At 41.7% G+C, this 281,829-nt stretch overlaps 2 protein-coding genes and 2 pseudogenes across 12 annotated transcripts in view; 2 read left to right on the plus strand and 2 right to left on the minus strand.

The window, feature by feature from the left end:
* Positions 1-102,317, plus strand: part of INTS9 (integrator complex subunit 9) — a 109,045-nt gene extending 6,728 nt beyond the window's left edge. The window contains exons 2-18 of one of the 4 annotated variants that reach the window (XM_079925771.1): positions 24,261-24,388; positions 31,835-31,895; positions 35,578-35,640; positions 39,369-39,508; positions 41,482-41,568; positions 57,326-57,446; positions 58,547-58,681; positions 71,318-71,429; positions 73,884-74,064; positions 77,927-77,987; positions 81,169-81,340; positions 84,247-84,371; positions 86,402-86,569; positions 98,279-98,377; positions 99,080-99,217; positions 101,073-101,243; positions 102,104-102,317. In XM_079925771.1, the coding sequence (XP_079781897.1) occupies positions 24,261-24,388; positions 31,835-31,895; positions 35,578-35,640; positions 39,369-39,508; positions 41,482-41,568; positions 57,326-57,446; positions 58,547-58,681; positions 71,318-71,429; positions 73,884-74,064; positions 77,927-77,987; positions 81,169-81,340; positions 84,247-84,371; positions 86,402-86,569; positions 98,279-98,377; positions 99,080-99,217; positions 101,073-101,243; positions 102,104-102,163 (2,022 nt within the window). In that variant the 3' untranslated portion in view covers positions 102,164-102,317. Of the gene's footprint in view, positions 1-24,260; positions 24,389-31,834; positions 31,896-35,577; positions 35,641-35,674; positions 35,907-39,368; positions 39,509-41,481; positions 41,569-57,325; positions 57,447-58,546; positions 58,682-71,317; positions 71,430-73,883; positions 74,065-77,926; positions 77,988-81,168; positions 81,341-84,246; positions 84,372-86,401; positions 86,570-98,278; positions 98,378-99,079; positions 100,357-101,072; positions 101,306-102,103 lie in introns of those variants that run through there. The other 3 variants (XM_079925769.1, XM_079925768.1, XM_079925770.1) reach the window with 3 other exon arrangements.
* Positions 54,351-56,309, minus strand: LOC307188829 (forkhead box protein N3-like; annotated as a pseudogene). The gene has a single exon. The product of its transcript is annotated as a forkhead box protein N3-like (transcript).
* An 11,581-nt stretch (positions 102,318-113,898) lies between the features above and the next one.
* On the minus strand, positions 113,899-241,479 carry EXTL3 (exostosin like glycosyltransferase 3). 6 transcript variants are annotated; one of them, XM_079925781.1, is made up of 8 exons: positions 241,363-241,432; positions 214,448-214,554; positions 160,754-160,846; positions 156,542-159,170; positions 143,166-143,293; positions 135,376-135,520; positions 129,370-129,498; positions 113,899-117,193 (listed from the first exon to the last, which is right to left on the minus strand). In XM_079925781.1, exons 4-8 carry the CDS (start codon positions 158,687-158,689, stop codon positions 116,984-116,986), a joined length of 2,760 nt encoding a protein of 919 aa, XP_079781907.1. In that variant the 5' UTR covers positions 158,690-159,170; positions 160,754-160,846; positions 214,448-214,554; positions 241,363-241,432; the 3' UTR covers positions 113,899-116,983. The 6 variants fall into 6 exon arrangements, with proteins under 6 accessions (XP_079781907.1, XP_079781910.1, XP_079781911.1 ...); XM_079925784.1 differs by lacking the exon at positions 214,448-214,554 and having other exon boundaries at positions 241,363-241,479; XM_079925785.1 differs by lacking the exon at positions 241,363-241,432 and having other exon boundaries at positions 214,448-214,590.
* A 17,714-nt stretch (positions 241,480-259,193) lies between these two features.
* LOC307189577 (ubiquitin domain-containing protein 2-like) lies at positions 259,194-273,912 on the plus strand (annotated as a pseudogene). The gene is made up of 3 exons: positions 259,194-259,286; positions 273,071-273,224; positions 273,277-273,912. The product of its transcript is annotated as a ubiquitin domain-containing protein 2-like (transcript).
* Positions 273,913-281,829: the final 7,917 nt, after the last annotated feature.

Genomic DNA, 281,829 nt, shown 5'->3' on the forward strand with positions numbered 1-281,829 from the left:
ACCATATATCTGAAGGAAATGCCCTAAGTGTCTAAAACATTTTAATTTATTGAAAGCACAGCTGAATGAACTTTAGCTCTCTCAAGGATAGATAATCAGATAGATGATGTTCAAGAAAGCCATTCTTTAATAGGAATTGTAAAACTAACACCCTTTTTGCCCTTAAGGTGCAGTTTATTTTTCATCACTCATGCTTATGAATGGGGTGGGGGAACGTGAATAATAAAAGGTCTTGCATAATCTATTCTTCAGATTTATGGCCTAAGCAGAGATTGGCTTTTCTTAAATACAGTATTTCTGCATTTTTCTATTCCAGTAAAATAGAGAAAGGCATAATTAGATGTTCTAATTTAATAAGTCTTCCTTCTCGTATGTTTTCTCAGTGTATGAAAATACAGGTAAACAAGTAGTATTAATAATATAAAGGATATTATTATAATTGTTGCTTTTTATTAACATTTTTTAAATAACTTTATTGAGGTATAATTAACATACCACAAAACTCATACATTTAAAAGGTACATTGCAGTGACTTTTAGTAAATTTAGAGTTATTCAACAATCACCACAATCCAATTTTAGAATATTTTCGTTACTCCAAAAAGATCCCTTGTGCCCATTAGCAATCCCCATAACTACCTCCAGGCCCAGGCAACCACTAATCTATCTTCTGTCTTGTAGATTTGCCCTTTCTGGTCATTTCATATGAATTGATTCATGCAATATGCAGTCTTCTGTGTCTGACTTTTCATTTAGCATAGTGTTTTTGAGGTTCATCCATGTTGTAGCATGTATTGCTCAGTAATATTCTATATGAATATGTCACATTTTGTTTATCCAGGTACCAGTTGATAGACATCTGGATTGTTTCCACTTTGGGGCTATTAATATTGTGCGGACATAAGTTTTTATTTCTGATTTCTCCATGTTTTCATTTCTTTGTCTTTCATGATTACACTGGCTAGAACCTCCAATACAATATTGAATAGAAGTGGTGCAAGCAATGGTGCCAGTCTTTTTTCCCCTTCCCAGTCTTAGGGAGAAAGCATTCAGTCTTTCACCACTGAATACAATATGAGCTGTAGGTTTTTCATAGTTGCCCTTTATCAAGTTGATGATGTTCCCTTCTGTTCCTGGTTTGTTGACCATTTTTATCATGAATGGGTCTTGGATTTCATCAAATGCTTTTCTTTGTGTATCAAGATGATCATATGGTTTTTGTCCTTTATTATATTAATATAGTATATTAACTTAGTTGAATTTTTAATGTTAAATCAATCTTGCATTCCAGGCATAATTCCCAGTTAGTCATGATGTAGAATCCTTTGTAGATCTTGCTGGATTTAGTTTGCTGATATTTTGTTGACGATTTTTGCATATATATATATATATATATATATATTCATGAGAGAAATTGGTCTGTAGTGTTCTTATGATGTCTTTGTCTGGCTTTCGTATCAGTAATATTGTTCTCATAGAATGAGCTGGGAAATGTTCTCTCCTCTAGATTCCAGAAGAGTATGTGTGAAGAATTGGTATTTCTCTTTAAATGTTTGATAGAATTCATCAATGAAGCCATCTGGGCCTGGGCTTTTCTGGGAAGATTTTTAAATGACTAAGTCAATTTCTTTACCTGCTATAGGTCTCTTCAGATTTTCTCTTTGTGCATTACTTTTTTTTTTTTTTTGCGGTACATGGGCCTCTCACTGTTGTGGCCTCTCCCGTTGCAGAGCACAGGCTCAGCTGCCATGGCTCACGGGCCCAGCCACTCTGTGGCATGTGGGGTCTTCCCGGACCGGGGCACGAACCCGTGTCCCCTGCATTGGCAGGCGGACTCTCAACCACTGCGCCACCAGGGAAGCCCTGTGCATTACATTTTTTTTAAATTGTGATAAAATATACACAACATAAAATTTACTGTTTTAACCATTTTTAAGTGTACAGCCCAGTGACATTACATTCACATTGTTGTGCAGCCATCACCACCATCCATTTCCAGACATCACTTAGCATAATATCATCAAGGTTCATCCATGTTGTAGCCTGTGTCAAAATTTCCTTCCTTTTTAAGGCTGAATAATATTCTTTTGTATACCACATATGTTTTATACATTCATCTGTCAGTAGACACTTGGGTTGTTTCCACCTTTTGGTTGTTGTGACTAAAGCTGCTGTGAACATGGATGTACAAAAATCTGTTCAAGTCTCTGCTTTCAAATTTTTTTGGTATACGCCCAGAAGTTGAATTGCTGGATCATACAGTAATTCTAATTTAATTTTCTGAGGAACCAACATACTGCCTTCCATTTTTTACATTCCCACCAGCGATGCACAGGGGTTCTGATTTCTCCACATCTTCACCGTTCGTCAACACTTGTCATTTTATCTTTGTTCGTTTAGATAATAGCTATCCTAATGGATGTGAAGTAGTATCTCAGTAAGGTTTTGATTTACATTTACCTAATGATTGGTGATGTTGAGCATCTTTTTGTGTTTCTTAAAATAGGTAATACATGCACATTGTTTAATTTTTTAAAAATCTGTATACAAGTTTAAAAAAGAGAGAGAGAAGATCCTGTGCCACCTTTATCTTCCTCCCCAAGAGCAATCTCAGTTGTCAGTTTCTTGTGGATCCTTCAGAGATATTCCGTGGAAATACACACATGTGTGTAATTTCCATCGCTTTTTTGTTTTTTACATAAATGGTGAGATACTGCCCACACTAGTTTTGCATATTCCTTTTTCTTTTTAAAGTTAGAAATGCATCTTAGAGATCATTTCATGTCGAAATTTAGAACAGCTTCATTTTATAAAACAGCATGTCCACACCTAATTGAGTCTGCATTTAACAAGATCCTGGGTCATTTGTTTTCATGTTACTTTCATTCTAAACAATGAAATAGTTTCAGTACTCCTTTCAAAAAAAAATTTTTTTTTAATATTTGTAACAGACACTTTGTCTTTTCATTGTCTAAAGGAGGAGTTTAGAATCATGGATGTTAGGCTGGAAGGTAGAGTTCTCCTTCCTCCACATATATCCCTCCCAACTATTTGAGTATCATTCATTGTTACTTAAAGTTTAGGGCATGGTTTTTGTTGCTAATATAATACATAACATGTGAAATTAGTGTCAGCACGGCTCAAAAATATGTTCAAACTTTTGCTAGAAAAAAAAGTCAGTTGCACAGTGTTTTGTTGTTTAGGTATACCGTAATTTAGCTAACCATACCTTCCTCTGTGAGCATGAGGTTGTTTCCAGTCTTTAGTGATTAGAAATCTCGTCGCATAGATAATCTCTTTTGTGAGCATTTTTGGAAGTGTATCTGTAGGATATATGTCAAAGGGCATATGCATTTTTTATTTCATTTTATTGCCAAAATGCCCCCATCGCGACTTAGAAGATTACACTCTTGCCAGCAGCATATCCCAACTCACCACTACAGTGTTATCATCAAGCTGTCTTATTTTTTTCTTCTGGGAAAGTGAAAAAAATGGTATGTCATTATACTTTTTTATGTTATTTTTCTCTCATTATGTATAAGACGTGGAACATCTTTTCATATGTGTAGAAAAGCACCTGTATTTCCATTTCCTTTTCATCTCTCTTCTCCCCTACTTGATCTATTAATACTACACTGCTAAACTATTTTACCTTCTGTAGCTCCAGAGTGTATTTTAATATCTTGTAGTACTTGTTCCCACTCATTGTTCCTCACTTCAGAATTTTCCAGACTACTCTTCTTTATTTTTCATATAAAATTTAGAATTATTAGTTTCCAATAAAATCCGTTTCATATTTTGCTTGGAATCAGGTTAAATTTACAAAATTTAAGGAGAGAATTGACTTATTTCTTTCAACATATCATTGAGTCTATCTAAGAACAAGAAATGTCTTTTCCTTTATTTAAACCTTTTTTTAATCATATCTTTTTTGTTGTTATTGTAATTGGAATCTTTTCCTACATTGTTTACTTACAAGAAGGGTATTTCTTTTTTGCATTCTCTACACAGCCCTATGCTGAACTGTCTTATTTTAATATTTAGTAATCTTTCCATTTAATTCTTTTAGGTTTTTAGGTGTATAACTTTGCAGATAATTTTTTTAACCTCATTTTTTTTTCCTGTGGTGTAATTACATTGGCTTATACTTCCAGAATATTTTGGAACAGCAGTGGTGGTCGTAGACATCTGTGTTCTATTTCTGATGTGAGTGGACATGATGCTTGAACTCAACATGGCACTGTTACATTGACTTCTGGCTTGAAATTTTTGTGTATTTTAATTTACATACTACAACTGCTTTCTTGCTCCAAAATTTTCTAGTCACTAAAAAAAGTGAGATTCTTTCACATAGCCCAACAGTAAGTTATTTTCTAAGAGGAAGATCTATTTGTGTTGTATTGTTTGTTCTAGGCAGTTAATTATATCTTGCAAGCCATTTCCAGACTTTTGAGAAAACAATGGTTTTTATAACTTAAAGTCTTAGGTGGTACGTAGCAGACTTGTAGAAGTAAAAGACTTCTATGACCTTAAAAGAAAATTGCAAGGTTTCCTTGGAAAATAGAACAGCCAGAAATAGTTTCTCTCTTTTTGTACTTAAGAGACAGGCCTGATAAAGGCAAGAAATGTAAACAAATTGTCTGTTAAAATAAACATAATTACCACACAAAAAAAATCTGTAGAAACAAAAAGGGATTCAGAGCCCTAGGCAGTGGCTTATTTATTTTAAACTGTATTTGAGTCAAGCTGCATAGATCCAATAGGAAGAAACTGTTGATGAACAACTGTGTGATAGTTAAAACTAACAGATAAGAGAAGCCGTACATCGTACATCGTTTGGCTCTAATTGTATAGCCAATGAATATTATTAAATGCCTACAAAACCTCGGTGCTGTGGAGCAAACTAAAGATGAGTAAGACATAGACCTTACCTCTCAGTAACTCACTATTCAACAAACCATAGATAAGTGTACTGTGTATACTATTGATGTATGTGAGTGAGTGTATGTGGTTTTAGTGACAGACTGTGATAAAGGCAATAGTAAGATCAGGATTATGAAAGATGAATTCCACCCAGAGAATCAAAGCTTCCTAGAGAAGTAAAATTTGAGCTGGCCTTGGAAAGTACCTTGGCTGACAAATACATCGGAGGAGGAACATGATGGTCTTATCCCAGGTAGTTCCTACCCTCTTCCCTACCACTCCCATCCCACAAAATAGTAATAATAATAGTAGGAGTGAGAGGAAACTTTGAGAGGTGATAGATACGTTTATGAACTTGATGGTGGTGATGGTTTCATGGATGTATACTTATCCCCAAACTCAGCAACTTATTTATATTAAATACATACATCTTTTCATATGTCAGTCACACCTCAATAGAGTGGTTTTTAAAAAGATTTGGAAGTGAGGTGTTCAGTTTTCCCATAATGTGCATATGCACTTTATATGTTTTTTGTTCTGTAGCAGTGTGTACAAAAATAGACACATTTCTGTCTTCTCACATTCTCCTAATTCATTACTTTAGAATATCAGCATTTTTATTATATGTGTGTTGTTAACATCTGAAAGGTTAGTACGTGTGATTGGAGCTCTAGCTCACTGCAGTTGGGACCTTGCTGAGTGTACTAGGAACGAAAGTTAGAAAGGTAGATTGAAGCCACAGTGGTGGACTTGGAATATAAGACTTAGTGGTTTGAGAAGTAACAAAATAAGGATTTTTTTTAAGAAAAAGTTTCAGGGAAGTTTAAGAATTTTTTAACACCTAGAGCCTTTAAATTCATCCCTTCTGAAACCTAGGACAAAGGAGTTAGAAGAACTGTATTTTACACACTTAAAAACTTTGGAATGTGAAATCAAAAAGTATGATTCATTGCAGTTACAGAAAATATTTTTAAAAGTGAAATATAATCAAAACAAGAAGCATTAGGGAGCTTAGCAAATGCATCAAAGTAAATCAAAGTCAGAATTACCTACTTAGGACAAGATTTTTCTGAGCACCTTACAAGGACCTCATAAACAGTAACAGAATTAATAAATACATCAGAAAGTGAAAGGGATCCAGAGAATCAGTGGGACCAGTTGTTGGGCGCCATGTAAGAAGAGTGCCCAGATAGGAAAAAGGAGAGAACAGACACCCTCATTGATTCCTTGACGTTCACCTTTACTGAGAAAGAGTTGGGGAGCCCCATTCCTGCAGACCTGCTAAATGCGTAGAATATTCTTGGTCACATCAACAGGTTGAGTAGAGAGAAATCACCAGAAAGTGTGATGCTGTCCTCAGGGTATTTTTTTAAATAACATTTTCAGATAGTAAAACTAACATAAATTTCAAGTGCGCGTGCAGTTTGATGAATTTTTATCTAGTTATGCATCTGAGTGTGTTCTCTTTCGCGTCTGGCTTCTATAACTCAACACTTCGTTGACCTGAAAGTTTTGAAGGATGAGGTTGTTGCCTTGTTGGTTAAACTGTGTGACCCAGCTGTACATAGCAACCTGGTGGAGGACTGGCAAAGTGACTGTGGGATTACCATCTCCTTGGAGTGTTCTTGAGGGGGCCCTGAGATATTCAGCCTGGCAAAACCTATTTCTGGGCTAGGCAAGCTGCTGCCATTCAATGGGAGATATCAGCTGAGACAACATGGTTTCTTTTATAAAGAAATCCATCCAACTAAACTGTCAGAGTTCTTCAAAGGGACTAAATAAAAGAAAACTTGTTTCTTTAATTCACTTGAAGTTTTAGAATGCTTTTCTCAAAATAAAAATAGCTCTATTATAGAACCAATACATACTCATAATTTTTTTTCTGAATATAATGGAAAGATATAAAGAAGAAAACACAAATCACCTGTAATCTCACCACCTAGAGTAATCACTGTGTAACATTTTGGTATATAATCTCCTATGATGGATGTGTGCACTGATATCCTTTAGTTGCTCTTAGGCTATACATCTGTTAGGATCAGATTCAGCTCTGAGTGATAAGAAGCCTGAAGTAACCATGGCTTAACAGTTTAGATGTTTGTTTCTCTCTTACAAAGGAAGTCCAGGGGTAAAGAGTCCAGGTCTGTGACCATTAGAGACCCAGGGTCTCCTGCTAGCTTGCTGCCCCACCATCTTCAATATATGCCTTACTGTTTGTGATCCAATGTGAGTTGACCAGCTCAGGCCATCAGAGTCTTTTTCTAGACAGCAGGAAGGAGGAAGGGACAGGGAAAGGCATGCCCCTTCCCTTTGATTATTTCTCAGAGTTGCACACATAGACTTCAATATATTCTTTTTGGCCAGAATTTACATGAAGTTACATGACTACAGTTAGTTGCAAGAGAGACTGGGAAATCTCTATTCCAGGTGGCCATAATTCCAGCTGAGATTTGGGGTTCTCCTGTGAAAGGGCGAAGGGGAATACAGATAATGAGACAACTTTCTGTTACAAGCCTTTCCATTTTGAATGTTCATGAGCTCAATTTGAATCTTTTTATAGTATTACGTTGTATGGATTTATTCTGCTGTTGAACATTTTGGTTTCCATTCCCTACTATCCCACACAATACTAAAGACAACGTATTTTTATTTACATTTTTTTGCACCCATCTGGGTGTTTGCTTAGTGTCAATTCCTTAAGTAAAATTGCTATATATGCACATTTTAAATTTTGATTCAGTATTGCTCTTCAGATACTCTTTCCTTTTCACTCAACAGAGGTAAATGAGAGTTTCCATTTCCCCACATCCTCATGATCAGTTTCTTTATCCTGTGCTAGTGTGCGGAGAGAGCATTTTCTCTCAGCGTAGAGAGAGACAGCCAACAATGTTTGTTCCCAAGCCAACCCCTGTTTTCCTTCCCTCACCCTTAATATTTACTGTCAACACTCCCACCCTTCGTGAGCTTCTATTGGGGGCAGGGGGGGTGTTGCTTTTTATGACAACTCTCTCCTTCTTTACTCATTTTCATGGAAAGCCAAGTCAGAGGACAGGATAAGCAAGAGGGAGCAGCCATAAGTGTCAGTTACCCAGCTGTGGGTGATGTTTAGCCACGCTCCAACCAGAAAGTGGCTTCTCTGTGTTTACCATGCATGCTAGAGACTTGCTGCTCAAGTGGAAAATTAGCCCTCTATTTTATCCAGCTGTGTAGTCAGTGTGACAGTGAGTGCGATTGGCACCTTTAACAGCTCTCCTGCAAGATAGAATCAAGAGACAAAGTGGAAGAAAGTGAAAGATTACCAAATAAAATTGAAATGTATTTATAGAAATTTCTGAGTGTTGGAGGACCTGGCCCAAAATTCTTAGCAGGGATAATAGTTCCAAATTAGGCAGGTTTGGCTCAGTGGAAGCCGGTTTAACTCAGGATGCTGTGGTATCAGGCAGGGATTCTCCACAGAGTGTGCTTTCCCCTTTCCTGCTACACTAAGAATCTTCTTATACACCCTGTTAGGGCATGGCGTGTCTTCTAGCAAGCTATAGTTATCGATGGCTGTAAACGTGTATACTCGGGTGTGTAGGTGCAGAGGAAAGTTCACAAGCCTTGGAAGAGCTTGGTTCCTCATTTTTAAAAGAGGTATTTGGACTAGATTATCTTAGAATCCCTTCCATCTTATAAATCATGTAATTTCTTATTTGCATAGAGCTAGTTATAAAAGAACACAGTGGCATAGATATTTCTTGACTGGTTATATAAAAGACCAAAGAGTTTTGGTTGACCCAGTGAAATGATAGAATAATGAGAGACAATATTTTTGTGTTAAAAGAGAGCTTAGAAATAATCTAGTCGGGACTTCCCTGGAGGTCCAGTGGTTAAGAATCCACGCTTCCACTGCAGGGGTAACAGGTTCTATCCCTGGTTGGGGAACTAAGATCCCGCATGCCCCATGGTGCAGTGAAAGGGAGGGAGGGAGGGAGGGAGGAGGGTGGGAGGAAGGAAAGAAAGAGAAAGAGGGAAAGAAAGAGGAAGGAAGGGAAAGGAAAGGAAGGAAGGAGAGAGAGAGAGGGAGGGAGGGAGTGGGAGAGAGAGAGCAAGAAAGAGAGAAAGAGAAAGAATCTAGTCAAGTCTCCAGATGAAGACATTTGAGGCCCAAAGAATTTAGGGATTCGTTTGGATTAACACTAATTTAGAGGCAGAGTTAGAACTAATGCTTTATGACTAGGTTAAAGGAGATGTTGGATACTATGGTGTACAGCTCAGCGTAAGATCTGACTCTGGTTTATTTAAGCTAAAAATAAATTTTCACTTTGGAAAACAGTTTGGTAGTTTCTTAAAGGTTAAACATATATAGCCTAGCAATTCCACTCTTAAATTTTTACCCAAGGGAAATGAAATTGTATGGCTCTACAAAAATCTGTATGTGAATATTTATGGCAGCTTTATTCATAGTTGTCAAAAACTGAAAACAACAACCCACATATCCATCAGCTTGTGGATGTTATCAATAAACATCTATGGTACATCCATACAATGGAATACTTCTTAGCAATAAAAAAAAGAGTGGGCTATTGATATATGCAACAACAAGGATGACTCTCAAAAGCTTTATACTGGTAGTGTTCGAGATTTCCAGTTGCTCTACATCCTTGCCAGCACTCGTCAGTCTTTCGTTTTGACGCTTGTAAGAGTGTAGTGGTACCTCACTGTGGTTTTAATTGGTATTTCTCTAAGGACTCATGTTTAGCATCTCTTCATTTGCCATCCTTATGTCTTCTTCAGCGAATGCCTCCTCACATATTTTACCCATTTTTATTGCATTGTTTATGCTGTTGTTGAGTTGTAAGAATTCTTTTTTTATAAAACATAAAAATGATACTTTATTAATGTGAATTTATTTTCTAAGTTAAAAATCGTTACATTTATGTACCATAAAATCAGTCAATGAGGAAGAATGAGGCTCTTCTGATAAACACAAAAATCTGAAATCAAGGGTCAGGGAACTACCTTCCTGTATTAACATTGAATTTATTTGTGTTTTCTTAAAATAAATTTATTTATTTATTTTTGGCTGTGTTGGGTCTTTGTTGCTGCACGCAGGCTTTTTCTAGTTGTGGCGAGCGGGGGCTACTCTTTGTTGCGATACGTTTGCTTCTCATTGCAGTGGCTTCTCGTTGCGGAGCACAGGCTCTAGGCACTCGGGCTTCAGTAGTTGTGGCATGCGGGCTCAGTAGTTGTGGCTCACGGGCTCTAGAACGCAGGCCCAGTAGTTGTGGCGCACGGGCTTAGTTGCTCCGCAGTATGTGGGATCTTCCCGGACCAGGGCTCGAACCGTGTCCCCTGTGTTGGCGGGCAGATTCTTAACCGCTGCGCCACAAGGGAAGCCCAATTTATTTGTTTATTACTTTGGCTAGAGTTGTAAGAATTCTTTTTAATTTTCTGTTTTCAAGTTCTTTATCAGATACGTGTGTGGTAAATATTTTCTCCCAATCTCTGAGTTACCTTTCGTTTTAAGGGTGTCTTTTGAAGAAGTTTTAAATTTTTATTAAGTTCAATTTATAGGTTTCCTTTTCATGTTCTTGTTCTTTAATCTAAGAAATCTTTGCCTAACTTTCCCTCTCTTTTTCTAGAATTGCCCTATCCTATACAGTATCCATCAGTTGCATGTGACTATTAATCAATAGAATTTAAAATTCTATTTTATTTTAATTAATTAAACTTTAAATTAAAAGCTGATACTTGATTCAGTTATTGAGGAAATTTTAAGTATGTTCAGAAACTCTAAAATCTAACTAAAACTATTAAAAAAAGAAAACTTTATCATGACTTTATCATGGGACTTCCCTGGTGGTCCAGTGGTTAAGATTCTGTGCTCCCAATGAAGGGGGCCCAGGTTCAATCCCTGGCCAGGGATCCCACATGCCACAACTAAGAGCCTGCATGCCGCAACTGAAAGATGCCCATATGCCACAACTAAAGATCCCGCACACCGCAATGAAGATCCCGCATGCCGCAACTAAGACCCAGCGCAGCCAAATAAATAAATTAATTAATTAATTAATATTTTTTTAAGAAAAGTTAGGGACTTCCCAGGCAGCGCACTGGTTACAAATCCGCCTGTCAATGCAGGGGACACGGGTTCGAGCCCTGATCCAGGAAGATCCCACATGCCACGGAGCAGCCAAGGCCGTGTGCCACAATTACTGAAGCCTGTGGTCTAGAGCCCGTGCTCCTCAACAAGAGAAGCCACGGCAATGAGAAGCCCGAGCACCGCAAGGAAGAGTAGCACCCGCTCAACTAGAGAAAGCCCGTGCACAGCATTGAAGACCCAACGCAGCCAAAAATAAATTAATTAATTAAAAAAAGTCAATTCACTTCCCCCACCTTAACAAGTCAAATTGTTGTTGTTGTTTTTTAAATGACTATCATTAGGAAATGCCACATTTTTTAAATGTTAAAATATACTAGCGTACAACTTCTCAGGGATATGGAAATGACTGTCGGCAGTCTTAATTAACTAATTGAATGCTCTCCCTTCTTGGTCTGTTCCAAGCTGTCTGTCTTAGAAGTAACCTAACAGGGGTTAGGTAGTAGTTCAACAGGGAAACAATATTGAGGGAGAAGTTAGAAAAATGACTAGAAAAAACTATAGTCACTTTTATTGCTGAGATTCTTGGATTTTTTTTTTCTATCCAACTATCCTATCCATATCAAATCTGTTGCTCTTAGTATAATATACTGTTACATTTTTTCTTCTTTCTAACATATTAGTGGAATGATTTAAGAGAAAGTATTTGGAACTTGTACTCGTTTGAGTGCAAAATCAGTTTGTTATTAACTGGGTGACCTTGGGCCTTGACAACTGGATCGGTATCGATAGTATTTACTTCACTCAGTTTTGGGGTAAGAGCTAATTAAATATTGTATAGAAAATATTTGTCAATAATTCTTATTGTTAGTGAAGGTAATTCATACAATGATATTTTCAATTCCTACTCCTTTCTAAGCAAGGGTCTACTTTTATTTTTAGAATTCCCTTTCAAGTGTCAGCTTTGATGTGTATTTTTATGAATATGTATGTTTTATAAATATAACTATCATATTAATATAACATTTCTGGTAATTAGATAATTATCAATATCATTTGAAAATCTTCTCATAAAATTAAAAAGCTTTGCTGAATCTTGTTAGAGAAGTGTTTTGCCAAACTGCATAAGACTATAAAGCATCAAGGAGTTTATTAAAGTTACTAACGTAATCTCAAAAATTTAGACAAAACTGGGAGTTAGTTTTGTTTCCTTCCTCCAAGGCAATATCTTGTTGAATCATGAGGTAGCAGTCTCACTTTATTTCATTTCCATTGCCATGTCAGTAGTTGTAAGTGTTGTTCACTTTGCATCAGGAGAAATATAGTATCAAAATGAAAATCATGAACTATTAATCATTAGTAGTTCCTTGAAAATTAACAAGTATACCTAGCAAATGCTATACTAATACTAAAATATCCATTAAGATCTCCTAGATTTTATTTTTGTACCATGAGACTTTTGTCATAAGGAAAAGAGCACTACAAATTTTGACAATAGTAGGAAAGGTATAGTTACATAATTCTGATGTCTGCGGAGAGGTGTCTGATAACCATACAGGAAAGACACTCTTGGCCTCATTACTAACATTAAATAGATGTTAATAGTTTACCTTTTTTTTTTTTAGATCAGATCTCCTTCCTCCCCTCCCCGCTTTTGACATAAGTTGTATCTAAAGCTAAGATCCCCAACCTTTACTTTTCCTCCCTCTCCAGAGGTTGCTACTTTCTTCAAGTTGATGTGTATCATACCCATATGTGCTTTTATTAGTTTAGTATATGTTAAGGTGTGTGTATATTCAGTATTATTAGGTATTGCCAAATTATCCTCCAGAATGATTGTACCAATTTATACTACATTTTGACTACATATTTCCAATACATTGTATTATTAGTCTAATTTTAGCCTATCTAAATTGTCTTATTTAGCCTATCAATTATTGTTTTATTTTGCATGTCCTTGATTCTAATGATACTGAGTTCTTTATATCTTTATTTTTTGACCACTCTTTTTTTTCCCATTCTGTTGGGTTTTTTTGGTTTTTGGTTTATTTCTTTTTGGCTGCACTGTGCAGCATGCCGAACTTCCCCAACCAGGGATCCAACCCATGCCCTCTGCAGTGGAAGCGCAGAGTCTTAACCACTGGACTGCCAGGGAAGTCCATTTCTGTTGAGTTTTAAAATCTTTTTATTGTTGTTGATTTGTACGAGCTTTTTATACTGAATAGGTTCCCAATGCTTTTTTTAATAACACATAATGGAAATATCTTCTCTCAATCTCTGGCTTGTGTTTTCACTCTGTTAATGGTGTCTTTTGAAGATTTTCAAAGTACCATAGTCAAATATATGAATCTTTGTCTTACAGTTTGTGCTTCTTGTCTCTTAAGAAATTCTCCACTATCCCAGAGTGATAAGGTATTTTCCTCTTTTTGTTTTATTTTTCACTACAAGTTGTAAAGTTTTTGTCTTCATATCTTAAATATTTAAGGCATCTGGAATTAATTTTTTTGTGTGGTGTGAAATAATTTTTTCCAAATGGGTTACAAACTTTCCCAGCACCATATGTTGACAATGGTACTTTTATCATATGTCCTAGACATGTATGTGTCTCTTTTCTGGACTGTTTATTCCTTTTCCATTGGTCCATTACCTATCTTAGTGCAACATCCTACTGTTAATTACATTATAGTAAGTTGTAATACCAGAAAACTTAAATCCTCTCTAATCATTGTTCTTTAATATTTTTTAGCTAATCATAGCCCTTGACTCTTTCATATGATTTTTTTTTAATTTTATTTATTTATTTATTTTTGGCTGTGTTGGGTCTTCATTTCTGTGTGTGGGCTTTCTCTAGTTGCGGCGAGCGGTGGCCACTCTTCATCGTGGTGCACGGGCCTCTCACTATCGCGGCCTCTCTTGTTGCGGAGCACAAGCTCCAGATGCGCAAGCTCAGTAGTTGTGGCTCAGGGGCCTAGTTGCTCTGTGGCAGGTGGGATCTTCCCAGACCAGGGCTCGAACTCGTGTTCCCTGCATTGGCAGGCAGATTCTCAACCACTGCGCCACCAGGGAAGCCCTCATATGATTCTTAATTTCCATAAAAAGTAGATTAGTAAGAACTTATTTTTTTTTTTTTTTTAGTAGAGAGATTTATTTTAAGGAATTGGCTCACTTCACGTATAACGTAAGAACCTTACAACGGTGTACTTCCAAGTCCTCCCTGCCATTCTTTGTGCTGTGGTGCTCACACATTTTATTTTTATACATGTTATAAATTCCACAATATGTTGTTACCATTTTTCCTTTAGACAGTTAATTATGTTTTTAAACAATTTTTAAAAGAAAAGTAGCTTTTTATATTTTCTTTTATTTTCACCACTTTCAGAGTTCTTCACTTTTTTTATAGATTCTATTATAATCTTCCTTCTTTCTAAAGAACTTCCTTAACATTTTTGTAACAGAGTCTGTTGGCAATGAATTCTCTCACCTTTTATTTGTCTCAGAGTCTTTTTTTTTCAGCTAAGTTTCCCTTTGTTTTTTACCTTTTTTTCTTCCAGTTTTAATGAGATATAATTAACATACAGCACTGTATCAGTTTAAGGTGTACAGCATAATGATTTAACTTACATATAGCACAAGATGATGACCACAGTAAATTTAGTGAACACTGATCATTTCATATAGGTATAAAATTAAAGAAATAGAAAAATTTTTTTTCCTTGTGATGAGAACTCTTAGGATTTACTCTCTTATCAGCTTTCATATATAAGATAGAGCAGTGTTAATTATATTTATCATGTTATATATTATATTCCTAGTACTTACCTATCTTATAACTGGAAATTTGTACCTTTTGACCACCTTCATCCAATTCCTCCTCCCCCCACCCCCACCTCTGGTAACCACAGATTTGATCTCTTTTTCTATGAGTTTGTTTGTTTGTTTGTTTTGAAGTATAATTGACGTATAACTATTAGTTCCCATTACACAACATAGTGATTCAGTATTTCTATATATTTCAAAATGATCACCATGATAAGTCTAGTACCATCTGTCACCATACAAAGATATTATATAATTATTGATTATATTCTCCACACTGTATATTTCAAACCCATGACTCATTAATTTTGCATCTGGAAGTTTGAACCTCTTAATCTCTCTTACCTATTTATTTCTATTTTTAACAAGAGTTTATTTTCCTTTCCAATTAACGTTATTTTTAAGGAGAGTTTTATAGGTTTTTAAAAGTTTTTATGTGATTTTATACTTCTCTTTTATTTTATGATACATTTAATTTTTTGCCATATGAATGGTATTCTCATTTTAATTCTTACTACTTTTACTGATCGTTCATGGCTGGCATGTAAGAACTCAATTTTTGTACATTGATTTTTTTCTATCTAGCAGTCTTGATGAACTCTCCTATTAGTTGTAATAGGTTTCCTTCAGAATGTCTTCTAATAATATCATCTGTGGACAGTGACATTTTATTTCTCCACTTCTAATCATTTTATCCTTTATTTTTCTTGTCTTATTGCATTATATATCATTTCCAGTATAGTATTAAATTTAAGCAGTCATAGTGGGTATCCTTTTGTTCTTGATGTTGAGGGAACTGTTTCTTATGCTACATCATCAACTATGATGTAGGATTTGGTTAGAACCCTTTATCAGATTAAAGAAATATTTTTCTATTTATAGTTTGGTAAGAGTTTTTGCCTTTGAATTGATGTTGAGTTTTTTAAATACATTTTTGGAATCTTTTAAGATTTGTTTTTCCCTGTATTCATTTATGTGTGAATTATGCTGATAGGTTTTCTAATGTTGTGCCAGGAAGCAAAAGCATTACATAAAAATCAATTTGCTAGACATATCTTTTTTTTTTTTTTTTTTGCTGTACTTGGGCCTCTCACTGTCGTGGCCTCTCGCGTTGCGGAGCACAAGCTCCAGACGCGCAGGCTCAGTGGCCATGGCTCACGGGCCCAGCCGCTCCGCGGCATGTGGGATCCTCCCGGACCGGGGCACGAACCCACGTCCCCTGCATCGGCAGGCGCACTCTCAACCACTGCACCACCAGGGAAGCCCCTAGACATATCTTTTTAATGTTATATTTGAATCAGAAAGAACCAAAGTCTATTCCACTGCCAGAGAGAAAAGAAAACTGAACCTCTTTTCTCTGCTCATAGGTCTCCACAGTGAATATATGTGTTGATTAAATAGAAAAAGGAGAAAAATAGGAAAAAAATGTGATGTCATTTACAACTTACTTCATTAACACTCTTACCTGTAAAAAAGTTCCTTTATGGTGTGTACAATTCTCCTGAACAAGATTAAACAGCTTTCGGCATTAACTCAACCTAAAGGTTATAGGTTACATTACAGATATTTAAAGGTAGTTTCAGCAGTAAAACTGCTTTAGAGTGAGAGAATCTTATCACCTTTTTGTTTGTTTCTTTCTTTTTTTGAATGGAAGGGAAAACTCAACAAAAGAAAATTACTGCTTATGATGGATTGCAGACATATTTAATAATTTAATCTTTGCTTTACCTTATATTAGCCAGCTAATTAATTTTCTTTGTTCACTAGCTTATAAATTCAGTCTATATTCTTATCAACTCAAAGTATGGCCTTTTAGAGCACATCATCTCTGCAAATTTTTCTTAGTCTCTGACAATTCCTTTCTCTCTGTAGCATAGCATGCTGTGGTGGTGAAGTGAACTCTCTCTGGATCTCATTCGCCTGGGTTCAAGTCCTGGCACAGCCTTTACAGCTTTGGGACCTCATAATTTCTGTGCTTCATTTTTTTCCTCTGTAAAATGGGAATATAGTTCCTACCTCATAGCATTCCTGGGAGGATTAAAGGAATTAAATGTAAAGTTCTTGCAGAGTGCCTGACATTTAATAAATACCATATCATAATAACTATGTATATTATAATTATTTTAAATAAGACTAGGAAAGAGAAGAACATATATGATGTTTTAGTCCATGGTTCTTTCTGCAAAAGACAGACTTAAATATTTCTCAAAGGCAACTCACTAAAATTAAATTTGCCATATGATGAAATTGCCAAATTTACCAAATGTACTAACTTGCCAAATTCTTTATTTTTTATTTTTTTATGAGATATAGTTGATTTGCCAAATTCTTGTGTTGTTGTTTTGTTTTGTGTTTTGTGGTTGTGGTGGGTTTTCCCCTGAAGTTTACAGTAATTCATACTGCTTTTGAAGATTTCTGTGAGGCTGGATTGGCTGGTTGTCATTTTGTGTTCATAGCAGCTTTTTAAGTGTTAGATTTGCTGAAATCTGAGGTCATAATATGAGTCTTCTTAGTAATCGTTGTAATATTCAGAAACACATTTCAAAATCAGTAACCAGAAACCCCCAAGAGCTACGTATGAAAGGAGTATTAGAAAAATACCATTTGCTTGCTTAAGAGGTCAATAAGGAAGATTGTCTGTGCAAGGAGCTTGTGCCGGTGCTTTGAGAGTATGAAAGTCTGATTTGTATGCTCCCCTATAAGTACAAATATTCAAGCTGAGAAATCAACTTAAAGATTGATCTCAAGATACTTCTTGGGGACCTGCCTCAACCTGTTCTACATAGAATTCCCACAGATGTAGCCCACCAAAGATGGACTCACCATCCAGAATTTTAAAACAACAGTAATGAAAGCCACCATGAGTTAGAATCAGCAAACATAACAAGACTCCCAAGAACTTCAGACAATTGTACGATCTGATGGAGATTCTAAAATTAAAACGTTAAAATGATCAAAGACATATACGAAGATATCAAACCTATGAAAAGAGCAAGATGCTGTTTTTTAAAGAGAACTTCTAGAAATGAAAAGCAGTCATTGAAAAGTTGAGTTAAATAGCAGACTTGACACCAATAAGAAAGAATTAGCAAATTAAGATAGAGCTGAGGAAAGTATCCAGAATGCACTGTACAGGACTATAAAAGCAAAATATGAAAGGATAATTTAGTTACAGAGACAGAGTAAAATGAAACATTACAATGAGTATTTAATAGGCATTCCACTAGTAGAAACTAGGAAGAATGGAGGAAAAATCGTATTCAAGATGATAATGAGTGACAGTGTTTTTCACAGTTGTCAAAGATGAGTCTTTATATGTTAAAAGTATAATCCCCCCCAAAAAAAGAAAATCATGCCAATGTACATCTTAATGAAAGATCAAAACATCAATGGCAAATAGATTTTAATAGCAACCTATAAGGGATTACCAGTTAGACTGGCAGCAGATTTCTCATCAGCTATGATAGATGCCAGAAGACAGTTGGATTAGTATTTTTACCGTTCTAAGGTAACTTGGTACCCTATAATTCCACCACCATCACTGTTGAGGAGTAAATTCAAAATTAAGAAATTTCCAGACTAATAATGACTAAGAGTTTACATTTTGAACACCATTTAAAGGAAGTAGACTAAAGGATGTATTTCAGGAAAAAGGGAATTGAACCCAAGGAATGGGATACAAGAAGGATTGGTGAACAAGTAAATTGGTTAAAATGATAGTAAATAATCCATTAACTGTGAAAAATAATGTAAAATAATTCATTGACTCTACAGTACTATTGTTAGGACATATCTTTCTTTTATTTACATAGCACTGAGGGAAAAAGCAACACTGAGAATTGAACCATGACAAGTTGCTTTAATGATGGTGTTGATCAGTACGTGAATCTGTTACACAAACTTCTCTTTCTGGGCTTCCCTGGTGGCACAGTGGTTGAGAGTCCGCCTGCCAATGCAGGGGACACAGGTTCAGGGGACACAGGTTCGTGCCCCTGTCCGGGAAGATCCCACATGCCGCGGAGCGGCTGGGCCCGTGAGTCATGGCCGCTGAGCCTGTGTGTCCGGAGCCTGTGCTCCGCAACAGGAGAGGCCACAACAGTGAGAGGCCCGCTTACCGCAAAAAAAAAAAAAAAAAAAAAAAAACTTCTCTTTCCTTTTAAATTTCTTTTATCCACTCCAAGGAATTTGGCAGTTGCCTTCATGTGCATTGCTTCAAATGTGATAGGGAATCCTTTTGTACATATCTTGGTTACGGACCATAGCAAAGTTTCATCTATTTGTAAATAGCTTCCATAGTAGAAAAAAATCAACAACAACTAAAATTCAAGAACTCAAGAAATAACAGGATAACAATATTATTGAGAAATACAGAGGTAACTAGAAGAAATAACTGTAAGAGTCAAAAGTAGTTGCCTCTCAAATTGGTGATTCATTTTTAACTGTGTGTGTATATGTGTAAAATTTCATTTAAAAAAACAGAAGACTGGGCTTCCCTGGTGGCGCAGTGGTTGAGAGTCCGCCTGCCGATGCAGGGGACACGGGTTCGTGCCCCAGTCCGGGAAGATCCCACATGCCGCGGAGCGGCTGGGCCTGTGAGCCATGGCCGCTGAGCCTGCAGGTCCGGAGCCTGTGCTCCACAACGGGAGAGGCCACAACAGTGAGAGGCCCACGTACCGCAAAAAAAAAAAAGAAGACTGTTGACTGAAGGAAAAATTGGTATAGCTATATTATTTAGAAATAAATCTAGAAATAGATTTTAAGACAAAGAGCATTACATAATGGTAAACCATGCACTAGTATTAATCCTAACCATTATGTACCTAGCAATATAGCCTCAAGGTGTATAAAGCAAAATATGACAGAATTACAAGAAGAAATTGCCAGTTTCTTCTCTCCTAAGACTCAAAGTAGGTAAGGATATAGGAGATTTAGATAAGATAATAAACTTAATCTGCTCTATGTACAACAATTAGATTATATATTTCCAATTTTCATGCACACTGGATCATTTGTAAAAATCAGCTATTCACAGTGTACAGACTTACAAAGCAAGTTTCAGTAAATATCAAAAAAGTATTATAAAATCTGTTCCCTGCCCACAAGAAAATTAGAAATCAGTAACCAAAAGATAACCATTTCCACCTTTATATTTGGAAGTTAAACCAAACACACACAACACACAGTTCTTTTGTAGCTCAAAGTAGAAATCACAATAGAAATTTCATTGTATTTAGAAACGGGTAAATTGAAAACACAATGTAAACTTGTAAAATATATCCAGAGCATCACTTACAGGACTATCTGTAACCTGAATGCATATTTTAATCAGCTACACATCTAACTGCAGAAATTTAAGATTTCTGCAGTTAGAAATGTGGCCCCCGCTTGCCACAACTAGAGAAAGCCCATGCACAGAAACGAAGACCCAACACAGCCATAAATAAATAAATAAATACATTTTTTTTAAAAAAGGAAAGCAACAAAGAGAAAGGCAGAATATGGATAGTTGTTAAATCTGAGTAATGGGAGTTTACTGTACTAATTTTGCTTACCTGTATGTTTGAAATTTTCCATAATAAAACTTTTTTAAATGAAAGTAAGAGAATGAGAAATACATGTACTAAGTATAACTGATAAAAATTTTTACCCAAAAAATATAAACAATGCTTATATATGTTAAGCATATATAAGTTCTGAAACCAGATTTGTTCAGTGGTAAAAAGAAATCAGCAGGCACATGAGGAAATATAGATAATAAATTATTACACAGAAAAATCTGCTTTGTTATTAAGTAGAAATAAAATTAACATGAAAGCACTGCTGTGTGCTTATTAAGCTAGAAAAAATAAAAATTGTAAAACCTTATGTTGGCTACAATATTCGCTTCTGTACTCAGTAGTAACTGTATCTTCCTGGAGGGAAAACTAGCAATAGAAAAATATTTGTAAAATTATTCATTCCCTTTACCTAGTCTTATGGGATACACAGATGTCTAAAACATTAGTGAATGCCACACAGAATAGAATCTCTTCTCTAAAATCCTGTAAACTTAGGTGCCCCCCCCAAAAAAAAATATTTAGGTGACCTCTTCAGCCTCTTAATGATTTTATAACTATAGCAACCATGAGCACATACTGTGTGTCAGGTTCTGTATCTATTCATTTAGCCCTCACAACTTTAGTAGGAGGGTAGCTTCTATTACTGCATCCTGCAGATAAGGAAGCTCAATCTTGGCGAAGTTAAGTAACTTTCCCCAAATCACACGGTAGTGAGCACAACCAAGATTTGAGCCTAGGCAGTCTTACTTCAAACTCCCTGCTTTAAATCATTGCTTCAAACTGCCTCTCAAAATTAATTCATTTATCAAGTAGTTGATTTCCTGTTTAGGGCCATTTAATTGCTCCTAGATAGCTGCTACTAACATGTACTAACATTATAGAGGCATTTTGGTGTAGATTCTAGATGGTTTTGACCATAATGCTGATGGGAATAAGCAGTGAAACAGATCTTCTGCTATATTCGTGATGACATTGTAAATAGGCACAGCCTTTTTTGGAAAGCATTTTGGCAGCATATTTCAAAAGCCATAAAATGCTCATATTTTTTGACCTAGTTAATGCCACTTCTGGGAATCCTCTGAAGAAACAGTCCAATATGGAAAAAGCCTTGAGCACTAAAGTTATCACCACAGCCATGTTTGTAATAAAGCAACTGAAAGCAGCCCTAAATGTTCAACAGTAAGAGAATAATTAAACAAGTGATGGTATATTTACTTAGGCAGCCAATAAAATGAAGTGATATGCAACATAGACAAAACACAGCCATGAATCTTAAAAGCAGCATACAGAGCAATAGGTGCACCAAAATTATAGCTTTTACAAATATGAAAAAAGACAGGGACTGTAGAAATGCTGTGGGTAATATTTTTCTTTCTGGTATTTTTCAAATTTTCTGTCATATTTATTTCTAATTGCAAAATTAAAATCACATGATTACTTAATGTTTTTGTGTATTAGTCCCTACCTCTCGCTAGATTATAATCTGCTTGGTGACTGTAGGCAGCATATTAGAAACGTGCAAAGAGTACCACTGGAGCCAGGGAAACTTCGGGAACCTTGCCAGGTGCCTCATTTACTGGTGACAGTTACTCTGTGTCTCAGCAGACTGAGTTGACCCACAAAGTGAGCAGTGCACTTTGGGAAGCACAAGTGGGATCTATGGAGTCAGGAGACCTTGCTGTGTGTCTTTGGCTCTCTCTTCTCAGACAAGCCCTTCAAACTGTGTAAAACTCAATTTCCTGATCCATAAAATTGGAGCTAGTGAGATCAAGGTCTGGCGCTCTTTCAGTAGATGCTCTGAAAATGTTTCTCCCATTCAGTTATGGCCCTTATAAAGTGTTCCTCACCTTTCTTTATCCTTGGACGATAAGAGCAAATGTAAAGTCTGTTGGCTAACTTCCTTTGCCTGAAATCTTTTGAGCAGAAGCTTTTACATGTCCATCTTCTGTCTTCTGCTGCAACTTGTTATCCATGATTTAAAGATGAAGATAAAAAAGATTTTGTCATTCAGTGTGACTGGATAAATTTTCAGTTCTGTTTTAATCATATTTTTTTTTCTGATTATAAAAGTATGGTAAATGCTCATTGTCAAATGTTTGGAAAATGCAGAAAACTGAAAGGAGAAAATTACACCATAATCTTTAAACCCAGAAATAACCATTATATACATTTCATTTATTTTCTTTTTAGGTTTTTCTGAGTATCTGATTCTTTTCTTTATAAAGGGGAAGTATAGGAAAGTCCTCTGTCATGTTTGGGGCAGGTTTAACAGGGTGCTTTCTGTTCATTTTGAGATAGTTTTTCTTTAACAAATACGTAATTCTTAGATAGGGATAAAGACCAAGCTAGCAATAGGGAACCAGGTGGAGAAGGGTGGGATAGGAATAGCTCTGCTTTGATTAGTAGGAAAATTTTTCCCGTAGTTCTGATACCTATCAAAGAATGAACTTAAGTAAAGAATAATTACCCAAATCATGCTTCCTGGACTTTTTAGTATTTTTTTTGTTACTGTTTTCATTGTAAGTAACCATGTACCCTTTCAGGCCATGAGTTGTGAATTATGGATTGGGAAATATAATTATCTTTCACAAACTTGGAATAAAGAAGCTCGCAAGGGACTTCCCTGGCAGTCCAGTGGGTAGGGCTCTGTGCTTCCAGTGAGGGGCTATGAGTTCGATCCCTGCTCGGGGAACTAAGATCCCACAAGCCATGCAGTGCGGCCAAAAAAGAAGGTTGCAAAATACTCACAATTTCTTGGCTCCTGACCTTTTAGAACCTGCAGTTTTAAAAACTCATCAGTTCCTGTAATGTCTTCTGGAGAAAACTAGGAAATTTATCGAGTGACAGAACCAACGAGCAACGAAGACTTGGCGTGCGCTGCGGTGGCCATGTGGGGGCAAGCACTGATGTCGCGCTACCCTGACTTGTGCTTAAATCCGAAAGAATGTGTCTGTCAGGAGATGGGAACCATTGACCCCTCCATCTTCTGGGCTTTGTTGTTCAAGGGAGGCTTCTACGGAATGAAGAAGAGAGAAGTGGGAGAAAAGGTCTTTTCTCTCTTCTTTCATTCATTGTCTTCAGAACAGCAGTCGAATTATGAAAGGTGACACAGGGTCCATCCCATATAAATAATTTTCAGTGTGGCGTATTTGTCATCCCCACTCCATTGAGGAGGAGCTGAGGGATGTTTGAGGTCAGTGTGCTGGTTTGCTTCATCACTCCCCTTTGAATACGCCTTTGTGGCTTGTGCCCCTTTGACTTCTGAGGACTGTGGCCACAGGCAAGAGGCTCTTGATTGGTTGGGAATGGGTGTCCCTCACTCCTGCCTAGTGTCTGCACGTCAGGGAAGTCACTTGTCCTTTGGAGTCATTTCTTCTGACAAGGCTGAGCCATCACCCCCTTACTGATGCTTGTTTGTTAACCCTTCCCAAGCATTTCCTCTTGGAGGAAAGTCACCCGACTTATTTACAGAGGAGCAAACCTAACCTGTAGCACAGTTTGAGGTTCCAGCTTAGAATTTTATTGACTTTACACAGTACTTAGGTCTGACAGGATAGTAAGAATTTGCAAGTGTCATGTGAGAGTAGAGCAGAAAACTACAGCCAGGAAACCTTCTGTTTAGAATAACCTTGGCCCCTCCAAAACGCTACTTGCCTGAGATGTAAGTTGGTACCCCACGAAGAACTGGGTATGATCTGAGATTTTTGAGGATGCTGAGTGCTAGGGGAAGTGGTATCCAGCACTGTAAAAGGGAGGAAGCCATATAGAAAGTTAGCTGAATAGAGAGAAGATGATCAGCTTTATTTAATTCACTTTATTTTTTAGGCTTTTTCTGTAACTGATTATTGACAAAAGTGATTTGTTTGTTTGTTTGTTTTTCAGTATTGCCTGTCAGGGCACCCAACCTTACCATGCAATGTGCTCAAATTCAAATCAACCACCATTATGCTGGACTGTGGACTGGACATGACTTCCACCCTCAATTTCCTTCCTTTGCCACTTGTTCAAAGGTATGTGCTGATGCATCCGAGACAAAATGAGCTTTGGTTTGCTGAAAAACGGTACACAATAGCATCAAGATGACCACTACCTTGTGTGTTGTCCTAAGTTTACTTTGTTCCCTTAAAAATGTTCTTCATCAAAATAATTTCCTTTGGCTGGGTTGATGGAAAGTGTTGTATTGATTTATTGATTGACTTCTTTATTATAACTTCTTCTGAGCTTCTGTTAAATGTTCCTGCAACTACTCAGTGCAAGTGAGGTCATATATATTTCATCTTTCTTGCTAATTCATGTAGGAGCTGATAAATGGTCAACTGATGAGCCCCACGAATTGAATTTTAGAATCATTTAACTGCCTTTGCAGGGACTTGACATCATAGAGCCTGACATTTCTTTTTGATAGGTATCTATGCATTATTTTCATACTAGTCAGCTGTAGATATCATAGAATCTTACATGAAGCTGAAGTCCATGTCTTAAAGTAGACAGATTACCCCAGGCCTACAGGCAGCACTGTTTACTCTTACTAAGACCTTGTCTAGGAGATTGGTTTTCCAGCTTGCTGTCATCTAGAAGCAGCACTTTATAAAAGGAGTGGGTAACTTTTAGAAGCAGATATACTCCCAGCAGCAAAAAGTGATACCGCATGAAGGAGGGGAGACAGAAAAGCTATCTAAAGCAGATTTAAGAGCTTAAAAGCATAACGAGCTAGTTAAACCATCTAACGTATCTCATTCACTGCTGAAGACTTCACTGTGTGCAATGATTATTCATAATGATAACCCTGTGAGCCATCTAGGAGAAGTAGAATTAAAAATCAACGATTGGGACTTCCCTGGTGGCGCAGTGGTTGAGAGGCCGCCTGCCGATGCAGAGGACACGGGTTCGTGTCCCGGTCCGGGAGGATCCCACATGCCGCGGAGCGGCTAGGCCCGTGATCCATGGCCGCTGAGCCTGTGCGTCTGGAGCCTGTGCTCCGCAACGGGAGGGGCCGCCCGCTACCGCAAAGAAAAAAAAAAAAAAATCAACGATTGCCTTTTTTCTAAGATAAGGGATACAGTAAGGTGATGGGGACAAGGTCAGAGTTAATTCCAGATTACATTTTATGCATAGCTGATAAAATTCAGTTATAATCACATCCAGCACTTAGAAATACTTTTACCATCCATAGATATTATCCAGAAGGGGAAAAAAATGTATTTATAGTTGATTTAGGAACTGTAGGTGTCATATATATTTCTCAACAAAAATGACTGCATGTTTTTTATTAAAATAGCCTGATATCATTGTCTGTTTCCTTCCAAAGCTTAAAATGTTCATTCACTCGGTGCTAAGAATCTGCAGTGTCCTAGACCAGGGGATACAGACATAAACAAGACAACTTTTCTTTCCTCATGGAATTTATAGTCTGTCAGAGGAGAAAGAATTACACAGTTGAAGATTTAATTATACTTGTGGTACAAAAAATAGCTATATACTTGTGATAATTACTAAAGAAAATAAAATACAGGGTATGCTGAGGGTTCCGAAATGGGGGCCTCCATGCTCTGCAGGGTCATGAATCATCTAGGTGTTCAAAACCTGAGTTGGGCACACAGTCCTAGCTACATGTTTTCCCTTTCCTGTTCATTCCTGTCTTTACCTAATTCTGTATTCTCAAGTGAATACAGAATCCACTTCTACTCTCTCTTCCCCTTGTCATTGTTTTTCTCTCAGAGGGAGGTTATACTAATGGGATGATTAACAGCCCATGGCAGTTCCTTACAAAAAATGTCTTCATTTGCTCAGGCCAGAAACCTTGGAGGTCCACTTGGCTAAAATAGTATCCCCAGTCCCTCTCTGTCCCCTCATCCTGCTTTATTTGTCTTCAGAGCACTTCGCATTACATCATATATACATACTTGGTTTATATATTGTCTTTCTTCTCCACTAAAAGGTAAGTTTTATAAGGGCAGAGATTTTGTTTGCTCTCCACTGTATTCCCAGTGCCTAAAAGAGTTCTTGGCATGCAGTAGCTGCTCCGTAAATATTTGTCATAGGAATGAATCCCTTTGTCTTCTCTGGATTTCAACTCTTCTCTCCTTCTGCATCATTTCGCTATTGTAATCTTTCCTTTATCTTGAATCTTTCCATCTTGACTCAGTCCTTCCCATTTAATTATGCTGTCACTTCTAACTTAAAATGTAAAAAAAAATAAATCTTTTTAACCTTCTCTCAACCCCACTTTCCCCTTCAGCATTCCTAACTCCTTCCCAGTCTGCTTTGCCCACACCAGCCACCAGAACATCTTTCAGTAAATCACGAATGACTTCCACGTCATTAGCTATAATACGCATTTGTCATCCTCACCCTCAGCCACTCAGCATCACTCTCCTCCATGATAATACAGTCCTGGTTTTCGTTACTTCTCTGAATCTTTCTCTTCTATCTACGTTGGAGATTCATTTTCCTCTAACTGGTCATCACACATGAGAATTCTTTAGTATTCAGTGCTTGGCCACAGAGGCTCTACCAAGGGAATTTAATAAATGTTCAGAGGGACTTCCCTGGTGGCGCATTGGTTAAGAATCCGCCTGCCAAGGCAGGGACACGGGTTCAAGCCCTGGTCCGGGAAGATCCCACGTGCTGTGGGGCAACTAAGCCCGTGTGCCACAACTACTGAAGCCCTCGTGCCTAGAGCCCGTGCTCCGCAACAAGAGAAGCCACCGCAATGAGAAGCATGCACACCACAACGAAGAGTAGCCCCCGCTCGCCGCAAGTAGGGAAAGCCCACGTGCAGCAGCAAAGACCCAACACAGCCAAAAATAAATAAATTTTAAAAAATAAAAGATAAATGCTCAGGGCCTCGATAACCATCCAGACAATAACTTACAAATGTGTATTTTTCGTTAAGTTCCACATGTGAGTTCCACATTCATAATCATAAATCCAAAATGCCTACTCGGTTTCTCTCCTCAGATGTGCCTTTGAAAGCACTTCAGAACTCACCATATCCCAAACTGAGTTTATGATTAGACTTGGTCCAGAAGAGGAGAGTACACCCTCCCAGACCTGGTTTCCCCCCATGCTGCCCTATCTTAGGGAATGGCACCCTGTTATAAAAGCCAGAGAGCTGGGAGTTCACTTAGATGCCCCCTTCCTCGCTTCCCACATCCAACCTTTCATTAAGCATTGTCATTTTTACCTTCTAGATAGCTCTAGAATCCAGTTACTTCTCTTAAGTGCTACTGTGGTAGTCATCATCCTCTTTTACAGGCATTACTGGTAAAGCTTCCTAACCAGTTTCTTCAATTCTGTTCTTGCCCCTGTCTGAATCTAGAGTCTTCTTTTTGTGTAACTTTTTATTTTGAAATTGCTTCAGATTTACAGAAAAGTTGCAAGAATAGTTACAGACAATTCCCAGTTACTCTTACCAGTTACTAACATTTTATCACATTTGCTTTATCACTGCCTCTTTATGTTACATACGCATGTAGTTTTTTCTGACCCATTTGAAAGATAGACACCATGCTCCTTTGCCACCTAAATACTTACGTGCCTGTCTTATAAGAAGGACATTCTCTTACATAACCACAGTACAATAAAGAAAATCAGTTAACTTAACGTCGATACTATACAAGTATCTGAGCTCTGTACCTTATGTACATTTCCCAAGTTATACCAGTTCATATTTCACTGTAATGCCTTTTATAGCAAAAAAGAAAAATAACTTACTGGTCTAGGATCCAATCCAGATCACACATCGCATTTGGTCGCGTCTTTAATCTCCTTTAATCTGGAAGAGTTTCAGTCTCTATGTCTTTCACGACCTTGCCATTTTTAGGAGTGCAGGCCAATTATTTTATATAACATCTTTCAATATGGGTTTGTCTCACGTTTCCTCATAATTAGGTTGGGGTTACTATTTTCGGTAGGAATACCACACAAATGATGGTACGTGTTATCAGAAGGCACTTGATGTCAATTTTCTCCAGAATCACCTTTTAGAAATACAGATCTAATCTCGTCTTTCACCTGTTTAAGACCTTTCAGTGGTTTTTCCATTGCTTTTAAATTTATTTATTTATTATTTTTGGCTGCGTTGGGTCTTCGTTGCTGTGTGCGGGCTTTCTCTAGTTGCGGCGAGCAGGGGCTACTCTTCTTTGCGGTGCGCGGGCTTCTCATTCCGGTGGCTTCTCTTGTTGCAGAGCACGGGCTCTAGGCGGGTGGGCTTCAGTAGTTGTGGCACACAGGCTTAGTTGCTCCGCGGCATATGGAATCTTCCCAGACCAGGGCTCAAACCCGTGTTCCCTGCATTGGCAGGCAGATTCTTAACCACTGTGCCACCAGGGAAGTCCCTTCCATTGCTGTTAGGATAAATACCAAGTCAGTCTTGGTACATTAGGCTTTATGCCTCTCTTCTAGTATCTTGCTCTTTTCTTTTCTTTCAGTTTCAAAGAAGTCTTATCTCCTGCCTGGGAGCAGTCATACAGATTGTTCCTTCAGCCAGGAAGGCTCTTCACCCCTCCCTGAACCCACCTTCCCTTAGCCTATTTAGCAGGAGCTCCTCTCTCAGATCATTTATGACTCCAGTTTCTATATGGGAAGGACAGAGAGAAGGCATTTTAGTTGGTTGAGGGGGAGGGTATATATAGGACCCTCCTTGAAATTTCATTTGGATAACCTTTTTTTTTTTTTTTTAAGATATCCATGCCAAAGCCTGGTGAGAATGGTTGGAGGAAAGTCCTGGGCCTTGTAGCTGTCTTCTTTCTTTATTCCCTCCAGACCTTGCCCCTTGACACAGTTTCCCCTTGACTCTGCTACCATCCAGATGTCAGCTCGTTCTTCAGAGACTCAAGAAGAACTGCTGCCTTGATGCTGCCTAGACGAGTCCCTGTTAGGAGACTTTGTGGTGCCTTGTGCGCTGTGTGCTGCCTCGTCATTCATAACAGCTTGTTCTCTGTGTGATTACTTGATCTGTCTGTCTTCCCTAAGCCCTCAGGAGGACAGGCGCGTTTTGCTCATGGTCGTATCACCAGCAGCTGAGTGCTCGACACATAAATCAAGATTCATTAATGAATGAGTGAAGATGCATACCTTATCCTCCTTCAGTACTTCACCAAATGATGAGGTTGTTTCCTGTCCCTCTTTCTGGAAAATCGCCCTCTGTCTTCACCTCGTAACTCCTGTTCCCTCTCAGATTTTGTAATCATTAGGAACAAAGTAATAAATCTCTTCCTCTTTGGTAGCTTAAAGTTTGCTAACTCTTCATGGTTTAGTCATTAACTTGTTGGTCCCCAGTAACAAAATATTTTCATCTCTGTAGTCAGCATCCATTTGCCATCTGATGACGCATTTGTGTGCCCCTTTATCATTGGCACTGTTGTTATAACATGGTCTTGCTCTCCTTTGAGCATTCAGTACCATCTACTAGCAATTTCTTAAATCCAGAATAACTACAGATACTTCATAGAAGGCTTTGACGTTATAAAAAAATGTTTAGCAAGAGTGAAAACCACAATACCTGAAATTTTTACTTAAAAAAATTTTTTTTCATAAGCAGTGTACCATTTCTTCTTTTGTTTTTTAATTTTGCTGCACCAGGTCTTAGTTGTGGCACGCGGGATCTTTTTTTTTCAGTTTTAGCATGCAGGCTGTTAGTTGCAGTATGCGGGATCTAGTTCCCTGACCAGGGATCAAACCTGGGCCCCCTACGTTGGGAGTGCAGAGTCTTAACCACTGGACTACCAGGGAAGTCCCATAAGCAGTGTACCATTTCTAATCACTTGATGAGGACAAAACTAATTGAATCGGTCATCTGTAATTTGGAGGTTGACTTGTGTGTGTCTGATGGAGAACAGACAGGATGCATGTTCTTTGATCTAGTTCTCTTTGTAAAGGGAAGTGGATATTTACAACTTCTTTTAGAGAGTTAGTGTGCGTGAAATGAGAACAGTATTCGGATTGTCTTGTCATTACACTTTTATTAGAATGCTTGGTTTTTTAATCTGATCTGGTAGTAAATAATATTTTTTAAGAAGTAAGAAGTCTATAAGTGAAGGTATATATGTGACTGAAATGAGATGGGAATTAAACAGCTAATGGTAATAGAGTATTTTTCTGGGAAAGCTCCCAGAGTTTTAAAAAAAGTTTTTCAGGTATAATTTATGCCAACCAAACTTGATTCTCCTAGTAGTAATTTTCATTCTCAAGAATGAAATCCAAAAATTCTCACTTTTTGATTAATAAAGGGAAAATGTAAACAGAGAATCTAGGTAAGGGGTATGCGGGACATCATTGTACTTACATTCTTACAGCTTTTCTATTAGCTAGTAATTATGTCAAAATTAAAAGTTACCCCTTAAATTCTCACTTTTTTTCTAAAATTAGATGCATGTATATTTTATTCAGGTTTTTAATCTTTCCTAGAAGATTGACAAATATTCACATATCTATGTTTCAATTTGACTTTCGTACCTACCACCTAATTACAAAGTCAGAATTTGATAAACTTATTTTAGAGAGAGGATCCAGTACTATACGTTAACTTGGTTTCTGATTATAGAGTCTTTTAGTCCCACGCCCATACTTTGCCTTTAATTTTTACTTCACAGACTAATTTTGTGTTGAAGTGCTAAATCCTTCTGCCATCCAACTTGTACTTCTGTGTGCTTTTCTTCATATATCACCTTGATCGTTAAGTTTTTCTTTTTACCAGCATTTTTTTTTCTCCTGAGTTATTTGCATTTTCAACCTCCAGTATTGGTCAACCAATAGCACACAGTTAAATCCTGAGCTTACCAGAGTGAATGATTTCTGATTCAGACTTCTTTAATGTAATGTATATATGAAATTAACCTCACCTTCTAGAAATTACTCACTTAGGTATGTATTTCATAACGCTTAGGAAAACTAGCTTCATTTTCCGGAATTGGAAACTCAAGCCACAGGTAACAAGTTGACTAATTCATTTATAAGCAATGAATCCAGAAGGTGGACTCAAGCAGAATTCAGGTTTTTATTTGTGGTGAATTCTGGCTGGTAGGCAGCTTAAGTGCTCTTGTCAGACACCTGACCCCTCTGAGTCTGTTTTGTCATCCACAATATAATGGTCCCATTCGGCCTTCCCCTCAGGCTTGTTGTCAAACACAAGCAAGGTGAAGTCGGGGCCAGTGATGGGAAAACTGTACAGTGCTCTAGTGTCTCATCATTCTTTTTTCTCTTTATTATTCTGCATAGCATTCTTTTAATTTTCCCAATTTAGCGCAAAACTATTTGGCTTTTTAATGTTCCACTGCCACTAATTCTTAAGCTTGATACCACATGGTTATTTTTCGTCTTTTTGATTAGTATTTTGGGTAGGCATTGCTGCCAGTAATTTCAAACTGTTTTTCACTTTATGGAGCCAGTACAGTCACCATGAAATCACTGAGGATTATAATCTATTTAGGATAATTTAATCTTTTGTTTTGCAGTCCCAGGCTGTCTAATCTTCCTGGCTGGTCCCTAAAGGATGGAAATGCTTTCTTGGACAAGGTAATGATTAGCTGAAGTGTATCTACACCCACTGGAAAGCCATCTTGTCATACCGGAGCCACCCGATAATAATGTGACTGATGGGCTCATTATTTCCCCTGTGTCTTCTCCCTGAAAAATCCCATGTAAAGTCTTCAGTACTTGGTAATTATTGTTTTTAAGAGCCTTTTAAGGAGTCTCAGTGTTCAGGTACAGATCCAGTTTTCTCATGTGTAAAATCTAAGAACTTCTGCTGCAAATACATTTTACCACCACAAAAAGAAAACTATTATTTTTAGAATTGCAATGAGAGTTTCAGTGGTGATGCTTATTAGAGAATTCCATCTAGCTCGTTTCTTCTTTTTTTTTTTTTTTAAAGATTTTCTTTTAATGTGGACCATCCCCAAAGTCTCTATTGAATTTGTTACAATACTGCCTTTTCTTGGTTTTTTGGCCCCGAGGCATACGGCATCCCAGCTCCCTGACCAGGGACCGAACCGCACCCCGCCCCCCATCAGAAGGTGAAGTCCCAACCACTGGACCACCAGGGAAGTCCCTAGCTCATTTCATTTTGAGGCTGTACTGACTCTCCACCTGTAAGGAGTGAACTTTTTTTTTTTTTAATAACTTTAAAATCCCCCCAGACATTGTGAGTTTTAAATTGCTCTGTCAGGGGTCAAATCAGCTAGGGCTTTGTAAAAAGTCTGAGTCTTATTCTTTGGGTGATAAGAGGCCACCAAGGGTTGCAGCGGGCAGTGTCTTCCTCTGCTCAGACCGCTTTGGCTGCCATGTGGAGAACAGACTGAGGAGCTGAGTGTTTAACTGCCGGGCAGTGTGCTCTTGGGGGAGTGGGAGGGAAGCATGTTTTCAGGTAAATATGAACAAAGGGCCTTCCAGACTATGATCTGTGATCCTGGTAGCCTGGAGTGAACACTCCTATAGGTTGTGAGAAAACAACATAGTTCTAGGAATCTAGGATTTGGGGTCCTGTTATGACTTTAATCACTAACTAGGCCTAAAGTAAATGACTCAAATTACTTTTTTTTTCAAGGCTATTAAATTTTTAACATTAGATTATCTTCACAATAATTCCTTCCTCAGATCAGTTTTTAGGCATTTAACGTATACGTGAGAGACCCGAGATACAAAAAAATGTTAAAACTATAATCTAGTCAAATTTTCTCCTGAAAAAAATCAGAGGGTAAAGGAAGATTAAAAACTGTCAAGCTTATCTATGCCATTCTTAGGCCTCCAAATCATTCTTCCTCTCCCCAGTTTCAGAATTGAAAGACTGAATAAGTGTAAGCATCCTTAAAATGATTCATCTGAATTGGATAAGGCATTTCCTTCTTGTAATTGGTATTGTTAAATAAAGAGGTGCTCTTTTTACAGAATTAACTCCTGTACCTACACCCCAACCTCGAGTGCAAGCCAAATGCATGATTTGAAACCAGATTTCCCTCATAGCTAACTGTAAAAATTATGTGACAATCAAGAATCTGTGCACTTGATGAAATTTCAGCCTAACTCTCTGCTGGCTGTAAATCATTGTTCCCTGGGAAAGGCTCAGAAGCATCCCATTACCTGTGCATTGTGAGCAAAATGACTTGCATGTCTGTGTGGGAGCATTTCATTAGGAGGGAGTGGTGAATAAAATAGAGTAACATTGTAAGTGCGTGGAATGGCAAATATGCTGCTCCAGGCCAGGAAGGGTGAGAGCCTCAGAGGAGGCTCTGTCATGTGAGGTACACATACCCTGGTACATGGCAATATGGCGAAGGAGATTACATAGTCAATTTAAGGCCAGGCAGCGCTTATAAATTTCCCATGATTTGTCTTTAATCATTTTTAACCTCATCCTAGGGGAGCTAGGAGTCTTCTTCCATTAAACATAATTGCTCATTTGTTTTTAGCTGGCAGGTACATTGTAATTAAGGATGGTTTTCAGGGCTTCCCTGGTGGCATAGTGGTTGAGAGTCTGCCTGCCGATGCAGGGGACACAGGTTCGTGCCCCGGTCCGGGAGGATCCCACATGCCGCGGAGCGGCTGGGCCCCTGAGCCATGGCTGCCAAGCCTGCGCGTCCGGAGCCTGTGCTCCGCAACGGGAGAGACCACAACAGTGAGAGGCCCGCGTACTGCAGAGAAAAGGAAAAAAAGAATGGTTTTCAGTCTCTTTTTGGCTCAGCGCTCTACTGGTTAAATGGTACTCATATAAGGAGAGGAACCAGAGTTTACAGTGGAAGGCAAGGGGAGGAAATATTCTATCAAGGTCCTGATAGGAGACTTGTAAAATTCAAAAGGAAAATAACATACAGTTAATACCTTATTTTCAGGTAAAGATTGAGAGTAAAATCATTCAGACTCCAGTGTATAAATATAGGTACATATATATGAATATATAGAAATTTATGTTTGGTGACTAATGAAAACACAATGGAACAAAGTTCTAACAGTATTTTTCTCTTTCCAGAAAGAGGAAACTGTCAACCAAAATCTATCTTTTAGTGGTTTCATTATAGAGTGATAGATAGCTTTAACTTTGGAGCAAAAACTCCTGCATAGAGTTCAGTATAAAGTGTCATCAAGGGAAGGCAGCAACTCTGGTGGCCTCCTGGGGGCATTGTAGCAGACTCTGTTGGTGGCCCACTCCTGTCTCTTCAGTGTCCTATGTCATAAATCCAGCTGCCAATACCTGTATGGCTTTGCCTGACAGTTTTTTCCGAAAGCTGCCCCAAATGCACGAGTTGCTATATAAATATCCCAGGTCCCTTGCCCCTGAGTGGAATAACTCCCAGGTATTCTTAGAGTTTCCCCATGGGAGTGACTCCCTGTTGCCCACAGTGGTATGTAGCTCTGTAACATATTCGTTATCGGTCACCTGCTTTTCCCTTTATTTATCACTTGCCCTTCCTCCTGCTGGGTTTTTTGTTGTTCCTTTGTTTGTTTGTTTTTAGCACCTCCCTTATAAGCTTTCACACACCCTTTCTCAGGATCTGTTTGTGAAAGAATCCAAAGTAAGACAGGCACATTAAATACTGTAGGTCACGGGCAGAGTGGGAGCTGCACTAAATTCTCTCTCTTTATAAGTACACTTTTTTCTTTTGAATGGTGGTGGTGGTGGTGGTTTAATCCCTACCCTGTACTCTTCATCTCCCTCCTTATTTGCCCCTCAAACCTTGGTAGGAGGAGAAAGGGGCTCTAAATCATTTGTCTATGCCCTGGACTCCTAACCTAATTGCAGAACAAAATCGCTGGAGGTGCTTGTTATAAACACAGGTTCCATGGCCTCATCCTTAGTTTCTCACCCTTTAGATCTTAGGTAGGGCCCAGGAATCTACTTCCATCAGTGTTCCAGATCATTCTGGTATTGCTGGTATGGTCCATCTAACAATTATTTGGAAAGCTTTGGGTCATGAGTTATGGAAGCAGCATGTGTCCACACATGGCTTCCTTGAAGAGGCATCAAGAAATGTGCATTCAAGTCCTGAGTCAGCCACCAGCCAGCATTTTTTTAATCCTAAATAAAACATTTAGCCTCCCTGAGCTTAAACAATGAACAGTTGGCCTAAATAAGCTTCCAGCTTCCCTCCAACTCCAGCAATCTGTGATATTTCATGGAAAGTTTGGTTTGGGGATGAAATTTCTTTGGCGCTGTATCTATTGGATATTACTTCCTAGAATTTTTTCTTTTCATGTCTTTTAGGAGCTAAAGGAGTGCTCAGGTCATGTATTTGTGGATTCTGTGCCCGAATTCTGCCTACCAGAGGTAAGATTAAAGTGAATCTTGTTGTAGAAACAAAGCGTATCTTATCATCTCTCAAACTGAAATCAGGAAATAATTTTCAGGGGCTTAGCTTCCTGTTTTCAAATTGAAATGGATCTGTTATTCTAGGCACTTTGTTTTACAGCTAAAATATCATTTAGGAGCTTTTTATATTGTCTGTAAATCACTGAAGTCACTCTCTTCTTCCCGTCCCTAGCTTTTTCTATAATCCACATTGACAGTCACACTGGAGCATAGTTTTGAGCAAGGTAAAGAAATATCTCAAGCCTTTTAATTTTGTAATTACAGTCATCCCTCGGTATCTGCGGGGGATTGGTTCCAGGAGCCCCTGTGGATACCAAAATCCACGGATACTCAAGCACTTTATATAAAATGATGGAGTGCAATGGATAGAGGTTTCACAGCCACAGATACAGAAGGCCGACTGGATAATGCCTGTGTCTTAGGTTAGCCATACTTTTTCTAGTCTTGGGTAATTGGGAGTTGCTGTTATCTAGCCAGTATAGTAAACTGTAAAAATTCTTGCTGACTTGAAATGACATATGGAATATTGCTTGAAATTCATGGATTCTGAACTGAGTCATGGATATCTGTTGCTTACATATTATCATCACAGTGAGACTTGTTATAAGTGTTTGAGTCCAGTTTCATTGTTTTAAAGGAAACAAAGATCAGTTTGCATTAGTCTTAAAGGAAACTAATCTCAGCTGACAGGCCTAATCCCCAGAGTGGCCTAGATGGAGTTCTCAGCTCACAGATGAAGTATAGGGAAGCCAGTAGCCAGTCCAGGGTTCCTGAGGAAATCAATAAGAAGCTACCATTCTATTCTTTCCGTGTGCCCAGGGGATGTCAGTGCCTGTCGAAAATACTTTCACATTTCAGTGCCAGAGAAAAAAGAAATTGGGAGTGCTGTGTCCCTTATTTTTGTCCTTTCTTCCTCTCTCTCCTTCCATTTCTACAACTTCCTTTGACATCCTTTAGATAAACTTTTTTTTTTCTCTTTTTGAAGTAGATGATGTGCCCTTTTAGGACACCAGAGTGAAAGAGAGGAAGAAAAACAAAGAAGGACGTGGTAATTGAAACTGGCAAATAAGGGAGAGTTTGAGGTAAACTAGTAGGAACAAGTGTGAAGGTAGACAGTTATTGAGAATCCTGAGCTCTCCCTAACTGCTAATAAAATCTTTTTCGTGATCTTCATTTGTCATTTAGGAGTTGGTGGGGCAGTTCCCCATCTGTTCAAAGATTCCTAGTCGTAGGTGCTACATTTATTGTCAGTTTACTGCCTGTGGCACTGACTGCTGCAGCCTTCAGCTTGTGGCCCTCAGTGGAGGATACCTGGCTTGGAGTTCTGGTGACTTTCTGACTTGCTCCATCAACTACTAAGCTTTGAAATTAAACAGTCACCGTTTTACAGTTCACCTTTGCCAAGCTAAAGCAGCACTGTTATATTTAGGGTTCTAAGGCCATATAGGTTTTTTCAACTAGTGTCATAATTTGTGGTTTATGACAAGTTATTAGTAGTCACTATTTTAAGGGAAACCAGGGCATTGTATGATCAGGAGAAAATATGAGAGTTGTTGAATTAGGAGAGAGGGACTGACTACGCTGTCCAATCTTGGCTGACTTGTGGCTGAGCCAGGCAGAACTGAAGTCCCAGTCCTCGTGGAATCTATAATCTAGTGCAGCTACCTTAAATATCTTTGTATTCCCCCAAAGTCTACGCTGTAGACTGTGCATAAAGTCTAGGACAGTATAGTAAGCAACCAATAAATTATGATTGTTTTGACCCAATTCATGGTCTGTAGAACCCAAGTGTCTGTATATAAAAGTTTAAAATTAAAATAGTCTTTATGGGATTTCACTGAGTGAAAGTATGCAAGTAAACATATAGATGTGAATGTATAAACATAGTTTGGGTGTTAAATTTATTTCTCAGGGGAAAATTTTTTATGTAGGCACTCTTGATATATATACAAGCAGAAAATATATATATATATATATTTTTTTTTTTCTCCCCAGCTGTCCTCACCAAATTTCTTATCATTCTAGACTCTATGGGTTGTTTCTTAAATAGTAAAGAGAAATTTCAAATATTCCTACCCAGTTTCTGTATAGGTAGAAGGAACGTAGGGATGCTTTTCGGTTTTACTGTTGCTTCAACTCTTCTTCCCTTGTTTTCTTCTGGACGTATCACTCTGCTACTATGTCTTCATCTTCTCATTTGTTTAAAAATGCTTCTAGAGAGTTGGTGGGGAATAGGACCAGCAGGATGTCCCATGACCCTTTGTTATGTGAGGATATTGTCTTGGAAGAGCAGTACACGGCATGGGGTTAAGTTATGTCCTTAGACATTTTATTCACACAGATTGCCACTGCCCCGGCGGTGAGCAGCTTCTGACCTCTAATCTCCACACTGTCCTCAGGAGCTGATTATGCCTTGGCGGCTTTATTAAATCAACTTACTTTACACATAAAGTCACCAACCAGAAGATACCCACAGCCAAAATGGCACACTGTCTCTGTTATTTGCAAAGAGGGCACAGACATCTTTGTTACTTCTACTCCGTGGGGGACATAGTAGCTCTGTGACCCATTCTGCTAACTAAAACTCTTTCTTGAGTTACCCCATGCTGTCCGTACGGTACCATACAGTTTCCACGGGGTAAGTTCCGTGAGGGAGAGCTCAGAGACTAAGATGATGTCTCTGAACCGCTGCATCTCACTTTTCTCCACAGAGGGTGCTGCTTATAACGAGGCAGTCCTCCAACAACAGTGCGCCAAGGCCTGTTATGTCCTGGCTGCCACAGCGGGGAGGGGACAGAGCTGAGTCACACGGGACTCTTGAGCTCAGAGACATTCAGTTTTGGGGGGACAAAATGATAACTTTGAGCTGCCTGCCTTTGTACAGAATAATAACTGCCACGAGAGGGATATTCATAAAGCGCCTTGACAGTTCAGAGGAAGAAGTGGTTTCTTTCGTCTGGGCAAATAAGGAAGGCTTAGTGGGAGAAGAGAATTGAGCCTTAAAAGGCAGGTAGGACTTAAATTTATGGAAAAAAAGTTCCCTTCTACTAAAAGAGTTTTCATAAAAATTTACCAAACATGGGTAGCATTTTTTTCTCACCTGCCAACCTGTCTTTTCCCTTTTCATATGACCTTAATAATGGAGTGAAGGGTAGAGCGGGGGTTGTGATTAGGGTAGAACACAAGAGTATAACCTCCTCTTACGACTCTGCCACTACGTTTGCGGGGGGCTCTATACCCAACACTAGTGGTCAGAAGTTACTCCAAAAACAGTTGCCTCCCACATTTGACTTCTGAAGAGCTGGTTTCTGTGTGCCTCTCCCTCACGGCTGATACTGTGCTGTCTGCTTCGTGTTACGTGGTTCCCCCTGCCAGGCAGCAGCTGCTGAAGTGTCCTGTTGTCGTTCATCCTCACATGTCTGACTCGCAGAACTCTGTTTTAGTAAAATCAGAGCACCTCTGGCGGACGGGCTGCACTCTCATCAGTAGCCATCCTGTCCTGCCGCGTAATGTCAACATTAGGAAATATCCTAAAAGGAGAGAATAGAAGTGTTGCAGGAAAGGCATCATTATTCTGTAGCACCAAAGCCACTCCTCTGCATTCTGGCAACATCATTTTTCAGTCCCATCACGTTGATCTATGTGCCCCGCACAGATATCTATCATTCCCTCCCCTTTCTTTTCAGACCGAGCTAATAGATCTGTCTACGGTAGATGTGATCCTCATCTCTAACTATCACTGCATGATGGCTCTGCCCTACATCACTGAGCACACGGGGTTCACAGGCACGGTCTATGCCACAGAGCCCTCCGTTCAGATCGGCAGGTGAGAGCATTTCTTCTTGTGCCATTAGAGAGTGGCTGGCGAGCTCCTCCCTTCAGTGGTGACTGTTAATAGAGTGTTGTGCGAGGTGGGATTGTTATTTCCCTCTGAGCAGCTGACCCAGAGAACAGGCACGAATAGACAACTCTCCAGATAAAACAAATGTTCTTTGGAGTTGCCTAGAGACTGATGCTGCGAGTAATGGTCGTTAGTCTTTTTTAGAAAAACGGGAACAGGGAGTTTGCAGAGACAGCTCCTCTGTGCAGATGATACTAATTAGGGGAAGTATCATTCAGTAGGATGCCACCAGGATGCAGTGCAGAGAGCTTCGGGAGAGAAAGGAACACAGCATATTTAAGAAAAGAGGAAGAAATTTTACTACTTTGCTTTCAAAATTTCCCCCCTCTTATGGTTTAGTGCAGACTATAAATGGGGACGGCTTGTAGAAAACAGGGTAATTAGATGGTTACGTTGTCTGTACTGTTGACATAGTGAAACTCGGGACTGTATGGAATAAAAACCTCAGAGCCCTTCTTTGACTCTGAGAACGCTGTGCTGTCTCTTCCCCTGCCCCTCCCAAGCCTCCATGGGACAGATGGTTGTTTCAAGTAACCATAGCATCATTTAGTGAGAAGAAAATTACCCCAGAAGAAAAGAATTGTGTTGAAGCAAACAAAGAAGTATGGTATAAGGTAATACTATCAAGACCCGAAATATGGGATCTAAGTGCTTTGGGTTCTAGAATCTGACTGAAGTCCAATACGATGGAATTACCAGAAATGAAACAAAATATGTCCTTGTTTTTGTGTCAAACCATATTACCTGCGGTGTGTACAGAAAAACATAAGGGATCTGAGGAAGAGACATTGTAGGAAAGTAAAGCACTCAAGGTGATTTAACAGTTTTGGTGAGAGGACAAGCTGAAAACATTAGATTCTAGTCTGAAAAAGTTAAAGCCTGAGGATGGACATACCAGACAGTTCTCCAGAAAGCTACCGCCAGAACAATAATGAGCCTGGATCCCGGATCTTAGAATGCTGGAACTGGTACTGCTCCTTCAAGACGAAAGACAATTAAAAAAAAAAAAAAGATGAAAGACGATGATAGTGTTAGGAATAAGTAAATAAGTGGAAATGAAGTTGTTCGGCATTCAAATGCTAATAAATTTATGGCTTGCCATGTCTATGTGTTTATTGGGAGAGGATTTAAGTCAATGTGGAACATCTGTACTGGATTATGTAGGGGATTCAAGATGTTGAAAGTCTATTTCTAGCTTTTTGGTCGTCCCCTAGCCATCCAGGGCCCCATCAGTGCTCTGTTCCCATGTATTCCTCAGAGCATGGGATCATCGATCCAGTTGAGTGAGGCATCTCTTAGATGCCCTGAGTTGTGATTCTGTGGTGATCCAGCTTGTGATCTGCAGAGCCTGTCCTCTGGCAGGTCCTTGAGTTAGAGTTTTAGGATTAGGCCTTCGAGTATTCTTCCATGTGGAATTTTGTTATTTCCTAAAATGTATATGAAGAAAACTTATTTTACCAGTTTAAAATGTCCATTTAATATTGTCATTAAAAAAAATCCTATCCCCACTTCTGCTGCCACCAAAATCAGGTACTTCATGCTCATTTAACTATTTGTCCTTTTGTGTTTTTAATTACCTAAATAAATAAAGGCAGAGGTCTTAAGAGTGTGAGTTAAACCATAGGCTTATATATTTCATTGTTTAGAGACAAGAAGCACACCAGGCTTATGAATTAAATCATTTACATTCAGAATTTTTAACGTGAAAATTCAACGCAAAGGCTAGGTTTTTGTTCAACTTTATGTAAAATGGTGCCCACGTTTATGTGCAGCAGAGAGAGGAAAGACGACTGGGGAGGGCAGGCAGGCAAGCCCGCTTCTCTTGGCTACAGTGTTAAGAGTGCCATGTTTTTCTGATTCCTTTTTGAGTGTTCATCACTTTCTTTGTTTAAACTCAGGCTTCTCATGGAAGAGTTGGTGAACTTCATTGAACGCGTGCCCAAGGCTCAGTCTGCCTCCTTGTGGAAGAACAAGGATATTCAGCGGTAAGCAGCAGGCCGTCTACCCACCATGGCAGTAGAGCTGGGGGCTTTGCAGAAGAGTCTCAAATGTTACCGTATTTTCTGCTCAAACGTTTATACTGTTAGAATTAAGATTCCCCTTTCCCTGTGTTATGGAAGGGTTGTGTTTGATTCAACCGTCGTATTTGACAGGCAACCATACCATATGCAAGGTAGTATGCTAGGTCTGGGAGGTTTTGGGGGTTTTTTTTGCAGTACTCGGGCCTCTCACTGTTGTGGCCTCTCCCGTTGTGGAGCACAGGCTCCGGACGCGCAGGCTCAGCGGCCATGGCTCACGGGCCCAGCCGCTCCGCAGCATGTGGGATCTTCCCGGACCGGGGCACGAACCCGTGTCCCCTGCATCGGCAGGCGGACTCTCAACCACTGCGCCACCAGGGAAGCCCTAGGAGTTTTTAAAAATAAGTAAAACAGTTGGCTGTCTCTATGAGGTGCTGAGGGGTTAATGGGAAATCGGACAATTAAACAGCTAAATTACAGTCTTGGGTGGCATGTGTTATAAGAGATGCCTGGTTACAATGCTGTAGGCACTCAGAAAATGAAGAACTTTCTCTGCTTAGGGAACTGAGGAGGACATTCCTTAGGAGATGACAATTAAGGTGGGTCTCAGAGGAAGGAAAGGACTTTTCCTGATAGAAAGGGTCGTAAAGTGGGGTCCAGGCACAGCACCGTAGGATATAGTATATTAGGGAACAGTGAGAAGTTCAGGGTGGGTTAGAATTAGCTGAGTAAAGAGGTGAAAGGCAAAACCAGACAGGGACATTGGAGCAAGATAATGAAGCGTCTGCTGTGTCAGGATGGAACTTTTTATTATTGAGAGCGGGAAGCCCATCAGGGGAGGTTGACAAGGCGGTGAATGACGTGATCGCATATTTTTTTAGGGGAAGTAACCCTGGAAGCACAAGAGAGGATGGATGGGGGTGCAGAGATGGGGGCGGGAAGCCCAGCGGCAGAGCTGATTCAGAAACCCAGGCGAGAGAACAAAGGCCTGGGCTAAGGCTGTAGATGATGAGGTGAAGTAAGTAGAAATGCAGTAGAGGAGGCGGGAGGCAGCTTGATTCTACTTCCACTCTCATATTTGATCGGCAGCAGAGGACACGAGTCAGCCCTAACATACTGCAGTTGGTCCAGCCCTGCCAACTGCTGCCCTCACCTCCCGGCACCGCAGCCCCAGCCATCCAGGCCTGGCGTCCAGACTCTGGAGTAAAAGCCCGTCTGTGACTTCTTAGGTCACGTGTGTTCCTTACACTCCTACCCAAGTCCACTCTTCTCCAGCTACCTCGCCACTGGGTTCTCTTTCCCTCTAGGTCCATGATTTGTTTGCCATCTACTTAACTAAACTTTAGAATGTCTTGGCTTTTGTGACATTCTTTCTACAAGGATATGAATATGTAGCTAGGAGAATATGCTGTGGTTTTTATGCTGTAACTGTCTCAGAGTTTGAGCACGTGAGTCTCCTCCTTTATGTGTTCCTTTTTGTACGTGTTATTTATTTTATTTAACTTATGTAGCACTTGTTATGTGCCAGACACTCTTCTCAGTGCTTTATTTAATTCACTTAGTTCTTTAACGTTATCATTTTACAGAAGAGAAAACAGTCACAGAGAGGTTAAGTAAGTTATTCGAGGTCAGCCAACTAGTGGGCAGTAGGATTTGGATGCAAACCCAGGCAGCTGGGCTACTCTGGTTCCAGAGTCCGTGCCCTTAACGCCTGTGCTGGGCTGCTTCTCAGCCACATACAGGCTTCTCACGGGCATGTGAGCCCCCTCTCTTAATCATTCTCATGAGGGAGAAGTAACATAACTGCACATTTTCTCCTGTGTTTTATGGATCTTCTTGTTTCTCTGTTTCCTTGACTGGGGATATGGTGTCTGTCTGGCTTCTCATTAGGAAACGCCTTCTGGACACGCACTTGTCTGAGTCTTCTCTGTACACATGGATGGCTTCCTTGATCTGTCCGCCCACCCACTCGGTACAGGTCCCCTTCTGCCCTCGTTGTGCGTGCTTATTCTCAGCTCCCTTCCTCCTGCCCACTGCATGCCTCCTTCCCCTTTTCTCCCTCTCCCACGTGCCCACTGGCCCACATTCAACTCACTTCTCTCCATCTCCCTCCTTAGAAACCTGAGGACTTTGTTTTCTTTCCCTGTGGAACACGTACATCTTGGCTTCCCTCACTTCCTCCTTTTAAATTTATACCCTTAAATATTCTGCTACAAATAATTTTGGCACACCAGAAATGATGTTCAAAGGTCACTGTTTCCTGAATCCCAAACCCTGGGCTAAGTCTTAAGGAAGTCCAAGTCCTTATTTTGCCTTTTTTTTCTGTGACCTTGGGCAGAGTCCTTGGCAGTTTTCTTTGCTTCCCATTCTTTGTAAAATACAAGATAACTGGCTCACCAGAAAAAGGGCCATCATATATTAGGGAAAAAGGTGAGTTGAACTTGAAGGAGCAGAGGACTAGGGAGGGGGCCAGAAAGTTATTTCCTAAGGTGCTTAGGAAATCGCCCTTTTTAACAAAGGTGCTAGTTGAAATAAAACCTTGAATTTGGAGCTTCCCTGGTGGCGCAGTGGTTGGGAGTCCGCCTGCCGATGCAGGGGACGCGGGTTCGTGCCCCGGTCCGGGAAGATCCCACATGCCGCGGAGCGGCTGGGCCCGTGAGCCATGGCCGCTGAGCCTGCGCGTCCGGAGCCTGTACTCCGCAGCGGGAGAGGCCACAACAGTGAGAGGCCCGCGTACCGCAAAAAAAAAACCCAAAAAAACCTTGAATTTGCTGTCTCGCCACCAGGTGGACAAAAATCAGAAGCTGTTGAGAGCTAACTTGGTAGAGAAGAAGTTGGGCCAGTCGGAGACTGTATTTCATTACTTCATGCATCCTGACCATAGTTCTGATCCTGGTCAAGCATTTTGTTTTGGCTTTTGAGTGTGAGATGAGCCATAGTTACTGACAGACAAAGAGAAGAGTCTAATTATTGGAAAGATTGTGCTGAGGTGTTAGGCAAACCAAGAAAGCTGTGTCCTGTTTTTCTCTTGGAGAAACTCAGCATAAATATTAGAAGTGGTAGAAAAATTTGAGGAGCTATTTTTTAATTGACATCAAATAAGAGAATTCTTTTGAAATATTCACCTAGAATTTAATCTTGGGCCAGAATACTAAAAGTGCTGCATTTGAACATTTATGCTGAAGGATTTACACCACTTTAAAAGTTCCCTCCGTCATGAGCTAGTTGATATCAAGTGTCCCAAGATACTGTGACATACTGTATTGAGAAGCACTGGTGTTTTTTGTTTTTGTTTGTTTGTATGTTTTTGCTGTCTAGTACAGTGACTAAGTGATGTGGGCTTTGTCTTCTATCTATTTATTTATTTATTTTTAAATTCCTGCATTCTCCTTGTCCGGTTCCTATAAAATAGGGGTCACAAACTCAGATGCCTCCAGGGGTGAGGAAGGGGTTTATAGGTAAGTACAGGAGTGAGGTGGGCTGCCAGGAATTGTGGACCAGTGACCACACCTCTCTAAAAGGGCGGCTGACACACGGCTTCAGCAGACTTTTGGCCGTATGGGAAAGTGAGTGCATCACTGCCAAATCTTCCCTTTTACTTTTTTTTTTTTAAAAGAAGCTCTAGATCTGGATGTTTTAAATGTGATTTTTTTTTTCATCTTTAAAAAATGTTGGCTCTCACATTAAAGTAAAATTCTGTATGATCCAAGCAAAACGCCTCCATGAGTTGGATTTGAGCCCCCAGGTTTTGACTTATACTTAAACCTTTACAGGCAGTCTCTTGGTTAAATGTCAAGAATTAATGCATCTTAGTAGCTTAAGAATAAGACCAACTAAAAAAAAAAAATGAATTAAAATCTTTCAGATTCATTGGTTTCTGACAAATTCCTTTAAATCACAGGAAGTTAGTTTGAATTAGCATTTGATTTAGTATTAGTATGTTTACCAAAAAAAAAAAAAAAACCATTACTCTTGCTTTTCGGCAGCTGCCTCACTCCCTGCCTCAGTCGACACTGCTCCCTGAGATTTATTTAGAAGTTAGCCATCCTTCTTCCTCATTTTGACATTGTAGCTTATACTTCTTGAAAAAGAGATTTTTGAAGGGTAGGAAAAGGAGAATGCCTTACAAATTTTCGAGCCTCTGACGTTCCCATACGCACTTCAAAATTTAGGTTTTTAATGGGAAAATTTAAAGCACAATATTCCACTGAAGAAACTTATCCAGTCTCTAGTATTTTTAATATAAGGGCAGCATTTTTTGTATAAGACTAGAAATTTACAATTATAATTAAGAATAAATCACTACAGGGTATTGTCATAATCCTCTGACAAGCATTAAGGAGTTATGCATTAATATATTCCTGGCTGAAGTGTTATGGCAGTTTTCAGTACTCAGAGCTTAAAATGTGGGTTTATATCTTTTAGAAGACATAAAATTTTTTTAAAAAGCATATTGTACTTGAAGTTCCTCTGCTCTGACACTCCTTGGGTATTTATAGAGGAATTTATCAGGTCTAACTATGTAGTAGGAAGAAAATTAAAGCTATGGGCTTGGAGGTCAAATAGACTGGTGTTTGAGTTCCTTCCAGATCTGCTTCTTAGCTGCAGAAGTTTATTTCTTCTAGGTTCTGTTTCCTCGTTTATAAAATAGAAATAATATTAGCAACTTCACAAGGTTGTTGTGAGGACTAAATGAGTAATAAAAGTAAAGTCCGTAAAACAGTGCCAGGCACACAGTAGGTGCTCAGTAAACACCAACAACCTTTCTCCCTTTAATGATACACTTGGTTCACATAACCCCCTTTCAGTAACCAGCACACGTCTGCCTTCCACAGCCTTATTTATCTTTCAGTGCTACCTTTCCTGACGAGAGCAAAGTAGTATAGTAGAAGGAAGACTGTTTTCCTAATCCCACTGTTGCCTCTAGTTAGCAGTGTCATTCAGATCCTGGGACTCAGTCTTCTTTTCTGTAAAATAGGAGAATTGAATTAAACTATCTCTAAGTTCGCTTATGTTATAGTTTTTAAAGATGCCCTTAAGCAGGTGCTCAGAGAGTGGCAGTACTTTGATGGAGTCGTCACAACTTTGCAGTTCTTCAGCTTTGCACTTCCAGAAACTTAATCATTTCATTTCACTCAGAGTTGATTAGCCTCTGAAGACTGGTTTGGGCTAACTAAACTCCCAGGATACTGACTGAGAAACAAAAATCCCATTTAATTACTTTATCCTGAGATATCTGCGTAGCTCCAGAACTAGGGTGGTTCATCTGTCTAGGACTCTCTGTTCTGGGCAGCAAGTCCACTTAAAGAGATCAAATTATAGGTAAGAGGTTTTTGATGAGCATAAAATTAAAGCAGAGATGGTTTAGCCCCTCTCAAGAATTGTTTCTATCATGCTTCGGTAGCCTGAGCAATTGCCTTTGCACTTTTGAGAGAGAAATTGATCTAAAACAAAAAAACAGGGATTATAATCTGGTTTCAGTTTAGTATTGAGAAGTGCTTGATCTTCAGGCTTTACTTTTGGTAAATTCCATAAAGATCACTCTGCTAACCCATCTCCACCCCACCCCACTCACATGTATAGTAAGCATACTTCACTGTAATGAAAGGAAAGAAACTTTACTGCTTCTTGTATTCTTTGTATTCTGCTCTTATATTTATTTTGTTCAGTCATTCACTCATCAAACACTTAGAAAAAGCCCAACCAGTGTTTTATTTATAAGCTTTTAAGTGGTCCCTGTGGACCTAAAAGTCCTGCTCTTTTAAGAAAACACATGATGTTGTGCTGGTAGGATGGAAGAAGAGACAGCAGAGCTCTGGCATGATGTCAAGCCCTGGGAAAAAAGTTTATTAAGCACTCAAGTGTGATAAGAACAAAACAAAAAAATGAAATCTTTTAGAAAGTACTTATTAAGCATTTAGACTCTGAGAACTTGACTTTGATAAATTGGAAAGCCAGAAAAAACAGAACTAGTTCCCATTGGGTTTCCTTATCCGACTTATCCTTAATCAGCCAATAATCCTAATGGCTTTGAATGGCTCTGTAAATGCCTCTTTAATTATGGCCTCAAGCATAAGGAGAGTTTTAGGGAAAGCTGAGTTAGACAAGATGTTAGGAGATAGAAGGAAGTAATGAGGAAGTGACTAAATATCTCAAAAGAGTAAAAAAGGTGTTAGCGAAAGAAATTTGGGGGTATAAATAGGAAACTTAGAGGACTTCAGTCTCATTTGTTCATTAACTACCAAGTGCCTGGCATTATAAGTTTTCAGGGAAATGCCCCCCAAAGTTTAAGGCATAGTCCCTGTACCCAAGGAGCTTGTTGAGCAGAGATTACGTACTAAGTGGCAAGACTCAAGCTGGGTTTGGCAGGTTAAGCAGGGTTTGAATGAGGGAAGAGATCGCTCCAAGATAAGAGAACATTGTGGGCAAAAACATAGCAACATGGCATGATTGAGAGGGGACTGGCTTGGTTAAAATCAGCCAGTGCACACCAGGAAGGAGAGAAAAACATTGAAAGCTAACCTTGTACAAAAGAATATTGAAAGTTTCTTCTTTTGGAAAAGCCAGCAATACATTTGACTAATTCCTCGTTTAAATCTTTTGTCTAGCTGATAGAAAACTTATCAAAATTGTTTGTGAAAACATAGTCACCAAACCTGTGTGATAAAGGAAACCTCTAACATTTCCAAAGAGAGAAATGACAAATAATTAGTTTTAGATCTGAAAGTAGTGTAGTCAGTATATAAGGTACCAGAATAAGATACCCGAAGAATTTAAGCATAGAGTGAAGGGGAGGAATTCATAGGCACTGAATATCATAGATTATATAATGTTAATAATATATATTATATATACACATATGTGTGCGTGTGTGTGTGTGTGTAATTTCTCATTTGCTGTGGTCTTCAACAGTTTTTGAAGGAAACATTTTACCCTCAGTTTAGATATATGAAGGGAAAAAAGAGGGTAGGTAAATTATTGAATATTGCAACTAAAGCAACTAAATTAGGTATGAAGACCAACCTTCTACAAATGTTCTGTACAATTAGAGTTTGTAAAAATGTCATTGATGAGACCTGAGAAAAGCCCAGGCTGAGTTGAGGTATTAAAACACTGCCTCTGTACTAGAACATGGCCCAGAACACTTCCTAACTTATTAGTAGTTCTGGGTCTCCCACCAGGCTGCCCTTATCTCAGGCTCCACCGGGAGGATCCCATTCTTGGCTCACTCACGCGGTGGTTGGCAGGATTCAGTTCCTCAGGGGTGGTGGGTAGCCGAAGCCTCCCTCGGGTCCCTGTCACATGGGCGTCTCCTCAGAGCGTCTCACCACGTGGCAGCTGGTTTCATCAGAGTGAACAAGAGGGCAAGAGAGAGACTGTGGGCGAGCAGGAAGTCTTGGTCTTCTGTAACCTAATCTTGGAAGTGACATCTTGTCACTTTTGTCACAGTCTCTTCACTAGAAGCAAGCCGGTTGGTGCAGCCCACACTCAGCGGGAGGAGCCCAGGCAAGGGGGTGAATATGGGAGGCGGGGAGCCTGGGGAACCCTGTCAGAAGCTGCCTGCCACCGAACCCTAAGCTGAGCAGGTCAGACTTGACACCAGAGTCATTGGGACCTGCTTGGCCTTCCTCTTCCGGCTCAACGGTCTGTTCCTCCCTGGCGTTTTTAGCACCTCGGTGCACACTTACTGGTGCCCTTCAGATAAAACAGACATATGGATCAGCAGAACAGAGTAGAGAGCCCAGAAATGAACCCACACACCTGTGGCCAGTTAAAGAACGTGGGTCTAATCTAGCTGGTGTGCGACTTATTAGCTCAGCCTCGAGCCGAGGTGTCTCAGTTGCAGGGCCTTGGCAGAGCTAAGGGCAATTAAAACAAATCCAACTGAGATGAAAGATGTGGTTGGGCTGCGTTGTTATTCACCACCCTCCCCACTCTAGCCACTCGCATGATAGCCTTCCAGCTCTGGTGTAAACGCTTCTGCTCCTATCCAGCCCAGAGTAAGAAGTCTTTATTTTTTGTGAGGGGCAGTCCTAGGAAGCCCAAGCCATGGGGCTCCCTGATCTGGAGGAATTTAAAGGAGGAGCTAAAGCAGGGGAGTAATATGGGTTCTTCCTTCAGCCCCTCTAGAGCAGTGCCTGGGCCACTCAAGTTCAGAGTCATTGCTGCTCATCAGAGTAAATCACCTTGGGTGATTTCAGCACAGTCACCTGTACTGAAGTCCACTACAGTATTGTTGGAAAATGCATGTTCTGGGGCCACGATGGCTGTGTATATTGGAGATGGTTGGAGACAGTCCTTACTCAGCATCTGTTCTGTGCCAGACGCTTACGTGCAGTGTATCATTTATCCCTCACAGAACAGCTCTAAAAAGGAAGTGATACTCTCCCTGTTTTACAAACGAGAAGACCGGCTCAGAGGTGAAGAGGCAGTGCTGAGATTTAAATCTAGACAAGTCTGTAAATCCTCCCCTTTCCCCATGATGTGCCTCTGAGAGAAACCTCTCCTTCCTCAGAGTGGGTGGCAGAGAGTTGCAGGGGTGCGGAAGGGGAGAGAAGCGGTAGCAGCGGCCCCTGCCAGTAACCTCCTCCAAAGAGAGCTTCTGTGCCACTTCCCTGGCTCTGAGACTCGGGCCATCTTCCCAAAGAGCACAAACGATGTGTACCTGACCTAGACGAGTATCTCAAGACCTGAGAAAAGGTGACAGGTGGTCTAGATTTTAAAGCAGGGGTGTTGTGCACACAAAATATGACGAAGAGGACTGTGGTGGAATGTTACGGGCTTGAGGGAGCCTGGCGCCGCAAGAGCTGTTTATAGCTCAGTATATAGAATGTAGGCCAAGGCAGGACCTCGATAAAGAAGGCCTTATAAAGTCATGCTAAGAGTCTTGGATTTTATCCTGAATGGAATGGTGCACTGTTAAAGTGGAGGAGGGGAGTGTGTGTATATGTGTATATGTGTAGATTTGCATTTTCAATATATCCTTTAGGCCCTTCTGGGATTGAAGGCAAGTGTGCAGGCAAGGATGACTCATGGCTTTCCACATCTCTTTTATTGCTTTGTACTGTTGTAAAATTTTTCCTAGACTTAAGTTCCTTGTGAGCACAGGTCTTTATGTTGTACCTGTTAAATCCCTTACAGGACTTAAATTCTATGGCCATAGTCAGGGCTAAGTACATATTTATTGACTAAATATTGTAAAACCTAAAGCAATTCACTACACATAGGACAGATAAGTGACATAAGAAAATCCTCAGATAAGTGAAATAAGAGAATCTTCACCTGTTTATGCAGAAGGTAAAGAGAAGAGTTGTTGATACTTTGTTGCTGGAGAAACAAAGGTGAAGAGAATTGGAACATCATGATCTGTATGCTATTTTGGCTAAATCTCTATTCCATGTTTATATGACCAGGAACATGCACTTCACTGGCCATACAACATTGTTACAATTTTTTTCTTCTTCTTGCACAACTCTTTGTTTTCCCTTGAGTTAGTAATTATCTTGTTTGCTTATTTGCTTAGTTTTCTGTGTACATATTACTAATTTATCTCTAACCCCTCTCACATTTGTCTAAGTCTCTCCTCAGTATGTTCAAACTCGATGGGTGGTCTAACAATTTTACCTTCTTGAAAAGTCGTCTCCCAGAGCCTTCACTCTTGCCCTACCTGGTGTCAGCTGCTCTTGGGCCTGTGGCATGGCATTCAGTTTAGGACTTCCTCCACTGTGATCCTGAAGATTTCTCGTTCTTCTCTTAGAAGCTCTGTTTTCTGGGCCTTTCTTTTTTTTGTTTACGCCTTCATTTTGCAGGGCACATCCTCCAACAACTCCCTGAGAAAGAGCGCATGGGAGGTAAATTGTCTGAGACCCTGCACGTCTAAAACGTCTTCATTCTACTCTCACGCTCTGATAGAAATGTGAGTTAGATGTAGTTTTCTCATAGAATTTTGAAAGCATTGCTCTATTTTCTTCTGTCTTCCAGAAATGCTGTTGAAAAGTCCAATGCTATTGAGTCTACATCTTCAATATGTATCCTGTTTATCTCTCTGTGGACTTTTAGAATCTCCTCTTGTTCTTAAAGTTTATGATGATGTCTCAAACCTAAAGACAGTTTACATTCATGTGTTGAGCTTAGTGGGCCCTTTCAATCTAGAACAGTGGTGGCAACTATGGCCAAGTGTCTGTTTTATGGCCACATCTGGCCTGCCAATGTTTCTATAAATAAAGTTTTATTGGCACACAGCCAAAGATTTATTTGTCTGTTTTCTTTATAATGTAAATATTTTCCCAGAATATATCTGGCGTTAATTCTTCTGGGTCAGTATTTTCAGGTATGCAATGTGTTCTTTCAGTGTATAGTTTCTTTTTATTTCGCAGTTATGGTTTTTATTATTCTGTTCCCTTGCTTGGATTTCTGTAAGGAGCTCCTGTTATCTGTATGTTGTATCTTCTATATTCTAGACTTAATAGAATGCACTATAGCATAATCTGGTTCGGCAATTTCGTTGTGAAACTCCTGGTGTGAGTATCTTTTCGTTGAGTTTTTTCTTTGGTGCTGATCATATTTTTCAGAGAAGCTTCTTCCAGTCTCCTACCCTGCAGGGTATAAGCCTAACTGATGGTGTTCTGATCTGAGGAAAAGAAAATTGTTACTCTCAGTATGTAAACTTTTGCTTAAGGTGGCTGCCTCTAATTGTCAATGGTTTCTCCTAGTACGGACTCTCATTTTTATTCTCGCCAGAGAACAATCTGGTGACATGCCTGGGAGGGGAAGGGTCAATTGCTGAGCTATATGGAATAGGTGAAGAGAATTGGAAGGTTCTATTTCTTAATCAGTTTTTTCTAAGAATTTTCTTTTTTTTTTAAATAAATTTATTTATTTATTTTTGGCTGTGTTGGGTCTTCGTTTCTGTGCGAGGACATTCTCCAGTTGCGGCGAGCGGGGGCCATGCTTCATCGTGGTGCGTGGGCCTCTCACTGTCACGGCCTCTCCCGTTGCGGAACACAGGCTCCAGACGCGCAGGCTCAGTAGTTGTGGCTCACGGGCTTAGTTGCTCCGCGGCATGTGGGATCCTCCCAGACCAGGGCTGGAACCCATGTCCCCTGCACTGGCAGGCAGATTCCTAACCACTGCACCACCAGGGAAGCCCAGGAATTTTCTTGTGTTTAGGCTCACCTTCAATCTCACTTCAAGACATACCTATTGTTTCCAATTGCTGAGCTTTTTGTGGGTTTGCAGCATAAATTAAGTCACTTGAATTGAAGTTTCCTGGGTCTGCTAAGTCAGTTATCATTTGTCTTTTTCCTTTCCACTTTCTAAAATGCTGTTGCTATTCTCTCTTCTCTCATCTCTTTGTCTGAAGTGGTGTGTGTGTGTGTGTGTGAGAGAGAGAGAGAGAGAAGCCCTTTACTGTTGTTCAGTGATAGTTTAGGAGACAGCACAGAGCTAACATACAGGCTCAGTTCTCCAGAAGGCCCTTCACCTGTACTGTACAGAGAATCTCAGAGAAGTCACTCTTCAGGCCTATTCTTGATTGTGTTCGAGCAAATGATAACATGTTTTTCTAATGACACATTTTTGTTTGTTTGTTTTAATGGATGCTCCTGATGCTGGTCTGGAAGGTTGAAAAATGTTTTTTTTTCTCTTTTCTATATTTACATGAAAATAATTCATCTTCATGCTAAATACATTGTTTACCTTACAGGAACTTTATTTTTGAATTTAAAAAGTTTGTGTTTTTGTGCTTTTTTTATTTTTTTCAAAGCAATTCCATGCATTGTGGATCAGAAATTTCTGCTGGCGGGCTTCCCTGGTGGTGCAGTGGTTGAGAGTCCGCCTGCCGATGCAGGGGACACGGGTTCGTGCCCCGGTCCGGGAAGATCCCACATGCCGCAGAGCGGCTGGGCCCGTGAGCCATGGCCGCTGAGCCTGCGCGTCCGGAGCCTGTGCTCCGCAACGGGAGAGGCCACAACAGTTAGAGGCCCGCGTACCGCCAAAAAAAAAACAAAGAAATTTCTGCTGGCTACACTGGCTGAATGTAGAAATCATTGATTTTCACAAAGATGAATCCTGACTAACATTAACTGCAAACTCCATTTTGAGGGCAGTATAGGAATTTTTTTTCCTTTCTTTTTTGCCATGTTTTACTTTAGTTTGTCCATCCATGTGCCTTTCATCTTTTAAAAATACACCACAGTGCTAATGGCATGTTCTGTAGCTTTTTGTTTTGTTTTGTTTTCACTTTGATCAAATGGTTTTGACAGAAAAAGATTTGTACCACCCTTTCCTTCGTTAACAGCTATTGTAATTTCTTGGAACTTGATTTTCACTTGGGCAGTTAAGAAGACAACGCTTGTTTTTTGCATCAGTTTTTTTCTCTCTTTCTCTCTCTTGTGTGTATGTGTGTGTTTGTGTGTGTGTGTGTGTATCTGTGTTTGCACACGCGCGTGTGCAGGACCAACCTTCAGGCTTATGGCTTGTGGAACCTTCTCTTAATTTAATGTAAAACAGAATTCAATGATTAGCAACATCACTAAAACTGACCCAGTCTCTTCTCATGAGTCACTGACACCTGTTGAATATGAATGGTCCAGTGTCCACCCCGGAAGATGTTACTAGGCTTCACAGTTAAGAAGCACAGAGGACTGGTGACTGCCCTCCCACCCCCGCATCACACGCTTGGGACAGTGCCAGGGGTTTTCCTGGCTCAATTTGATGCCCAGTGCCACGAGCTTGGATCTGCTCTTGGGGGGACCAGGGGTCCTTCCTTCTCCTCAGTTGCTTTATGGGCATTCACTCAGTGAACCCAACTGGGTGCACATCCTGACCTTTTAAACCTAAAGGTTGGGCCTGATCAGTGGTTACTTTGCACACGTGCCTTCTAAGTGCCGGATGTGTATCCCCGTGGCATTATCGTTGCCGTCCCTGTGGATTCAGCCACGGGTTTCTGACAAGCTGGAGGAAACAATGGTAATTTTGGCTTTTTGGGGTTTGTTTTCAGGTAATGAAAAGCTTTTGTAAAACAGCTGAGTGTCAGTATGATTTCTATGGCTTCAATCTCCTTTAAACATAATATTCTTAAGGGTCCAAAACAAAGGAGGGAGGAAAATTTAAAAAAAAAAAAGAAACAAAGAAAACCAAACCAAAAAAAAAAGAAAAATGAAATAAATAATAATAATAAATTGCTGGTATTGCCACAAATCATTAGAAATCTCCTGACATGCTGAAACCAAATGGCCGTAAGTTCAAAACAAATCAGTGACTTGTTTTTAATTTTTCGTGGTTTCCTTTTGTTCTTTCTGCCCCTTTGCCGTCAGATTGGTGATGTTATTCAAACAGGACCGAATCCCTGCCAAGTGCAGGATCGACCCCGCCGCCTCTTTCATCTCGTCATCGCTCTCGGGGGGCTTTTCCGTGCATCTCTTTTTGAGAGGCAGCATGTCGCTGGGGATCTTCCTTGCCTTGGCGAAGTGCTGGTGCTTCTTGTGCTGGGACACATAGATGCTGTCCCCCAGAGCATCCTTGGCCTCCTTCGGGCTGCATTTCCTGTCATCCTCCTCCGTCTCGCTGTGGCTCTCGTGGCTCTGGAAGCTGCCCTCGCTGCCATTCTTGCTCCCCTTGGTGGCAAACTCGTAGTGGTCGTTGGCCCAGGAGGAGGAGATGGAGTCGCTGGTGGGCGAGGTGCTCCTGGCACTGAAGGACTTGGCACTGCTGTAGTTGTCATCCTCCTTGGGTCTCCACTGCCCACTAGGGAGCCACAGGACGGCTCGCTCTCAGTCCGCATCCGGCAGCTGGTGAGGCCATTCTTCCCGGCTGCTGTCATTCCAGTGGGAGTGATTGGCAACAGCCGGACTCGAACCCGCGTTCCGTTTTGTATCACTCTTGGAGGAACTGCTTGTATCTCGGGGAGTATTCAAAAGCATCATGGCACTGGCAGCATTAACGTCAGGATCTTGTAGAAAGGCTCCATTTCTCTTAAAGAAGGTGCTGTCTTGCCAGAGGGGTGGACCTGATGTGCTTTGTTATGCCTGAGTAGAGGCGGGAGGTGTATTGAACACATTCGAGTGTGGGTGATAAGGTGTCTTTTTCAAAGCCTGAATTAGACTTTCTTTGTCTGTACTCTGGATTAGACTTTGTACTCTGTACAATGACCCTTTCCCGATACTCTGACTCCTCTCTTTGTCCACTTTCTTAAAACACTTATTCAAGGACAAATTATGTCTCACTGAGTTTTTCCACCCAGTAGGTGCGTTTGCAAAATACGGAAAATGTTCCAAGATCCAGTTGTAGATATCCTTTCCCGACAGGCACTTGGTTGGAGAGTCCTCAATAGCCATAAATATGAGGCAGCTGAAGGAGTAGGCAGGCTTGCAGTTGGGGTTCTGCCTGGCATCATAGGGCATGTCGGAGTGGGCAGGGGATGGGGGCGTGTCATCGTCCAGGTCCTGGACGGGGCTGACGCTCTGCAGGACCGAGTCCCCAAAGCTCTTCAGCAGGTTCTTGCTCTCGTGCAGCCAGTTCAGGTTGGTCAGCTCTTCATCTTCCATGGCCCCCTCTTCTTATCGGATGTCAGGCAGAGAAAAGTCGAGGTCATCGTCTTCCTGAAGGGCCTTGGAGAAACCGCTGCCCCGGTAACACTGACTCAGCCCACCGGAGACACTAATTCCTGAGCTTTCTGGTTTCTCACTGGGAGGCATGACTGGACCCATTTACGTGAAGGCTCCTGGCCGGAGCGGGGCGCGGGGGCTCAGGGGCGCTACTGCCCTTCAGCGGGAGCCAACAGACTTTCGCAGGCGCCCAGCGGGCATCGCTTGGTGGACCAGCTAAGGACGCGAGGGGCGGGCTCAGGCGGCAGGGGCGCGGGGATCGCAGCGCGGCGTGGGACCTGCGGCGCGCCGCGTGTCCTCCCACCGGCCCCGCGCTCTCTCCGCCCCGCCTACCTGCAAAATATGTTTTATTTTCTGCTTTCTGCCAAGCCTCAGTTGTGTTTAAGCCAGTTCTTTTCTATAGCTTTGCAGGCCCACAAGTCATGTTTATTTCATTTATCTTTTGTGAACAGGGAAGACAATGTGAGGTGTCATACAGAAATGCTCTATATTAAGATGTATATGATAAGCCCCAGAACAACCACTAAGGAAATAACTAAAAAAAAAAAGTAACAAATCAAGAAAGGAATTAAGAGGCTATATCAGAAAATATTCACTTACTGTTTTTAAAAAGTAGTAGGGGAGGAATAGAGGAACAAAAAAGATATGTAATATATAGAAAACTAAAATTAAATTGGCAGACATAAGCCAACTACATCAGTAATAACATTAAATGTGAATGGCTTAAGCAATTCAATCAAATGACAGAGATTATCACATGGGTTTAAAAAAATAAAGACAAAAAGAAGACCCAGCTATATGCTGGATAAACAAAATAGAGGATAGAAAAACAATAGAGAAAAATCAATGAAACCAAAAGTTGATTCTTTGAAAAGGTCAACAGAACTGACAGACCTTTAGGTAGACTGACCAAGAAAAAAAGGAGAGAATGCTGCAATTACTAGAGTCAGAAATGAAAGAGGGGAGAGTACTACCAACCTTACAGGAAAAAAAACAATTATAACAGATTCCTGTGAACATTTAGATATGCCAGTAAGTTGGACAACTTAGATTAAATGGACAAATTACTTGAACAGAATCCTCTATAGGTAAGAACTGACTTTATGATACATTTGCAGGCTGCTGCCTTCTCCTCTCAAGGATGCAGTAGAAGTATCAACCTGGAGAAGATGCTATACAATGCAAGAGGTGAACTCTGCCCTTAGTAAAATCCAGCTGGTGGGATATTCTCAGAAAATTGTGAGTGTTAATATGATTTTAAGTGACTGATGAATGCTTCCGATTCATACTGTTGTTCTTTGGAAGGATCCTATACTGCCCTTTTTCTAAGTATCTTTTTTTTTTTAATTTATTTTGGCTGTGTTGGATCTTCGTTGCTGCACGGGCTTTCTCTAGTTGCGGTGAGCGGGGGCTACTCTTCGTGCGGTGGCTTCTCTTGTTGCAGAGCACAGGCTCTAGGAGCGCGGGCTTCAGTAGTTGTGGCTCGGGGGCTCTAGAGTGCAGGCTCAGTAGTTGTGGCGCACGGGCTTAGTTGTCCCATGGCATGTGGGATCTTCCCAGACCAGGGCTCGAATCTGTGTCCCCTGCATTGGCAGGCGGATTCTTAACCACTGCGCCACCAGGGAAGTCCCTAGTTTCCTTTTTTAAGCCACTCAGTCACTACAAATCTTGTACTAGTACATAGTGAAAAGATAGAACATCTGTTGTTTTCCTCCATCTTTCCCAGGTTCTTATTGGCACTCTTTCCTAACCCTTACATTCCCCATCGCTAGCTAGCATGTAATGAATCAGGAGAAAGGCATCTCATCCTGTTTACTTTAGAACAGTGACACCACTTTACGGATTTTGGACTAGTGAAACAGGAAACAGAATAAAAGAGATCAAGAAATAATTTGGCAAGTATAACTTTTGAGCTCTGACCTGATCATGATAAGGGTTCCCATTCCTGTTAACTTGTGCCCAGAGCCACTAAGTACAGAACAACCAAGATATTAGTTCCTAACCTGAAAAGGGAAGGAAAAAAAGAAGAAGAAAACCGAAGTATTTGTCTCTTCGGTCTGTTTCATAATACAGCATCTCTGCCTTTTAATGAGTGAGGCCTAGTTGCCTGGTGCCATGTGGATAGACTGAATCTCTCAGAGATGTGACAAGTAAAGACTGTCAGATGTGTCTCCCAAATGGTCTCCATCATCTTTCTGTTTTACTTTAAACTTTCTGGTTCACTTGAAAATAGTTTCTAAGTGGAGAAGAATGTTTCTGTTATTTTTCCCTGCAAACTTATCTGGCATGACTGTACTGCTGAATGCTCATCACACATTCTTATTGTGGTTCTTTTCTAGGAACTTTTTGGTGCAGTCCAGGTGACTCCTTTAAGCTCTGGCTATGCCCTTGGAAGCTCCAACTGGATTATCCAATCCCATTATGAGAAAGTGTCTTACGTCTCTGGATCCTCCTTGCTTACCACACACCCCCAGGTAATTCTAAATTCTCTTTTAACAGCTCAGCTTTTTGGTTATTTACCCTAAATTCAGAATGTGTCCAAAGTACCATCAGCTGTTTTTAAATCTTCCTAATTTCAGTTTCTACAAACACTATTTTTTTTTTGTTTTGTTTTGTTTTTTTGCGGTACGCGGGCCTCTCACTGCTGTGGCCTCTCCCATTGCGGAGCACAGGCTCCGGACACGCAGGCTCAGAGGCCATGGTTCATGGGCCCAGCCGCTCCGCGGCATGTGGGATCTTCCCGGACCGGGGCACGAGCCCGTGTTCCCTGCATCGGCAGGCGGACTCTCAACCACTGCGCCACCAGGGAAGCCCAAACACTCTTTTTTGTATTGTGGTAAGAACACTTAACATAAGATATACCCTCATAATAAATGTGTAACTGTACAATACATGATTGTTGACTGTAAGTGCGACGTTGTATAGCAGATCTGTAGAGCTTACTCATCTTGCTTTCCTGAGACTTTATGTCCTCCTCTTTATCAGAGTTAGAATATTCGTGTCCATGGTTCCTCTGTAAGATCCTGCTGCCTTTAGGTCACCTCTAGGATTTAGAGATTTCCCAACACTTCCAATAACCAGAGCCTGATGAGTGTAACAGAGTTGATCACTTGTTTACTCAATAAATATTAATTACTTAATATTTACTAAGGGCCTACTATGTGTCAAGCGCTCACCTAGGTATTAGAGATTCAGTGGTGACCCACAGACAAAGGCCCTTCACATGAATCTGCCTTTGTTGATGTATAGAGAGAGAATGGTGTGCTGAAAATAAATGAGCAACGTAATTCCAGATTCTGACACAAGTACTGAAAACAACAAAGCAGAGTTATATATAGAATGATGGAGACTAGTTTAAATTGGATGGTCAGAGGAAGCTTCTAGGGACAGTCTCATTGGAACTGAGACCTGGAGAAATGAGGCATGTAAAGCTGTGGACAAAGCACCACAGGGACGTGGCAGATGAAGGGCTCCTAACACCAGAACAAGCTGGGCATGTCTGCAGAGCAAAGGAGACCATTGTGATTGCAGCATACTAAGTATGATCAGGACACGTCCAAGAGGTTAGCAGACACCAGGCCATGTAGGACTTTGTAGGCCATGATGAGAAATTTGGATTTTATTTGAATGTATAGACTGAAGCTATTGGAAAGTTTTAGGTAGTCATTCATTATCAGTCACATTGGCAAGCACCTAAGTGCATAAATATTGTTATAAATGTTAGTTATTCCATTTTAGGTATTTGTAAAGAATTTATTGTTCATTTCATAGATCCTGGTTCTTTCCATGTTTGTAAAGGATGGCAAGGGAGATTAGATATTGTTAGTTAGACATTGTTAGTTAGCCGGTGGATGGGTGGATGGATGGATAGATAGATAACTTGGGGGAGCCCATGTCCCATTTTAATATAGGAAAAAGAATGACTGCTGTAAGTCCAGAACAGTAGGATTCTTCTGAGCTGCCACTCTGCATTGTTTTTGTACCTTTTTTATAATCAAGTTTCATTTCAAGGTCTAGAGGGAACAAGTGGCTATTTTTTCCTATAGCTAGCAGAATTCTTGGCCTTTCCCGCTTATTGAAATCAAAAGCCCATCAATGTCATCCTAATCTGCTTCATTGAAACAAATTTTTTATTGGCAGCTTCTATCATTCCTGATATATTCTCCCATAAAAGACAGAAAGATTACTTGGCTGCCAACTCTTCCAATTTGTCCTGCCTTTGCAATACTATTGATGTAATTTCCAGTAAATTATACTTACAAGGTCTGTAAATTTAAAGGGAAAATAAGGTCTTGAAAGTAATGAGCAGCATACCTAAGTAATTAATTTTAATTTCTAGCTGGCAACCACTATTGTATGTTAAAAAGAAAGTAAATTAGATTTTCTTTTACCCAGATAATTGGATTCTATATTGAATCAGCAGGGATAAGGAAAGGTTTGGTTTGAAAAAACTTGATATTTTACTTCAGAGATCAGCACACCACCTGTTCTGGTAAATAATGTTTTGTTGGAATACCGTCACACCCATTTGCTTCATGGGTTGTTTGTGGCTGATTACACCCTATCGTGGCAGTTATACTTTTTGACTTTATAGAAAAGGGCCAATCACCGATCGACTTTAGTAGTGGAACCCCATGACCTAGGAAGAATGTGGCAGGCAGCTATACTGATCTAATAAGCATATGGAAATGAGGCTTTGGATTAAGCCTGTAACAGTAAGAATGGAAATGTAAGTTAAAGAAACATTGGCAGATCTTTAATTCAACAAACATTTCTTGAATAACCGCTGTCTTCGGGGAAGGAAAAATACAAGTCAAAGATCTTATGCCTGGATGACACTGAGAATGATGATAATGACACTAATCCAGTTGACAAGGAGGAGTTGGCGGGGGTGGGGAGGCGGCTGCGGTCATTAGTTTCAGAAGGGGGTGGTGTGTGTGATGAATAGGAATTAGAACATTGGACAGATGGAAATGCAGAGCTGGAAGCTGGATTTGAAGGCAAGCCTGGAGACAAATTGGAGAGCCATCAGATTTTTTTAAATATATAACATGCTGAGGATTAAAGACTGAGCTGTGGGAAACAGTGGAAGGAAGAAAAATGGTCTTGAATAAGAATGTTTGGAGAATTCAGGCCAAAAAAAGTACAGCATCCCAAATGGGAAAGGAAGAGAACTAGCCTTTACTGAGCACACCGTCTCAGTATTAATTTCTTAAATCGATCTAATATTCAGCAACCATGGTGAATTCTCATAGTAATTCTGCTATTTATCTGTTGATGGTAGTATCTGCAAAGAAGTAAGAGTTTTGTCACTAAGCTTCCAATCCTTGTATCTTTTCTTTTTCCCATCTTGTAACTAAGCTCTCTAGTTCCATGTTAAACAGAAGTGATGATAGCAGCATCATTGTTTTATATCTGATTTTAAAGGGAACGCTTTCCTAGTCTCTTCATTAAATATGATGCTTACATGTCTTTATTTGTCAGGTTAAGGAGTTTCTCCTCTGTTCCTAATTTTCTGGTTTTTTAAAACCAGATATAGGTGTTATTTTTATCAAATACTTTTTCTGAGTCTGTGAGTTAATCATGTGATTTCTTTCATTGAGACCATTAATGTAGTGAATTGTAATGTTAACTTTTCTCGCATGTAACCATCCTTGCATTCCTGGGATAAATCTTACTTGATCATATAATTTATTCTTTTCAAAATACCTTCCTGGAATCATTTGGTCAGTATTTTATTGAAGTTTATAATCTGTATCCATAAGTGAAAAATGGACCCATACATTATTTTCTTGTACTATCTTCATTTGTTTTTGGAATCAAGGTACATTAGTCTCATCAGATGATTTGGGCACCTTTCCCTCTTTATCTGGCCAGAAATTTACAAGATAGGGATTATCTTCTCTTGAAAGTCAGATTCCCCATAAAATTGTCTAAGTGTGGGATTACCATTTTAATTTTTTCATAGCTATTGAATTATATTTTCTGGGTCAAAGGTATGCCAGTTTTGCAGAAATTTGTCCATTTTTCCTAGGTTTTCAAAAATCATACACATGGAATTATATGTGTACAATTTATATTTTAAACTTCTGTGTAATTCTATTTTCATTCTAAATTTTTTTCATTATGTCTTTTTTTTTTTCCCCTTGTTCAGACTTGCCAGAGGTTTGCCTACATTACTGATTTTCTTCAAAGAAAAATTTTTGCTTTCAGTGGCTTTTGTTGTATTTCTATTCTCTGTTCTGCCCTTTATTATTTCCTTCCTTGGGTGTACCTTGCTGCATTTCTTTTAATACTTAGCTCATTTGTTTCAGTCTTTCTTTGCTCTCCAATAAGTATACTTAAAGCTGTCAGTTTCTCTCAGTATCATTTAACTGTTAAATGTTGATATGAAGTGCTTTGTCATTCATATCTAAGCATATCATAATTTCCTTCTTAATGTTCCTGATTTAAATAACCAAAGGTTATTTTATAGTATACTTTTGTTTGTTTCTAGTCTATCCCAGTATGGTTAGACTTAGCGTTAGACAAGACTTTTGTCATGTTATACTTACATTTCAGGATTCTTTTCTAATTTTCTTTTACATTATAATAAGAGTATACTGATTCTTTGAAATTTGTTTGGCTTACTTTGAAACACAATCCTTTTTGGTAAATGTTCAACATATGTTGGAAAAGACTGTGTATTCCGTGCTGAGTGAAAATTTCTTCTGTATGTATTTATTCATTTGAGTCTGTTGTGTTTTTAAGTCTCCTATCTTTCCTTAGCTACCAGTTTCTGAAAAGGATGTGTTATTTGTTGATTTATCTATTTCTCCTTATAGTTTTACTGATTATTGCTTTTTATATTTTTAAGCTGTATACTCAGGAGTATATATGTTCATGTGATCATTGTGTCTTATTGATCAATTTATTCCTTCTATCAGGATGTTTTCCTTTTTTTCTCTATCAAAACTACATTAAAAACCAGGAGACTTTTTCCCCTTCCATACTTGCCTGCTAGTGTTTTTCATCCCTTTTTTTTTTTTTTCCACTCTTTCTGTGTCTTTTCTACTGAATCCCTTGTAGACAACATAGTAAGGGAATTTTTTTTTTTCCTTTTTCAATCTAGAGAGTCTCTTTGATTAGTGAAACCGTTTATGTTTCTTATAATCACTATTGTATTGGGGGCTTATTTTTGCCATCTTCATGTTTTTTTGTTTACTTCATTCTTTTCCCCGTGTTTTCTTGCCTTCTTTTAGAAGTCTAAATTTCCTTCTGCAAGTTTGAAGACATATATATCTTTTAACTTTTTATTTTATATTGCAGTAGAGTTGATTTAACGATGTTGTATCAGTTTCAGGTGGACAGCAAAGTGATTCAGTTATATGTATACATGTATCTATTCTTCTTCAAATTCTTTTCCCATTTAGGTTGTTACATAATATTGAGTAGAGTTCCTTGTGCTATACAGTAGATTCTTGTTAGCTATCCATATATATTTTATTTTTATTCTTCCGGGTTATTCCTTCATTTGTCCTTCCTGTGAGTATCTTATCACTGTCTGTATCTCTCCCTCCAGAACCACACCTTCCTCTTGTCCCTCCCATCTTTTTCCTCTTCCTTCCTCCCTCCCACCTTCCCCCCCGCCCACCATTGTCAGTAGTGTCCAGAAATTTAGTCTCATGTTATTTAAAATATACGTAGGGTGGTGAATATATTGCATATTTAAACAACAGTGAACTTTGTTCATTTTTTCTTTCTTCCCAACCTTATTTCCCATAAATCTCATAAGCCTTTGAGATTTACTCTTCTTTTTTCAAGAATACTTGAGAAATGTTCACCAAGAGGTAAACCTTATGAGGCCATGAACCACTAAGAACATCTTAGTAGATGGGTGGTGGCTATCAGGAAGAATGAGGCTAGAGATGTATTGAGAGCAGGAAACTTCTCTCCATTTGGGAACTTCTGCCTTAGAACAGTGATTCTTAACATTTTGTGGGTCATGGACCCACAAGCCTGGTGGTAAGAATTTGATGAGAACTTTTTTTTTTTAATCTGCACACCTACACAAGGTTTTACATTTATTTTCTGGAGACTGTGAGTTTATAGAGCTCAGAAGCCCATTGTTATTCATCAGGTTAAGAATCCCTGACTTAGAACTTTGGAAAGAATCTTCTTTTTTGTAAGAAATAAATTTTTTTTTAATTAATTGAGAATTTCTACGCAATCAATTCCCTGAAGCTTCTGATGTTCACAGTGGGAATTCCTTCTTGCCCTTGGGGTTGGAGGAGGCTGGTAGCTGGCATGAGAGAATGTTTCCTTCTACCCCACACTGCCCATATTTACTCTGTCTCCCCTTCCTATCCTTCTCCCTTTGGAGTTCAGGGAGATGCTCCTCCTGGTTTGTTTTCCTGAGGTCTTAAAGACTTTGGCAGTAATAAATGTAGATTCTTCCCTTAAATCTAAAGAAAATATCTTAAATTTGGAGTCCTTGAATCAGGTTTTTAGAGCTCAGGCAGTTGCTTGGGTTGTTTTGCTCTGTTTTTTTTTTTTTATATTTTTCTTCTTCCCTCTGAATTCCCCAAATGTTTTGTTATTGTTTATGCAATTCTTTAATCTAGATGCTCTGCAGTAAAAGGTTTTTTTGTCTTTTTGGTTTTTCTACTGTATTTTATTTTATTGTAATAAATCAGTGACTTGCTCCAAATCTTCATGTGGATGTACATGTTAGCATTTTTCAGCTAGTCCTTAGTCTTCTGATGGAAATATCGGTAGGCTGCTACTTCTTGCTCCAGACCTGGCTTCATGGGGATCTTACAGTCAATCAGGTTCAGTCCTTGGGAATTTTCTAGGAGTGTCAGAGTTACCCTGGTACGGAACTGGGGGGTTAAAATCACATGGTTACCCTCATGCACAAAGCAGAGCTGGGGATGAAGGTCAACACAAAGACATTGTCCCGCATCCACAAAACTCATGTTAATATAGGTGGTTGAGGCTTCCTTTGCTCCCCTGGTAACCTGGTCCCCATGGAACACCTGGGCTTCAATTCTGCAGTCCCTTCTGTAGCATCAGAGCCCACTGCGTGAGAGCCAGGCCGGGGCTGAGTGTTGACCCGTCAAGAGGGGGCAACCTGAAAACTATCACTTCTCTGGGCCTCAGTTACTCTACGGAGACCAGATGACTGACATTCTTCAGCATCACATCTCTGTACAGCTAGCTGTCCCTGGGATATGTCCACGAAGGGCCCACTCTTCCTGGGTAAAGGACACAGCCATGTCCCCGAAATGTTATTTAGGAAAAATGTCTGGGACAAACCACAGCATACAGTTCCTTCCTCAGCTGCCAGGGCTGTGGGCAGGAAGCTTGTTCCTGTCCATGGGTGCAGCCCCAAGTTGTCCCAAAGCCTCGGCCTCCTCAGGTTGGTCCTGAGGAAGCAAAGCTCTGTCCTCACTGGCAACGTAGTACCAACCAGTAAAAGTTAAACTTGATATATTTGGGGGCAGGAGCGGTGAGGAAGCTGAGCTGCACACGGTTTGTGGTTGGTTTGGAGAATGGGGCTTAGTAAGCAGATCCCATGAGGCGAGGGGGGAGAGACTGAACAACTTGCTGGACTCCTGTCTGTTTCTTTCCACACTTGCTGTTTTGTTTCTTCTCTGGCAGACAGCTTCTCTCTGCAGAGGATTTCCTTCTCTCAAAAGTAATATATGCTACTTACGTGCATTCACTTGTTTATTCCTTCCTTCCTTCCGTCATCTAGTCTGTTGTATTTCCTAAACCCCTGCTTTGGGCACTGAAATGTGCTAGGCTGTAAGGGGAACATAGATGGGCAGGTGCTGGATTTACACAAGTTACCATAGAGAAAGAAGATGAGTGCCACAGGACTTTTCTCCAGGGTACAAGTGATTGATCCTTTCAGATCAGAAATCCAGTGAAGTACCATGGGATTCAGAAGTAGGGTGCACCCCTTCCTGTTGGGGATTAGGAGACCTCTTGGAAGAGGGGGCTTTTAATTGGCCTTAGAAGGCTGGGTATTGATGTGCTTCATGATTCCAAATATACTTCCTACTTTCTGTCATCCAAGAAGCGTAGGTCATTGGGTCATTAACTTTTTCACGGATTCCTCCTTTTCTGCCTTTAAGCAAATCAGAGGGGTTTTAATATGGAAAAAGGCTTTCAGAAGACTGTCTCATCACCTGCTGCCATAGCCTCTCTCTTAACCATGATGAGATTTCTCCTGTTCACCTTGTTCAACTTGGTCTGTGAACATTACTTTCTCATCTTTTACCTCCTGGATTTATTTCACACCTCTAGCTCAACAGTGATCAGTTTCTGGTCAAACTTAACTTTTTCCGTTTTCCACAGCATCTCACAGCTGCACCATTCATCAGTCTCTTGTTGACATTCCTTTTAGTCTAGGCTTCTGTAGCAATCTTTTTGTTGTTGTTGTATTCCTCTTCTTGCTCTACCTGATCTTTTGCCATATTACAGGGTGAATGCACCATAAACTTAACCTTTCCCAAACCCCTGAGTTTTACAGGTAGGAAGCTCTTCACTACATCTTGTACTTCTCTTGTCTTTGCCCCTCTCCCACGTTCCTTACAGTGTCCCTCCAGCCTTGGCCCTAGACCCACTTCTCTTTTCCTCACTCCAAATGAACTGACATTTCTGTTACGTACTTTGATGAAGGTACCTAGCAGATCTCCATATACATCACATGCCACTGTTTTATCTTTAAGCTCAGATTAAATCATTTCCCTACCCTCAGAACACCTGCAGCTTGCCGATGCTGGACTTATTATTGCCTCCTTATTCTTTTAAATCACTGCATCTGAATTTCCCTTTGACTGCATTTCTGACTTCAGATTTTGGAGCATGTTAAAGTCTGCTTTCTCCCTTGTCCTGTATATTCAATCCATTCCCCAAAGTCTGTTAATTGTTTTGTATGATGTGTAGATCTGCTTCTTCCAGCTCCTCAAATGCCATGAAGTTGTAATTTTTTTCCCTTTATGTCTGTCTGGGCTGCCTTCAAAGTGTTCTCCGTCTGTTTGGTCTCACTCCCCTTCCTTCAGCTATTGTCTGTGTTTATTGTTTAAAAATGTCATCCTCCGGCTTGAGACCATTGACTCCTTATTGCCTAGCCTATCAGTCTTCACAATTCTGACCTTTTAGGCCCTTAACCAATAATACTTTCTCTCTTTTTCCTAATTTCTTTTCTCAAATAAATCCGTTTGGCGTCTACAGGCTGCCTTCCCCTGCCCTCTGCCTTCCCTGGCCCTCCTCCCGCTGTTGACACGCTTATCTCATGTTCCTGACTTGTAGTGCCTGTTTCCTAGCATGGAATGTTCTCACTTTGCTTACCAGAATGCATGTTCTTTTCATGTGTTCATTTATTCAGTGAATGTTTATTTACTGTTTGCTGTGTGCCAGGCATCTTGCCAGGAAGTAAGGATACAAAGTCCTTGCTCTCAGGGAGCTTCATAGTCCCATGGGGGACACAGACAGGTAAACAGGCGATTACAATTCAGTGTGGTTGGTGCTGGGATAGTGAGTCTTGGAGGCCATGAGGGCACATGTAGGAGGGACGTCTTGGTGTGGGGGGTTTGGGGGAGAGGGGTGTCACTCAGCCATTCCAAAGTCCGCCTGAAATTGAGTCTTAAGTTCCTTAGCCAAAGAGAGAAAGAAAACTAGAACCAAAACTTCATCTGCCAAAAAACCATATACAAGTAACCTCCCCTGGCCTAGTGCAGCCCTCTAGTCTGCATTCGTCCTGGCACTTAGATACTCAGTGCAGACTCAAGAAATTTGAATTACATTTTTTATGGCTTTTGGGAAAATCCTCCTTTTTGATTATACATACTTGTTTTCTCTTCAACTCGGTCATAAGCTTCTAGGGCCTAGAAACTGGATCTCCTTTTTCTCATGCCCTGTGCAAAGTGTCCAGTAAAAATTAATCAGCAGAGGGGACTTCCCTGTGGCACAGTGGTTAAGAATCCACCTGCCAATGCAGGGGACCACGGGTTCAATCCCTTGTCTGGGAAGATCCCACATGCCGTGGAGCAGCTAAGCCCGTGTGCCATAACTACTGAGCCTGCACTCTAGAGCCCACGAGCCACAACTACTGAAGCCCATGCACTCTAGGGCCCGAGTGCCACAACTACTGAGCCCACATGCTGCAACTACTGAAGCCTGCACGCCCTAGAGCCCACGTGCCACAACTACTGAAGCCCATGCGCTCTAGGGCCCAAGTGCCGCAACTGCTGAGCCCACATGCTGCAACTACTGAAGCCTGCACGCCCTAGAGCCCACGCACAACTACTGAAGCCCGTGCCCTCTAGGGCCTGAGTGCCGCAACTACTGAGCCCACATGCTGCAACTACTGAAGCCTGCGTGCCTAGAGTCCTGCTCCACAGCAAGAGGAGCCTCAGTGAGAAGCCCGCACGCTGTAACTTAGAGAAAGCCATGCACAGCAACAAAGACCCAACACAGCTAAAAAAAATTTTTTAATTAAAAAATACATATATGTATAAAAAAATTAATCAGCAGAGGACCAGCACAAAGACCACAGCATCCTTGGACCTAGGCTTTTTCAAAATTTTATTCCACAAGTTTGATTGTGACTGTCAACTTTGTAAGGTATTTTTATTTGATTCTTGGACACAGTGGAATTTTCTGTTTTTGTGTGTTTAAACAAAATGTTCCCACTTCAGGCACTCAGCGAGTGACCACTGACACCAGTAATATATGCATTTGCTCTTTGGTGGTGAAATGGAGATGGTGGTGGTGTCAGCTTGGTTTGGAGAGAGTCACTAAAAGCCTTTTAAGACTACTTTTTTTATAGTAGCCCTGGGAATCCACAAGAAGTGTCTCCCAAGTTTTAGGGCTAAAACTATGAACATCTAGTCTGACTTGATCATGAAGTATCTCAGTGTCCAGCTCGGTGGTAGTCACGTTGTAGTGCTGCCTTTGTTGTTTATTATGGGCATTTAATTTTCAAAGGAAGGCAGTGGTAATGGCTGAGGTTCAGAGATGATAATGTTTTCAGTGCCAGAGTTTTCTCCCCACTGAGTCTTTGTTTAGATCAGTAGTCCTTAATTAACCTTTTGGGGGTCATGGCCCCAAATGACAACCTAATTAAATCTGTGGAAAAATGTATACAGGCACACGGAATTGTGTGTACCATTTCAGGAGGTTCCTAGGCCCTCTGAACCCCCCATCAGCCCTGTGAATCATTAGTGGCTTGTTCTAATAAGATTCTTATAAAATTGTGCTTTTAAGCTGAATATGCTATCCAGTGAAGCTCGGTCCTTTTGGTCACCGTTCCAGTTTCCTTCTGCTTGGTGTGTGCACACAATGAACGTTCCCAGGCTCATTACACATCAGCTGCTATAAACCTCTGTACTTTACTTCTCCTTTCCTCCTTCTCTGGAAACAATGAACGTGTGTGTGTGTGTGTGTGTGTGTGTGTGTGTGTGTGTGTGTGTGTGTGTGTGTGTGTGTGTTGGAGAAGTGCAAATAGGTAGGTTAGTTCTGCCTGAGAAGAAAAGCTCTTACACGCAGTGTTATGTATCTGTGCAAATAGGAATTAGAAGCTACTCATTGTAATTGTCACAACTGTCCTTCTCCTTTATTCGTGTGAAAGAAGTATTTTTCAGGTTATAAAGCAACTTATATAACCACACTCATGTTATTTTAAAAAATAATGAAGCCCATATATCCTTGTGTATATAAAATGCTAAAGGATGATACATCAAAAGGCATGTATACTCAGAGATAGCAATGCAGATGGTAGGTGTTTGCTGCACTGCTATTTGAAATTTGCGGGGGGGATGTCTGGGTGGAACAGAAAGAAGAGGGATAAGGCTTCTCAGTAAACGGTGTTTCTGGCTTTTTTCTTATGTTCTGGTGAGTATGTTAAATGAAACTGAGGAAAAGATGCATTACAAAGTGAAAACATTGATGAGCTCTCCAGCATCTCAATCCATGGGCCTTCGTTTTTTTCCCTTTCTATTCCTCTTATTAAGTACTTTTTAAATTTTTAAAAATTTTTTTACAATTTTTAAAGGTTACTTTCTATTTACAGTTATTGCAAAATATTGGCTATATTCCCCATGTTGTACAATACATCCTTACATGGGCCTTCATTTTTGTTTCCAATTTTAATCCTGATTTATTTGGAAAAAGTAATTAGTATTTTTTTGTAATGCTCTGAAAACAAAGTTAAATTCAAAAATAAATCCTCCTAAGGACCACACAATAGTACACCATAGGACTTCATAGTCTACGGGAAGATCATGTGTATTAGTACATGAGACTCTCAGAAGCCACTGAAGGGAGATGGGTCAAGAAATAGGCCCATTCTATAAGAAACCCAGCTCGGAGGCTTGGCTGAGGTCCAGTGCTGGTAATGGAATTGAAGGAGGCTTTACATTTCTGGTTCCTAATCCAGTGTCCTCCTTTGCTCCTCTGCCACTGACTCTTAGGGAAACGCACCCCAGCTCTTTGAGTCCCAACTTCGGTATTTTCAAAATGTACCCTATTTCATGTACTTGGCAGAGCTGTTTTGAGAACCAAATTGTATAGTGCAGTGGTTCTCAAGGCATGATCCCCAGACCGGCAACAGGACCATCTCCTGGGAGCTTGTTAGAAATGCAGATTTTCAGGCCCTCCTCAAACCTGAATCGGAAGCTCTGGGGGTGGGGCCCAGCGATCCACCTCCAGGTGATTCTGATGCACGCTCAAGTTTGAGGGCCACCAACGATGTGTGTGAGATAGCCTTTTGAAAAGAGCAAAGCATTATAGAAATATAAGATAATGTGCTTATTTTTCATTGAGGTAAAATTTATGTATAGTGAAACCCAAAGATCTTAAATGCACAATTCATGAATTTTCATATCATGTCATCACCATACCAAACAAGACATAGAACTATCACCCCATAAAGTTCCCTCCCATGGGTCCCCATCCCCCTTGGGCAACCGCTGTTCAGTGATAGACTTTTCGTTAGAGGAGGTGAGATGATTTGATGATGAGTTGGACATGGAAAGAGCAATAACTGTATTCTCCTTTACTACTTATATCTAACCTTTTCTTTTTTAAATTACTAATCATAGTTCTCTGTGGTTTTTCAGCCCATGGACCAAGCTTCTCTCAAAAACAGCGATGTTCTCATTCTGACAGGCCTTACCCAGATTCCCACTGCAAACCCAGACAGCATGGTGGGAGAGTTCTGCAGCAACCTGTGTATGTATCCAATGCAAATCTTAAACAAGATAAAATGTTTTACATTTATTTTTTGGTACCTTGATTCTGTGGTATTTTTTGTCCCTTTCCTTCACATTCACACCCTCTGATGCCCCCTGCTACGGCCTTTCCCCCCATTTATTCCCACCCTTTCTGCTCATCCTTCAAAGCCTACTGTTGTCAACAAAAGCAATTCTTAAGCAACTTAAATCTGAAAGCACAATAGTGTTTATAACGGTAAATTAGAATTTTTAGCACTTTATACAACAAATGCTCAACATTTCGCCCACTTGATTTATGTAGAAACTCTTATTCTTCTTGTTTTCTGGTGGGATTTGGGAGTGGGTCAGGGGTGCTTATAGGGTAAGCAAAGTTAAAGAAGGAAAAAATCATATCTTTGCTTTGCAAATAATAACACAGAAAAGACTGTTGATACTTTGAATTCACAACAGTGATACAGGTGAAACAGTTGTATTTTTTTCCCCACTATTTGGTTGGTATAATTTTTTTCTTCTTTTGGGGGAAGACTGAATTGAGAGACTTGTTGGGTATTTGCTACCTGGAAGAAATGTATGTTTCTTTGGATATAATTGTCCGTAAAATCTAGAAATGCTGCATTTCTTTTAGAAATGTGTAGGTTGCGTATTGTCTTAGCTTAGGCTACTGTAACAAAATACCTTAGTATAAGCTTTAAGCAACACTAATTTCTCATAGTTCTGGAGGCTAGGAAGTCAGAAGGTTACCAGCATGGCTGGGTTCTGGTGAGGGACCCTCTTTCTGGCTTGCAGACGGCAGCCTTCCTGCTGTGTCCTCACTGGTGAAGAAAAGCTGTTCTGGTGCCTCTTCCTCTTCCTCTTCTTATAAGTGTGCTAATCCCATCATGGGGGCTCCACCCTAATGGCCTAATGGCCTCATCTAGATGTGGGTACCTCCCAAAGGTTCCCCCTCCTAATACCTAATTGGGGGTAAGGGCTTCAATACATGAACTTTAGGAGACACAAACCTTCACTCCAAAACTGTTGCCAAAGAGGAGTTAATACGCTCAGGCCCTCCATCCCTGGCAACTCTGGGGGAAAGAAGTGATTGTCATCTAATATTTACATGGAAGGCACTATCCTTTGAAATTTCACTTGCCCTTGCCAATAATCGTAGTCTTTTTTTGTTCTTTGCTGATTTTAAGACAAAGGTAGTTTATTCTTAGCTTGGAAAAAGTATCAGACTGGTCTCAAATAGAATCTTTGATTTGTATGTTTGTGTATAATCCAGAATCATGGACTCAAAGAACTTCAGGTCTTAAAGGAACTTTACATCTAATCCACTGTTTCTCAAAGTGGGGTCCACTAACCACCTGCCTCAACATCAGTGAGGCCACTTCTCAAAAATGCAAATTTTGAGGCCCCACCACAGACCTAGTAAGAGAGACCCATAGAAAAGTTGCATTTTTAACATGTTCTGGCAGTTTCCATGCAAAATAAAGCTTGAAAACCACTGATCTAGTTCACTCCTCTCATCAGCGATGAGGAAGCTGAGGCCCAGGAGGTTACAGTGGCCTAACTAAGGTCCCATAGCTTGTGACTGAGGCGGGTCTAGAGCCAGGCCTCTTGAGCGCTGATGGCTATCTGGTCTTTTCCGTGGTTCCATACTCTAGTAATAGCAAGTCGGCCAGTATTCCAGGCACAGCATCCAGGAGAACCTGGATGTCAGAGTTGGGAACATGTAGGAGAAGGATAAAAGTCATCAGAGACTTCAAGTTCTGTACCCAAACGGCTGCTTGTTTCAGTCTATGTTGGAAACTGAACAAAAAACAAACTTAAGAGATCTTTGGCCTTTTTTTAGCCAATTATAGCTTCTAATATGATTTTACCGTAAGTTGCAATTCCTCATTTGATAACTTATTTTAAGTATTTAAAGTATAGAGGATTTTCTTATAGCCAAAACATTAATGAAAGAAAATGCTACTAAAATGAGTCAAACAGAAAAACTTGGCCTGTTTCCTTATAGGTCATTCAGCAGTGGTCAGAGGCTGAAGAGAGACAAATCCAACAGAGTTTTGAGCAGGAGCTAAAAAGAGAAGGAGCTTGGAGGGTCTGTCCTGAAGCTCATCTGCCATTGGGAACCTTGACAACCCAGACCCCTAACTGCACACCCTGTTCCCAGGCACTGAGACATTGGTTAAAAACTCAGCTGATCATCAGTCAGCCTCTGGATCCTCCCACTCCGGTGCTAGTCTTCAAAAGAAGTAAATTGTTATACATACGAAGTGAATTAGAGGAACAGATGTAGGAAATGAGAGAAATGCAAATATTATTTTTAAAGTTCTGTTCTCCCTGTGTTAAACTGTTCTTTTGATACTACTTTTTTTCCCCCTCTGGCTTCAACCTTTCTTTTCTTTGTGTTTTTTTTTTAATTGAAGTATAGTTGATTTACAATGTTGTGTGGCTTCAACCTTTCTAGCACTGACAGTCCGGAACGGAGGAAACGTGTTGGTCCCCTGCTACCCTTCTGGAGTGATCTATGACCTTCTGGAATGCCTGTATCAGTACATTGACTCTGCCGGCCTCTCCAGCATTCCTTTCTACTTCATCTCCCCGGTGGCTAACAGTTCACTCGAGTTTTCCCAGATTTTTGCCGAGTGGTATGTCTCTGTTCTTCCTGTGATTCAGTACATTCAAGCAGTAAGAAAAGAAAACTGTTCTTAATTTTAATTTAAAAAGAAATAGAAGTAATCCTATATTTTTCTCATATTACTATGAAACCTTCATTTTGTTGTTTTTCCCTGTCTGTGATGTGAAGATTATATTAATGAAAGCCAAATCTGTGATATTGCCAGGGTTTAGAGGAATTGTTATTAAGAAGGGAAGGAGGGAAGGTGGGAGAGCGAAGACGTAACTTAGCCAGCACTTTGAAAATCAGTAACAAAACTATTATACACTTACCTTCTCACATGCTACCCGCTATCTATTACAAAAGCTAAAAGCTAAAAAAAGTTCAAAGCCCAAGCTCATGTTGTCTAAATTTATAATACCAAATCTGATAGGAAAAACTAGCTTATTTTTTCATTTCAATAGTATATTTGGCAAAATCAAGTTTTACTACAACAGGAAATTGTTTGATCAAATCCTAGGATGGGTAAATTATTGAACAATATGAAGTGGGTGAACCTTTTTAGGATTATTTAGATGGATATTTGAATCCAACTCGCCTGGCCAAAAAAAGTCAGGGGTAGGAAGAAATAGAGCAACTTAACTTTTACAGTGGATCCAGTAGTGCCTTAGGATGGGACTGTGACATACATATATATAGGGTGTGCTTAATCCCGTTTAGTGGTGTGATAGCCTAATAGACACAGTATTCTACGAAGCTTCTACTTTAAAAGGAATTTTTGGGCTTCCATAGTGGCGCAGTGGTTGAGAGTCCGCCTGCCGATGCAGGGGACACGGGTTCGTGCCCCGGTCCGGGAAGATCCCACATGCCGCGGAGCGGCTGGGCCCATGAGCCATGGCCGCTGGGCCTGCGCGTCCGGAGCCTGTGCTCCGCAATGGGAGAGGCCACAACAGTGAGAGGCCCGCGTACCACAAAAAAAATAATAATAATAATTTGTACATCGTTCTGTACCACATACGTCATTTGTACAACGTATCCCAGCATTATGGTGTGCACCCTCCCCTCCCCACCTTTTTAAATACAGTTTTTTTCTCTCCATTTTAGTTGTGGTGAAGGTCCTTTTTTTCTGTTTTTAGATCCAGGCAGGCTTCTCCATCCCATGTGCATATTATTCATGTTTGTCCATAGGACTTTTCGTTGTTATTTATATTTGACTTATTGTTAGTGACTAATAATAAAAATTCACTTTTATTGGTAGCCATTGAATTTTATCCTTTGCTTAGAGTTTTTTCTCCCCCAACACAGGAAGATAATCTTGAATAAGTGGTAGTCCACCCTAAGGATGACTTGCACATTTAATCAGCATGTTCTGAATTTCTTCATCCAGATCCTCAGTTAAAAATATTGAAAACTACAAGCTCCTGGGCAAGCCCTTGTGGGCCCCTGTGGATGGTGTCCTAGCCGGGTGTGTGCCCTTCAAGTGCACTCTTGACCCATTACATGCTTTTCTTATTGTCAAAATGTCTGATTGGGTAGAATTCAGGACTGCTAAAATAAGAGTAGGTTGTTTTTGAGTTTTTATTTTTTGATATTTGTTTTTAATATGTGTGTAATACATGTTTACTATAGAAAAAGATAACAAGTTAACAGAGAACAGTAAAAAAAACTGAACCCGTGATCCCACTGTCCAGAAATAATATCACTGTTAGAATCTGATGTATTTCTTCTTTCTATATAGGGATCGTGCTGCATATTTAATTGTGAATCCTGCCTTTAAATTTTTTAATACTAGATTAGAGCATTATAAAATCTTTGAGACCATAATTATTGCTTGACTGCATTATTACATCATTAATCATCATTTATATGTAGTATAATTTACTTAACTGTTGTCTGAAGGGGTGGACAGGCTTTTCCCAATTTTTTTCCTTTTAGTGATAAATTTTCAATTAATATCATTCTGTGTATATATGACTACATCTTTTGCTTTGGGTTAGTTACTAAAAATAAGATTACTGGAACAAAGGGTATAAATAGCTTTTAATGTTCATTATACAAATCTAAACTGCTTTCCAGAAAAATTTTTATGTCATCTGTAAATTGTTCCTTTTTTGCCCATTTACTTATCAGAGGTGTTGTACTTTTATCTATTTATTTGAACTCTATATATGTATTAAAGATCCTAACACTTTGTTATATCTGCAGACATTGTTTCCCATTGTCTTTGATTTTGTTTTTTGAATAATAATTTGTTTTTTGAATAATAATTTGTTACTTTAGTGAATAATTTTAGGCACAGAAAAGTTGCAGAGATAATACAGAAACTCCCATATACCTTCCACTCAGTTTCCCCCCAATGTTAACATCTTACATGGCCATGCGTTCTGTACCAAAACTAAGAAATTAACATGAGCACTCTATTATTAACTGAACTCCAGTCTTTATTCAAATTGCACCAGTTTTTTCACTAATGCTTGTTTCCTATTCCAGGATCCAATCCAGGGTACCACATTGCATTTAGCTCTTTGATTTTTTTGACAGAAGTATTTTAGTTTTACAGCTTTATGTATTGATGCTAAGTGATATAGCATATTATCCTTTGCAACAATCGAAATTAAACTTTTAAGCTAAGAACTTTTGTCTCTCCTCCTGAGTTTGAAATAAAGACAGTACTGTTGTCTGTTTAGATACTATTAATAAGCAACCCTTCAAAAGTATCTTGTTCCCATATGTACAACTTCTTCCAAAAAGGATATAAAGTAATGTTTTTGAAATCGAGTTAAACTAAAGAAGGAAAAATTAGATAATTGTATTAATGAAGTTCAGACAAAATCCAAGCCCCAGAGTTCTGAATTATTCTGCCAAAAGTAACATCTATTAGAATTGTTGAAATGCTTTAGTTCTATTTTGATAGAATTCTTAGAAGCAGGCTTTAACAAACATAATCACTACATATATTTTTTCCAACTTTTAAAAATGTCAGAGCTACAGAACACCCACGTACTTTGATTTAACAATTGTTAACCTTTTGCCACGTTCGCTTTTCCAGAAATCTCCATATTTTAAATGTCATACCTGGCTAGGGAAAAACACAGACTACCTAAAACATTCACGGTGTCTAGATTAAGATAGAGTTACTGGAGAGATTTATTATTCTCCAGTTTGAGTTACCAATTCTGCTATTAATGAAATGGTGCATGTATAAAATAGAAAAGCTATGTCTCAAAAAAAAAAAAAAGTGTATCACTTTCTCCTCAAAATTGATCACAACTAGGGAATTCCTTGGCGGTCCAGTGATTAGGGCTCTGTGCTTCCACTGCAGCGGGCACAGGTTCGATCCCTGGTTGGGGAACTCAGATCCTGCAAGCTGTGAGGTACAGCCAAAACAAAAAAAAAAAAAAAAAAAATTTTTTTTTTTTTTTTTGATCACAACTAAATACAATACGGTATCTTAGATTAGATCCTGGAACAGAAAAAGAACATTAGTGGAAAAATTGGTGAAAGCTGAGTAAAGTCTAGAGTTTAGTTAACTGTAAAGTACTAATGTTTATTTCTTAGTTTAACAAACATAGTGGGATACCAGCTAAAAGGTACATGGGAACTCTGTACTGTCTTTGCAACTTTTCTGTAAATCTAAAAGTACTTCAAAATAAGAAGCTTATTTTTAAAGAAAAAAATGTATTGAGGAATTTCAAAGGTTAAAACTATGCTCACAAGTGACTTATGTCCTGATTACGCTATAAATGCTGGTGTTTTATTCACAGTGAGATACACTGACAGGAAAGTTTCAAATAAACTTCGGTATTAAGTATTTGCGCTGCTACCACTAGGTGGCGACAGATGCCACTGTACGCCCTTGCCTAACCTGCTGATCTGTTTTTCCTCCTCAAAAGGCTTTGTCACAACAAACAGACTAAGGTGTATCTCCCAGAACCGCCTTTTCCTCATGCAGAGGTAAGAAAATGGAATCACTGGGTCCGAGCAAGAACAAAATGTAGATAAATAGATATGGGTGGATATAGCAGGTCATTAGCTTTTAAAAATCCGAAGGTAGTTTGATATAGCCCTTTGTTTCCCTTGTAAGATGGCAGTGAAGTACTCTGACTCAAGATTCGTTACTTTCTCTTCTTCTTAACACATTATATTACCAGTATGTTATTCAGTTAATAGCCTACCTCTGTTTCATTGACCGAGTGAGGAATTTTATTCTACTTTTTTGCATAAATGATTTACTTATTGCCAAAGTCTTCTTTTTGTTTGGTTATGTCTGTCATTGGTATAAATTTTTAATGATGAAAATAAGAACATTGCAGTTTAGAAAACAGAAAAATTCCCCCTTCCTCACAGAACCAGTGAGTGATTTTATGTGGCGGTGTGTGCTCAGTTTTGTTTCTACTGCTTTTTTTTTTCACCCAGTGCTGGGTGTATCATGGACATTTATCTGTGCACCTCACTGTTATTATTGCTACCTAATATTCCGTAGCATATCATGTGAACATACTATAGTGTACTTAACCATTCCCTTCCTATTGGACAATAGCGTTACTCCCAGTTTTTTGTTATGTTTTTTGAAAAGGATGTGTAAATTGGTATAACCACTTTAGGAAACTGACAGTAAAGTTGAACCTAGGACTGTGACATCCTCTGTGTTTCAGCTGTTTCGTTCCCAAAGTCTGTACTGAACAGAAATGCAGGTGTGTCACCCAGAGATCTGCACAGAAATCTTCATAGCCCTCTTGGTGATAGTGCTGAAATGCACCCAAATGTCCATCAACGGGTGAATGAATTTTGTGGTCTATTCACACCTTACATCAAAGAGGATGAAGGGACTCCGATTATATGCAACAATGTAGATAAATTTCACAAACATAATGTTAGTGAATGAAGCCAGATATAAAAGAGTAGATATGGTGTGATTTTATTTATATAAAAGTTCAAACACACAGAAAACTCATCTGTGATATTAAAAGCCAGGAGAATGGTTATCCTGGAGGTAGCAGTGGGGGCAGGAAGGGGACAAAGGGGGATTTCTGAGGAGCTGGTAATGCTGTTTATTGATGTGCATATGGGAACGTGGAAGTTTTCAGTTTGTAAAAATTCCATCAAGTTAGGGATGTCTGTGCAGGTACTTATGCATAGGGATTTTGTTGACTTATTTGCTATGCAGTTAACTATTCGGCTCAAGAAAATTGCAGCAGTTGTCCTGCTGATTATTTTAAATCTGACTACTGTTTTCCTACTCCAAAGGACAGGTCTCTCATGAACCAGAATGTCAAGTGGAAGGTTTTGAGGAAGTTATTTGCAGTCCTCATACTCTCTTACAGCAGCCAAGATTTTTGCAAGCTCTGTCATTACTACAGTGAAATTCAGGCTAGATATCTCATGTCAGAAAATTAAGTGTAGCAAAACATTAAGTGTAGCAAAACACTGAAAGTCTATTTGCCTCTTCCCTAATAACAATTAGCCTTTCTTCAGAACGTGTTCTCTAAGGGTGTTACCGTGTTCTTACCCAGAAGTATGTCATGGATGACCTTTGTCCCATTTACAGTTAAGAATGTGAAAAGACCATAGGTGCATGATCAGGGTTCCTGAAATGCACTTGTCAATATTAGGGCGTGCTGGAGTTGATAATCGGTATTATGTGACCAGTGCCCATGAGAAAATACAGTTCTGCCCTTAGTACTGATTTAAAAAATTGCTTTACAGAATTCCTACCCTACAGCTTCATTGCCTATACAGTTTGGACCTTAAATCAGCACAAAGGTAATTCTGGATGGTCAAAAAGGTAGTAAGTCCGCTGGAAAAGTAGATCTGACTGGCAAAAAAAAAAAAAAATCTCAGTTTGCCTTAAAAAGTGACTTGATTTATGTGCAAAGACCTGCTGCTCTTCTTAGAATCCCATTCATCTCCTTGACATCTATGGATACAGTAGAACTAGTCCTTTAGTCAGCCATTCACCTGTTTAACTGGGGCAAGTAATGATTTTGGCCAGGTGGGTTATACAAAGAATGTCAGTTTTATTTGTATATAACTTGGAAGGGAAGTGGGAATGCAGTGATTGTTGCATCTTTACTATTCATATCCCATCCAAGCATGTGACACCTAATTAAGATCTCCAGGGTAATCTTGCTAATGAAAGCAGTCTCTCTGAATTAAAGATTAAATCTTCAAGATGAAGAGAGTCAGCTTCCATTTGTGGGCGGCCCCATTCTGGCCACATCCTCACCGTTGGGGTGACTACAGTGGGCTTGGAGTTGTTGGCTGGGCTCCCTTCGTAGGCGTTATGGGTGGCTACAGGATTGAGCTGGGTCACAGACCAATTCTTTACCCATCAGACAGCATCTCAGGGCACTACTAGTTGATATTTAGGGTCTCTGAAGTATGGGTGTTTGCCATCTTTTTGTTGCTAGAGTGGGGCAGTGGGGGCAGGGCTGAGGCAGCAGGAAGAACTTCTGAGCAGTGCCACAAGATGCCATCTGTGGTTGTAACTGTATATGGCGTTGCCTTGGGTCGGGCCTGGCGTTAGGAGAGTAGTTCCCAGTGTTGTGCTAGAAGGAAGACCTTTTTGGTTCAAAACATTCACTTTTGAGACAGGTTTGAGACTGTGTGTGGCCTGCTTCTTACTATAGCTCTCTGTCGCGAGGATATCACATCTCCCACATTGCTGAAAGCCAGTTTGTTCTTGTGTTTATTAAGTCCCCTGCCCCTCGCCACAGTAACTTAACACAGCTGTACCGTCTCAAGAGGCAGTCCTGTGCTGGTAAACAGTTTTTCCTGTGTGAAGTGTTTATTGTTGACAGAGCTCGGTGATGCACAGAGTTTGGGAAACTTGTACTTCAAACAGTAACTAATATTGGGGACTTTGGGGCCTGGAGCTTGGAGTGTCAGGAAGCTGTAAAGGAAGGGTTAGACAGAATCAGGCCATAACACCTGAAAAGAAGTTTCCATTAAGTTTGGTGATTTTACCGAAAGGTCCCATCTTTTGAGAAGGTCACATTGTAGGTAAAAAATGTGGATCTTTGGCTAATATTAATAGCGTTATCTTGTATTTTTAATTTGTTCACTCTCCCATGCTGTGGTTCTTCCTTCCTGGGTAGGCTAACATCTCTTCATGTGCTTTTGGTACGTATTCTAGCTCATTCAGACCAACAAGCTGAAGCACTACCCCAGCATCCACGGAGACTTCAGCAACGACTTCAGACAGCCGTGTGTGGTTTTCACTGGACACCCTTCCCTCCGATTCGGGGACGTGGTCCATTTCATGGAGCTCTGGGGAAAATCTAGTCTCAACACTGTCATATTCACAGGTAAATAAACCAACAAAACAAAACCCTGCCCTTCCCACTGTGACCATCCCTGCATAACCTGGTAGGATGTACCTACCAGGTAAAGACACTGGGAAGAATTTGACAGTAAGTTATAAGGTATAAATATGATCCCTATTCTGTTGTAAATACCAAAGGATAAAGCCACTGGAAGGGAAAGGGTAAGAACAAAGCAAAATGTCCTGTTACATCACTGTGCACTGGACAGAGCTTTCATATCTGTTTTTGTAGATTTTCACCGAGACAGATTTCTGGTCTAGAAGTACTTTGGATCGGATTTTGTAAGCTGTTCAAGAACGGCAGGAATTCTAATAATAATTCTAATAATCAGTCTTGCTTTACTTGCTTTAGGACTTACTTACGGAGGTGGATCTTTCTCCTTTGGTTATAGTTTACTCTGGCTTGCCGTTTTTCTTGTGGAGACCAACCCCTCAGAATAAAACTAATCCTTAAATGAGGGCAGGTTAGGGGTTTGACTTAATCACTATCTTATTTTATCAATTCACGGTCTTCAGACAGCCTTAGAATTTGAAAATCTCAGGGCAATGAAGTAAAAACACCTTGATCTGAAATCTGGTCCGAGTTACTGTAACCTCAGCCGGGTTACTCACCGCTCTGAGCCTCACTTTCGCCTGTAAAATGGGGTTGTTGGTCGCTTATCCTCAGGCAGCTCTGTGCATTTCGTGAAATGTTATAAGAAAGCACTCCTTACAGTGCCTGGCACAAAAGCCCGTTGAGAAAGTACCAGTAGCCTTCTTAGAGTTCTCTAATCACCTTTAAGACGTGAGCCATGGAGGAGAGTCTAGTTATGCCCAAAGCTTTGGGGTCAGGGATGCTTGGGCCCTTCCCTGTGCTCAGCCTGTTGTGAGGACCAACCAGAGGCCACCAGGAACGCACCAGTAATGGAACAAAGTTGGGGTACTGACTCCTTACAGTGAGGGGGTACCGCCATGGGGAGGCAGGAGGCATCGCCAGGCACGTTCAGAAGAACTTACAGGCCGTGGCTTAGGTGATTTTGGAGGTGGGTTCCTTGTCCTGGCTTGGGTACCATCAGGAAGCAGTAGTTCTCTGGCTGGGTATCTTAGTGATTCTTGTCTAGAAGGTGAGAAGAATGGAGCCAGGAGAGGGCAGTGTTTGCTTGTTTGGTGGTTCAGACATGCTGTGGTCTTACATTCAGGCATGATTAGGAAGGGTCTTATTTTTGTCTTGATCCGTCGTGGTCACTGCGTGACCTTTTCTCACGTCAGCGTCATGTGAGGTGGTTTATGTCCAGTAAGCGGGTGCCACCGTGGCCTGGCCGTGAGTGCCGGGGGCGCTCAGAAGAGCAGCCGTCGGGCGCTGCTGTTCTCCCTCGCAGACCCCCTTTCAGCCACAGGCAGAGGAAGTCAGGCCCTAAGACGTTGATTCACGCTACCCAGAGCCTCACCATTGCCAAGTTCTGCTAAGCAGGAAGTCATCCAGAGAACGCTGTCTGTAGTAGGACTGAGGGGGTCTCTCCTGTTCTTTCTGAGGAGATGTTGGCTCTGATGTGACAGTGGGTACAGTATTACAGAGACACAGAAGAGGCGTGGCTATACTCCAAACGTCCCTCCAGCCAACTAAGAAGAAAGCAAGGGCTACGTGATTGTCCGTGGCATTCATTACCAGACATTCATCTGAGTAAGGAGTATACATTTAAACTGGTGTGTTCACTTCCAGAGCACAAGTTGTGTCGTTGACAATGTCTGCGAGGTTTGGGGCCACCTTACCTGGTTGTATTATGACTGTGGGAGTTGTAGCTCACACAGTATCCGTACAGAGAGAGGCGCTTATCCCCCAGGTAGCCGTGCTGGCCTCATTTGGGTGGTCTCTGGGTTCTTCCTGGGTAGACAGGATCCACTGCAGGGGAGGTCATTTAAAAAATCTGGAAGTTCTGTGAGTTGCCCTGAGGTCACCGAGTAAGTTCCTGGGAGCGGTGTGTGGAAAGCTGGGGCCGTAGGAAGTGGCGTCCTCGCAGGGCACAGACTGTGTCAGGAACCTGCGTGTCGTTTTTCACACCAGGAATGAGCCACTGCTTTTGGCCCGAGGTGGGCAGCTTCCTCCTGCGGAGCAAACAATCCCCGCCAGGCTGGCCGTGGTGAGCGGCTCTGCAGAGAACAAACCAGCCAGCGTGGCAAGGACAGTTCCCAGGCGCTGCACTGGCTCTGCTGATGGGGCATCACAGCCTCAGCACAAGCATTTTGTTGACATGGGGTCAGGATCCTTCTTTTTCTTCTTCTGCGTGCATCCTGTCAAGTAGGAGGCACATGGTCTGTCTCCTACCTGGGGGTGACCTTTGAGCACTCTGTTCGAGTGGCTTGTGCCGGATTTCTCCACTGTGAAGTCACTGCTCTGTGTCAATCAGTATCTTGTGGGGGACACTTCGAGCCTATGTACTTATCCTGGTCTTCCCCATGTGTTTATCTAATTTTTTTTAGCATCTATTGATTCTGGTCCAAATAAATTATTACTGTGATGGTTGCCAAATGATGAAGTTTTTTTTTCAATTTCATCACTTCTTTTACATTTATTAGTTGGCATTTTGTTGTAAAGAAGAGCTTTCCTTTCTCACCCATTTACTTATTTATCCCCTCATTTGTCTCATCTCTCTCTCCATCTGTGTTGAAAACCTGGCGCTCACGCCGTCCCTCCAATTCCATATCCATCCTGCAGCGTTCAGTCCAGCCTCCCCCTCTCCTTATTTGTAAATCACTCCTCTCTCCCGTGATGGGGAATCTGGCTCCTGTAACCTTCAGTGCCTTTCCTGTCATGCTGCCCGTCTGCTGGGCTTCAACCATGCCAGCTGCTTCCTCACTGGGCCGTTCCTCTGTTGCCTGCATTTAAAATTTTCTTTCTTGTGCTCCCCTTAGAACCCGACTTCACATACCTGGAAGCACTGGCTCCCTACCAGCCCTTGGCCATGAAATGCATATACTGCCCCATTGATACGAGACTGAATTTCATCCAAGTGTCAAAGCTGCTCAAAGAAGTGCAGGTAATGGGGAAATTGTGCTGGCGGCTCCCGCGGTCCTGGCATCTCTGTGCGGATTATGTCTGCGGTGTGAGGGCCAGGATGGCGAGCTGCACTGCTTGTCTTCCTCACCCGTTCTCGGTCTGTGGAGTGCTCAGCCCGGTACCCTCCAGACTCCAAACTGGTGGGCTTTACACCCTGAAAGAAGTTTCTCCTCTAAAGAAATCAAAAGTGGGAGGAAAAGAAAGTGTAAACAGTGTCTCATTTTTGATGAGGACCATTTGTGTCCAGTTAAAAGCAAATTACCCCCTCCCACCACCAAAAAAAATCATTCTAGAAACATACTCGTCAAGCTGAAAGACAGCTGAACTGAAACGTGTATTGGGCCCTTGTTGCACACGTGGGTTAGTACCACAGTGTTATGCTTTTGTTAGCGGATTGTTTTGGTTTGGTGGTTGTCGCTTTTTTGTTTGTTTGTTTCATTTTGCATTTTCTGCCTTAGAGAAAGGGAGGGAGTAGTTGGGGTAAAGCATAGGCGAACGGAGCACTGTTGGCCCAGAAGGAGAACGGGGAGGAAAAACTCACCGCCCTGGGTCACTTATCATTCGGGTGGCCCGTGTTTCGGGGTTGGAGGGGTGGTGGCAGTTGGTGAGGAAAACAGCTCAGAACAGGCGAGAGGAAGGGTTCTGATGTCCCATCACCTCGGTGTGCCCGGGACCTTACGTGAGCGCTGGGGTGCCCTGGACCCTAGTCGCTGAGCGAGGTGTGGTTGGCTCCCTACATTTCTCGGCCTGAGCTGGGAGATCACTTTCCTCCTCTTCACAGAACCCCTGACCTCAGGAAGAGAGGCACTAACAGGAAACTCTAAGGAAGGGTAGCAGGAAACAGAGAAAGCTGGAGGCCTCCGGAGCGCAGGGGTAACAGCTAATGGTGACCCCAAGCTTGCTGGGCCTTTCTCTAGACATGGTTGGAGCAGTTAAGCCACTTCCGATTTCCATGAGCGATCTGATACACCACTGTGTGCCTGTCAACTTGCTGGAAGAAACAGTTAAGAGCCTGTTGTTTTCACTCCTGAGTAATGTCACCCTCTGTCCCTGAACCACGGCAGACTCCGCAGCCCCTCGGTGGTGTGTGAATAAGGGAAACAGGAGGCCGCCTGGTCTCCACTGCAGGGGAGGAGAACCTGGGGAGAGTCCTCAGGCAGTGACTGTGGAGTCGACTGGCTTTGAGACAGTTATAAGATGCTAACCAGGCAGGAAGGAGGGTGAAAGGCAGTCTGAAGAGGAGGAGAGGTGTCAGTCCTAAAGGACAAGTGCGGTTTGAAACGCAACCCGTCAGGTCTGTTGGAAGCCTTGTTCTTCCGGGAACTGGAGGCTCGGTCCAGACTCTTCAGTAAACGCAGTGACAATGCCTTGACTCTCTGGGTGCCACGTTCGGTTGGTAGTTGGGTGGTATTTGGCCAAAGTAAACATTGACTTACTAATTGGTTTTCTCTCAAGATAATAAAAAGAGACATCTGTTAAAAAATAAAAAAATGCTATCTGATTCAGTGTGTCCTACACAACTGAGGATAAGGCCTCACCATTGCGCACTGCGTAGTACCAGTAGACCTGCAGATCCAGACCAGAAATCCAAACTAGCACAAAAAGTCACAGTTCTTGCTAATCAGCCAGTAGTGGTACCAAGTCGATGATGGGAAGTGACGAGAAGACTGCCCTCAAGGGGCTCAGAGGTCATTTGAGGGTAGACCCATGGCTGTCACCATCAAAGTGACTTAAATACAATGAAAAAATAAATGCAAACCAAGACAGTAAATCCCTTGCTCATCAACATGGCCGGCAGATCAGGGCTTTTCCCTGAAATTTTTGTTCTTCTTTCCCCCCACTTCACTGGTTACTTGGGTTTGACAGGATGAGAATTCGAAACGGCCAAATGGTGAGCCTGAGCACTGCAAAGGGAGGCTTAGCTCAGGACGCGGCCCCTCCTGCCTCACAGCCTCCTCTTGTTTCCTCCTTCTTCTGCCCCCACCTGCCCCTGTCACGCTGGTTCCTCAGCCCCTCCACGTGGTCTGTCCTGAGCAGTACACCCAGCCGCCCCCAGCGCAGTCCCACCGGATAGACCTGATGATTGACTGCCAGCCACCCGCCATGTCCTATCGGCGCGCCGAGGTCCTCGCCCTGCCCTTCAAGCGTCGGTATGAGAAGATAGAAATCATGCCAGAGGTGAGCTGTGCCGCTTCCCAGGGTCACGACCGGGTTTTCCACTTGAGTCTGCGGAAGGCCGTCCCAGCAGTGGCTTTCTTTGGGGTTTGTATCACACATGGATGAACCAAAGCACATCGACCCTTAAGCAAGGAACTGGGAAGAGAGGTGGGATTTTCAGAACCTCCTCATTTTTCCAGTAATGAAGTAACAGCTATCAACCTCAGGCCTGCTGGAGCACTGCTTATATTAAAGCTTAATGTGTGCGGGAGGCCAGGGCGCAGGCCATAGCGTGGAGAACAGGTAAGCCAGCGTCAGCTCTGTCCCTAACCACCTGAGGGTGTGGGTTTCCTCGTCCCTCCTGGACCCCATTTATGAGTGAGGGCCAAGTTTCACCAAGTTCAGAGATAGATGGAGGAGATGAGAGTAACCAAAAAGTAAGGAATGTAAACTTTGATTACTATTTGCATGCATTTTAGTATAACTTAAAGATTTTATTCTACTGAAGTCTAATATTTTTTAGTTCTCTGATATCTGAGCTTGTTTTAATAGGGAAAAAAGGTAAAAAGCATGTCGTGCATGTGGGACAGCTGAGGTGGGTTGCGCCTGAGTGACGGGTGTGGGGAGGGGCAGTGGGAAGCGTGTGGCCCAGCTGCCACAGTGACGGTGTGCCGAGCTCTGAGGACGCTGCTTTTGGCTTGCTGTTGCCGCCGGAGACGCTTAAACATGTTTTTAGCAAACAGGAAAAAGAAGTAGGAAAACTTAAAAGCAGTGTCCCCCGATTCTCTCTGGAGCTCAGAAGAGTAGCCAGATCTTGGAGTTTGAAGGCTAAGGCCCTGAATGTTGCCCATTTCCAAGACCCTAACAAAGGCTGGTGGTGGAACAAGGCCAGGTGCCATCAATGGGGACCCAGTGTCCGGTACATTCAGTCCTTTCCACAGTTAACCTGAGTTGTTCTTTTTTAAATTAAGAGCAATAGACAGGGGCTTCCCTGGTGGCACAGTGGTTAAGAATCCGCCTGCCAATGCAGGGGACATGGGTTTGAGCCCTGGTCCAGGAAGATCCCACATGCCACGGAGCAGCTAAGCCCATGGGCCACAACTACTGAGCCTGCGTACCACAACTACTGAAGCCCACACGCCTAGAGCCCATGCTCTACAACGAGAGAAGCCACCACAATGAGAAGCCCGCACACCGCAACAAAGAGTAGCCCCCACTCGCTGCAACTAGAGAAAGCCCACGCACAGCAACGAAGACCCAGTGCAGCCAACAATAAATAAATTAATTTATTTTTTAAAAAATAGAGCAATAGACAAAGGAGATCCAAACAGATTTCAGTAACTAATTTAGAGAAAATTGATTCAGCAAGATAAAACTAGCAAGACTTGTTTGCTAGATAAAACTAGCAAGTGGTCGTGTTTTTCACTAAGACACATAGAAGTAGATGATCGTTCACATTTCACATCCATTTTCATTTCACTCTTGGTTCCTGGGGAGGGAGCCGTCACAGCACGTGTCCCCTCAGCAAACAGCATGTGGCCAGATTGAGGGGGCAGAAGAGCTGCCTGTGAGCCCAGGCTGGAGAGATGAAGTGGGGAAAGTTATAAAGGTGATTTTTTTAAAGGGGCAGTTTATTGCTTATTGGTAAGCAGTAAACCGGTGGAGAGATATGTATGGTTCCTCAGGTTGACTGCTTTGAGTGTCATTGGGATGTTTGTGGTCTGCTAGTTCTTTAAAAGGAAAATAGCCATTTTTCGTTGGAGCTTGTGAGAGCAGCTGCTCACACCCTGGTATCTGGGCTCAGCAGCTGACTTGCATTTCTCTCTGATAACAGCTCCTTCACAAGAGAGGTGGCCAGGGCTACCTGTGTCAGGAGTTTCCTCACGACCTTAGTACACCTGACAGTGAGCAGGGAACTGGCCTCTCCTCTGCTCTTCCCTTTGAGGCCACGTCCTACTGAGACCCAAGAGAATAAAGAAAGTTCTTTCAGCTCTGAATTCCAGGTTATCCTTTCTCCATATTTCATTGGCCCAGCCCTTTGGCTCCCCCATTTAATTGTAATGCAAATAATATGTTTATTGAGGTGTCACTATGGGCCAGGATCTGTACTCAGCACTTCCCATGGACTGTCTCACCCATCTTATGAGATAGGTACGCTTACTCAATTAGACCTGGTCTTTTCCATCCCTGAGGAAACCTAGGTGATCACCAGTATGTGCCCTTTGTGCCCCAAAGGTCATTCCTAACATATGTCACAGATTTTGTCCTGTAAGTGAGAGTAGAGCCCCCAGTTGATCTGTGCCGCTGCGGCAATGGGGCACCCAGCCCACGGCCTTCCTGTGGGGATCGCAGTGCGGGGCTCCGTGTAATCCATCACCAGCCGCAGCAGCAGCACTGGGGACTCGTTAAAAGTGCAGGTTCTCCAGCCCCACCTCAGGCCTGCTGAATCGACACTCCAGGGTGAGGCCCAGCAGTCTGGGTTTCAGCCAGCCCTCCCCGGGAGCCAATGCTTGCTAAAATTTGAGGACCGCTGGTGTAAGAGACCTATTTCATATATGCCAGTTTTCAATACAAAAGGCAAAAAGAAGGGAGAATGTTGAGTTTTTAAAGACAAAAGCAAAATTACTATCCATCTACAAAGAAACAGTCTTACTAATAAGCTTCTGGCATTTCCCATGCCCAAGTTTATCCTCACCGTGATTAAACAGTCCACATTAAGCTTGTCTGTTCCCATTTTAAATTACCAAAATAAAAGATAAATCTACCTCTTTTATGCCTTCTGACACTGAGCCAGAGAAGGAAGGGATTGGCTTTGGGGAGTGCACAGCACGCTCTTCTATCTTTCGTGAAGCCCCTCCCTCAAGTCCAGTGGGAGTAGACCAGCAGCCTTGACCCTGAGACCTGCCCCACGCCCACCTGTTTGTCACTGCTGGTCTCTGGGGGGTCACCTCCGTCTTCCTGCAGGTCGGCCAGGGCTCTTTTTGACCAGCTGTCCTCCTGAAGCCTCCTGCTAGAACATTGAAATAATTGCTCTTTGCTTTAGACTTCCAGTTGCCTAACCCATCAGGTTAATATTGCCTGTGTTGGAATTTTTTGTTTCGTTTTAGTAGTTTGGCGTTGATGATGGATTTTGTTTTCTTTTTTTTTTTTTTGATTGGGAGGGAGAGATGAAAGCAAGTTCCCCTCCAAAAAGGGGCCAAGTTTTTGTTTTGTGGTTTGTAGCAAAGAAGTGGCACTAACCATCCCCACTTCTAGTTATTTTGGTTGTTTAATATGTTTTTATGATTGTGCTTTTCATTTCCTCTGCATTTTGCTCATCTCAAAGTGAAAGGCTGTGACCCAGTGTCTTTGCGTTATTTTTGTCTGGTATTTACCTTCTGGCCAAGGTCTGTCTTACAGTGGCTGGGCTTGAAGGCTTAGGGTTAGATTACAGTACTCTAAGCCAGCAGTCCTCAAACTTTTTGGTCTCAAGACTTCTTAAAAATTAGAACCCCAGAGAGCTTTTGTGTATGCAGGTTATATCTATTGATATTTGCTATAATAGAAGTTAAAACTAAGACATTTTAAAAATATTTAATTCTTAAATGAATAATTATTAAATAAAAAATAATATAAACCCATTAGACGTTAACATTTTTTTTTTATTTTCATTTACTTTTGGCTGCGTTGGGTCTTCGTTGCTGCACGCAGGCTTTCTCTATAATGGCGGAGAGGGGGGGACTACTCTTCGTTGCGGTGCACGGGCTTCTCATTACGTGGGCTTCTCTTTGTTGTGAAGCACGGGCTCTAGATGCATGGGCTTCAGTAGCTGCAGCACGCAGGCTCAGTAGTTGTGGCTCGTGGGCTTAGTTGCTCTACGGCATGTGGGATCTTCCCAGATCAGGGACCAAACCCGTGTCCCCTGCATTGGCAGGCGAATTCTTAACTACTGAGCTGCCAGGGAAGCCCCTAAAAGGTCTTTTTTTGGAAAATGTTTCAAAAAAAAAAGATAAAGAGAAGAAGGGCACTGTTCTATGTTTGCAAATCTCTTTAACGTCTGCCTGTTGAAGACGGCTGGATTCTCCTGTCCCCTTTTGCTTTCAGTCTGTTGTGATATACAAGTCATGTAGCCTCTAGAAAATTCTAGTGAACCCTTGTGAGAGAATGAGAGTGAAAAGGCAAAACATTATTAATGACAATCATATTGACCTCGATGCTACAAAAGAGCCTCAGGAGCCGCAGGGGTCTCTGCCACCACACCTGAGAACCAGCACTCTGGATGGTCTTCTTTTGTTTTTAAGGCCCCTCAGGCTTCTCAAGCTTTTATGTTTATGACTCTGTCGTAAGATTCATTTTTCAATAAAAATAAGCTTGCTCATTCTAGAAAACTTGGAAAATAAGGGGGAAGAAAAAGGATAAAGACAAAAAAAATCAGTCCTAATCCCAATACCAGACATAATTACTGTCCAATTTTTTTGTATTTGCTTTGTGCGTTCACTCTGTGTGTGTGTTTAAGTCATACCTCGTATAATATCTTTGTAAAGTAACAGTATATTGTCATTAAATATATTTCAAAAGTATCTTAGGTATATAATGGTCTATCATAAATGCATCGTAATTTAACTGGTCCTTTACTGGTGGACATTTATTATTTCTGCTTTTTCAAACTATAAATAATACTTTCAGAAACATTCTTTTACATAAATCTTTGTATGTGGAATGTAGATATAGAACTAAAAGTATCATTTGGTTTTGCCTGGGAAATGCATGTGGGACGTGAAGGGGTTAAAATCTGCTGCTGTTCTTTAGGTTTTGCTACTACTAATGGATGCTTGTTTCTCCCCCAAATGAAAGTGTGTCCTGTGCAGCTTCCTTGTAAATCCTCCCTCTTGGTCCTTGTAGCTGCAAAGTGGGAGAGCTGATGGGCATGCGCTAATAGAAAAATTCTATTTCTGCGGTGGTAGGTGGATGCATCCTCCTTCGCAGAGGTGTCTGGCTGAGTCGTCTTGTGAGCTCTAGGTAGACTTCCCTTGTGGCAGGGCTGCCACTTCAGAGAGTCTTCTTGGAGATAGAATTTATTCCTGGGGCTGCCCAGGGAGAGCCTCTCCCCTGCTTGGTTCCCACAGTGCTATCTGCAAACCTCCCAAGCCAATTCTTTGACTTTAAAGTTCTGCCAGACAACCTGACCTTTGATCCTTTGATGGGAACAATACAGTGTAGGAAGGAAAAGATTATTTGTGGATGGGCATTGTCAGGAGCTCAGAGCACACACGCATCTCAGTGGGACCATTTCACACTGGTTTCATATGTTTTCTCTTTTTATCCCTTTTTTTTAATTGAAGTATAATTGACCTACTGCTGTGTTAGTTCCTGGTGCACAACATAGCGATTTAATATTTCTATACATTACAAAATGATCATCACACTAAGTCTAGTTACTGTCTGTTACCATATGACTTTATTACATTACTGACTATGTTTCCTGTAATGTACGTTTCATCCCTGTAAATCAATCTCTCTTACCTATTTCACTCATCCCCTTATCCCTTCCCCTCTGGCATCCACCTGTTTGTTCTCTGTATCTATGAGTGTATTTCTTTTTTTTTTTTAATGTTTGTTCATTTGTTTTTTAGATTCCACATATAAGTGAAATCATGGTATTTGTTATATTATTTCACTTAGCATAATACCCTCTAGGTCTATCCATGTTGTCACAAGTGGCAAGATTCCTTTTTTTTTATGGATGAATAATATCCCACTGCATACACACACACACACACACGCACACACACACGTACATACACAGACCACATCTTCTTTATCCATTCATCTGTCAGTGGACACTTAGGTTGCTTCCATATCTTGGCTATTGTAAATAATGCTACAGTGAACATAGGGGTGCGTATATCTTTTCAGATTAGTGTTTTGTTTTCTTTGGGTAAATACCCAGAAGTGGAATTGCTGGATCATATGGTAGTTCTATTTTTAATTTTTTGAGGAACTTTTCCATAGCAGCTACACTAATTTACAATCCCACCAATAGTGCACAAGTGTTCCCTTTTCTCTGCATCCTTGCCAACACTTGTTATTTGTTGTGTTTTTAATAATAGCTGTTCTGACAGGTATGAGGTGATACCTCATTATGGTTTCAATTTCCGCTTGCCTGATGATAGTGATGTTGAGCATCTTTTCATGTGTCTGTTGGCCATCTGTATGTCTTCTTTGGGAAAATGCCTATTCAGGTCTTCTGCCAATTTTTCAGTCAGGTTTTTGGGGGTTTTTTATGTTGAATTATATGAGTTCTTTGTATATTTTGGATATTAACCCCATCTGATATATTCTTTACAAATATCTTCTCCCATGCAGTAGGCAGCCTTTTTGTATTGTTGGTAGTATCCTTCACTGTGCAAAAGCTTTTTGTTTGATGTTGTTCCATTTGTTTATTTTTGCTTTTGAATCCCTTGTCTGAGGAGACATCCAAAAAAAAAAAATTGGGGCTTCCCTGGTGGCGCAGTGGTTGAGAGTCCGCCTGCCAATGCAGGGGACGCACGTTCATGCCCTGGTCCGGGAGGATCCCACATGCCGCGGAGCGGCTGGGCCCGTGAGCCATGGCCGCTGAGCCTGCGTGTCCGGAGCCTGTGCTCCGCAACGGGAGAGGCCACAGCAGTGAAAGTCCTGCGTACCGCAAAAAGAAAAAAAAAAAAAATTGATAAAAGACTGCCGTCAAAGAGCATATTGCCTATGTTTTCTCCTAGGAGTTTTGTGGTTTAAGGTCTTAGATTTAAGTCTTTAATCTATTTTGAGTTTATTTTTTATATGGTATAAGACATGAGACTTTTGCATGTGGTTGTTCAGTTTTCCCAATAACATTTATTGAAGAGGCTGTCTTTTCCCCATTGCTTATTCTTGCCTCCTTTATCATAGATTAAATGACCATATAAGCATGTGTTTATTTCTGGGCTCTCTATTCTGTTCCATTAACCTATATGTCTGTTTTTGTGCCAATGCCATTTTGGGTTTTTTGGGGGTTTTTTGTTTTTATGCGGTACACGGGCCTCCCACTGTCGTGGCCCCTCCCATTGCGGAGCACAGGCTCTGGACGCGCAGGCCCAGCGGCCATGGCTCACGGACCCAGCCACTCCATGGCATGCGGGATCCTCCCGGACCAGGGCATGAACCCGCGTCCCCTGCATCGGCAGGCAGACTCCCAGCCACTGCACCACCAGGGAAGCCCCTGCCATTTTGTTTTAATTACTGTAGCTTTGTAGTATAGTTGAAACTCAGAGAGTGTGATACCTTGGGCTTTGTTCTTCTTTCTCAAGATTGTTTTGGCTATTTGGTGTTTTTTGTGTTTCCATATAAATTTTAGAATTATTCTAGTTCTGTAAAAAATGCCATTGGTATTTTTATAGAGTTTGCATTGAATCTACAGATTGCCTTGGGAAGTATGGTTATTTTAACAATATTCTTCCAATCCATGAGCACAGTATATCTTTCCATTTGTTTCTGTTGTCATCAATTTCTTTCATCAGTGTCTTAGAATTTTCCAAGTATAGGTATTTTACCTCCTTGGTTAGATTTATTCCATGGTGTTTTATTCTTTTTGATGCAGTTGTAAATGGGATTGTTTTCCTAATTCCTCTTTCAGATAGTTTGTTGATACTGTATGGAAATGCAGCAGATTTCTGTATAGTGATTTTGTATCCTGCAACCTTACTGAATTCATTTATTAGTTCTAACAGTTTGGTTGTATCTTTAGATTTTCTATATATAGTATCATGTCATCTGCCAACAGTGACAGTTTTACTTCTTCCTTTCCGATTTGGATTCCTTTTATTTCTTTTCTGATTGCTGTGGCTAGGACTTCCAGTACTATGTTGAATAACAGTGTCAAGAGTGGGCATCCTTGTATTGTTCCTTATCCTGGAGGAAATGCTTTCAGCTTTTCACCATTGAGTATGATGTTAGCTCTGTGCTTGTCATCTATGGCACATATATGTGCCCTATATTTAGTATGTTCCCTCTATACCCACTTTCTTAAGAGTTTTTATCATGATTGGATGTTGAATTTGGTCCAAAGCTTTTTCTGAGTCTATTAAGATGATCATGTGATTTTTATTCTTCTGCTTGTTAATGTGGTGTATCCTGTTGACTGTTCCGTGAATATTGAACCATTCTTGCATCCCTGGGCTAAATCCCACTTGATCATGGTATATTATCCTTTTAATGTATTGTTGAATTCGGTTTGCTAATATTTTGTTGAGACTTTTTTCATCTACGTTCCTCAGTGATATTGGCCTGAGATTTTCTTTTTTGTGTGCTGTCTTTGTCTGGTTTGGGTATCAGGGTGATGCTGGTCTTGTAGAATGAGTTTGGAGGCATTCCTTCCTCTTCAGTTTTGGAAAGGTTTGAGAAGAATAAGTGTTAACTCTGATTTAAATTTTTGGTAGAATTCACCAGCGAAGCCAGCTGGTTCTGGACTTTTGTTTGTTATTACTGATTCAGTTTCATTACTGGTAATCGCTCTGTTCATATTTTCTGTTTCTTCCTGATTTAGTCTTAGGAGATTGTACATTTCTAGCAATTTATTCATTTTATTGGCCTGTAATTGTTCATAGTAATCTCTTATGATCCTTTGTGTTTCTGTGGTGTCAGTTTTAACTTGCCCTCTTTCATTTCTGGTTTTGTTTGGTCCCTCTCTCTCTTCTCTTGATGATTCTGACTAAAGGTGTATCAATTTTGTTTTTCTTTTCAAAGAAGTAGCTCTTAGTTTCATTGCTTTAGAATTTCTTCTGCTAACTTTGGGTTTTGTTTTTTCCTTTCCTAGTTCCTGTAGGGATAAGATTAGCTTGTTTGAGATTTTTCTTGTTTCCTGAGGTAGGCTTGTTTCACTGTAAGCTTCCCTTAGAACTGCCTTTGCTGCTTCCCATAGATTTTGAATCATTGTGTTTACATTTTTATTTGTCTCCAGGTATTTTTGAAATTCTTCTTTGGTTTCTTCATTGGTGCACTGGTTGTTGAGGAGCATATTGCTTAGCCTCCGTGTTTCGTGTTTTTTGAAGTTTTTTTCATGTAGTTGATTTCTAGTTTCATAGTGTGGTTGGAAAAGATGCTTGATATGATTTCAGTCTTCTTAAATCTACTGAGACTTGTTTAGTGGCCTAGCATCATGTGATCTATCATGGAGAATGTTCCATGTGCAATTGAAAAGAATGTATATTCTGCTGCTTTGGGCTGGAATGTTTTATATATTTATATATATATGCGCACCATTTGGTCTAATGTGTCATTTAAGGTGTTTCCTTATTGATTTTATGTCTAGATGATCTATTCAATGATGTGAGTGGGGTGTTAAAAGTCTCTTAATATTATTGTATTGCTTTCGGTTTCTCCCTTTAAGTCCATTAATGTTTGCTTTATAGATCTTGGTGCTTCTGTGTTAGGTGTATATACATTTATGTTACATCTTCTTGCTGGACTGACCTATTTATCATTATGTAATGCCCCTTTTATTACAGTCTTTGTTTTAAAGTCTGTTTTGTCTGAGTATAGCTTTTCATTTCATAGAATATCTCTTTCCATCCCTTCACCTTCAGTCTGTGTCTCTCCTTATTTCTGAAATGAGTCTTTTGTAGGCCACATGTAGATGGGCCTTATTTTTTAATCCATTCAGTACTCTATGTCTTTTGAGTGGCAGATTCAGCCCATTCACATTTAAAATCATTATTTTATAGGTATGTATTTATTGCCATTTTCTTAATTATTTTCTGGTTGTTTTTGTAATACTTTTGGAAAAGTTAGCTAATAGTCTTATGGGAGTTCCTTTGTATGTAACTAGTTGCTTTTCCCTTGCTGCTTTTAAGATTCGTTATCTTTAATTTTTGCCATTTCAATTACAATATGTCTCGGTGTGGACCTCTTTGGGTTCATCTTATTTGGGACTCTCTGGGCCTGCATGTCTGTTCGTTTCCCAGGTTAGGGAAGTTTTCAGTTATTATCTCTTCAAACAGTTCTCTGCCCCTTTCTCTATTCTCAAGTTCCCTATTATGTGAACGTTAGTGCACTTGATATTGTCCCAGAAGTCTCTTAAACGATTTTTTCTCTTTTCTTTTTTCTGTTTAGATTGGGTGATTTCTACTACTCTGTCTTCTAGTGTGCTGATCTGTTCCTTTGTGTCAACTAATCTACTCTTGATTCCTTCCAGTGTATTTTTTGTTTCAGTTACTGTGTTCTTCAGCTCTGGTTCTTCTTTATATTTTCTAACACTTTATTAAAAACTTCTAACGTCTCACTGTGTTCCATCCATTCTTCTCCCAAGTTCATTGAGCATCTTTATGATCATTACCTTGAACTTAGCAGGTCAATTGCCTGTCTCCCCTTTGCTCAGTTCTTCTGGGGTTTTATCTTATTCCTTTGTTTGTAACATATTCCTCAGTCTCCTCATTTTGCCTAATTCTGTTTTTATTTCTGTGTGTTAGGTAAGTTGTTTACATTTCCCAATCTTGGAGAACTGGACTTTTGTAGGAGACGTCCTATGGGGCCCAGCAGCACACACCCCTCTGGTCACCAGATATATGCTCTAGGGTCACCCCCTTTGAGGGCAGAGCTGACTACCACAGGAACACTGGTAGGTGGGGCTGCCAGGCCACCTACCCAAGTGTGTGGGTCTTGACTCTACCATGTCTCTGCCCCACTCCTTATTGTGACTCCTTCATATCTTTAGTTGTGGAAGATTATTTTCTGCTAGTCTTCCAATCATTCTCATCTATGGTTGCTATATCTACAGTTGTAATTGTGGAGTGCCCATGGAGGAGGTGAGCTCAGGGTCTTCCTACTCTGCCATCTTGGCCACCCCCCCACCCCCCGTTTTTTGGTTCATGAAATAGTCCTCACATCCGTTTGCCAGTCATTTCAAATATCCTCACCTGCTTCCTCTGCCCATTTGATACTGATCTTCATGTTTACATAAATGGCATCTTGCATTTTTTTTTTAATAAAGGAGGCTTGGATAGGTTGAGGTCTGCATGCGTTTAAGAACAGTAGTCAACTAAACTCAAGTGTTAGGGCCTCTCGTAAGATCACATGTCACTACTGGTGGCTGGGTTAGGGGACTCTGAAGTTGCAGAGGAACGGGCACACATCAGACTCTGGTGTTAGAGAAAGAGATGGCCCACAGGTAAAAGCTGTGTACTTCACCTTTGGGAGAAGTCAGATTCCCAGGAATTAGACAGCTCAGTCTGTCCAAATGCTGCTGTCCCTGCCCTTCCTGCCTGTCATTAGTCCCCTGGAGAGGTGAAAGTCGGCACTTGGTGTATATTTTGAGTGAGGAGAAACCGTGTGTGTGTGTGTGTGTGTGTGTGTGTGTGTGTGTGTGTGTGTGTGTGTGATGTATTTTTGATTAAAATGATTGTTTTAAGTTTTTTTACTTCTTAAAGTTATTTGGTCATTTTAGACTGCAGTGATGTAAATAAAAATTCAAAAGAAAACGAATAATTATGATCACTAAAGGCTGTTTTGACATCTGACGTCTGGTACCGTTCCACCAGACTGGCAGGGGCACATGGTGCTGCGGGCCTGCTGGCCAGGGTGACCCTGACCCTGGGTGTCACCATCCAATCCTGGGCCGTGCACAGGGGTGGCACTGCTGCCCGGTGTGGCCTCCTAGCCCCTGCCTCTGCACAGCACGATGGCAGCACCCTCGTCCCCCCAGTTTACAGGGAGCCTGACTGAAACCCCTCTGTTTGCTCCCAGCTTGCGGACTCACTGGTACCCATGGAGATCAAGCCTGGCGTTTCCTTGGCAACCGTCTCGGCCGTGCTGCACACTAAAGATAACAAGCACATTCTCCAGGTATTGTCGGGGAGGGCGAGGGCCCTGAGATACAGCGGACCTGCGGGAAGAACCCCGTGCAGGTGGGGGCCCTCCCCCCAGCGCCTCGCGCCTCACTTCATGGCATGTGTGCGCCTTGGGGGCAGCTCTTTGGGCCCTTGTCTTCACCCCCGCCCCGAGAAAAACCCCCTTCAGGGTTGGGCTGTGTCGCTCTTGTTCCTCTGCATCACATGCCCATAGCGGCCACTTAAAGTGCGCTGGACCCCGGGCCAGGGCCCTACTGGGTGTTGTCTTATTTAATCCTCACAAAGTTCTCTTTACTATCACCGTCTTAGAGGCAGTCTCTCTGCCCTTCATTTTCTTGACAGAAGGACTGTAGCCAGTCAGTCTGACCCCACAGCCAGTGTTCTCAGAGCTGCTGCCCCTTCATAACCGACACGGGTTATGAAGACCTTACGCAGACAGCACTGAGTTCAGTCAACTGAAAATTAAGAATAGATTTTGATAAAAGGAAGAGATCTTTGCCGAATAAGGTGTTAATTCTATGTGGATAGTTGGCTTTAGCTTGTGTGCATTATGTGGAAATCCAGCTGGAGCCCCAGCTGATGGTGACCCTGAACGCAGGCCCAGGGCCCTTCCAGGAAGCGGGTCCCGTGGGCCGGGTAGCTTCACTCGGGCTCCCGGGTGACTCCTTGATGAGATCCCTGTTTTCCTCCCACCCAGCCCCCGCCCAGGCCTGCCCAGCCCACAGGCGGCAAGAAGAGAAAGCGGGCCAGTGACGACATTCCAGACTGCAAGGTTTTGAAGCCTCTGCTGAGCGGCTCTATCCCCGTGGAGCAGTTCGTGCAGACGCTGGAGAAGGTGAGCGGATGGGGTGCGCTGTCTGAGGCCCCGCGGCCCCGCTCCCGGGAGCGCGTGCTGCCGCTGTTCGCCGTCTCCAGTGTCTGCGCTGCTGGCCCTGCAGCATCTGCTTGCTACTCGGTCATGGCGGGGACAGAACCAGGCGAGGGCCACGGAGACTTAGAGGAGAGCGGGCCCCCCTTCCCCCCAGCACCAGGCTGCCCCCCACCCCCACTTCTCGTGGGAACCAGACCAAGGAGGGGCCTTTCTTTCTTCGAGGACGTAGCTGTGACAGATGGGGCAGGGGGACAGCCAGGAGAAAGAAGGGTCTGCCCCCTCTAGAGCCCCACTTTCCTATGAGAAGACCCCTTGCTGTCAGAGCTAGCATGGCCAAGTCAGAGGAGATACGAGTCTCGGGCAAGACTCGGGGGCACAGGGGTCACTGATGCCAGATCCGCAGGCACTCAGGAAGCAGAGCCAGCGATTCCCAGACCGGGTGGGAGGAGAGAGAAGCAGGCAGTCATTGTGGAGGATGGTGGTGCCTGCACTGGCTCAGCGGCCATCCCGCCCCTTGTCCCTGCTGGCTGCTCCCCGCAAGGCACAGATTCCATGACTACAAGTAAAAAGAAAAAAGTTTAACCTGAAAAGATTTTGTAATTCTGGCTTTAGTCACAGGACTTCAGAGATCCCTGTTTTGGCATCAGAATTATAGAATCCTTTATAGAAAAGAGGAGGAATTGGCTAAAGATAATATTATTCGTGTTGCTTCTTGCAAGAAGAACTGCAACTATAGTAGATCATTACAGGAAAAGAGACTTTCTTCTGTTAAACTATTTACTGCCTTTTGCCCAAACTAAATAACTCAGTCGCTGAGGTCTTTCAAATCTTAAAAGCTTTCTCTTTATTGGGAATTGTTTTCTTCAGTAGTCGTTTGATTTTCCCTGAAGGGAGGGCTTTCCCCAAGTTGTGTGGCTCTCCTGGCCCCTAGTGACATGGGGACACCCCGTGGGAATTACCCCAGGGAGCTCCATGTGCCGTGATCACACCAGTAGCAGCTTCCTCCCGACCGTGCTGCGCCCCCCGGCCCTGCTGACGGGACTCACGCTTGACTTGTTTCTTAAAATCTTCAAACAGCTTGCTTTCCCAGAAAGACTTTGTTTAGCTCTCCTGCCTGGGTGCTCGGGAGTTGACCCCTAGGCCCCGACCCTAGCTACTCCCCCCACCATTTCTGCCCCACCTCCTTTGCAGGAGGAATATCCGTGGCTGCCCCAAACTACACTGAGATTTCCAGAGCCAGGTGTGGAGAATCTCCCTAGGTCATGTTCATTTACCTAGCCTGTGTCCTTTCCAGGCAAATTAGTCCTCTTTCCATTTCTTTTCTTCTTTCTCAACTTGACATGTGATGTGTAAGAAAATTCTGAATTAGCATTGGAGGTGGCCCTGGAGAAGTATTTGATATGCTGCCTTATCTGTCTTCTCCCTTGGGAGGAATTTGCCACATCAAAAGGTCAGTGGTATCTTGCTGTGAAGCATGGCATTTTCCTGGGACAGGATGGAGTTTTACCAGGGACCACAGGCGTGGTATGGAGGCTGGTACGGAACAGCCTGGCATCCCAGGCTCCTGAGCTCAGGTGCTTAGATGTGCTCCTCAGATAAAAGCTTAAGCAGGTTGTAGGAATTCTGCTGTGTTTTGCATGAGATATTTGTATGTTTGGGGGCTTCAGTTTGAATTCTGTTGCTGTAGCTGGTCCTGTGATTAGTCTGTAGAATTGCACTGAGTGTCCAAAATGCCAGTTTCTAGGATGTTCAGTTTAGCCAATTCTAGGAAGCGTGATTTTAGAACTCTCAGTTGCTGAAATGTCCTCTGGCTTTTCAGAGCACCCAACATCCTCCTGTCCCTTTTCTTTTGGAGCAGCATGGCTTCAGTGATATTAAGGTGGAAGACACAGCCAAGGGCCATATCGTCCTGCTGCAGGAAGCTGAGACACTCATCCAGATCGAGGAAGATTCGACCCATATCATCTGCGACAATGACGAGATGCTCAGGGTACGCCTGCGGGACCTTGTCCTCAAATTCCTACAGAAGTTCTGAGTGGAACACGAAAGCCATCTCCACTTCCCTGAGACCCTGCTGCAGTCCTTCACTGTGGCTGCCCAGCACCCAGTGGTGGAAGGCCATGCAGCCTGGCAGGTCTCTGTGGTGGTGGTCTCTGGCTTGAGCAACATTCTCAGGAGTTACGGCCAGAATCTCCCAGTCTGGCTTCTTGGTACTGTTTCAGGCAAGAGCTTTTCCTTTAACCTTCAGCCTCATCTTCTTCCCAGTCCTGCCTCTCTCAGGTAGCCAGGCAGGTGAGGCAACAAGCCAAGGAGAAGGCTGAGAGCTACAGCAGCTTTCCAGGAGGTTAATAGTGGACGGAGAGGTAAAAAGATGAGGACTTGTGACCTGTTTTTCATGGTTTCACAGGCCTTGGGCAGGGGAACTAGTCTTTGAGTTTGTTTTACTGTCTACAGTGCTGTACCTGATAAGAAAGATGCTCCCCCAAAATTAGCAAAATGAACCCATCTATCTGTATTTTACAATGTGAGCTCATTTTGTTAATAAAACTTATTTTTTATAGAAGTAGCTGTGTTCTGGTAAACCTACAATTTATATAGCCATCTAGTATCTGAAAGAATATGAAAATATACAGAACTGAACTTAGAAACACCACAGCAAATTTTAGTTTGGTATGTGCATTAGTATATTTCTTAAATTGTACGAACGGGTGCTTAACTTCATCTGAGCTGTGTCAGTATGAGAAACACCAGCACAGAGCACTGACACTGACCTTGACCTTCTGGGGGAGGGCCTGAACCAGCATCTCAGGCTCCACCCACAACCTCCGCTCACCACTGCTTCTCCCACAGATGATCAGGATTCTCCGCATTCCGCTGAGCAGTAAACTCAGATGCCTGTGTCTGAAATAATGGAATTGCTTAAAACAGGTATTTACCAGATTACATCAACTCTGAGATAGCATCAGTTGTAACACACATGCCAATTTTGCAAGTATTAAAATGTGGAGAGTAGCATACAAGTCTTAGAACTGGCCAGCAGTAGAAGTAGACGCTTACCGTCTTTTCGGACCAGTTGAAATTCAGTCGGAGGTCAGTCCAACCTGGCCAGCAGCAAAGCATCACAAAGGGCTTTAGTGACCCAAGAACTGTAACACTATAGAACTACTTCCTCAGGTTTCATGGAGAGTTGGCTGTCAGTTCTGTCTCTGGAATGGACACGTCAGTGGGAAGCAGTTCTTCATTAGAGGAGGAAAAAGGCAACTTCATTTTTGCCATCTCCAACTTTGCCAGCCTTGGGCCCAGGAATGGTTCAACCGTTCTCTGTTTCCCAATGTGCAGGTCATTCCAGTCGAGGGGCCCAGGGTGTGTCTACAGAATAAACTTCGGGAGAGGATTAACATTACAAGAGACGGACATGCCATGAAAATTTAGTTTTGTTTTTAGTAGGAGAATTGTAAATATGCAGCACATGCAGGCATACTTCCTAGTAAAACTTGAGAGAAGTCAAGTTTTCTAAAGTTTTCTTAATGTCTTGAAAAATGCAAATGCAGTATGAAATAGAAAAATCAAAATGGTTATTTTACTTAAATGTTCCAACAATGATACGTCCAGGAATGACTTGGATTTGTCCAAGTTGGATTTCTGTTAAGGGCTTGATTAATCCCAGGGGATCCGTGAGAGGTGCTTGAGAGGCAAACAGTCCATAAACTGATGTGCAGGAAATAAGAAATGATGACGGTTCTAACTGTCATTACCACCTACTTCATGGCAGAAGCCAGAGAGAGGAAGAAGCAAAGAATCATTTGTTAGAGCAGAGAAATCTAGAGCCGGCCCTCCCAAGTATTAGGAGAGAGCAGTTATGAATAACTCTACCTAGAGTTCAGGTATTTGGATACCAAACCAGGTTGGTGAATAGAAGACCCAGAAGAAATGGTGGGACCTGCTGTTAGCGCTAGAATTATACCACCCATAGTGGCTTTGTTACTTGGAAATGCAGCCCGCTGACTATTCACACCGATCTGGGGAAGAGACGGACATTTAGAAAAATTTCTACTCATAAGCCCAACAAACACCTAATGATTAAATAGTAATTGAAAAAACATTAAAGATAGTGAGGAGGGACCTGATTTTCTTATTTCTTTTGATCTTTCTGCAAAGTAGTGTATCTATTGCTGTGTAGCAAATTAGCCCAAAATTTAGTGGCTTAAAATAGCAAACACTTATTATCTCACTGCTTCTGTGGGTCAGAAATCTGGTGTGGCTTAGCTGGGCGCTCCTGGTTCAGGGGCATCTCTCCACAGGGCCACAGTCAAGGCGCTGAATGAGGAAACTGAGGTACAGCAATTAACTTTCCCCAAAACCCATCGCCAGTAAGTGGCTTCTGCCTTACCTTAACATCGTGTGTGAGCACCAGGGGTCAGGAGCTGGGGAAGGGACTTGAGGCGTATCGTCCATTTCTTTTTAAGTAATGGTAACAACTATTTGTCGTCTTGACCCCTGGAGAGCTTGAAGCCTTTGGGCCTCACTGTTTTCCTATAGAGGCAGAAGTTGGCTTTTCCAAACTGTAGACATACCTTGGGGATATTGCTGGTTTGGTTCCAGACCACAACAATAAAGCACATGATCACAATAAAGCAAGTCACATGGATTTTTTCATTTCCCAGTGCATATAAAAATTATGTTTATACTGTAGTCTATTAAATGTGCAATAGCATTATTTTTTTTTTTAAAAAAAGTGTACAGACCTTAATTTTAAAATAATGCTGCTGGGGAAATGGCACTGATAGACTTACTTGACGCAGGGTTGCCACAAACCTTCAATCCGTTAAAAAAAAAAAAAAAAGCAGTATCTGCAAAGCACAATAAAATGAGGTTTGCCTGTACAGTGAAGTATCAACAGAAATGAGAGTGCAGAAACCTCCAAAGCTGTATGATCATATATTCATGTGAGCCAAGCAAACTGGTGAGGAAAGGGAGCTACTTTCCTTTGGCCCAAGTCCAGTTTTTCCCCTACAGCCATGAGGAAAGTTGAATGCTGTCTCATTGTTTTCATGCCATACTGTGGGAAGGTAGAAAACCTCTGATGTCCCCAAATTCACTGCAGTGGAACTATGGGTAAATTACTCTTTTTCAAACCTAGAATGAGGTAAAAATAACCAACTACAGTTCTGACAGAAGTCGCAACTAAATTATGGAGATAGGCAATGTAGAACTGAGCCAAACATGTCTATTCTTGCAGGAGGCTGCAGCCAACACTGTTCTTGGATCCCATTTTAGGTTTAATCACATCATAGAAGCATTTTACCATCTATAGATTCAATGCCATCCCTATCAAAATTCCAATTGCATTTTTCACAGAAGAAAAAAGTCAAATTTGTATGGAACCAGAGAAGACCCTGAATAGCGCCCCCCCCCAAAAAAAAAAATCATGAGAAAGAAGAACAAAAGCTGGAGGCACAATTCCTGATTTTAAGCTTTAGTACAAAGCTATAGTAACCAAAACAGTATGGTACTGACAAAAATAGACACACAGGCCAATGGAACAAAATCGAGGGCCCAGAAATAAACCCACACATATACAGTCAACTAATATCGACAAGGGAGCCAAGAAGACTCAATGAGGGAAGGACAGTCTTGTCAGTAAGTGGTGTTGGGAAAACCGGATAACCACGCACAGAAGAATACACCACTCATAAAAATTAACTTGAAAAGGAATAAAGACTTAAATGTTTAAGACCCAAAACTAGAACTACTGGAAGAAAACGTAGGGTGAAAGCTCCTTGACATTGGTCTTGGCAACAATTTTTTGGCTATGACACCAAAAGCACAAGCAACAAAAGGAAAATAAACAACTGGGACTACATCAAACTAAAAAGCTTCTGCATAGCAAAGGAAACCAGCAAAATGAAGAGGCGACCCAATGGGAGAAAATGTTTGCAAACTATCTGATAAGGGGTTAAGAGCCAAAATATATCAGGAACTCATACAAATCAATAGCAAAAAAAGTGGGCACAGGACTTGAATATACATTTTTCCAAAAACATACGAATGGGCCAAAAGGTACATGATAAGGTGTTCAACATCACAAATCATTACCGTACACATACACAATGGAATATTATTCAGCCATAAAAAGGAAGGAATTCCCATCTTTTACAACAACATGGATGGACCTTAAGGGCATTATGCTAAGTGAAATAAGTCAGACAAGCACTATATGTTCTCACTCATGTAGAATCTAAAAGAGCTGAACTCAAAAGATAGAGTAGAATGGTGGTTGCCAGGGGCTAGGATAGGAGGTGGGGAAATGGGGAGATACAAATGTCCAGCTATAAAATGAATAAGTTCTAGGGATCTAATGTACAGCATTGTGACTGTAATTAACAATGCTGTATTATATACTTGAAAGCTGTTAAGAGAGTAGATCTTAAAAGTTATTACCACACAAAAAGGTAATTATGTGACAGGATAGAGTTAACCTTATTGTAGTAATCATTTCTCAGTGTATATGTGTATCAAATCCTGTGTACACCTTAAACTTACATATGCTGTACGTCAATAATATCTCAATAAAACTGGGGAAAAATTACATGTATTAAACTTAAGCATTTTTTGAGTCATAGGACCACAGATCTTTGAAAGGTGTTTTGCCCACATCTTGTCATTAAACATGTGGAGTATTTCTTCTCTCCCTTATATTGTTATCTGAGGCCACTGAAAAAAATAGGGGTGTATCCTCTGCATGATAATTCTTATGTTAGCAGGATTTATCCTTTACCCTTCTCTACGATAAACCACAATAGTAATTTCTAAGGCATTTATAAGTCTTCATGACATACAACTATGAAATCAGTCACAAATGAAAACTCACTTTAATGCACATCATTACAGTAATTTAGGGTTACTAAACACACCAACTAAAAGTTTGATAATATTTTTTAGAATATCTAATATAAATTTTTAATCTAGTAACTAATTACACTGCTCACAATATTTTGAAAATAAAGAACTTTGTTCTCTATTTTTGTTACAAAGTCTTTTCCAATCATCTATAGGCCCTTCCAGCCATCAGTGAGTATTTATTAAGCACCTGTTATATCCTGTGCATTGTGTTGTCTCCGATGACTTTTAACTCACCAGAATAACAGACAAAATACAAGTTTCTCCCAAACTTCTCACAAGTATAGAGAAGCAGATTTCCAGGAACATGAGCAAAATATTGTTTAAATAGAAAATCATACATAGAATTAATGTTAGCAAGATTGCAGAATACAAGGTTAATATACAAAATCAACTGTATTTTATATATTAGTAATAAATAATTAGAAAAAGAACTTGTTAAAAAACAGCAATTCTACTCTTAATAGTGTGAAAAGACACAGGAATAAACTTGAAAAAGATGTGTAAGATCTCTACACTAAAAGTCTCAAAATTGTGATGACAGAAATTAAATAAGATCAGAATACATGAAGAGATATATCATGTTCATGGATTAGAGACTCAGTATTATTAGTATTTCAATTCTACACATTGATGTACAGATTCAATACAATCTCATCAAAATCCCAGTGGATAACAAAAAAAAATGTTTTTTTTTAATGGGCAAAGGACTTGAATAGACATTTCTCTGAATAAAATATACAAATGGCCAATAAGCACATGAGAAGGTATTGAACATGATTGATGAGTCATTAGGGAAACGTAAATCAAACTGTCAATGAGGTATCACTGCACACCTACTAGGACGGCAATAATTTTTAAATTATTAATTACAAAACAAAACAAGTAATGGAAAGGATGTGGAGACACTGAACCCTTGTGCACTGCTGGTGGAAATGTTAAATGGTACAGCTGCTGTGGAAACTGTTGGCAGTTCCCCAAAAAATTAAACATTGAATTACCATATCCAACAATTCCACTGATCAGTATATACACAAAAGAATTGAAAGCAGGGACTCAAACATGTTTGTACATCCATGTCCGTAACAGTATTTATGATGGCCAAAATGTGGAAGTAACCCAAGTATCCTTCAACAGGTGAATGGACAAAATATTTTATGCCATAACTATACACGCACAATGAAATATTGTCCAGCCATAAAAAAGAATGAAATTCTGATACATGCTACAACATGGATGAACCTTGAAAACATGCTATATAAAATAAGCCAGACAAAAAAGACTTAATACTCTATGATTCCGCTTAAAATGAATGTCCAGAATAGGGAAATCCATAGAAACAAAATAGAGGTTATCAGGAGCTGAAAGGAAGGGGGGATGGAGAGTTACTGTCTAATGGGCACAGACTTTCTGTTTGGGAAGACAAAAAGTTCTGGAAATAGCTAGTGGTGATGGTTACACATTGTGAATATAACAGTGGCTAAAATGCCACATTTAAATTGAAGTTAGAACACATCCTCTCACCATACACAAAAAAAAACTCAAAATGGCTTAAAGACTTAAACATAAGACATGACACCGTAAAGCTCCTAGAACAGAACACAGGCAAAACATTTTCTGACATAAATTGTACCAATGTTTTCCTGGGCCACTCTACCAAAGCAATACAAATAAAAGCAAAAATAAACAAATGGGACCTAATCAAACTTACAAGCTTTTTGCACAGCAAAAGAAACCATTAAAAAACCAAAAAGACAACCTACAGAATGGGAGAAAATATTTGCAAATGATGCAACCAACAAGGGCTTAATTTCCAAAATATACAAACAGCACATAAAACTCAACAACAAAAAAACAAACAACCCAATTGAAAAATGAGCAGAAGACCTAAATAGACATTTCTCCAAAGAAGAAATACAAATGGCCAATAGGCACAAGATGCTCAACATCACTAGAGAAACACAAATCAAAACTACAGTGAGGTATCACCTCACACCAGTCAGAATGGCCATCATTAAAAAGTCTACAAATAACAAATGCTGGAGAAGGTGTGGAGAAAAGGGAACCCTCCTACACTGTTGGTGGGAATGTAAGTTGGTGCAGCCACTGTGGACAAAAGTATGGTGGTTCCTCAGAAAACTAAAAATAGTTACCATATGACCCATCAATCCCACTCCTAGGCATATATCAAGACAAAACTCTAATCTAAAAAGATACATGCACCCCTATGTTCACAGCAGCACTATTCACAATAGGCAAGACATGGAAACAACCTAAATGTCCATCGACAGATGAGTGGATAAAGAAGACGTGGTACATATGTACAATGGAATATTACTCAGCCATAAAAAAGAACAAAATAATGCCATTTGCAGCAACATGGATGCAATTAGAGATTACCGTACTAAGTGAAGTAAGTCAGAAACACAAATACCACATGATATCACATACATGGAATCTAAAATATGACACAAATGAACCTATCTGCGAAACAGAAGCAAACTCAGAACAGGCTGGTGGTTGCCAAGGGGGAGGGACTTGGGGGAGGGATGGAGTGGGAGGTGGGGTTAGCAGATGTAAGCTTTTATATAGAGAATGGATAAACAAAGTCCTACTGTATAGCACAGAGAACTATATTCAGTATCCTATGATAAACCATAATGGAAAATATTTTTAAAAGAATGTCTATGTATGTACATATACATATGTATGTATGAATCACTTCGCTGTATAGCAGAAATTAACACAACATTGTAAATCAGCTACACTTCAATTTTTTTTAATTTTTAAAAAGTGGCTAAAATGGTCATTTTAAGTTCTGTGTAATTTACAATTCTTGTAAAAAAATTTACAAGAATTTTTTTTTAATTGTCAATTCCAGCAGGATAGAAAATCATTTTTTTTTAGAAAAAAAATTGACAAACGAATTCTAAAATTTATATAGAGAAATACAAAGTAACTATAATATCCAAAGCAATTTTGAGAAAGATGATCAAGTTGTAGAACTTATACTACTTTATTTCAAGACGAACAAGAAAGCTACATTAATTCAGACAATCTGGTACTAGTAACAAATCAGCATGACAGGAAAGAGAGCTCAGAATACCCACACTTACACAGTCATTACGTTGTCAACAAAGGCCCAACCAATTCAGTGGAGAAAGAAAATTCTTTTTAACAAATGGTGCTGAAACAACTAGATATTCATGTGCAAAAAAAAAAAGAGAGAAAAGAAAGAAAGAGGACCTCCTTGGTGGTGCAGTGGTTAAGAATCCACCTGCAAATGCAGGGGACACGGGTTCGTGCCCTGGTCTGGGGAGATCCCACATGCAGCGGAGCAACTAAGCCCATGCACCGCAACTACTGAGCCTGCGCTCTAGAACCCTCAAGCCGCAACTACTGAGCCCACGTGCCACAACTACTGAAGCCCATGCGCCTAGAGCCCGTGCTCCACAACAAGAGAAGCCACCGCAATGAGAAGCCCGTGCACCGCAAACAAAGAGTAGCCCCCCTCACCACAATTAGAGAAAGCCCGCACACAACAGTGAAGACCCAACACAGCCAAAAATAAATAAATAAATAATTTTTAAAGAAAGAATAGAACTCTGACCACTACCACACACCACACACAAATATTAACTTGAGATGCAGCCTAGACCATACAGCTTTTAGTGGAAAAATTAAAAGAATATCTTCATGACTTTGGGTAAGCACAGGGTTCTTGAGTCACAGAAAACAATGACAAAAAAGAAAAAAGTTCTAAATTAGATCTCATCAAAATGAAAAGCTTCTGCTCAGCACACGATACCATAAAGAAAATGGATAGGCAACCCCCAAATTGGGGAAAATATTTACAGCACATACATCTGACAATAGACTAGTATCCAGGGTAAACAATTCCCACAACTCAACAATAAAAAGAAAAACAATACATCCATACTGTGGAATATTATTCAGCAATAGAAAGAAATGAACTGGCTTCCCTGGTGGCGCAGTGGTTGAGAGTCTGCTTGCTGATGCGGGGGACGCGGGTTCGTGCCCCGGTCCAGGAGGATCCCACATGCCGTGGAGCAGCTGGGCCCGTGGGCCGTGGCCGCTGGGCCTGCGCGTCCGGAGCCTGTGCTCCGCGACGGGAGGGGCCGCAACAGTGAGAGGCCCGCGTACCGCCAAAAAAAAAAAAAAAATGAACTATCAAACCACAGAAAGATGGAGGAACCTTAAATGCATATTGCTAAATGAAGGAAGCCAACCTGAAAAGCCTATATATTGTATGATTTTAACTGGCATATGACATGACATTCTGGAAAAGGCAAAACTAAAAAAGACAGTAAAAAAAGAACAGTGGTTGCCAATGGTTGGAGAGAGGAATGGGTGGGACACAAAGGACTTTTAGGAAAGTGAAACTGTTCTATAGATACTGTAAGTGGATACAGGTCATTATACTTTTGTCAACTCCCATAAGAATATTCTGCACAAATAATGAAGCCTAACATAAGCTATGACTTTAATTAGTATGTCAATACTGGCTTATCAATTGTAATAAATGTACCACACTAATGCAAGGGGAAAATGGGGGAGGACAAACTGTACTTTTCACTCAATTTTCCTCTAAACCTAAAACTGCTCAAAAAAATTAAAAATGTTTGTCACACGGTGTGTGGGATGTTAGTTCCCCGACCAGGGGTTGAACCCGGGACATGGCAGTGAAAGCACTCAGTCCTAACCACTAGACCACCAGGGAATTCCCAAAAATGTATTTTTTAAATAAAGCAATGATAAAAGAAGACGACAAACCAAAACAAAGTTTAATGGGCAAAAATTTCACAAAGGAAATACATATAAATGGAGTAAGCACATGAAAAGGTACTTATCATTAGTCATCAGGAAAATGCGAATTCAAACTACGAGGTACCATTACTCACCGACCAGAATGGCTAAAACGACAAGGCCTGACACCACCATTGGCGAGGCTGGCGAGGATGTAGAGCAACTGAAACACAAAATTTTTGGTGGGAATACGAGTGAGTACGATCACTATGGAAAAAGGTCTGGCAGTTTCTTATAAAACTAAACGTGTATCCCTACCTTATCACACAACAATTATACGCCTAGGTATTTACCCGAGAGAAAAACATAAATCCACAAGAAGACTTGCACATGAACGTTCTTAGCAGTTTTATTCATAACAGCCAAAAACTGGAAACATCTCCAGTGCCTATCAAGAGAATGGACAAATGTTGTTAATCAAGGGAATACCTCTCTCAATAAAAGGAACAAATTACTAATACGTGCAACACTGGATGAATCTCAGATACACACTTGAGTTTCTAGAAGCCTTGCACAAAAGAGTAAAAATTGTATGACACTATTTATATGAAATTCTAGGAACAGGAAAACTAATCCAAGGTGAAAGAATAAAATCACTGTGGGGTGGACGTGGAGATTGACTAGGAATGAACATGAGGAAACATCCTGGGTTTGACAGAAATGTTCTATATCTTGATGGGGTTGGTTACACAAGTGTATGCATTTGTCAAAAGTCAAGAGAAAGTACACTTAAGATTTGTGCATTTCAATGTATAAATTTAATATGGAAATTTTACATTAAACACATAGAAACTAATATTGACCTCCAGTTAATAATGTGTGTGCTTATGTATTTAGAGGGAAGTGTATTAATGCCAGTAATTATATACTTAGAAATGCACCAAAAATAGGATGGATAAAAGGGATGAAAAAAAAGAATAGAGGAATAAAAAAAATGGATAGAGGAATGAATCTATAGATAGCTTTATAAAGCAAGTGTAGTAAAACGACTGTTAGGTATACAGGTTTACAGTATAAAAATTATTTAAACTTCCCTGTACATTTGAAATTTTCCATAATTAAATATTAGGACCAATCGATTAAATAAAATCTAAATAGATTAAATTCTCACATAACAACCCTACAATATGACCAAGATTCGTACTCTTTCGCAATATGAAGACAAATGAAGAAGGATAAAACAATTTGCCTCATTAAAACAGGTCAAGAAACAGGTGAAATTAAACAGCAACCCAAGGCTGGTCCTAGTGCAAGGCTTCCCACCGTACCTTCATGATCTCTTCTGGAATCCATTCTGGGTGTTTAATTCTTCTTGCCATGCTCTCTTAACCCCCTTTGTCAATGAAGATTTAAATAATAAAAATAGTGAATATAACACTTCTTAGCTGTTGCGTGCCAACTTCCTGCCACACTCTGGTAATACCACGTTAGCTATATTCCCAAAGCACCATGGTACTGATTACTATTCAGCTTGTTGCCAGCTCTGATTTCTATGTGACCCCCCCCCTTAATTTTGTCGTCAAATCATTTCATTCATCAAAAAACTTTCGCAAGGAGGAAGAGAGGGAGGGAAAAAACTGTTTAGCACTGAAGTGCTCTATTCTCAAGAGGCTTGCAAGCTGGTGTGGGAAGCAGACCCATAACCATTACAGTGTGCGGTGAAGTAAGACAGGTCAGCTGCTGTAACAGGAGGTGGGCCAGGGGCGGTGGCGGCCGTTAGAGGGGGACAAGCAACTTCTGAGAAGGGAGGGTTTCTTGAAGGCAATGCTTCAGCTGAGCCTGGAATGAGCTGGAATGCAGAAAGTGCCACTAAGAAGTTTCCAGCATGTTACCCCAATGACAGTGCATTTCTGTTGTGTGCCGAACAGTGGACTCTTCACGTTTATTATGTTTACTTTCAACACATCTTCAAGACGTGGGCACACTCCTTGCCATTTTATGGATAAGAAGTTTAGAATATAAGGTGCTCCCCGCCAGTTTAATGGGTGACCCAGGATCTGAACCCACAGAGTCTACTCCAGGGTCCATATCCTTAACCACAGCATTATCCTTCTTAACCACATTTTTGAAAATATGGTGGAATCTTCGATTTCAGTGACAATAACATCAACTGCTAACATTGACCACTTTGGCTTACCTTGCTAAGTCCAAGCCAGAACTAGCAGGAACAGAACCTAAGTTAGACATGTTATCTCTGTGTCTAGTACCACGCCCATCTTGACAGCCTCATGTCACTTCGTCTCTCTGGCCCCAGCACACGTGGTAACAAGGAGATGGATGGCTGCAAGAATAGGAGCCTGGCAGCTCCAGCTCCAGACCAAGTAGGCATCCCCACCCGATACGACATCATCTTCCCCCCTCACCTGCCGCAAACCTACCGCATCAGTTGTCAACCCTAGTCTCGGAGTAACACTGAACTGTGGGTCCCAGGCATTCTTAGGCTTGTTAGTACAAACCCAACTCCCAACTGCAGAACCCAGGAGAGGAGCACCCCCAACTCAGCTTTTCTCTGCCTTCCATCCTCCTTCCTGTCTCCATCCGTCTTCTCCAAGCCCGTGACTCGGTGCTCGCTCCCTGAGGATGGCTCTGACCCCACAGCTGAGCAGAAGCCAGACGTCAAAAGGACAGTTAAGCACCAACTAGACGCGGGAGCTCCTTGGAAGTCAGCAAACAACCCCCAGACCGACGGGGCCATTCGAAGCCAGCCCTCTCCTCTGGGCTGGGAGCACGTACAACACTTGAGCTCCCCGGCACCACACCACACACACTGAAAAGTTACCGTGAAAAAGTAAAGGAGGCCAACACGTGCCACATGCCACCCCACATCCCGCTCAAACCAGTTCGGTGACACCTACGTTCCTCTCTCTGTAATCAAATGACTAATCCCAGAGACGGACGCAGACAAGGCTGCCGGCGTCCACGCACACTGACAGCATCAGCCGGGCTCAGGCACGCAGGCTGCTCCGGGACCAAATCACAGCGTACAGTCGTGCTGGAGGGGCCCGCTGGCCGTGCACGGGTGGCTCCTGGAACCGGGCAGGCACCTTCCCTCAGGCCACTCTAGCGTCCTGCAGAGGAAAACCACAAAAGACTTCCAAGCTTCATGAGTTAAAGTCTCCATTTTATTTTTTTTTTTTTTACAAAAAATCCAACGTAAGACCATTGTGCTCATGACTGGAAAAGGGGTGGGGCGGATGGACATGGCATGAGTATCAGAGAGCTTCCCCCTTCAAACGCCAGCGCTGCAAACAGGAGCTCCCCGAGCACACAGGCAGGCCGCTCCTGAGGAGACCACTCCTGCACGCCCAGCGCACGGGCCCTCGCTTGAGGTGCAGGCCACACAGGCGGAGGACACGGCACAGGTGCAAAAGCCCAGAAAGGCCTGATGAGCACCTTGGGGGCTCCCCCTCATTTGGGTGCCTCTTAGTGAAGAGCAAACTGGCCAGCTGGAGAGCAAAGACGCGCCGGGCCGTGGGAGCAAAGACAGCAACGGGGGTTCACGGGACAGCCGAGGAAGCCCACGTGCGCTGCAAGGCTGTCCCGTGCTCCAGGTGAGTCAATCAGGTGGTGCAGGTGACATCTGGGCTTCCCAAGGTGACCGATCGGCATCAAAGGCATTCGAAGCCTGGACCGGGGCCTCTACCTAACCCGCCTTGCAAAAAGCAGCGGCCATTCTCCAGAAGAACTAACCAAGCCTCCAAAAGCTCTCGCCACCCTCCCTCTCACCATGAGGAGCGTCCTTCACGAATGTGGCCAGTGTCCATCAGAGACTGCTGTCTGGAGTCCTTCAAGTCAGTGTCCTGTTCAGGTCCAAGTAGTGCCACCCTCGTCTGTGCTCAGACATCACCACCCCCCCTACAGTGCCCTGTGACGTCATCCACAGCCTCAGAGTACCAGTTGCTCTGGATCTGCCGCCAGTGCTCAGGGACCCCGCGCTCTGGCTCCAGTGCAGGGGATCCTGACACAGCTCCTTTCTCATCAGGCCCGCTCAGAGGCAGTCTAGGAGCTCCTCACATTAAGAGAGACAAGATAAAAATAGCAGCCACATTTATAGCTCAAAACACCACACTCTTTGGCTTCCCAAAGGGAAGAAGGCTACTGCTAAAAAGAATAAAGTCCAAGGTCAAAGAAGGGGGAGTTAGAAAGTTAGGAAGCAGGGGGTCTGGACCCCTTCGCTGGGCTGCTGAGCAGCAGAGCTCAATTTCCTAGGTAGCTGCCTCAGCAGGGGAACCACAGGAAGATGCCAGTGGGAATGTCCGGAGGACGGAGCCCTGGTCCTGTCCACCGACGGGGAGAGTCCCTTAGGTCAAGCGGCCCTACAGGTGGGTGTTACCCACAGGACAGAGCCTGGCTTCAAAATGATACTTGAAGAGAACCCATCTGGGGCAGGCAGGTCAGAGGAGGATGTGCCCCCTGGACACAGGAGCACAGGATGTCAAGGTCAGGGGAAGACGGAGCTGGCTTAAGGCATGTACGTGCCCAGGACAAGGCTGAGCCTTTGTTCAGTCAGTTGTGGGGAACCTCCTAGATTCGACTTCAGTGGAGGAAAGTGGGGACCAGAAATACGGTAGAGGCCACGGGCTAAATCCCTGCCAACAGCCACTAACGCCCTCTTTGGTTCCCCTATTGCTGCCACCACCCCCCCAAAAAAAAAAAAATTAGCTTACTTTTATTTCAGCCCAGGAAATAGAAATTTAAACCCAGAGCGGAACGTGGTAATGTGGGGTGTGAATGCCTGTTTCAGGCTGGATTTGAGCTTAACCTAACAAATCCTATCCTCCCACCATTCTGACACATACCAAACCTCAGGGGGTCCCGGAACCAACCCGGCGTGAGGGATCCAATAACTATAGGATGTGGGTCCAGACAGGGGTTGGGGAAGGTGAATTTCACCAAGGTATTATCCCAAGGCAGGTGCCTTGCTGTGACTCCCCGGCCAGCCGGGTGGGGATCAAAAGATGCTCGTTTGCTCTGCGGCAGAGAGTAGGCCGACCTGCAACCACTCAGACCACACCTGAAGTGCAGCCCACCAGGCTTCTGTTCTCGTACATGAGAGAACCTGCAGGAAAGTCTGTAGCCAAAGCACAACATGTCTTTCAAAGGAGGGTCGAGCAAGAAGAGCCATTTGGGGGTCTGTCTGCAGGTCTCGGTCCTTCCTCAGTCTTCTCTCCCAAACAGGGGGTAGGGAGAGAGCTGGGCTGAGAACCCAGACAGCACGACCCAGCGGGGAGTCCTCAAACCCACCAAGTCCTGCACAGGGAGGCTCCACTGCCCCCAAAGGTGCAGATCCCCATACCTCGAGCTACAGAGCCCTGGTTGGCAACAGGTCTTATCTTGGGCAGGGCCCTGTAACAGGGCCACGCCCAGCCCTTTCTTGTTTCTGCACACAGATAGATGCCCCTGGGGAGGACGGAGATGATCTGTAAAGATGAGCCAGATACCAGAAGGCCAGGATCCATCTCCACCAAAATACAGACCACCGTGGTACGTCCCTCACTTTGTGAGATGGGCAGAAATGCCAAACTCCCCCTCAAATATATATATATATGTAATGTGAGTGTGTGTGCATATATACATACACACGCACATGTATATACACATATATGTGTATATATACACATGTATATAAATAAGCCTCGAATGGCAAATCTGAAACTTTCTTTTTAAATAATAATAGTAGTTGTTAGTGAATTAAAAACCACAAACCAGCTGCCCTGGGCTTATGAACTGTGTGAGTGACTCTCCAGAGTCCCTGTGGCCCTCAGTGTAAGCTATCACCAGTGCCCTGTGTAGGGAGCCCTGGTGTCCTGGGACCAGGGCTCCGGCCAGTGTGGCTGATTTCAAGAGCAAGGCAGCTCTGTCCCTCCCACTCTCCCTGCCGGCTCTCCCAGCAGAGGGTCTGGGCCACCCACCCAGTGGGCATCCCTGAGGTCCGTCCACGTCTAGGGACCTCAGGAGCTGCCTCCCTCACTCTGCTCATCCTCTCCCATATGCGCAACACCCCTAGATGAACTTGAAGCACTTGGTCTTGTCGTGGGGCAGGCGGGTCTTGAAGAGCACAGAGTCCACGCGGAACTGTGTGTACAGCAGGGGCATATAGCCGTACACCTTGACAAAGAAGTTGATACACTTGTGCCGCTCGTGAAAGTGGGAATCGTCGTGTGACAGAGCCTGAGGGCATCCTGGGCATCGGAAAGTCCACCGTGACGTCACCTGGGAGCGGGGAAGAAAGAGCACAAAGTGAGAACCACAGGTGCTGAGACAGAGACCCCAGAGCTTAACCAACCGATGCCTCCTCTTCCACGGTGACGACACCGAGTCAATGGCTACACTCACTCAGAGCAAGTCGGGAGCCAGAGCCCAGGGCTCTCTTCCTGCCACGGACAGATCTACATTATTATTAAGGACACGCTTCCAAACGGCCTATACGTAACCAATATCAAAAGCCTTGAGGTGTTCAGTGGTGCTTATCTCAGTAACACTACTTCTACTATTTATCTTGGTTGCACAGCAAGATGTAGGTATAAAGTTGTTCATTTCATCAGTGTTTTTAATAGCAAACTACTGGAAAACTACCCATCAAAGGGGGATAGATAAATCATTATAAAATACTACATGTCCATTAAAAAAGATGTTTAAGAAAGTTATATTTAAAGACATGGAAGAGTGGTCATATTATAGTTAGTAGTTATTATGATGATGAAATTCCAAGCAATTAGAAAAGTATGAAGAATAATACAACAGCTTCACTATCAACAACATGGCAGATTAAATAACATAAACCCCCCTGAGCACAGAATCCCTGAAAAGGCAGGATGAAATACAGAAACCGTCTCTTTAAATATATTGGCTGAGCTTATAATGAAATAAGTCAAGTCCTCAGAAGCCAAAGTAATGAAAAGGCCTGAATCCAGCAAGACAGCCAGGAGCTCGGGTTTTCATGAGGCTGGAGCGCCCACAGTCAGGAAATCAGATTGGAGACTTTTTGAAACCCTGGGACCCAGTGGAAGGCCACAAGGGCAGGAGGCAGCCCTGCAGAGAGAGGCGGTGAAGCAGCATTTCCTTCTCAGTCTGAGCTCTAAGTGGAGGAGGAAACATCCCCTCTGAGAAACTGACAACCAGAAGCCGGCCCTCACACAGCTGAGGCTAGAATTATAACCCCCCGTGTGTCCTGAAAAGCCCCAACATGCTAATTTAGCTTAAATAGGTCTCAAGGAGGTAGTAAGCCAAGGCACATGGAAGAAGCAAGTACAAATCCTCTCAGACTCAAGCCTCAAAGAAGTGCTATAAGCAAAACCCCAAAGAATATGACGTCACAATCAAAAGTCACAAAAAAGGGGATGGGTCGCATGAAGGAGACTGCAGAAAGAAACAACAGAACCACACCCCAAAACACTGCAAAACAGCAGAAATATCAGATAGGGACGGTAACAATAAGTGTGTATCATATGTACAATAAAATTCTGAAAGATTACTCAAGGTTTGATGGAAGAAACAGGGACTATCAAAAAAATCCTTGTGGATATGAAAAAGAACCAAATAGGGACTTCCCTGGCGGTCCAGTGGTTAAGACTCTGCACTTCCCATGCAAGAGGCGCGGGTTCAATCCCTGGTCGGTGAAATAAGATCCCATATGCCGCATGGCACTGCTAAAAGGAAAAAATTAAAAAGCAAAGAAAGAACCAAATAGGACAACAGAATTGAAAAGTATTTTAAACTTACTGTGGTCATCACCTCATGATGGTTTGTAACAAATCGTTATGTTGTACACCTTAAACTTATAAAGTGCTGTGCGCCAATTACATCTCAATAAAACTGGGGGGAAATAAGTATACTGAATTAACTCAGATACTCAATGGATGGGTGAAGAGAAAATTAGTGACGAAAAGTATACTAAAATTATTACCCAGAATGGAAAATATTGAAAAAAAGCTTTAAAGAAATATGAAAGCAAGATTAAGAGACAAGATTAAGAGACATACTGTATGATTCCATTTATATAAAGTTCAAAACTGATCCTGGAGCAGAAGACAGCCATCATTCTGGCAGCTGAGCACTCCTTCCTGCTCTGAGCCTCGCCCCAGCCTCCGGGGCCCAGCACATGCTCTGCCCTGCCCGCCCCCTGTTGCAGGCGCTCAGCCTCAGGTTCTGAGCCCCAGCAGAGAGCCTCCGCCTCCGGGGTTTCCACTCCGTCGCTCCAGGCTGGGAGGGTTAGGCCGGGGAAGTGAGGGCAGATGCGGAAAGCAGGGAGGAGTGCAGAGTCGGGGCCAGGGCAGCAGAGACTACGGCAGAGCACGCCCCACCCCGACACCCTCCCCTGTCTCCTTCTGTGCCGGGCACTAAATGGTGCTTTGGAATCTTTTACCTGTTGTGCCCAGTTCTGCTCAAGCCCACTTGAGGAGCATGTTTTGTATTTATCCTTGTTTACCAAAGACCAAACACTGGCTCGGAGGCAGTCTCACTCCCCTGCCTCTCCAGTTAGTGAGAATCTGCGCGTAGACTGGTCTAGGCTTTTTATGTGTCTCAGCCACAGAGGAACTAAACCTCTGAGCTCTCCCTGGTCCAGCGATCCCTGATAGGTGTAGGACCTTTGTAGAGAGCGCTCCTCTTCTAAGGGCTCATCGGGGAGCAGGTGTAACTTGTCTGGCCTCACTCCACGTGTGTAGCCTGTGCCCTGGGCCTGGACCAGTTACGCCGTCAGCAAGGAGATGCTCGGGCTCCAGCCAGCCTTGCTGCCCCAGAGAATCATGGAACGTGTTCCGAGAATATGGGGACTAAGAGTTCCCAACCCCAGGCCTGAAGACGCAGCTTGCTCTCATGCGGCTCTGTGTTGTATTCTATGTTATTTTGCTACCTGATCATTCTAGTTTAAAAAAAAAAAAGACTCAGCAAAAATTATGGAAATCTGAATAAAGGATAAACCCTGGTAATATAAAATGTATCAATATTGATTCATTAATTGGGACAAATGTACCATACTAATGTAAGATGTTAATAATAGGGGAAACTATATGGGGGTATATGGGAATTCTGCACTGTCTTCGTAACTTCTATTTTAATATCAAGAGTTTATTTTAAAGGTAAGCCATAGTGTTTAGGGATACATACTTAGGTGATAAAAGTGTAAAGAAAAACAACAATGAAGTGGATATCATTAAAGACATGACAGTAACTGTATTCATCTCCTAGGGCTGTTGTAACAAACTACCACAAATTCAGTGACTCAAGAAACCAGAAATTGACTCTCTCACAGCTCTGGAGGCTGGAGTCTATAATCAAGGTGTCAGCTGGGCATCCTCTCTCTGAAGGCTGTAGGAAACAGCCTGCTCCATGCCCTTCTCTTAGTGCCTGCACTGCCACAGCCCTTGGCCTTCCCTGGCTTGTAGATGAGGCTCCATCATCACACAGCACTCTCCCCTCTAGTGTCTGTGCCTCTGTGTCTCTTCTTACGAGGACATCAGTCATCATGGACTCAGGGCCCACTGTACTCTACTATGACTTCATCTCAACTTGATTATATCTGCAAAGACCCTATTGCCAAATAAAGTCACATTCACACGTTAACAGGGGTTAGGACTTAAACATATCTTTTGGCGGGTCACAATAAACAGCCTGCCCTCTGGCCTCAAAAATTTTATGTCCTTCCTCTATGCAAAATACATTCATCCAGCATCTCTTAAAACTCTTAACCCATTCCAGGATCAACACTAAGTCCAAAATCTCATCCAAAAACAATCAACTCAGTCCCAAATCTCTTTTAAATCGTCTATATTGGATATGGTTAAGACTGTGGATATGGTCCATCCTGGGATAAAATTCCTCTCTATCTGTGGACACGTGAAACCTAGAGGACAATTATCTATCTCAAAAATGCAACGGTGGGACAGGCATAAGATAGACATTCTATTTCAAAAGAGAGAAACAGGGAAGAAAAAGAGGCCATGCATCCCGAACAAGTCAAAACCTCAGCAGGGCAAGTCCCCTTAGGTTTCAAGGCACGAGAGCAACCCTCTCTGTCCTCCTGGACTGGGGGCGCAGCAGCCCTCAGGAGGTGGCCCCGCCCTCTGGAGCCAAGGGGGTGTGGTCCTGCCTCTGGGCCACTGGTGACCGCAGCAGCCCCACCAGCCTCTGAGCCATTCTTCCCATCACCTGAAGCGAGTAACACATTCTCAGCCAACTAGCTCTATCGGCCCACTTCCTGCTGGTAGAATCCCAGGAGTTCCTTCTTTCAGTTCGCCCTGTCTCTGTCCCCTTCGGCTCAAGCTCGCAGTGGTCCTGACTTCTGGAAGCTGGAAGTCAGAAATCGAGGTGTTGGCAGGGCCACGTGCTGCTCTGTGAGGGGCCCGGGAGGAATCGGTTCTACGCCTTTCTCTTTGGGGTTCCTTGGCTCACACGTCACTCGCATCTCTGCCTCACGTCACATGGGGTTCTCCCTGTGTGTGTGCCTCTGGGTCTCTTCACCTCTCGTAACAGGACACCAGCCATACGATTAAGGGCTCACCCTACTCCAGTCTTGACTTCATTTCAACTTGACTACGTTTGCAAAGACCCTATTTACAGTTAAGATTACATACACAAGTACTGGGATTACGACTCAAACATATCTTTTCTTTTTTTTTTTGGTGGGGGGAGACACAATTCAACCCACAACAGTGATTAAAACTGGGGCTGAGGAAGGAGGTTGAGATTGGGAAGGGGCATGCAGGAGCTTCTGGGGTCCCGACACCCCATGTTAAATGGGTTGTTTTATAATAATTAAGCTGTGCACCTAAATTTTATGCCTTTTTCTATATGAGCATTACATTTTACAACTTAAAAGTTTGAAAAAAATAAAGAAAATGAAGAAACAAGCAACGTGAATATTTTTATAATCATTAAAGAAATTGAATCTATAGTTTAGTACCCTCCTACAAAAGACATGCAAAGCCCCAAAAGATGTCAAAGGTTGAGTTCTACCAAGCCTCCTAGAAAACACAATCCCAATTGTGCACAAACTCTTCCATAAAATAGAAAAAAAGGGGAACTTGCCCCAAACTCATATAATGAGACTAATTACAGTTTTCATACCAAAACCAGAAATAAATAATACTAGAAAGGAACTTCCCTGGTAGAGCAGTGGTTAAGAATCCGCCTGCCAATGCAGCGGACACAGGTTTGATCCCTGGTCCAGGAAGATCCCACATTCCGCAGAGCAACGAAGCCCATGCACCACAACTACTGAGCCTGCACTCTAGAGCCCGTGAGCCACAACTACTGAGCCCGTGTGCCACAATTACTGAAGCCCGTGCACCTAGAACCCGTGCTCCACAACGAGAAGCAACCACAATGAGAAGCCCGCGCACCGCAACTAAGAGTAGCCCCCCACTTGCCGCAACTAGGGAAAGCCCACGCACAGCAACGAAGACCCAACGCAACCAAAAATAAATAAATAAATTTTAAAAAATAATAATACTAGAAAGGAAAAATCACAGGCTCACTTACTCATGAACACGAATTCAAGTAATCCAAACAAAATACCAGAAAACCAAATCCAGAAATTTATAAAAAGAATTGTGACCAAATGCGTTTATCCAAAGAAAGCATGAATGTCAACACAAGAGATTAAAGATAAAACACATGACTGTATCAATGGATAATAGGGAATGTACTCAATAAAATTAAAGAATCATTCATAATAAAGATCCTTGGCTAATAAGGAACAGGAAGAAACTTCAGTAAGCTAAAATGTAAAGCAAGCATCACACCTAACAGCACACTATCTGAAGCATCCCTTTAAAATCACGAATAAAACCACGATGCCCGTCATCACTATTTCTATTCAATACTGTACTAGAGGTCCTTGGCTACTATAAAAAATAAAATAAAGTGGCTTATGAGGATTGGAAAGGAAAAAACAAAACAGTTCTTTGCATGAGGGATATATGACGGTCAACACAGAAAACCCGTATCAATCAACAAAAATTTTTAAATGGAGTTTTAGCAAGTTTCCTAGATATAAGAAACATAGTTCTATAACGATGAAAGAAAATGTAACTTTTGGAAAATACCATTTAAAATATCAACAAAATATACAGAATACCTAGAAATAAGTCTAACAAAAGATGTTCAGAGACCTCTATTGCAAAATTATTGTGGAACTTTATAGCCTGGGGATTATATAATATTCGATAATTTTTAAAAGATATCAATTTTCCCCATTTCACCTAGACTCAATTCCTACCAAAATCCCAACTCTGTGTGTGTCTGTGTCTGTCTTGCCAAGCTAATGATTCCAAAATTTATGTGGGAGGAGAAAGGGCCAACAATAGGCAAGACACTCTTGAAATACAGGGTTAGGTTAAAGAGGATTTGTCTCAGCAGATAAAAAAATAATAATTCTAAAGATATGACAATTAATGTGATTTTGGCACATGAACAAACTGGACCAACAGACCAGAATAAAAGAGTCCTTAAACAGATCCATGTACACACAGACATTTGAACAATGACAGACCAGCACTGCAGATCACTGGGTATGGATGAACTAAGTGTGCAATAAAAACTGCTTAGGAGACAAAAATGAAATTGGGACCCTATCTCACATTATACACAAAAATCACTTCCACATGGATTAATGATTTAAATACAACAGGGCAAAACCTAAAACTTTTAGAAGAGTATGGGGGAGACTTTGGGACAATGAACATGAATAAACTATAGTTACAAGCATCAACACTGACTAAGCTCACAAACAGACTGAGTTTTTTAAAAGCTAAATGCAGAGGAATGCTCATAGTTTGATTTCATTTACATAAAGCTTAAAAATGCCGATCATTTAGAGATGAATACGCATATGGTAAAAGCATTTTTTTAAGGGAGGAGGGGAAGGGGATTTTTAAAACAAAACTCAGGCTGGCAATTATCTATGGAAGGAAGAAGCAGGCTGGGATTATGGAGGTACATGTACAATGGATGGGTATTTAAAATATTACACCTTATTTTCAGTATCATTTTTATTCCACGGGTCTTTGTTTAAAGACGGTATATATTTAAAGAATCATATGACTATATATGTATGAAACACATGCTACTAGTTTAAAATACAGAAATGAAATGTTATGCTTAAAAAAGGGGAAGAATGTAACAAACAAGCAAACCCACCAGTTGTGTCAAATATTGACACTTTGCCCTATTTGTTTCAGATTACATATATATTTTTCCTTTTTTTTTTTTTAAGAAACAAAACATTACAAATAGAGTTATTCCTTGTGCCACCCTCCCTCCTTCCTTTCCTCTCCTGCTAGGTCATGGGGAACATGACCTTTAATTATACTTGATAAAATCAAACTTTCTTCAGAACAGATATCCCAATGTACACACCCACCAGCTCTGTACAGTATCTGCAATTTTAACACATCCTTACTAACATCTGTTACTATCACTTTCATTTCTGCCCATTTGATGTGTATAAACTATACCCCATTGTTTTACCTTACACTTCCCTAATTATTACAGAAGTTGAGCATCTTTCCACATGTTTATTAGTCATCTAGGTTTCTACTTCATTGAACTACTTTTTTACAAACTAAATGAATCAATTGAGTAGTCTTTTTTTCTCGTTTGGAAATTCTTTCTCTGAGTATTAATTCTTTGGCATTTATCAGCATTGTAAATGTCCCAGTCTGTGGACATAGAGGTTTGCTGAACAAAGTTTTGAATTTTAATATATTCAAACCAATCAGTCTTTTCCTCTATATTTTGCACTTTTCGTCTCTCTTTGTCTATGATCACAAAAATACTTCTGTACTTTTTGTTAGAAGTGTTAAAGCTTGCATTCACATTTGGTTGATTAACCTATCTGGAATTTACTCTGCGTATGGTATGATGACATGTATTTCTGTTTCACAGAGAAAACCAATTATCCCAGCATTCATTCGCAGATGCCACCTTTATCACGTAGCAAGTTTCCACACAGGCGTGGGTCTGTGTCTAGACTCTGCTTTGTGCCACTGATTTATCTGTCAACCCCTGTGCCAATATCACCTTGTCCTAATTATGTATTTTATTACCATGTCATGGTTTCTGACAAGGCAAATCCACATCTTCTTCACTGGTGTCTTGGCTATTCTGGTCCTTTGCCTTTCGATACAAGTTTGAGGATCTGTGTGTCAAGTTTCACTCCAAGCCAAATTAAATCAAATAAAGTATCCTAACAGGATTCTGATTAGAGTTACACTGACATTTTAGACTTGGGGAGAACTGCTATCCTGATGATATGAATGTGGATGTGGTCTCTATCTCCATTTATTTAGTGGGTAACCTTATCTTACTACTGACTTCAATGGGGATCTTCTAAACTTTCACGATTCAGCATAATGTTTGCTGTAATATTCAGGTTTTCAATAAATTCTGGAAATTCTCATATTTTTCAACTGCCCCTCCCACTTTCTCTCTACTCTTCCCTTCCTGGTTTTATGTTACACCTTCTCCTTACAGCCTCCATGTCTTTTTCTAATTTATTTATTTATTTATTTATTTTTGGCTGTGTTAGGTGTTCATTGCTGCTCTAGCTGCAGTAAGCAGGGGCTACTCTTGGTTGCGGTGCACGGGCTTCTCATTGCAGTGGCTTCTCTCATTGCAGAGCACAGGCTCTAGGCACACGGGCTTCAGTAGTTGTGGCATGTGGGCTTAGTAGTTGTGGCCCGCGGGCTCTAGAGCGCAGGCTCAATAGTTGTGGCGCACGGGCTTAGTTGCTCCATGGCATGTGGGATCTTCCCGGACCAGGGCTCAAACCCGTGTCCCCTGCATTGGCAGGTGGACTCTTAACCACTGTGCCACCAGGGAAGCCCCTCCATGTCTCTTAACCTTTCTTATTTTCCATCTCTTTATATCTCTGTAATACTTCCTTTGAAATTTCTTCACATTTATCTTCTAGGTCATTAATTTTGTCTTCAGCTAAGTCTTATCTTTTTATCCCATTCACAGAGATTTTCATTTTAATAACTATAATTTTCATTTCAAACCTGTTTGTTCTGTTTTCTTTCTGAATGTCTGTCTTTTCCTGAATAATTTTAAAATTATTACTATTATAAATTGAGAAAAACATTAAAATTGAATGGCCCATCCTGTTCATTATAGCTGAAGAATAATCCTCACACACAGCCAATATCAGCCATCAGAAGCCAGGTCTCTGGAGTTGAAACTGAGGAGTGATCATGATCACAGGCCAGGCTCCAAGGGACACACCTCAGAGACAAAACTCTGAGGGAGTCACAACCCCCAGAGGTCCCTTCACAGGACCCCACCGGTCCCCTTCCTTCACTCTCCCACCCATCGGCAGCTCTCTAGAGCTCTTCCAGTTTACAATGAGTCACTTACTACTATTCCCACCAGCTTTCACTGAAGCAGGAGACGGATGTCAAGGCAAACAGCATCTATGTCCAGTATTCTACTTTGTTCTCCCTGTACCTAAAAATCTTCCTCCTCATCTCAGACGCCAGCATACAACCTCAGGGGGAACAGTCCCTTAACCTGCAAATGACTCCACTTTGGCACAAAAAAGTTATTTTATACTGTTGTTTTCACTGAAGCAGTGGTTTCCAAATAAACATTTTTAATCATGTAACCAATCAGTAAAAAATTTTGAGATTGCAACCTCAGTGTATTTATTTAAAATATATATATATTAATATTTATATATTACATAATAAAACATACAAAAAATTAAGAGGAATAAAGTAACAACTGTAAGTTGAAGCTTGACTGTTTACTTAAGCAATACCATGGACTGTATTTTACCCGGGAACATTCCAGGTAATTTTAGTCTAAGAGAAGTTATGCTTAGTAACAGTAAGGAAAATCATTAATAGATGTTGAGAACTTACTCAACATTAATATTAAGATGCTTACCTATGCGTCCTCTCTCTACTTCCTTATCCCCTAAGCCAGCCATCTATCGTCTCAATGCTTTATGAATTTTTAATCCTTTATTCTGAATGAAGCCTATTTACATTCTAGATCTTTTCCTCCTCAAAAAGATAACAGTACATTATTCAAAGCAATAATATGAAATTAACTCCCTGTTTATTCAGTCAATATTGTTAAGATATTAACATTATTGAAAGAATACTGCTATCATATAAAAGTCATGCCTTCCTAATTATAACGAGGGGACAGTGACAATTTGAAGTATTTAAAGCAAAAAAAATTACTATTTTATAACATAAAATAGTACATATACCTGATAAAATTAGGTAAGTTAATGAAAATATTCAGCTTAAACTGGTTCTATAATATGAAGTAAATAACTGGACTCAAAATGTGAGGGAATTAACTCAGAATTTGAAGACAGGCTCAACTTATTGAGCCTTTCATTTTAAAAAGTCATCCTAATCTTGAACTGTTCTTATATTTCCATAAGATCAAGAAAATTCAGAGGCTACTTACTTTTCAAGTTTTCACTTGGGAAGAATTATGTATACCATGTGCAAATTATTTCCATCTCACTCTCTACACTGAAGAGATGTTCGATGAAACACTGGCCTAATAATATAACAAACACGCTTCCATGAAGATGAAAAATGCACCATGTCTGTGAGTGCGTCAAGTGACTGATGATATTATTAGGTACCTAATCCCTCAGATACTTTAAATTTTCATGGATAATGTTTTCTGATCTACTAGGGAGGTATAAATAGAAAGCATACGTCTTGGCTGGAGTCCAGTCCCTGGCTATACAAGAAAGGATAAATAAGGAATAGAAAACTGCACTAGTCATTAACCTCTAAGACCCTTGCTTCCCTACTTTAAAGTTTACAAAGAAGTGTGCTTTTCATTGTTTAATATCAGATCTACCACTATACCTGGAAAACATGCTATTTTTATATAAAAAGTACTATCATCATTCACAGGTTTAAAAAACACATAATCTGGGCTTCCCTGGTGGCGCAGTGCAACGTTGAGAGTCCGCCTGCCGATGCAGGGGACACAGGTTCGTGACCTGGTCCGGGAAGATCCCACATGCCGCGGAGCGGCTGGGCCCGTGAGCCATGGCCGCTGAGCCTGTGCGTCCGGAGCCTGTGCTCCGCAACGGGAGAGGCCACAACGGTGAGAGGCCCGCGTACCGCAAAAAAAAAAAAAAACAAACACAATCTGGTGCATCATTTTGCTAATTCTTCTTTTGTGAGGCTTTGGCAGAAGGCTAAGGAGTCGAAGAAACTATGGGGTAATTCAGGAGTTAAGTTATAACCCTGAGCCACACTAGTGGTTACTTGGTCTAGAACTTACTTTCAAAATGTAAGAACAATGAAATATGCACCCAATTATTATTTACTCATTGGACTAATGATATCCATGAAGGTAAACTATTTTATAAAATTAAATAATATACTCTTTGACATTAACCTAAGGATATCAGCTGTGAATCCACAGCATAAACACTGACAGAGCCTAGTCATAAATACTATTAATTTGAATGGACAGATTCTCTAGTATTAATTGTTACAAGGCCTTTACCAGGCCTACCCTAACCGTCACCAGGGGACCTTTCACTTGTCTGAATCTGCAGTAATGACAGAGTGGGTGATGGAACTGGTCCTTCTGTGCACTGAGTATGAAATTGGTTATATTATGGTCAAATCTATTCAACTCAAAGACAAAAAACAGAACTCAAATTTCTAGAATTTTGAGGGTACTTTTGCTTTTGTGTAAATACCTTATAAAGTACTTATGTGCCAGGCACTATTCTTAGAGCTTTACACACCTTAACTGAGAAGTTCTTAAACTGTGTGTGCCATGGACACCGCTGGCACTCTGGTTTGGCAGTCTGGTGAAGCCTGTGCACTCCTCAAATGCTTTTAAATGCATAAAATACGTGAGATTACAAAGGAAACAAGTTATACTGAAATATAGAAATGTGTGCACTTTTATTATTTTATCTTATTAAGTTAACAAGATCTATGGTAAAGTTAATAACTACCATAATTTCAAAGCAGTAATGAACATAAACAATACTTCAAGATGTGGCAACAAATGTAACATGATACGAAAATACCTATGAGTTCTGCTGGTGACAAATAACAGTTACTGCAAATACTCTTATGAATTATAGCCTGTTTCATAACTGATAAAAAGGATAAATTCCAGTTTGAGATTAGTGAAAATTAAAGATGTAATATTTTTCCCATTCAAGTTCCAAACCCTCTGATTTCTATCCATTTACGCCTAGGAAGTGAAGAGCCCCTGTATGAACAGCTCAATTAACCCTAAGACGATCTTATTTAGTTGGTGGCGTCATCGTCCCCATTTTATGGATGAGGACTCTGAGGTACGGTTGTTACCCACCGCACAACTACAAAATAAGTGAATTAAGTACACGTGTGACCCCAGTCCCGTAAGTGAGAGGACCTCACCTTGATGGGGGGTTTCCGAGTGATGTGGGAGACGAGGAAGTTCATGGCGATGTCCTCACAGTTGATGTATTCGTCCACCATATCTCGGATGGCCTGGGGCATCACGTAAGAATACAGGTAGGCATAATACTGTCGGGTAGAAACAGAATCACATACTTTGTCAGAGGCCACAGTTCTTTAGCTTTCAGCAAAAATATGCTCAAAAGGAAGGGTGCTGTGGTGGGAGGTGGGGTATGGCAAGCACTGAGAAGCGCCACTGGCATTTAGGGAGTCGGGTCCAGGGATGCTAAACACCCTGCAAGGCAGACCTTCTGCAGTGAAGAATCAGCCCGTCCAAATTGCCCTTATCACCCCCTTTGAGAATCAAAACGTCGTGTAATCTCCTTGGTACCACAGTGATTCTGCAACAATATAAAGATTTATCAAATTAGGTGGGACACTAGTTCAGCTGAACAGCCTACTCTCTCTCTGACACAGGCAATAAGGGATATGCAAGGGGGAAAGCCTGGTTATCTTCTCAGACCTCAATAAGTCACTGAGCCATGAGACATCCGATCCCTCCGTGCCTCACTTCTCACTATTGGCATCGGCTACCCCCTGCTCCAAGCCACCAACACCTCTGGCCCGCATTATTCATACAGTCCCCTAAACAGCCTCCCTGCTGCCATATTTTCCTCCCTACAGTCCATTCTCAGCACAGCAGAGCAATCGTGTTAAGACACAAGTCCAGGGCTTCCCTGGTGGTGCAGTGGTTGAGAGTCCGCCTGCCGATGCAGGGGACACGGATTTGTGCCCCGGTCCGGGAGGATCCCACATGCCGCGGAGCGGCTGGGCCCGTGAGCCATGGCCGCTGAGCCTGCGCATCCGGACCCCGTGCTCTGCAACGGGAGAGGCCGCAACAGTGAGAAGCCCGCGTACCGCAAAAAAACAAAACAAAACAAAACAAAAAAACACACAAGTCCAACTGAGCTCATCTCTCCTTTACTCCAAACCCCTGAAAGGCTTCTCATCTCACTCAGAGTAAAAGCCCAAGTTCTTAAAATGCCCTGCAAGGCCCACAGAATGGTTTGTGCTAGCCCAAACCTGCCAGTGAATGTCGACTGCTAAATTTTCAGGGGTTTTGTGAGACTATTTAAGAATTTTGTGAGCTTGTTATGAAAAGTAGCCATTAAAAATATAATTACATATACTTAAAATTAAATAAGTTATACTAAAAGTTACAGTAAAAGCCAATAAATACCTAAAGCTCATCATTTATTAGTTAACTAATTAATACATTTTACAATTATTTATTACATTTACTGTCATCTTTTTTTTGTTTTTTAATTGTTTGGTCATGCCTCATGGCATGCGGGATCCTAGCTCCCTAACCAGGGATCAAACCCGTGCCCCCTGCAGTCGAAGTGCAGAGTCTTAACCACTGTACCGCCAGGGATGTCCCACATTAACTGGCATCTTGAGGCTGTTTATGTCTATCATATCTGTATGGTGAAAATACTATATAACTGGCATGGACCTGCCCATCTCTTCCAAACACCATGTTCATTGACTTATACTGATAACTTGAACTCGGCCATGGTAAGAATATTTACACCACAGAAATGGGCAAATGCCATAAAACAGCAAATGTTAATGGTGATGTGTTGCAATATGCTGACGATGAACAGGTGAGGTGCCTAATAAAACCTTACTACCTTAAAATAGTAGAATCTATATAGCGAAATAATCATAAAATTTTTGTGCAAAGAGTGGTTTGCTGGTTATCTTGTGGCAAAGTACTTAAGAGATGGTGAACTTAAAAGATGAATTACACATTTTTCTTTTACAAAAAGACAGGTGATTAAAATCTGTGTACCCTTTAAATGGCCAGTGACTGTCATCAGTAGGCTAATGAGAATATTTATTAATTGAATACAATCCATATCTTTATCAAGGGAAATGTGACACTATAAAAGAAAAAAGAACTGACTTAAAAATATACGGAGAAAGCATTATGAAAACAAATGTTTAGAAGTATTGCCACTATTATGTGATTTTTTCATGCCAAAAATCATTTTTAAAATATAGAAAAACTTTTGTAACCTGTTTAAAAATCTTCTAAATGAAAAGTTTCAGTGAATTTAGAACCTACTCTAAAATATAAAAATGTAACATCTTCTCATTAGTTTGCTAAAAAAAACTGAACGCATCGTAGAAGATGGAAATTCTAGTCCAATTTCAACAAAATGCTACCAAATTGGTGGATAAGTATCACAACTTAGGAAGCATGGCAATAAGGTATTTCTTCCAGGGGCAGTGATTAAAACCAAGTATCAGAAATATGCTTAATTTTGGATATATATACACTACCAAATGTAAAATAGATAGCTAGTGAGAAGCAGCTGCATAGCACAGGGAGATCAGCTCGGTGCTTTGTGTCCACCTAGAGGAGTAGGATAGGGAGGATGGGAGGGAGACGCAAGAGGGAGGAGATATGGGGATATATGTATACATATAGCTGATTCACTTTGTTATACAGCAGAAACTAACACACCATTGTAAAGCAATTATACTCCAATAAAGATGTTAAATTAAAAAAATACATGCTTAATTTAGAAATAGACCTCTGAGTTGCCATAATACACAGTGTCGAATCAAGATTTTCAAAAATAATAAAGCATATTCAATCATATTGCTTTCACTAAAATTTAAGCATTTAGTGAGAATATTACTGTGAAACTCTTTCATCTTTATCTCAACCTTATAAAAATTTCTGTAAGTACAGTAGTATGCATATTATAATTTATAAATAAATATATACATTTGTGGGCTTCCCTGGTGGCGCAGTGGTTGAGAGTCCACCTGCCGATGCAGGGGACACGGGTTCGTGCCCCGGTCTGGGAGAATCCCACATGCCGCGGAGCGGCTGGGCCCGTGAGCCATGGCCGCTGAACCTGCGCGTCCGGAGCCTGTGCTCCGCAACGGGAGAGGCCACAACAGTGAGAGGCCCGCATACCGCTAAAAAAAAAAAAAAAAAATATATATATATACATTTGTGAGATACCAAAGTATTTTACTGATAGGCACTTAGGATAAAAAAAAAAAAAAAACTTGATTGCTCTAGATTCGGGATGACCAACTTAGTTGCTTTCAAGGGCCAAACAAGGAAGGCAAATAAATAATAGACATGTTAAAGAAACGGCTGTAAGAAAAATACAGTCACGGGACAAGTAAGCACACACGTGTCCTCCTCCAGGGAACGGTGGCTATGCAGCTCCACCCAGCTGGTGCCAGGCAGGAACCCTGCTCCAGTATGACCTGATCTCCATTTTCATTGAGGTCCAGATCTTTTTGTAAAATTCTCTGATTTTTAAAACCTGGCAGTGTATAGGACATCACCAGGGGGCAGGGCAGCTAGTTTGTAAACCTTGCCCTAGATTTTCAAAGAGAAAAAAACAAACAAACCTAAGTTTTATTAAGTCAATTATTTATTACTTAAAAGTAAAGGGATCTGGGACTTCCCTGGCGGTCCAATGGTTAAGACTCTGTGCTTCCACTGCAGGGGTTGAGGATTCGATCCCTGGTTGGGGAACTAAGATCCCGCAAGCTGCGCAGCGTGGCCAAAAAAAAAAAACACAAAAAGACAAAAAAAAAAAAGTAAAGGGATCTGACTATTGTCATCTTTAAAGAGCAAGCAGAAATTTGATAAGGTAGACTTTCCAGAAGACAAGTAAATTCTCACGGTGTGAGTATGCACTGCTAAAACTGGGGGTTCTTTCTCAAATGACCAGTGTGAAAATAAATGACTCCTAGTTAGGTGTGGTTTCTCAGCCCGATGCTTTCTAATTCTACTCACAGTCCAACCAAAGCCCACAAGTTTGGAAAATAATCATGAGAGCCAAGTTCAAGAATGGGATGAGCATAGCAGCTTCACACATTAAATTTTAAAAAGAAAAAAAAAAAACCGAGAGTGTAATGACCTCTCAAGGCTGGTTCAAAATGCTCCCGGTAAGATGACTTTTAAAGTAAAACTGAGGAGACTTGCAAGATGTCACCTCTGAGATGTGAAATATATGAGGGACAAAAGATTTGAAGGTGGGGTGCGGGGAGAGATAATCAGCTTTTTGGGGAAAAGTTCAGCTTGAAGTACCAGAGGGACATACAGGGGATGTCCTGAAAACAATTAAATACACGAGTAAAGCTCTCAAGGAAAGGCCTTGGCTGGAATATAAGGACGGAAATCACCAGCTTACGGATGCTAAGAAAAGCCACAAGACACTGAGAGTACAAGAGAACATTTAAGGAAAACACAAAGTAAGAAGAGCACTAGACAGCTATATATAAAATAATCAACAAGGACCTACTGTATAGCACAGGGAACTCTAACTCTGTATTACAGTATTCTGTAATAACCTATATGGGAAAAGAATCTGGAAAAGAATAGATATATGTGTATGTATAACTGAATCACTTTGCTGTACACCTGAAACATTGTAACTAAATGTACATTGTAACTAAATGTAACTAAATGTAAACATTGTAAACATTGTAACTAAATGTAACTAAAATGTACAAACTAAAACATTGTAAATCAACTTATGCCAATATAAAATAAAAATTAAATTAAAAAAAGAAGAGCGCTAGACAGAAGTAGAACCCTGTGATACTTCAACAATTACAGGGAGACAGTGCGCTGGATGGGTCTTCCAGGAGGGCATGGAGCGGAGATCAGGGTGATGGGCCAGGTGCTAACATCTTTGATGACCATGAAGGGATGATTAGTAGGAGGCTGGCAGATGGAGCAACAAGACAGACACCATGAACCTCAAATGAGATTTTACATGACAGGTGAGAAGTAACTGTCTAGAAGTGTCACCACTAAGCAGTGCAAATGGTTCTCTACACCTTGCTCCAAAGTACAAATCGGGGGAAATGAGTAGCTTCAATCACTGGCCCTGGAAGGAATAAAAGGAAAGCACTGTCCTCGGAGACAAGTCAGGTTTCAATCAGATCAAGGAGATGGAGGAGGTGTGCTGTGAAGTGGGGGGTGGAGGCAGTTTGGCGATCTCAAAACAAGGATTCTTCAGAACCCAGAGGGAGGACTTGGGAGGGAAGGTATAGTGCAGCACTAACCAACAGAAATATACTGAGAGTCACAATTGTCATTTTAAATTTTCTAGTAGCCATGTTTTTAAGAAATAAAAAGAAACAGTAAAATTAATTAGTAATATATTTTATTTAACCCAGTGTATCCAAAATAATTGCACTTTCACATACAATCAATATAAAAAATTACTGAGATAGTTTACACTCTTTCTTTCACGCTAAGTTTTCAAAGTCTGCTGCGTACTTTATACGTGGAGCACACCTCAACACTGACTAGTCATATTTCAAGTGCCCAGTAGCCACATGTGGCCAGTGGCTACTTTACAGAACAGATGACATGTAGAGGGAAGATGAGTCAGGAGCAAGAAAACAGAACAGTTTAGCGACAACAGTACAGGAGAGGAGTAATGACTGGAAGGATTTGCACAGTGAATTTTCAACGAAAACCAGGATGTGAGGCAACATGAAAATTAAAAGCTCTCAGGAATCAACTAGAACTTGCAGAGCCCCAACAGACAGAGGTTTGTGGTGGGGCTTGGGATAGAGGTGGTTGAGTCAGAAGAGGGCCAGGTTCAGCCTTCTGTTGACCAGGTCATGTCTGGAATGGTTGTGGGGAAACTGGACAACATTTTGGCCCAATGCCCTCAATTTTACAGAGGGAGAGCCAGTGCCCGGGAAGATATACTGATTTTCCTATTGACCTATGTGCAATTATACAGGCAGCCTTCTCATCCGGACTTTTTATTCTAGCGTTGCTCTAATCATCTTGATCACTGTCTTTAAAAACAGAAATAACTTAATTCTAGCAGAGAAGCGATATATAAGAAGCGCTAGCAGAGCTAACTTTAAAGCAGCATTTCACTGCCCCACAAAGGCTCAACTCTTACCAAGTTCGTGTCAATCCTACCAGCTTTTTCTTACCTTGTGGAAGAAGGCAGCACCTGTCAGCACCATGGACAGCTCACAGGAGTAGTTGGAGTTGTAGAGCCAGGACTGATGAGGGATGTCCCACGCATGGTAACGGCCAGGGAAACCCACAATGCGGTCCCGTGCTTCTCTCCACACCCTCAAAAAACACAAGTATATGCACACTCCTGAGTACAAAGCTCTAAGGTTATCAGAAACGTTTAAAATTATTGCCTCTATTTTGCAGACTCTCTTTGGGCTGTTACTTCTTTTAAAAAAAAAAATAAACAACTGTATATACCATATCAATCACAAGATAAAAAGGATAAAAACAAACAGTGTCAGGAATTCCCTCCGGTCCAGTGGTTGGGACTCCGTGCTTTCACTGCTGAGGGTGCAGGTTCAATACCTGGTTGGGGAACTAAGATCCCACAAGCCACGTGGCCATAAAAAAAGAAACAAACAGTGTCACCCACAGCTTCCTTAATAAGTACCTGTTTATTGATCCTCTAACTTCTGGCAGCCAGCATCTCTCCAGCCCTTATAGAAGGAAAAAGTTGGAATAACACAGAAAGGATCTAAGGATCTAAGGGTCTAAGGCATTAAAGGTCTCCAGAATGGGATAAGTATAGCAATCTGCTAAGAAGCAGGAAGAAGATGATTTTTATATCTATTTATTTTTAATCTTATTTAATTTCTAAAACGGTTTATTTTTAATGTGTATGACATATTAGGACTTGTATATAATTTATGTGTATTGCATACTTACTTCTCTTTTACTGAGCGGGTACACTATAAAAAAAAGCTTAGAGGGGAATTCCCTGGTGGTCCAGTGGATAAGACTGTGTGCTTCCACTGCAGAGGACTGGGGTTGGATCCCTGGTTGGGGAACTAGGATCCCACATGCTGCACGGCACGGCCAGAAGAAAAAAAAAAAAAAAGCTTAGAGACCACTGGTCTAAATAGGAGACTGCTGCCTGGAGTTAGGTGCAACAGTCTTAATTCCTGATTTGAGCAGAGCTCAGGTAGAAACCTACAGCATGAAAAGAAGTGGTCTACAGAACCATACAAATGAAAGACTTCATAAATGCAAGAAATAAATTGAGAATTCAACGTTTCCAGAATAAACCTTTATAACATCCTCAAATTTATAGGTAAGGTACAACAAATAAAATCAGTTTCACAGGCTAAAATCACAGAGCTGAAAGCACTTATGTTCCACAGCACCCTACATGCTTGCAGAAGTGCTTCGGGGGTCCCATAAACAATAGACCATCACACCTCCCCACTCCACCTCAGCCCAACGGTGATTTAAACTGCCTAAGAAACTCCTTCATCACTCATGGAACTTCAACTCCTAAAACACGTAAGATTTCAGGTCAAAAGAGTTCCTCTCCTATTAAGTTTGAAAGCGACTAATCTAGTCCAACAGATGAGACACTACAACTTCTATCACAACTTCGCAGCTGTCTAAATGGGCTTTCTGCCACATCCCACCCAAATCCCTACCTCTGTCCCGATTTATCTCCTAAAACTGACTCCCAATTACTAACCTAAAAAGCTCTAAGATGTTTTAATAATACATTTTGACATTTACAGAATGTAAGGATTGCTAATAAATACCAATGGCATATCCAAATGCTATATCAATACTCCTAAAGATACTGATCTCTTCAAATGCTTATCGATCCTACTAGTCCCGAAATATCAGCAGAAGAAAGAATGTGAAACACTATTTTAATTATCAGATTTGGCTGATTTAAGTCAATATATACAGTTTTTAATAAGGTAGACTATCCTTTGCTACATGATATCAAAAGGCAACATATCCAATTTGTTAAAGGCTGTCGATGCCCAACTAGGTATTAATTATGTTAAATAATAAGGAAAAAATCAGCATGGAAGCACAAGCACCAGACAAATACAAGTAAAGGCTCAAGTCCTTGGGATGAGGCATCAGGACTTTCAGATAGTAAGGTCTCAGTGGAATCGGAAAGTTAGGCATGTTAAAATATCAATTATAAATAATGCTATCAATTTAAGTATAAAAGTGTTACACATAACCAGTTCCTTAACATTATATTCAAATTATGCTGCATTAAGTATTTTCAACCTATGTGCAGTATCATAGATCATGCTTTGGTATGTATACCTTATCCTCTTTTTTTTTTTTTTTTTTGGCTGTACCATGCAGCTTGTGGAATCTCAGTTCCCTGACCAGGAACTGAGGGCCCCGGCAGTGAAAGTGTGGAATCCGGACCACCAGACCACCAGGGAACTCCCAGTACACCTTATCTTTAATGAATTAATTTTTTAACTGTGTTAATGTTCCAATTACCTACAAAATATGTTAGGGAAAAAGTTTCAAAGGTAATTCTATAGCTCAAACTTAAAGAAAATTCACTGGATAAATTCAACTTTGCCAAATAACTAAAGAGAAATTTTAAAATAATGAAATCAAGATACTATTCCACTGAAGAATGTGAGTCACGACTAACGTTCTTCTGTTAACATTTCAGATTTACATACTATCACCTTTGAAATAAGTGCATCAATTCAACCTTGTCATGGCACAAACTGTGGCCCATCATTTCCATATTAATATAGTCAGGTTAAAAAAAACCTGACAACTCAAATATTTACATTATTTTAAATAACGATGATTTCTTTTTCTTGCAATCCTATGAGACTCAAAACGATTTAATAAGTTACCTGAATGAAGCAAAAGGTCATGTTACTGCTAATATTTAATTTAAAACTGATTTTTCTGATCTTCAAAACTTAGGCAAATGGTTTTGAATAAAGATCAGTATATTAAAGATATTGAGTACATTAAAGTAATATGGACTACGTCACACAAAGAGACAGTCTCATCCTTCTTGGTTGTATTTCCATGTTTCTCCCTCTGGTTCATTAAGAACCAAATGATTTGACATGTAGTAAGAAAATAAAGGGTAAAATCAACTAATAATCAAAAAATGTATTTAAAAAATAAGGTGAGATTTTGCTTCCTGACCATCTAAAACAATAGTCTTTTCCAAATCCCATGTTTCTATGATATTATGTAAGCCTTTTCCTCCTGTCTAAAATAAAATATTAAGGAATGTGTACCAAACCATGGTGAAGGAAAAAGGTTTTGATTAGCTCCCTTTGGAAGAGAAACCTCAAAGCAGAGCAATGGCAAACAGAGAAAAAGATCAATATCAGATCCAGTGGTGGAATTAAAAAATTCTGGGCCAAGATGACAGAGATACTTGGATCCAGGAAGAGAGACCTACCTTCCAGTCCACAACCCCATCCCTCCTCATACAGCTTACACTATCACCTTTTTTGAAAATAAAGTTTACTGAGACATAAATCACATACCATAAAACTCACTAGCTTAAAAGTGTACGACTCACTGGGTTTTAGTATATTCACAGAGCTATGCAACCATCACCACTACCTCATTTCAGAATATTTTCATCACCCCAAAAAGAAACTCCATAACCATTAGCAGTCCCTCCCCATTTTCCCCCTCCCCATCCCATGGCAACCACTAATCTACTTTCTGTCTCCACAGATTTGCTTGTTGTGGACATTTCATATAAATGGACTCATATATTATGTGACTAGCTTATTTTACTTAGCCTGTTTTCAAGGTTCACCCATGCTGTAGCAGGTTCACCCTTGAACTTCATTCCTTTTTGTTGCCAAATAATATTCCATTGTATGCATATACCACGGTTTGCTTATCCATTCATCAGTTGATGGACATTTGGGCTGTTTATACTTTAGTTTTTTTTGACAACTGATTTTTTTGGTGTGTGGCAAAATGTATGTAACATAAAATTTACCATTTTAATCATTTTCAAGTGTACAGTTCGATGGCATTAAGTATATTCACACTGTTGTATGATCATCAATCTCCAGAATTTCTTCACCTTCCCAGCCTGAAACTCTGACCCACTGAACACTAACTCGGCATTCTTGCCCTCCTCCAGCCCCAGGCAGCCACCACCTACTTTCTGTCTCTATGAATCTGACTACTCTGGATGCCTCATGTAAGTAGAATCATATTTAGACTCATTGACTCTTATAAATAATGCTGCTACGAACATTCATGTACTGCTTCTGTACAGACATAAGTTTTCAGTTCTCTTGGCTCTCTTTATCTGTCCCTTAAGAACATACCTGTTTCCTTCCTTGCTGTGTAAGCTGAAGTTTGCCAAGATCCATATTATCTTTTGCCAGAGGGAGAATTTCTATTTATTTATTTGTTTAAAATCAAAGTGCAGTTGATTTACAAGTGATTCAGTTATACATATATATATATATATATATTATTTTTCAGATTCTTTTCCATTATAGGTTATTACAAGATATTGAATATACTTCCCCATGCTATATAGTAGGTCCTCGTTATCTATTTTATATATAGTAGTGTATATCTTTTCATCCCAAATTCCTAATTTATCCCTCCCCCCACTTTCCCCTTTGGTAACCGTAAGATTGTTTTCTATGTCTGTGAGTCTATTTCTGTTTTGTAAGTAAATTCACTTGCATCATTTTTTTAGATTCCACATATAAGTGATATCATGTTATTTGCCTTTCTCTGTCTTGCTTCACTAAGTATGATAATCTCTAGGTCCAACAAGGTTGCAGCAAATGGCATTATTTCATTCTTTTCTTATGGCTGAGTAGTATTCCATTGTATATACATATACCACAGCTTCTTTCTCCATTTATCTGTTGATGGACACTTAGGCTGCTTCCATGTCTTGGCTACTGTAAATAGTGCTGCAATGAACATTGGGGTGCATTTATCTTTTTGAAAAGGGGACCCTCTTACACTGTTGGTGGGAATGTAAATTGGTGCAGCCACTATGGAGAACAGTATGGAGGTTCCTTAAAAGTCTAATCTGGAAAAGATGAAAACTCTAATTCGAAAACAAAGTTTTTAGATCAAAGGATGCCCAAACAAATGAGAACAGAGTCAGGACAATAAAAGGTTTAGAAGTCGAGCCAGAGATAATTCACCAGTCATAACCAGAGGCTAAACCTCAAATTTCAAATGACTGTTAGGAGACTCTTACAGCTCAATAATAAAAAGGCAAAGGATCTGAATAGACATTTCTCCAAAGAAGATATACAAACAGTCACTGAGCACATGAAAAGATACTCAATATCATCAGTCATAAGGCTTCCTGTTATTCTCTCACCACTTGGAAATCTGTTGACAAATGGAAAAGGTCAAAGATCTTCCTAGGGACTTCCCTGGTGGCGCAGTGGTTAAGAATCCACCTGCCAATGTGGGGAACACGGGTTTGAGCCCTGGTCTGGGAAGATCCCACATACTGTGGGGCAACTAAGCCCGCATGCCACAACTACTGAGCCTGAGCTCTAGAGCCCACAAGCCACAACTACTGAGCCCACACACCACAACTACTGAAGTCTGCATGCCACAACTGCTGAAGCCTGCGCGCCTAGAGCCCGTGCTCCGCAACAAGAGAAGCCACCGCAATGAGAAGCCCGCACACTGCAACAAAGAGTAGACCCTGCTCGCCGCAACTAGAGAAAGCCCATGCACAGCAACAAAGACCCAACGCTGCCAAAAATAAATAATTAATTTTTAAAAATCTTCCTAAATCAAGAGCCATAGAAGATAGCAAGTGCCAGCTATCTTAATAAGCTTCAAACTCATCAAAGCAGGACCCTTTATCTAATCATTCTTGGGATCTAGCGCTGATTGGCAATTCTCCTGTTAACATCCCATGACTCTGTTCACAGCTCCCAGTCCTTTAGCATGCTATAAACTGCATCATGCTGTATCAGAAATACACCACCTTCCCTCCCCTCCCCACCACCATTAATAACGACAACTGTGATGGCAAAAGCCCATTTCTGGAACCATCACATGGCTTTTTTTCCTTTCGTAAAAACAAGTAAAGAGAGCTGGCTTCTTAACGGTCATGGTACAGAGGAACACATTCCAGTGGGATTTTTATCACTGCTAACAACAGACTCTTGCCTCAATAATATAGTAGGAGGAAGAAGTCAAAGGAAATGAGAGGCTGGGTGAGGGAGAGGAAGAACAGATGTTCTGATTTGTCAGAAATATGTCAAATAATTCTTTATAGATGGACCTAAGACAAATACAGCAATAAAGCCGCTGCTCCTTTCATCTGAGCATCTGCACTTATCCACTTAAACCAAAGGAAGCCTGAAAGCTAGGGGTCAGGCCAGGCTTTCAGTGAATGGAACAAAAGCACAGAGAAAAAGAGTTCTCCATCCTGGATCTGTACTTAATTTGAACAAGATCTCCAAGGGTATCTACTCCAGTGCGTCTCAAACTACCTGTGGCAAACAAGTAATGTTCTCCTGGCTTATTCATGCTTCTGTAAAATACAATAAAAATGAATCACATGGTTTCTTACATATGACATCAAAAACACAAGTAACCACAGAAAACATAGACAAACTGGACTTCATTAAAATGAAAAGCTTTTGTGCTTTGAAGGACACCATCAAGAAAGTGAAATGACAACCCACAGAACAGGAGAAAAAATTTGCGAATCATATCTCTGATAAGGGACTTGGATCTAGAATGTAAGAGCTCTAGAGAACTCTTACAACTCAATAATTAAAAGACCACCCAAATAACAATGGGCAAAGGATCTCAATAGACGTTTCTTCAAAGAAGGTATATAAATTGTTATTAAGCACATGAAAAGATAGCCAATAACATGAGTCATTAGGGAAATGCAAGTCAAAACTACATTGAAATACCACTTCACACCCAGTAGGAGGGCTATAAATAAAAAATGGAAAATAACAAGTGTTGACAAGGATGCGGAGAAAATGGAACCCTTATTCACTGCTGGTACAATATAAAATGGTGCAGCCACTTTGGAAAACAGGAGTGTAGTTCCTCAAAATGTTAAACGAAGAGATACTATATGATCCAGCAATTCCACTCCAAGGTATATATCTAAGAGAAAGGAAATGTTCATATACAAACTTGTACGTGAATGTTCATAGCAGCACTAATCACAATAGCCAAGGAGTAGAAACAACCCAAATGTCCATCAATGGATAAATGGACAAACAAAATGTGTACATCCATACAAAATGGATGAAGTACTGACAGATGCTACAAGACGGATGAACCTTGAAAACACTATGTTAAGTGAAGAAACCAGTTACCAAAGAGCACATATTATATGGTACCATGTATATGGAAAGTCTGTAAAAGGAAAATTTATAGAGAAACAAAGTACATTAATGGTTGCCAAGGTCTCAGAGGAGCTGGAGAAAAATGGGGAATGACTGCTAATGGGTACTGGATTCCTTTTGGTGGTAATGAAGATTTCTAAACTAGATTATGGTGATGGCTGCACAACTCTGTAATTATACTAAAAACCACTGAATGGTACACTTAAATGAGTGAACTGTATGATGTATGAATTATATTCAATAAATGTTACCCAAAAAATGAATTATAAGAAAAAAGTTCACACTTGGATGTCATGGTAAATATTTTAAAGTTTCTAAATGCCTACTCTCAATTTTTGTACTTACCTCACTGTGGACAGGTAATAAACTGTTCATGGGCCAGTGTACCAGTCCAGGACACACTCTGAGTGGCCCTGATCTACTCCATTCCCTCACCTGTACTGTTCCCTCAAAGTGGGATATCTAAGCCCAATAAGATGTCTCAGTTACTATCAGCTTTGAAATTCATTTGGCTGCCTAATCCAGGTTTTGAGTTAGTTTCCTGTCACTTGCAAACAAAAGTGTTTCGTAATTGAAAATCAGCTCCTCACCGAAACCCAAACATGATTTCATCGTGGCGGAGGTGAGCGTCATCATCAATAGACAGGATGGCCTCTGTCTCGATTTCATTCCAGGGCAGGAATCGATTGTTCAAACTGTTCTTCTCAGTACGGACCACCTGCAAAGAGGAAGGAAAAACACTTAACGGTCAATGCTGCATCGTTCAATGCAAAAGCATAACTGCCTTTAGGTCAAAGCAGACTGTGGCTAAACGTCCTGAATAATTTCGCCGGCTTACCTACCACTTGTAAAATCTAGCATACGCCTTTTAGGAACAGAAATTGCCTCATGTTTCAGCAAATGTATAAAGATTTCACATTTTAAGCTGTATTCATTTGCTAACTAATTTTTCTGTGAAACAAGCTAAAGCTGAGGATTATTTTACGTATGCAAGAAACACAGTCTAGGGAAATTAAACATAAGTTTCCCAAGAGAACACAAGGTGGCAGAGTAAAACTGAGATTATGATTCTCAGCCCTGGAATCCCCTTTAAAACCAAACTCAGAACTCCCTTGAGTCTATGTAATTTCTGACCCCCAATTTTAAGGCTTTTCTCTTTGGTATAAAAGAACAAAGGACAGTCCTTTGTTCCGGTTGAGGTTAATTACTTATTACTTCACTTTTCCAATTCCTACCTGCAACACTGACTACACTTACAAGAGGTTTTTCTTTCAAGGTGTACCTGATCCAGTAAAACTAACAGCTTTCGTGTCCAAAGAAATTCCCGATTCAAAGAATCTCTATCCAAAGTGACCCACTATGAAAAGCAGTAATTTCTTCACAAAACAGAGATTAGTGCCCAAATGGTAGAACTACATTATGATTTTAAAAATTATTTAAACCTACCTCAGATAAGCATAGTTTACTATAACATAGGTAGTGGCTTTATTATTCACCTTGTCCCTGATAACTCAAATAAACAAGGATGAACATACTCAGTACTTTGATAGCTCATTTTATTTTTACGGTTTCTATACCTAATTAATCCAGCTAGTGAGGAACCATCATTTTATTCTCAAAAACCAGAAACAAAGAGTACTTCTTGAGCAATCACCTTTTTGGAAAGCCAAGAAGGGTCATCTTACTTTTAACAAAACACCTTACTTGTAATGAGGCTAACCTCCACGTAGCATAAGGAATGTAATTTTATCCAGAGTCTAAAAGTTTATGAATGGTTTCAAAGGTACTCCCATGACCTCACGAGTATGGTCCCTTCGGCTTAAAATACTCTTTCTCCTATTCCTCTACCACATTATTCTCCCCCTGGAGACCCAGTTCAGATGCCTCCTGTCACTCCCCAACCTCGTCAAAAGTAATCACTTCTTCTGTGTTCTTAAGGCAGAGTCGTCATATTTCAATTAATTCATTCTAGCACACTTAGAATCCAATTAGTTCAGAGCCAGAAGGGCCTTGGAGATCAGTCAACTTTCACTTTACATGTGGACGACTGGCAAGTGGCAGAGCTAGACTCTAACTAATAACCCCAACTCCAAATCAGTGCTTCTCTGCTAAACTTCGATTATGTTTATAAATCTCATCCAACGAAAGCCCCATGGAAAATGTATTACTAATTTGTGTACCATCAAGAAATAAAAATGCTGCCAAACAATAAAGATGTGAAAGTTTATCATTTAGAATGTTTAATAAAGAGCTTTTTAAAACTTTACCTCAGTCCTGGAGGAGTTCCTACCAAGACAAGGGAAAATCTGTAACAGATTTGCTACTACAGAGAGCCAAGCAATAGGCAGAGAAACCCATCTTGCCCTGCAGCACTTTTTTCCGTTGCGGAGCACAGGCTCTGGACTCGCAGGCTCAGCGGCCATGGCTCACGGGCCCAGCCGCTCCACGGCACATGGGATCTTCGCGGGCCGGGACACGAACCCGCATCCCCTGCATCGGCAGGCGGACTCTCAACCACTGCGCCACCAGGGAAGCCCTGCCCTGCAGCACTTTTGACCAATATAAAAATCCCTGAGCTTGTAGCCCAGACCTCCCAAGCTCGGGTTCAGCAGTGACAGAACAAAGGCACTGAACCCTGGGTCAGGAAAAAGAGAGGAGCAAGAAGGGGGAGAAGGCCACGTGCTCACCATGGTATCTGCCTGGCTCTACCTCAGGGAGTGGGAGGGTGGCCAGAAGTAGCCGAAGACAAATGCCAACCTTGGTGATATGCTGTCTATCTTAGGAAACACCCAATTTCAGAGATGTGGAAATGTAAACTAACGTCCACCCCAGAATCAGCAGACTACGGCAGCTGTTCACTCGAACGCTTGCCCCACAAGCTACCCTCAGGTCATTCATGTTACTGTCCTAATGTGCGCGGCATTCACTTAACACAGACCTGCAACGCTGCCAGTTCAGGTGAGTACAGCTGTCCCTCGGCTCTACCAGGGAATATACATAGCTTAAAATGAGAAAAAAAATCCGTGAAACATCCAATTCTTGACTATTCAATTGTAGATGACCAATTTTGTGAGTTAACCACCAGGAGGATTACCTACAGCACAATTAACAATCCAAGAACATAGTACAGAGCTCCAGTACTCAAAATACAATCCAAAGACCAGCAGCACGGGCATCATCTGGGACTCTGCCAGAAATGCAGAAATGCAGCCCTCCCTAAACCTGCCAAGTCAGGACCGACCTGCATTTTAACAAGATCCCCGAGTCCTATGCACATTAAATTTTGACAGGCGCTGGTACAGAGGAAAAAGCATGGCTTTGAAGTCAACCAGAAAAACTTGCGTTCAGATTCCAATTCTACCACTTGTCATGTGTATGAACATAAGTAAGCAACCTCTCTGCTAAATCGTCACAGCACCATGTTGTGTGCAAAAATGCAAGTTGTGGGCTTCCCTGGTGGCGCAGTGGTTGAGAGTCCGCCTGCCGATGCAGGGGACACGGGTTCGTGCCCCGGTCCGGGAGGATCCCACATGCCGCGGAGTGGCTGGGCCCGTGAGCCATGGCCGCTGAGCCTGCGCGTCCGGAGCCTGCGCTCCGCAACGGGAGAGGCCACAACAGTGAGAGGCCCGCGTATCGCAAAAAAAAAAAAAAAAATGCAAGTTGTTTATCAGCCAAACTTGACAACCCTACAAAAAACCTTAGTCTAAAAACAAGATACAGGGCTTCCCTGGTGGTGCAGTGGTTGAGAGTCCGCCTGCCGATGCAGGGGACACAGGTTTGTGCCCCGGTCTGGGAAGATCCCACGTGCCGTGGAGCGGCTAGGCCCGTGAGCCATGGCCGCTGAGCCTGTGCATCCGGAGCCTGTGCTCCGCAACGGGAGAGGCCACAACAGTGAGAGGCCCGCGTACCACAGAAAAAAAAAAAAAACAAGATACAAGGGCTTCCCAGGTGGCGCAGTGGTTAAGAATCCACCTGCCAGTGCAGGGGACGCGGATTCGAGCCCTGGTCCAGGAAGATCCCACATGCTGCAGAGAAACTAAGCCTGTGCGCCACAACTACTGAGCCCAAGTGTCACAACTCCTGAAGCCCGCGTGCCTAGGGCCCATGCTCCGCAACAAGAGAAGTCACCGCAACGAGAAGGCTGCGCACCGCAACAAAGAGTAGCCCCTGATCGCCACAACTAGAGAAAGCCCGTGTGCAGCAGCGAAGACCCAACACAGCCAAAAATAAATAAATAAAATAAATAAATTTATAAATAAATAAAAACAAGAAACAACAATTAAAAACTAAAATGATCATGATTTGATACCTAGAACGTAGCCAAACTTTTTGTCTAATTACAGAGTAAATCCAATCAAGAGGACCTGCTTGTCCTTTGGAAGACTTAGAGCTGAAGGCCTCATATCAAATATGTGTTGGCCTAGATTCCACACGCAGTTTTTCTGAGAAAGTCTATTAAAGTCCATTAAGGGGCAGGTCCATTAAGAACAAGTCTTCTGGATTCCAGGAACACATCACATGTACCATCATCTCTGCTCATCCTGGCACAACTCTTCGGGGATGACAGTAAGATCCCCAGGATTAGGGAACTGAAGCAACATCCGTCAGAATAAAAGAAAAACTTTTAAGGATTCAGAGAAACACAACGTCAAGTATGGCAGCAGCTTACTTGTGGTTAGCTCACAAACAACTGTGGTCAGTAGGTCTGCTTTAAGGATTCGGAGTGGTGGTTCTCAGCTAGGAGTGACTTTGCCCCCCAAGAGACATTTGACAATATCTGTGGACATTGTTGGTTGTCACAACTTGGGGGGGCGGGGGGAGTTTCTTGCATCTAGTGGGCAGAGGCCAGGGATGCTGCTAGATCCTACAGTGCACAGGACAGTCCCCTAAAACAGAATTATCCAGCCCAAATGTTACTGTGCCACTGCTGAGACACCCTGATTTACAGTCAACCACCAGGAGACAGTAAAGCAAACTCTGAATAAATGTAACTCATAATTTAAGCACGATCACCTTTTCCCCATAAACCAAAAGAGATTCCCACCTTACAAAGTTTGCAAATACAAACTAAAATTAAAGGGTGAGGGGAGTAAAAGCTTTCTTCTACCAAATTTGCTTCAGAGCTATAGTGCTTAATGGCTAGACAAAAGCCAAGCAAACCAACCGCTGTCCTTTCTGGCACCAAAATCAGAACAAGGAAAAGATTCCAATATTTGTAATGCAGACATGCAGATCAGCACTGGCCTCTAAGGATATGAGAAAGGATCTGAGAAAAGGCAGATCTGCGAAAGGGCAGATCAAATGTGACAGAAGTGAGTCAACCAGAAGTAATATGTCACATTTAGGAAATATTCTCATTTTTTTTGATGTTATTTTGTTTTTTTCCAAATTAAAACAACACTCCCCCCTCCCTCAACAGTGGCTATTTTTTTTCATGCCTTATGATTATAGCTTAGTAACTTGTGAACATAAAGACTGACCTTCAAGTTACTGATTTAAATACTGGTATGACACTGACTAGAATGTATAGAGCACGGTGCCTGGCATGCAGTAGATGTTCAACAAATGTTTTATAAATGAATGAATAAACGAATAAACAGGAAATAGGACCTAATTTGGCCCTGTCCATCCTATTTTCAGAATACAGAATAAAGACTTGAGAAGTTTATATATCAAAACTATAAACACTGGATATACTGAAACCTCTCAGTATCTAATCTAGTTTTCTATAGCAAAAAAAATCCATCAACCTACAACAGGCCACAAGTGGTGCTCACTAACACTCATTTTTCCTGTTCCACACACAACACTCCCTGATGATGTCTCCCTAGTTCTCTGTTCACCATCATTCATGAAGGCGCCCTTCTCATCATCAACGGAACAGTCCAACAAGCACGGCCTAGAACCCTACCATGTGCAAATGTATAAAGCGTATGCACGATCAAAAATCAATCAGTATCTTCAATTAACACTCAGCCTGGTTCTTGAGGAATTCTGGAGTTTATGAATAATAAAAGAACTGCTACTCGAATAGGGTCCTTTCTCCTAGTGTGTTAACCAGGCATTTGGTTTCTAAATCCAGGCAGAATCAGCAAATCCACATTAATTAGCCAAGTATCAATTCACATCATAAGTATTTAATTAGCTACCATGATAAGTCTGAGTCCCAATTAACAGCAAATATCTCAATATCTAAGGGATGAAAATGTAAGTAGTTATTGCTATTTACAAGGAACAATGGAACATTTCAACAATTTAGTAAGTGATAGTTGCTCAAGTGAAGCAGAATAATGAATCTGGATTCAAACAGAAGAACTACCTAAATATGGAATCTTTTTGAAAGCAGCTCATGACGAGCCATAGGCATGTCTCTGAAGTTGGTAGGAAAGAAAAATAGGACATGAAGAGATTAAGTGAAGCAGCCTAAGTCATACGGCAGATCAAGAGCAGAGAACACTAAAAAGTAGAACATTACCTGGGAAGTAGTAAAATTTGAAAATGTACGTGGACACTATAAAGCACCATACAAACACATAATGCCACCTACTAAATTCATCAACTTAAATACACGTATAATATTGTCCTTTTTCTCTTTAAGATCAAATTTTGCCCAGCCAAACCCAACAATCTCCAACAATACATGCACCTGCATAATACACTTCTGTAATGAATCCATTTCTGAGAATGAACTTTATGTCAAGCCATCCTACAGGCAATAAAGGTAAACAACAACTAACTTTTGTCCTCCATCCCCCCCTTTCCTCTAACTTGAAAAAGTAACCCATCATAGAGCTCAGGAAGCAAGAAAATGAGGTCCAAGAGGAAGCACATGGTCATGTGTACCTACTTGTGAGGACCCATGGGAAACAGAGCTTGAGGTGACTGGGTGAAGAGTTATCAACAGAAAAGACAACTGAAAAAGAAGCAGCACCAAAACTTCTTGATTTTTCAAGGAGCTCATTCATTTAATAAACAGAGTGGTAGGGGCAAAAAACTGGGAAATGCAAAGAAGGAAGGAAAAGGAATAAGAAGGCAACACAGCAAACTGGTTTTCCATTTATAACTTTAAATTTGAGTCCAATGCATTATAAAAAAAAAAAACAGTATATGTTTTAGGTTATGAGAGAAGATGGTCTCAATTTATAAGAGAAAAAGTTGCAAATGATCCCTGTGAAACTGTAGGTGAAACAGCATAGGTTACAGGTTCACCACCAAATGAGAGAATGCATATAAACAGCATGACACAGTGCCGACCTAGCACATTGAAAATGCTCCAAAAATGTTAGCAATTACATGAGATCAGTAAAACCTCTTCCTACTTGAATTTGTAAAATATATATACTATGTATCTATGTATGTATGAGTGTGTGTGTGTGCATATACACACACACACACACACACACACACACACACACACACACACACACACACACACACACACACACACTGTGCCTTTCCAAGAAACGTAGATTTGGTGAAAAAAGAAAACTATGCACTGAACTAGGAATTAATACCTAAGTTCTAATTTAGGTATTAATTAGTCAAGTGACCTAAAGCAATAAAATTCTCTGTCTCAGATTCCTTACTTTGAATTCGTAAAAAAGAGTACATATAAACTAAGAGGGGGGACATTATCTAAAGAACTGATTTACTGCAGTCATTTATGGAACATGACTTTTCAGCAATTCCTTTATATCACACATCTATAATATCTGCTATTAATTTCTGATTTCTGGTAACTTTGTTTTATGTAATTCTTCACAGCCATAGCCCACTCTCAAACAGAAAAAGAGAGCTATAACTGTAGCCACCTGATTATTAAGTAAAATATTGTAAACAAACAAACAAAAAACCCAGGGCTTCCCTGGTGGCGCAGCGGTTAAGAATCCGCCTGCCAATGCAGGGGACACAGGTTCGAGCCCTGGTCCGGGAAGATCCCACATGCTGCAAAGCAACTAAGCCCGTGCGCCACAACTACTGAGCCTGTGCTCTAGAGTCCGCGAGCCAGAACCACTGAAGTCCATGAGCCTAGAGCCCGTGCTCCACAACAAGAGAAGTCACCGCAATGAGAAGCCTGAGGACCAACGAAGAGTAGCCCCTGCTCACTGCCACTAGAGAAAGCCCGTGCACAGCAACGAAGACCCAACGCAGCCAAAAATAAATAAATTAAAAAAAAACAAAAAACAAAAAACCAGACGTACCAATACCTGGTGAATTCACCAGACTTTGTATAGTCTCGGACCTAGAGAAACTGGACAAGGTTTCTCCTGTTAGCTTTGCCTAGAATTTAGAAAATTAGTATCTGACACATTCAAGTAGTATTCTTTTTTTTTTTTGGCGGTACTCGGGCCTCTCACCGCTGTGGCCTCTCCCGTTGCGGAGCACAGGCTCTGGACGCGCAGGCTCAGCGGCCATGGCTCACGGGCCCACCCGCTCCGCGGCATGTGGGATCCTCCCGGACTGGGGCACGAACCCGTGTCCCCTGCATTGGCAGGTGGACTCCCAAGCACTGCGCCACCAGGGAAGCCCTCAAGTAATATTTTTGAAAGTAGAGTGGGCACAGACAAAAAAAATAAAACGTATCAACTTTCTAAAGAATAAGGCTTTAGAATTATCTCTACTCTTGCCTGAGGTCCAGCCAGAAATAAAGCCTCCAACTGCCCAGCTGGCAGAGGCCCAAGCCTGAATCTTAATGACTGAGCTGACGACACAGCCAGTTTCTCTTCCAGTCTTCCTTAGTAGACTACTGGGGCAATAGTACTAAAATAACTTTGCTGGCATGACATTAAGTTCCCAAAACAGAACTCTCCTTGTTCAATTCTAGTATCAAGGGCTGGGAAAGGGAAAAGGGCTAAAAAATTACCTCGTATCTCTACAGTTTTCATTTTGGAAACATGGCACATTCTGGCCTCACCTCCAGAGACCTCGGAGTCTCCCAGAGCAGCATGATAGCTTATCTCTGAATCACCACGACTGCCCCGTCCAAGCCGCTGGCACCCCTCACCTGGGCTACTGCAATAGCCTTTGAACTGTTCCTGCTCTTTTCCCCACAGTCGCACATATACCATATTTCTCCCTGCTCAAAACCCTCTGCTGGCACCCTAATGCACTGAGAATAAAACCTGGAATCCTTACCATGGTCTACATGTGCTGGCCTCTGCCTCCTCTGACCTGCTCAAACTCTCCAGTCGATCAACTCCACCCCCAATACACTGGGTCCCCCTGCCATGTCCTGAACCCAACAAGCCTCTTGCACTTGCCGTTCTCTGTATATTCCTCCAGAATTTACGTGGTCCATTCTCTCACATCCTTCAGGCTTCTGCTCAAACATCACCTCTTCAAAAAGGGCCTCCCAGGCTCCCTGTGTAAATGAGCTGTACCCTTTACAGAGAAGAGAACTAGAAATTAAGAATCAAGGGCCTGGCTGTCACAAGACTGAGAAACAAGTGAGTACGCAGCGTAGAGATGGGCAATGTTTTGAGTGGGCAAGACTACACTGTGAATGACAACGTCCCCTTCGTAACAGCCCACGTTTTAAAACTCCAAAAGGACAGACTTTCACGTTCTCATTTCCAGTCAACGCTCCAACAAGGCCACCCTATTTAGTACAATTTTCTAGACTATAAAGCAGAGTGAAGAAGATGTGTTAACTGGTCAGAATAAAGTAATAACTTGAACCAAAATTCTGGGCGGGGCCATGTATCCAAAAAGAGACCACCTGGAGGCTCCTGCTTCCAGGATGGCTGAAAAAGCCCCAGCCAGACCCAGCCTCCTGTAGATGGTAACGTAAACTCTGGACAAAAATACCAAAACAGCATTACCTGAAAGCACTAGATAGTGAGAAGGCAACAAATTGTGAAGGGGAGCTGAAATTTAGGAAGGAATTACGGACACGGGGAGACTCCCCGTTGCTTTTGCCCTGAGAGTACGCCAAAGTCGGTACCATGCAAGACTTAAACACGCATACGACACCCAAGTCTTTCTGGCCTGAAGAATGAGGAAAAGAGTTTGGGGCAGCCACAGCCCCTGGAAGAAAGGAGATTCCAGCATGGAGAGAGCTGGATAGGGGGAGCTCCATGTACCGTGTATAAACTGCCCAGTCTCCGGGCCACCCCTGAACCATGCATACTTGGCGCTGTTTGCAAGCAGACCAGCTAAAGACAAAAGGGCTGAACTAACATTTGCGTTGCCACTTGAGAGAGAACGTGCAGTCTGAGTCCAACCAAATTAACTGCCTGCTAAAACTAAAATCTCAACACTTCTCAGAGAAACAAAACAAAAGCCACAGTCTTCAGAACATTCACAATGTTTAATACAAAACTGTTTGATGTGATGTACAAAGAACCAGAAAAACATGACCCAGTCCTCAGGAAAAAAGAAAACTCAATTACAGCAAATACTCAAATGACCCATACGTTGGAATTAGCAGACGAAGACGTTAAAGTAGCTATCATAACTGTGCTCAATGAAGGAAAGCATACTCAGAATGGGAAAAAAACAAAAACAAAACAGGAAATCTCAGCAGAGAAACAAACTGTTATTCTTAAAAACATGGAAATTCTGGAACTGGAAAATACAGTATCTGAAATTTAAAACTGACTCAATGAGCTTAAGAGCAGTGTAGACACAAGTCAGTAAACTTGATGACAGATCAACAGAAATTATCAAAGATAAAAAAGATTTTAAAAAAATGAGCAGAGCCACTGAAAACTGTGGGACAACATCAAAAGGTCTAATATACATAGAACGGAGTCCCCAAGAAAAGGAGGGCAAGAATGGGACAGAAAAATATCAACAAATACTGAATAAAAATTCCCCAAAATATGATTTAAAAAAACATAAATTACTAGACTCAAGAGGCTTAGTGAACCCCAATCAAAACACAAGTCAAAGAAAACCATGCAGAGGCATATCACAGTCAAATTGCTGAAAACCAAATTTAAAGAAAAAGAAAGCAGCCAGAGAAAAATAACACATTACATACAGGGCAACAGAAATCTGAGAAATCACTGACATATCATTTCAAAGGATGGAGGCCTGGAAACAATGGAAGATCTTTAAGATGCATGAAAGCGGTGGCCTCCACACCTAGTAGGGAGTTTTTCAGAAGACAGCCTTCAAAACCCCCGGCACAACGCTACCCTCCATCCGACTTCCATTAAACATTCATGTCTTCTGCTCCAGGAGCTAAGGAACCTGATTCAACTGTTCAGAAAACAGGCAAGAGACGGCGAGAGAGCAGTCATCCACTGTCCCAGCCTCGGGGCAGCCGTCCCACGCCATTCAGGTGAGCGACCCCTGCAGCTGGTGGCACATACCCCATCTCCCTGGGGGCAGTGCTGTCACCACGCCCAGGCCCTACCCCATCTGAACTGAAATTCTCTTTATATAAAGCATTTGGGGCAGGAGGGTGGTCGTGAAGATCACATTTACTCTAAGCCAGACCCGATGTAAGTAACAGAAAAGAATGAGGGATTTTAACATATTAACCCCAGCAGGTACCCCCCAAGACAACCCCTCTTTCCTTACACAAACAGCTAGCAATCATACCCATTGTGCTGCTGGCACCCTGAGCAGAAGAGAAGCACAAACAGCCCAGGATTTTCTGAAATGGCATGTAGGTTCCTGGGTTGATTCTTTTAGCCAAAATGCTCATTTCAAATCATTTTCCCTGAAGGACTGGAATCGAACAGATTGCCTGGGAACCACTCTGCTGCTAACTTTACAAAGACCTGTTAACTGTTAACATAATGGATAGGTCACGTCTTCACCCTCGGTGGACAATCCACTCTGAGATGCTTCATAACAGTGCCATTCTCCCACAGGGGAGAGCTGCCAGTCCCTTGTAGCCCCGATACCTGGGTAGTGTTGACTCTATGCCCAAGAGGTTGACAATTCAACTGCTGCCCAAAAATACTGCCTCTCTTAAATAGAAAACAGTCCAAATATTTAGAGAATGGAGTGAAACTGTCCAGCTTGAAAGTGTTTTTTTCTTTTTCAGAAGAACTTGAAAAAAGTGTGTATCACTAATACGAACAAGCTATTCAAAACAGCCCCCCATTTGGAAAGTCTCTGGCATTTTCTGACTAGGCATTGTATTGCTGCAATGAGCTACCCAGTAATCAAAGAGGACTACTTATTTCCCACCAGAGTTAAAAGGAAGGATTAGTTCTGGTAAGTTCTCGGACAAATTTCAGTCGCTGTTAACTGTTGTGGCATCGGCTTCTCTACATCCCTATCAAATTCAAAGAAAACTCAGGAAAACGGAAAACAAAGGCTGCTTTATTATTCTATTTGAGCAGCACCTACCTTTGACAGAACAATTTTTTTTTTTAATTTCAATGACATTCGGAAGTTGTAACTAAGAAAATAAGTGAAATGTATTTGGGAAGACGTCAATAAAAAAAAATCTCCCCGTTCAGCACTTTCTTAATATACACGATAAATTCTGGGATCAAAAGTTTGTAGAACCCTACAGTCTTTGAATAGCCTCAGATTATAAATTCAATTAAATAAAATACAAGAAAAGATTAGCAGCAGTAGTAAGAGAGTAGCAGGATTCCTAAGAAAGAAAATTTAAAACAAAGATTTGTACAAGAGAAGAAAAAGTGGTAACAGTTATGACACAAGGGAAATTATATAGCAGATACAAGAAGGCTTCAACAGTGAAGTGAGTCCTTAACAGAAGCAGAACAACCACGCTGCCCTCCATCTCCTTTGACAGGAAGAAATAAGTAGGAATCAAATAATTTGGGGGCACCTTTCTAGATTCCTTACTTGTACTATGTTAGATTCCTCTTTAATCCTGAAGTCAAAGGAGTTAATTAACTTACCAAAGATGACAAAATGACTACTTAATCCCAGGTCTATATCACTCCAAAATGCATACTTTTCCATTATACCATGATGCTGCTTAGAAAATATTTCACGTGAATTAGTTCCTTAATGAAATAAATTTTTAAAAAACTGGTGTAGCCTGAACATTCCTCTTCTAGGCAAATTCTTCCTAAATACTACACTAATTTTCTTAAGCAAGCTTCTAGCAATGATGGCCCATCAGACCTTTGCCCTTCTTTGCTACCTTTTTCTGGAAAGTACCTAAGCTGCAGGGTAAGTAGTTGCCAGGTGGCTTAAGATTTGCTCTAAGGCCTCACATTTAAGAGAAATGGGTAATCTCCCTCTAGATTGACAAGTTTACATCAGAAGGTGGATAAACAAAGTACTCAGAACTAAAGCTCTATCCTGCATATTCGGCTATTACTTTTCCTGTAAAATACAGCATCCTAACCATAACAGATGGAGTAAAGAATGAGAAAGAACCTGCAAGAGACTACAGAAAAGGTTCAGGATCTCCAACTCCAAAAACATCAAACCCCCAACACCAGTCTCCCAGAGGACTTGTACCCAACCCTGTGAAATGAAACAGGTCTCCTTCCTAAATCCTCTGGGAGGTGATTAAAACCGCAGCTTCTGGAATCAAACACACTAAGACTCAGCTCCTCCATGATTGCTAATCATGACCTTGGGCAAAATAATTAACCTCTCTAAGCCTCAGTTTCCACAGATTTAAAATGAAGAAACCGTACTAGTTCATTATATAAGTTCCACAAATACTAAATTATAGTGCCTAGACTAGGAGTGCTTCATAAATGTTAGCTTTTCATCACCATTCTCATTATCAACATCTTTGTGATGACACAGAATAAGTCCATGAGGTCAGTGACAGGGTTTTGTAAACCTTCACAGGGCCAGTTTCGGTATTGGAGCGTCTTAGGAGATTTCTGAAGTAAGTAGCAGAGAGGGAACTGGCAAGGCCTGAAAGGAATGAAATAGAGGCAAGGAGAAAATTTCATGGGGAAAGAATCTGTATAGGTTTTTTTTTTTAAAAAAAGCATGTTTATGGAAAAGAGATTAAGAATGAATTCCTCTCTCATGCAGTAAAACAAAAGGCTCATGCTTCTATTACCATGATGGGGACGCCAATGTCAGGCCACAGAAGGTCCTCTGAGGGCAGCTTGGGAGAATTCCACACCACCACGACCTTGTTCAGGTAAGGGAGGCCATTCAGCCTCTCGAGCGAGTTCATGAGCACCTCCTCCCGCTCGTAGGTCAGCATCACCACTGTGAACTGCTCCCGTGGGACGTTGCCGCCCAGCGAGGCCTGGAACTCCTTGCCGGAGCCCCCGGCCCCGCCACCAATAGGCCGAAAGCCAGTCCCAGAGCCCAAGAATTTGGCCTCTGAGGGCAGCACAGGGTCAAACGGTGTGTGGGGGAAAAGATGGAAAGGTCCTGGCGCAGAGTTCCAGCTGCGATAGAAGTCCGTGACGGTCAAGGTGAAGTTGCGGAGGTACTTGGGGGAGGCGTAGGGCGGCTCCGTCTCCACGGGCCCCAGGTCCAAGTCCCCATTGTCGGCCATGTTGGGGTCAGTGCCGGCTGCCTTGCCTGAGCGATGGGGGATCTCGGCCGCCGCCTCTTCCCGGATGGGAGCGGCTGGGATCTGGATGCGAGTCCTAATCACAGCCAGCACAGTACTGAAAATACTGTCCGCGGTGGAGAAGTAAGTCTCCCAGAGGAAGCGGCCTTGCCGCCTCATGGCCAGAAGGTCGCTGTCGGAGAGGCTCCGTAGTAGGAAGTGGACCTCGGTCACTCGTGGCTTGGGCACCACCAGGGCGGCCTCGCTCCACTGCAGCACGTCCTGGTAAGGAAGCTGCACGTGCTCCCCAAGCACAACCGGGACAGCACCAACCTCCAGGGCTTCAAAGAGCCGTGTGGCACACCCAGAGGAAATAACCAAGCGAGGGTCCCCGGGAGTGATAATGAGGGCGAAGGTGGAGAGCTTCAGTAATTCTAAGCGGTCTTCCCGCTCCCCACACAGCGCCCACTCAGTAGGCAGACTGGGTTTAGGCTGGTTTTTGCAGGTAAATTCTACCAAGACCTGATCTAGTTTGCTGTCCTGTACTGCCTTGAGGGTGGCAATGATACGATCATCGTAGTCGGCTGGAGGGTCACCCTCCATCTCCTCCTCAAAGGAGCGGGCCTCCTGAAGGCTGGATCTCAGCGACTCAATCTTCTCACCCTGGAAGGTGAAGAGATATTTCCGCTTCACTGGCACCTGTGGTGGGATTTCCATGAAGTTGGGCTCTGACATGGCGTGGACTAGTGGCGATACCACCAAGTCAAAGCCAGGCCGGTACTGGGCAGCATAGAAAGTGGACTGGGCCACCATGGCCCGGCCTGTACTGACATTGTACAGTAAATTCTGGGTGTCCGACTTCCGAGACAGATTGATGATGACGTGGTTGTGTCCGTCTGTCCGCCAGTGTGGTAGGGAGTACAGCTGCTTCTCCAGGTCAGCAGGCCGCAGCACTCCCAGCTCCTGCATTTCCCCCACTAGTATCACATAAAGGCAGGCAATATCTGCATTTTCTGTAACATAAACGTTGGCTCGTGCTGTGGCCTGAAAAGCCTGCTTGACCAAGGGATCCAGGTAGCTGCCAAAGGCAAACTGGTCACTGTCATAAACATAGACTGGGAAACCAGAGGTGAGAGGGCAACGAGAATAATCAAAACAGTTGTGCAGCCGGCAGCTCCGTAGGACCTTTGGGGGAGGGAGGCCGATATCATCCTTCTCTGGGAGGAGTCGGATGGGCAGAGAGAGTTTGGGCTGATTTTGGGCCATCAGTTCTTTGTAAGAGTGCTCGGTCTGGCTGATGACGTTCTTGAGCTGAAGCAGGTCCTGCTTGGCATTCTCAATGCTCTTCTTACAGGCCTCGATCTTCAGATTCAGCTTGGCGATTTCACTGTTCAGCTCTTGCCGCTTGGCTTCCAGCTGCAAGAGCTCTTCACTTACAGACTCTCGAATGCGGCAGAGATCCAGCACGTGCTTCACCTCGCAGAGCTCATTACCAGCCCGTGGGCCAAAGATCCGCTTGCCTGCCTCATCCGCTTCGTCCAGGGTGGTGAGATAATAGTGGGCGATGAGGGGGAAGAACACGAGGATGATGAAGAGCGTGAAGCTGAGCCACGTGAGCCGAATGCGGTTGGACCACCGCAGCACGCAGGTCTGACCTCCGTTGCCCACGCCCCCATTCCGCAACATGGTGTAGCCCGTCATGAGTTCCTCTGTGGCTCCTGCCCCTGCTGGTCACGTTGGGTCACTCGCCATAACCATGAGTTGCTATCAGACAAGACTCAACCTCCTCTCACTCCCGTGTTTCCGAAAGAGTTAGTGTGCTCCCTGGACAAGGCACCAAATAAAACGGAAATTTCATTTTCCTCAGCTATAATTGAAATGGTCTCTGACCCTACTCCAGCAGATTTTAAGTTCTGGTTGTTGACCAAAGAACATGTCCTTAATCTTTATCAAATAGTAAAAGGTACCACATTGTTGATGAGATGGAAGGGAAGAGGTCCCTGATGGTGGAACCCAGGAAAGATACCCAGGAATCAGATTGACTTTGTCAACTGCCATAGCTCTCGTTCCTTGGTTTTGCTGACCAATACATATGCATAGTTACTACTGACAGTTATAAAGTAGCTGGTTAGAACAGAAACAAATGCCAGCCTCTTAACAGTGTCATTGCCAACAATCAGGCCTGCAAAAGAAAGAGAAGCATGTCAGTCTTGAAGACATTATGTTCAACAAGCCTGCTCTCCCCCTGTAACTTTCTGGAAAATGCTTAAATCTTGTAAGATGGAACAATGGTTGGATCATTGGTGTGTGTCTCACATAACACTTTAAGTCCAATGTAGGTTTTGTTTGGTATGGATATTTTACTTGTGGTTAGTAAGAGATGGATAAGGTAAGTGTCCAAAAACAGTTTCAGTGTTTAGACACACACACCTTCTTCCTATTTAATTGGCTATAGAGCAGCATTAGAGCCCTATAAAATGATTACCAGCTACATTCAACAGAGGGCGAAAATGTTCACAATTTGTTATTCTAGACTCAGGCATCATCATTAGACAAAGAGAAACACCCTCCTATCTATGTTCATTCCTGACATGAAAGTTGCCTTTTGAACTACTGGAAAACAAACAAACAAAAAAAAACCACCTCTGTGAGAAGCTCCATTTGTTATATTCAGAGTTGAAAAAAGCTGATGAGAACTCTCTTGATCTTTACCCAGCAGTGGGTCCAGTAATTCAGAGATAAAATGTATTTTCCAGTTTGCTTCTCATTTATCTTCTGTTAGCACACATCATGTGCTCCTCCTTAATATAGAAATAGTAACCTGGTCTTTCAGAAAGAACACTATACTTAGAAATGAGGGGCATTATTTCCTATCCTTGGAAGAGATGTGCTGTCAGACCTTACGCCCCAGGTTTCTAATCTCCCAAAATGGAGATAAGTGTACAGAGATAACAACATATATTGTGTTGCTATGAAAATAAAGGACAGAGGATGTGAGGGTACTTCAGGCTAAAAAATCTTGAAACAGCATTCCCAGTCCTATTCTCTTACCAAACTTTACTATCACAGGTTACAAAAGCTTTTCACTTGCTTTCACCTCAAATTCAATACATCTAGAAGTGAACTCATAATGTTCTGTGCCAAAGGATACCCCCAATTTCCTTCATTCATTCCCTCCAAAAAGTATTTACCATACTCTTTCCATGTCTAAGACATGCTAAGTATAACTGTGGGCAAATCTAGGATGTAAAATAATCCTCGATCTCATGGAACTTCCTTTAGCCTAAAAAGATATAAACGAATAGCAAGGATACTACCACAAGGCAGTGTGAAGTAAGTAGTACTTTTTGGATGCTCAGTCACTCTCTCTAGCTTCTACTTTTGTTAAGGATATATAACTATTAAATGTTTGATAGAGTCTTCTCTCCCTTTAAATAAAAATTAAAAGTGATGACAATGTTACTAAAAGGTTTGAATAAGGAGACCACGAGATAAGGACAACAAAAACCAAAAAATAATCAATCATGGAAAAGCGTAAATTTGGATGATCTAAACTTGATAATTAAGAGCTGACCAAATATCCCAAAGTATGTAGGTCAAAGTTTCTAAAGCATTATCCTTTTAATTCAAATGTTAAAATCTCTCTTTTTGGTTTCAAAATAATGTTCTCTGCACTTACGATCAAATCGTAACAAAGACAGAATGGAGTGGAGGAAAAAAAGAAGGCATAATCCAGGCGACTCAGCTGATTCATTCCCTTCTTACCATATGGCTCAGGGTCCTTCCTTTCTCTGACTCATGTAGCGTTACACTTCAGTATACAATTTCTGGAAATAGTGAACTCCGGGGCTTGCTCTCCTGATAGAAAATAGAGAAGTGACATGCTATTAGAAAAATACTCAATACTGAAGGTGCTATTAAAGAATTTACTTACTGTCTACTATGAAAAGGTCTCTCTCATGTACATAAGGTGAGCATAGAATTTATTGCTCAAATGGAGGCACTGTTTTAAGTGAAAAGGGGTCCTATTAATAAATACACTGGGACAACAAGCATAAATCGGCATTCTCAAAGGCAAACCATCCAGCTATATGGTTACTTATTTATGAGCTCTAAGAGGGAATAAACCAAAATGCTAAAACGTAGAAAAATCCTTACCTTTTAGAAGTATATACTGAGATATTTATAGAGGATTTACCTGGAATTTGCTTAAAAGTAAACAGGATGAGGGTGGTGAGGAGTATTCTGGGATATCAGTGAAACACGATTAGCCATGAGCAAATTGCTGTTGACACTGAATTATGGGGATACATGCATGTCTGCTTTTATATATGTTTAACATTTCTCATATTAAAAACTCAAAACTAAATTATACAGAGTCTAAACAAAATGTTTTTTAAAAGTTATTTGGAGACTGATGATACTTAATCTAATACTGCTAATGCTACCAACCTACAGTGAACAGAACTGGGAACAGAAACAAACGTTCTAATGGAAACCAGTAATTCAACAATGACTCAAAAAAATTTATCCCCATCAAGTTCCATCTCTTTTACTGAAATTGGGCAAAAGTGTCATCAGTGCCCAAAAGCATGAACTTTCTTTCCTAAACAGCTAATTATTGCAAGCACGAAAGAAAAAGAAAATGCTTAGAACCTCTTCTGTCATTCTCTGGAAAATGACAACGAAGGTATTAGGATCTAGAAATAAATGTCACCTGAAACCCTGATAAGGAGAAATCTCATTAATTCTGTCATCGGCCACAGCACTGAATGCCCAACTTGTCAGCCTGCCCCCTACAATGCATTCTATGCACAGCAATCAGCATCATCTTCCTAAAACATGAGTTAGACCAGGGATCTCCTTTCCTTAAAAATTTTCAGTGCTTTCCTGCTACACTGCCAGGCCCTTCATAACTAGCTCCCCGGCCACCAAGCTAATCTCATACGACATCACTGCCATACTTGCTCGTTCAGCTTTAGCTACACTGGCTTCCTTTCAATTCTTCAACCAGCCAAGCTCTTAACTGCTTCAGAAGCTTTATACTTGCTGATCTTTTAGTCTCGAATGCTCTTCCCCAGGCTCTTCTCTGGTTGACTCCTTCTCATCCTTCAGATCTTAATTTCTTGATATTCCTGTTTAAGGTAGCCTTTCTTACCCCCTGACACTTTCTGGCACTGATCTACTGATTTCCTTCATAATATCTTTTCATTTATGTTTTGTCCCTTTCTGCTTTGCTGGCACCCAGTCGTCCTCCTACCTCATACAGAAAGTGCTCCCCAAGGCTTCTGACATAATCTGGTACTGAATCCATTCGCTGAAATGGCGGCAACCCCCAAAGTACCCCCAAAATACTAGTAGACCAGTATTTCCAGCTCCCTAAAGGATATCTCCCCTAGGATACACTATGGCCATTACATGGTTCGAAATATTCCCACTTTCCAGTAACTTTCAGTTCTGCCCATGATATTACACTCTTCTAGTCTTACAAACTAGAAACAATGTGATATACAGCAAGGAGTATAGACCTCAAAGCTAGCCAGACCTGGATCAAACCCCAGCTTTGTAAGCTAGTAGATGGTCACTTAACCACTCTAAGCTGCATTTTTTTCTTAAGTAAAAGAGAACACTCATGTTCAGGATTGTTATAAAAATCAGAGATAAAGCAGTGAGTAAAAAATACCCTGTACAGTATCTCGCATATAGTAATCTATTTATTAGCTACAAGTCCTGGAGTTATTTTTAGATCTGCCAAACTGCATCCATTCTTTTTTGTAATAATAATAATTATGGTAATAATATATTTATAATAATAATAATTTACAATAATGTTTGCATTTATCCCTTCCTTTTATACAACTGCCTTCAACCTAGTACTGGACCATAACAAACCATTATGACTAATCTCATATTCCCCATCAGTTTATCTTGTGCATTACTCTAAATCAATCTTTTTTATTTCATCTAATAATGCTTTAGCTTGAATAATTTCAACTGACCTATCTCTGAGTTCACCATTCTTCTGCTATTTCTAGTTTAAGGTTAATTCCATCCAATAAATTCTTAATTTCAGGTATTATATTTTTCAGTTCAAGAATGTCCATTAAGTTCTTTTTTAGAGATTCCATTTCTCTATTGAAATTCTTCATCTATTAATTTTTTCCATCTTTTCCTCCATTTTCTTTAGCATATTTATGAGAATTAAATTTCTTATCTAATTCCAACATCTGGGGCACCTGTGGATTTTATTCTATTTTTCTCTTGATTGTAGGTCATATTTACCTGTTTCTTTGTAATCTTATGATTTTTTATTGTGTGCTGGACACTGTTTAGAAGAACTATAAACACTGGAGTAAACAATTTTCCCAAGAGATGGCATACTTTTCTTTTTTTTTTTTAAAAACCCTCTACCAGCCTGGCAGTTATATGTTCAATTTATGACTTCAGTTGAAAATTTAACATTATCTCTAATATTTTATCGCTCTTCTTAATAAAAGCTCTTTACCTATGATGACCTCTCTCTTGACTTTTACGTCAATATTGACGGATATTTCGGCTCCATCTTGTTTCTACACTCTTAATGTTAGCCCTTATTATCATTAATGCAATTCATGCTTGTTTAGATTCACCCACATATTTACCAATTTCCTTATTCAGAACTCCATTCCTTTTTGCATTTCATTCCTTCCCTCTGGTTGTTTCCTTTTCCCTGAAGCAGTGCCTCCAGTGAGAGTCTGTTGGGAAACTGTTTTCTTGTGAAAACACTTTATTTCACCCTAAATCCTGAATAATGATCTAGCTGGATATACCATTCTAGGTTAATAATTCTTTTCCACCAACACTGAAGAATCCTCTGGATTCTATTACTGCTGCTGAGATGTGAGATGTCGGTCTAATTGTTGTGCCTGTGGATAACCTGACTTTTCATTCTGGCTATGTTCAAGATCTTTTTGCCTTTGGAATTCTGCATGTGTCTACATGTGGAATCTAGGGGGTGGGGGACGCTCAGCACTCATCAAACTTTCTGGCTCTTAAGATGTGTGTCTCTCATCAAACCAGAAAAGTCTCAGTCATTATCTGTTTGCTTTCTTTGTTTGTTTAGTCTTAGTTTGTTTAGTTTGTTGGTTATCTATTCGTATAGAGCCTGTCGCTCATTCTCTCCTTTTTGAACTCCTATTAGATGACTAGACGTATGTCAGACCTCCTCATTTCATACTCCATGTCTTTAAACCTTTCTTCTATATTTTCTCTTTTGTCCTTTGTGCTACCATCTGGAAATTTCCTCAGGTCTATCCAGTTGAGGGCTCAGGAAATGTTTTCAGTAAAGAGCCAGAGAGTAAATATATTAGGTTTTGGGAGTTACATACAGTCTATGTAGAATATTTTCATTTGTCTCTTTTTTTAAACAACCCTTCAAAAACGTAAAAACCATTCTTTCCATGCAGGCTGTAAAAAATAAGCCACAACCAAGATTTACCCCACAAGCCACAGTGTGCCAACTCCTGATCTAACTCATTAATTCTCTATTCTGTGTCAAAGTGGTTGTTTATCCTACCCACTGAGTTTTAATTTCAATGACTATTTTACATTTCCAGAAATTCTACTGACCCCTTTTTAAAATTTTCTCTTATGTTTACGATAGCACCTATTCTTTCTCACCTTTTCTATTCCTTCTCTTCAGGTGTTTAGTTTGTTCTGTCCGCTGATTCTTGCTCATCGAGGAATAGTAGATTGTTTCCTCCCATGCTTTATAATTCTGTATTGAGTTCATTTTTAGTTGTGCTTTATTTCTGGGAAATCTATGTGGTCTGGGTTGAGGATACCTCCCTCCAGAACAGTTTGTGTCTTCCAGATACCTCTGTCATACTATCAGCCTTACATCACTTTTTATGTCAATTCTCAGTCTGGAGATTCTCCCAGATCCCACAAGTACTGTAGATTTGAACACAAAACTCATATGAAGGGAAATCCATGGTCATGAGTTCTCAGTGAATATTCCCTTCCCTAACCAGCTCTGGATCTTGCTAAGAGAGACAGCTCTCTGTGTGTGCTCACAGGTAGATTTTTTTCTAGTCTATCCACTCCTTTAGTGAATGTTCAACCCTTTGAAGATCCATACTCTTATCTGGTATCTCAGTTTAACACTCACAGGCGCAAGGCTCTTTCTCTTATCTCTGTGGAAACTAAAATGCAAGTTACTAAAACTGGCAAACACCCTAAAACCAGAGATCGCCTCCAGTCTTTTGTCTATGCATGAATAAACATGCTTACAAAAATGGGATATATGTTCTTTTTTGTAATCTGATTTTTTCCACTTATAACAAGAACAGTGTAATGCCCCACATCATTAGACGCTATACTACATGATCATCAATAATTGAATACAGCAAGACCATAATTTATTTAACCAGTCCCCTTTTGCTAGACATTTGTTTCCAATTTTTCACTATAATCAAAACTATAACAACTATTTTTGTAGCTATCTTTGCATACATCCACAGTTATTTCCTTAGAAAGAAAATTTTAACATAGGTCAGAGCAAGAATATCTTACCATTTTAAAAATTACCGTCTACGAGAAAGATGACCATTTATCCTCCCACCAACGATACAGAGGGCATCCGTTCGCCAATAATGGTGTGACAGAAATGGTTATTACTCCACGAGAATGTATTTGCTCTCCTGCATTTCCCACTCTGCCTTACAGTTTGGCTGCAGCCGTTAAGACTAGTTCTTGCCAAAGGGAATGTGAGTAGAAGTAAGGTATCCTTTCCAGTACAAGGCAGTTAAGAATAGCCATGGATTCTTCTTCCCCCCACCACTTGAGAGACTGAAAGCAAAAAACTCTAAAACTATGAAGTGGCAAGATAAAAGCAACACAGACCCCTGAGTCACCGCTGGAGAGGAGCCACAGAAGAGCGTCGTCTGAATTGTGAAGAGTGAGAAATAAACTTTTATGTTAGGCCACTAAGATTTCAGAGTCTGCTGCTGCAGTTAAGCATTAATTAACCTAACTAATCCAACCAAATGCCTTTTTTTAAAACAGTTTGATAAAATGTCATTCTACTGTTTTAATTTACCCCTTATTGTTGGAGGTCGAACAATTTTTGCTCATTGAGTATCTGTACTTCTCTTTTCATGCACTATCACTTCATGTGTTTTGCCAATTTTTCTATCTCTAAATGTTTTATCTTTTTTTTTTTTTTACATTAGTCTGCTGCCCATAATCACTCTTCTGCTAAACTTCCACGATCCTCTATAATCAAGGATGGCTCTACCTACATGCCCTACTTCAACTATTCCACGTACGTCCAGTGAATCTTTCAAGCTCAACCCTACACAAAGAACGAGCTGGCTCAAGTTGTGCTCTTTCTCCAACCTTCTCCATCTCACTTGCCCAACAGACTCACTGGACACTTGGAACAGCATTCTTCCTCTTTTCCACCTAACCCACTTATTCTCTGGGGCCATTTTAGAGTCCCACCTCTTCCATATAGTTTTCTCTAACTACACTTGATTTTTGAACTCTCTAATTCCCACTGTATTCAGTATTAGAGGATTCAGAATTTGATCAACTGTTCATTAGTTTCATTTAAGCAATTTGTTTCTCTCCAGCTGGACTTAAAAACTCTTTGTAGAATGAAACTATTTTTTTGACCTCTTCTGAAATCCCTCTGCAAAATATCACATAGTTCTGGGTTCCAGGTCACTGCTCAATAAATAACAATACTAGATGAAAGTCTTAGTTTACATTTTCATTTTCAATCAAGTTTGAGATTTAGAGCCTATATAGTCTTGGCTCAAGGAAAATGAAACACTGAAAAATAAAGAGAGAGAATTTCACAGCTAGGAGGAGGCTAGAAGGCCATCTGGACTTGCAATTAGACTCTCTAGCTCAGGACTCAACTTTGAGAATTTAAGAATATTACACAATTTCCTCCTTAAAGTGATATTGAAAAATCCCTACTTACCTCCAGGGTTATTGTGAGGATTAAATAAAATACGATAGATTAAATTTTAAAAAATCTATGGGACACAGCTAAAGCTGTGCTGAGAGGAACATTTACGCATGAAATGCTTACATTAGAAAAGAGGGAACATCTCAAATCAATAACCTAAGCTCCTACGTCAAGAACCTAGAAAAAGAACAAACCCAAAGTAAGCAGAAGGAAAGAAAGAATAAAGAGCAGAAATCAATGAAATAAAAAACATAAAAACAAAAGAGAAAAATCAGTAAAACCAAGAGGTTTGTCAATAATTTTGACAAACCTGCTCAAGACTGACAAAGAGATACAAATTACCAACATGGGGAATGAAAGAGGGGATATCACTACAGTTCCTGCAGGCATCAAACAGATAACAAAGGAAGTATAAACAACTTAACACACATAAATTGGACAACTCAGATGAAATGAACCAATGCCTCAAAAAACACAAACACCACAACTCACCCAACAGGAAATAGATAATTGGTCCTATAACTATTAAATAAATCGACTTTGTAATTTTAAAACTCCCCAAAAAGAAATGTCCAGCCCCAAAGGCTTTCACTGGAGAATTCTACTACATGTTTAAAGTATAAATACCTATTCTACATGGTCTCTTCCAGTGGGGGCAGGGGGGAGATTCCCGGTCCTTTTACCAACCCTGATACCCAAACCAAAGAGAGCACCAAAAACGAAAACTACAGATAAATCTCTCTCACGAATATAGACAAAAAACACTGAACAAATATTAGTGAACAGAATTCAGTAATATATAAAAAGAATTAAATTATATTGCACTTAAGTAGGGAAGTGTTATTTTATATAGTTAATCTTATCCAGAAGCATGAACATTCATTCTCTCCATTTATTCACACCTTTATTTCTATCAAATAGTTCTGTCATCCTCATCCCTGCCCCAATGTCTCATATTAAGTTAGTTTGTATTTTATATAATTTACTCATCCGTTCTCCTGGTTCTCCACCGCAACAGCTCATTCTCTGGTTCCTTTTGCCACTCCTTAAATACATTCCTCAGGGGTTTGTCCCTTGTCCTTTTCTCTCTTTATCTTCATTTACTGGAGCTTGCCAATACCTTCAATTAGCACCCCCTGATTGGATGATTCTCAAATTTACCTCTCTAACCTTGATCTCCCTTCTGATATCTCTTTTCCAATGGTCAGCAACACAGACATCTACACCTCAATGTTCCAATGGCAGCAAGGGTACACCTCCTCTGAGTATAAGGAGGTTATGTTAGTTAAGTGTCTTCTCCCAACAAAGAAGGAAAAAAAATTCAAAATACTTGTGCACAGAGATTTATCATTCAAATCACGGCTGATGCCCTACTTTTTACTCTTTCCCTAATCAAAATTTTCTTGCTGATAAATGGAAAGTAGAATTCTTCATATGTTAGCCACTCACTTGAGGGCTTGAAACCAGCTATGTTCCTGGAAAGCTGAAATGGTAAGTAATTCAAGTCAAAAATCCAGAAGATAAGCTGAGAAGTCATCTGGGGCTTAAGAGTTCTCATTCGGAGTTCTGCATATGCTTGTCTTGCCCCTTCATCTCCTCCCTCCTACGCCTCAACCACACCCGTGCCCTCTACCATCTCTACCATCGCCTCCTCTTTGAACGCCTTCTCTGCTAACATTCCTTATCTCCACAGCGAACTCTTCCGTCATCCGTGGGAACATTACCAGCAATGAGGACCTTGCTTTCAAGAGTCTGTTGATATAATAACCATCCTACTGACTCGACTTTTCTTCTTGTAAAACTAAAACACTCTGATATTGAAACTTCCTATCGTGGATTTGGCATATCACTGTTTATTTAGGTCTTCTTTAATGCCTTTCAACAAAGTTGTATAACCTTCCTCATTAAAAAATAAATAAATAAACTGAACTAAAGTAAAACACTCAATGGAAGAGAGAAAGAAAACAGAAGGGAGGAAAGAAGGGAATAAATAGCTGGTTCCACTTGGGCTGCTGTTATGCATTACATCTCAAACGTATGAAGGGAGAATGGAGCAAGAAGCAGAGAAGCTAGACACCTTCCAGATGTTCCCAAATGAAACCTTCAACTGACTTTAACATATTAAATAACTATAATAACAGCTAACATCTATTGAATGTTTACTGTGTGCCAGGTTAGACCTACTGTATTCCTTCACACACTTAATCTTCACAAGAATCCTATGAAGTGGGTTTTACTAGTATTCCCACTGTATTTATACACGAGGAAACCAAAGCACAGAGCTTAGGTAACTTGCCCAGGGGCATCCATATTGAGTAAAACTTGGATTCAACTCAGTTACTCTAAGGCCCACACTCTCTATGTCTTAACCATTATGATAAACTGCCTGTGATGTTAACTCAGGGAACACAGAGCATAGGCACATCATGCATAAATTAATTTTAAATTATCCATATTACTACAGCTGTACTGTAACCACAGATAATGAGTTATAATTAAAACACATGGTAATACTATTCCAAACCTAAAGTCAACCTTATATTCATATTTGTTTATCTGCTAAACAAAACAAGAAAACTATATACTCAGAGTGAATGACCTACCTGTGCATCTGTGCAGGTAGTACTACATGAGCCCATCAAGAAGGTAGAATCCTATTACAACCCAGGAGCAGGTTCTACAGAACCGTTTGTACATTGCTGCTATTACTGCCATTGCCACAAGCCTTTCAAACTAGATAAAGATAGTTCTGTACAGAAAACCATTTCAATAAGGTTGTTGAAAGCAATATTTCAGAGATTTTTAAATACTATAACAACCCCAAAGAACATGATTTCCTGCTAAGCACAGGCATGACAGTCTGTTACCTAGTACCTAGTTCAAAAATCAGGATGTTAATAAGCTAAACAAATTAAACAAACTAAAATAAATTTCCCAATACTAGCACTACTATTAAGACTCTGACTTCTCTCTTTTATGGTTCAAAATAACAAAAGGCACTTTCCAGGGAAGCTAACTGTTGTTAAAAAGTCACTTGTAAAAACTGAATGTAGGCAATTCACAAGTTGCAGGAGAGCGAGGTCATGTGTTTTTCACAATACAACCACCACAGTTTATTTACTGGATAAATTTAACCTGGGTGTAAAACAAAGGAAATAAAAAGTTGTCAGCAATTCAAAACCAAAATCAGGAGAGAAAAACTGGTTGTGCATTGACATACTTACTGAGTTACGAGTCAAGATTATGATACAATCACAAAGAACCACAGAGTTGAGCCACCCTTATTACAGGGCTTTGAAAAAAAGGAAAAACAAATATTGCTTGGTCTCAAGAACAGATTGTTCCACAGATGCCCCTAGCAGACACAGAAGGAGCTCACCAGTAAGTAATAAGCGTTCCTTCCGCTGCTCAACTGTGTATAGGTATTAACAAGCAAACTAACATTCTTGATTAACCCAGGTCACAATATTGCTGCATTTAGTCAGCAATAAACCTGAACCCAGAAGTCTCAACTCCCAGGATAAGTCCTCAATTGGAAAATTATGCCAATTCCTGTATCTGTTTCCCTTCCCACCAGTTTGATAACATCCCACAATCAAAATCACATTGTCTCATAAGTCAGTTTTTAACTAGGGTTACAAATCAGATGCACAACTCAGCTAAGAATGTTTTCACATGATAAACCCAGGCCCACCAAACATTAACTGAATCAGAATTCCCAAGCATGGGCCCAAGCTCCCGCAGTTTGACAAAGCTCCCAAGTGATTTTAATGCAGAACACACTACTCAATAAAATCAAAAGTACTGGTCTAACAAAGAACTGATGACAATCCTCATTCAGATTGATGACATCTGAATCAATGTAATTATAGACAACTGAGGAAGTCAAAGAGCAATATACCTTATTCATGCAGGAAGTCTACAGACTACATCATAGACTTTTGGAAGAGGTGGGGGTAGACTTTTGGAAGAGGTGGGGGTAGACCTTTCACTTGTTATAACTATATATATATTTACAATGCACTCTAGATAACACACTTTACATATACTTTCTCATTTCATCCTCATATCAACCATCTTGGGGTTAGGCTTGTTTTTTCTACTTTGCAGAAAAATAAGTGTGAATCCCAAGGTTAGGTAACCTACTTAAGGCCATATAGCAAGAAGGTGAGGAGCCCAGATACAAATCCAGGTGTCCGACCTGCACCCTGCTACCCATGTGTTTACTATTTGTTTACTTAAAAGACTCATTTTGGCTTTATTTACAATAAGCATGTATTGCTTTCATAATTAAGAAAAATATTATCTTGCTGCAGTCAGTTCAAAGTACACCACATTAGATTTTTCCATAAATAACGTGACAATCAGCTTTTTAGAAAAAAATAAAGTTGAATTCCTGAATGACAAACCAAATCCCAAAATAAGTCCCAGATGGATTCAAGAGGTAATTATAATAAATGAAACCACAAAAAGAACAAAAGGAAAACATAAATGTAATTTCACCACAAGATAAGTACAGCTACTTTTACAGGAATCTAAGCAAAAGTGGAATCCATAAAAGTTCAACAAATCTGACTATGTAAGAATCAAAGGCTTCTACATTTTTTTTTTTTCAGTTGAGATTCAGTGAAAAGATTAGTGGAAGCATTTACAACACAGCATTACTTTCACAGAAGTAAAAGCAATACAATAGTGGTCAAAGGAAATAAGCAGGAAGCTACACAAAAAGGTGTCCAAATGCTAAACATTTTTAAATGTTTAATCATCCCAGCAATCAAAGAAGTATACATTTAAAACAAGACACAGTGACATTTTCCACCTATAAACCAGCAAAGAATAGTAAAATTACAGTATCTGGTACTGACGAGGGTACATTCCCATACTCTGGTGCTGCGAAGGAGAACCCACACTCCTTTCTGGAGCACGATTTGGCCTTAAGCAATAAAAGCCCTGAAATGGTGCCTTCACTTTGACCCTACAATTCCACTTCCAGAAATTATTCTTAAGAAAGAATCATGAATGAGAAAAAAGATTTAATATCAAGAATGTCCACATTACAAAGTAAACCATTTAGTATAATAAAGTACAGTACATCTCTGTACTCCGCTGGCAGCTACAGTGACAGGTACTCTTACGCTGTATTCGTAGGAACGTAAACTTGCCATCTGTAACAAGTCTTTAAAATATTCATATCTTCGACTCAGCAATTTCACTTTCTAGGAATGCATTCTATGTGAACAAAGATTTGTATTATTGATATAAAAATGTAATCACCAAGCATTCTTTATAATAGCAAAAAAAATTATAAATTAAATGTCCAAGATTAGGAGGAAGGTTAAATATTAAGTATGATAAATCCATGTCATTAATATGATTATCACTCTGTCATTAATGTGTTATCTGTCAATAAGCTTTTCAATCGTTTTAAATCAAATGGGAAAATGTTCACAATATGTGAAAAATACAGATTCCACTGTATGGAAGGAGGAGGTGTAAAAACAGGGTTTTTTGTGTTTTTTTTAAAACAGGTTTTTTTAAATAAGATCTTCAGATAGATTTTGCTGAAGAATCCTTCTGGAACAGTCAACTTGATGCGCAAGTGCCTAGAGCATAAACTAATTTCTCTAAGGGTTTCCATGCCTCAAGAAAATAAGATTTTCACCTTATGCTATGGAGGTATACAATTGATATCATTAGTGTAGACTCTAGTCTCCCTAAATGAGATAGAAAACTCAAGTAGAAGTTTGCTAAGCAATACGTAAATCAGCTTTATGACTCAGGCATCCAACTTCAACCTGCATGGGTGAATTCAACTTGAGACTCCGATTCTGTCATCCCTTTACCACTACTACCATCTTTCTGATTCATCAGGCCCCCTAACTTCATAATTCCTGTCTTTCTTGACTCATATGTTCCTCATCCTTTTTCAACTCATAAACTAAAGGGGTACACTATATGACCTCAAAGATCCTTTGAGATTCTAGGACCCTGCTGACTTACAACTGCCTTGCACACAAAAAGCACATACATACTGTTTACTGGTGGCGGGGAGGGAAATATTACGAATAAATAAACTCAAGGCTATCCCCAAGACCTCCTTTTGTTTCACCTCCAAAATTTCAAGCATAATGCTTTCTTTTAAGGCCCCCCTTAATTTTCCACTGAATCCGATAATAATAATTTGGAGTCTTCACCAACTATCTTCTCCATTTTAAGCCACAATGCCTTTATACTTTACAGATCCACTTCAGAAATAAAGGAAGTCAGGCTGGGAAGAGTAAGTCAAGGTTGGAAAAAACCTAGGATACAAAAAGATTTTATCAGTCTGTAATATCTAAGCAGATAACATTTAAAAGAGATAAAGGCAGGGCTTCCCTGGTGGCGCAGTGGTTGAGAGTCCTGTACCCCGATGCAGGGGACACGGGTTTGTGCCCCAGTCTGGGAAGATCCCACATGCCGTGGAGCGGCTGGGCCCGTGAGCCATGGCCGCTGAGCCCGCGCATCCGGAGCCTGTGCTCCGCAACGGGAGAGGCCCCAACGGTGAGAGGCCCATGTACCGCAAAAAAAAAAAAAAAAAAGATAAAGGCAGAGTTCAGGCACTTAGATCCCAAAACTACAAGGAAATGATTTAGCTTAATAACAGCGCGCACACACACACACACACACACACACACACACACAGAGTTATGATTTTAGTTGACTATAATTTCAGTGAATCAAGAATATATGACTATCACCTGTTTTTCCTGTTTTTTTGTTTTGTTTTGTTTTGTTTTTTGGTATGCGGGCCTCTCACTGTTGTGGCCTCTCCCCTTGCGGAGCACAGGCTCCAGACGCGCAGGCTCAGCGGCCATGGCTCACGGGCCCAGCTGCTCCGCGGCATGCGGGATCCTCCCGGACCAGGACACGAACCCGTGTCCCCTGCATCGGCAGGCGGACTCTCAACCACTGCGCCACCAGGGAAGCCGCCCCTGGTTTTTTTTTTTAAACAAAATATAGTGTCAAAAACAAAAGAGTAAAAGTTACCCCACTCTGCTCTCTGACACTGTATACTGAATACTGTACACTGTGCTGACCGCCACACTTTAAGAGGAACATTAACAAAGTGAATGCAGGGCAGAGGACTAAGAAATTGGTGAGGGGATTTGAAACTGTCAAATAAGAAACAGCTGAAGGAAATGGGGATCGACAGCCTGTGGAGTAGAAGATCTAGGAAAAGGATGGTAATCTCAATGACCACAGAGGCCCTGAGAGTGAACTAGATGAACCAAGGCGGCCGGCAGAGACCTTAGCAAAATGGAGAGCATATTTAGCATCTAAGGGAGATTACTACCATCAGAAATGTGAGCTCTACAGCACCAATGCCTATAATTTTTTCTTAAGAAAAGCCAGGAAAATAGATTTTTATGTGAAATCTCTGCATTTCTGAAAGTTGGCTCCCAATGTAAGTCTTTGTGTAAGTTGGGTGGCCAAATGGTATGTGCACAGGCCTCACTTGATCCATGCACACTAATTTGCAACTCGTGTCTTGGGAAACATGATGGCTGTCTTCCAACATCTGCAGAACTGTCAGAGGGAAAAGGAATAGACTTGTTCTACACAGCCCTAAAAGGTGACACTCACAGAAAGGCAAACTGCAGCTCAATAAGGAAAAGCATCCTAAAAACTAGTCTGCAAATTAGAATGGGCTGCCCAGAAAGGTTCACATCACTGTATTCAAAGAGGGACAGGTCAGTAAATGTTATTAGCCAATTCAAGAATGCTGCCTCTTACTACATCTGGTCAAATAACTAAACCTCCCAAGCCTCAGTTTTCTTTCCTACCTTCCTCCCCCTCAAAAAAAGGAATACTGTAACATTTAGCCTCTTATCTCTCAGAGTTACTATAAAGATCAAAATCTATGTGAGAAAAAAAATATATGAAAGTATATGATCGCCAAGAACTATAGTAATTTAAGACATTATTGTAATCTACCATCATAATGTATTTATGCATGTCTTATCTCTCTTACTATACAGGCTAAGGGCACATTCCAAATCTAATTCATTTTTTTAAATTCCTCAGAGTACCAAATGTTTGTTGAAAAAAGGTTTAAAAGGAAGTTGGAGGAGACAGTTAAAATGATGACAATATAAGAGGATAAGATAAACAGCCAAAAAAGCAAACATCCAGGGGGTTAATCATTAATAACACTGATCAGCCTAAAAGGTATTGGGCACAGTCAAACGGAGAAATACAGAAAAGTAGCAACATGTGTGTGAAGGCGCGATACTTTAAGGCAGGCATTGGCAAACTACAGCCAGCTGCCTGTTTTGTAAATAGTTACATTAGAATACAGCCTTGCTCATTCAGTTATGGATTGCACGTGTGTATTATTGTATGTACATACTGTATATATGTACTATATATCAATATATGTTGTTTTCAGTCTACAGCAGCAGAGCTGAATAGTTGCAAAGCCTAAAATACTCATTATTTGGCTGTTAACAGAAAAAATTTGCCTACTTTTCTATAAAAGTACTCCCAGGTTACAAACCACAGAATGCTGAGACATAGTTCATCTTCCCTATGGCTCCATCCCTGCGATTTTAATGGGTCATTTTGGTACACATAAGCAAAATCCTACACTAAACATCATGACCTAAGAGCAGAGGAGGTAAATATGTCACTGAATGGGGTCTTCATATTCCTCTTATATACCCAAGATTATAAAATTTTTAATGCTGCTTCTTTTCCACCTAGTAATATCACCAAAGAGATCTGAAAAACTCCAGGTGTACAAGGAGTGTGGAACTGGTTCAAGCAGGAAAAGATCATGCTTAGAGGTGAGCCTCCCCATCTCTCTTGAGTTCTCGAACTCCGTCTGCTTGAGCTCCACTATTTCAAGGAACCTACAAATAGATGAAAAATCCTTTCTTTCCTCTTAGTTACCCTATCATTACCAGTTCTCAAAAGGAACAGCTGCCGAAAATTAAGAGGGAAAAAACAAAATGAAGATAAATATGTTAACAGAAGTTTCCTGAGCTAAACTTAATATCCAGCAGAAACTAGTGCAGTTTTACGACTTTATGAAAGGTTCATATTCCTTGCCTCACTCTGAAGTAATTATATGCAAAGACATTCAAGCCTCTACCAACAGCAGATCAGGAGGGACCTTCATTTTTCTCCTAATACCTCAATCTCCTGCTTCAGGCAGTATCTCCAACCCTCCTCCACCGGACCATCTACCAGTCTTGGCTCAGTTAGGGACGCCCACACACACACAGCCCACCACAGCCAAGGCCTCACTCCTGTACCGCCCTTCAGTGAGTTTTCAATCAACAGCTAGCCTAAAGCCCTGAAGGAAAGGGCAGGCCCTTATCTAATCCCCATACATTCTTCTGATGGTGTCAAGCTATCCTTTGAATCTCCCCCCTTCACCCCCTGGAAGTCTACTTCTCAGGCTTAACTTTACCCCTGACTCATTTCTCTCAAACCTGTTTGCTTAAATTCTTTGTATTCACAGGTTAAAACTCTGAGGCCTAATCATAAAAAGATTCCAACTACACACGCTAAGCAGGTTTTCTTCGCCTTAGTAAAGTGAGGCGTGGGGACCTGAAGACGCAAGCTCGGCAATCGTTTGTCCAGTAGGTATGCCCCCCGGAGAGCAGTGGCCATCTCTTCAAGTATTAAATAAACCATGTTTCAAGTATTCTGAAGATACACGATTTGAATCCTCTTCCGGAAAGCACTGAGGCCAGTTTCCCTCATATCAATATTTATGAGTACTAACGACTCCTCACAAGCAGAAGATCAGGAAATTCCCACAGGAAAAGGCATTTTTAACACACCAAGTATGAGTTTAACAACATGGGTCTTCTTTCACCCTGAAATATTTAAAAGTCCCCCTGGTAAAAGTTGGTGAGAACGCTGAGCTCCACTCAAGACTATCAGGACCACCCAGGTTACGATCCCAGGCACTCAGTACAGTTAGAATAACTGAACCAGAGTGCGAGACACTGGCTGAGCAAAACGGGGGTAAAGGCCGTCTTCGTGACTACAATGCACAGATCTTTTTAAAAACGTAAGAAAACATGGGGAGCCCAGCCTTCAAAAATGAAGCTACCTAAATTGGAGAAAGAAAGCGAGGAGAAGAAATATAAAGAGACCTCTTAGATAAACCACATATGGGGGAAAAAACTCCGAAGGAGTGGAACCGAGAGGACTTGATGAAGCCCCTTAGAATTTCTGAAAAGAGAAGGGAGGAATCCATCAAATTCAAATCTTTTGAGAGCCACAAAAACTTAAAAAGGTTCTGAACCACTGGCTCAACGTGGAGAAGAGAAACAGTCTCTCTGCAGTCTGGCAGCCCTGCCCGGTCTCCATAGGGTTCCGGATTCGCAATGAACCATGCCGGGTAATCCGAATAACTCGGCTAAGATTTCAGTCGTGTAGACGCGCACTCCGCAGCCCCTCTCCTGCCCAAGCAGCTTTGGGCCCACCGCTTCAGATCCTGGGCCCCAGAAGCACAGAACAGCAGCACCTGGACCCTTGGGCAGGAAGTGGCTATTCTGACTGTGGGCTCCTCATAAAAGGAGGTGAGCCTGGTGAAAAGAGCCAGAGGAAGAGCAGCTGCTGGCGGCTGTGTCTGAATGCAGCAGAAAGCAGAACTGGGAGTGTGTGCACGCAGAAAAGGGGAGGGGGGGCAGTCCGGGAGGCCCCTTCGTGGACCGAAGATGCTCTGCACAAACAGCTGGACAAACACAGGAGGGGAAAGGAGGGGAGAGGGCTGCACAGCTGAGGCCGAGCCTTTAGAAAAAGGGGTAGAGGTGGGTGCGAGGTAACTGGGACTATAGGGGGCGTCTGGGGGTGGGGTGGTCGCGTTTAGACCCCCCCCAAACCCCCGAGGGGGCCCGTTACCCACCCCCCTCGCTGGTGGCTAAGGCTCTGGAAGTCCTCTCCCGAGACGTCTGAGAAGGCCTACTCCGAGGCTGCACGCCCCCGCCGCACCGGGCAGCAGCCTTTCGCCGGCTCCCGCGGCCCCAAAGCGGCCGGCCCCGGACGCGGCCGGTCCCGGGATCCCTACCACGAGCCCCTTCCGGGCTGCTCCGGGCTCCCGCCGCCGCCAGGAGTCCTACCGGCTTCCAGTTCAGGGACGAGCCGCCACCGCCGCCTGCGCGAGACTCGGGCTCCCAACAGCCGCTCTCGCCGCCTGCAGCCCGCCTTCCAGGCCGCGCCGGATCCTCAGCTCCCCCTGCAGGCTGGCAGCCATTTCCGACCAGCGCCGGCGGAACTTGCCGAAGTGCGCCGCGCCGGAAATGGCCGAACCCGGGCGCTCGCGAGCTGGGGGGATGGGGGTGGGGGCGGGGCGCGTGGGGGGCGGGGAGTTGGCGGTGGGCGGGGGCAAAGGGGCGTGGCTGGGGCAAAGGGGCGGGGCGGGGCGGGGCGGGGCGGGGCGGGGCGTCCGCAACTTTGCCGACCGCGCCCGAAGGGCCGCCAAGGCCTTGGGCACCGCGAGCGGCCGCGCCGGGGATTGTGGGAGACGCCCGCGTGGAGGAAGCCCGTGCCCGCCCCTCTGGGCCCTCAGACCCGCGTCCTATCAATGCTCCTAACTCTTTCCGAAAAACCTCTCCGGGGCTTGCGAAGAGAATGCTCCCGCCGGTTCTGGATCGCGTTCTGACTCCAGAACCTCAGACGCTTGGAGCGGCCCGGTGAACTTTAGGTCTAAAAATAAAGCCATCCCCACAGAAAAGGCCTTCCTCAGTGAGCTTACCGGTCTCCGGCAATGGTCTGGAGTTGTGAAACACTCTGATTATTTAACAACAAAGAAAAGGCCGGACGGCGTGATGCCTAGGAAAAAAAATCCCGGGGGTTTGCAAAAACAATGGTTTAGTCCAGTCGTGTTGGCGTGGTCAACCAAAACTGGGAGGAAAAGGCGATGCAGTTTGAAATACTTAAGAGCCAACCCCTGTGAGCGGAAAAGCGCACATATTCCTACTGCCCTAAGAGACGCGTCGCTGTCAACTTCCACACTTGCAAAGTCAGGACAAAACTTTTTGTTTAACTGAAATGATGGGAGTGGGTTGAGGAACTCCACCAATCCTGGAAGACACACCTGATTATTAATGTTCACTCAGGAATGCGTTTAAGCCATTATTTAAAATCCGTAAATGCAATATGATGTAAGATCAAATTTGCTTCAACTTTTTTTAAACATGCTTTTAATTTCCAAAGGGCGGGGCTTCTACTCCAGGGTTTTCCAACCAGGGAACCCGACACACACCAGGACACGAAGAAGCTGGGGAGGCAAGGCAGGGGCGAGCTGGGATCTCCGTACTTGGGTGGTCTGTACGTTAGACAAACTGCACGCCCTGAGACCCCTCCACAGCTGCCCTGTCTCATCCACACACCTTTCCTGGTGGAGCCCAGAGGCTGACATGGGACAGTTTGGGCTAAGGTTTCCATTTGCAAAACAAAACTTTTAAAAACCTAGCAACCTGTTCTCCAGAGAACACTCTTCATCTCCCCAAACCCATCCACCCCTCCTTTTGCTGATCCCCCTTTTCTTCTCTCTTTCCTGACATCTCCTTACTCTTCCCTCTCACCGCACTCTTACCTCTCCTTTTCCCTTTATTACTAAGGACAAACTTAAACCTTCAAAGTCGAACCACTGTCATATATGTACAAAAACAACCCCTTTCTGGGCTTCCCTGCTGGTGCAGTAGTTAGGAATTTGCCTGCCAATGCAGGGGACACGGGTTCGAGCCCTGGTCCAGGAAGATCCCACATGCTGCTGAGCAACTAAGCCCGTGTGCCACGAGTACTGAGCCTGCGCTCCAAAGCCCATGAGCCACAACTACTGAGCCCATGTGCCACAACTACTGAAGCCCGTGCACCTAGAACCTGTGCTCCACAGCAGAAGCCTGCACACCACAACGAAGAGCAGCCCCCGCTCACAACTAGAGAAAGCCCGCGTGCAGCAACGAAGACCCAACGCAGACAAAAATAAATAAAATAAATTTATCACACACAAAAAAATTCCTTTCTAACTTTTACCAATTTTGTTGAGAAAAGTTGGAGGCAAGGAAGTAAAAATCAAAATGCTTTAAAAATCAAAAGAAATGAAATGAAATGAAAATGGGGAAAACTGTTCCGTTGCCCAAATATCAAGAATAGCCTGGGCTTCCCTGGTGGTGCAGTGGTTGAGAGTCCGCCTGCCGATGCAGGGGACACAGGTTTGTGCCCCCGTCCCCCGGTCCGGGAAGATCCCACGTGCCGCGGAGCGGCTGGGCCCGTGAGCCATGGCCACTGAGCCTGCGCGTCTGGAGCCTGTGCTCCGCAATGGGAAAGGCCACAACAGTGAGGCCCGCGTACCACAAAAAAAAAAAAAAAAAAAAAAATAGCCTAAAGTTGTTCTTTTTTTTTTTTCTTCACACTTCATCTTCTTGGCTCTCCTCCAGAGGTCTGTGGCAGCAGGCAGAAGTCTGGCAGTGTGGGAGGAGACGCAACAGAAGCCCAGAAGCCAGGGCTGGTTCATCACCAAGCACTGGTTCATCTCCACGCGGACAAAAGAGGGCCTGCAGATAAGCTGCTTCCTGGCGGACTCATCCTAAATGTCTTCTTCTACATCTGAGGGGCTTAACATTGCTGCCCCTAACGCCGACTTATTTGATTCCAACAAAAGTTCAAGATTTAGGGTGAAAAAGGATACCCAACCAAAATTTGGTCAAACCTTGACATCCCTAGAGCCCTGGGTGCTGCTGAGCACCTGCCTCCTTTGGATCTTGTGAGCCTCTTTTCTCCCACAGTTCATCTCTCTAGCTATGATGTGGGCCACTTTCTTTTCCTCTCCACGTTCTCTTCCTAGTATCATCTAAACCTCGAAGCAGATCCCTCACTGCATCGCCCCAGTCCCTATTTTCCAGCTGCACTGGAGACATCACCATCATCATCCTATGAATACCTATTTTATGAATCCTAAGCTAAACCCTTCGTTGGCATTGTCTCAGTTAAATCCTTGCAGGGTGATATCAGCTTACTGATAGGGAATTGACATGTCAAGAGGCTAAATAAATAAGGTGCCCAAGGTCACAGAGTGAAGTGCAAAGTACAGATGGAACTCCAAGTCTCCCCAACTTCAAAGTCAATATTCTTGACCAGAACAATCTGGTTGTCTTACCAGGACCTTAAGCTTAATGTATCCCACACTGAACTCATCTTTATCCCTTCCCCCTATGCTCTCCTCAAATGCCCTTATTTATAATAGTGTGACCATTATCTTTCCTAACATAGAAACTCAAAACCTGGCATCATTTTTTTTTTGGCTACGCCATGCAGCTTGCAGGATCTTAGTTCCCTCAGCAGTGAAAACACCGACTCCTTACCACTGGACCAACAGGGAATTCCCCTGGTGTCATCTTTGACATCTCTCTTTACCTGCACGTTAAATCAATTTTCAAGACTTAAAGCCTTGACGTGCAGGATCTCTACAATCTGTCCTCTGCAGTCTCACACCTAGTTCCTGGCTTCAAGTCCTCTCCTGGGCTGTTGCCTTACTATTTTAAGTTCTGGCTCAGGAAATACAATCACATTCACAGGGGCTCTCCTCAAGAAAGAAAGCCAAGACAACAGGACATACAATGAAGCTCATCTTCACTGATATGACACCTCTCAATGTTATGACCTTTTACAACATATTGTAGGCTTCTAATAGCAGGAGCCTATGGGTCTTCTCTCTAAAGCATGGTCATAGGGACTCAGCAGTGCCCAGTCTCTTTATTTTTGGTTCCAAATTTTAAATTCCCAGAAAAGAGATATGACTGGCCTGGCTTGGGTCCCTTTTCCACCCCTCGATCCATCAGCCTTGGTTGAGCAGCCGGTGAACCTTGTCTAAATATAGCAGTTGGAGCCTCTCCTATAAATAGGGCTTGTTGGGCTTCCCTGGTGGCACAGTGGTTGAGAGTCCGCCTGCCGATGCAGGGGACACGGGTTCGTGCCCTGGTCCAGGAGGATCCCACGTGCCGCAGAGTGGCTGGGCCCGTGAGCCATGGTCGCTGGGCCTGCGCGTCCGGAGCCTGTGCTCCGCAACGGGAGAGGCCACAGCAGTGAGAGACCCGCGTACCGCAAAAAAAAAAAAAAAAAAAAACAGGGCTTGTTCCCAGAAAAGGAGGCATACACCATTCATTCATTCGTTCATTCATTCATTCATTCCATCAATAAGTAGCTGAGCACCTACCAAAATATATGCAAGGTTCCTTCATATATGCAAAATGTCTAGAACATGACCCTGCCCTCATGCCATGAAAGTCACAACATAAAAAGAAATCAGACTTCCCTGGTGGTGCAGTGGTTAAGAATCCGCCTGCCAATGCAGGGGACATGGGTTCAAGCCCTGGTCTGTGAAGATCCCACATGCCATGGAGCAACTAAGCCTGTGCACCTCAACTACTGAGCCTGCACTCTAGAGCCCACAAGCCACAACTACTGAGCCCGCGTACCACAACTACTGAAGCCCGCATGCCTAGAGCCCATGCTCCACAACAAAGAGAAGCCACCGCATCGAGAAGCCCACGCCCTGCAACGAACAGTAAACTAGACCCCGCTCGCCGCAACTAGAGAAAGCTCGCGCACAGCAACAAAGACCCAACACAGCCAAAAATAAACTCATTATTTTTTTTAAAAAATAAGAAATCACTAGATAAAATCATAACAATATTCACCCTTAAGAGACCATCAATACAATTATATGTAATGGAATATAATTCACCACACAGTATATAAGCCTCTGGTGGTAAAAGTAATCAGTACTAACACGTACATGTTCAACAAAACCAGTCCATGGCAGCACCACTAGAAACAGACAGAAACAGAATAAAAACTACCCAAATGTCCATCAGCGGTAGACTAGATAAAGTATAGTGTATTCACACAGTGGAATACTTTACAGCAATGAGAATGAATGCTTTGCAAATATATACAACAAAGTTGATGAATGTCTCAATGTTTAGCAAAAAAAGACAGACATGAAAAAGTATATAGGGTATGATTCCACTCATAGAAAATATGAAAACAGGCAAAACTAATCTACTCTTAGGAAGTAGTTACTAGAGGGGAACAAAAGGGGCTGCGTGGGCACTGGTCCTGCTGTTTCTTGAGCTGGGTGCAGTTACACAGGTGCGTTCAGTTTGTCCCAATCCATCAGGCTGTACACTTTTCATATGTGTCCTTTTCTATATGTATGGTATCCTTCAATTTAAAAAGTTTTTAAAATTAAGTAATTAATGGTTAAGGCAAGGAGCCTTTAATCACCCTTGAACACTGTTGCTATGTTTATCCTAGAGATGCCAATTACTGCTGGCCCCATCCTCCACCTTCTTAGAGACCCTAAACCCATCAGCCTTTGGAAAGAGCCGCCACTCCTACTGCACGGCCTCCTCCCCTCCAGCCCCAGCTGACTGGACTTGCTCTCACCTGGACACTTGGGAGCCGGACACTTTGAAGCTGAGTCAGGTGATAGAGAGTGCTTCATCTAAGAAATTGCACAGATTTGAGGCAAAGAATTTCTGGACATATGCACTGTGATAAGCAAAGAAAGTTGATCTGCAGAAAAGAGAGCCAATACACAGAAGGAAGCAAACAAACCTGTGGGAGATGGAGGGACACGCCCCAGAGGCTGCTTACTCTCCAGCTCTGGTACGCATGCGCCCCACCTGCCACTGGGTACCCATCAGATTGCTCAGGTAACCATACTAGCACAAAAAAGAAAACCTTACTTATTTAAATTAGTGTGAATAGGTTTGTTTGTGGCACGTATTACCTCATTTAGTCCCTATGACAACCCTACACAGTAAGTACCATGACGATTCCCATTTCTCGGAGGAGAAGACGGAAGCCCAGAGAGGACAAGTAACTTGTGCAAATCACACACCCGGTAGGTGATGGTGCCAGGATTTGGACCCAAGTAGTCTGATGCCGGAGCCTGAAATCTTAACAACTTGACTACACTGCAGTGCGAGGGAAATGCTGAAAATGGCAACGTGAATTGCATGTTGCGTTAATGGATTTAACTAAGGCGTCTGATTCTGTTAAATGGAGAAACGATAAAAAAAGATTTAAAAACTGGCTGTCCGAAGAAGTTGGTAAGTACTTCTTTCACAAGGGAATTACAGTTTGAGTTGTAGATGCCAGAGAAACATAAAATGCATATAATGTGACAAAGTATACTAAGTAAGACTGTTTATTTAATTGTTTATTTAAAAAATTGTTTATTTAAAAAATTTCAGCAAAACGCTCTCTTAGCAGGTCCCCACTGATTACCTATTTTCCCCAAAATGTTAATACCCAGGAGAAGGGAGTTTTCATGCTATGGAAGGAGAAATTGATGATAAAAGTTACTGCAAGTCTCAGGGAGGGAGGTGCCAGTTGTCACTTTCCATGATAATGGTCAGGCCCACAGTCCACTCAGCAGAGCTTCTAGATCAATCACAACCAAGCCATTGGTGACCCCCAGCAACCTTCAAAAGGTATGATTCAGGAATTATCAGTGAGTTTAAGTCAGATAAGAACTTGTTCTCTCCATAATGCTTTGATTTTAAAAGAAAGTGCTGACAACCACTACTCAGGATCTTTCTCTATATGACTGAGCAATTTTGTGGCTTATATTTAGAACAATGCATGACAATTTCTAGATTAGAGTTCCAAGGTTACTCTTCTCTTTGGTCCATCAATGCCAAAAAAGACAAAAGGTCATCTTCTGAGGCTCCACGGATAGCACTCTTTAGCCTGCTAAATGGCTCAGTCTGAAAGTCCTTGCTTTGAAGTTAAAAAGAGGCTGTTTTGTCATCTGGCAAAAGGTGGGACAGTTTGGGTGGTTTGCGATAATTTGTAGTAAGAACACTGAGTTAATCTGAGGTCCAAAACAAAGCATGTATTACCGTCAAAAAGGATTTAACTCGTTTCCTCACTACCTTGCACGTGGCTGTGAAAAATAAGTTTTGCTAACAGGAACCTACTGTAGAGCACAGGGAACTCTATTCAATACTCTATAATGGCCTATATGGGAAAAGAATCTAACAAAAGAGTGGATATATGTATAGGTATAACTGATTCACTTTGCTGTACATCTGAAACTAACACAACATTGTAAACCAGCTGTACTCCAATAAAAAAATTTTTAAAAAAAAAGAAAAATAAGTTTTGTACTAGTTTCACATCAGGAAGCTTAGCCTGAGGCAAACCTGTTGTCTACACAAGACGTGTAATCTACAATGACCAATTAACATTCTAAAAGTTACTGTCCCTCAAATATAATGTATTTGTCTCTAAGTTCCCTTCTTCCCTCAAAAGCCTTCTCCCCTGTGTGTTTTTATTCTCTGCTCACCATGTCAGCACAGCTTTGCCGAGGCAGTCACACTGGACGATCAGTAGATATCAAAATGCCATCAAAATTTCCTAAGCCTGCTCCTGGAAGTTCCAAATAGTGATGCAAATGTTCCCAAAGGCAAATATACAGGCACCTAACACTTGCCCTAAATTACGCCAGTGAGTAGTAAAAATGTGCCCAGTTAGGTACAACATGCCACAACATGGCATGAATGACTAGCTGAAGACCTTAATGCAGTGAGAGCTATAACCGGAAAAAAGACAAGTCAGGCCAAGCACTAGATGGCTGAGTTCCAATGTCACATTTGTAGGTAGCCCCACGACTCCAAAATTGTCCTAATACCAAAAGTTACTCATAGATTTAAAAAATCAACTGCTCACTACTTTCACTTAAAAACGCTTCCTGTAGGGCTTCCCTGGTGGCGCAGTGGTTGGGAGTCCCCCTGCCAATGAGGGGACACGGGTTCGTGCCCCGGTCCGGGAAGATCCCACATGCCACAGAGCGGCTGGGCCCGTGAGCCATGGCCGCTGAGCCTGCGCGTCCGGAGCCTGTGCTCCGCAACGGGAGAGGCCACAGCAGTGAGAGGCCTGCGTACTGCAAAAAAAAAAAAAAAAAAAAGCTTCCTGTAAACAAGGCATTCCAACTGAAAATTAGCCAAGTGTCTCAGAGGTACTTAAAGAACGTCAATTAACATCTTAGTTAACCAATTTGCCTGGAAAATCAAAATTGAAAGAGCAATTCCCAAATGTAATCTTGCTCAAAACTTTTAAAATATATAACTTTTTAATAACATATGGGTTTATGTATTCTTTTTAAGTAGTTTCTGCCAACCAGATTTTCAAAAGAAAAATGTGGAGATTTTAAACCAATTCATGAAGGTTTGCAACAAGATTTTATTAAAGAGAAATACTATTTTCCCAAATATTCCTAAATATGAATTCTCAACCTAAATAGTGAGAGCATGTCCAGTCGATCCCAGAACAAAATAATCATTGACCCCTTCCTCAACCCAAGCCTTCAGAAGCCTTGCAAAGACTATGCCACAGGTCAAAACTGGAACCAAATGAAAGTGTGACCACATTTCTACAAATACATCAATTCTGTGGTCCAAAACAAACAACCCAAAGCTCAACTCTAATGGATAACTCTAATGTCGGATTATTTCACCCTCTTGTTACAAAGGGACACGCATCATTACGTTGTGTAGGTTATGATGAAAAGCATAACTGTAAGGTGAAGAGGTGATTATTTAGTAAAAGGATGGCTGATGTAAATAATCCAAAAACATTTTAACCATATGTGAAAAATGCTAAGTATGAAAATCCTTTAAAAGTTCAAATACGACATGCATTTGTATTATTTTTATGTACATTTAACTGTTTCAATGATGCTCAATATTTCCTTATATTTCATATTTAATTAGCTTAAACAATAAGCATGTAAATGTTAGTAGGCACATTAATAGCAAAACAATCACAAAAACTGATAAATTAAATATTTGCCAACTCTATGGCTTCCTTCCAGCTCATGAGCCCAATTTTGTAAAATTGCTATCTTTATGTATCAACCATTTCCATTTCTCCCTTTTTCACTTACTTTGAATGGACTATTATGTGTTTCTACATGATTCTCATAGTCATCTCTAAAGACATTCCATGTCTGTCTCAGTGGTTCCTGAATGACAATTTTTTGTTTGTTTGTTTGTTTGTTTTGCGGTACGCGGGCCTCTCACTGCTGTGGCCTCTCTCGTTGCGGAGCATAGGCTCCGGATGCGCAGGCTCAGCGGTCATGGCTCACGGACCCAGCCGCTCCGCGGCATGTGGGATCTTCCCGGACCGGGGCACGAACCCGCGTCCCCTGCATCGGCAGGCGGACTCTCAACCACTGCGCCACCAGGGAAGCCCCTGAATGACAGTTTTTAGAGCAAGATCAAATGAAGTTTTCATCAGTCTACAGTTAAATGAGAAAAGCCAAGGCAAGTTAGTGAGTTTTTAATAAAGCTAAATTTATTCAATTGAAAAGATTGTCCTTTGAGATTATGTCCTTTCCCTTTTCTTGTGCTAACATGTGTTTTTATGAAATGATGATAATGGTAAATGGCAGTTTTTTCTTTATCTTCCTTATATGACGAAATACTGAAACATACCTATTTTGCTCCCTACCACTATCAGTTATTTTTTATTTTACTAGTCCGTTAAATCCAAAAGTCAACTGACTACCAGTCTGTCTAAATATCCCCCTTCATGGCATTTTAAAGTATAAGCCCACACAGACACACTCAAAAAAAATGTTTGTGGGGGCTTCCCTGGTGGCGCAGTGGTTGGGAGTCCGCTTGCCGATGCAGGGGACACGGGTTCGTGCCCTGGTCCGGGAAGATCCCATGTGCCGCAGAGCAGCTGGGCCCGTAAGCCATGGCCGCTGAGCCTGCGCGTCCAGAGCCTGTGCTCCACAACGGGAGAGGCCACAACAGTGAGAGGCCCCTGTACCAAAAAAAAAAAAAAAAAAACTGTTTGTGGAAAGACTCCTGTGTTGGCAGACCTCCAAAACGTCCCCAATGATCCCTGCCCCTGGTATTCACACCCTTGTGGTCCCCTCCCACTCTATACCAGGGATGGTGTGTGTGACCAAGAGAACACAGGAAAAGTGATGACGTGTCGCTCCTGAGATTAAGTTATACAAGGCTTTTCAGCTTTCACCATGGTTTGTCTCTTTCTTCCATCCCTCACTCTGGAAGAAGCCAGCTGCCATGTCATGAGCAACACTACAGAGAGGTCCTTGTGATAGGGAATTGAGGCTTCCTGCCCAAAGCCAGGTGAGTAAAACTGGGAGCAGACCACCCCAGCTCCAGCCAAGCCTCTGGATGACTGCAGCCTAATGGAAGACCCTGAGCCAGAACGGCCCAGCTAAGCTGCTGCTGAATTCCTGACCTACAGACATTGAGATATAATAAACAGTTGTGTTTTAAATGACAAAGTGTGAGGTAATGTGTTATGGAACAATAAATAACTAATGCAACTCCTTTATCCTTTTTCAGCTACAAGATGAACAGCTCTCTAGCCCCAACACAGTGCCAAAACTGCTTAACATGTATTCATGCCTACATTGGGAGAGAGGATTAGTGAGGTCTTGTGATCTCTATTACTCTGGCTTTAGTTTGCTTACATCGACTTTTTCCTTCTCCGTTGCTTTTTCTACTTTTCTCATATTGACCTAAGTACTCAGTAAACTGAAGAATCCATCTCTAGCAAGGCAATCAATTCTACAAGTCTGTAGGCTTAGTTAAAGGAATCATCCTATGTAAATATGGTATTTTATAATATTTTAGAAATCTGGTAAATTTCTATTGACAGAATCCCTCACCCTGGCTGTCAGATCTTCACAAGCCCATCGTCATCGCAACAGATGAGCATGTCTCATATTCACAGAGAAAGCAGAAACAACAGACATAATCTCTTTTAAATTCCGTCTTCCCACTTTTAAACCTATCTATAAATATTGGGGTGAAAAATTATTATTTTAGCAGCTGATGTCAGAGCTCCTCTTAGGGATAGAAAATGCCTTATTGAGGAAACTACCTTGATATGAATGCCTGAAGTTTTGTTTGTTTGTTTGTTTTGCGGTACGAGGGCCTCTCACTGTTGTGGCCTCTCCCGTTGCGGAGCAACAGGCTCCAGACGCGCAGGCTCAGCGGCCATGGCTCACGGGCCCAGCCGCTCCGTGGCATATGGGATCTTCCCAGACCGGGGCACGAACCCATGTCCCCTGCATCGGCAGGCGGACTCTCAACCACTGCGCCACCAGGGAAGCCCAATGCTTGAAGTATGAAAGAAGAAAGCTAGACTTACAATAAAACTGAAGAAAAGAGAGAGCTAAACAGAGCTTTACATTAAAAAAAAGAAAGAAAAAAAAAAAGACCAAGGAGATGAGGACTGAAAGAGAGCAAAAAGGAGAGGAAATGGGAGGGGGATAAGGAGAAATGGGGCTCAAACAACAACGTGGGAGGTAAAAGCTTGGGGAGAGAGCTCCAGGGACAGCAGAGATGAAAGTAGGTTTAAAATAGAAATATCTATTATTGGACTTTACATTGTTTGTGTTGCTAAGGACATAAAACCCCCTAAGCCTTCAGTAATATCTGACACATGCACAAATGACTTAGGTGAGTGATTTGGAGAGAAATCCAGGAAAAAAAGATCGGGGGCGGGTCCGAGTTCTACAACTGGGTCAGCATGGAACCAAGGAATAAGAACAAGGGAATTGAGTTACAAGTGACATGAAGAATTTAGTGGAGAAGAATTTAGTGGAAGCAGAAACGCAAAAGCCAAAGGAACCATAAAATCAGCTCCCAGGAATTAACAGAAATCTTGGAGCAGGCATTGAACTCCCCAATGGATGTGGGATGGGGACAAGCTAACTTCAACACTTAAATCTCAAAAGAGAATGCTACTTTAGCTGACATCTGGGTACATATTCACGGATGCTCCTCTCATCTGTTCTGGCTTTTGACAAAGAAGCCCCAAAGTGGCACTACTTTTATTTTATTTTTTTTTTTTTTTTTTTTTGAGGTATGCAGGCCTCTCACTGTTGTGGCCTCTCCCATTGCGGAGCACAGGCTCCGGACGCGCAGGCTCAGCGGCCATGGCTCACGGGCCCAGCCGCTCCGCGGCATGTGGGATCTTCCCGGACCGGGCACCAACCTGTGCCCCCTGCATCGGCAGGCGGACTCTCAACCACTGCGCCACCAGGGAAGCCCTCTACTTTTAACCTAGACCTTTCTTCTGAGCTCTTAAGCCAAACTGCCCACTAGACATCTTGTCCTAGGTATTGCACAAACCCAGCCTTCCAAACCAAAGTCATAGAGACTATTAACAAAATGACCATTTTCTCTGTCTTCGCCAATTCTTTTTCTTCCTAGTAACCATTTTCATCATTTTTTTTTTTTTTTTTGGCTGTGCTGCAGAGCTCATGGGGTCTTACTTCCTCAATGAGGGATGGAACCCGTGCCCCCTGCAGTGGAAATATGGAGTCCTAACCACTGGACCGCCAGGGAATTCCCCCATTTTCATCATTAATATCAACTGTTATCCTCCTGTCTCCCTTGTCCACTGTGTCCAACTGGCTATCAGAGTTTGATATCCAGAATCCTATGGCCACCTCTCAGTCCTGCTCCATCCCTCATGACCCCAGGCCTTTAGAGCCACATGGGCCTGGGTTTAAATATTAACTATGCCATAAACTTACCAAGACTATTCTTGGCCAAGTTCCTTAACCTCTCTGACCTCAGGTTTTTGTGATAATTAAATGCAAAATGGCCAGCACACAGCTGGAGTTCAACAAAGATTCTCCTGCATCCCCTTCCTTCGGGTCTTCATCATCACCTGGTCTAATGCAACGTCCACCTCATTGTTCTCTTCTGCCCTTTCTCCTCCAAGATGCCCTACAGTTAAATTCTCTAGAAAATAATATGATGCTATCATCTCTTTCCTTTAATATCTTCAACGTTTCTTTTTTCATATGGAACAAAGTCCAACTGCCTTCCTGTCCCTTCTCCCCCATCCTGGTTACTCTAAAATATTGAGTCTTCACCAGCTACATCATATACATATTGGCTTACATCTCCACACATGCTGACCCCTCTGGTTGTAATTCCCTTCCCACACCAAGTTGTTCTGTCCAACTGGCAAGCTTCTTCATCCCCTCAAGAACTTTTTCAAAAGCTGTCAACACGACAACGAAAACTCAGGCAACAAAAGCCAAAATAAACAAGCTAAAAAGCTTCTGCATAGCAAAGGAATCAATAAGTTGAAAAGCCAACCTACAGATTAGGAGAAAATATTTTCAAACCACATATCTGATAAGGGTTAATATAAAAGATATATAAAGAACTCCTAAAACTCAGTGGCAAAAAACAAACTACCCAAATAAAAAATGGGAAAAAACCTAAACAGACATTTTTCCAAAGACGACATACAAACAGTCAACAAGTCCAAGAAAGGTGCTCAACATCACTAATCATCAGGGAAATGCATATCAAAACCACGAGATGTCCCCTCACACGTGTTAGGATGGCTACCATCAAAAGACAAGCAATGACAAAATGTTGCCAAAGATGTTGCCAATAACAAAAGACAAGCAATAACAAAATGTTGCCAAAGGGAACCTTTGTGCACTGCTGGTGAGAATGTAAATTCATCCAGCCGTATGGAAAACAATATGGAGGTTCTTCAAAACACTAAAAACAGAACCATCCTATTCTGGGTATACACCCAAAGGAAGTGAAATTAGTACCTCAAAGAGATACCTGCACTCCCATGTTCACTGCAGCATTATTCACAATAGCCAAGATATGGAAACAACCTAATTGTCCATCGATGGATACACACAATGGAATATTATTCAGCCTTTAAGAAGATGAAACTCCTGCCATTTGTGACAACATGGATGAACCCAGAGGACATTATGTGAAATGAAATAATCTAGATGTGGGAAGATAAAAACTGCAATGATCTCACTTAGATGTGAAATCTAAAGACGTCGAATACATACAAGCAGAGAGTAAAATGGTGGTTTCCAGAGGTGTGGAGGTGGGGCAAACAAGGAGATGTTGGCCAAAGGGTACAAAGTTGCCATCATGTAGGATGAAGAAGTCTAGAGATCCAGTGTACAGCAGGATGACTGTAGTCAGTAATACTGTATTGAATACTGGAAATTTGCTAAGAGGTTAGATTTCACCACAATACAAGGTTAACTATTCTGGGGCAAGGAAACGGTATGTTAATTAGCTTGACTATCATAACCATTTCAGTATGTACATGCATACAAAAGCATGTTGTACCCCTTAAACATACACAATTTTAATTTAAATTTTAAAAAATTTAAAAGCTGTCACTTAAAGGGTGACACCTATCTTAACTGGTTCAGATTTTTTTTAAAAAAACTACTGTCTATGCCTACATACACATACAAACACACATAAAGGGAAAAGAGAAAATGATAAAACAAGTGCAGATGTGATAAAATGTTAAAAATTGGTGAACCTGGAGAAGAATCATTTGGAACTTAAAAAAAGGTGCAAAGCTATATAATTCTGACTTTTATGTAAGTTTGAAATTATTTCAAAAGAAAAACAAAGCATGATGCAATCTAACCATGAGGTAACAAACAAACCAACCCATGCTGAGGAACGTTTTACCAGACAACTGACCTATAATCTAAAAATGTCAGTATCAGGCTTCCCTGGTGGCACAGTGGTTGGGAGTCCGCCTGCCGATGCAGGGGACACGGGTTCGTGCCCCCGTCCAGGAGGATCCCGCGTGCCACGAAGCGGCTGGGCCCGTGGGCCGTGGCCGCTGGGCCTGCACGTCCGGAGCTTGTGCTCCGTGACGGAAGAGGCCACGGCAGTGAGAGGCCCATGTACGGCACACACACAAAAAAATGTCAGTATCATGAAAAAAAGAAAGGAAGGAAGGAGGGGAAGGCTGAGGAAATGTTCTAGATTAAAGGAGACTAAACAAATATGACGAGTAAACATAACATGTAACCCTGAGTTGGATGTTAGATTGAAAAAAATTTGCTATAAAATACATTATTGGAACAAGTGGTGAAATTAGAAAATGGACTCTTTACTATATAATAGCATTATAGCAATATTAAACTTCCCGAATCTGAAAACTGCACTGTGGTTACCTAAGAGAAGGTCCTTGTTCTTAAGAGATACATCCTGAGGTATTTAGGGGCAAAGGATGATGATGTCTGTAACTTTAAAATGTTTCAGCAAAATTAATAGTAACAATAATAGTGTGTGTGTGTGCACGCATGTGTGTGTGTGTCACTAGAGAAAGACCAAATACAGCAAAACGTTAACAACTGGTGAATCCGAGTTAATGTTTACCATTCTTGCAACTTCTCTGTACATTTGAAATTTTTTCAAAATAAAAAGTTTTTTAAAAAGCTATCAGTTAAGTGAAACCTTTTCCCACTCTCTCAGATAGAATTAATGCCTCCTCTAAGCCGCTGTGGTTTTATTTTTACCCTAAAATGCTCACATTGGGTTGTAATTATTTGTTTAAGCATTTGTCTTATTCTATTAGATTGAGAGCTTCTTGAGGCAGGAACTTAAATTGCCTTTTGGAATTTAATCATGGGAGGAGTATTCTAATTCAAGGCAATTTTATGTTGCTGTCATGGTATTACTGGAGTACTTTGATGCTACGGTTTGGGCTCACAGCGAAACATGGCTGGACATTCTTGAGATGAGAACTAGAACAGAAAATGAACCTTTGGTTCAGAGCAAAGCACAGTGCTGGAGTTAATCTGATCAATGTACCTGTTCTGTCCCTGTATGGACCCTTCTGCAGGCACAGCTGGGAAGCCCACCACTGGTTCCCAGACGGGCACACAAAGCCACTACAGGAGGAAAAGGTCTTATGAAAGCTGGAGCCGACTGCCCTTGATGCCTGGAATACAACCCCCGGCATTTCTGTCTTATCGCTCCTGACACACGTATCACAGGAGGGCAGCCCCATCCTCAGTGGACCAGAGGTCTGATTATAAAACTCATGAGTTAAGAGATCAAATGGTTGGAAAATGAAGGATAAACCATGCTATTCCCATCTCCCCAGTTTGTTTTGGTCAAGAACATAGAAACTTCCTGTCTACAGTATTGAGGAGACACCTTCTATTCTTTGCCCACTTCCCTTATTTATTCCTCCTCCAGGAAGAAAAAAATTACTTCTGTGATTGATAAGACTAGGTACAGGGTCATTACACACTCACTGCCCGTGCTCCTGCTGAGTTTCTCTCTCGGAGCTGTCTATCCCACAGGCCATATACTTTCTTCTCTGTTCATGCAGTAGCGGTAAAGCAGTTTCCTGTGACTTAGCCTATGTCTAGGGGGGAAGTTCAGTTCACGCAGGAAGAAATGAGATTCCTGTTTTGTCCTTGGGTCCCAGCTACATCCTCCAGACCAGCTTAAGCAGCAAAGAAGGTGGTATTTGAATCCCAGTCTGTTTCCTCTGTCATCTGGTTCAGGACTCAGAAAAGAAAAGGACATGAAGGCCCTCTCAGAATCCCAACAGAAGATCAAATTCTTCTAATCTTTGGATCTCAGTGCCTCTCGTGGCTTGTTCTATGATGAATCTTCAATAAATTTTTGTTGTCTTAAACTCAAACAGTGTGACACACATGGGCCCATAGCTGCTCACAGCTATAATCGGGGTGGTGGTTGTTTTTTTAAAACTGTACAAAGTGATTTTTGAAGCTTTTCTAGATTGGCTGCAGGCTCTGAGGCTACAAGGAAGCAGGCTTTGGTTAGCAGAGGGGAGAGAGCTGTGTCATTACGCTTTGCTAGGGTTGCGATACCAGAGACTGACATCCCAGGGGAGCTGTCAAACAGCTTGACAGTTCTAGCAAGAAGGCGGTAGAAACACAATTTTAGCAATAATAATCCAACAGCTTTGAAATGTTCCTTTACCCTTGAAATGCCTTGTGTTGCTGAAAGTCTATTCATTACTGATCATTCATCTGTAGCAAGTCATCTCTTTATGGCTCTGTACACGGAAGTGATAGCACTGAGAGAATACTGGCAGAGAAACAAAGGCTCCTAGGCACAGTGGGAGAGTCAGAAAGGTGACAGTAAACAGCAGCTGGAAGAGGTGGGAGATTAAAAAAAAAAATAGAAAAGGGGGAAGCTACAAGAAAATCATCTTACCCAAGGGGGCTTTGGTTTTTAAAGGGGACACCATGGCCCATAGACATTTTTACTGGGACCATCATGACTGGTGCTTCCATCTTCTTTGGACCCTTCCTCTTTTCTCATCCGCGAATTTCCTTCCTTAATCATCCCCTTGCTCTCCAGGATGTCCAACCTCTCCCTGTCTCTGCCACATCCTTCACCTCAACCTACAAACATGCCCAAGGTCCTTACATCCCCAGAAACCTCAAAACCTACCCTGCAGCCCTCGTCCCCCTTGTCTTCTCATCCCAGCCTGTTCCACTGCCACCCAAAGCGTGGCCTGCAGACCAGCAGCAACAGCCCCGGGTGGGAGCACGTCGGAAATGCAATTCTCAGACCCACCCCTGACCTACTGATTCAAAACCTCTGTGCGTGAGGGGGTCCAAGGTCTGTGCTGTGACACGCGCCGCGAGTGATTCTGAGGCACACCCGAGAAGCACCATCTTGGATTGCCTACCTCTGTCGCTTTCATGTTTGACTCCCCAAGGCTCTGGCTTGGCCTCTTTTCTCCTTGAGCTTCATCCCTTCCCTAAGTGATCTCAGCCACCCAAAGGCTGACTTGGTTATTTGTCTGTTTAAACACAGGTGTGAGTAAATCTGAGGGTCCCCCATCCTTGGCCTCTTCTCTGAGCCCCCAGAATGGCTGGTAGCTTTCTGGAACTTTCTGCCAAAAGGGTGCACAGTTTTCTAAACTCAGGATGTCTAAAATGAACCCAATATCTGCTCCTACACCCACTTTATACTGATTTTAATAATCTGGGCTGTAGGGCAGCTCTGCCCCCAACACGGTCATTTCGACTCTCCTCTCACCCCCTTCCGGTCAGTTTCGTGTACAGAGAGTTCTATGTCCACCAGCGCCCCAGTGCGGGCCCTGTCAGCTCTCATCTTTCCTAATCAGTTCATCCTTCAGCGGCCACCTCGTAACCTCCTTGGTTAAATCCCTTTAATGAATCCCCATTGTTCAGACGCTAACTTCTAAGCCCCTTAACTGGCCTCACCTTCTATTTCCCATCCATCTCCCTTCCATAAATTCACAACAGATATTTCAGTAATACCGAATCACCTCCAGTTCTTGGAATGGCCCGTGCAGCTTCACAACTATGTATCCCAGCACATCCTGGCACCTGATTCTGACACCTTCTGCATAACTTCCCACCTCGGCTCGTCTTCCTGGCCAGCTTCTATTCATCCTTCCAAAGCTCACTCAGATGTCGATTCCTCTGTGAAGTCTTCCTTACTCTATGGAGTACTCACTCTTGTCTGTCTCTTTTATAAGACTGCAATATCTTGATGTCCAGGAGCCTGCCATATGTGCCTCTGTATAGCCAGCACCACGCATAGGCCCCGACCCCTGGGGGGTTTCATAAAATTCCCTCACTCAACAAAAACGTACTGAATACACATTATGTGAGGAACATTGTGGGTACAATAAGCAAGACAAAAAATACCTCTGCCCTCCCAGAATTTACCCTCTAATGAGGAAACTAACAAGTAGGCAGATAATCTTAACACTGTACTCAATTCCATGAGAGGGAAAAGCTTAGGGAGTTACATGAGGGAACACCTAATTCAGTTTGGGGGTAATCTTCTGGTGCTTTTGGTAATATATGCAGAGTCTTCGGACTCTGCAAGGAAAAATTGTTACGTGTTTTTTTTTTTAAAGAACATCAACAGCAAATTGTTGTTATTACCAATAACAGGCATATTTGTCCCTCCTAAATAATTCTCCCTCCCTCTACTTAATTCTGAAAAGAAAAAAATGTGAAAATAACTCTGTCCCCGGTAGCTGCTACACAGGTAAGCAGGAGGCCCTGGAAGACTTTGCTTTTAAACAGATCTGAGGAAGCAGTAAGTCCTTTGGCTGCTGAAAGTAACAATAAGGGTGCTTAATCACTGTCTACCTTAAACGAGCTTCTTGAATCTTCAGGAGCTCTGTCAGCCTACAGAGGTAAGAAAATGCTAAAACGCAGAACCACAATACGAAAGTTACCTGCAGAGGTCTCTTCCCCTCATCCATTTCACATCCTTTGGACCACAAGAAGTAGAACTTGTGTTTCAACCATTCAGCAAACTAGGTTTTCCTGTCCTACACTTTTCAGAGAGGAACATCAGTTCTGATCTTCTTCAATGCACTATGAAAGGACACCGAGGTATGACACATGCCACTTGTGGGTGAGCCTGCCTTCTTCAAACTGATGAAAACACATGAAAGGACATGTGACTAAACTGAGCAAGGCTTATATCCACCATACACTGACAAAAATATCTGCTTAAAGGAAGAATGTGATCTGTACCATTTGGGAGTTCTCTAGGGTTATGATTTGTTGCCTTTCTAGCTTTTTGCTCAATTTCAAGATATATTCATCACTAGCAAGCAACTTAACTGCAAACATCCTAGGTCAGCCGTTCTCAAACTTAAGTAAGCATCAGAGTCACCCAGAAGGGTTGTTATAATGCAGATTTCTGGGTCCCACCCTTAGAGTTTCTGATTCAGTAGGTTTGGGGTGGGACTGAGATTTTCTAGTTCTAACAAATTCCCAGGGGATGCTGCTGCGGCTGACCCAGGAACCACACTTTGAGAACTGGTAAAGTCAGGAGTATAAGTGCTATACCTGACAATCGTTACCGCCCGGAGAGAATAATCTGATCTGCCTTAAGAAGACCATATGGTGGGACTTCCCTGGTGACCCAGTGCGTAAGACTCCGCACTCCCAATGCAGGGGGCCTGGGTTCAATCCCTGGTCAGGGAACTAGATCCCACGTGCGTGCTGCAACTAAGAGTTCACATGCCACAACTAAAAGATGCCGTAACTAAACGTGCCGCAAAGAAGATCCTGTGTGATCACACACGAGCCTGCCTTCTTAGTCACACATGATTCTGGGTGTCTCTGAGAGGGTCTTTTTTTAAAAATATTTATTTATTTATTTATTTGGCTGTGCTGGGTCTTAGTTGCAGCATGCAGGATCTACGTTGTGGCATGTGGGGGTCTTTAGTTGTGGCATGAGGGATCTAGTGCCCTGACCAGGGAATGGAACCTGGGCCCCCTGCACTGGGAGCACGGAATCTTAGCCACTGGACCACCAGGGAAGTCCCCTGGGCCTTTTTGAAGGAGATTCACATTTAAATCAACAGACTGAGTAAAGCAGATTGACCTCCCTAATGTGGGTGGGCCTCATACAATCAGGTGAAGATCTGAATAGAACAAAAAGGCTGAGTCAGAGGGAACTCTTTCTGCCTATTTATCTGGGACATCAGTCTTTTCCCCACCTTTGGACGCAAACTGAAACACTGGCTCTTTTTGGGTCTCAAACCTGCCAGCTTTTGGGAGAGAACTTAACACCATCAGTTCTCCTGGTTCTCAGGCTTTTGGACTCAGACTGGAATTAAATCATCAGCTCTCCTGGGTCTCTGGCTTGATGACTGAAGATCTTGGGACTTCTCAGCTTCTACAACTGCATGAGCCAATTCCTTATAATAAATATCTTTCCATATATATATATAAACACACACTCAGACACACACACATACCCTATTGGTTCTGTTTCTCTGGAGACTCCTAATACAGCACTGGACAAAAATCTCTTTCTAACTCACTTCTTTTCTTCTTTAATTTATACTTCATTAAAAATCAGCACTATTCCTAGCAACCTCTACCAAGGTCCCTTTAAAGGATGTCTGTAACTTGACATTTTGGTAGAGGTGATTCAGATTCAATGATTCACCGGTGATTTCAGCCTTATTGTGCTGACAGCCCTGGAAGTGATGTCAGGTTTGAGACTTGCTGGAAGGGAAACACATGCTCATTTATTACCCATTGTAATGTTGAATTTTCTCTATTACTATCAGAGAATAAAGACGTTAGAGGTGATACCAGAAGCAGAAACAGCACCCACAGTCTCTATGATTTGCGAGAATCTTCTTTCATTTCTGTCCTTTGTCTTGAATCTTCTATGTGTCCTCTACAAAAATGACAGGGTTTTCTCCTCTTCGTTGCCCGCTAACTTTGTACAACACACACATTCCTTCTCAAACTTCTGAAAGCTTGTAGATGTACTTTTGAAAGTCAAGAGGCGATGGAGGACAAATCAGTTAATAAGAGTAACTTGGAGAGAAGCATATGATAAGCAGGGAAGAGCAGACAAGCTCTACGACATTAACACTCCACTGCACTTTAAGTACTGATGTAGGTAACTACTTTAACAACTACGCCATAAAAAAGAATGTCCCAATGCCTTGATGCTTAACGCAATTGGAATAAAGTTAGCTTCCCTTATAGTTGGTGCAGTGCAAGTCAAATTGCTATGCAGAGTAAGAGAGCTACCATAGAGGGCTTCAGGGACTCTGCTTCTTCTGGAGCGAGCAGGGCTACAGTATAGGTTACCAGTACCTAGGAGATATTTGCCTATCTGCCAGGCCCAGGGACATTTGTATATTAGTCATGATATAGGGAATACTATTGGAGTTGGCTTGAGGAGATCCAGATGATTTGAATCTGGGTCAAAATAATAATAATATTAATGGTACCTTCCATTTAATGGGCAATGATAATTACCGTAATAGTTAACAACTCTAGGAAGAAGATAATTTTAAGTGACCTACCCAAACTCACAGAGCTAACAACTAGCAGAGCTGGGATCTGACCCCAAGTGCTTCTGATTCCAAAGCACATGCGCGTAACCACAATACACTTTTTTTTTTTTTTGCGGTACGCAGGCCTCTCACTGTTGTAGCCTCTCCCGTTGCGGAGCACAGGCTCCGGTCGTGCAGGCTCAGCGGCCATGGCTCACGGGCCCAGCCGTGAGGGATGTGGGATCCTCCCGGACTGGGGCACGAACCCGTGTCCCCCGCATCGGCAGGCGGACTCTCAACCACTGCGCCACCAGGGAAGCCCCACAATACACTTTTGCCTTTCAAAGTGCTAGGGATGACCAACCTTTAAGGAAATACCAGCAAGCAAATAAAAAAATTAATAGATAGGTAGAGAGATCCCATTAGGCCTGGGGTAGCAATCTAATTAGGATGGTAACCACTTGCCCAGGAAGCCAAGAGTCCCAGCATGGACCAGAAATATTCATGGTACCTTGTATGTAGAATAAGGGAGAAGCTGACAAGGACCCTTCTTTGACCAGACTTTGGTCCAGCTCCTCTGAGCTCTCCTCTTGATGAGACTGTGTCCTGGGCCTTCCATCCTTAGCCTGCTTAAGCTCAGTTCAGCAAGAATCGAGCCAAGCCAGCTTAGCAAGAATCCCACAACCCTTGGGATCTAACCAAGCTCCTCTTGGTATTTTCCATCCACTGATGCCACTCATCCTGTCCATCGGCTACAATCCTCCAGCTACCTCTGTTGTATTGAGAGTTGAGTTCAATCTCTCACCCCTGTTGCCACAGTCTTGACCTTATCGCATTAGTCTTGGATAAAGTCTTCTTTGCCTATTTGACTTGTCCAAAGCAATTTTTCTTTGACAGGGCCTAGGTAAACACTGGAAGAGCTCTCTCATCCTTGCAGTCCCAGAGTACCTGGTGATGAGTCAGCAAGCCTGCCATTATAGAGAGCTCCCTGGTCTTCAAGCCCAGGCTGCCAGGAGAAGTAACCAGAATGCATGATTGTGGGAACCTTTCTGTAAGCCAAGGAGATCAGCCAGAGAATAGGAGGCAGGAAGGGGCGGACCAGGCTACTGTTTTTCTTTTGTTTGTTTGTTTTTCACATCTTCTTTACCCATTCCTCTGTCAATGGACATTTAGGTTGCTTCCATGTTCTGGCTATTGTAACATATATACAATGGAATACTACTCAGTCATAAAAAAGAACAAAATAGCACCATTTGCAGCAACATGGATGGGCCTAGAGACTGTCATACTGAGTGAAGTAAGTCAGACAGAGAAAGACAAATATCATATGATATCACTTATATGTGGAATCTAAAAAAAGGGTACAAATGAACTTATCTATACAGGCTACAGTTCTGAGAAAGGAAAAAGCCTTCCAGTTTAAACTGGTGAGCTGAGTACAAGATCCTTCTCCTCTCCCATCCAAGGATATTGTATCCAAAATACAATATTCAGACCTGTAAAAACTCAAGCAGTTTACAACACTCATCCTATCTGAAAAAATACTTCAGGTGCTTGCTCACACAAAATGAAAAAAATCTGAGAGAGAATGACATGGGCTCCATGATACCACGGCAGGTGATTTCACGAACGAGGTGCTCAATGTTCTTCTGTGAGTGCTGGCCCTTTCTTTCTGCCCTGATGCTGGCTGCAAGATCAGCCACCAAAACTGGTCTCAGATTCTGGGCTTATTCCTTTCTTTCATCACTGAGACCCCACATAGATTTTTTGTCATACTTTTGGTGCCAGTGAACTATAGAACCCTAGTTATCCAGAAGGCTTTTTGGAAAACTGAAATTTTCTTGCTGATGCCTTAAAATCTCTGGTCCTTTTTCAGGGTTTATTATTTTCAAAATGGTTTTCAATATATTGGTCCCCTCTCTGGCCAGAGTAAATGATACAATGAACAAAATGCAAGTTGTTCCTCAACTCAGGACCCTGTATCATCATGGAAGGGGTCACCATTCCCCAGCATCAAAAATGTTTGCCCTGAAACCCAGAAGAACAATCAAGTGATATATACCTCAGGATCACAGCCACTTAGTGGCAGGATCTGGGTTAGGACCCCCATATTCTGACTCCCGGTGCTATGGAGTGAATGGTGCCCCTCCCAAATTCATATGCTGAAACTATAACTCCCCGTGTGACTGTATTTGGAGGTAGGGCTTTTAGGAGGTAATTTAGGTTACATGAGGTCATAAAAGTAGGGTCCTAATCCAATAGGGTTTGTGGCCTTATAAAAAGAGAATAAGAGGACTTCCGTGGCAGTCCAGTGGTTAAGGCTCCGCACTTCCAATGCAGGGGCCATGGGTTCGATCCCTGGTTGGGGAACTAAGATCCCACATGCTGCAGGGCCAAAAAAAAAAAAAAGAGAGAGAGAGAGAGAGAGGGAATACGAGAGAGACACCTCTCTCTCTCTCCAGGTCCACTCACTGAGGAAAGGCCACGTGAGCACACAATGAGAAGACAGTTGCCTGCAAGGCAGGAAGAAAGCTCTTACCAGAACTTAACAATGCCAGCATTCTAATAGCCAACTTCCAGTCTCCAGAATTGTGAGAAAATATATCTCTGTTGTTTAAGCTACCTAGGCACATTGCTATAGACTGAATGTTTGTGTCCCCTCCTAAAAGGCATACGCTGAAACCTAATCCCCATTGTGACTGCATTAGGTGGGGTCTTTGGGAGGTGATTAGGTCATGAGGGTGAGGCCCCCATGAATGGATTACTGACTTTATAGAAAGAGACCCCAAAAATGTCATGAAGAACCTAGGAGTAAGACAGGAATAAAGACACAGACCTACTGGAGAACGGACTTAAGGATATGGGGAGGGCGAAGGGTGAGCTGTGACAGGGCGAGAGAGAGTCATGGACATATACACACTAACAAACGTAAGGTAGATAGCCAGTGGGAAGCAGCCGCATGGCACAGGGATATCGGCTCGGTGCTTTGTGACCGCCTGGAGGGGTGGGATAGGGAGGGGGGAGGGAGGGAGACGCAAGAGGGAAGAGATATGGGAACATATGTATATGTATAACTGATTCACTTTGTTATGGGGCAGAAACTAACACACCATTGTAAAGCAATTATACCCCAATAAAGATGTTTAAAAAAAAAAAAAAGAGACCCCAGAAAGATCCCTTGTCCCCTTCTGCCATGAGATTACAGCATCAACGTGGAAGTGGGCTCTCAGAGACACTAAATCTCCCTTGATCTTGGACGTTCCAGCCTCAAGAACTATGAGAGATAAATGTCTGATGTTTATAAGCCGCAGTCTATGGTATTCTGTTATAGCACCTGAACAGACTGAGGCACTCAGCCAAATCCTGGTTCATTTCTCTTCGCTCATTCTCTCATCAACTGTTCATCAACTGCATCTTCACAAATGGTCATTCTATCACAGATGGAGGTGCTGACTATCCGACGTGAAAGTGTGCAGCTAGCTCCTTCTACAAAATAAACGCTCATATTTTGGCATTAAAGTCCTTCAGCTTACTTATTTGGCTTCTGCCTGTTTTGCAAGCATCCCTAGAAAAGCCCATATTCATAAATTTATAGCAGACTTAGGGAACTGACTCTTTTACTTCTTTTTTTTCCCCCAGAAACTCTATTTCCACCAAATTTCACCAAACTGTTTTCTTAGCTTCATGGTGAGCTGTTTTGCTAGCACTCAACAGAACATCTGTCATGATTTTATTTTTTGATTGAGGTATAATTCACATATAACATTGTATCTGTTTTAGGTACATATCTATCACATGCATAATGCATACTGTCAAACTCACTCTCCTGAAAATATCCATGGCTTAAACAAGAAGACAGATGCTATAAAATGTAATTTTACTTTTACTGAGTATCAGCTTTGAGAATCCATTTAAATGGATTTGTTGACAGTGCTAAGACAGACAACTGGGGAGACTTTAAAGATGGCGGAGGAGTAAGACGCGGAGATCACCTTCCTCCCCACAAATACATCAGAAATACAACTACACATGGAACAACTCCTACAGAACATCTACTGAACGCTGGCAGAAGACCTCAGACCTCCCAAAAGGCAAGTAACTCCCCACGTACTTGGGTAGGGCAAAAGAAAACAGAGACAAAAGAATAGGGATGGGACCTGCACCAGTGGGAGGGAGCTGTGAAGGAGGAAAGGTTTCCACACACTAGGAAGCCCCTTCGCGGGCTGAGACTGCGGGTGGCGGAGGGGGAAGCTTCAGAGCCACGGAGGACAGCACAGCCACAGGGGTGCGGAGGGCAAAGTGGGGAGATTCCCGCACAGAGGATCGGTGCCGACCGGCACTCAGCAGCCCGAGAGGCTTGTCTGCTCACCCGCCGGGGTGGGCGGGGCTGGGAGCTGAGGCTCCGGCTTCGGTCGGAGCGCAGGGAGAGGACTGGGGTTGGCGGCATGAACACAGCCTGTAGGGGGCTGGTGCGCCACGGCTAGCCGGGAGGGAGTCCGGGGAAAAGTCTGGACCTGCCGAAGTGGCAAGAGACTTTTTCTTCCCTCTTTGTTTCCTGGTGCGCGAGGAGAGGAGATTAAGAGCGCTGCTTAAAGGAGCTCCAGAGACAGGCGTGAGCCGCGGCTAAAAGCGCTGACCCCAGAGACGGACCTGAGACGCTAAGGCTGCTGCTGCCGCCACCAAGAAGCCTGTGTGCGAGCACAGGTCACTATCCACACCCCCTTCCGGGGAGTCTGTGCAGCCCGCCACTGCCAGGGTCCCGGGATTCAGGGACAACTTCCCCGGGAGAACGCACGGCGCGCCTCAGGCTGGTTCATTGTCACACCGGCCTCTGCCGCCACCGGCTCGCCCCACATTCCGTACCCCTACCTCCCCCCAGCCTGAGTGAGCCAGAGCCCCCGAATCAGCCGGTCCTTTAACCCCGTCCTGTCTGAGTGGGAACAGACGCCCTCAGGTGACCTACATGGAGAGACGGAGCCAATCCAAAGCTGAACCCCAGGAGCTGTGCGAACAGAGAAGAGAAAGGGAAATCTCTCCATGCAGACTCAGGAACAGCGGATTAAATCCTCAAAATCAACTTGATGCACCCTGCATCCCTGGAATACCTGAATAAACAATGAATCATCCCAAAATTGAGGCGGTGGACTTTGTGTGATTTTGTCTGTATAGTTTTGCTTTTACCATTTGGCCTAGGGTTTTGCCTGTCCTGTTTTTTTTTTAGTAGTTTTTAGCGCTTGTTATCATTGGTGGATTTGTTTTTTGGTTAGGTTGCTGTCTTCTTTCTTTTTTTTAATACTTTTTTTAATTTTTAATAATTTTTTTATTTTTTAATAACTTTATTTTATTTTATTTTATTAATTTATTTATTTCTCCCTTTTCTTCTGAGCCATGTGGCTGGCAGGGTCTTCATGCTCCAGCCGGATGTCAGCCCTGTGCCTCTGAGGTGGGAGAGCCGAGTTCAGGACAATTGGTCCACCAGAGACCTCCCAGCTCCACATAATATCAAATGGCGAAAGCTCTCCCAGAGATCTCCATCTCAATGCTAAGACCCAGCTCCATTCAATGACCAGCAAGCTTCAGTGCTGGACACCCTATGCCAAACAAGTAGCAAGACAGGAACACAACCCCACCCGTTAGCAGAGAGACTGCCTAAAATCATAATAAGGCCACAGACACCCCAAAACACACCGCCAGACATGGTCCTTCCCACCAGAAAGACAAGATCCAGCCTCATCCACCAGAACACAGGCACCAGTCCCCTCCACCAGGAAGCCTACACAACCCACTGAACCAACCTTAGCCACTGGGGGCAGACACCAAAAACAATGGGATTACAAACCTGCAGCCTGCGGAAAGGAGACCCCAAACACAGTAAGTTAAGCAAAATGAGAAGACAGAGAAGCACACAGCAGATGAAAGAGCAAGGTAAAAACCCACCAGACGAAATAAATGAAGAGGAAAGAGGCAGTCTACCTGAAAAAGAATTCAGAGTAATGATAGTAAAGATGATCCAAAATCTTGGAACCAGAATGGAGAAAATACAAGAAACGTTTAACAAGGACATAGAAGAACTAAAGAGCAAACAAACAATGATGAACAGCACAATAAATGAAATAAATATTCTCTAGAAGGAATCAATAGCAGAATAACTGAGGCAGAAGAACGGATAAGTGACCTGGAAGATAAAATAGTGGAAATAACTACTGCAATGCAGAATAAAGAAAAAAGAATGAAAAGAATTGAGGACAGTCTCAGAGACCTCTGGACAACATGAAACGCACCAACCTTCGAATTATAGGGGTCCCAGAAGAAGAAGAGGAAAAAAAAGGGACTGGGAAAATATTTGAAGAGATCGTAGTTGAAAACTTCCCTGATATGGGAAAGGAAATAGTCAATCAAGTCCAGGAAGCACAGAGAGTCCCCTGCGGGATAAATCCAAGGAGAAACACACCAAGACACATATTAATCAAACTATCAAAAATTAAATCCAAAGAAAAAATATTAAAAGCAACAAGGGAAAAACAACAGATAACATACAAGGGAATCCCCATAAGGTTAACAGCTGATCTTTCAGCAGAAACTCTGCAAGCCGGAAGGGAGAGGCAGGACATATTTAAAGTGATGAAAGGGAAAAACCTACAACTAAGATTACTCTACCCAGCGAGGATCTCATTCAGATTCGACAGAGAAATTAAAACCTTTACAGACAAGCAAAAGGTAAGAGAATTCAGCACGACCAAACCAGCTTTACAACAAATGCTGAAGGAACTTCTCCAGGCAGGAAACACAAGAGAAGGAAAAGACCTACAATAACAAACCCAAAACAATTAAGAAAATGGTAATAGGAACATACATATCAATAATTACCTTAAACATAAATGGATTAAATGCATCAACCAAAAGACACAGACTGTCTAAATGGTTACAAAAACAAGACCCATATATATGCTGTCTACAAGAGACCCACTTCAGACCTAGGGACACATACAGACTGAAAGTGAGGGGATGGAAAAAGATATTCAATGCAAATGGAAATCAAAAGAAAGCTGGAATAGCAATTCTCATATCAGAAAAAATAGACTTTAAAACAAAGACTATTACAGGAGACAAAGAAGGACACTACTTAATGATCAAGGGATCATTCCAAGAAGAAAATATAACAATTGTAAATATTTATGCACCCAACGTAGGAGCACCTCAATACATAAGGCAAATGCTAACAGCCATAAAAAGGGAAATCAACAGTAACACAATCATAATAGGGGACTTTAACACCCCACTTTCACCAATGGACAGATCATCCAAAATGAAAGTAAATAAGGAAACACAAGCTTTAAATGATATATTAAAAAAGATGGACTTAATTGATATTTATAGGACATTCCATCCAAAAACAACAGAATACACTTTCTTCTCAAGTGCTCATAGAACATTTTCCAGGATAGATCATATCTTGGGTCACAAATCAAGCCTTGGTAAATTTAAGAAAATTGAAATCGTATCAGGTATCTTTTCTGACCACAATGCTATGAGACTAGATATCAATAACAGGAAAAAAACCTGTAAAAAAATACAAACACATGAAGGCTAAACAATACACTACTAAATAGCCAAGAGATCACTGAAGAAATCAAAGAGGAAATCAAAAAGTACCTAGAAACAAATGACAATGAAAACACGATGACCCAAAACCTATGGGATGCAGCAAAAGCAGTTCTAAGAGGGAATTTATAGCAATACAATCCTACCTCAAGAAACAAGAAACATCTCAAATAAACAACCTAACCTTACACCTAAAGCAATTAGAGAAAGAAGAACCAAAAAAACCCCCCAAAGATAGCAGAAGGAAAGAAATCATAAAGATCAGATCAGAAATAAATGAAAAAAAAATGAAGGAAACGATAGCAAAGATCAATAAAACTAAAAGCTGGTTCTTTGAGAAGATAAACAAAATTGGTAAAGCACTAGCCAGACTCATCAAGAAAAAAAGGGAGAAGACTCAATAGAATTAGAAATGAAAAAGGAGAAGTAACAACGGACACTGCAGAAATACAAAGGATCATGAGAGATTACTACAAGCAACTATATTCCAATAAAATGGACCACCTGGAAGAAATGGACAAATTCTTAGAAAAGCACAACCTTCCGAGACTGAACCAGGAAGAAATGGAAAATATAAACAGACCAATCACAAGCACTGAAATTGAAACTGTGATTTAAAATCTTCCAACAAACAAAAGGCTAGGACCAGATGGCCTCACAGGCGAATTCTATCAAACATTTAGAGAAGCGCTAACACCTATCCTTCTCAAACTCTTCCAAAATATAGCAGAGGGAGGAACACTCCCAAACTCATTCTACGAGGCCACCATCACCCTGATACCAAAACCAGAAAAATATGTCACAAAGAAAACTACAGAACAATATCACTGATAAACATAGATGCAAAAATCCTCAACAAAATACTAGCAAACAGAATCCAGTAACACATTAAAAGGATCATACACCATGATCAAGTGGGGTTTATCCCAGGAATGCAAGGATTCTTCAGTATATGCAAATCAATCAATGTAATAAACCATATTAACAAAATGAAGGAGAAAAACCACATGATCATCTCAATAGATGCAGAAAAAGCTTTCGACAAAACTCAACACCCATTTATTATAAAAACCCTCCAGAAAGTAGGCATAGAGGGAACTTACCTCAACATAATAAAGGCCATATATGACACGCACAGCCAACATCATTCTCAATGGTGAAAAACTGAAACCATCTCCACTAAGATCAGGAACGAGCAAGGTTGTCCACTCTTCACCATTGTTATTCAACATAGTTTTGGAAGTTTTAGCCACAGCATTCAGAGAAGACAAAGAAATAAAAGGAATCCAAATGGGAAAAGAAGAAGTAAAGCAGTCACTGTTTGCAGATAACATGATACTATACACAGAGAATCCTAAAGAGGCTACCAGAAAACTACTAGAGCTAATCAATGAATATGGTAAAGTAGCAGGATACAAAATTAATGCATAGAAATCTCTTGCATTCCTATACACTAATAATGAAAAACCTAAAAGAGAAATTAAGGAAACACTCCCATTTACCACTGCAACAAAAAGAATAAAATACCTAGGAATAAACCTACCTAAGGAGACAAAGACCTGTATGCAGAAAACTATAAGACACTGATGAAAGAAATTAAAGAGGATACAAACAGATGTATACCATGTTCTTGGATTGGAAGAATCAACACTGTGAAAATGACTATACTACCCAAAGCAATCTACAGATTCAATGCAAGTCCTGTCAAACTACCAATGGCATTTTCCACAGAACTAGAGAAAAAATTTCACAATTTTTATGGAAACACAAAAGACCCCGAATAGCCAAAGCAGTCTTGAGGGAAAAAAACAGAGCTGCAGGAATCAGACACCCTGACTTCAGACTATACTACAAAGCTACAGTAATCAAGACAGTATGGTACTGGCACAAAAACAGAAAGATAGATCAATGGAACAGGATAGAAAGCCCAGAGATAAACTCATGCACATATGGTCACCTTATCTTTGATAAAGGAGGCGAGAATGTACAATGGAAAAAAGATACCCTCTTCAATAAGTGGTGCTGGGAAAACTGGACAGCTACATGTAAAAGAATGAAACTAGAACACTCCTTAATACCATACACAAAAATAAACTCAAAATGGATTAAAGACCTAAATGTAAGGCCAGACACTATGAAACTCTTAGAGGAAAACATAGGCAGAACACTCTCTGACATAAATCACAGCAAGATCCTTTTGACCCACCTCCTAGAGAAATGGAAATAAAAACAAAAATAAACAAATGGGACCTAATGAAACTTAAAAGCGTTTGCACAGCAAAGGAAAACATAAACAAGATGAAAAGACAACCCTCAGAATGGGAGAAAATATTTGCAAATAAAGCAACTGACAAAGGATTAATCTCCAAAATTTACAAGCAGCTCATGCAACTCAATATCAAAAAACAAACAACCCAATCCAAAATGGGCAGAAGACCTAAATACACATTTCTGCAAAGAAGATATACAGATGGCCAACAAACACATGAAAGGATGCTCAACATCACTAATCATTAGAGAAATGCAAATCAAAACTACAATGAGGTATCAACTCACACCAGTCAGAATGGCCATCATCAAAAAATCTACAAACAATAAATGCTGGAGAGGGTGTGGAGAGAAGGGAACTCTTGCACTGTTGGTGGGAATGTAAATTGATACAGCCACTATGGAGAACAGTATAGAGGTTCCTTAAAAAACTAAAAATAGAACTACCATAGGATTCAGCAATCCCACTACTGGGCATATACCCTGAGAAAACCATAATTCAAAAGGAGTCATGTACCACAATGTTCATTGCAGCTCTATTTACAATAGCCAGGACATGGAAGCAACCAAAGTGTCCATCGACAGATGAATGGATGAAGAAGATGTGGCACATATATACAATGGAATATGAGCCATAAAAAGAAACAAAATTGAGTTATTTGTAGTGAGGTGGATGGACCTAGAGTCTGTCATACAGAGTGAAGTAAGTCAGAAAGAGAAAAACAAATACCGTATGCTAACACATATATATGGAATCGAAAAAAAAAAAAAAGGTTGTGAAGAACCTAGGGGCAGGCCAGGAATAAAGACGCAGACGTAGAGAACGGACTTGAGGACTCGAGGAGGGGGAAGAGTAAGCTGGGATGAAGTGAGAGAGTGGCATGGACATATATACACTACCAAATGTAGAATAGATAGCTAGTGGGAAGCAGCCACATAGCACAGGGAGATCAGGTCGGTGCTCTGTGACCACCTAGAGGGGTGGGATAGGGAGGGTGGGAGGGAGACGCAAGAGGGAGGAGATATCGGGATATATGTATGTGTATAGCTGATTCACTTTGTTATAAAGCAGAAACTAACACACCATTGTAAAACAATTATACTCCAATAAATATGTTAAATAAAAAATAATAAGATAGATGACTGAGCTAACACCAGGTCAAGGACTCACTGTTATTTTATTTTTTTAAATTTATTTTATTTATTTATTTTTGGCTGCATTGGGTCTTCATTGCTGCCATCGGTTTTAGAGAATCAATTTCCAGATATTTAAGATAAATTCAACCATGTATCTGCTTGAGATCCTACCTGTGATGAACAAATTCTGCCTTTCCCCAGTATTCCTTCTTCCATGTCATAAAAGCAGAGGACACCTCTCACCCATCCTAATCTTACTAGCGAATGTTTCCCTAGGCACCAAACAGAAAGAGGATGGGAAAAACCAGTGCTGGTGCAGAGGCAACAAATGACTGTAAGGACAGAGTAAAGCGTGCTTGTGTAAGTCAGGAGGTTTCAACAGAACTGAAGGAGGCCTAGTAGAGTTGCAAACCGATAGAACATGAAAAATAATTTTTGATGACAGATCAATGTAGGATTTAGGGCTCAGAATGAGTTCAAAGAATTAACTGAGCTGTAACAAAATGCTTTCCATTCCCACCTACTTTTTATATGAACAAGATTCTTCTGCACGTTCATTGAGAAATAGAATTGATAGTGACCTTTGATCCATTCTAGCAAAGAGTAACAACCAAACCCAGATACATAAACTAACTGTGGTAAAAAGCCCATCACGCTCATTAAGGGATGTATATCCACTAAAATCTAACTTTATATTTACTAATTTGAAATACAGATTGCTGTTTATTTTAAATAATTTTTTAAATAAATTAATTTATTTTATTTATTTTTGGCTGTGTGGGGTCTTCATTGCTGCACGTGGGCTTTCTCTGTTTGCGGCGAGCTGGGGCTACTCTTCATTGTGGTGTGCAGGCTTCTCACTGCAGTGGCTTCTCTTGTTGCGGAGCACGGGCTCTAGGTGCATGGGCTTCAGTAGTTGTGGCATGTAGGCTCAGTAGTTGTGGCACATGGGCTTAGTTGCTCCACGGCATGGGGGGATCTTCCCAGACCAGGGCTGAAACCCATGTCCCCTGCATTGGCAGGCAGATTCTTAACCACTGCATCACCAGGGAAGCTCCTACAGATTGCTGATTGCTGTTTTGACCAGGTATATTACTAATAATTACAATGATAGCTCCATCAAAAGAAATTTCTCAATGGTCATAGGAAGTAAGGTTACAGGAAATAAAAATATATTAATATCAAGGTATTGTAATATGTATTGATATTAATATATTTTTATTTATTCATAAATAATAAGGTGACCAGTAAAAGATTTCAAGCATAAAAATATGCGTAAAAAAAGTCTCGGACTTCCCTGGTGGCACAGTGGTTAAGAATCCACCTGCCAGTGCAGGGGACACAGGTTCAAGCCCTGGTCCGGGAAGATCCCACATGCCGCGGAGCAACTAAGCTCGTGTGCCACAACTATTGAGCCCGTGTGCCGCAACTACTGAGCCCACGTGCCTAGAGCCCGTGCTCCGCAACAAGAGAAGCCACCACAACGAGAAGCCTGCGCACCACAATGAAGAGTAGTCCGCGCTCGATGCAACTAGAGAAAGCGCGCATGCAGCAATGAGGACCCAACACAGCCAAAAATGAAAATAAATAAATAAATTTATTAAGAAAAAAAAAAAGTTTCTGTGGGAAGTGGAATGGAAATTCAAATTCAGGGGAAAAAAGGAATGATATATTGAATAAAATGTATGATGTTTAAAGGAAAGCTTGTCCCTGTATTGTTTTAGTGGATGATGGTGGGTATCAAACACTATTAGATTCCTCTGTATACATTTAAAAGAATCGTGTAACAGTTCTGAATGTGTATGTCACACATACATATGTATGCACACATCTGGATATATACACACATAGTCAGCCTTCCATATCTTCAGATTTACATCTGTGGATTCAACCAACCGCAGACTGAAAATACACCAAAAAAAAGAAAAAAAATTCCAGAAAGCAAAACTTGAATTTGCTGCACACTGGCAACTATTTACATTGTATTTGCAACTATTTGCATAGTATTTACATTGTGTGAGGTATTATAAGTAATCTAGAGAGGATTTAAAGTATAAGGGGGGATGTGAATAGGTTATATGCAACTATGATACCATTTTATATAAGGGACTTGAGCATCTTTAGATTTTGGTATCTGCAGGGGAGTCCTGGAACCAATTTATATTTTATATGTATATATCATATATATATGATAATAAAGCCTCAACATGAATGTACTTTGTGGTGAGATTATGCAATTATATACAATAGCCAAAATTTATCATATCCTACACTTTAAATTGACAGATTTTTTTGTATGTTGAAAAAAAACAAGCAAATAGAGGGAAACCTGCCCCATTAAAATTGAAAGAAGAAGAAAAACTTGAAATGAAAAAACATAGGAATAGAGGGATATTTCCTTAGTATGATGGATAAATATCTTCTGTGTGTATAAGAGCTTAACATACACATGTACACATACATATGCATACATGTATAGTGAACAATTACTTTTTAAAGTCAATACTGACAATATACTGTAAATATATCCTTACAAACTATTTAAACTTGTAATACAATTTTAGATATAGACGTAATGTGTGAGGGTAAGCGTAATTTTACAAAATTCCTCTGGAGGATATATGCAAGCAAAAAATTGGAAGACCACTGGACACCAGTACAGGATAATACATATGGGGGCATCCAACATAGTAGAAACTGGGAGGAAAATTAGTACATTTTTGCTACTAGGATGTAGGTAGACTAAATTACAATGACGCAATGTTTACATGTGCAGTAGATATAAAAAGTTTAAAAGCAACTCTTTGTTCTCCCGCTTACTGTGGGGCAGGCAGGCACTGTCACACGTAGAGGAAAAGGAGTGACAGGACAGGCACCCAATTAGCCTGGCTGATGCCAAGGCATCACCAGATTGAATCTGGTAAAACGACTCTCAGATCCGGGAGAGAAGACCATGTGTAAGCAAGTAAACCTGCAGTAACACCTCAACTCAAGACTCATTGCATAATTACTTGAAACAAGACCTCATAATAGTTTTCCTTTGGCAGGGAGAAATCAGTTCAGTTGAACTCTAGCCAAGTATAGAAATCTTTTTATCATTAAGGTTTAATTGGCTTATTCTCCCAAATTACACTGGAAACAAATTTATTGTGCTCCTAGGGTACCATATTATGTTATTTATAAATGTGGATACTTCAAAAGCAATAAAATGTTTGGCCCTTGCTCTCAATAAAGTTGCCATCTAATTGGGGGGACAACATCCAAATTAAAACAACTGAAGAACAATTCAAAGTAACATGTAAACAGTATGTAATAATCCCCCAAGAGAAACAAGTACTCTCATACTTTCCCAGCAGAAGGATAAATTGGTACAAGCCCCTGGGGAAGGAATGTGGGCACTGAGATCAAAATTACAACTGCATACCTCCTTTGACCCAGTAATATGACTAATGGGAATTTATCCTTCCACCATACTTAAAAAGTAACATATATACAAAGTTACTCATTGCAGCATTATTCAAAATAACAAAAGATTGGAAAGAACTCAAATACCCTTGAACAGAGGACTGGTTAAATAAATTATGCTACATATATCCAATGGAAAATTTTGAAAGTATAAAAATGCATGAGGAAGCTTTCAATGCACAGATATTTTTCAAAGTCTCCAAGATAAGTGGAGGAAAAAAATCCCAGCAAGGCACAGAAAACGTGTATACAATGCATCATTTTGTTTTCAAGAAGGGGAAAATGGGAATACAGAATATATTTGTATTTGCTTTAATATTCATAAGTAAAGTCTGGATGAATACACACAAAAACTAAAAGCTGATTACCTGCAGTGAGTTATAGGAAGGTGAAAAGTGGCTGGAAGATCTCAGGGCAGGAGTAAGACTTGCCGTCTAAACTGCACAGGTATATTCTGAACCACGTGAATGTCTTCCTATTAACAATTAAGAAGAGAATAATGAAAAAACATCCCCCAACAAGGCGGAGCAGAATGAGGAGGAAGCTGGTTTCTGCAGGAATCCTTCTGGCCCTGGGTGGAGTTTCGACTTACGTTTTGGGCAGCTCTGCAAACAGCTGGGAAACTGAGAGAGCACAGAGCACACAGCTTATGCACAGGCCGCATTGCGCTGTTTGCGCAAGTGCCATCACGTCCCAGGGCTTCTGAGCCTCTGCCCAGCTGAAATGCCTCCCTGCCAGGTGCGTCTCCTTCACCACAGCCCAGAGCCCCCTCCTCCCCACCTCCGCTGCTGGTCAGGATGCTCATGACCCGCCATCCTCACCAGTTACCAGAATCCTCCAGCAGCTGCCTTTAATTTTTACTATGGGAGGGCAGAAGGGGGAGGGCAGGTCAATTAAGTTAACTTCTATTAAGAGAGGAGTGAAGTGCGGGAGGTCAAAGAGTTGGGACAGATACCTGGCCGGTTGCCAAGTCAAGCTTGGAAAATACTCCCCCAAGATACCACCGAGAAAACTGCCCAAACGTGAATGCGGCCAGCTTCAACTTGTGTAATCATGGGTGACCTTTTTTTCCTGCTATTTATACTTTGATGTGCGTTCCAATTTTTTTTTAATGAGTATAGATTACTCTTAAAAACCAAAAACTATTACATACAATGTGAGAGATGTATATATTAAAAACCAATATTAAAAACTATTCTTACGTAGTCCTGAAACTCTGAAAGATATAGGAAATTGAGATGGGCAGCATAAGAATTTTATAGCTGTAAACAATAAGTGTAAGAATACTATAATTTTTTTAAATCTCCTATAGTGCTGAAGGTGTCACCTGACAGTAGGTCAGTGTGACCCACCTGGTCAGGCTGGGCAGAGTGGAACTGTCCACGGTTCCAGGGCAGGAAAGTCCAGTCATTAAAGAGATGTCTCCGTTTGCCTGCCGATATAGGGGACACGGGTTCGTGCCCCAGTCCGGGAAGATCCCACATGCCGCGGAGCGGCTGGGCCCGTGGCATGGCCGCTGAGCCTGCGTCCAGAGCCTGTGCTCCGCAACGGGAGAGGCCACAACAGCGAGAGGCCCGCGTACCGCAAAAAAAAAAAAAAAGAGATGTCTCCATTAGTCATACGCTCTCCAGCTGAGAGCCAGCGCCTTCCCACTGTCTTCCTCTCCTGGGATTTGAAACTCGATATCCTGCAAGTCAAAGCACTTTCCTCCCTCCACTTTCTAAACCCAAACGTTGATGACGGTCCTATTCATCTCAGAAACTTAACAAATACATTTTGAAACTTGGCCAATTTTTTTCTCAGGTCCTTTGTAGTCCTGGGGAAAGTAAGCTAACATTCAAATTACTTGAGTAGGTTTGGGCGTAGCTGAGGCTGTTTCTCACCATTTAACAAACAGTTTTATTTAAATGACCGTCAGTCAAAGAGAGAGAGAGAGAGAGAGAGAGAGAGAGAGAGAGAGAGAGAGAGAGAGAGAGAGAGAGACATGGACATATATACACTACCAAACGTAAGGTAGATAGCTAGTGGGAAGCAGCCGCATAGCACAGGGTTATCAGCTTGGTGCTTTGTGACCACCTGGAGAGGTGGGATAGGGAGGGTGGGAGGGAGGAAGATGCAAGAGGGAAGAGATATGGGAACATATGTATAACTGATTCACTTTGTTATAAAACAGAAACTAACAAACACACCATTGTAAAGCAATTATACCCCAATAAAGATGTTAAAAAAAATAAAAAATAAATGACCGTCAGTAAAGTTAGATGCAAACCCTCAATGCATGGGAAAAAACACAGTAGACCTTGATATTTGCAAGGAATCTATCCTAAAGCCTTCCTGAGTCCCAAACTTGGGAACAGCTCTATTGTCCAAAACACCCCACCTTTAGGCAGGACTCTTTTGACTGTAAATCATAGAAACCCAAACGACAGAAACGGGAGCGTGCTGGAGGACAGAATTCAAGGAATGGTTGAACAACCAAATCTAGGAAGCGAGAGATGCAGTAAGCTTCCCTAAAAACAAGACCCAGGACACATACATCAGGACTCTGCCCATCTCTCATTTATGCGTCCCACTGCAAGCCATTTTCATTGCCTTCCCACATGACAAGGAACGTGACCATTAAGAGTTCAAGAACCACCACTGGAAAGGAATTCCTCAAGCTTTTTCTGGTTGTAAGTTCAAAACTCCTGAGAAGAGTCTTTGATTGGCCAGTGAAGGTCAGGTGTCCGCCCTAGGCCAATCAGCTGTAAGAACATGGCAGCTCCAGCTGAATCACGTGGTTGAAGTGGAGGAGCAGCGGTTCTCAGAACGCAGGGAGTGCCAAACAGACCAAAATAAATAAGCAAAGTAAGAGAGGGCTACTACACTCCAATAAAAAGGAACAAGGTAAAACTGAAAAATGTAAATGTCGTTTCAGACCTTTACGGGAATCATATGTTTAAGTTTTTATGCAGCAAAGCTGCAGCGAGTTGAAGAGGCTGGGTGCTCTCAGAGCCAAGAGCTTCCCTCCTATACACCAGCCTTAGGGCACACACAATTCGAGATTGTTCCACCTTAGCAAAATCTAAACTGTTATGTGTCCCGGCCTTCTGATTATAAACGACAAGGGTCTAGAATGCCTCAGAGAAAATGCCATTTTTAATGGCAGGTGCTTCTCTGAAATGAGTACATTTACTATATAAAAAAGCAATGTGGTTCTCAATGAACCTGAATCCTGACTCATCTTGACACACCCTACTCCTGCTCACCAACTCTGGCCAACCAACTCCTATTGTTTCTGGGCAATAGCAACTCTCCACTTAGTCCCTTTCCCTCCATCTACAACTGTCCTGGTTCAGAACCCAATTATGACCCCATTTTGAATCATTTTGTACATAGTAGAGAAATATGATGCCTGGGTCCTTTTTTGCCAAATACCTATTGAAGAGAGAAGGACTTTTAGTACCAAAAGATAAGATTAATGAAGCCAAGACTAGGAAAATGACAAGACGAGAGCATGGGTTTTGGAACCAGACAGCTCTGGTTTGAATCCAGCCCTGTCACTTACTCTCTGCATGACCATGGCAAGTTATCCAATCCCTCTGAGGCTGAGTTTCTTATAAAACAGGCATAATAGTATTTATCTTGCAGACGTATTGTGAAGATTAAATCAGGTGACAGATTGTTAAATGCCAAGATGCTAAGGGACTTCAATATATGCTAATATTAGAGGACTCGTGCTAACCTTACAAAGGTCAATATACAAATGCAAGTGGAGTGCAGAGGGCCAGGAGGCTAAATCTGCATCCCTCTTCCAACCTTGCTTTGGCTCCCAAAGATATGCCATTTTTTTCCTCTAAGCCTGAAAGAACTGATTAAATAACTGTTCTCTGTTTTCCTTATTAAGCACTGTTTTGATGCAGACCATTATCTAAAGGAAAAGGTATGGAGTCATTCTTCCTTGGGATGGAGTACAGCCAGACTCTGTATTTAAAGAGACAGAAAATTTGAGAATGTTAATTCTCAAATTTTTTAGTAAAATTTTCGTAAAATTTGAGTAACTTATCTCCCCGGAATATTGTTGAACTTGATGGGGGGGAGGGGTATGTGGCATGTGCCAGTAAATTTGAATGTTTGAAGGATTATGACTAAATTAGGGTCCAAAAGACGACAGGAATTCAGTAAGTCAAACACTTAAAGTATTTTGCCCTGAATTGTTATATGATATAGACTGTAATGTGAATATGATGATAGAAGATGGAATTAGAAAAGATATTGCCATTTTGAACATGGATTCAACAATAAACTCTTCCTGAATTTTCTTTTTTTTCTTTTTTTGAGTCAAATTCAACATAGGGTAAACTAATCTCATTGTGACCTACTAAGCATGATGAGGTCAACAAAATCTCCAGAGAATCTGTAACCCAGACATTTCTATCTTTTTTTTTTTCCTTATTCAAAGATCCTAAAAGATCATGACTAGGGAAACCAATTCTGATACTAAAAATAAATATTATGTTGCTTTCTCCATTTATAGGTAAAATTTATAAGACTCTACATCTCAAGCCTCTTATCTGTATTCCAGAGATATACTGCTATCTTCCTACTATCAGCAAACAACCAACATAAATGTGATAAGTGAAAAATATATATTACATTGCTGAAAGAAATTAAAGAAAGTCTAAATAAATGAAAAGACATCCCATGTTCACAGATTGAAAGAGTTAATGTTGTTAAGATGACAATACTACCCACATTGACATACAGAGTCAAGGCTATCTCTATGAAAATCCCAAGGTGTTTTTTGCAGAAATGAAAACTCCATACTGAAGTTCATATGGTATTTCAAGGGACCCAGAATAGCCAAAATAATCTTGCAAAAGAAGGACAAAGTTGGAGGACTCACGCTGCCTGATTTCAAAACTTATTAAAAAGCTACAGTAATCAAAACTGTGGTACTGGCATAAGGACAGACATATAGAGCAATGGAATAAAATTTACAGTTCATAAATAAACCTCCACATCTATGGTCAATTGATTTCGACAAGGGTGTCAAGACCAATCAATAGGGAAACAACAATCTCTTCAATAAATGGTACTAGGAAAACGAAATATCCACATGCAGAAGAATGAAGTCGACCCTTGTCTTATACCATATACAAAAATTAACTCAAAATGAACCAAAGACCTAAATTTAGAGCTAATACTATAAAATTCTTAGAAGAAAATCTAAGGACAAATTTGCATAGCCTTGGATTTGACAATGGTTTCTTAAACATGACACCAAAAGCACAGACAACACGAGAAAAAATAGATAAAACGGACTTCATGCAAATTAAAAATTTCTGTGCACCAAAGGACACTATCGAGAGTGAAAAGACAACACACAAAATGGGAGAAAATATTTGCAAATCATATATACAATAAGAGTCTTGAAATACAGAATACATAAAGAACTCCTAAAGCTCAACAACACAAAAACAAACAACGTGATTTTAAAATGGGCAAAGGGGGGAATGAAAGGGGAGGGAGGAATAAGTAGGTGGAGCACAGAAGATTTTTAGGGCAGTGAACTATTCTATGTACTACTATAATGGTGGACACATTTCATTATACATTTGTCAAAACCCACAAAGTGTATACAAGAATGAACCCTAATGTAAACTATAGACTTTGGGTGATAATGATTTGTCAATATAGGTTTATCGACTGTAATACATGTACCTCTCTGGTGTGGGATGTTGATTGTGGGAGAGGTTGCACATGGGGGGGGCGTTATATGGAAATTCTCTGTACTTTCCACTCAATTTTGCTGTAAACTTAAAACTGCTCTAAAAGCACGGGCAAGGAGGAGAGGAGCAAAGGACTTGAATAGACATTTGTCTAAAGAAGATAAATAAGCACATGAAAAGATGCTCAACATCATTAATTATTAGGGAACTGCAAAGCAAACCACAGTGAGATACCACTTCACACCCACTAGGATGGCTATAATAAAAAATATAGAAATAACAGGTGTTGGAGAGGACGTAGAGAAGCTGGAACCCTCAGACATTGCTGGTGGGGATATAAAGTGGTGCATCCGCTGTGAAAAACAGCTTGGCAATTCCTCAAGAAGTTAAACATAGAATTAACACATAACCCAGCAATTCTACTCCTATATAAATACCCAAGAGAAATGAAAACAAGAATTATACAAATACTTGTACACCTATGTTTATTGTAGCATCATTCACAATAGTCAAAAGGGGGAAAGAGCCCAAATGTCCAACATGAGATGAATGGATAAACAAAATGTGGAGTATCCGTATAATGGAATATGATTCATCCTTAAAAAGGAATGGAGTTCGGATACAGGCTACAACATGAATGAACCTTGAAAACACCATACTAAGTGAAAAAAGCCAGACACAAAAGGACAACCTTGTATGATCATACTTTTATGAGAAACCTAAAGAAGGCAAATTCATACAGACAGAAAGTAGAATGGTAGTTGCCAGGGGCTGGTGGAAGGGAGGAATAGGAAATTATTGCTTAATGGTTACAGAGTTTTGCCATAATGATGATGCATGCACAACATTATGTATTTAGTGCTGAGTCACACACTTAAAACGCTTAAGATGGCAAATTTCGTTATATATATTTTTCCACAATTACGTTTAAAAAGAAAAATGTAACCTGTGCTAACTGACCTGTGAACATAGGAATTAGACGCTGTTGTGAAAGTTTACCAGGAGGGATACTGTTACAGTGTTTAAGCAAACAGAAGCATGGTGGTCTAGATGAAGCCCAGGAAAGATCAAGATCAAGTATTGATTAGTGTTTTTAAAGTACTAGATAAGCTGATTCTAAAATCCATATGGAAGAACTAAGAATAACAAAAAATAATTTTGAAAAAAGAACAACGAGGGAGGCCACCTCTCCCTATGAGACATCAAGACGTACATGAAAAGTTATAGTATTTAGATGGTGTGATATTAGCCCAGGAATAGATAACTAGATCGACCAAAGAAGCCCCAAGCAAATCCCTGACTCTATGGAAACTTGGTATCAGACAGACATAACCAACCAGTGGAGAAAGAAAAGACTATACAGTAAAGGGGCTGGACCAGTTGATTATCTATGTGGAAGGAAAAGAAAAATGGATCCCTACCTTACAGCAATGAGAGAATTAATTCTAGATGGATCCCATGCTTAATGTGAAAATCAAATTTTTAGAAAATTTTAGAGAGAAAATAGAGGAAAATATACACATGATTTTGAAGTCGGGAAATTTTTTTTTAAATAAGACTCAAAAGCACGAATAATAAAAATTGCAAAAGAGTTGACTACATTAAAATTAAACTTGTCTGTACATCAAAATATGCCATAAACAAAGTAAAAGACAAGCAAGGGACTTGGAGAAGACCTCTGCATGGTAAGTGACTGGTAAAGGTTAAGTAAACAGAATACACAATGAACTACTTCAACCAGTGAGAAAAATGACAACACAACAGACGCAAAAGCAAAGAATGTGAACAGACAATTCAACAAAGAGGAAACACAAATGGTCAATAAACACATGAAAAGATGCTCAATCTCGATAGTAATCAGGAAAATACAAACAATTGTGAGACACCACTTCACATTCATCAGATTAGCAATAAATTTTAAAAGTCAGACAGCAGTAAGCCCGACTACGGCCGTGGAGGAGAAGCTGTTATACACACCATCAATTGGTACAACCATCCTGGAGAGAAATGTGGCCATGTCAGTGCGCAATCACGACGGCCAGCAACATCCCAGAGACACTCCTGCACACGTGTACAAGGACATGGGTACAAGAATGTGTCTCAGAGCACCGTGTGTAAGGGTGCTTATCCAAGCACTTACAGGCAGCAAGCGACAGGATGAAAGCACGCATTGTAATGATAATTCAGGACAGTGGTGGCCTCCGGAAGGGAGGGAGGGAGGGGAGTGAAACTGGGAAGAGGTACACAGCGGAGTTTCAGCTACATCTGTATTTTTTATTTAAAAAAAGGAACTGGAGCAGAAAGGCAAAATGTTAATATTTGGCAAAACTAAATTGTGAGTACATGATATTCTTTACGCTTTTCTGAATACTTGAAATACTTCATAACAATACTTTCTTAAACTCTAGCAGTATTATTCAGCATGACTTTGGAGGACATGAACATTCCAGGTCACTGGGCAATTGCAGAACAGCAAAGGAAGAGGGATCTTTAGAGGTGGAGCAGCGGTATGTTTCCTAAAGACTCTGAGCCAGAAGATGAAGACGATGCAACACCAAGAGACACAGGAGGCACCAATTCTGTTGCCTTCACCTTAGCCTGGTAGGATGACCAGCATCAAGGCCATGCCACTGGGAGTCTCCCCGTCCCCAGCTACGCTCCTCTCTTAAGGCTGCACCTCGACTCCTCCCTCTAACTGAGACCTCTTTCCTAAACACGGATGGGAGTCAGCTGCAATTTCTAATTGATTGAAAAAAACACTCTAAGCAGAGCTGTCATATATTCCTTCTCTGATCATTTCCTGCAGAGATAATGAAGTATTTTAATACAAATGAAGAAAACTCAAGTTTCTTTCTCTCACAGCTCCTACTGCAGAGCAAAAATTGTTGGCAAGGATGTCAAGAAAGAACTGTAAGCATAGATGATCTTATTTGCAAAGCAGAAATAGAGACACAGATATTGAGAACAAATGAATGGATACCAAGGGGGAAAGTGGGGCAGGGGGTGGGAGGAATTGGGAGATTGGCACATATACACATATACACTATGATGCTATGTATAAAATAGACAACTAATCAGAACCTACTGTATAGCACAGGGAACTCTACTTAATGCATGGCAGTGACCTAAATGGGAAGGAAATCCAAGAACGAGGGGATGTATGTATACGTATAGCTGATTCATTTTGCTGTACAGTAGAAACTAACTATACTACAATAAAAATTAAAAAAAAAAAAGAAAGAAAGAACCGTAAGCAAAAGTGATGATCACCAATGGCTCACCAAGTAAAGGTAGGAAGGTGTGGTGGTGAAGCCAGACAACCTGGTCTAAATACCAGCCCCTCCACTCATTTGCCAGTTGTATGTACATAACCTTTCAGAGGCTCAGTTTCCACACTCTCAAGTAACAATAAAAATCCCTACCTTACAGGGTTAGAGAAAATAAGATTATATATGAAAATCGTTTGCACAGTGGCTGGCACATAATACACTAATAGTAATAATAGTGTATTATTATCAGTAACCATGGATTGGACTACATTGAATTAATCTTTGAGTCTGCTGAAATGTAAGCTCCATGAAAACAGGCAAATCTGTTTTGTTCACTGATGCAACCCAGGCACCTGAAACATTGTCTGACCTGTACTAAACAATAAATGTTGAATGGACGTGAATCCCAGCATTTGGCACACATGAGAGCTTACTGTGTGCGGGGTGTTACACATTTTGTATCTCATTTAATCCTTACAACAACAACGTATTATACTAGTCATTTTATAAAGGAGGAAACTGAGGCCCAGAGAAATTAACTTCCTTCCCCAAGCTCACAGAGTTAAATGGGAGAGCCGGGATTTGAATCCTAGTTGCCATTTTTCAGTTATTTGTTGAATTAATGAATAAGTAATGGTTCAGAATCACTTGACAATCTAGTAAATGTTCACAGTAGTTAGGGTGAGAGTGATGGGTTACCCTGGGTGGCCAGGTGAATTATTACTTATTACAGAATCAATGAATTACTGTTAAGTTAGTACTTATTATGTGTATCATGGCTTTGTGGCAGAGACTGGCCATGTTCCAGGCCAGGGGTGGAACCCACTGGTGTTTTCAATCCCTCTGCTGGGGTAGTAACGAGGAAGGAGTTCTCCCCATTTTACAGAGAGGGTTACTGGACAAAAAGACGAAAAGTAAATGTCCCAAGGTGATAAAGAGAATTAGTAAACTAGAAATAAAATCCAGTCACCTCCTCCCCTCTCACAAAACTCCAGCTTAACAGAACTACTGATTTGGAATCCACTGCAGCTAGGAAGAAAAGTGGTATTAAGGCAGGAAAGTAGAGGAGACGTTTTCCTTTTCCTAAGACCTCAACTATTAACATATTTATTTACAATCAATTACTTCTGAAGAAAAAAGTCATATCCAACAATGACATTAATAGGAACTATTTTGTCGGGAGTAGCTTTTAATTTAAAAATAACTTTACAGAAGTTTTTTGTAAACAAGTTTAAAGCATAAATGAGAAAAAAATTATTTCATTATCATCATATAATCTTTACGTATATCCTCCTAGTCATTTTTGCACATTTGTCTTTTACAAAAATGGGATGTACATTTTATAGCTTGTTTTTCAATCAATTAATAAATTATAACTATCTTTATATGTCACTAAATGCATTTTTAAAAATAATGGAACTCCACTGTATTTAAATGTTAAGTCCTTGAAAATTGAAGGTTGAAAATTCAAGTTGTTCCTAATTCTCCCCCATTATAAACAAGGTTGAGATGAACATGGTAGAGCTAAATCTTTTTTGCATGTGTTTAATTATTTCCATAGGATAGGCTTCTAGAAGTAGACCTGCTGGGTCAAAGGGTGGCATTTGGAATTTTTAAATTTAAGCACAAACATCTGTTTTAAATATATTTTTAACTTGTCTTTCGCTTCCTTTTTAGTTTCTTTTTTAGTATCAAATACATGGCAAGCCCCCGAGGGAGGTTGGCAGATGCTCTCCTTATATTCCCTTTCTCTCTCTCCTTTTCAGAAGGAACAATGTCCGTGAGTTAGGAAGAATGAAGGAGTAAAAGATGAAAACAAAATAATAATGTTGACCCAGAGTGAGAAAGACTGGTTGGCTAGGGAAATAAAACCCCATCGTCGGAGGCATATGCAGAGTTAGGCCCCATGGTAAAATCTACAGGAAATGAAATACGTAGGTACACTCCTAGCCCTTGAGAAGTTTAAATGCAATTCAAAAGCAAAATTATAACCACATGAAAGATTCAGCTGCATATAACATGTCCACCTACAAAAGGCAGAAGAGTAGGCGATTCAGTTAACTGAAATAATCCGTTTAAAGCAGGAACCATAATGAAAAGATACACTGAACGTTTTATTTAAAATGAACACTTGAAGACATTTATGCACAGAATAGGTCAATTAATTGAAGTTTCATAATGCTTTGGTCGACAGGTTCCATTTTTGGTTTCCTTAATTTAAAAAAATTTTTTAATAAATTAAAATTTTTAATATAAAACCTTTTTTTTTTTACTTTTTTAAAAAAATTTTACTAATTTTTGGCTGTGTTTGGTCTTCGCTGCTGCACGCAGGCTTTCTCTAGTTGCAGAGAGCGTGGGCTTCTCTTTGTTGCAGTGTGCAGGCTCTAGGTGTGCAGACTTCAGTAGTTGTGACTTGCGGGCTCAGTAGTTGTGACTTGCGGGCTCTACAGTGCAGGCTCAGTAGTTGTGGCGCATGGGCTTAGTTGCTCTGTGGCATGTGGGATCTTCCCGGACCAGGGATTGAACCTCTGTCCCCTGCATTGGCAGGCAGATTCTTAACCACTGAGCCATGAGGGAAGTCCCTAAAAACTATTTTCTATTAACTAAAAATTTTCCCCAATATTTGTTTTCTCACCCATATCCAATTCTATTATAATTCTTTTTAGAAAGTTACTCCTACCCAGTCTTTTCCAAACTTCAAATTGTTTTTATAGAAGCAGTTCTCTTTTCAAGCTCCTATTTCATACTGGGCATCAGTCAGTAAGCCTCACAGAGGGAAGAGAGAAGAGTAGTTCATACAAAGAGTTAAACAGAAGTCTGTTACTTCTTTTATACAACGTGAGTGTTCCTCAGATCAAATCCAGATGGCATCTACTCAGTAATTACCCTTCCAAGGAGAAACGGTGGAACAAGGGAATCAAATGTGTAACTTCTGGTTCTTCGTGGGCCAATGGCATAGAGGACAGACTCTACAGGATACTTAGGCATCTACAGACCAGGGAGATTTGCATCCTGAAAAACTGTCAGAATCCACCGAGATGTACAAGATCGGCAAGTACATCTTAAGAAGGGAAACGTGTGAGGCTATCGGCGATAAGCTTCCTTTGAATTAAAATAAAAATCGCACTACAGGGACTTCCCTGGTGGCGCAGTGGTTAAGAGTCCGCCTGCCAGTACAGGGGACACGGGTTCAAGCCCTGGTCCGCGACGATCCCACACGCCGCGGAGCAAATAAGCCCGTGCACCACAATTACTGAGCTGGCGCTCTAGAACCCGAGAGCCACAACTACTGAGCCCGCATGCTGCAACTCCTGAAGCCTGCGTGCCTAGAGCCCGTGCCCTGCAACAAAGGAAGCCACCGCAATGAGAGAAGCCCGCGCACCACAACGAAAGGTAGCCCCCGCTCACCGCAACTAGAGAAAGCCCGCGCGCAGTAACAGAGACCCAACGCAGCCGAAAATCAATAAATTTTTTAAAAAGGCAAAATGTTATAAAATAAAAATCGCACTACACTAATCTGTTAGAAGTGCTGCTATCATGGTGAAGAGGAGGCTGCGCTGCACTAAAAGTCAGGAGCTCTGAGCTCCAGTCCAATTAGACCCCCGTGAATAGCTCCGTGGTTTGTGTAAATTACTAAGTCCCTCTGAGCTCCCTCTTCCTTACCTGTCAAGTGAAGTGAATTAGTGCAGGATAATTACTAAGATCCTCTTTAATTCTATAACTCTACTATTTTTAAAAGAAAACCAATAAGCATATAAAAAAGAAAAGCAGTAGACATTACAGACTTTCCAGTAGCTTAGCGAATCAATCTAGATTCTAAAATCACCTACTACAATCACATCTCATTTTATTTTACAATTTAACAAATATTTATCAAGTGTCTACTCTGTGATGCTGGGGATATTTCAGAAAACAAGGGAAATCTCTGCCTTCATGGACCTTATAGTCTGCTGAGGGATACCGACGATTTAACGAGCAATGACAATAAAATGCGATAATTGCTAAGGTGGAAAAAGAATATTCTTGTAGGAAGAGTGTGTACATAATGCAGTGTGAAGGATTTTCTCTGCCAAGAGTTTTTCTTTTCTTCTCTTTTCTTTTTTTTTTTTTGGCCACACCTTGCGGCTTGCGGGATCTTAGTTCCCTGACCAGGGATCGAACCTGTGCCCCCTGCAGTGGAAGCATGGAGTCCTAACCACTGGACCGCCAGGGAATTCCTGGAAGGATTTTCTCAATACAGTTATATCTAATGTGAGACCTGAATGGATAAGAAGAGGCTCATTAGGTGGGGGGCCAGGAGGAAAATGGTCCAGATGGAAGGAGCACTGCATGAAAAAGGCAGAGCTAGGAGGGAGTTGGCTAGTCTGGCATGCATCTGTGGCTGAATTGCCTGGAATAAGGGATGATGTGAAAAGAGAAGTAGGCAGGAGCTGTATCATACAAGGCCTTCCGGAACATAACAAGGAGTTTTGTCTTGAACTTCCTATCCATTGGGGGGCCATCACGTAACATTTTCGAAAGATTACCCTGGTTGTGATGTGGAGAAAAGGTCGGAGGGCAGCAAGACCCAAGGAAGAAAATCACTGGGGGCTGCTGCAGGAATCGAGACAAAAGATGGTACCCTGAATTAAAACACTGGCAACGGGGATGCAGAGATACTTAGAAGACGGGAGAGAACTTGGTGATTAAGATGTGTGGGAACAGAAGTCAAAAATGATTCCTAGACTTCCAGCCTCAGAAACTGGGTAGAAAATCTTCCATTGTGTTTCCTAAGAGGATTGGCTAGAAGCCTGGAGTTGCTGGCAGAAGTCTTGCCATCATTTAGAAAGAGGCCACCTTAGAATGGTGCCAACACAATGGAAAACAAAGCTAAGAGACAGAGAGGGTGAAGCTGTTTCTGACGTCCTTATGGTACATCTCTGGACCAGCTATCCCAGATCTACTACTGGACTTTGCAGGCATATGAATCAAAGAATTTCCCTTGTTGTGGTTTTTGGTGGTGGTGGTGTTTCGGTTGGTTTTTAATTTGTTTTTTCTTTTTTATTTATTTAATTTTGGCTGCATTGGGTCTTCGTTGCTGTGCGTGGGCTTTCCCCAGTTGCATTGCACGGGCTTCTCATTGCAGTGGCTTCTCTTGTTGCGGAGCACGGGCTCTAGGCGCACAGGCTTCAGTAGTTGTGGCTTGCGGGCTCAGTAGTTGTGGCTCACTGGCTCAGTAGTTGTGGTGCATGGGTTTAGTTCCGCGGTATGTGGGATCTTCCCGGACCAAGGCTTGAACCCGTGTCCCCTGCATTGGCAGGTGGATTCTTAACCACTGCACCACTAGGGAAGTCCTGTTTAGTTCAATGTGAATTGAGGTCTGTCACTTGGAACCAAAAGAATCCTGGGAAGAGAGGGGACAGTGGGAGTGGAGAGACCAGGGTAGAACCACCACTGAAGAAGCGACACAGGAAGATGAGCCCAATGAGAAAGACAGAGGAAAGGAGGAGCCCAGGAAACTGCAGTGCCAGCAGAAGGGTTTTCAGAGATGCATGTGGTCGGTAAAGCCAAATGCTCTAGAGAGATACGGCAGACAAGGACCAAGATGTATGCACTGGGTTTAGCCACAAGGCAGTAGTTGGTGGCCTTGGTGAGGACAGTGTCAGTCGAGGGGTGGTGGTACAAGCCAGACTGAAATGAGGTGAGGAAATAGAACAGAAACAATTCTAAGTCAAGGCACTGAGTTTGAAGGGAAGGGCTGTGGAGGGAGATGCTTTCAGACGGATGAGGAGGGAGAATGTGTAAAGGCTAACGAGGAGGATACAGGAGAGGGGACAGTCAGCTGGGGGAGTCCCTGAGGAGGAAGAAGGTCCAGAGCACAGGACAAAGCACAGACTTAAAGGTCGGCCCCAATTCAAGGGAAGGACACCTCTTCACTGGAAGCCGACAGAGAGAAGGATGCGGGCGGAATTAACTAGGCGTCCTGGCAGTGGCAGCAGGAACTCGATGATGCGACTGTCTGACAACCTCCATCTTCTCCAGAAAGTAGCGGGCGGGGCCCTTTGCTGAGGATGAGGTGAACAGAGGTGGAGGGGGCGGGGTTGGGGGTGGAAGGCTTAAAGAGAACGGAAGCCATCTGAAACTGTGCCGTGGCGAATGAGAGAGACTAGGAAAACACAGAATTGACTGGAAGCTACGAGGGCCCACTGGATGACAGAAACCATTCCATAGTTTCCCCCAAATCTGGTACGTCGAGGAAAGGATGGAATCTGAAAGTAAATGTTTGATCACAATGAGGCAACTGATTTATAAATTATCTCTTTCATAAATTAAAAAATGTTAGTGTGTACTGGGATCGTTTTCATGACTGATCTAAAAGAGGAACTTTTACATTCGCTGACAGGACACTCAGCTTTTCTGCATAGTAAACTGCCAACCTGATGGAGATAAACCACAGGAAGATCTCACAAAATGATGTGACAGAATCCAGAGCGGCGGAAAAGATTCAGAAGGCTGGAACGGGAAAACGAATCTGGGTCTAAACACAAAACCAAACTCAAATTGTGCTCGTAAAATAAAGGTCTTGGGATCTCAGTGACCACCCAATTAAGAGATCAAAGTTACCAAAACAATGCTTTTTTAAAACAATATTTTTTGTTTTTTTAATATTTATTTATTTATTTATTTTGGCTGTGCTGGGTCTTAGTTGCGGCACACAGAATCTTCACTGAGGCATGTTTAGTTGCGGCATTTGGGATCCTTAGTTGCAGCATGCGGACTCCTTAGTTGCAGCATGCATGTGGGATCTAGTTCCTCAACCAGGGATCAAACCCAGGACCCCCGCATTGGGAGTGCAGAGTCTACCCACTGGACCACCTGGGAAGTCCCCGGAACAATGCTCTTAAGAGCAGATACAACCCTTGGGTTGAACAAATACCAAATACCAAGAGGCCACTAGATAAGGTCCTTTCCAGTATCAAGACTGAAGTTTCAGTTAAGAGTGATAAGAGCTCATGTGAGATAACTGTATTTGAAGACCTCATCTACTGATCACATTAGTCATCCACGTTTTCAACTTCTATCCTTATATTTAGTTTCATCCTCAACAAAGTTTCTGGACCATACTGTCGCAACCCCTCCTGAAATGTCTTTTCCAAATTACGATGTAGTCTTGTGATACCTATCTTCAGAGAGGTATGATGTAAACACTCTGAAGAGCATTTTTTTTTTGTCTTTCATAGTTGAGGGTATTTACTACTGAATTATTCAATATTCTTCATAAAGAAAAAGCAAACAGAAACAAAAAAAAAAACCCAGGTGGGAACTTTCCTATCCAAGGCCTTCCTTGCCTGGGTTTTCATTTATCTGCCCTTCTTTTTTTTTTTTTTTTTCCTGCGGTACGCGGGCCTCTCACCGTTGCAGCCTCTCCCGTTGCGGAGCACAGGCTCCAGACGCACAGGCTCAGCGGCCATGGCTCACGGGCCCAGCCGCTCTGTGGCATGTGGGATCTTCCCGGACCGGGGCACGAACCCACGTCCCCTGAATCGGCAGGCGGACTCTCAACCACTTCGCCACCAGGGAAGCCCTATCTGCCTCACTTCTGACTTATCATTTCCAGGTTCTTAAGCTGGAAAGTTGATTCCTCCTGGCCCTTCAGAGTACTCTGATTCTCTCCTCAGCCTTCACACATCTAGGTTACCACGTGCCAGAAGCAAGGTGACGAGCTAAGATTACAACCTCATCCCTAACCTTGAAGGATTCACAGACTCAGTAAATGATGCCAATACAGAGTGACAGGAGCTGAGACAGGAGGCAGAGGGGGTGGAAAGGCGAACGTGATCATCTCCTCCAGAATGGGCAGAAAGGGTTAGGAGGGCCTCCTGGACGAGGCGACACTTCAGCAGAGTCTTGAAGGATGACGATTTCTCTGGGCAGCGAAGGTGAGGAAGAGTGGGAAGCAGAGGGAACAGCAGAGTGTAAAAACCCACGAGGGGCTTCCCTGGTGGCTCAGTGGTTAAGAATCCGCCTGCCAATGCAGGGGACACAGGTTCAAGCCCTGGTCCTGGAAGATCCCACATGCTGCGGAGCAACTAAGCCCATGTGCCACAACTACTGAGCCTGCACTCTAGAGCCCGTGCTCCACAACTACTGAGCCAGTGCACCACAACTACTGAAACCTGCCACCATAGAGCCCATGCACCACAACTACTGAGCCCATGTGCTCTAGGGCCCACATGCCACAACTACTGAGCCCACACACCTAGAGCCCGTGCTCTGCTACAAGAGAAGACTCCACAATGAGAAGCCTGCGCACCGCAGCGAAGAGTAGCCCCCGCTCACTGCAACAAGAGAAAGCTCGCGTGCAGCGACAAAGACCCAATGCAGCCAAAAATAAATAAATTAAAATTAAAAAAAAAAAAAAAACTCTTGAGACATGGAACAGGCTTACTTCTGGGGGGGCTGTAGGTTGCATAGCACAAGTAGAGCACAGGGTGTAGGGAGAGGTCGGAAGATGAGTCTAAGCAAGTGAGCAGGGACCAGGCCAGACACTGCCTCGCTCAAGAGCAGGTAAGAAGTTTATCCTGGCTCAGGTGTGAACCAATCATTTTTTTCCTTGGCTTAGCCAAGATTAGAATTGTTGAAAGCAAGTTTTCACTAAAGCACAAAGGGAAGAGCAAACAAATACAAAACAAAAAGCAAACAGTAAAAAGCATAAAAATGAACAGCTCACAGGTCCCAGATCTCTTAGCTGCTTCACAAAGTTCTAGCTCCAGATGAGAACTTGTACACAGATGGCTCAGCCCAAGCCCTCTTTCTCTCCTCTACCCATCCATGTTGGCACTGAACAGCTTACCACTTGCTTTGTCTCTGGTGCAAACGTGAGGCCGATGGGGTGTCAAGATCAGCACAGGCCTTATTCAATTCTTGCTTCAAAGCTTAAACGCCTGTTGGACCACTTAGCTCTGGTTTCCTGCCAAGGGATCCTCTACCCCATGAGAACAATGCAAATGACCGAGCTCAACTGAGGGTTAGAGGTTTTCCTCCTCAGGTGTCCAATTCAGCCCACTTCTCCAGGTTCTTCTAATGACTCATCCTTAGGTAACTTCCTGAAAGTGACTGTCTGGAATCCCACCACTACAGCAATCTTTTTTTTTTAAATAAATTTATTTTATTTATTTGTTGTTGGCTGCTTTGGTTCTTAGTTGTTGTGTGCGGGCTTTCTCTAGTTGTGGCGAGCGGGGGGCTACTCTTCGTTGCGGTGCTCAGGCTTATTGTGGTGGCTTCTCTTGTTGCAGAGCATGGGCTCTAGGTGTGCAGGCTCAGTAGTTGTGGTGCACGGGCTTAGTTGCTCCGTGGCATGTGGGATCTTCTCGGACCACTGCTCAAACCTGTGTCCCCTGCGTTGGCAGGCGGATTCTGAACCACTGCGCCACCAGGGATGCCCCGCTACAGCATTCTAACAAAAAATACTTCACACGTTCAGTTTTGCCTCCAGATGGTTTCCACCAAAGGTAAAACCCATTCGTCTGCATGACGTCTTCAGAGCTGACCTATAAAACGTTATCGAAGATGCTGTCCACAGCTTCAAAACTGTATTCAACAGAGCCCATGTGGTAAATCCTCCCCTGAGTTTAGTTCCAGGAAAAAAACTGTCTCCTCTAGAGCTGAATTTGTATACTTTATCTTGCCAGAGTAAGAAAATGATGTAACCCAACCTGTTTCCTTTTATACCATGGCTTCCAAGAAACTTAAAACCAAATCCCACGCCAAAATGTCTCATCTCAGATGCCTAGTAGGACCTACTTCCACTTCACTGCTATGACCATTTTTGTTTTATATTTTGAAAATAGCTAGAATAGACTGTGCGTCTCTTATACACCAAGCACCCTGCTTCTCCCGATGTGCCCTTCCTCCTCACGTCATTTCAAATCTAGTGCTTGTTTTACCAAACTACCCCAGTGCCTTATTTTTAAAGTTATGCTTTACCTCGTATCCTATACTTCATATCTCCTAGAAGCAGACAGGTCCAAATATTGTGGATTTTTTTAAAAGACTCTATTCACGGGGCTTGCCTGGTGGCGCAGTGGTTGGGAGTCCGCCTGCCGATGCAGGGGACACAGGTTCGTGCCCCGGTCCGGGAAGATCCCACATGCCGCGGAGCGGCTGGGCCCGTGAGCCATGGCTGCTGAGTCTGCACGTCCGGAGCCTGTGCTCCGCAACGGGAGAGGCCACAACAGTGAGAGGCCCGCGTACCGCAAAAAAAAAAAAAAAAAAGATTCTATTCACATTTATGCACATAGTTGTGAACAGCCAACCAGGCTTTATCCTTAGAGGCACAGATGGGGAAGTCATTCCATAAAAGTTGGGCTTTTTCCAGATTGCACTGTCTTCCACATCACTCTCTTTTTTTGTACCACTGCTTGTCTCCGTGTATTGCTCTTTTTGTCTGCCTTTTGGGGTTTCTGCTGTGGCTATCACCCTGACCCTCCATGCAGGCGTTAAGACTCCAGGTACTACCATACTATACAAAGAAGACCCTAAAGACTCCATACAAAAACTACTAGATCTAATCAATGAATTCAGCAAAGTAGCAGGATACGAGGTTAACATTCAGAAATCGGTTGCGTTTCTTTACACTAACAACGAAATATCAAAAAGGGAATGTAAAAAAACAATACCTTTTAAAATCACACCAAAAAAAAAAAATACCTAGGAATAAACCTGACCAAGGAGGTTAAAGACATATATGCTGAGAACTATAAAACATTAATAAAGGAAATTAAAGAGGATTCAGAGAAATGGAAAGAAATACCATGTTCTTGGGTTGGAAGAATATTGGTAAAATGGCAATACTACCCAAAGCAATCTACAGATTCAATGTGACCCCTATCAAATTACCCATGACGTTTTTCACAGAATTAGAATAATCCAAAAATTTATATGGAACCATAAAAGACCCAGAATTGCCAAAGCTATCCTGAGGGAAAAAAACAAAGCAGGAGGCATAGCTCTCCCAGACTTCAGACAAGTGACAGTAATCAAAAGTGTGGTGTTAGTACAAAAACAGACACATGGATCAATGGAACAGAATAGAGAGCCCAGAAATAAACCCACACACCTACAGTCAATTAATCTTCGACAAAGAAGGCAAGAATATAAAATGGGAAAAAGACAGTCTTTTCAGCAAGTGGTGCTGGGAAAGTTTGACAGCTGCACGTAAATCACTGATGTTAGAACACACCCTCACACCATACAAAAAAATAAACTAAAATGGCTTAAAGACTTAAACATAAGACATGACACCATAAAATTCTTAGAAGAGGGGCTTCCCTGGTGGCGCAGTGGTTCAGAGTCCACCTGCCGATGCATGGGACATGGGTTTGTGCCCCGGTCCGGGAAGATCCCACATGCCGCGGAGCGGCTGGGCCCGTGAGCCATGGCCGCTGAGCCTGCACATCCGGAGCCTGTGCTCGGCAACGGGAGAGGCCACAACAGTGAGAGGCCCGCGTACCGCAAAAAAAAAAAAAAAAAAAAATTCTTAGAAGAGAACATAGGCAAAATATTTTCTGACATAAATAGTACCAATGTTTTCTTAGGTCAGTCTCTCAAAGCAATAGAAATAAAAACAAAAATAAACAAATGGGACCTAATCAAACTTACAAGCTTTTGCACAGCAAAGGAAAACATAAAAAAAACAAAAAAACAAAAAAGCACAAAAAGACAACCTACAGAATGGGAGAAAATATTTGCAAATAATGTGACCGACAAGGGCTTAATTTCCAAAATATACTAAGAGCTCGTACAACTCAACAACAAAAATACAAACAACCCAATCGAAAAATGGGCAGAAGACTTTAACAGACATTTCTCCAAAGACATATAGATGGCCAGTAGGCACATGAAAAGATGCTCAACATCACTAATTATTAGAGAAATGCAAATCAAAACTACCATGAGGTACCACCTCACACTGGTCAGAATGGCATCACTAAAAAGCCTAAAAATAACAAATGCTGGAGAGGATGTAGAGAAAAGGGAACCCCTACACTGCTGGTGGGAATGCAAGTTGGTGCAGCCACTATGGAAAACAGTATGGAGGTTCCTCAGAAAACTAAAAATAGAATTACCATATGATCCAGCAATCCCACTCCTGGGCATATACCTAGACAAAATTATAATTCAAAAAGATACATGGGGCTTCCCTGGTGGCACAGTGGTTAAGAATCCGCCTGCCAATGCAGGGGACATGGGTTCAATCCCTAGTCCAGAAGGATCCCCCATGCCATGGAGCAACTAAGCCCATGCATCACAACTACTGAGCCTGCGCTCTAGAGCCTGCAAGCCACAACTACTAAGCCCAGGTGCCACACTATTGAAGCCTGTGCACCTAGAGCCTGTGCTCCGCAACAAGAGAAGCCACCACAATGAGAAGCCCGCGCACCGCAACCAAGAGTAGCCCCCGCTCGCCACAACTAGAGAAAGCCCGCAAGCAGTAACAAAGACCCAATGCAGCCCCTGGGCCTGAGCGTCCGGAGCCTGTGCTCCGCAGCGGGAGAGGCCGCAATGGTGAGAGGCCCCCACACAGCAAAAAAAAAAAAAAAAAAAAAAAAAAAAAGATACATGGACCCCAAAGTTCACAGCAGTACTATTCACAATAGCCAAGACATGGAAACAACCTAAATGTCCATAGACAGATGAATGAATAAAGAAGATGTGGTACATATATACAATGGAATACTACTCAGCCATAAAAAAGAACGAAATAATGCCATTTGCAGCAACATGGATGGACCCAGAGATCATCACACTAAGTGAAGCCAGAAAGAGAAAGACAAATACCATAGGATATCACTGATATGTGGAATCTAAAATATGGCACAAATGAACCTATCTATGAAACAGAAACACACTCACAGACATAGAGATCAGACTTGTGGTTGCCAGCGGGGAGGCGGGGGCAGGAGAGGGATGGGTTGGGCGTTTGGGGTTAGTAGATGCAAACTATTACATTTAGAATGGATAAACAACAAGGTCCTACTGTATAGCACAGGGAACTATGTCCAATCTCCTGGGATAAACCATAATGGAAAAGAATATGAAAAAAGAATGTACACATGTGTATAAACTGAGTCACTTTGCTGTACAGCAGAAATTAGCACAACATTGTAAATCAACTATACTTCAATTTAAAAAAAAAAGACTCTAGGCAGTGCCCACACTTGGTCTATGCCAGGGGTGAGGTACATGAGCTGCACTCAATATTTCTGCACCTGCAGCCCCTGGACACACCTCATGGGACTCCTATAGCGCTTAGCAGCTTCTTCATTGGAATCACAACTCTCTTAGGCATTTGGTACCTCCCACTTTACCTCATATCATCTCCCTTCAACCCTACCCGTTCCCCCTATTGATCTTTCCAGGAATCAAGGAAGGTTTATATAACTTAGGACTTTATGTCCAAGGGAAACTGGCAGAGCATCTAGAATAAAGCTGGCAGATGGCTGTAACTAGACAGAAAAGTTGGAAACTGGAGAGGATATTTGGTACAACACAGGCCCTCAAATATTTGGTAATGAATGAATGAACAAATGAATGAATGAATAAAATCCAACTTATCACGTTTCCCACCTTGATTACCTAGACAAAGCCAGCAACCAAATACCAGGTTCTAAGCACCCATGTTTCTTCAGCGATTGGAATCCTGTGAATTTGCTGCAGTAAGGCTGATAACAATGGAAAACTTGGTTTCTCTTTCTGCTTAAAAAGAAAGCCAGAGCACACCTCCTTCCGCCCAAAGAGCTTCCTTGTCACTACCAGGTGTGACGGTCTGGCAGAGGCCATGTTTTTGCTCTGAATTCTCCTTCTGCCTGAACTTGCTCAGTGACCCTGGGTAAGTCACTTGCTCTTTTTTTTGGAAAAATACACATAAAATTTACCGTTTTAGCCTTTTTAAAATGTATAGTTCAGAGTCATTAAATACATTCACATTGTTGTGCAACCATCACCGCCGTCCATCTCCAGAACTCTTTTCGTCTTTCCAAACTGAAACTCTCTACCCATTAAACAGCAACTTCCCATCCCCCTCTCCACCTGTCCTGGCAACCACCATTCTACTTTCCATCTCTGTGAATCTGACCATAAGTGGAATCATAAAGCATCTGCCCTTTTGTGACTGGCCTATTGCACTGAGCATTATGTCCTCAAAGTTCATCCATGTTGTAGCATGTGTCAGAATTTCCTTCCTTTTAAGGCTGAATCATACTTCATTGTATGTACAGACCACATTTTGTTTATCCATTCTTCTATCAGTGGACACCTGCGTTGTTTCCACCTTTTGACTACTGTGAATAATGCTATGAACACAAGCGTACAAGTATCTGAGTCCCGGCGTTCACTTTTTTTGGGTGTACACCCAGAAGTGGAATTGCAGGCTCAGGCAGTAATTCTCTGTTTGCTAGTTTGAGGAACTGCCACACTGTTTTGTTCCATGGGACTTTTAAATGCAGAGACAGAACTGCTTAAAGAGCTGGCCAGTGCAGTCATATTGTCATGCTGACTCCTGAGAGATGTTTCGCGGGTGTAGATTTGCCCAGAAGGGTTGTCTTGCCTCATTCTCTAGAGAAGCAGGATCCAGCTGCTGTTTAGAATAAGTCCTGCTTTAGACACAGGACCTGGGTCTGAGCCTGACCCTGCCTCAGGATCCACTTCTGTGAAGTAGGTCAATAATACTTAATTTTCAGGGTTTTTATAAAGGTCAGGGATCATGTACACAAAGCACCAGGTAAGCACTTAGAAAATGAAGCTGTGAATATCACCCTACTGACTGCAAAGGGTGGTTATGAAAACCAAACCACGTAACGGATGAGACAGCTGGAAAGGGTCATGCTTTCTACAAATGCTAAGCCCTCCTCATTTCCTTCCTAATCTCTGCTATGGTCTCCTAGCAGTTCTTCCTGCCTCCTGGCCTCTTAAGTCTATCCTCCACTCCAGCTTCAGAGTGAGCTTCCTAAAGCAGACAGGATCCTGTCCCTCCTGATAAGGCTTTCAGTGGCTCCCCTCACCCTCACCAGGCCTTCCTGTGTTCAGTCTACTTCTCAGATCTTGCCACTCTACTCCCATGATCTTCTTAATACTTGTCCCCTCCACCTGGAGCACTCTTCCCCCAGTGTTGGCTAAAAGTGAGTCATCCTAGAATTACTAATTTCCGACATTTCCGGGCCTTTCCTGACTCCACCAGACTAGACTCGAGGCCCACGGCACCAGGAGCAATTATCTATCGCCGTCCCAAGTACACGCTTCATTACAACCATCTGTGGGTTGATTTCCCCAACGCGATCAGCTTCTTAACGTCAAGGGTTAGACGATACATCTTTGCATTTCCGGCCTTAGCACAGTGCTAGGATGTTTACTGAACAAATATATATGAATAACAGGGTGGTGCTTTCATTATTGGAAAGTTGGAAAAGTTCACGAGGTTAACTCCTGAGTTCATCAGGATAACTGTTTCTAAAGTCTCATATTACATGACTAGTATTAGAATAATTAGTATCATTATATAATGAAGAGTTTTTTTGAAAAACTGGCACCACAAAGGATGGGAGCCAAAAGGGAAATATTTCAAGGTACTTTCTCTATCCCCTTCTCCCTCTAAAATAAGTGGGATGTTTTTAAATTGAGCTCCTCGGGCCTTCATGGTTCTTCTGAGAGATACTTTTGCTTCCTTGGCATCTGAGAAATAGCCTGACCTCTACGTGCATGGCCCTGATGACACGACCCCTGATAAGAGATCATCCCTGAAGCTATTTTTCATGAGTGGGCTAAAGTAATGAGTCCAGTCTTGCACTTAGTAGGTGCTTGATAAATATCTGCCCAAGAACTGAGTTCCTCATGAGTTGCTTGTTTGTGCTAAATCCTGTGAACTCCAGTCTGTGGCTGGAGGTCAATTTCTTAATTTACCTCCTTCAGAAGCAAGAACAGTGCCAGCTGTTCCAGTTTTGAAGTAATCAAGGCACTGGAAGGTTGTAAAAGCAATGGGACAATTATTTAAATTAACCTAAAGTGCATATACAGTATTTACAGCTGATGTGGGAATCATCTGATCTGCTTATTTTTAGTGAGCCCATGAATTGGTATTTAAGTTTCATTATATGGGTGTCAGTGTCTTTCCATATGAATCTCTTGAAGCTGAAGCATTAATTGATGCTTGCAATCTACTGGGCAAGGTTATCTTTTTTTTTTTTTTTTTTGGCTGCGTTGGGTCTTCCTTGCTGTGCATGGGCTTTCCCTAGTTGCGAGCAGGGGCCACTCTTCGTTGCGGTGCATAGGCTTCTCATTGTGGTGGCCTCTCTCATAGCCGAGCACCGGCTCTAGGCGTGCAGGCTTCAGTAGTTGTGGCACATGGGCTCAGTAGTTGTGGCACATGGGCCTAGCTGCCCTATGGCATGTGGGATCTTCCTGGACCAGGGCTCGAACCCATGTCCCCTGCATTGGCAGGCAGATTCCCAACCACTGTGCCACCAGGGAAGCCCTGTTCAAGGTTATCTTTTAACATGTCCTTAAACGGCTCCTTTTAAGCTTCAAACAGTGCCCTCTAGTTCTTATGCGTGCTGGTGATTATTAATGACTTTCTAGATTGTGGTTTTATCTTTGGGGTTTATTGCCACTAACTGAGGACCTTACGGTGGGAATCACTGATGAATACTAGCTAAGAAAATTTTTTTTCTTGCTTTTAATCTTTTAAAGATTTGTATCATTTTATGCACAAATACACAATGCTTTTAAATGAATATTAACGTTAGATGTAGAAAATACAAATATTTTCCAAATACAAAGTATTATACATAATGAGAAATTCATAATTTCATATTTGATGGAGAACAGACACTCCTGGGGGAAAGTACCCAGAGATGGGCTTAAGGATCATTAAGAATTTCTGCTTAACAAAGATTTATAATCCTAACAACTCCTAGACTTACCTTCTTTCCTTGGGCATAGGTGAGATGATAACTGTTTGAAAGAATTTTCTTGTTTCTGATCGTTAGAGCAAATCAAGAGGCGTGTCTAGCAAAAAAGGAACCTGTGCTCACAGCATTTTACATTTTGAAGGAAAAATAAAGGTAATTTAGTCGTCCAGACTTCTCAGAGGCAGAAATGTTTTAGAACCAAGCTTCCCTGATTTCCCATCTTCTGCCTTTTGCACTATCAGCTAATTTGTTAATTAGGATCACGTTCACCTGAAGAATATATTGTTTAGATGGTCTTCCTAGTTATAATCTTTATTGCTAAACAACAAATGAAACTGCTTGGATTTCACAAGTAAAAGCAATCAACTGATATTTATTGGGCGAGGGTTTTAAAGAAAAATAAACCTTTAAAACTAAAACTTATTTTACATCGGTGCTAGGGATCAGAGGACTAAAGTGCTTTTCTGAGCCTTTAGAAGTAGGCAAAGGTGGATTCACTTTAGAATCGCAAGTTTCAGATGAGGATTATTTCAGATTGGCATTTTTACCAAGGGGAGCTCTGGGGTAACAGAAAGTGAGACCGAATGGATGGAGCCATGCAGTGTGACCCAGAAAACAGGCTGAGGAGGACAGACCCCAACAAGCTTAAGCTATCCCAGGTGCCCGCATATTCCAGTGCCTTCTATCTGCCTAACTTTATTTTTTGAAAAGCTCGAACTGTGGGATCCCCAAACTAGGGTCAGCTGGGTTGAGGCGCTCTGGGGTGGGGCGCTCAGGGACTGTTGGGAAGCACTGTCCTGGAGAGTAATTCTGGGGTGTAAAACTTGAGGACACCCACTGGCTTAGATCACAGGACAGCAACCTCCTGATGGCTCTAGGGTGGCGGAGGCGGGCATGTGACAGACGCCACTCACTGAGTACCTGAAACAGCGGAGACTCAGGACCCACACCCACCCCGAGAATTAGACCCCTATGGACATCTAACTTTTTAGGAGTTTTCACAAAGGCACACATTCTGAAGACACGCAGCCCACACCCACACAAGTTCTCACTCATTCTAACCCCACCCCGGAGTTTTTGCATCCCTACACAAGACAGGAGGGATGAACCAAGAGCTTGAAATTACCCTGGCACAGACTCCCCAAATCAGGTTTCCCAAAGCCCAGCAGAGTCGGGGGGGGGCGGGGGGGACAGGGATGATGGGACGGAAACAGAAGACTTTTGAAATAGATTCCTCCGAGCGAAACTGGTAGCTCCATCTCTAAATATTAGCAACGTTAAGACTTCTCCTGTTGGCACAACTAGGAAAAAAAAGACTTCACACCCCCCAAAAGGGACGGTCCGGGAGAGCACCCCCTACCTTGCTACAGCGCCAGGTGGACAGGTCTCCGAGGCCGGGGAAGACACAACCTGATCCCGGGCGGCTGGCCGCAGGAGAGGCGCAGCTGCGAGTGAAGGCTGCCGGAGCTGCGGCCCTGGCCCCGCCCCTCGGACGCCCCGCCCCCAGGACGCCCCGCCCCTCGGACGCCCGCAAACCCTCGGGGCTCGGCTGCCTTAGCCGCAGCTCGGTAACCTCCGGACCCGAGCGCCCGGTGCATTGTGGGACGCCGGAGCCCGCTGCTGAGGCTGCGCTGACCTCTGGCGGGCGCGTCCAAAAAGCAGCCCCGGGCTGGCGGGGTGAGTCTGCGGGGACCCGCCGAGGGAGAGGCGGGGCCGGGCACTTCTGGGACAGCTGCGAGCTAGCGTGGGTTACCTGTTGTTCACATCTCAAACTTTGCTTTTCAAAGTGCCTGGGCCCCCCTCTCCCAGGTAGTGACATAAGTAAAAAAAACAAGAAACTTTCAGTCTCGGAAAAGCTTTTTAAGCTAGGAAAAGTAATTTTAAAATCATAGAACTAAATGACATCAAGATTATGGGAAAACCTGAACACTTAGTTTTTAGTTCTGTTGAAACCACAGATCGGCTCAATCTGGAACAGAAACTATGAAAGTGTGTAATTCAGGACTTTCTCTTCCTCAAGGAAATAGTTCAAGTGGAGTAAAATCACACAATATTCACAGTGAAAAATTAGAGTAACAACTAAAATACGTGAAAGGCACAAAGATAAAACGTCGCTGTTTAAATAAGAATATGAACATCATCACTAAGTAGAAATATTTCTATCAAATAATGTTAAAAACAGAACCCAGGAAAGCACATGGCCAATGATTCTGTGTGAAAATATGTGTTGACAAATGTAAATAGAAACTTTGGAACAATGTAAATAGTTTTATATGTCTTAAGTTTGTCTTATTTTTATTAAATAACTTTTTAAACGTTTCTAACTTGTAGGTACTAGTTCTAATTTTGGATGGCTTTGCAATATTTCAGTTTCCCCTCATTCTACATGATAAAGAAAAAATTCTGAGGTTTTAACAAAGATAAGACATTAAAGAGTTTTGCTTATCTGCAAACCCTGATGGGGCACAAAAGAAAAGTAAATTTACTGGGGAGTGTATTAGTTTCCTTGAGCTACAAACTACCACAGACTGGGTGGTTTAAGCCACAGAAATATATTGTCTCACAGTTCTGGAGGCTCAAAGTCTGAGATCCAGGAGGTCCCATTCTGAGGTGCTGGGAACTAGGACTTCAATCTATGAATATGGGGTGATGGGACACAATTCAGCCCATAACAGGGAGCAAGAGCTTGAGATTCAAAGTATAATCTTACGAAAAGGGCACTCACCCAATGACAAAAATAATAGTAATAATGTATGTAGTCTCAAATGTATCAAAACCATGACAATTTAGAGTAAAACCAAACTGATGACAACATTCTTCTTTCTGTCCTCTAACACTTTCAGGCCTTTCCAGTGGAACCAGAGATGTTAATGGAATAAGGTAGCCTCTAGCTTCACAGATATAGATCTGATGTGTCTGGCCTCCTGCAGGAAGGGCTTGGAGAAGGGTGTGTCCAAGTGCCCAGAAGAAGGGCGGCATCTCTTACATTTGAGCCTCCAGAACAAGGCAGAGAGGCCACGGGTGGAGAATTATAGGAAGCAGGATCCTGTCATTGGAGAGCACACACAGACACCCTCCTGTGAAGAACTCAGCTTTAGTTCAAGAAGCCGATAAGAGCCTCAGCTTGGGGAGGGTGCCCTGCGAAGGTGGAATCCAGTCTTCCTGAGCCGAGCCAGCCTCTCCCAAGTAACCTCACCACATGGGTGGGAAGAGAAGCTTTAAATCATCCCTGAGCCCTGCCTTCTGAGGTGATGGGGACCCAGAAGATCTCTTGAGAGAAGGAAGTCCTGCCTAATACTTCCAGATTCGTTTATTTGTTTGTTAATTCTTCTGAAAGAACCAGAAGCCCACTTAGAGGTGTACTGATAAAAATAACTGGCTCTCCAGAAAGAAAAGCTCTGATTCGTGGTGCTTGCAGATTTCTGTGGTGTAAATAAAACTGAGCAGAACCCTGTGGGGCTCCTGGGCATGGAAGCCTTTCTGTGTCCCCCAATTCTTGTTTGTAGAGAATAGGCTTCATTCAGCCTCCATGACCTTCCCTGAGTTCCAAAGGGCAGGTTCAAACAGTTGCTAATCAGGGAAGGGAGGGGATGCAGAGACAAGGGAGGATCAGTCGAGAAACAATAGTGAAGCCTCGGGCAGGGTCCTGATTCTGCCTCAAGGGACACACATAACAATATCTTTGAGCTCTTCTGCAGAACTAAAACCTCCAGCAAATGGAAGATGTTTACTACTGGAAGCATTCTTCATTCCAGAGAGAAGGTCACAAAAACAAAAGCTTGAGAACAAAAAGCTCATCAGGAGACCACCTGAGGCCAGATTAAAGGCATGTAGGCCCCGCCTAATCCTTATCAGCAGCCCTGCCCCTGAACTATAGCTATAAAACTCCTCACCAAATCCTCCCGGGTTTGGACACACAGTTTTTCAGGGCACAAGCCTGCTGTGTCCCCGTCTGCCTGGCAAAGCAATAAAGTTATTCTTTTCTACGTCACCAAAAACTCCGAGATTCGATTTGGCTGTGGCCCAGACAGGCTGAGTTTTCAGCATCATAAATACTTCCACCATGGCTGATTTCAAGCTACCAACATAAGGTCTCTGAACACAGAGTTGGAATGCCAGCATGCCACCAAGCCCTGGTAATTGGCTTCAGAGTCTCAAAGCCAGGTGGCGGCCAGGGAGCCGTTTCTGGGGGCACCCCAGTGAGGAGTAGAGAGAAGGGCAGCTCTTATGGGTGTGGAGCAGAGCCTCCAGCTGGGCAGCCGTGCTAGCAGGGAGCCACGGGCAGTGGGGAGGCCCAGTGAGAATCGGGGACCACACACAGCCTCCAAGGCAGCGGGGATAGGGATGGGGTGAGGAGACCAAACACAGCAGGAGGAAGTGCACTCAGAGTGAAGTAAGTCAGAAAGAGAAAAACAAATACTGTATGCTTACACATATATATGGAATCTAAAAAAGAAAAAAAAAAGGTTCTGATGAACCTAGGGGCAGGACAAGAGTAAAGACGCAAACGTAGAGAATGGACTTGAGGACACGGGGAGGGGGAAGGGGAAGCTGGGACGAAGTGAGAGAGTGGCATGGACATATATACACTACCAAATGTAAAATAGATAGCTAGTGGGAAGCAGCCACATAGCACAGGGAGATCAGCTCAGTGTTTTGTGATCACCTAGAGGAGTGGGATAGGGAAGGAGGGAGGGAGATGCAAGAGGGAGGGGATATGGGGATATATGTATACATATAGCTGATTCACTTTGTTATACAGTGGAAACTAACACAACATTGTAAAGCAATTATACTCCAATAAAGATGTTAAAAAAATAAAATAAAATAGATAATTAATAAGGACCTACTGTATAGCACAGGGAACTCTACTCAATGCTCTCTAATTACCTATATGGGGAAAGCATCTTAAAAAAGGAGTTGATATATGTGTATGTATAACTGATTCACTTTGCTGTACAGCAGAAACTAACACAACATTGTAAATCAACTATACTCCAATAAAAATTTAAAAAAAAGAAAGTCACTTTATGACCCTAAACATGGGCCACTGCCAGGAAAAATGAGGAAGTAAACAGCCAGCATCTTCTTTTTGTGTCTTTCCCTTCCAGGCACCAGGTGTTGATAACTGGTATGAATCACTAAGGGTAGAATTTTAGGCATGAGTGGGAAAGAAATTTTTCGGATGTAACAACGCTGCAGGCACTCCTCAAATCACACCATCACACACATCACATACTCAGCTTGGCTGAAAGGCCGGTCCTACCTGGACAGATCCTCTCAAGACTGAGACACTCTGACAGGAAGTGGGCTTTGAAAGAACATCCTGCTTCCTGGAGTTGAGCATAACCGGGAACACTAGGCTACCCTGATGTAGTCTGAGTGAAAAGGGCTTGAGATGATAAAAGAGGACGTGGCTAAAAGAAGGAAGCAAAAAGAACCTTGCGGAATAAGCCCTGTAAATCAATTTTGTTTCCCTTCCATTTCCTAAGCCTGGAGACAAAAACCACAGCAAGTTCTAAGACAGCCTGTGCAGAGCCACTAGGTACTGCGGTCACCAGGGTGCTCCTGGGAGCCTTCGTGTGTTCCTAGCTCCTGCTCTATATCCAAGTCCACACTCAGTACACAACTGCTAATGAATTCACTTAGAAAGGAAAGCTCCTAAACATTCAAGCAATATCAGCCTTGTGCAAAAATCTTAAGGAGCACAAGATTTGCCTTTTACATCTGACTGTCTCTCTCTGTGGGGCTTCCATCTCGCTGTCTCCATTACTGACTCTTCATCTCTACAGCTTCCCCATTTCCTTCCACATAAAATTATCTTGACCTGTTTATTGAAAGGATCTTATATACGAATTCATACTAAGGTATGCATGACTGAAAATAGCCTACTATACTGCCTTTTGCAAGAGTAGTCACATTTTTCAAAGTAATAATTTCATCAGTGATAGATTGGTTATAATTTGTTTTTAATCCAAGAAATGAAGATATACCACACTAACACCAATCAAAAGAGCACTAGAGGGCTTCCCTGGTGGCGCAGTGGTTGAGAGTCTGCCTGCTGATGCAGGGGACACAGGTTTGTGCCCCGCTCTGGGAAGATCCCACATGCCGCAGAGCGGCTGAGCCCGTGAGCCATGGCCGCTGAGCCTGCACGTCCAGAGCCTGTGCTCCGCAGCGGGAGAGGCCACAACAGTGAGAGGCCCGCGTACCGCAAAAAAAAAAAAAGAACACTAGAGTACCTTTATTACTTTCAGACAAAGTGGGCTTCAGAGCAAGGAAAATTACCAGGGATAAAGAAGGGCATTATCTAGTGATAAAGGGGTCACTTCTTCAAGAAGACATAATAATACCTAACATGTATGCACCTAACAACAGAGCATCAAAGTACATGAGGCAAAAACTGATAGAACTGCAAGGAGAAATAGATGAATCCACTATTATAGCTGGACACTTCAACAGCCCTCTATCAGAAATGGACAGATCCAGAAGGCAGAAAATCAGTAAGGATATAGTTGAACTCAACACCACCAATCAACTGGATATAATTGACATCTACTGTCAATTCACTTAACAACAACAGAATACCCATTCTTCTCAAGTGCACATGGAACACATGGAACATTCACCAAGACAGACCACATTCTGGGCCATAAACACACCTTAACAAATTTTTATCCTTTTTTTAAAATTGAAATATAGTTGATTTACAATGTTGTGTTAGTTTCAGGTACACAACAAAGTGATTCGGTTCTATACATATACACATATATACATATACATATATATTCTTTTTTAGATTCTTTTTCCATTATAGGTTATTACAAGGTATTGAGTATAGTTCCCTGTGCTATACAGTAGGTCTTGTTGGTTATCTATTTTATATACAGTAGTTTGTATATGTTCATTCCAAACTCCTAATTTATCCCTCCTCCTCTTTTCCCCTTTGGTACCATAAGTTTGTTTTCCATGTCTGTGAGTCTATTTCTGTTTTGTAAATAAGTTCATTTATATCATATTTTTAGAGTCCATATATAAGCAGTATCATATTATATTTGTCTTTCTCTGTCTGATTTACTTCACTTAGTATGATAATCTCTAGGTCCATCCATATTGTTGCAAATGGCATTATTTTATTCTTGTTTATGGCTAAGTAATATTCCATTGTGTATATATACCACATCTTCTTTATCCATTCATCTGTTGATGGACACTTAGGTTGCTTCCATGTCACACCGCAACAAATTAAAAAAAAAAAAACTACATACAAAGTATGCCCTCAAACCACAGTGGAATTAAACTAGAAATCAATAACAAAAAGATCATCAAAAAATTCTAAAATATTTGGAGTTTAAACACACTTCAAAATAACACATGGTCAAAGAAGCCTCAAGAGAAGTTTTTAAAAATGTAAACTAAATGAAAGTACAACTATCAAAATTTGTCAGATACAGTGAAAGCAGTGCCTAAAGGGAAATTTATAGCATTGAATACATTTATTACAAAAGAAGAAACATCTAAAACCAGTAATCTAAGCTTATACTATAGGAAACTCATAAAGAAGATCAAATTAAATCCAAAGTAAGCAGAAGAAAAGAAATAACAGACATTAGAATAGAAACTAATGAAATCGAAAACAAGAAATCAATAGAGAAAATCAGCAAAACCAAAAGCTGATTCTTTGAAAAGATCAATAAAATGGATAAACCTCTGGCCAAGCTAATCAAGAGGAAAAGAGAGAAAATACAAATGACTAATAACAGAAATGAAAGAGAGGCTTTCATAACAGATCCCATGGACATTAAAAGGATAATAAAGTAGTATTATGAACAAATCTATGCCTACAAATTTGATAACTTAGATGAAATGGGTCAGTTCCTTGAAGATGCAGGGATTTTTCCAAACTCTCTTCTACCAAAACTCACACAAAGAGAAATATATAATCTGAATAGGCTTTTCTCTATTAAAGAGAGTGGATTGATAATTAATAAACTTCTAAAACTGAAAGCACCAGGTCCAGATGGTTTCACCGATGACTTTTAACAAACATTTAAGGAAGAAATTATATCGATTCCCTACCATCTCTTCCAGAAAATAGAGGCACAGGGAACATTTCTTAACTCATTCTATGATGACAGCATTATCTTAATAGCAAAACCAGACAAAGACATTACAAGAAAAGAAAACTACAAACTAATATCTCTCATGAACATAGGTGCAAAGACCCTTAACAAATTATAAGCAAATTGAATCCAACATTATATAAAAAGAATTTTATACCATGACCAGGTGGAATTTATCCTGGGTATGCAAGACTAGTTCAACATTTAAAAATCAATTAATGAGGGACTTCCCTGGTGGCACAGTGGATAAGAATCCGCCTGCCAATGCAGGGGACACGGGTTCAATCCCGTGGGATGATCCCACTCGCCTCAGAGCAATTAAGCCCGTGCGCCACAACTACTGAACCTGTGCTCTAGAGCCCGCGAGGCACAACTACTGAAGGCCGCGTGCCTAGAGCCCGTGCTCCACAACAAGAGAAGCCACCGCAATGAGAAGCCTGCACACCGCAACGAGGAGTAGCCCCCACTCGCTGCAACTAGAGAAAGCTCGCGTGCAGCAACGAAGACCCAACGCAGCCAAAAATAAATACAATTAAATCTTTAAAAAAAAAATCAATTAATGGAACCCAGCATATCAGGCTAGAAAAGAAAAATCATATAATCATATCAGTAGATGCAGCAAAAGTACTTGACAAAATTCAACACCGATTCATGATAATAGCTTTTATACAAAATTAATAAGATAATAACAATTTTTAAATGAATAAATTATCGTCAAGAACACTAAGAAAGAGAACACTCGCCTTGCTAGAATTTTAAAACATGTTATAAGTGGATAACCATCAAAAGGGATGAGATTAAAATGCCAAGATAACTTTTGCAATGAAGATAGGTTTTGACCAAAGCATCATGCTGCCAGACTGGTGATGCCTTTTCTTTCTCCCATCACAATGCTCCTCTGGACCTAGACAGTCAAACAGCAATTAAGGAAGAGCCCTTTGCCCTTTGCTGCTGGCAAAGGAAGTGATGATCCCAGAATGCCAAGCCTCTGCTCTCACAATGATGACAAGGTCTGGGGTGACAGTGTGTCTGGGGCTTCTGCAGCTAGGAGCGAACAGAATCAATTCTGTATTTAACCCCGTGTCTCCTTTGACATTTCTCTGGCAGTCTTAGTCTTCAAAGCACAAGGATTTAGAAAATGAGAAGTATTTTCCAGACAGAAAGAAAGAAAAGAAGAAACCAAGAGCTGTAAACAAGGGCAACAAAGAAGCTATGTCAGTATCCCTTCTGTGTCTAAGTGGCCTTTCACTCCTGGGTGTCAGGGTAACAAATCCACTCCAAAGGCGAGGTCAATTACCCTCTCTTGCAATGAAAGGGTGGAAATCATACTCTGGCTAAAGCATTTCAGTTATGGTATGATTCAAAACTCTTGCTGAGAAAACTGAAAAAGTAAACACTGAAATGCATTGAAAATCCAGAATATTACAGCTGGATGAGACCATATAAATTAAAATTTTAATGTCCCATTTAATAAATGAAGAAACCCCAGTCAAGAGAAGTTAGAAGTCTGGCCCTTGGACACATGACAAGGAGAAGCAATACAGGACAATAGCCTCCAACAGATCTGGGTGTGATTCCCAAATGCGAAGTCATTGCACCCATCTGAGCCCCTGTTTCTTCAACTGTAAAATGGGCATAACAGGAATCATTTCACAGGATTGGTGTGAAAATTAAGATAGAAACCTGCAGAGCACTGGCATAGTTTTTGCCACATAAAAGTCCTCAATAATTATTTTCCTTTCTTTCGGTTCCCAGGGTCAGAGCCAGAACTCAATGCCTGGGCTCTGGAATCACAGTTCATTCCTCTTTCCTCTGGTCCAAATGACAGCAACAGGTAGAGTATTTGCAGGTATCAGGTCGAGATGGGGATGAAAGGGATCCCTGGGTGTGTTCCACTGGCTCTGTAGCTCTGCTCTCCAGCAAATGAGATACTGAATGGGGCTTAGCTTCTGCCTCTGCCCCTGATAAGCTATACATGAAAACCTAGATCCACCTGCAGTTCAATTTTTCCATCTGAGAAATAGGGCAAAGGTCATTAAAGGGCTTCCCTGGTGGCGTAGTGGTTGAGAGTCCGCCTGCGGATGCAGGGAACACAGGTTCGTGCCCCGGTCTGGGAAGATCCCACATGCCGCGGAGCGGCTGGGCCCGTGAGCCATGGCCGGTGGGTCTGCGCGTCTGGAGCCTGTGCTCCGCAACGGGAGAGGCCACAACAGTGAGAGGCCCGCGTACCACCAAAAAAAAAAAAAAAAAAAAAAAGTCATTAAAAATTGATATTATCTGATATTTTGAAAGCCTTCCCAACTGCTCAATTCAATGAGCGTTTCTTAATCTGTATTTACATCTGTATTTGCTGCAAGAACCAGAAGTGTGTGTGTGTGTGTGTGTATGACCATCCGTAGAGGGTGATGGGAATAGATGGAAAGGTGGTCCTATTCTAAATGGAAAAATGATCGGGGTCAGTAAGGACTTTGGTCAGCCCAGATCCTCATACATACAAAGAGAAAGAGCCAGTAGGCCAAGAAAAGGAGGCTGCATGGTCTTGGGAGAGTGAGGCTCTAGGGATGTGGAAAGAGAAGAGAATGTTCTTCTGAGAATGCACAGGAAGACAAACGCAATAGCAACTTAACAAAGAGCGCTAGGGGATTCTTCCTATAGCCTCATGGCTCCCCAGATCTACATTTTCAGCCCTGACCTCTGCCCAGAACTCTAGACGAACACTTGAATGGTTTCACAGGCATTAGAATGAGCTTGCTCAGAAGAGAACTCTTTTTTTTTTTTTTTAATTATTTATTTACTTTTGGCTGTGTTGGGTCTTCATTTCTGTGCAAGAGCTTTCTCTAGTTGTGGCGAGCGGGGGCCACTCTTCATCACGGTGCGCCGGCCTCTCACTATCGCGGCCTCTCCCGCCGCGGAGCACAGGCTCCAGACGCGCAGGCTCAGTAGTCGTGGCTCACGGGCCTAGCCGCTCCACTGCACGCGGGATCCCCCCAGACCAGGGCTCGAACCCGTGTCCCCTGCACTAGCAGGCAGACTCCCAACCACTGCGCCGCCAGGGAAGCCCGAAGAGAACTCTTGATTCTACCCTCCCACATTCAAACCAGCTCCTCTGTCACCCATCCCTGTCTCAGAAGAAGGCAACACAATCCACTCAGTTGCTTAAGCCAAAAATCTAGGGATGTTCCTGGGTCTCTTTCTTTCATCTTCCTCAGCGCCGTAGAACCTTCGTTCACAATGCACCCAAATCCATTCTCTTCTCTCCGTTTCTTCTGCTCTGACTCCACCACCATCAAGTCCGGGCCACCATCAGTTTTTGTTTTAGCATTGCAATATCCACCCAACCGATCTCCCTGATTCCAGACTTGCCCCCTCTTCATAAACCCACCAGAGTGACCTTCTAAAAATATAGACCAGATCAAATTATCCCAAAGCTTAAAGCTTTCCAACGATTTCCCACTGCACTTGGAAAAAAATTCCAAATTCCTTCTTCTAAGTCACAAAATCCTCAATGACCTACCCCCGCCCTCTACTGCCTTTCTAACTCATCTCATGCCTGCTCTCTCTGTGCAGTCACTGGGCTCAGGACAAGTTGGCCTTGTCTCTGTTCCTCAAATGTGCCAAGCTTGGTCCTGTGCTAAGGCCTTTGCATCAGTCGTGCCTCTGCCTGGAATGTGTTTCCCTCATACCTTTGCCTGGTGGTCTCCTCTAGAACTCAGCATGATGTCACCACCTCAGACGATCTGTGCCAGAAGCCACCCATTCACTCACCATTCTGGCACCCTATTTTATTTCTCTGCGTAGCTCACATCACTTGCTGATGGTTTTCTTGTTTATTTCTTTCGTTACTGTCTGTCTCACTCTGTGAGATAGCAGGAATCTTTCAATCCACGCTGTTTCCTGTTCTGACACAGGGAAGGCACGCAACAAATACTTATTGTTTGAATAGAAAAAGGAAAGAACTCCAAACCACCAAAAGTGAACTAAAGAGCCTTATCTTGGGGGGAGTGTTCATTTTAACTGAATCCCAAGACTGTCTCACAGAAATCTGGTGATGTTCAGAAGCCCACCAGGTTAATGGAAATGAGAAGAGCGTGGGCAAGTTCAGCACAAAACCCTGAACCCTTTTCTAGAGGATCCCAACTGTCTGGACATCTAAGGGCCTCTCCACCAGGAGACCTCTGGAAATAGAGTTCTATGTGTTTCTGTAATGAGACCAGCCCAAATGTTTGTTTTCAGACAGATGAATTTTGTTACAAATGCTCTGCTATGTAAGTCCTACGGCCTCTTTCATGGGAGGCGTTTTGGAAGGGAGAGGTTATCTCAAGCCAGGGCTCAGATGTTGTTAAGAAGAACCAGTTTCTTAAAGCGAATGTGAAATTTCCTTATTTTCACCTCATGCCATGCACTTTCATACCTTTTGCCTTTCCTCCGGCTCCTTCCCATCCCCCACCTCCTGAAATCCTACTTCTTCATCTTTACGGCACAGCTACAGTGCTACCGCTTCTCAGAAACTCCGCCCGCGACCTCCTGCAGTTGAGGTGAGCCAAGGCTTTCCCAGATTCCATTACCCTTTTGTACATAAATCCATTAGATTACTTATTTTATTTTATCTTATAATTACTTTTTACACCTAGAGTTACCCTAGAAGATTATAAGTTCCCTGAAAGAATTATGTCATTCATTTTTTAAATCTCCTCTTAGCAAGGATCACAGTTATTTATACAGAGGCAGTGTTCGATAAATGAGTGAAATGAACAAAGGAAATAAGAGAGGGCAGTGTGACTCCTACCCAGGTGGCTAAACCAATTTATGGCTCCAAAGAGTGAGGGGGGGTGGGGGAGGGGCGGGGGTGGATCTTAAACTTCCGACAGCATTTACATATATTCACAGCTACCTTCTCATCTCCCAGCACAAACCCAAGCTTTGCTGTGCTTTGCTCGAGTGACCCAGAAAAGAGGAAGAGACCCCCCCAAACAGGCACCCCCCAATATATGCGACATGTGATGCCGAGTCATCCTGACGGGTGAAGGTTAACTGCTAAGACAGGAGTGAGTTAACAGAGTTAATAGATGAAAATTTTAGGTTAATGAAGAAAATGTCTGATTTTACTTGCGTATGTGCTTCTAAAGTTGTTCTACGATGCAATCCCTAAAATAATGAAGTTAAACTGTTTTCAGAAACACATTTTTCAGTAAATAAGATACGGACAATTCATGGTCTGTGACTGTCACGGATGTCAAATTTGATCTACATGACCAAGGCTCCCATCACACCCAGCGGACAGCCACACAATGGGACTCCAGGGGTATTTATTTTTGATTTTGTCTTCAGGAAAATGAATTCACTCGTCTTTACAGGCAAATGACATCATTCTGAACGATTTTAATCTGTTTTAAAAGCTTTGTCCTCTCCATTTGTTTCTCTTTTGTGATCAGCAAAAGAATATTCAATGCTGAAGAGCCACCCCAAAACAGCTACAGTGTTCTCTCTGCCACCCTTACTCGTCTTGACCTCGACATCCCATGGCCAAGTTCATTCCTCGAGCTGGAGCCCCGTCTCCTCCCTCTCTTTTCTTCCCTTCTCTGTTTCTTTTCTTTTACAATCTCCTGTCAGTTTACTCCTTACATCCCTCGCTACTTCTCACTCTCTGGCGACTTACTGGGTCTTCTGAAAACCACAGATACAAATCTCCACGGAGGATTCTTCTCTTTTCAAGCACTTTGGTTAAAGTAACCAACGTTTGGTACCTGTTAAAGCTAAATGCTTTGCTAAAGGATATGTTATCCTTCCGACTCAGTAATCCCACCCCTGGGTTTACAGCAGGGACATAAGTGTCTATGGCCACTTACAAGGATGTTCACAGCAGCTTTCTTCAAAAGTTAGAAAAAGGGGCTTCCCTGGTGGCGCAGTGGTTGAGAGTCCGCCTGCCGATGCAGGGGACACGGGTTCGTGCCCCGGTCGGGGAAGATCCCACATGCCGCGGAGCGGCTGGGCCCGTGAGCCATGGCCTGCGCGTCCGGAGCCTGTTGCTCCGCAGCGGGAGAGGCCACAACAGTGAGAGGCCCGCGTACCGCAAAAAAAAAAAAAAAAAAAAAAAAGGTAGAAATAGCTAAATGCCCATCAACAGCAAAATGGATAAATTGTGATATATTCACACACTGGAATGACTCACAGCAAAGAAAAAGAATGAATTATTGCTATATACAACACCATACATGGATAAACCTCAAAGACGATGATGAAAGAAGCCAAACACACAAATATCTATTATCCATTATCTATCTATCTATCTATCATCTGTCTCTCCATATGTACACATCAAACAGACAAAGCTAATGTACAGTGATAGAGACGGGAAAAGCGCTTACCTTTGGGGGTATGCTGACTAGGAGGGGGCATAGGGGATCCTACTGGAGTCCAGAAACATCCTATATCTTAATCTGGTTTGTGCTTACCTAATCCTAGCATACTGGGTCAGCCAAAAAGATTGTTCGGGTTTATCTGTAAGATATGGAAAAACCCAAACAAACTTTTTGGCCAACCCAATACATGTAAAAAGTTGTCCTGATTAATGCAATTTACTCTATATAAGTTATACCTCACTTAAAAAGTAAGAAAATATATTAAAATAAAAAAAACAATAAAGTAACCCATGAATTACCACAAATTTCAGAACAGAAAACAAGCTGTGCTCTATCCCTCTCCCCCACATTTTAATTTAGCTGCATCCTCTTGTGTTTGTGCCAGGATGGCATACGACGGGTGCTGTTGGCATATGATGTGAGAGAGATGTGCAAAGCAAGCAGACAGCCTGGCAGATGGAAGCATACACACCTTGTGAGGGGAACAGATCTGGACCTTCCTTCTGCAGTCTCCTCAGCTGTGGATATAGAAGATGAGCATATGCCCTGAGAAAGATGGTGGAATTAGCAGTTTCTCTATGACTCTTTTCCCAGAATTTTACCCTCACGTTCCACCTCATAGTCAAGGAAAACTCAAAGTGCTAACACCCGGGCTTTAATTTCTGCCCGTTTAATTCACTCTGGACACGTGGTACAGGACCCATCGCACCTCTCTTCTTTCCCTTTCCTCTTCATCACCTATTTCATCCTTTTCATCACATCATTCTCCGTGCCCTCCTCCCACTATGTCTTCTTTATCTTCCTATTTCTTTTTCTTTTTTTAAAAAAAATTTATTTATTTTATTTATTTTTGGCTGTATTGGGTCTTCGTTGCTGCGTGCGGTTTTCTCTAGTTGCAATGAGCAGGGGCTGGTGTTGGTTGTGGTACGTGGGCTTCTCATTGCAGTGGATTCTCTTGTTGTGCAGCACGGGCTCTAGGCACGCCGGCTTCAGTAGTTGTGGCACTCAAGCTTAGTAGTTGTGGCACACGGGCTTAGTTGCTCTGCAGCATGTGGGATCTTCCCAGATCAGGGTTCGAACCCGTGTCCCCTGCCTTGGCAGGCGGATTCTTAACCACTGCGCCACCAAGCAAGCCCCCTACTTCTTTTTCTACCCCATCCCTCTGTGTGATTCCCTCTCTCTTCCCAATCTTCCCACTAATGTCTTTCCTCTATAATGTGGGAGAAAGATCTAACAATTTTCTTTTCTTTTTTTTAGAAGATCTAACAATTTTCTACAGCATTACGGATTATTTCATTTTAAAAAGGAATTTGGAAAAGCCTAGATTTTGTTTTATGAAACATCTTTCCTGTTAACTTAGACACACGTGTACATGATCACATAGAAATCTGCTTTTTAAAGTAGTTTTCATGGAATTCCCTGGTGGCGCAGTGGTTAAGCATCCCCCTGCCAATGCAGGGGACATGGGTTCAAGCCCTGGTCCAGGAAGATCCCACATGCCGCGGAGCAACTAAGCCCGTGCAGTTCAACTACTGAGACTGCGCCCTAGAGCCTGGTCACAACTACTGAGCACACATGCCACAACTACTGAAGCCCGCACGCCTACAGCCCGTGCTCCGCAACAAGAGTAGCCCCTGCTCGCCGCAACTAAAGAAAGCCCACGCAGCAAAGACCCAACGCAGCCAAAAATAAATAAATAAATAGATAAAAATAAAGTAGCTTCTACTCTAAAAGTTAAAAAACAAAGCCTGTTGGAATTGTAGTATGAGGGGCTTGCTGTTTTCCCCTGAGGAAAACAATTTCCAGCAACATTGTTATTAAGGACCGAAAATATTTACTCAAAGTGGAAGCCACATAGAATTTCTACATGACCTCAGTTTATAGGCACGATAATTGACAAAGCGCCTCGCGGTGGAAAAGCAGTGAGGGGAGATTTGCTTCATTGCTACCTTATGATCCTCAGAGAAAAGAGTGGGAGGGGGTGTGCATGGAGGGTGGAGAGTGGGGAGAAAGGAGAAGACTGGAGAAATGAAACGGATGTGGGTGGAGGCCAGGCAGGGAAGACACAGATGGAGCCAGGGCTGGACCAACCATTAGCCTCGCCTTTCAACCCGCAGTCGTCTTTAGCTGCCTGCTCAGTATTGGGAAGGGGGACAAGAGCTGCACGGTGGGTGTGGACACTTTGCGGTGCCGGGTAGGAGGGAAGGGCGCCCTCTGGGGGCAGCCGCTCCGCCTTTCCCCCCACGGTCCCAAGGCACTCAGCTCTCTCTCACCTTGCACACCACCTCGGCAAACCAGAACCCTGAGTTAGCCAAAGCCTCCTCCACGCTCCAGAAGGCCAACTAGGAGCCAGGGGTTATAACTCCACCCCATCCCCAGAAGCCCATTGACTATTTCTTAAAGCTTCTTACTCTACTCTCCCCAAGAGAAAGTGCTGGAAATAAAGCATTCTCCACCTCACTACATTTCCAGCAAGGTATGGGCACTCTTTAGAGATGGACGTCTGGGCAACTATAACTGGACCCACCTTTGGCTCAGCTCTGCAAGGAGTTATTGAGGGACCCTTTAGAAAATCCACGGTAGGAACATGGAAAACGCATGCCATTTAACCTGATTCTCAGCTCTTGAATCTTGAAAATTAGGGGTGATAATACCTACCACCCAGGGCTTTTTTGAGGGTTAAATTGTGCGGCAGTAGCTGGCATATAGTAGGTGCTCAGTAAATGTTGGTTCCTTTCCACTCCCATCCCACTCTACCTCACCCCACAGCCCTTAAAAAAAGGTGGGGACTTCCCTGGTGGCGCAGTGGTTAAGAAAATCCGCCTGCCAATGCAGGGGACACGGGTTCGAGCCCTGGTCCGGGAAGATCCCACATGCTGTGGAGCAATTGAGCCTGTGGGCCACAACTACTGAGCCCGCGTACCACAACTACTGAAGCCCATGTGCCTAGAGCCTGTGCTCTGCAACAAGAGAAGCCACCGCAATGAGAAGCCCACGCACTGCAACCAAGAGTAGCCCCCGCTTGTTGCAACTAGAGAAAGCCCGCGGGCAGCAACAGCAACGAAGACCCAACGCAGCCAAAAAAAAAAAAATGGTGAGTTGGTAAGTTCATTTCCTCCTCCTACTTGGCCTGCAATCAAGATAAACCGCCCCCTACGGGCAGGGCCGATTTGGTTCACGCCTCCCCGCCTCTCGGTAACTGCATATGTTATTAGGTTTGTGAGAGTTTGGTGCAGCTGCTTTGATGTAGGAGCGTTTTGATTTGGCCTCTAATGACATCATTGTTTTTCACCTTCAGAAAGATATCCACCCTCGGTCCCTGAGACTCCCGTGGATGCCGTCCATCTCCCATCCCCGGATGGATGTCAATTTTGTACATGACATAGGAACAAAACAAACAGCAAACAACAGTTTTACATTTGGACACTACTGAATGAAACAATTATGTCACAGAGTTCCTAAGCATCAAATCAGTTGCTAAAATAGCAACCAAAGTGTTCTGCATTATGACAATCATATTCAGAAACCGGCTGAGCAGTCACTACGTCGGAAAATGTGAGTCCTGTGTAGGGTGTATTTTAAAATCATCTTACATGCAAACTATTATATATAGGACGGATAAACAACAAGGTGCTATTGTAGAGCATAGGGAATATGCTGTGATAAGCCATATGGAAAAGAATATGAAAAAGAATATATATATGTATATGTACATATAACTGAGTCACTTTGCTGTACAACAGAAATTAACACAACATTGTAAATCAACTATACTGCAGTAAAATTTTAAAAATTAAATTAAAATAAATAAATAAAATAAAATCATCTTACAAACAGCCTTCAGGAACAGTGTGTCATGTTCAAAGACAGGTCCTTTGATTCTGCTGAGCTCTCTGATGGTTTTGGTCACGCAAAGGGGGGCCCAGGGCTAAGTTTACCTATTAGAGCCAGAAAGTGTTTTACAGACTTTCTTTTCTTTTCTTTTTTTAAAAAATCACAACGCTTATTATTTATATTATGATTGAAACAGTTCACAAAACAGTACTTATTCTTACCGTGCACACATTCATATTTTCTATTCTATTTCATTTCTAAGAAAGCCAGGTGGTGACCCTCTGTATTGATTCTATTACCATGAATGGGTTTTGACATAGATTGAAAAACAGTGGGCTGGGATGCTGACCTGCTCTGTCAAATAGAGAAGAATAAGTGTGTAGTTCCCACCGGTAACTGGGAAAAAGCATGTGAGGGAGAGAGAGAAGAAAGGGAAGTGAAAAGAGCTACGAAGATGTCGTGAGACCAGAACAATGAGGGGAGAAAATGACCAAGAGTCACTGGCAGGCAACCTGGCTAAGGGACTGTAACAACAGATTCTTTTTCTTTCCAGCTTTACTGAGATATAATTGATATATAACGTGAAGTTTAAGGTGTCTGCCGTGATGATGTGACACGTGTATACTGTGAAATGATCACCACAATAAGGTTAGTTAGCACATCCTTCACCTCACAGAGTTACCTTTTTGTGTGTATGTGGTGAGAACTTTTAAGATCTACTCTTAGCAACTTTCAAATACACTATCGTTAAGTACAGTCACCATGCTGACATTATTCATCGTATAACCGGAAGTTTGCGCCCTTCAGGCCACCTTCACCCATCTTCCCCCCACCCCTGGCAACCACCCATCCTCTCTCAAACCCAGAAATTTCCGATGGCCATTTTGAAGCTGTTTGCCTTGGAGCACTGTGACCACTCCCTACTCCTGAACATTCAGTTAAGTCTGTTCCTCACACAGATGCCTCCTGTACGTCAGTTTTAGGTGGGATTGGAGGTGAGGCTCAATGTTATTTCTGGGTAGATATAGTGCAGAACACAGACAGCGCTTATGGGGTGAGGATGAGACCCATAAGCTACACGAATGGTGGAGGCAGGGCTCAGAGTCAGGAAATCACAGAAATGCAGGCAAACGTCTGGACTCCCCCTAGCTTTGCAGTAGGCGTTCAAACCAATGCGACTTGGAGCTTTTTTTAAAATTTTATTTATTTTTGGCTGCGTTGGGTCTTCGTTGCGGTGCGCGGGCTTCTCATTGCGGTGGCTTCTGTTGTTGCGGAGCATAGGCTCTAGGCACACAGGCTTCAGTAGTTGTGGCACATGGGCTCAGTAGCTGTGGCTTGCGGGCTCTAGAGCGCAGGCTCAGTAGTTGTGGTGCACGGGCTTAGTTGCTCTGCGGCATGTGGGATCTTCCCGGACCAGGGCTCGAACTGTGTCCCCTGCATTAGCAGGCAGATTCTCAACCACTGCACCACCAGGGAAGGCCCAGTGACTTGGATCTTAAGGGCAGGGTTATGCCAGGATTTTTAGACCAAAGATCCCAAATCCCAAGTTCTCAGGAGCAGTTTCATACCCAGAAAGAACCCAAGAGGAGAGACGTTAGAGCCAGCCTGAGGGAAGGTGGGAGGGAGAGGCTGGGAGAAGAGAAGGGCGGACTGCGGTCAGTAGACTTGGGACCTCCAATCTGGGGAGAGGAGCGGAGGGTTGGGACGGAGGCTGGATGAAACGTGTGAGGGGTGAAGAGCGTCTGTGGGATAGAGAGGCTGGGAGCGATGTAGGGGAGATGGGAAGGTTCAGAGAAACCCAAGGACGGTGGATGTGACTTAGGGTGGAGGAACGGGGAGAGTGTTTGGGGCAGAGATTTGGAGGAGAAAACATGTGTTAATGCAGGGAAAACCTATCTACCCATAAAGATGGGCCTCAGACAGACAAATGAGAGGTGCCCTACCTGGGCTGTCACTCAGCCTCTGAATGTCAAGGTAGCATGTTGCCAATTGCTAAAGGTGAAGTAGGGAAAATGCTTCCCTAGAGACCAGCATCAAAAGGGAGCCACCCTCCTGAGCAGTGTTTCCTTAGCAAATCATTCATCTCTGAAGGTACGAGGAAGGGACTCGTAGAGGTGAAAACGGACATTTTTGAATCAATACAAGGTCAGCTCAAAGCTGTCCAGGGGCAGCAAAGACTGCAGAAAGACGAGCTAAGAATTCCCTCCCTTCCAGCACCCGTGGGCTACAGAAATGGGAGCAGGAATGAAGGGAACCTCCCTTTTCTGGGGAGGGAGGAACCTCCCTTTGCACTTCTGTATAGTGTGGGCTCACGATTAAAGGTGGGATTGCAGTCTGTACTATTGAAGATCAAAGATCTGCTCTATCCAATGGTTGAGGAGAGTCTCGTATTGCTCAGATGACATAGAGTCTGACCCTTCCCTGCTTCCTCTGCCTCTTTCTCTCTGTAGCCACCACCTGTTCAGACAGACCAGAAAGCTGCTGAAAACCAATCTTGTTCATTCATTCAAATTCTATTAGGTTTCTTGCCTTTTGACGCACCTTCCTCACCTACCGCAGCATGCAATGTAAAAATGTGACAATAGGGGGAGCGATTGTGCTCCCGACATCTGATTATACCCAGGGCAGGAAGCTACGTTCTCATTCACAGCTGAAGGTTCATAAGGGGTAAAATTAATTGTCACAGTTGAGCAAAAAGTAGCCAACAGGGTCTTCCCTGGTGACACAGTGGTTGGGAGTCCGCCTGCCAATGCAGGGGATACGGGTTCAATCCCTGTTCCGGGAGGATCTCACGTGCCTCGGAGCAACAAAGCCCTCAAGCCACAGCTACTGAAGCCTGCGCGCCTAGAGCCCATACTCCGCAACAAGAGAAGCCACCGCAATGAGAAGCCTGCGCGCTGCAGTGAAGAGTAGCCCCCTCTCGCCGCAACTAGAGAGAGTCCGCGCGCAGCAGCGAAGACCCAACGCAGCCAAAAGTAAATAAAAACATTTTTTTAAAGAACTTAAAAAAAAAAAGTAGCCAACAACTACCCCTCCTGAATGTTTCTTAGAGAAAAATATGAAAGATCCAACTCAGTGGCTTTTAAAATTAGGAAAATAACTAGGGAAACTAAACCTTTATTTACTGAACACTGTTCAATATGTGACAATTATTAGTATTCACTTTTATATTATGGCCAATTTTCAGAAAAGAAAAAAAGATGGCATGGGGCAATAAACCAAAGATAGATGGAGAAAGAGAGAAGGCATGAGAGAAGGGACAGGAGAGACATTGGCCAGGGAGGAAGGGTGTTAACAGTACAATAGTCAGAATTCTAAGGGGGCAGCAAGAGGGTCAGAGAAAGGAAAAGGGAGAAAAAGTCTAGAATAATCGTTCTTAAGTTTCTTCTCATTACAGTCCACTTTGACAATATGAAAAACTATGGGCCTTTTCCCATACAATAGACTTATTCTTGTATATTCAAGGGATCTATGAACCATAGGTTAAGAACTCCTGGTTTAAGGAAGTTCCCTGGTGAACTAGTGGTTAGGATTCTGGGCTTTCACTGCCGTGGCCCGGGTGCAATCCCTGGTCGGGGAATTAAGATCTCACAAGCCGAGTGGTGCAGCCAAAAAAAAAAAACCAACTCCTGGTTTAAACAGGGCCACAGAGTAGCAAAAGCAAAGAGAAAGATCCAGCAAGGCAGAAAGATGGAGACATGGGTAGAAAGAGCCTCAAGGAAAGAAAGGAAGATGAGCATTCCCCTCCCCATCCTATCTTCTCTCTCATCTAAACTTATGCCCCATGTTAAAAGGGAGCACCGTGGTCGTGGCACATATATACAATGGAATAGTACTCAGCCATAAAAAGAAATGAAATTGCGCTATTTGTAATGAGGTGGATGGACCTAGAGTGTGTCATACAGAGTGAAGTAAGTCAGAAAGAGAAAGACAAATACCCTATGCTAGCACATATATATGGAATTTAAGGGGAAAAAAATGGTCATGAAGAACCTAGGGGTAAGACAGGAATAAAGACACAGACCTACTAGAGAATGGACTTGAGGATATGGGGAGGGGGAAGGGTAAGCTGTGACGAAGTGAGAGAGAGGCATGGACATATATACACTACCAATCGTAAAACAGATAGCTAGTGGGAAGCAGCCGCATAGCACAGGGAGATCAGCTCGGTGCTGTGACCGCCTGGAGGGGTGGGATAGGGAGGGTGGGAGGGAGGGAGACGCAAGAGGGAAGAGATATGGGAACATATGTATATGTATAACTGATTCACTTTGTTATAAAGCAGAAACTAACACAACATTGTAAAGCAATTATACTCCAATAAAGATGTAAAAAATAAATAAAAAATATAATAAAAATAAAAAATATGAGAAAAATAACCCAAACTTATTGATAGGAGTCATTCTAGAGTAACATCAAAAGGGAGCCACCCTCCTGAGCAGTGTCATCTTAGCAAATTATTCACCTCTCAAGACCCAATGAAGGGACTCACATAGGTGTAACGGACATTTTTGACTCAATACAAGGTCAGCTCAGAAGCTGTCCAGGGGCCAGTAGGAGTCCTGGATGCCATGGATGGGCAGCAGGAGCAAAGCCTGCAGAAAGACGAGCTACGGCTTCCCTTCCTTCCAGCACCCGTGGGCTACAGAAATGGGGGCAGGAATGAAGGGAACCTCCCTTTTCTGGGGTGGGGGAGGAGCCTCCCTTTGCACTTCTGTATAGAGTGGGCTCATGGTTAAAGAAGGTGGCTGTCTGTGTTGAAACCATCAACCTGAAGTGTCTAAAGCTGACCTTTGCCCCAGGCCTCTTCCCTTTCCTTGGAGTGTTGGCTGGGGCTGACCCAGAAAGCCACAAATTCCACCTTGTCTTCCAACTTAATTTTTAACTCCAAATAGATGTTTTTGGCTCTAGCGTTTTTATTCTAGAGTTCTACCAAGAGATAAAGAGCTCTAAGAAAAAGGTACTGTAGGGGGTTTGAAGCAGGGATAATATAAGAAATGAAGTTTCTGGATTAGGCCAGCCCTTTTACAGGAAGAGGGATACTGACATGATATTCTTAACCTCATGTTGTTTTCTTAGGGGTTATATTTCCGAAGTATCTAAGGGGGCTGGAGGCAGGAATTGCTCAAAAGAACAGAGGCTTTGTTTTGGATGACTTGGAGCAGACAATGTCCCTATTCAAGGGATCAAGGTGGGCTGGGCAGGGGTAATAGATGGAAGAAGAAAGGAATAGATCAAGTGTGAAAAGTCTGTGCCAAATAGCCTCATGAGCTTCCTTCCAGCTAATCTGACCCTTTTCAATGAGAAGGGTGAACTAAAGTGTTCCTTTGATGATCGTTCCACTTTTTTCCATGGGGGTGAACGTGGTGGGAGCCATATGGCCTCCATTCATTTGCAATCCTACAAGAGGAGGCTCTGGGCCAAACATGAATAATGAGCTCCTCCCCTCCAGTCAGTCAACAAGCAAGCTCGTTAGGGCAGCTGACTCAGAAGTGCCCTGTCACTCCCGGGAGCTGTACTGCGCCCACTAGGCTGGCTGGCAGGTGTCTGCCTACTTCACACATGCCCACCTCACGGCACAGAGAGAGGAATTCGGGGACAAAGGGAAGGGGAAAATCTCAGGAAGTATTCAGAACTCACCATCCCCTGCTTATTTGTCCTTCGGTGATAAAGAAGATTTACTTGTTGCCTAAGGGATTCAAGAATCCATGATGGGGCTTCTCTGGTGGCGCAGTGGTTGAGAGTCCGCCTGCCGATGCAGGGGACACAGGTTCGTGCCCTGGTCCGGGAAGATCCCACATGCCACGGGGCGGCTGGGCCCGTGAGTCATGGCCGCTGAGCCTGCGCGTCTGGAGCCTGTGCTCCGCAATGGGAGAGGCCGCAGCAGTGAGAGGCCCGCGTACCGCAAAAAAAAAAAAAAAAAAAAGAATCCATGATGCCATGATGCGGGGGAGTGTTTTTCAAAGTGTGGTCCTCAGGCCACAGGCATCGGAATCATATCTGCTTCTAGATTCAGATTCCTGGGCCCTACCTCAGACCTACTGTCTCTAAATCTCTGAGGGGCTACAGGCTGTTGGGTAGGGCCAGGTCTTGGTGAGAAAATGGCGGGCTCCAGGAGGGCTCGCACCAATGAGTACTCCCCAGAACTACCGTCCCCAGTGTCCTCGTCCCCGCAGTGAGCCACAGCCATCGCCACCCCCGCCTCCGCACTAGACCCTCCAATACTAGCAGATCCTGCCATCTCCAACCTAGCTTTCTGGGCCAGCAATAGCTTGCCACCTGTGCCCCAGCTGGGCCTGTGGCAGCATCCTCCCCAAAATAACATCATCAAGAGGGAGACATGGGGCTTCCCTGGTGGCGCAGTGGTTGAGAGTCCGCCTGCCGATGCAGGGGACACGGGTTCGTGCCCCGCTCCGGGAAGATCCCATATGCCGCGGAGCAGCTGGGCCCGTGAGCCATGGCCGCTGAGCCTGCGCATCCGGAGCCTGTGCTCCGCAACGGGAGAGGCCGCAACAGTGAGAGGCCCGCGTACCGCAAAAAAAAAAAAAAAAAAAAAAAAAAAAAAGATGGAGACATGCCTCAATCCACTTCAGTCCCCCTCACAAGAAGATCAATTAGTATCCGTCCATAGACAAGACACCACTGAGAAAAATCCCAGAAAGTAGAGGTGACGCTGAAGCACCCCCCTGGACCACAGAGACTGAGAAGGACCACATTAGAAGGCAAGAGGAGTGGCTACGCTCTGACCACGTTGCCCCTCCCCCAGGCCGGCACAGCACTACCTGAAGAGGGCCCCTCGCCTACAGTTTGCTCCAGTGGGAAAAAGAGAACCCAAAGTGGACACCCAGCTTTCCCAGGATCGCGGAAGGCACTTCCAGGGAGGTGCATTCAGGTCTCCCCTCAAAGAGATCACTTGGGGAACCAGCTGGGCTCCACCATTGGAGACAGAGCGCCAGGCTAGCAGCAGCCAGCGCTCAGACCTCCACAGACCGCGTTACTACTTGCCGTGCGCCGGTGCAGAGGTCCCAGCCAGTGGCTCTGCTTGTGGTCCTGTCTGGCCAGGGAATACTGTTGTTTGGCAGTTCTGCCTGATTTGAGTCTCCAGTCAAGGGCCCCCACCAGCTCATTCTACCGCCTCACTTCAGCAGGAAAGCAAATACACAGCCTCAGTTCCTGCCCATCCGGGAAACCTGGCCAGAGAACCTGGGCAGCGGCAGAGCACATCCTATAGTGCTGGTTGGTCTGGGATCTGAATTGACATATTTCCAAAGAAGATATTCAAATGGCCAACAGGTACATGAAAAGATACTCAACATCACTAATCATCAGGGAAATGCAAACCAAGTGTCTCCTTCCATTATTTGATGCCCCCATCTTCATATGTAGCCTCTAGATTCCTGGCTTTTTTTTTTTTTTTTGCGGTACGCAGGCCTCTCACTGTTGTGGCCTCTCCCGTTGCGGAGCACAGGCTCCGGACGCGCAGGCTCAGCGGCCATGGCTCACGGGCCCAGCCGCTCCGCGGAATATGGGATCTTCCCAGACGGGGGCACGAACCTGTGTCCCCTGCATCGGCAGGCGGACTCTCAACCACTGCACCACCAGGGAAGCCCTAGATTCCTGGCTTTTAATAGAAGATATAACTCAGGAGCAGCCAGATGGAAGAGATGCACAGGGCAAAGTATGGGGAGACAGTGCAGAGTTTCCATGCTCCTCCAAGCACGCCACTCTGAGGCAGGAGATAGATGGGCCCCAGACTGAGCAGTTGGAGTCTGTCGCTTGTGGACAGATACTCCAAGATGAAGACAATAGGAGCGAGGAGGAGCTGAGCCCAGCCCAGATAAGAGATCAAGAGACCACATATTTCTCATTCTCGAGGTCAAGGAGAACCTCCTGACTACACATGCGCAGAAAGGTTCCTTGGGGGTCAAAAAGGGCGGGGGCGCCACCCCATAGTAGGTGATGTCAACCTACCCATAGGCCTCTGCACTAGAATCCATCTTGGCTCAGAGTTGCACGTGCACACATGGGAGGACCCTGAGATGTACCAAATGTGGGCTCAGAGCCAGGCAAAGCAAGATGATTGGCCAGAGGAAACCCGGAAGAAATGCCCCATGTAAGTGATTCAAGCTATCACGAGGGCGCGACTCTCTCTCTGAGCCCGCCCACGTGAGTCTGTTCACACGTACTCTTTTTCCTCCTAATAACACTTGTTTCACTACTTTCCGTCTCTTTGTGGAATTTCATTTCTAAAAAGACGACAGGCCAGGGCCTTGTCACTGGCTACTGGCCGTCGTGGTCTGCTAGGATTCAGAGCTCTCACTGCCACGGCCTGACTTCAGTCTCTGGCAGGGGAATTTTGCTTCAAGCTGCCGCAGGCTGAGACCACCCGAGATCAACTCTCCCCAAATCTCTATGTGTTCACCAACCCAGAAGCTTCTACTTTAACCTCATTCTTGAGAGAGAGTTTTGCTGGTTGATAATTCTTGGTTTACAGTTATTTTGCTCTCAGTAAATTAAGATATATTCCTGGCTTCTGACTTCCATTATTGCTATAGAGAAATCAGCTTTCAGTGTAATCGCCATTCCTTTGAAATTGATCTTTCCCCTCTCCGGTTGCTTTAAGATTTTTTCCCCTTTGGTATTCATCAGTTTTCCTATGAGATGTCTAAGTGCTGTTAAAAAAAAAAAAAAGTATTCATTTTAGGATTCGCTGGGCTCCATGGACCTAGTGATTATTGTCTTTCAACAATTCTAGAAATTTCCTAGCAATTAACACTTCAAATATTTCTTTGTTCCCATTATTCTTTCTGGAATGTTGATTAATCTCATTTCATATTTTCTATCTCTTTCTTCCTCTGTGCTGCCTTTAGGGTAATTTCTTCAAATTAATCTTGTATCATTTATTGCTGCATGACAAATTAGCCCAAAACCTAGCAGCTTAAAGCAACAAACATTTATTACTTCACACAGTTTCTGGGGGTCAGGAATCCAGGAGTGACTTAGTTGGGTGGTTTTCACTCAGTGTCTCTCACAAGGTAGAAGTCAAGCTGCCCCTGGGGCTGTAATCAAATGAGAGCAGTTCTATTTGTAGTTTTTTAAGGAACCTCCATACTGTTCTCCATAGTGGCTGTATCAATTTACATTCCCACCAACACTACTGGGCATATACCCTGAGAAAACCATAATTCAAAAAGAGTCATGCACCAAAATGTTCATTGCAGCTCTATTTACAATAGCCAGGACATGGAAGCAACCTAAGGGCCCACGGACAGATGAATGGATAAAGAAGATGTGGCACATATACACAATGGAATATTACTCAGCCATAAAAAGAAACAAAACTGAGCTATTTGTAATGAGGTGGATAGACCTAGAGTCTGTCATACAGAGTGAAGTAAGTCAGAAAGAGAAAAACAAATACCGTATGCTAACACATATATATGGAATCTAAGGAAAAAAAAAAAGGTCATGAAGTACCTAGGGGTAAGACGGGAATAAAGACACAGACCTACTAGAGCATGGACTTGAGGATATGGGGAGGGGAAAAGGTAAGCTGTGACAAAGTGAGAGAGTGGCATGGACATATATACACTACCAAATGTAAAATAGATAGCTAGTGTGAAGCAGCCGCAGAGCACAGGGAGATCAGCTCGGTGCTTTGTGACCACCTAGAGGGGTGGGATAAGGAGGGTGGGAGGGAGACGCAAGAGGGAAGAGATATGGGAACATATGTATACGTATAACTGATTCACTTTGTTATAAAGCAGAAACTAACACACCATCGTAAAGCAATTATACTCCAATAAAGATGTTAAAAAAAAAAAAATGAGGGCAGGACTAGGGCTGGCAAGCTGCGTCTGAGACAGCTCATTCAGGAGGCCTCTGTTCCTCCCCACAGGGGCCTCTCAGCAGGCTGCCTGAGTGTTCTCCTGACAGACCAGCTGGCTTCCCCAAGCCAGGGATCTAAGAGAGGGAAAGCAGCAGCAGGAAGGCACAGTGTCTTTTATGACCCAGTCCCCAAATCACACACCTTCACTTCTGCTTTATTCAATTTGTTAGAAGCATATCACTAAGCCCGATCTATACTTAAGGAAAGGAGAATTAAACTCCACCTCTTGAAAGGAAGAATATCAAAGAATTCTGGACATTTAAACATCACCACATATATTTCAGTTCAGTAGTCTTTCATCAGTTGTGCTTAATCTGTTGTTTCTAATTTTGATTATTAAATCATCCATATCTGGAAATTCAACTAGGTCTCTTTTTTCAAATCTGCCTAGTCACTTTTCATAGTATTGTGTTATATACCCAATACCTTCTTTAATTTCTTCAAACATGTTAAATTGTTATTTTATATTGTGTGTTGACTCTAACATCTTAATCCTTTGGAGAATAGGCTGTCATTTGTGATGTCTTGTTCTCTTTTGTATGTTTTGCTAGTTTTGACTATGACCTGCTCCTTTCCCTTGGAAATTTCTCTGTGGAAATTCCTTGGCACCTAAATTAAAATTGCTTTCCTCTTCATTTGCTTCTGACAACTGCCTGAAGTAGCAAGCAATCCAGAACCCTTTGAGTTACATTCTTGGCTTAAGGTTCAGATCACACACAGTGTACATTTGGACCAAAAAATGTGCATGAGGGCCTTTACACATTCTCAGGGGGAAATTCCACCATACTCCTGCCAACCAATGCTAAATTTGAATTCAAATTTCTTTGATGTCCTGTTCTGGGTGACTTTCTTTTCTTCCTTCTCCTTTACATTGAAGGTATAACCCATTGAAGTCCCAGCTTTATGCAGAGATCTATTACATTCTCCAACTGATGTTGACCTTAGGGTTAATCTCTTATCCCCCAAATATGGTGCTGTCTCCGGGGCTCAGCAAAAAAAACTCTTAGAGCAGAAGCTGGTATGGGTGCTGCTTTATTGCCAATGTTTCTCGCTTTCACTTTGTTTTTGACTTTTGTTGGTAAGATCATGGCAGTTCAGCAATACAAACACAAAGGTGATTTTTATATATAATCCAGCATTTTAACTGCTTACATTGGGAGGGTCATTGAAAGTACCGAATCTTCCAACTGCTGGAAATGTAAGTTCCCCATTTTCTCTCCAATCCACTCCATGCTGGCCCCCCTCCCACTCTATTTAAGTTGTTCTTTTCAATAACCTCCACGTTGTCAAGTCAAATGATCTTCCTCAGTCATCATCTCCTTTATAAAACACTTCTCTCCTGGCTTCTCTAACAGGTTCCCTGGATATTCTTATCTCACTGGCTTCTCCTTCTCAGTCTCCTTTCCTGACCTTTTGTCTTCTACACAACTTCTCCTCTCTATCCAGTCTTCTCCAAGGTGATCTCATATAAAGTGATGGCTTTAAATCCTACCTATATCTTGATGATGCTCACATTTCTATCTCAGGCCAAAATCTCAACCTGAGCTCTAGACTTATATCCAACTGTTTACTTGGCATCTTCACTTGGATAACTAATAGTCACTTTAAACCTAACCTGTCCAAAACAGAGCTCTTGATTTTTCCCGTCAGCATCTATTCTTCCTCCAGTTTTCTCCACCTTAGGAAGTGGCCCCTACTCCACCTCACTGCTATAGCCAAAGAACCAAGAGTTATCTTTCATCGTCCCCTTTTCCTCAACTATCACATCCAATGTTTAAGACATCCTTTAAGAATCTTCCTTTTTCTGTCCATCTCTACAACTACCATCTGAGTGCTAGTCATTATTATCTCTAACCTGTACTCATGCAATTGCTTTTTTATTGGTTTCCCTGTGTGCATTCTTGATTTTCATAATCCATCTTCATAGAGCTACCAGAATAATTTTTTAAAAAGGAAAATTAGGTCATGTTAATCACTTAATTAAAATGCTTCAAAGGCACTCTTTTGCACTTTGGACAAAATCCATATTCTTTACCAAGACCTTTAAGCCTCTCCCTCCAGGACAGTCTTAGTCTTGTAACACTTATTACTATCTGAAATTAATCTGTTAACGTCTTTACTTATTTATTGTCTGCCTCCTCCCTTTAGATTCAAAATTTTGATTAGAGAACTAAAACAGAACTGCCTGTTTTGTTCCCTGCCGTAACCTCAGCAATTAATAGGTGATTAATAAATTCCTATCGATTGGATCTTTCATACTCTATGAAAGTTCTCTGAACGCCCAGTCTTCTTGGCAGAAGTAACTTCTTCCACATCTGTGCTCAAATAACACTTTGAACACATCAGTATTACGGTCCTCATGTGTTGAAAAGCTTATCTCCTTACTAGCATGTGAACTTTACACGAGTATAAATCATGACATTTCCTTCTTTGAATTCCTAGGGTCTTACTCACTACCTGGTAAGGAGTAGGTAGACAAATGAGTGTTTACTGAATAAATGAATGAATGAATTCATGCTAATGAATGGTCACAGAGACTTGAAAGATCATTTTCTAAAATTACTTTCATCAACGGACAAGAAAAACAATATGAATATAACCCTCGGCTCTGGAAAAACAACTAAAACTGTGACAGCTAAAACAAGTTTATAGTTAAATATGCCATGTCTCTGCCAAAGAACTCCTACCAATGGATAGGACAAAAGAGAGGAAGAAAAGGACTTCTGGATTAAAGGTGTAGTTTGTTCTCCTCTGAATTTGCTGACCAATTTTAGTGCTGCAGTAATGGCTCCAGAAACAAACCAATTTCTGGCAGCCACATGGCCCACATAATCTTTGGAATTTTTAGAAATGCTTATCATTAAGGGAATCTCTCCTTGCTTTGTAGTAAGGGTTCATTTGAAATCTACTATATTGATGGCTAAGGGCACAGGTATTACCCCGTCCTCAGGATTCTTACCAACAGTTCCCTTAAACTGGCTCAACCAAAGCCCAATCTGTTACCAGAGAACAATGTCCCCTCGTCTGCCCTTGCAGCCACCAGGACTTGTGGGAAACCGGAAGCTTGCATATAGATATTAGTCATGGATCTAGTCCCCGTATTCAGCAAACACTTTTCTAGAAAATCCGGTGCCAAAAAATTCTTAAAATAAAACTGTATATGCTTCATTGATTCACTTCATGGGAAGCGTTTAAATGCTTCTATTGTATTTATTATTGTTCAGTAGCTCACGTAATATTATTTGAAGTTGATGAAGACTTTCCATTAGCCCCTTAGGGCCTTTAGTTTTGCGCTAAGAGAGAGTGAAAAGGGCTCAACATAATTTTTCGGCAGCAAAATAGAAGATAGTGACTAATCAGTATCTTAGCAAAAACCTTTTGTTATTTTCAAAATACTTTTGAGTGTCTGCTTTTTTTTTTTGCGGTACACGGGCCTCTCACTGTTGTGGCCTCTCCTGTTGCGGAGCACAGGCTCCGGACACGCAGGCTCAGCGGCCACGGCTCACGGGCCCAGCCACTCCGCGGCATGTGGGATCTTCCTGGACCGGGGCACGAACCCGTGTCCCCTGCATCGGCAGGCGGACTCTCAACCACTGAGCCACCAGGGAAGCCCACCTGCTTAGTTTTGTGTTGATTTCTTTTTTTAAATAAATAGATTTGTATATAACCCTCTTTTGTTAATGCATGTGGTGCTCTGGAGTACCCAGAGACCAGGTGGTAAAGCTATGTTCCTTACCTTTTTAATTCTTGGCACACTTGAAAATCTCGACATTCTCCCAAGGCTCCTCTCATGTTCTCCTTATCTCCTTCTGACAAATGGGTGGGTACGCTGGTGGGGGTGTGGGGCTGATAAAAACATATGCTTGATTAGCAGAGAGAAATGAAGAGCAGTGTTTAAAAGAGGAGGAGGAAAGTAGGATGGAAGAGAGGATAAAAGGAAAAATGGGAATAAAAAGAAAACTGGAAAATAATGGTGAAAAAAAATGAAGAATAAAATTGGAAGAAGGCCACCAGGGACTGATTGCTCTTATTAAATAATCTCAGTACCTCCAACCTATCCCAGCCACCTCAGCAGTCTGTTCCATGGCAACTGGCCAACTCCCTGAAACGTTTCTGGTCCCTAATGGACTCCTTGGGCCATTTTCCATTACTCACTTGTTCATTGCTTACACTTTGCAGATGTGCAAGTGTGAGGCTGAATATATTACCCTTCTATTGCTGCTCTAACAAATTACCCTAAATTTAGGGGTTTAAGCAATACAAACTTATTACCTTCTGTAAGTCTGACATGGATCTCACAGGGCTAAAATGAAGACGTCAGCAGTTCCTTTAGGAAGACTTTTGGGGAGTGTTAATTTCCTTGATCATTTTGGTTGTTGGCCGACTTGAAAATGACATGGAAGGCCTTACAGAGTAGTAAGCTTCATTCAAGCCGAGGCTTATAAAAGATGGTTCTGAAGGGTTTTTGTACTGGGTTGGAAGTTGGACCTTATGATTTCTAAGGTCCCTTCCAACTAAACACTGTACAATCTAGGCAAAAAAAAACGCTAATAGCAGTTTAAATCCTGATCTGCTGTCCTGTGTGTGAAAAAAAAAAAAATCAACTGATTTGCTTATGTGGGTAGGATTTTCTATTGGGAAATTGATACTTTAATGTATTCATTTTTTCCCCTATTATGTGCCTAGTGGCGGTATATATTGAGGATATAATAATGAACAGAGATGGGACTCATCCATATCAACAAGTGTGAAAGAGCTATAATACAGAGGTGTGTTTATACAGATTAGTGTGGATCCTGTTATTATGAATGAAAAAGTTAGTAATTAGAAGAACATAAAATATGACACCTAATTTAAAAACAGCAGCTTAGGGGCGGGGACCGATGGGGCCTGGCGGACAGGCTGCAACAGGGCTGGACTCGCCTGGACGCCAGTGTGCTGGGCTGCGAGGGGGTGAAGCGGGAGTTGCGACCCGCCCGGGATGGGCCAGCCCTGTTCTGGCGGGGCCGAGCCAGAGGCAAGGGCGGCAGGGGGGCCAGGCCTGCCAGGCGGGCGGCCCTGGGACTGAGTTGCTTTAGGTCGTGACCAGCCTTTGAAAAAGGAGAAACCCAAATGGAAAAGCGATTATCCCATGACAGATGGACAACTGCTCAGCAAGAGAGATGAATTTTGAGATACTGCATCAGCTTTTGAAGGCTGTAAAGAGATTTGGGATGCCTTGAAGGCTGCAGCACATGCTTTTGAAAGCAACGATCATGACCTGGCACAGGCAATCACTGATGGTGCGAACATAACGTTACCACATGGTGCGCTTACAGAGGGCTATGATGACCTGGGGAATAGGCATCAGCTTCCGGTCTATTGCATGGCACCACCAATCAACATGATAGAGGTAAAGAGCAACATAGACACTCTGGATATTCCTGAGCCAGCACCCAATTCTGGGTATGAATCTCAGCTCCGTCTGCACCATTCCACGAGCAAGGACTCAACCCTGTGGTCCACGGCACAGACACACTGTACCACATGAAGAGGTGGCTACATGCAAGCAGAAGGAGTGGAACTGGGCAGTCAGCGCTAGTTCTTTTCTGGCAGATCTCTCACTGACAAAAATGAAGCTGGAAGACATGAAGATCGTAAAGGCCTATGTTATACAGGTTATAATGAGCCAAACTTTGCAAAACCCAACACCAGTTGAGAACTGAACTGGTCCTGCTGGCTGTCCCCAGATCCCTCCTGCTCCTTTTTACCGTTATCATTCTCTACTCTATGGTATGAAATTTATTTTCACTGCTCTGAATTCCATATGAATGGATTTAGGAGGAATTACCAGTGAAAAATTCCATCTGTGATGGAGACCAACAAAAATAATTAATAAAACATAAAGAGCCAGCCGTTGAGACTCATGTAATTACAGTTTCTAATTCGAGAGGCAGTTAAGAAATAGATAACCATTTATTTTAAAATACCCAACAACTATGTAATGGCTGTAAATGATTTGGACTGTAAATAGAACACTGCATTCATGAAGAACCAAGCACCTGTAAATACAGAATTCTTAAAAAATAAATCACATTTCTGGAAATCATCAATAACACTTATAAAACTTGAGCTTTTTAAAATGGAAACTGAAAGGAGCAGTACTTGAGGTTCACTTCTTTTCTGGTCTTAATTCCTTGCTCAATTAATATTTAGCCATAAAGGAGTAGAGACCAGCAAATTGTGTTTCAGTATTGCTTTCCCTATCCCCATATGTTGAGCTCCTTATTTACACTCACACTAAATTTTGGTGCCTTCCAGCACGTTGGCGGCAGGCACCTTTCTGGAACACTAGGCAATAATTGAGTCAGTGCATTCAGATCTCTGACTTTCAACTGATACTTGGTTGAAAACTCTATTTTCCTCTTGCTGCATAGGTATTTTGAAATGTCTATATAATGAAGCTGTTTCATATCCAGGCTTAGAAGGTCACTACTATGTAATACCTTCACTGATCTACCTACTCTGTGTAGAACTTTTCAGAGCTAACTGTACCCCCAAATGCGTGGATACTAGGCCAGGGAATGCACAGAATCAAGTACGGCTGTTCCCACTATAGGATAATAAAGTAATTATCTCTTCTCCCCCAATTTGCAGGAAGGAAAACCCATTCTATCTGTGCCTGGGAGAATTGTGGCTACCTTCAATCTTTTAGAAAAAATTTCAACTTATAATTTGCTAGTGTGAAAGATTTACTGACCTCATTTAAACATCAGCAGTGAGACCAAATGATGATACGTTGCTTTAAACTTTAGTGCTTTCCATAGTTCACTGTTACCTATAGTTGTGATGGATGAGAATTTTCCTCTCTCATCTTTCCTAGCAAAGAGGCAAATTAAGAAGCATCTGCAGATTTTATCAGAGGACTGAAAAATTTGGTGAGATAACCTGACTCTTCTGTACTAGGACTGGAATAAAGCTGCCAACGATTATTTTTAATTTGGAGCCTTTTCAAAGCTGGTTCCATAAGTGAGAAGGGGGCTACCACATGACCTCTGAACCCCTGAGAATCCATGAGATGGAAAAGTAGAGGCAAGAAGGCATTTACGTTGTTCTCAAATGAGAAATAATCAAACCTCCACACCTACTTTGGATGTGAAGCACCGTTATTAATTTTGATGGCAAAATGAAACTGCTATTTAGTTTAAATGTAATGTTTAAAATAGTATTACATTTCGTAGAGCCTGATTACACATATCTATAATTGTAACGTATCACGTTTCTGAGAGCTTTAACTACTTCTCTTTTTTATGCGATCATTTTAAAGACTGTGGCTACATTTAATTTAGGTTTACTGACAATTGAATCTAAATTCAAGAGGCGACAGCAGCATTAATTCCAAAGGAGTATTTTTATACATGGAGGTGGAGGTATGCGAGGGTATTTCAATATAATGCCCCGTCATCAAAATGTTTCCTTATTGTGTGCCACATTGAACAGCAACATCTCTCAAAGGTGTCAACTGGAGGAAAAATAGTGTTCAAATCTATTTTTTCTTAAGTAAATTTGGTGATATAATAAAAAAAATAAAAATAGCAGTGTAATATGTTAAATAGAGTCTAGAAGATGAGGTAGAAAACTATACTCAGTCAGGTACTAATGACAAAATACAGAACAAATCATTTAATTTTATTACAAATTTCCAATTTATAACCAAAATATACAACCACTACATTTAAAATCAGTTTATACACTCACAGTTAAAGTGCTAAGTAAAAACATTTACAAAAACTGACATCAGTCTACTGTAAACAAAATAAATCTACAAGAGCAGAGTGCAAAGCACACCCAGCTAATGTGAAAGTACATTTCATGCTCTAATCAAGCGCACTTGTCCTATACAGAGCTCAACAGTTACTTCTCCACTCGTTTGGAAATGAATGAACGATTTTAAATACATAGAAAAGAAACATGAAGAACGAATGCCACAAAATACAAGTCTTTATTAGCATAAAGTTTCTAACTAGATGTTTATATGATAAAGCAAGATTAAAATTTTAGAATCAATTTTAGAATCACCTCATCAACTTAATTCAGATTAGAGTTTGAAAACGAAATTGCTAAGTGCCACCTGTTTAAGAATAATAGTTTTTGAAAATAATAAAAAAATATCCTTTCTACCTTTATATCTCTTGAAAAAAAGAGAAGGTGGTGGTCATTGTTGATAACAGTAAAATGAGGCAAGACTTTTTTAAAACAAGAATGGACAGTGCCCATCTGTAAATTTAATATCAAGAAGCAGAGCCGGAACGCAGGCCTACCTGAAGGTAGGGCAGACAGAGCCTGAAACACAGCCTTAGAAGAGCGTGGGTGAAGGATATCTAGGATGTTCCAGACACAGCCTTTGAACTGAAAAACATGAGATCAGTAAGGCCCCGACTTCATATGACGCATAAAATAGAAATGACTAGCTCCTTTCTTCAAGGTCACTGAAAATATACAGCACTTTCAGTCATCACATGGGTTCAGGGCAAGAGGAGCAGATTCCCAAGTTAGGTCATTTAAATGATATCCCTTGTCTCAAAATAGTTCCACCAACACTAAATTATTTCCACTTTTAAAGCTTAATATTCTACTAACTGATAGTAATCTGTGCTAACAACAATGTATTTGTTTTTAAGAGAGGTGAAAGGGCTATAGTCACTAACACTTTATTCCAAACCAAGACCCCTAGATTAATACTGGAGTGCACTAGGTCAGCTCTTGTTGGCTATCTGTTACCCTTATTATTCACAAAAATATTATTTATACGAGGAGATGTAGTATGACTTTGGAACAACGCAATCTGCAACTTTTTAGAACATAGCTCTATTTAAAATTGGGGATTTCCTGTGTAGGAGCTTCTTAATTTTATATGCTTTTTTATACTCATATATTTTAATTCTTACAACCTGAAACATATGCATAAAGAAAAGCTTTAAATGGCACTTTAAGGCAAATTTGTTGACTACATAACATAATAGTATTCATTATTTTAGAACGCCTATCAAGAAGACACAATTCTGTAGCTGGCAAAATTTGAGTCCATATTAGATATTGGGTGGGGAGGGGAGTTATTTTGCCTCTAAATGATATTTAGATGTATGACAATGTTTCAATAATGAAAACTTAAAAACTACACACAGATTTAATGAAAGGTGTATGTAACTTATGTATTCCCGAAAGATATTTGCTTCAATTACTGAAGTCATTTTGTTTTTTGGGTTTTTTTTTGTTGTTATTTTGCGGTACGTGGGCCTCTCACTGTTGTGGCCTCTCCCGTTGCGGAGCACAGGCTCCGGACGCGCAGGCTCAGCGGCCATGGCTCACGGGCCCAGCCGCTCCGTGGCATGTGGGATCTTCCCGGACCGGGGCACGAACCCGTGTCCCCTGCATCGTCAGGCGGACTCTCAACCACCGCGCCACCAGGGAAGCCCACCGAAGTCATTTTGATTAAACACCTTTGAAAACTGGGCAATTTAAAAGCAAAACAAAGCAGAATTTTCTTGATAGACCTACGGTTATCTGTAGTTTGAGTCTCTTTCATAAAGCCTGGTAGGTTGATTAAAAGAGTTGAAATGGGAAGTCATTACATCTGTTCTAAAGGATCTTTGTTTGGTTGTTTCTTGAATATATATTATGAAATTGTTAACATTTGATCAACAAAACCAGCAACTTCACATAGCTCAGAATAATATTATCCAACTATGACCACATGATATGAATCTCCTTGGGCTGATTCTCAGAAAGAACAGTCCATCTATGTAAGAGTTTTCTGCTGAGATGACTGTGATAACCTAACATATACAATACTGTACAACACTAAGAAAATAAGACAAAACAAAAAAAAGTCTCAAAAAAAAAGCTCACATTAAATAAATGTGAGCTTCAGGTATCGTATATTACAGAAAGCGAAATAACTATTAACTATAATAAATTGTAGACGTATATACTTACATAAATAATATCCCCAATTCATTAACAGATTAAAATATAGCAAAGTTGGTATTTTCCTAATTTAAAAAGTTTAAATTAGAAGAAACAGTTTCCATAGCTCTTTCAAATAAAAATAAGATAATTTAATAGCTTTTGCGTGTCAAATGAACTTTTCTTTTTGCGACTGGAAGTAAGGGACTGTGGTGTTGCTGTCTTTATCATGCCAAAGTAAATTTCTAAACTGCATCACTCCTTCACATATGCAATACGTTTAAACTGCAATGAAAAAATAAAACTCTTGAAAACAGAATTTGGCATTTCTGAAAATAAAAGCAGAAAAGTTGTTTGAAGTTGGTATTAAAGATCTGTGAAATGGGATAGTTTTACAGAAATTAACTTTTTAAAAAGATGAATGAAAAAAAAAGATGAATGATAAAGAACTCAGATTTACTATGATAATTCACAAGCTAAGGTAAAAATAGCACCTGATGACAAGAATTTCCAGACTAATATTTTCAAATTAGAGTCCTTTTCATGATTAAAAAAATAATTTCAAGTTCACATATAAAGAAAACATAAGATTTTCAAGTACACAAACACCTCAGCTCAGTGTAAAGCACTACTGTGTTGATCTTGTCTCAGAAATATAGAATTATTTCATATTAAATCTTTCTGCCAACAAGAGTAGTTCAAAGAAAAATTATCTGAGGCAGGACTAAGGGAGGGAGACAAGGAAGACATAATCTTCCTTTTCAAAACTGGGGGAGGGGATAAGTAGGTAGAGAAATAGAAGAATAGTGGATGGATAAATATAAATTAAATCACCCTAGGATTATCTGTTTTATCTTATAGAATATCCCATTATCAAAACCCAGAAAATACTCAATGAAATGTTTAGACCTCAGACTCAAGCTTAACAAATGTAATATCAAAACATGAAGAGACAGAGAACTGAAAATAAAGTGGTTGTTTTTAACAGGCAGTTAAAATAACATTGTAATACAGGCATGTCTGAATGAGAAAAGCTGGGCATCTAATTCAATTTCTGGAAGTCAGGAGAGTTGTCTGATCCAGTGAAAGACAAGGAATCAAGTACAGCCAAAGAAATCACACCAGAAACCAGTACACCTTCCTATATCAACTTTCCATTATTCTTCTCTACCCATCAGACACCAAACCCAATACCTAGACTGTAAATCTATAGACCAAGGGTTCAAGAGATTGATATGAGCTAATGAAGACAATTAGAAGACAATGATCTTTAAAAGTAACAGGAACCTCCTTGGCCTGGTTCTCAGAGAATGTAATTAAATCTACAAGAGAACTCTGCTGAGAGATGGAACTAATGGAATTTCCACATTTTATTACAGAAGGAGGCTTTAGAGAAACATCTTCTGCAGAGCCAGAAAAAAATAAAAAATAACACACCACATTTATCTCTAACAATATTTTAAAGCAGGACACTCACTTGCCCATGGCAATCTTGCAACTATATTTATGCAATGAATCTAAGAATACAGCTTAAGAATAATTATTGAACAGAAAAATTTCAATCCATTCCTCTTAAATTCCTTTTACATTTTATAATCATTTTAATGTCAGTAAAACCTAATAGCTTTTTTAATTAGCTATATGGGCCAGTGCTATCACTGCTTTGTTTACTAATTTTACCTTGAATACATTTTGTTAAAAGTTTAGCCTAAATAGCTACATTCATATTTAAGAGAACAAAGATCACAGAATTTTACATGTTATTTTTTTCTGTATGTCAATTTTAAGGTGCTTATGCTGGCTCTTTAGGAGACTTTTCCCTTGGGAGAAAAAAAGGTCATGTCAATTATTTGTAACCTTTTACTTTTATTATCTGTAATATAATTTTCCTCCTTTAAAATTACTTAAAATCAGGAATTTCCTGGCGGTCCAGTGGTTAAGACTTGGTGCTTTCACTGCCATGGCCCAGGTTCAATCCCTGATCGAGGAACTAAGATCCCACAAGCCATGCAGTATGGCCGAAAAACATAAAATAAAATAAAATAACTTCAAATCATGAATGGGAAACAAAATTAGCAACGTATCTGAATCCTATTAATTTGAGTATAACTTGCATTAACAGTACAGGCTGATCTAGTAAATATAGTTCATGGGAAGAATAACAAGAATAAAAGTAAGCCTAGATAATGATTATAAAATAGTCAAGGGATAACCAAATCAGAAACAGGTGGAATTTGAGACACTACCTGATCTAATCCCCTTGTTCCTTTCATTTACAGATGAGAAAACTGAGGTCCCAAGAGGTAAAATTCCAAAGTTACACAGCTCATTGAAAACAGAGGCAACACTAGAGATGAGGTCTTCTGACACAAAGTTTTGTGGTATTTAAACATAACATAATGCATTTTTACTAAGCATTAAAAAAATCTGCCAATTTAGAAAAAAGAAATTATTAAGCTGTAAAGTTTTTTCTTTTATGTCAGTAAGCATGTCAACACAGGTAAAGAAATACTTGCAAGTTAGCAATACAAACAAGCTGACTTATATCACAAAAACCCCAGGGCAATAACAACAACAACAACAACAACAACAATAATGTTGTAGTTCACCCTACTTCAGGAAATACGATAAAATAACAAGCTTGAAAAATAGCACTGTCTTATAAATACTAATGTTACTAGCGAATGGTAATTATCAAAATAAGGGAACACTGAATTTTCAAAACCCGAATTACTACAAGGTAAAAAACTTGTTTCTCTTGATCAGGGAAAAGTGGTGACAGTGGCCAATAAAATGAGAAAAAAATTATGAACAATGCTATCATACCAATGAAAATGTCCAAGAAAGGACATAATAGATTTTCTGAGAAAAGTGATTATTAAAAAAAAAGTACTCTGAAGGAAACCAACCTTCAATACATTTAAATAGACTGAATGACTCTCACTTATAGGAATAATGTTGTACTGGTATGGGATTTGACTAAAATATAGGTGAAAATTTACCTTCTTTTATCTTTATGGCAACAAAATTTTTACTTTCTAATTAGAGATCACAGAATAAGAAAGATGCTTATTAACTTATTATATTAAATCTTTATAAATCAACCAAATTGGAATGTCTGCAAAGATGGCTGGTTCTGGATAGACCTTAACATTTTCTTTCTCAGAATACTTTGGATCCTGAGAGAAAATTATAACCCGATATCAATTTGGCTGTTAAAGAAATATAGAATTTATATTAGAAAAAAACCCAGGAGACTAATTATAGTCAGATGGAAGGTAAAGGTTGCTTAGTCTTCCTACTCCTTTCTCAAAACTCATATAATTGGAACAAAAAAGAAGGGAAGAGAACTAAAATATTAAGAGATGTCAACATACTTTTTTCATATAAAATAGATTAAAATGATATAAGAATGTATAAAATCATACAGCTACCAAGAAACATAGCTGAATTAAATGTAAACATTTTTTCTTATTTTAATCAGTTGTAAAAAAGGCATAAAAGAAGTTTAAAAGAATCATGAGTTCCTTTGTAAACCTAAGTTCTATAAAAATGCTCTTTTGCGTGCTTATGTGTGGAAAAGAATGGAGAAATCCTTACTTTATGCAGGTTTAAAAATTATATATGCAAATATACAAACAAGATAATATTATCACTTAAAATGTAAAGTTTTGCTA

The sequence above is a fragment of the Stenella coeruleoalba genome (assembly GCF_951394435.1).
Source record: "Stenella coeruleoalba genome assembly, chromosome: 7".
NCBI classification, from domain to species: Eukaryota; Metazoa; Chordata; class Mammalia; order Artiodactyla; family Delphinidae; genus Stenella; species Stenella coeruleoalba.

Excerpts from the sequence above, each read along its gene's own strand:
- EXTL3 (XM_079925784.1), bottom strand. The coding sequence starts at position 158,689 with ATGACGGGCTACACCATGTTGCGGAATGGGGGCGTGGGCAACGGAGGT. Across the intron at positions 135,521-143,165 it reads GAAATCATGTTTGGGTTTCG|GGTGTGGAGAGAAGCACGGG; the intron begins GTGAGGAGCTGA and ends GTGTTTTTTGAG. Across the intron at positions 129,499-135,375 it reads GTGCTGCCTTCTTCCACAAG|TATTATGCCTACCTGTATTC; the intron begins GTAAGAAAAAGC and ends TCTACCCGACAG.